The sequence below is a fragment of the Salarias fasciatus genome, chromosome 1 (assembly GCF_902148845.1).
Source record: "Salarias fasciatus chromosome 1, fSalaFa1.1, whole genome shotgun sequence".
In the NCBI taxonomy this organism is placed as follows: domain Eukaryota; kingdom Metazoa; phylum Chordata; class Actinopteri; order Blenniiformes; family Blenniidae; genus Salarias; species Salarias fasciatus.
The window spans coordinates 23,507,011-23,792,216 of NC_043745.1; the positions used below are offsets into that span (position 1 = coordinate 23,507,011).

The window sequence follows — 285,206 nt, forward strand, 5'->3', positions numbered from 1 at the left end:
TCTCAGAGGCAAACTGACATACATTTCCAGTGAACCTGGCGTGAACTTAAACTTGTCTCCCAGATATCAGACTGGCCCCCTTTCCTTCCTCCCGTTTTACTTTTCATTTCGTTTTATTTCGGTTGACCACTTGTGTCGAGCTGAACGACCGTTTGATTTCGTCCAGTCACAGGAACTACCCCTTGAGGAAATAAATTCAGTCTTTATTATATGAGGTGACATAAAAACATTTCATTAAAGCCATTTTCATAATGAAACATCAAATATCATCTACATGATTTCTCTCTTGAGAGCTTTCAGACGAGACGGCTTAGTTTACCATCCCACATGCTCTCACTCCAAGTCTTCATGAAGACCTCCCCTCTAATTGTGCACCCACCGAACCTTCCTCATTATTTACCCCATCAGGTGAGGGAGTAGGTGCATGAATGACATTAGAGGCCTATGCTGCTAAATAACTGCCCCCTGTGGGGAATTTGCATTATTCAAGATTAAAGAACCTCACACAGTGCGCCGCAGTATGGTGTTCCTTCTTCCCGTCCATTTTCAACTCACTGAGAACCCTGAATGGCACACCTGTCTCCTGGCATATCCTTTGAAATAATAAGTGCACAGTAATTGCTGGGGAGTGGGGAGGATTTTGTACATCACTTCCTGACCTCATGAGTGACACAAACTTTAGAGGGCTACATTTATTCCTCTGCAAATGCATTTTTAATGTGGACTAAAAAGTGTTTGTGCATTCTTTTCCGGATGGCGGAAAGTGGCTGTGACAGGTCTAATGGTTTGATTTTTTTTTTTTTTGACAGGAATCATAAAGTGGCAGATAAGATTGCCTCTTGTATGAAAGTTTAAAAGCGTATAGTTTAAGAAAAGATGGATTTTTCCTTTATGCAATCTCAAATGCAGACTGTGGAGGAAATGTCAGCTGCTCTTGTGCCTACTCCATGAGGACTGAAGATGAAGATGCATTCACCTTCGTGCTTATTGACAGCTTGCTCTTAAATGGAAAAATGGTAAAATGGGAGGTTTCAAGAACAAAATACCTCATAGCAAGAGCAGTCAAAGCCTAACAGCACACCTACATTCGATTGGTTGGATGAAATACCAAATCTTCTCCTCGCCCTGTCAACACTCCTGACAGTCCTCCTTCGTTCGGAGCTCTCATGGGTTTATTTGAGGTAAACCTGCATGATAAAACCCTGAATGTTTTGTGTCTTTTCTCCTCCTCCTCATTCATCATATTCCCTCACTCTCATTTTCTTTCCCCCCGTCTCCCCCCCCTCTCTCTCACTCTGCTTCTGCTGCTGACAGCTTACCTTACAGAGCTCTAATCTCAACCTACTACTGAGCAACCAAGTGTTGGAACAAGTCGCCTTCTGTAATAATTTGGAAACTCTGCCAGTTTCATGTCTTTAAAAAAAAAAAAAAAAAAGGCAGCAATGAATTTAATTAGAAAGCTGTTGCATATCTCTGTGATACATTTCTTTTAATTAACCCCATGTGAATAAATTAAAAATAATAGGGGGCTGAAAAGTGTGGAAAAAACACCCTAATGAAGTTTTCCGTTAATTGGGATGGAGTCTGCAGCCAAACCACAGTGAGCAGTGAGCACCAGGAGCTAACAATGCCTTCTGTAAGCCTCAGAAAAGGGCCCAGGGCCTTCGTGCTGACTTCAAGTGTAAGAAATGCACCTCTGACGTGATGGAAATGACCGTGGGCTGGGAGAAAAGGCAGTCCTGTTCCAGGCTGCTCTGCTGAGACTCCCCATGCCGCGCTTGAAGCCGGGCCAGTGTTATTGCAGCCCTAATGCGGCTGACTCATTTGGAGCGGATCAGGAGTAATTATGGTAGGGAAAGTGGCTGCCGACCGTGGGGGTCAGGACACTTGTAACATGTGAAAAGAGCAATTATTCCAGGAGACAAAACCCTCCCTTATCCTGGGCAGTGCCAGGGTCAATGTAAGGGACGGCTGGGCTCCGTTTCAGCGGGGCTTATTAGCCGCGGCAAGCTGCAAAGTTTGAGAGAGTGCATCTTGTTAATGAACAGTCCCCTCCTCAACTCCACCAGCCCTGTCTGCTCTCTCTCCCACTTACTGTGGGTGTTAATTATGTCATAATCATAGCATGCATACAGTCCCAGAAATCACCTCACAGACCCCGGCATTCATACACAACCATCTGGAAAAGTAGCATGCCATACAGTAATATAGAAGGCTCTCAGAGAAAATCATAAGAAAAAAAAAACACAGCCAGTATGAAATGTAATATTGACTTGGGTCTTGTAAGAAACTACCTAATTTGAGAGTGAATGCACATGTCTCTTTGTGTCTGCGCGTGTATTCATGTGTATCCTTTTCCCCTTCTCTTTTATGCCACAACTAACGACAGAAACATGAGTCAGTGGTCTTTATTTTGTTTATCATTCAGAATATGCTCATCAGTCTGCTTTCAACTGGCATGTTGTATTCCAGATGATATTATTACCAGATGTCTTGTGTTTTGTCTTGGCGATAGAAATGTGTGTCTATGGGCTCAATTACAGCCATGATAGTGGCTCAATGAAAGGAGCTGATTTATGCGCACAATGGCAAGACATCTGCATGAGATCCCTATTAACCTCAGACGCAGACACCTTGGCCCAGGGACAAATTTTATTTGGGATTGCCATGGCCACGGCGTTTACAGTGGTGGCAGAAACACAAAAGATGGGGAGGGGGTGAATTAGCACCAAAGCCTTTAAACTGTAGACTGAGAGCCGACCGTTTCACTAACAGTCATTTCTAAATTTAGATATTGTGTACTTTTACCCCAGTTTTAGCCTCCGTCCATCTATAGAAGGAATCTTGGTGTTGGCAGAAAGAGCATGCAATGTACAAAGTTGTGCTGCCTTGCTGTGGCAACCCTGAAAAATAGTGCAGGTGAAGACACACTCCAATGTAATTTAATGTTTTGGAAGTTTGTTTACTATGATTGATTCTGTTATGCTTTTTTTGGTTCACAGTTATTTGGTAACCTTATGCTGCAGTTTATAGAGTCATTGTAGCCCATTAATGTCTGGATGATGTGGGCAGGAGTGCTTTGAATTAAGAGATTATAGTAGCGTTGGTGATTATGAGGATGAGGATGAAGATGAAGACAAATGTACTTGTTCCAGATAAATGCAATCATTTGGTAATGTAGTATTTAATTTCCCTGGGTATCCTCGTCAGTGCATTCACCACGCTGGTGGCTAACAGTTTCTTATTTAGTGCAGCTGGGAGTTGGAATTATAGGGGGCCCCTGAGAGGAGGCCCACCCAGGGCCAGCTTCCACTTCCTTGAAAGCCCACCTCCCTCCCCATGTGTCAGGAAGGCTGAGCGATTCTCATCAAGATCCTTTACCTCCCCATGAACCAGAAAAGCCTGCATCACACCATGGCGTCAGTGCTTTTAATTGATCAAAAGACATTTAACAAAACACAGAAGCAGATGTAACTGTCCTTTCTACCATTAAGGGTGAGTGCTTGTGAGAGCAGCTGGTCCACTGGGATCAGGAGTGTAGTAGTGTAGTCAAGAGTGCCATAATTTTCTAAGTGAATTTCCTGCAAAAAGAGATAAATTAATTAAAATCGTTGGACAACGACTGCCTTGATTATGGGGTGTGTAGTCAATTATGTGAAAAACATGCTGGTTTAAGTTTCAGAGATTGTGAACTAAAAGTAGGTTTTAAAAATAGTGTAGAATATGATGATGCTTATGATTTATCTCGGATATCCTAAACAACAGAACAGTGTAGTTCCTGTTGAGTGAGTGATCCACATATGTATACATGGTGGCATGAAGGATACAGTCCAAACGCCTGCTCGCTTGTTTTGAAAAACATCCAAACATTTTAGCGATAAAACAGAGATAGAGGTGTTTGGCACAAATCCTCTGTCTGTTCTGACTTGCTGTGTCTATTTGAGGATCGTATTCTTCTTTTCTTTTTTTTCCTTCTTTTTTTTTAATATTTCCCTGAGTGCTCCATCCTGCAGAATTCCTTTCAAAACCTTTAACATATCACAAAGGTTAGTGAACTGATGTGATTTCTGATAGCTATAGAGATTGAAGTGTAAATAGGCTAACAGAAGTCGGATACGATCTATAATGGAAAATACATGCTCTGACAGACTGCTTGGGTTGAGTAAAACTAACTGTACATATTCTTGAAAGATACAATCTAGAAGAAAGAGAGCGATGACAGGCCTCCACACACAGTGCTAATGGCAAATTAAATTCCTGCTCAGGAAGAATATTTGGCAGGGCAAGTGCTGTCTCTCCACTTTGAGGGGTAAAATGCATCCCTTGTTGGAGAATGAATCGTGATGTGGAGAGGCATGCTTTTGGTGACATCAAATGACACTGGAAGGTCAGTGGCACTTGTATCTGTTAAATGGATTGGATTAAGTGGAGGCTGCCTCCTAGTCTGCTGCTTCCTTTCATAATGCAGCTTTTCTTTCTGGGAGGTGGCAAGAATTGGAGGTTCTGTTCTACTCCGCCGTTTCTCAGCGCGCCGGGAGTGGTGACAGGTGCAAGAAAATGTCTGGTGGCATTAAGGGAATTGAAAAGACATTTACTTTACACAATCATTTTTTTTTTTCTGTCACCGCTCTTTGTTTAGTAGGTTTTAGCTACCGCTTGCCACACTACTATTAAAGCTGTTTTCCAGAGGCTGCTTTGGTACAAGACATCAAACTCATGTTTGTTCCCCACAATGGCTTCAAGAAAGAGGCATCAGTTGAACGAGCGCGCCGGGTTCCTGGAAGGCATTAGGTGTTTCTTCATAGAGACATCGCTCTCACAGTCAGGCCTGAAGGACCGGGACATATGCACGAGTAAATGAATGTCAGACTAACTGCAAACACGGAAGCCGGGTCGCACCGAGGCACAGACCGTGTTGTCACTTTAATGATGCTGAGCAGGGTTTTAAACAAAGTGTGCATCCAGTAGCGAAGGTGAGCTGCATACAGCAACTCCAGGATAGGTTAAGCTTTGGCCTTTTCAAATGTGATGTAAAACACACACGATATGTTTAAGGAATGTGTGGCGGGTGGTGGTCTCAACCAATTAGGAGTAGTTCTCTGGAGGTGGAGGAACGACCTTTTTGTATAATTAGTTCTCTTATTTAAAGCAAAGATTTTGAGCAGAATAACTAATTAGGTGTCATAAAAGGCAAATTAAAGATTTTTGTGATCCCTGAGGGAATTGAAGCAACTCCTTTCTTTTTCTTCACACAAGCTTTGATGCACACACACCCACACACACACAAGTACAGACACGCACGTGCGCGCACATACACACACACATACACACAAAGGCATTTTCTCTCTCCTCATTAAGACTGTTTTTAGTTCTGTAGAAGCCTGTCAGGCGAGCACTGTTGGCATACCTGCAGAGAGCTCCCCTAACAAGCCATGAAATACAGGTAGAGGAGTCCGCCCTTATCCAGTGTGGCTTGAATTTGAAGCTTTTTAGCTTCATTTACACTGAACATTGGTATTTATAGCAGGTTTTGTGATCCTAATGCGCCAGCTTCAAGGGCTCTGTTTTGGGAAGGGAGGGAGGTGAGGGAGCTGGAGGGCAGGCAGAACACTAATTGATGGCTCCCATCACCAGCACTGGACCAATTAGCCTCTCCTTTCCACTTCTGATAAAGAAATAAGACGGCTCAACACCACTGGAGCACTTACTGACATATAAACCAAAGCTATAAATTTGACTAACAAGCTCTCCTATTTCTTTCACCTCTTCTTTAAAAGGGGGAAATGCTAATTATATTACATTCATAGCATTATTGATGTGGCGACGGCCAAAAATCGCAGAGCGAATCTGGATCTGATAAGGTACTTTGTGAGTCCATTTCCATATGTGTGCGCACATGTGGAACACACAGAAAAAGAGAGAGAAAACGATGATGATTTCCATTTGAACTGAGTCAAAAAAAAAAAAAAAAAAAAAGGGCCACAGAGTTATTTTGTGAAAGAGAGCACACTCGGCAGACTGAGCTGAGAAAACAGTACCGAGTGAAGCCGTTTCTCGTTCCCGAGCTGAGGTTGTTTTCATCATTCAGCAAACTGTTAAAAGTTAAAGTTAAATAACAGGTCGAGCGACAGAATGACTACAATCACAGTTAACATTACATCGCTACAGAATACGCAGACTGTTGAATTTGGGCACCCTCTTCCTGCGCCAAAGAAATGTAAATTCAAACTTTATCTGAGTTGGACAAAATGTACCACTGCCAGACCTCTAAAGTGCAACAGTGAAAGACTGACATTTCATATAAAATGGAGTATAACATGACTTTAAAATGGGCCTTTACAGATACCCACACATACAAATTGTTGGCCTAGCCCCCTGTGATGCAGGGTGTCCAGTCTTTTTTTTTTTTTCCTCATGGAAAGAGAGAGAGAGCGAGAGAAATGTGTTTTGAAAGTAGAGTGGCAAGTGGCGTCCACTGTGTGTTCTTTTAGACGGATCAATAGCTCAGTGTGTGAGAGAGTGTCTTAAGAGCTGTTGTCTTGTGCTTTCAGCTGTGGCAGACCTGTTAGTGCTACAGAGGGGAGCTGCGCGCCCCTGCCTCTGTACCAGCAGTGGCCTGAGGGGGGCTTTTAGTCCAAACACAAATGTCAACCACACATAGACTATTAGTGTTTAGTGCAGTTATTAAATGGACTTTATTTGTCCTTTAGGAGGCTAAAAGGCGCACTTAAAGGGGACCTGCGTGACAGCAGGGCAATTTGCGAGTTTGGTAACTTAGGCTCGCTCATTGCAGACACATGAGTACAGATAAGTGTAAAAGGAGGAAAGGCTGTAATGCTCTGAGCAGGGAGCGCGGTGTGTGTGTGTGTGTGTGTGTGTGTGTGTGTGTGTGTGTGTGTGTGTGTGTGTGTGTGTGTGTGTGTGTGAGAGAGCCCGTCAGTGTGAGTCCTTGTGTGTGTGTGTATGTACAAAACACAGAGTGAGTGTATGCTAAAAGGCACTTAGGCCATAACATATCTCACTGGGGTCTGGTAGCAACGTTTTTGTGGTCAGAGGCTTTTTAAAAGGTTAATGTTAATCTATACCAAACAAAGCCCATGAGGAGCTTTTACAGCTGTGGACAGTTGAGTGAAATGAGCTTTGATGAAATGGTAGGTAACTAACGTACTACACAGCTTGTTGTAAAGACCTCAGTAAGCAAATAAACATTGTGGATTTTATTCTCGGGAAGAAAAAAAAAAAAAAGAAAAAGAAAAAAAACCCCGCTCGTCCTCCACTGAAGCCTGCCGCCAGTGATCATGTAACTTTTGTATTACAACATGTTCTTGGTGGAACAAGTAAGTCAAGGCTTTGTAGTCCAATGTGACCCGTGTGCCTATCTACATGGAAGAATGTTTTCTTTAATGCATATGAAGCAGGTAGGCAGTGTGCTGTGGCGGTGCGACGTGGCCGCGTGCGAGCCGGGCTTAGACGCCTGGAGAAGCAGCCAGCTTATCAAAAAGAGAACATGAAAAGTCACTCGTGTTCCTGGGCCGTAAATCACGCATGGCTGTTTGTCTCCTTATCACTACAGGTGTGCCGATGCTCTCCGTCCAGCCCAAAGGGAAACAGAAGGGGTGTGCTGGCTGCAATCGCAAGATTAAAGACCGCTACCTGCTCAAGGCCCTGGACAAATACTGGCATGAGGACTGTCTCAAATGTGCCTGCTGCGACTGCCGCCTGGGGGAGGTGGGCTCCACCCTCTACACGAAAGCCAACCTCATCCTGTGTCGCAGGGACTACCTGAGGCAAGAATAACACACAATCACCTTTCTCCACTCTCTACAAACACAAAAGCCACGCCATTCGATGAGGTGTGCGAGTAGAACAGATCGCAGTTTAGGTTTTTTTCTCTCTCTCTCTCTCTCTCTCTCTCTCCACTCCTGGTAGTGTTTGCTTTGGTTTCTCAGAGCTTTCTCTGTGGCTCCCATACACAGTTAAAATCAATCTAAATCATGCAAAACTCCCTCAATGTTGTAAGAACATCCATGCAAAATTTAGAAAAAAAAATAATAAAAAGGTTTTGCTGTCCTATTTGTTACAGCATGCATGTAACAGAGGGTGATGTTGTTTCCCCCCCCCATGAGCGGCACATCACCATCTCCATTAGTATAATACATACGTTGGAGTTAATCCTTTGCAGCCATCAAAACATGCATCATGCTGTCGTGACATCTCTGTATCATCCTCCACAGATCAAATGCATCATCAAATGTCATGTGGACATTAAATCCAAAACAAAACTGATAGCAATACGTGCAAAGTTTAACTGGAGCTGTTTATCTGTTGTGAAGCAATTCTTCATTTAACTACCAGGGAGTGTTAATAGATATGAGGTGACAGGCGCCTTAAAAAACACAATTACTCAGTGTTGTTCATTATTTTCCTCTGATTTTTTTGTGTTTTGTGTGTTTAAACAGAGAAGACTTCTGTCCTGGAATAGACTCGCAGCCTTCATTGTATGGAGGCACTAGGCTGAGAAAAAAACCTCCAGGCAGCCTTGTTGCTTCACTAATACCCCCAACCCTCACCCCCTCCAATTCAGATACCCCTGCCATCTGCTTGTTAAATTAAACATGACCATTTCCTAGGCGTTAGGTCACATTCCCTACCATTTGTCTGCGAGGCAATTCCCCGAGGCCTGACATAGGGATGCAGCCCTGAGGACACCCCCCATCCCAAAACTCCCCGTCCAGCACTGAGCACCCCGTTTCCATTTCTCTCAGCGTCCTCATCATTATTCCCAAGTGGGACAATTTGGGCATTTTAGTTTCAAAAAGTAATTGAACCAACATTATTTCAAAATCTAGTATAAAGAAAACCTTAATGAACGTGTTTTCTTTCTTTTTTCTTTTTTTTCTCTCTACCTCAGTCATGGCGTTCAGTGACATTTCACTTTTATCTCAGCTCTTCCTGTGACCTGGAAGAAGCCTACGGACCACTTCAGAGGCGCTTAGGGACGTTACGTTGAGATAGGCCATTACCATCCATCAGTCCCCACCCACAGTTAATGCTTTTAAGATGCAGTGAGAGGTCCACTAAGACCTGGTGTTGCCCCCAGAAGGGGCAGATGGTGCAGATGAGGTAATAATAAATGGGCAAATGACCAAGAGAAGGCAAAAATGATGAAGCTTGGAGTTTCACTTGGTAAAATACATCAGCTGAGAGGACAGCAACCTCAACCCCAGAGCCATAAGTGCCTAACTGGCACACTGAATGGAGATGGAAAAGCTTTTTTTGCACATTACACCAGTAAGATGTAGAGGTCAGAGAAGGAATGAAAAAGCAGAATGACATATAAAATCAGGAGTTAGGAATACTAAAATAAGAATAAAAGAGAAAGAGTAGTAGAGAGCTTCCTGTGCTCCTCTGCTGCCCCAGATTGTCTAATGAAATCCATCCCACTCTCCTGCTCTTCAGCCTGCGACAAATGCAGAGCACTTAATGGCTGAGATGCTTGAGATGAATTCTATTATGGAACAAATTAAAAACCTTGCCTTGCGTATAGAGAAGAGGCAGTTTGAGAGACCAGAGTATTCAAAAGTAGGCGATGCAGTCCCCATCCGGCACCGTTTTCCTTTTCATTCCCTCTTTTCTGAGTAGTAAGACGAAGGCTCCGCTCACCTGCAGTAATGAAGTTAAATCTGTGCACTGAATTAGCCTCCTGCACTTCATTAAAGACAAGCAGTGGATCAAACACACTTTGGTTATTTCCCAGGCTTTGGAACCCTGCCATGCTCACATTAATTATTATAGGAGCTCCATCTGTGATTGTCCTTCAGTGGCATTAGCAACTTATTGAATGCACGCACACTTCCTTGAATCTTACACTTCAACACACACACTGAATAGGCTCACACAGCTCAGTCAATGTCCTCTCATGCCCTTTAAAACCATGAGCCGACAGCGAAATTCACCTCCACTCCACCTGACAGACCTTTCCAGGGTTATTTCACAAAGTATTTGTCTTTGTTGCAATAAAATGACAGATAAACTGCATATTTTAATGCAGAGAGCGGAGCCTGGTACCACATCACCAAAGAGTGGACAGTAAAGTCATAGTGTGATCACCAGGACTTCAAGCCAAAAATCATTTAATCTTCTATTTCATATATTAGAAAGGACATAATAGTCACCCACTTATCAAAATGGGGTATAATTAACTGTAAAAGGAAAACGTTTTCAAGATAATGAACATTATAAGTTATCCACGAACCGATGAAATAGCGGGGGGAAGATGATAGCTCCATCTGGATGTGACTGTTTTTCAAATGTGGTTTCTCTCTTCACTCTGTTAGGAAGTAAAACAGTTGCTCTTTTTCTGTAACAGTTGCTGTTCTTTTTTTTTTTCTTCTTCTTCTTCTTTTTTTCCGAGCGGGATAGATCTGAACAGAAAGGTTTACACTTTCAAAAAGACACAACTGTTGGGGAAGGTCAGAACATGCGATGCATGCATTAACAGCTTTCCCTTTTATGAAATCTGACAAACCCCGAGCAGGCAGGGAAGTCTCAAAGAGCTCAGAGAACAGGTAGAAAACTTCAAGAGCCACAGCCCAATCTGAGGGAGGCAACACAGAGAGGCAGATGATGCACTGTCGGAGCTTTAAGGGTTTGAAGTTAGCAAAGCAGTGAGTTGAAAGAACTAAAGAAGGCCCTCTATTCTCTAAAGACAAATTGTAATAACCCAATAACAGAGGAAGGAGAGCTTCTTTAAGTTCCTGTCGTCCAAACGCTGCTTGCAGCTTCCCACATCGACACGCGGTTACATTTTTAGCTCCTGAAAAAGGACCCTTTCACTGAGTACAGTCACTTCACTGTGTTAAAGATGGTAACAAGCAAGGATGCATTGCTGTCACAGCTGCCTTCTCAATTAAACAAATGGACCAAAAAATGATAAGACAATAGAATATAACTTAACTGTCTTCAAAACAAGACAAAAAACGTGATTTTGTCAAGCCACTATTGAACCGATCATTAGGATTTATTGATCTTACCATCTGTTATGTGTGCAGTGCCTTATCTGAGACAGTCAGACACAATCACAATGTTCACATTAACTACATATTTACACCGGGATTATTGAAAATACGCTCAAGAATGACCCAAAACAAAGTGCAGGAACTTTAACGATCAGAAAACGCTTTTTAGAAAAGGAAATTAAATAAAATTTAAAAATATATGCAGTCATTTCTGTTTCAATTGCATGTTAATATTCATTTGGTTGTGTTTGACACAGAAAACTGTACATTTGTAGGGCGAGAGGAATTAAACAATAAAGATAAATTTCTGCTTCACTTCATCATATGCAATAAAAACTAAATAGTAGTCATAGAAACATACGATGTGGGGAAGAAATTTATTTTTGCTAAACCACCTTACTTTCAAAAAGCAGTTTCAGCTTTAGTACACCTGAACTTTTCACTATTTTGTTCGATTTAAAAAATATCAAAATTAAACAGAAGGTTATGAGATAGGTGATCAACACATGCTGAAATGTGAATAAACACACTCGCGACATAAATACACATCTTGTTTTTACTTCATCCTTCATTATCCCACTCCGAAAGCTGCGCCAAAATGTCTCACACATTGATGAGGGGGGCCCAAATCAGCACTTTCAGCCCTTTAATCCATTTAATTGAACCACACAAGCGTTTATTTTAAAAGAGGACCTTTTGTGCTTGAAACCCTGCAACAATACCGGTGATTGATCAGCCACATACGCAGGGCTGAGTCTATTACAAGCTGCTCTGAGCAATAATATTTTTGTGAAATTTGTCATTCACACTCTATTTAAATGGCACTGCTGGAAAAAAACGGGAGTTGTTGATTTTCTTCTCCACCTTCCTTTGGAGAATATTGATTTATTTAATCCAAATGACCAGGGAAATTGAAGTGCATGAGCCAGTGCACTCCTACAATACAGGACATGTGTCAGAACAATGCGTGTGAATTCTTCAGAAAATAGTCTATTCAAACAAAAAAAAAAAATCACTTTAAAAGAAATGAATGAAGTTTTTTTCTTCAAAAGGAATTACAATTACAGCCTGTGTTCTTTGAAAGGCACTGTTTCAGTGTTGTGAAGCATATCAACGTTTTAAAATATATATGCAATAACTATTGTCACGGTTTTCTACAGTTTTCTACAAGGTGTGTGTGTGATTCCTATAGACTGGGATTACACACCCTTCACTTGCTAATTGGCCATCCGTCAGCTGCAGGAAATGACATTCGGTGCATTGTTAATTCAAATTAAGTGTTGTCATCACTTTTCTAGATCTTAATTGTCTCCTCCATGCTTTATTAAAAGATATATTTCCAATTAATATATCAAATAAATGTATTCTTGCAGCGTATTGAATGGAGCCTCAACATGATCTCATCTTGATGCCACTAACTTCTTTGTTTTTGTGGTAATATGTTGCGCTCCCGGAGCCCAGCTCATGTTCTGCTGTGAAATTCATTGCTTACTAATACACAGCACCCCCTCAGCTGTTACTCATGAGACCACTGCAGTGGTGTTTCTCTCTCCAGCTGCTTTTAGCTTCACAGGAGCGGGAAGAGAAGAGTGTAATGTGTTTGAACAGTTCTCTCAGGCTGTAATCTCCTCTTAGCACGAGGAGCTCAATTAAGCCATATGTTGATGCCACATTATAACCCAGACACATCAACTGTTGGCTGAAAAACTCTGCGAGTGAGACGCAGCCATTTTCCACAGCACTTTCTTACAGTCCAACTCTTTTGTGTCATTTCTGTCTCTGATTGCGAATCACAAAGCAGATAAGGAAGTCAGGTTAGCATGAAAGAAAGTGGACTGCTCCGTGATATGAAAGCTATTAAGGTGATTAAGAAGGGCCTTTGTTAGTGAGGTGAACATGCCACGGTGCTGTGGCTTCTTTCAGCTTTTTGTACACGCACCTAGAATCTCCATAACCTTTTCTTTTTTCTTTTTTTTCGAGGGCCGAATACTTTAACTTCCCCGCCACTATCAGACCTAGAGTTTGAAAGATGTGGGCTTCAACAGACTCGGAGGTTATGAATTCTCCAGTACTGAGCTGAAACGACCCCCATAATATAGCAAAAATAAGGTTACAGCCACAGTCTTTGGAATACTGGTTCTTAGAGAACATAGATTTAAAAAAAAAAAAAAAAAAAAAACATTTTGTGACCCACCGCTCTGTCTGATTGTCAAACTTAGTGTCAGCAGCAAGCTGGGCTTCCCCACCAGGCGTTTTCACAACCTGTATGTATCAACTGAGCGCCATGTCTGGAGCCCAGCGGGGTATAATGGAGATGGGTTAGAATAATCCTAGTAGCTGTTATAGGTGTGTGCATGTCAGCCTCTGTAAGTGACCAAGGCTCTCTGGGCTCTTTCATAGCCTGGGTTCCCTGAGGGAGAGAAAAGGGCATCACTGTGTGAGCCCTCAGAGCTCAGGTGTGGAGAAACACAGACGAGCCTCTGACTATCAGGAAGACACCGGGGGCTGCGGGTTTTATCAGATGGGGGGGCAACCTTTAGTTGAACAGTAAACAAAATGTGCAATAAAAATAAAAAAATGAATAAATAAATCATTGCATAACAGTTGAAAACTTGCGGCGTCACGGTTCAGAATGCTTGTTCTTCATCCACCCGAGCTCGTCTTTAATAATATAGATATTGGAATATGATGGTAACAAGGTCAGTCTCTGAAGCGCTGATATTTGGTTTGTTTTTGGATCAATACTGAATGTGTGAGAATTTTTTTAGACGTTTGGATGAGCAAAAATCTTTGTATCCCTGTCTGGGAAGGAAAAAAAAAATATTCTTTTTGTTACAGCAGATGTCTACTGTATGAGAGCTCCTTTTTTTTTATTTTGCTAAAACAGTAACCAGTTGTAACAATGTCTCAGTTTAACACCCTGTAAATCCCTCTCATGGAACATAACAACCTTTCTCCCTCTGTTTCTGTCTCTCCTGCTCCTCTGGGGCAGTGGCCCCTAATTAGAAGCAGAGCTGCTGGATAGACATTTTCTTTAACAAGGTGAAAGCAACTGAATGGGACTAGCATAAACGAGGCAGAATATCAACACTGCGACTCCTCTGTCTGAGCTCAACAAGTTTGGAGGAAAAGTGTTTAACATACTGTTGGAATGACAATCTGCTGTTGCCTTATCCCCTCTTGCAAAGCTGTGAAGCGGTTCTTTTCCCGCTGCAGAATATATAAATCTATCTGTGCTTCAGAATCTCCAAATTAAACATAAGGGCAGGCACTTGGAAAATGAAAATGTAAATCTGACTGGGAAAAAGTATTTGCGGTTCCTTTGCTTTGTGGAGAGGAGAGATCTACGCGAGTTACTCCTTGCGATGTTTGTGACCTTTATCATTTGGCTCCTATCTAATCAGCCTAAACAAGCTGCGCCGAGGTTTGAGCCTCCAGTCTGTTCGCCGTGAAACATTTAGTTAACTCTTCAAGGTTACGTCTACCAGGCTCCTCTCTGAATAAAAGAGGAAAGTGAAGAGAGGAGAGAAGGAACTGAGCCTAAATTCTCATAACAGAAATATATTTTACCTTGTGAATGTCTTTCAGTGTGTAGCCTCTTGTGTGAAAATCCAGCTGGCTTTGGTTGGAGACAGACTCATTAGGCACTTTAGAATTGAGAAAGGGAAACTTTCAGCAGTTCAGATGGTTTGCCTCAGACCTGTTTTCATTGCTTCTGCAATGTGTAAATGGGAAATCCTTTGAAGAAGGAGATTAAAACCATGTGATCATTTTAATTAGATCATTAGCCAAGAATTAAGATCTATGTTTGTACCTCTCATTAACTAAAATACCAAGTGAATGCCAAGAAAGATTTGCGCATTACATTCGACATATTTCCATTTTGGCCTATTTTCCTCTCCCGTTGCAGCATTTCGTGCTGTCATTTTGCTTTTTGTTTGCTCTTCATTGCATCAAGGTAAAGAGAAGGTGGGTTAATCTCTGTCTGCGCTCTCTGTCTTTCAGGCTCTTTGGTACAACGGGGAACTGTGCAGCCTGCAGTAAACTGATCCCAGCCTTTGAAATGGTGATGAGAGCCAGAGATAATGTTTACCATTTGGACTGTTTTGCCTGTCAGCTTTGTAACCAGAGGTAAGATTGGAGATCATAGCTGCACAACACATTGCCGTTTTTTAAAGAAAATCATGAATGAAGTGTTTAAAATGGCCCGAAGTTCTGAATATCAGAATTTCACATGGAAAAAAAAAACAAAAAAAAAAGTCTGGTACAAATGATTTGTTTTTCTCTTTACTTCATTACAGATGATCATTTGTAAGTGTGGGAAATATCTAAATTGTATTGTAAGAATAAAGGTTGCTGTTCTGCATGTGTAATGGTCCACTAATTAATTTCTGTTATGACACGCTGCCAACTGTTTGTCCTTGTTTGTGGCCGGATCTGTAAATCCTTTAACCCAGCAGAATGTAAGAATTAGCTCTCGTTCTTAAGTGTTCGAGGAGGTGAAGGCACCACAAAAAAAACAAGCCGTCCAGAGGTGTGCGGCAGGAAGGGAGAGAATACACCAACACGGATGTGAATTGGTGTTTCCTCAGGGATAGGCCCCGCCGCAGAATTGGAGCGAGCACAAAGCCCATGGTATGATGTACATAGAATATGACATACCCAAATATTGCTTTTTCCCATTAATATACTGTCAGTAATGGCACCACTCTGAGAGCAGAACGTCCTTTGCATGCTTGTCAGGGGTGCTGTGACCCTGTTCCTCCACACAGCACAAGCCCATTAACCTTCTGCAGGCCAGATTCAGTTACCATAGTGAACACCTGCTGTAAGGGAATTATGACTGCAGTCTCTCTCCTCAGCTGGCAGAAGCGGAGCCAGGTCTCATCTGGCACACAATTGCCATGGCTGTGACTGTTACCAGCTTTATTTACTGTGTTACTAGTCTGGCACATTACTAAAGCCAAGCTATTTTCAGCTATATTCTTATCTTCAATCCCCCTTCAGTCATAATATGAAGCTGTATAAACTGTGTCCCACAAACAAACCGCAGCATAGAGAAGAATGGGAGTCGGGCCACACTGCTGGGTGTTATTTTGTCTTTGGATAAATATCGTTTTTGAGAACTGGAACCAAACTGGGGTGTGAAAAGCCAACCAACCGCTGCAGCAGTTTCTTTGCAAACTCTTGTGGCGCCACCAGCACAGCTCTGCTCGGCCAAAGAGAGCTGACCTGCCTTTCATTGGGCGCCAGCGACCGTGTTTGCTTTGAAACAGGAAAGGGTTTTAATCTTTTATTTGAAATCACACATTTTAAGATGTCCATCGGTACTAATCGTGTCAGAGGTGACGCGTGTTGAGCTAAATGTGCCCCATCAAACAGAATCAACATTACCTGCCGATCTGGAAGGCGGCCGTTTCCCCAGCAGTGCAGAAAAGAGTCAGCCAGTCCACACACACACACGCACCACTTTGTCATGCCGCCAACAGCAACTGTCTCAGTGCTTATAACATTTTCGTCGTTTTTTTTTCTCTCTCTCTCTTTTCTGCCAACAGGTTTTGCGTGGGGGACAAGTTTTTCCTTAAAAACAACATGATTTTGTGTCAAATGGACTATGAAGAGGGCCAGCTGAACGGGAGCTTTGAGACACAGGTTCAATAGTGGGAACCTCATGGCAGCAACAATCGACTCCACACTTTCCACGCGAGATGGATGTTCTGCTGCACTTGGGAAAAAAAAAAAAAAAGACAAGCGTCTGTCTGCTTGCCTGCAATACTTTTTAAAAAACCCCTTTATCAGTCCCGAAGGACTTTATTGTAAATGTTCAACTTTTTGCCCCTCCCACACCCCCCAACACTGAGCAGTTACAAATTTTGATGTACAGTTGTGCCTGCTTAGCTGAACACTGTATTGCTTGTATGTTTTGTGAAATTTGTTTCAGGTTTGGTTTCTTTTTCTTTTAGAAATGGTTCACTGGAGGGTATGTACAGTCTGTTTTCTCTGTATATATAAACTGGAACATTTATTTTATGAAATGTAATGCAATTTTATTACTAGTGTGAATTAAAGATTCTTAAATGTTCATAGTGAGTTTTTTCTCTTACCAAAACCAAAGTTGTTGGAGGTTGGTCCATGTGTTGATATGTAATCATGTATTCAAAAGCTGCAGCGTGAGGAAAAGACTTGCAAGAGAAAAATATATTTGAACTCCTCTTTAAAACATGATGCAACAAAACAAGTTTTATTACATTTTGCAGAGTTCTGATGGAATTAGAAATGCTGTTTAAAATGAACTAAATAAGATTTTATTTGGAATAAAAGAATGCTTCTCCAAACTGTGTTGTTGTGAGCGTGCAGGTGTCATGAAAGGGAGTGAGATAAGCTGAGCTGCTCTCAGTGATTCATGCTTCTCTAATTGCCATCTGATTATAAGGGTGAATTGGCCTGGAAATGAAATGCAACTGCAAATAAATTAGAGAGAAAATAAATGCTCATTGAGGTTGAGCTCATCAGCGACAGAAGTGCAGAGCTGTATTAAAAAGTACTTTCCCAAGAAGACCCTGTTAATGGAGACGTGCCACACTGTTTATTCCATGAGGTTTAACTCATGCAGATGGTCTACTAAAGCTGTCAGATATTCTGTTTGAGCTGTCAAGATTTGCTTCAGTGAATTAATTTATTACATGTAGTTATTATACTGTATGAATTCATCTTTAAGTTTTTTTTTTAAATATTGCAACATCAACAGATAATGTTTTGGTAGCACACTGACTATGATGACTCAACTTTGCATTTTAATTAATTCAATTAACAATTGGACTTACTCTTTGTTACCACATTTAAGGGTCTATTCACTGGGTGCCTCTGGTTCTGTCTCAGACAAAAGACGGACAAAGAAAGTCGTCATTGTTGTGCAATGAGATTTTCCTCTGACAGTGTCAGAAATTTCTAGACGAGCAAACCTACTGCTTTGAGATGTCAGAAATTTGCTGCTACAGCGGCTAACAACAAATAGAACTGCATCAGAAATGATCTAAATATCAAAGCAACAGCAGAGCTGCACCCAAACACAAATTCTTGCAAGTTCCCAGGGAGGTAAAATCCTGGACCATATCAAAATTCGTCATCTACTCCCATACCTTGAACAATCACTTCATGCTGTTGGCATTGTTTATGGATGTCCTGAATCAGTGGCGCTTCAGACAATTTTATTCTTGCATATGGAAGTTGGAACCTTGTTTATCAAATCTATGTTACAAAACACAGCAGGCAATAAACTCATAAGATACAAAAACTACACACTCGATAAGACCGATTAATTGTATGTAATTGAACATTTTAACTTTTTTGGGGCCATCTTGAGGAAAATCAAAAATAATTCTGAAAAATTAAAGTAAATCTTTTTTCTCCCCTCAACAGACTAATAACTGAGGGAAAAAAAATCCATTTTATTTACCTTCATGTGATCTGTAATATATTGTCCATCAGTCTGAAGAGGGGTCGTCGGCCTCTCATTTCACTCAGTGACGCCACATGTTACAGGACCCTTACATGTGACCTTAAAATTAAAAGAAGGCTTCGGCCAGCTTTGATTTAGTGATGCTTTCTCTCACTGATGCACAGCATGTGTAATGCAGACCTCAGAGATCACATCACTGCTTGAGGTTCAGATCAAACCTGTTCTAAAAGCACAAGCTGTTCACTTAATGTATCCTTGATGTTCGGAGGACTATTCTTAAGAGAAGCTGATTGTCACAAAACTGCTAAATGTGGCGCAGTTGTCTATGATATGTTGTCAGCAGTATGGAAAAGGTTAAAAAAAAAAAGCAAAATAAACTCTCAACATAGTACATATCGATCTCCGTTACTCAGAGTCATTTATTTTAGGGGAAAGCAGACAAACTTCAGACTTTAACGCAGCTGTGACATTCTGTGGGCACTCTCCAACCAGCAGGACACAGAACAGCAATATAATTTGCCAACACATAAATCAAGTGTGCAAAGAGCATTAATTAGGAATTCATTAAAAATTCAGACTCACCGGCAGGTGTGCAAATAAAGGATTAGGTAGACATCAATTATACCACATAAGAGAACATTTTAATTGCAATTCCTGGATTGATTTACAGAGGGAAACAATCAGGCTCCATGCAATATGGGTGATTGCTTATTTTCCTGAAAAATAATGAGGAAAAACCTCACCAGGTAACACACTGTCCCCAGCTGTAAATTCATAAGCACATACGGATTAAGAGTTGTGCACGTGGTCACGCGTAACACACGGATCCGTACAGCCTTTCATCCATCCATCCATCCATCCATCCATCCATTCAGGAAAAGCATTACACACGGCACATTCATGTATTACAAGTGTGCATGCTCACGAAACACACTTCGCTACATGTGTCATTAAATACATGCGCATGAAACACACATGCTGACACCGCAAAGACACATCCACAACAATTAGAAGCATGGCACACACACGCGCACACACACACACACACAGGCATATTCACACACCTAAATACACATGCATTGCTGCTTGGCATTCCCATCTGCTTGTGTTGGTGGAGAAGTTCTTAAGCACCAAATGTTGTGCTGTTATGACTCAAGTTTGTGAATTCTCCAACCTCCTCTGTGTTCCTGATTACTGCATTATGGCATCTGCTTAATTAGCTTGGCTGGTGTCATATGTTGCACACGAGGGGGTGTTAAAAAGTGCCCTTCCCTCTTGCTCATTATCTGCCTCGATTCATGTGATGTATAATCTCTCTTGACAGGCATTCATATTGACATAGGGACAGCTGTCAGCAGAGCATGGTCATAAAGGGTGCACATAGAACAGAAACCACAAGGAGAGCAGATAAGTGGAAAGGCTGCCAAATTTTTAAGTGAAACTAGTGATTCTGTGTTTCATTCTGGATCCATCAGCACTGCAACAGCTCTAATTATACTGGATTTAATTTTATGGTTGAGGGTTTTTTGGGAGAAGGCACTGATAGAAGGTTATGCATTTTGATTACTACAGGTAATATTCAAAGTATCTTGCTGCCAGTGTATTTTCTAAATTGGTGCAGAGTCCAACTCTTGGAGAGGAATCAACCTCATTATTGCCATATGGGAAATTGTAATCATTATCTGCATAACAGTTCTGGACAATCAGTGTCATCCAACAATATGCTGCTTTCTTGGTGGGACAGAGAGTTTGAGGGGAAAAGAACTTTTTAACATAATGTCTGTAATTCAAAAGACATCACAGTTGTGTTGCAGTGCTACAGTAAAACACAGCTTGGTGCATATACTGGTTAACTCAAACAGACTAACTCCTGAAATCCTGGAGGTTTTTTTAACATTATGGCATTGGTTTCGATTCTATCCTGACCAGCTGCTAAAGGAAGCAGATTTTAGCAACATCACTGTTGATTCATTAATTTAGTCATATGTTCTTAACATTTGAAACTCTGTCATTGCTGCGATCGATCACTCAGTGGTAGAACTGTTTACTGAATAGTAGTGTTGCCTTCCTCACAGGCATCTAGCTGGTCCTTGTTTCTAGATGCCACTACATCACATAGCTTGACCAAAAACAAAGCAAAATAAAATATGTCTATGAAGCCCAAACACTTTTGAAGAACTCATAAAATGCGCTGTATCAGAGCCAGAGAGGGAACGCCAGGATGAGGAGCACACCTAATGGTGCAATCTCTAACAGTGTCCTTACTTAAACCAACCAAATCCACTCAAAGTGAACAGATAAACTGAAATAAATACTGTTTAACTCCCTCAGTTGTAGAGTAACCATGTTTTCATTTCCAAGAAAAAATTGGCACGGCCGTGTGATACATAAATATTACTTATAGTTTAATCAAAGATGCTTGAAGACAAGTTATATGGAGAGGTCGCCTCCTCGGCGTGAATAGGAAATGTTATTCTGTCACATCTGTCTTTAGCTAAAGGTACAAATTCAGATAGATGAAATAAATGCACATACAATACCTCAAAGTGCCACAGTAGGAAACAAGCTCTTTTTTCGAGTCTTAGTTTGCAAATAAATAAATATTATGAAACCATTTTACAGATAACTCTTCTTTCTTCCTGTCAAATGTAATATTGTATACAATAAAACATCACCTTCACCAAAATAACAGCTTAACCCTTTGTGGACAGTTTAAAAAGAATATTGTTCCAACATCTGGTCCCACAGAACAGCGTCTTGAAGATAGAATCACATGCAACAGCAACGAAAACAGGACATTTTCATTGAGTTCTGAAACCCTCCTGGACACCTGGGACAGGAAGTGGACCAGCAAAAGAGGGCCTTCGGTCATTCTGTTCAGTTGTCAATCTGTTGTTGAAAAGCCACGTGGACGTTTACTCTGTTGCTCAGTATGGGTATCTCCTGATTTATCCACCAGCTCACTAGCTTTAGCATCAGTTTAGCTCTGGTCCAGGACTGATTTTATGCAAAGGGTGAACAGGCAAGCTATACACTGACATGCAGATAAGATAATCCTTAAAATAATCCTTTAATTGCTCACAAAGGGGGGGGGAATTGTCAGATCAATACAGTAGACAAGGATGCATGTCATCTAATTGTTTAATTTGTCGTGAATTAAATGATTAGATTTAAAGACTTCCTTTGAAATACTGATTTTGAGTGATGAGAAGATGAAAGGGAAAAAAAACCCTGAATGTGCTCAGAGTCATTGAAAAGTCAAGTTTTTGAAAAGAGCTCCAAAAATTGAACTTTTTGAAAAGCAACAAGGGAAAACACAGCTTTCCTGAAGCTGATAAGGCACATGTGCATAGATCTGAGCATGAAGGATTCATTCACAACAATGAATGCGGGCATGCTCTTCACTCTTGATCCTAATGGCATTGCATAGATCAGGGGTGTCCAAAGTCAGTCCTGGACGGCCGCAGCCCTGCATGTTTTCCACGTCTCCCTGCTTCAACACACCTGAATCTCGTGAAGATTCATGGCCAAGTCAGAAAGCCTGATAACGAGCCTCATTGCAATCAGCTGTGTTGGGCTGAGGGCCAACTTTGGACACCCCTGGCACAGATGGTTGTATCACCTATGAATAACACCCACTAGTGGCCCAGCACGAAAACAACATCGTTGTCTGTATTTCTGTAGTTTCTATAAAAATGGACATTGTTTCCAAAACATTGCGATCTGAACGCAGAAGTTTTCTTAAACGGAAACAAGTTTTCACTTGAAATATCACCGGGTAACCGCGGCCTCAGATCATCTACAGCACTTCTAATGGTGCGTTCCCACCGGACGCGTTGCGAGCTTCACGGGCGTCACCGACGCCTCAAAGTTGACGCATGTAAAGTGTGGAATTCGACGCGTGTTCAAATCTACACACGACGCTTGCAACGCTCGCGACGCTCGGCAGCTCACTGGCGGGAGTGGGAGGAGCTTCTGTGTCCTGTCTTCATGTTGACAATGGCGGATCCCATCGAGACACTGGCCTGGCTTTATTTAATAAAGAAAGCCAGAAAACGGCGCCTGTGCGACATTTTTGGGTTCATCCCATCCTGCAGCGGCGTCCGCAATTTGGAGAAATTTCACCATTTGCTCCAGGAGCTGCGTGAGGATGAGGTTCGCTTTCAGCAGTACTACCGCCTCTCCCGGGCCCGGTTTGACGACCTTCTGGCCCGCATCAGTGCTCAAATAACCCCGTCTTCCCCAGAGTGCTCGTCTGTGATTGGATGACGCTCTGCGTTGACGCTTCCAAAGTTCAATTTTCCCAACTTCAGGCGTTGACGCCTGCAATGCGTGACGCGCGTCGCCAACGCTCGAAAAGCTCGAAAAGCGACGCTCGAAAAGCGCCTGACACACGTTAGGCCCGTTGAAGCTCGTCCACCATAGACTTTGAATGTAAAAGCAACGCCCGTGACGCTTACAACGCGTCTGGTGGGAACGCACCATAAGATTTGGCAACTTAAAAAATATGCTTTGACAATATAACTCAGCTGATCAAATTTAGATGCTTTAGATGTTCGACAACTGTCCAACAATCCAACACCACTACTCTCTGCTTTGTTACAGCACATAAAGAACACCACACTGCTTCCTGCACTGGCGCCGGATTACAGTCGCTACTACAGTAATGTGTAGGACACTGGGCTGCAGGACAAGACGAATAAGAAAGGTTGTGTTTTCATAAGCAGTTCTGAATAAGAGCAACCTAATGACAAAGATTTTCATTCAAGTGTCTCACACTGTGCTCATATATGCGCAGCGATTTCATTGTTTGCAATCATACCCACAATGTGGGTGTGGGTGGCGGGTTTGAAAATAGAAAAGCACATTATCATATAAAAAAGAAAAGGGTGTTGATATCAATAAATTGCTTCATATATTTTTGTCTCAGGATGCGTAACGCTTATGGAAAGAAAGTGAATGGATAATCCACGGTCTCCTCATGAACCATAACACCAAGTCTCCGAGGCAAATCTACCGTCTTTGTTCCCAAATGAACACAGTTACCTTCCGTAAATAGAAATATGTGCAGAGACGCTAACTGTGGTCAAGTGATTATTATTATTACTCCTGAAAAATACAACCCATTTTCATAGGCATTCCAAAACTGCAGCATATGTTCTATTGTTGCTAATGGGCCTGCTCGTGCTATGTGCAAGAGACTAGAGAGGGCAATTAGCTCCACGTGGCTTTGATTAGCAGTGGTTCCACAACAGAGCTGCAAGGAGTCTAGAAAACAAAATACTAAATTACTGTTGAAGCTCTTTGTGACAGAATGCAATAAAAAAGGAGAGAAACTATTTAAATTCATGGTAATAACAGGTAAATGTGAACATGTTAACTATAGCATGGTGCCCATGGCTAAGATTATGCATATTCTACCTACAAACAGCCTGCGCCAAGCAATGCATATAAAACTGAAATAAATGGCTACAGATGCATGAACTTGCCCTGAAAGAGGTTTGCTTACTCTGTGATCTCATTCTTAAATGAAACCAATTTGCCTAGAAATTGGTTCTAAGGCCTAATGTTGAACTCTGCACATCAGCTCCACCACACACATACATACACGCGCACACACACGCACGCACGCACGCGCACATACACACACAGACACGCACACGAGAGCACGCGCACACACACACAGACACGCACACGAGAGCACGCGCACACACACACACACACACACACACACACACACACGCACACACTCAGTTCTTACAAACACACTTTCACAGTCACACTGCTTCCACCCCTTCCCTCGCTGCAAATCATGTTTGACTTTGAAGTGCTAATTTTGGAAGTTTAGCCAATTTTTATTTGCTGCTTTGAAATGTATCCCCTAAGCTGCTGCACCAGCAATGAAATATACAGACCTTTACAATGAGGGATAAGTGACCAAAATGAGAAGCGCCTGGTTTTCTTCCTAACATTATATAACTGTGAATAATCCCCACATAGCATTTTCTCCTGTGCCATCACAGCCTCAATTTATATTCAAAAATATTATGCAGAATTTTTTTTTTTTTTTTTTTTTACTTTTCCCTCATTCCTCTGCCATTCCTCACCTGAAGTTGGAGCCCATTTAGGATAGCCGCACACACAAAGCTACACAGAACAACCTTACAGCGCCGCTCGCATTACTGCCCCGTCATGTTTTGTCAGAGTTTGAGAACAAAAAGCATAGCTAAAGCATGGACGTGAAACAGTAATCTGAGAAGATGGTTTCACAAGATTCCCGACGTGTGTCTGATAACAGGAACATTGTACCATTAATGTTTCTCAGCAGGTAAACACAGTGCCAGCCTACACTCAACAGCGTCTGAATCCCGGCAATGCACTGAGGAGCATGAAGTAATAGTCACGATTAAGACATATCAGATGTCTGTGCACATCTTAAAATAACATCATCTATATATATATTGAGTTTTGTTCCTTTGCTGAGCACAAACTAACCCTCCACACGGAGGAGTGGCTCTGGTAATGGACGTAGCGGTGTTTACTATCGTGATGGGTGCGAGGATGACCTCAATCACAAGCCCTTTCCAACGGCTTTCGGCGGCAGCCGGGGCATTGTATAGTGAAATAAGTTGATCAGATTGGCTCCTCACCAAGCAGCCCAGCTAATAACATGGCGAGCAAAGAGCTTGAGGGAGAGAAGATTTGGAGTGTGGGCCCCGCCGCTCTCCAACGCCGCTCTGCTTTAACACAGTCCTGGACTTGGCAATAAATTGCTTTGGTAATCAGCTTTTTGAAAAAGCTTATTTACTGCTTGTTTTGTGTTTATTGTAGTTCTCAGAATAAAATATAAAATTGGATTTTATTACATGTGCAATTTTCTCCTCTCATAAAGAATAGCGGGAGTGTGCATCACCTCGTTGAGTATGGATGATCCAGAGAAGGCGTATACTGTATATTATATTTATTATCTCTGTTTTGATGTGCTCTCCTTACACTCCCAGAGATGCGCACGACGGGATTGAATGGAAACATTTCATGTAAAAATGTCCAAAAGAATCAGAGAGATCAAGAAGTTGATGTGGCATACCAGGGAGTATATTTTCATATACAAGCGACAAAAAGCGAAGGGAGAAAGAAGGAAAGTGGAGGATAGTTTGCACTGTGTGCACGCATACGTCTGATTGGTATTCTGTTAGCAGCTCGACAAGCTAGCAGGTCAGTCACTGTACAACAGGAATCGAAGCTAAAACTGTACTTCACAAGTGTACAAACCCAAACCATGCTCTCAGTGGTGGGTTTCTCTTTTCCCAGCCTCATCATTAGCACTCCGACTCAAAGTGCTTCTGCAGAACAAGGTTAACTTAAAGCTAGCATAGCATAAGTCTGCCCTCAGCCCAGCAGTTCATTTCAATCTTTGTTGTCAGCTCTCAGAACCCTTTTAGTTTTCACTTCATCTTATTTAGGCTTTGCAAATGCATTTAACTACAAGCTGTGACAGAAAACTCAGCATTCCCAAATCCAACTAAGCTCTACATCATTTCAAACTACTTGCATTTTTTTTTTCATCCACAAAACATGTTCAACTTCAAAGACCGCTTTTATTTTTTTTCGTCCCTCCAGAACCCATATTTAATCATAAAATACTTGAAATCAGAGCCACTGTTATGTACAACAAAACATGTCTTCTTGGAAGCTCACAGATTTCTCAGTGTGTCTGGCAGGAAGCATTTGAGACATTTTCAGTCGTCCAGCCCACACACATCTGATAGAGAATACAGTTTTCCATTTTAAATAATCCCTCTGTTTACATCTCTGTGGAATGTTTTGAATTTTACTTGCCGTGCTTTGTGTGCCTCCAAATAACACAAAACGCATTAAATCTGTTTTCTTCAGTCCTATACACACAAAATAAGAAAAAAAAAAAATAGCGGTGACACCCGATCATAATTGAAACAGGCGAAGAACTGGAACTGGAACAACTGCTCTGATCAATCTTGTGGCGATGCATTGCATAGTTGAAGATATGTTGTCACAAACGGAAGTTATGTCACGTTTGGAGAATAATTGATGCTTTGTAAATCAGTGAACTTCACCTCGTAGTGTTGAAGTTGTTCTCCGTCTTTACCCAAAGGCAGCAGGCCTCAACTCCAGCACCCTGCGACCCTGAACTGGACAGAAGACAGATGTTTTAATTGTCGGATAAATGTTTGGTCATAGCCTCCCGCATGTTCTCCCAGTGCATGTACGTAGGTATTGTCTGCAGGAACGTCAGTTGCTTCCCACAGTCCTGAAACCTTACAGGATAACTGGCATATAAAAAGTGCAAACACAGAGTATGTCAGTGTGTGTGTGTGTTTGTGTATGAGAGATTGTCATTCTCCCTGTCTTTGACAGACAGGTGACGTCCAGGGTTTTCTCTTCAGCTGGGAGTGGCTCCAGTCCACCCGTCCAACTCTCATTTGGATAAAGAAGTTTGGTTCTCAACTTCATAGCACACTTCATGCGGAATACAGTTTCTTTGTTATATTCTGTAACAATGAGTTCCTTTTCTCTGAGGATAAACTCTTTGGGTTTACTCACCTTGCAGCTTCAAACTTTCTTTTGGGAAGTTTTTCACCACAAAAGATGAATTAAGCTCCAATTCTATCCACTGCTTCAATGAAGTCATCTTTGATGTACAGTGACTCCTCTTATATTTGTTATCCTTCTGCTTACTTTTACCTTTTGTATTTTGGAAACACTTCGAGTTTTCTTTAAAAATATATTTTTACACTTTTAATGTAATCAAATTAAATACAGTGACTTAGACTGATAAATCTTTTACTCACCTATTTTGAAAACCACGAAAAAATGTTTTACATTCACAACTTATACAGGTCGGTCTTCATGCCAGTATTGATTAAAGACAAGCTTTTTTTTGCTTTGTTTTTAAATGAGCCATCTTTTGAGTTATTCAGAATATCAGACCTTCAGAATTAATGTTTTTAAAAACATACTTATTACTTTTATGCACACAACACCTGAAATTTTATATTCTTTTAACGCCACAAGTTCACTCTTAAAAGCACCGTGTGTAAGGTGCTTTTATCTACATATGCTACAAGTTCAAGAAAACAACTGATCTGAGAAGTTGAGGCAGTTTACATTTGAACTCAACTCGTTTCATATGATTTTATATTCATGAAGTACATCTGGACAGTTTCCACCACACTGTCATAAAAGCCTGGTTCAAAATCTCCTGCACGTCTGTACACACTGTATGCTGCGCTTCTGTGTGTTCACTTGCAGGTACGTGCAGTTTTCTTGCTTCCTGTTAGAGTTGACACTTTTTATTGGCACTTTGAACATTAGTTCTGAACATTAGCTCAAAAGTTGGAGTTGCAGTTCACTGTTTGAAATGTGTCTATAATCTCTCGAGACAAATACATTTAGTTCGGTAAAGGATTCAACAGAGACTTTATGTCCACTTTCTAAACCAAAAAAAAAAAAAAAAGCAGCTGTCTTAATACTATTGAAACAAACCTGCTCACCAGGGAATATCAGGAATTCATTCGGCTTGGCTATCAGTTTTTTTGTTTAGCCACACTGCGCTTTTACTACAAAGCTGACGGAGCTGCATCCTGTTGTCTCATCTACACACTCTGGGTTCCAGCAGGCTTTTCACTCCAGTTCTGTAGCACTTTCTGACACTTTCATTGTGAAACTTTGTCTCACTTTTCGTAATGGATTACAGGTCATTTTGTCTGGATTTTTTTTTTTTTTTTTAGGAGAAGTGACAGCCTTACCTCCTGTGCTTTAATGCTTTTCACCTCAGTTTTACATGTATTTGGAAAATGGATTCAAAGTAAGAATGACAAGGCCAACATGTGCCACAGATTTGCATCAATCACAGCCATTCTTGTTGCTGGTTTTCATGAAAGTAGACGGGTAAATAGCTCCGCAAGCAGACAGCTACGCGGGTAGAAATTGCGGAAATAAGTAGCCATGCAAATTCTTCTCCCATTGATGCAATCTTTATCAGCCATAATAGGCAACGGCTGCAGTGCCAATGGTTTGGAGCAAGTTAATTCCTAAAATTTTCAAGCAGTAATGATTGATTTCTACAATGACTATAGTAAAACATACAAAGGGGGAATAATATTTCAAATTCTTTGCATTTATGCCTGGTTTGGGCTCCTAAACTAGTCTTATTCAAATTCAGCAATTATTCTAGTGGCACATAGTTACAATGAAATCCAAATGAGATCTCTGTAGCACTGACATACTTTCTGCTAGAAGGTACAGGATGCCTCATATATGATTAATTAATTGCGGCAGCCTGCCATCTGTGTTTTAACTGATTAAATAGCTCACAAAGTGGGATGCACCTTTTGATGTGAACCTTTGGGGAACAGGCTCTGTCTTTGTATTTCTACCTTGATTAAGCACAATGCTCCGGCACTTCCTCCAGCCCTCTATTTCAAAGTCTCTTTAATTTGGGAGGAAAGGACACAAAGGCATTTTGGGTGCTTTCAAATGTTGCCCATTTCCAGTAGTCAAGGGCCTGCATCTCCTTTTTTTTTTCTTTTTTTTTTTTATGAAGTGAATGTTTCACACAGGGCTGGGCTGGTGAGCAAGCGTCGAGCTTTCAGATAAAAATTGATTCCAGTAAATTCTCACCTGAGATCCATCATGGTGAAAGGCTTTAAAAGGTCACACATGTAATAAGTTCCTATGGTCTCAGTCCCTCCAATAATAGGCCTTTAGTCTGCCATGGACGGCTGGTATATAGAAATAATTGAGTAATCTGTGGACCATTCAATTCAATCGTGGGACTCAGTGACAGTGCAGGGGCTGCTGGGCTGTGAAGAGGTTGTTCTGGAGAGTCTTTCCGCTGAAAGGGAAATGGTTTGTCCCCTAAAGCCATGCACCTCCATCTTTTCAGCGGCCCAGTGGATCACTAACATTTTAGAGGCCCTTCCAGGCCTAGATTTGTGTCATCATTTAAGTGAGAAAAAGGGAAGACGATGACATGACAGACGATGCCTGCGAGCAGTAATTAACTTCAAGGCTCTCCGAGTGTCGAACTAAATTAACATGTATCTCAACATATAGTGAAGTGCATTTGATGTGAAGAGTATAATTACTGGAAACATTTCAAATAACAGTGTAAAAACTATTTTAACTTTAGCTTTGTAAGGTTTTAGTGACAGTATTTTTTTTTTTCCTGCGACATAGAATCCGCTAACCCCTTCTGCTCTGTGGTGCCACACATTTGCAGTTTATGATCAGAATTTGCAACCTTTGAAACACATTTCATCCACAATTTGGTTTAAAATGGCTCCAATTTCCAGAACAGTACTGACAAAAAACATCACCTGCAACTACTGTAATATTATACCAAGTTTTACATCTGACAATTTTCCCGCAGGAAAAATAGAAATGTGTTTCTGTCAGCCCGTGTGTTCGCTAAGCATCGATACATTAACAAGTTAAGTGTTTGTGCGTTTTTGTTTACATATACACATATTTTATCGATTAACGGTCTCTTTATGACACGAAACAGAGTGGGGCGCTATCCTGGTCTGTCCTCAAATGAGATCAGTATTACCTAAAACAAAGCCAACCTCTTCCTATGAGCCTCGACCACAGCTGTGGTCTGCAGCGAGAGCCGGATGACATATTCTGTTTTCCAAGTCAAGGCGCAAGCTTACAGAACTTAGATCAGCATCAATTGTTCAAACTGTCAATTCGTGATGAGTCAAAGGCACATGATGGCCGCCACATGTGTAAAGATGCATTACCGCTCTTTGACACAACATGTGTCAGAACACTGAACATTATTGTCAGTTTTATGGGTATCCTCAGTCTTTTTCTGGAAAGGTCTTCTCAGATGTGGTATGATCACAAACTTCAAAAGCAATGAGAACAGCAGATACAAGATGTCAGAGGTGTAAATAAGACGGCTTTCACATTTCCCTCTTTAACCTCATCTGGAATAGATGGGTCAGACTTTATGGAAATATGGCAGGAACAGTGGTGTGCTATGACTTATATCGATAAACTCCATGTTACTCGTTCATTATATTGTTTGCTCAAAAACGATAAAATTTCACTATGTCATATTTTGAATGCTTGCTCTTTTATTTTTTAGGAACTGCTCACTTCACTAAACTCTTTTGTTCAAAGTGAGTTTTTTTCTGTTTTGGCCTGGATGCCAGGACTTTGTAATGCGTTTTTCTTCATTGTAGTAAATTTCAGCTGGTGCAACCAGATCTTAAAGTTGAGAGTGCGAGCTCCCAAAGCAGTTAGAGAGGGGCGGGTTGTCAGTAATTGACTATGAAGCAACGCTGAATCTCTCAATCCCTCCCAGCTTATTCTGATTCTCTCTAGCATTTGAATAACCTTTTCACGTTGCAATTCAATATGAGGCTTCTTACAGTCGAGCCTTTGAGTGAACCAGACTGTTCCACCTCTGTATCTGTCTTACCGCACGGCTGCGTCTCTTTTTTTCTACCTTTACACAATATCTGTGTATCTGTATCCCGAAGAAAAATGGGACAAATGTTCTGTTGTGCGCTACATACCAAATGCAAACGTTTTCCAGTAATTAGAGTCTTTTAAAAAGCATAATTTGTTGACCACATGGCTGTCAATACCATGCGGCTCATGGCAGGGAGTGTACAACAGAGCTGGGACTTGAGCAGACTGCAGCAACATTTTCATGCAAGACACAGATGTCACAATAGTCTTTACATATCATTTTATTTTCAGCAAAAAAAAAAAAAGTGCTACCAACCATCAAAGAAGTGCTCTCCGCGCACGCACGCACAAACACACAGGCGTGTGCATACACACACAGGCGCACGCACGCCCTCAACATGACAGATTTAGAAATATGAATTAAACCAGAACAGATGGCCCTTAAAAGTAAAACACAGTAATTCAATCTGGCTAATGGGAGGAAAGCCACAAACTGCTCCATTCTCATTTCTTTGACTGAGAAACTCATCTGAATTGCTTCTCCAGCTTTAATGCTCAATCCCTCTGTCATAGTGTGTTTCTGTGTTCCCCATGCATATTATAAGACATTTAAAAGGAAAACAGTGTATATTTACTCGACGTGCCTCACCACGTGCACAGACAGGAGCTATTACTGCCGAGACAAAGGGGGAAATGTATCGTAATTGATTGTTACAAAAGATTACCCTCTTCAAGAAAAAACACTGCGCCGTTTCACAAGTGCATTTGATGCTTTAAAGTGCTGTGCAAAGAAGGCTCTCTCAGCACCACACATTCACGCTGACATGCAGTTTGCAAAACAATTACCATGCACTGTTGTTTGATCTCCGTCCCTCCTTTGGTTCTTTATAAGTGTGAGCACAACTCACTTGCCAGCTATGTGGGCAATCATGACTCCCATCAAGGGATGTCAGTTACAGGCAAATGGGACACACATTTCCTACAAGGCTCCAAAAAGTGCAATAAGGAATTGCTTTCACCGCTAAAATGATGTAGTTAAAATGATAATGAATTGCTATTGGAAAGTTGTGGACGCATATGTTCCTGCAGTTATTTAAATCTCACAACGAGTCTCCACGATGTTGGCGTGTGAGATGCTGCAAGTTGGAATATAAAATCTGAAATCTACACGTGTTCCGAGACATAAATGAGGTTGGGTAGGGAGAAACATCCACACACAAAAAAAAACCCATTTTAATCATCAGCGTAGCATCCAGCTGCAGAATACAAAGGCTTTTTAAGGGAGGCTGTGAGGCTGAATGAACCAGAGTGTTTGCCTCATGAAGACAAAACATTGCCGAGTCCAGACTTAATTTAATTTCACTCAGTTCCTGTGTGTTTAGGAAAAGAATCTCCAGTTACAGAGGAGTTACATTCCCTTATGAAGTTTACCTAATTGCCCAGTGAATCTGAATGCAGATTTCAACTATACAGTTACATCCAGTCCTCAACGTTCTGCAAAGAAATTATGGCAGGCTGAAGAGATGATTTGATGGGAGATGATTAAAGCAAACCTGTCTGTCTGTGTGTGTGTGTCTGTGTGTGTGTGAACAGGCGGAGCAGGTACTGAATCTGGAATTCCCAAGCAGCAGAAAAGTGGTTTCTGTAAAGGAGTAATATGGGTTGAGCACTTCTATTCAGTCTTTGGCTAAAATATATTCACCTGCTGGGCTACACACAAACTTTCCAACCTTATTGTTGACAGGTTTTATGAGCCTAATGCATTTTGTGATGTATAGCATAATAACCCAGTCTATGACTTTAGGGCCTTACTCTTAATATCAGCTGCCGAGCGGATCAGGCAAAATTATTGTAATGAGACAAAATTTCCATACAACAGCAAAATGAGTTCATTACTCCAAGTTATATTGGTGAAGTAACCAAAAGAAATTGATGGTTTTATTAAGCTAGAATTGAATTTGGGCTATAAACAGAATTAGGCAAACATGCAGACTGCGAAATGTAATAATAATTAGATTTGTGTTATCAAAAAGGTTATCACTTCAGACCCCCTACGGTTTCTTTCTCATTGCTTTCAAACGCAGGCACTCCTTTCAGCTCCAGGAGAACGCTGATTTCCTGGGTCCAGCAGAATGCCTGAAATTTGAACAGCCGATAATCATAATATTTTACACGGCTGTAAATATGCAGGTGGAAATCTAATGCAGATAACGGATCAATTCCAGTCATTTCTACCGAGCTGAACTTAAAAAAAAAAAAAGAGAAGAAGAAGAAGCTACGTTGAACAGTCTAACAGATGAGGGAAGCAGAAACCCACACTGATTCACTTGTCCTTTTCTACCACAAATTACTTCATTCATCTTCAATACTGGTTGTTCCAGCTCGGGGTCATGGGGGGTCGGAGTCGACAGGGGACGCCCTGGACAGGTCACAGTCCGTCATAGAGCAAACACAGAAAACCAGACAATGGCTCACATTTAACACCTACGGACAATTTGGAATCACCAGTTAATCTCAGACACATGTTTTTAATCCAACCAGGGCACCTAGGGGGAAAAAAACAGGGAGAAAATGCAAAATCCACAAAGAGAGTCCCTAAAGCCCATCCTGGAGTCAGACCGGGTGGAAATGTTACCCACTACACCACCGGTACAGCCTGTCCACTGCAATGTCTAACTAGAAAATGTGTTCTCTGGAGCACATCCTGAGTCTTCCGCAGGTCTCTCCAGAGGGAGGAGCTTATGGGAAATCTCCATTTTGTTAGAAATGACGTCACATTCGAAGCATCTCAGGTGAATCTGTGAGGAAACGGTCAACTTCAGAACTACCACATAATAATTACAGAGCAATAAATCATTTTGCAGGGAACACATTAGTAATAACAATCACACAATTAAGGATACAATTTACATTTTATGGATCCTGCAACCCATGTATCCATTAGATAAATTATCTGCACTCATTTCTCCCAAGGTTAGCGTCTCTCTAAGTAGCTGGCTGTACTCCCCAGCTGTCCACTGAGGGCTGCTTCAGTGCATCCTTTACATCAGCTGATTATGCTATCTATCAGGCCCAGCTGTCATTGCCCATTTAAACCTTTGTCAAGTCCTGCATGCATCCAGCCAGCAGTAAACCAAGTAATTGCACTTTTGTAATCCTACACCTCAACATCACTTACGCTGTATATTTCTAAACTACGAAGGCAAGGAAGTGTGCTGAAAAACAACAAAAACAAAAACATTTGGGAGTTGTGTTGCGTTGATCGAGGCATGGGGAGTAGTCTTGATGATGAACACACTGGTACCGAAAAAGAACATTGTTTTGTTTTTGTCGTAGTTACAGCGAGCTAAAAGAAGGAAAAACAGATGCCAACTGCTTTTTTCTTGTTGCCAAGGCACAAACAGGATGCTGGCAGCTACAAAGATTCAATTATAAAAAGTACAGAAAATAATTAGAAAAAATAATAGCACTTGAAAAAAATGGCCCCTCCGGAAATTGCGCATAACAATAAATCCGTTAATTAGCTCATTAATATTCAATTGGGGTCAGTGGACTTAATGGAACCTTTTTCATGGGCCAAGGAAATGTTTAACACTCAGTTTTTCCTCTGCCTGTTCTCATTATCAACTATGCACAGGCAGGCCTTATCAGCCCTCCAGATGGCGAGGAACAATGCAGCACCATTATCGTCTTACAGCAGCGTGTGTGCCTTGTAACCGGTGTGTGCCTGGGACAGTGAAGTATAGATACTGAGGCATTTAGTGTAATTGATATGTGGTATATATCGTATTGTTTAGGCCTGTTTGTTTGCTCTGCTGGTATTCAAGGCGAGAGGAGAGGCGAAGATTGATTTTCACCGCAGCCACTCCCGCTCTCACCACAGGTCACAGATAACTTGTCAGCGCAGGTTTTGGGGCTGGTGTAAAATGCATCAAGGCTAAACTCTCTCAGGCATACTGGAGGATAGGGAGCTTCATCTCTGCAAACACAGGCCCTCTTGTCGTCGTTACCTTGTGCATGAGACAGATGTTTTATTCAACAAGTACATGGGATGGAGAGATGTCCAAGCAAAAGCCTTTTTTGCATATCTGCTCCCTATTCCTGTCCCCATTCTAAATCTTTTTTTTTTCCTTTTTCTGTTTGACAAATACAAAGAAATGTAATGCCTCGTACAGATAAATGCATTTTGCTGTTGATCTATAATAACAATCTTAAAGGTTTTGTTCATTTAAAATAAATATTTTAAGATATCTTTATCTCATTTCTCTCTAAAAATGACCTTTTAATCTTCAATAAATCAGGAATACAGGGAAATTTAAATAGCTTTCCTATATTTCACACACGCACACACACACACACACACACACACACACACACACACACACACACACACACGTATTTTTTTTCCAATACATCAAGGCATTCCCTTCTTGATTGAGATCACCAGTGCTTCTTATAGCCTCTTCTTACTTCATTAGGACACCTTTCCTGGTGGCACAGGATCTGTCTTAGCTAGCTGGACCCGCGCCCCTGCTTCCTTTTCGTATAAGCTCCTCAAAGATTCAGATTACTTGAAGCTATTTTCACCAACGCACACCATCAGCCTATCATCAGAAAGCAGACCAAGACAGAAGCGCTCATCCATACACAAATGACTGTCTCAAAGTCTATGATAAAGCCAAGTTTAATTAATGTAGGTATGATGAAAGCAAAGTTGTCACTATGGGGCATTTCAAACCGGTGACATTTACATCGCCTTTGTTGGGATCTCTCCCAGAAATCGATGACATCAAGAAATGTGCTCGCAAGGATTTTACAGCTCTGTGATTTTCTGAGCAAAGTAAATAATGCAATCTGCTAAGAAATCTTCATTCACTGACAGTCAAAAGGGAAATTGATGCCACTTGTTACAAATATTCGGTGCATTTATTTTTTTATCAGCATTTTCCATAACGCTGCTGGATTAATGTGCCTGAATTTGGAAGACGAACCGTGACATCGTCATTTTCCATTAACGTGCTCCATCTCTTGTATCCATCATAATATCTACAGTAGTTAAATGCCAGCCTTTTCAAAGCCAACATTTTCAGTCAAGTCCAGGGTTATCCTACTTTAAAAAAAAAAAAAAATAAGGCAAAACATGAAAGCTGAGAGTTTGTTATTGTCTGTTTGAAGTAGAAGGTTGTGAATTTTTACTGTGATAAAGGCTGCTGCATTTGTTCTTAGCATGTCAGTTTATTGACACCATTCTCGCAGCAAAGGCAGATTATTAGAAATGATATACTGGTTGGAAAAAAAAGGAGGGTTTTGTGCCAATTCAATGGTGCAGAAAAACACAGAGATAAAGTGAATGACTGAAAAGAGATTTCCCACCTCTTCCTGAAAACTAAGTGCAACTAAAGAAGGTATAAAATAAAAATAAATATGCCTTGCCGAAACAATTTAGGTGGAAGGGTTTAACAATGGGAACATTTGTAAACAAATAAATGACAAAGGCTTTGAGCTGTGACAGCTAACAGAGCACAATGTGTTGGATTGAATGTGCTGAATGTGCTGGGGCCAGCCTACAAATGGAGGTGATCCTAAATCATGTGCTTAAAGGTTGCAGCTTGAGAGCCCAGGTGTCATGGATAATTCCCACTCAGATATCTATAGCCTTCCCCATCTCACCCCGCTCCCCCCTCAGAGCTTTCCTTCACCTCTGTTAAACAGACAAGCTGCCATACTATTGATCCCCCCCCAGTCTCCAAATGCCCTCCCCCTCTCCTCAGGCCGCGGCGTAAGGGCAGCCGCTAAACCTGTGGGTAAAGGGAAGAGGACACTCCCCACTGAGTGCAATTGGGATTTGAGAAAGTTAAACACTTCTCAAGCACAAAATTCCAGCCTGGGCAGCAGAGAGGGGATTCAGTCCTCAGGCCTCCTCGCACTCACCTGATCAGAAGGTCAGCACCATCATCATCATCGGACTTCTTACCCATCTTGCACTCTCACCGCTTTTCAGTAACTCTGGAAAGGCTCAGCTTTCTCATTTACTTCGAACACCGCTGTCAACAGTTTTCGCCGCCGTCCTTGGCTCTGAAATGATACAGTGTTTGTATTTTGAGAGTGACACGCTGCGGGGGGTGAAGGGCACAGGTGTGGGGGAGACCAACAGGGTCAGCAGACATGGAATTCATTTTGATGAGCAACAAACACATACGAGCACAAGTATGAAACCATCAAAAAATGTGTAATGTTTTACAAATTAATAGTGGAATTAGACCTACGGATGTTGAACACAGAGGTTTTATCTAAATATGTAAATATGGTGTTCTCCATATAATCATGCTAAAAGTCATAGAAACAATACAGTCTACCAGTTTGAGTGGCAATTTGTCCAGGATGGCAAAAGTGAAATCAAATTTACATTTTGGTCCATACCAAATGTGCAACTGGACGGCAATAATGGAAAACACTCTAAATGTAGCATTTATGGTGACTGAATGGTGGCTTAGAAGTTACATTACTGTGACCAGGACAGATTAAAAAAAAATAATAATACAGAAGTCAAGGGAGGATGTGAGACGCCACAAGGCCTTCTACTTCTTCTTCTTCTTCTTCTTCACAAGCAGAATAAGACACTGAAACGCCCAGGACAAAAACAGAACAGGGCACAAACTGGCAAGAGCAAGTTTGTCCAAATGTAGTTTCCTGGACTCACAGCAGTGTTAAATGAGAGCAGAAAGATCAACAACAAGCTCACTGAATAAATACATCAACTGGCTAAACAGGGCCTTTTGTTCCCCAAAAGTATACCTAGACCAGTACAGTAAAAAAACAACAACAACAACAACAAAAACAAAGCTCTCTTGCTGAGGTGATGCCCATGTTACCACTCTGCAATTTATCTATTCAGACCTGTGGGTCTCTTGTAATACAACCTGCAAGAGTGAAGGAGGGGTATTTAAGGCCGTATCGCCGCTACAGAAAGAAAAAAAAAGCCACATGTTTACAAGAACAAGACAAGCACATTACGTTCAAACAATGCGGCGCTGCCTCCAATCCTGTGCTCTCTTTCACTCACTACATCTCACCCCCTCGGGGTTAGCAGACCTTCCTTCATGTTCAAAGATTATCTGTTAATCCAAAATGTGCAGGAGCATGAGACGACAGGAAAGGGACCAATACTCTGCGGGGGAGGGAGGGATGCATGGCTTTATTTGTCTGTTGGCTTTCATATTAATCCATTGGAACACAGTGCATTTTCCCCTTCTTTTCTGGGCATGTGTAAATGTTTTAGAGCCATTAAATGGAAGATGAAATTTTCAATGGATAGCATGTAAAAGTATTAATTGTAAAGACCATTATTTGGTGTCCATGAGGCTGAATCAGCTTAGCCACTCCATTCCCCCATTTGCATACAAAATGCTTTATTTTGGCAATCAATGAAAGTGCTCCACTGTATGTGTGGCTTATCACATGCTTGCAGGAAATGGATTCCTTAGCCATCTCGTTAAATTCTGTTGATGCAGAACAATTTGAAACATGGCACAGGCAGCAATGACATTTAAAGATGCCTCGGCTTAATTATATTTTGCAAACATTTGGGCTGTTTGTCCTCAGGGATAAAGCGCCTCCACTACAAAGTTAACTTGTTAATAATTCAAAATGAGTCTCTCTTTTTGTTGAGCACCAATCATTATCTCCTATTAGTGCTGGTTAAGGGCATTCAAGGTGCCTCAAACACACAGGGGAGACATGCAGCTATTTAATACTTAAAATGAAGAGCACACATGCAGCCCGGTGAACTTTGCGAATTTCAGCAGAAAAATGAAACCACCAGAATCCCTGTACGTTTTTTTAATCTTTGATGGTGAGCCCACATGTATAGTTTTAGGGGAAAGGGTATAAAAATGATATATTTTTAAATTCTGGCTGTGATCTAGTTCTGTGTTCTCAATGAACAATTAAGTCACAGAGATCTGACGGAAAATTAAACCAAGGATTTCATGCTTTTCATGCTGTTTTTTTTATCATCCATCAACAGGAATCACAAATAGTAATAGGATTCACATTCATAGGCACCACATACACACGCAATAGCAACAGCCACCATGAAAGGTGCCCAATCTCCATTGGGAACACTTCGGTGCTCAGTGTCTTGCTCAAGGACAAGTCGACACATGGACAGGGCATGAATGGAGGATGGAACCACTAACCTTGCATTGGAAGTCAGCGCACTCTACCATAGTGGAGCTGGATGCAAATAAACCTCCAGAATAGCAGCTCATTTTATATCATTCTGTACTTATTGCAAGCATCACTAGAGGAAGTAATGAGTAGATTCAGTAGGAGATTGACAAACAAGAACATATGAATTTAAAATGAAATGTAAAATCTTATGAGGTGTCTTCACGTATGTTTGACCTTATTAATGATCGTAGTGAACACAGGCCGGATTGTGTAACTTCAACACAAGCCTAGAGCTGCTTGAAATATGTTCACACAGTGTATCATCTAAGCAGCAGTGTTTGTTGTGAACGAGCACTGAGCCTCGATCAAGAGATGGAGCATAACAATGATTTCAGTTTGTCTAATGAAATCCATATGCAGCCTGCATTCAGGCACAGTGTAGAAGGTTTCAGACACTGCTAATTCATGTCTCGGACATGAATGAAACACTGACTCACTGTTTCTGGTGCCGACTTCTGTTGAGAGGACTTTCAACCGTTGGGCCGACTGGGGCGTTCATCCCGAGCAAATAGCTCAGTGTTGTACTAGCAACCACTAGCATCGCAGTGAGAAGGCACACAGTTGCAGTTGGGGGAGTATTCTCAAGCTACTTGCATGTCGGGGTGTGCATCGGTGTTCCTTGGATGAGCTAGTTCCCTCCCACAACCCCAACAATATACATCTGGGGTTAACTGATGATTGTGAAATTGCCCACAACTGTGAATGTGAGTGTGTCTCTGTGTCTCTGGTAAACGTCTGGATTGGCCCCCTGTGGTTAAGGGACCAGTGACCTTATTAGATATTTTCGTTGTATCATGTCTTCGCTGCTGCAGCGGTTTTGTAATTTGCAGATGGTGCCTGTGCCCTGGTTTCTCTGCGCACAAGAGCCAACGTTGTTTCTGCTGCCAGAAACAGCTACTTTTGATAAGAATGTGCTTGTAAGATATTGTCCACCTCACACTAATGGGGAAAAAGGTGTTGTTTGTGTGTTGATGACGCTTCGTTAAAGACTTACTGATGCTGTAAGTCCAAATCTGTGAATTATAATGAGGTAATTTTTTTTAAAAATTATCCCATTATTACAAGAAGCAGCTCAGAATTGCTCTTTTTTACTGTGGCAGTTCCACACTTCCATAGAGGACATGCAACAACGTCAACTTTGAAACACTGACACAACAAAGGAAACCCTACAGCAGTATAGGAAAATGTATTTCACATGCATGCTGCATATGGGCTTTCATCACATTCAAATTCCCCACAGAAACAGGTGTGCATGTGTTGTTCATGACAGTCCATAAAGGCACCACAAATTCAAATTGCATCCCTTAGTGATAGTGTCTGTCCTTCTCATACTAATAAATTAAAGTGTGCAGACTGGCAACCACACAACTAAAAGACAGTCAAGGTCTGGCCCATATTGTAAAACATGTTTCGGCTCCATTAATCCACTTCATTCACTTTTCACAACTGTCTTTCTTCTATGAATATACAAGATTCAAATTTGTGACTGTGTGTCCTTCATGACACTCAAAGCCAGGTGCATCCCCATCAATATCAACAAACAGAGGGAAAAAAATTAAACCTTCTCAAAATATATACTGTAGGAGTGCAGTGATTTAATATACTGCCATAAGCCCTTGCTCCTACACTCGACATGCAATTTGGAAATAAATTGACTGATTTAGATAGAGGCACAGGGAGGAGAGGGGAAAAAAAAAAACCTGATGTAAACCTGGTTTGCTACTATTGAGTAAGGTGACATTGCGCAACAAATCACTTGCATGAATAGAGAAAGAAAACGATTTCTATTTCTAAAAAGTAATTTTGTTTGGGGAAGGCACGTTGATTGCCATGTATGTGAATCTATTCCTCACTCGACTCGAAGAGGCTGAACATTTTATAAAAGTCAATGTTATATTTTGCTGTTAGCATAATAATCAGAAAGGCCAGACTTTCATCCAAAGAATAACAGAATCTCATTTATTCCAAGTACATAATAGAAGGCCAGCTGCAACAGCCTATCTCTCCCATTCTTTGTATATCTTGCTGTGCAAGAGCAGAAATAGTTGACTTTTACAACAGCAGAAGCCATTGTGTTTTAATTGGGCCCAATGAAGAATAATTAAGTAATTAAAGGCTTGATAAGAAAGAGGCACAGTAAACAGATAAAAGGAGGCAAGTGCTGGTATTAACCGTGCTTGTACACTGCGCAGTGAATTGGACATACCTACGGACTGAAATCACCAAGAGAAGACGAGGCATCAAAGGCGAAAATGGGCCAACAGCCTGGATGTCATTTCTTTAAAGAGGTTGTGGCTGTGAATGTGCACGTGGTCTGGTTCAAAATTTAATACTTCCCAGCTGGATTTGGAGAATGGGAGTGCACTCTGATATTTTCACCACTCTGACATTAGCGGGTTTTATTTTTTGAGTAATTGCACAGCTTGATGTGTACTCAGGGGTTTCCATGAGAACGATGAAAGTCTTATTCCAACAATGCTGCAATTATGGGCAAAATATGGAAATACATTTTGAGTTCACAGTCGAGTTGCCTGGAATAATAGGAATAAAAAACAGAAACAGGGAGCAAGGGTGAAAATGGCAATCCGAAACTCAACTGTCTTTATAATCCCAGCCCGTTATGAAAAACAATCCTTAATACCCTTCAAGTGTCAAATACTGCAGCATGTCCATATTACCTTGAAGTAGTTCATGGTGCTACGATTTCCCAAACAGCAGTATCTGCTTTATTCAACATACAGCAGTCATAATCGCTGTTGGCATCATATGCTGGTTGGCAGTGATAATCTATAATCCATTCATCCAGAGAGGGTACACAAATGCATATTTGTTTCCTAGGATTAAAAGCTTATGGCAGCTGTATGGCATGGCCAATAATGTTCATCCATGCCAGATGACAGAATTTTCAGATATATTTGGGATACAGGATTATTTTTTTTTTAAGTCACAAGGCAGCAACCCAAGTATCTGAACACAAAGTACGAGCTAAAACAATCCGACGTTTTTAGGATGGGAAAATCAAAAGTCAGTGTTCTGTCTCTTTTAAAAATAATTTTAGCATATTGAAGTCCCACACAGAAGTCCTAAGAATGGTTAAATGGTCACTTGAAACTCCTTTCCAGCCAGTGTGCCATGTGGTCAGAAAATGAAGCCATCAAATGAAGGTCACAGGTCAAAGTCCAAGACTGGAAAAGTCTGCAGCCATTGTTTGAAAGAAACAACACCCACATTGCTGCAGAAATCTGATGCCTGTCAGAGCAATGAATGGTCATTTCTGCCTTTAAAGGACCAGTATGTGGCATTTCAGTAACTCTAAAGGGGGCAGCTGCAGACTCCTCACCCTCATGTAAAACAAAACAAAAAGCAACTGCAGAAATATGGCAGATCAACACCGCAAACTCCACTACTTTCAATAGATCAAACATAATGATGTGATGAAAACACAACAAGTCACTGTTTCAGGTGATTGTCCATCGCCTGTCTGCTTTGTCTAAGTTGGGAGTTACAATTGAAGTTCCATTACTAGACAGTGTCCACAGGTCGGCAGTTCATGACAGGGCAAAAAGGAAAAGGACCGTCACAGGCACACTCCACATGAAACGACCCTGAAGCAAACCTGGATCTTCCTCCCTCCAAGACGCTACCTGATGCTGATTTTGCACACATGTTGAAAGCGTAAGTTGGACATCCAGTGGTTAAATCGTCTCCAAAAAAATAACTAAGCTCTAATAAGCATTTTTCTTCTGCTGTTTAAACATGTCTATATCATGTTGCAATATCTCACTACATTGTATATCTATCCTCTGAAAAAAATAAGAAAAAGTACAACGGTAAATGTTTAGTGTTTGGAAGTAGACAACATGCAGTGTGTTGTGTCGTTTATTGTAAAATGTACTTTATCAAAACATCCAGCATGGAGCGATGATTCGCCGTGCTCCGACAGTCTTCACTTAGCATGAGGGGATTTCTGGTATGTTTGACAGTAATAAAAGGGCCTCTTGCCAGTGTAATGCACTTAATAATTTCCTTTATGTCCACCTCAGCAGAGCTGTCCTCATACATACTGTACTCTTTCCCTCCAGAGGAACCCTTTTCAGTTCACCACCTCATCAGAAACTCGAAGCTCAGAGAAATGCTGAAGGATTCTGTAAAGTTGATGTTGGTGCAAATCTCAACATAATTAGTGTTTCCTCAAATTTTTTTTTTTTTTAAATGGACAAGAAAACGACTTGTTACACCAAACATCCAATCAAATGTTTGCTTGTCACACTGTAGTCTTTCAACACTGCGGGAGTCACATAACACACCCCTTCCACAGCAATAGCAGTAATAGCCAGATAGTCCAGATAACACTTCTCAAGACCAACCACTGAAAAAAATAATGATCTGGAGATCATAGCCATTACAAATGACCCTACAAAGGAAAAAAAAAAAAAAAAAAAAAGGAAAAACATCTAAACCTGAAGGTTTCAACTTCCTGGTTTCCCTGGAGAAAGAAGAAATTGACAGCTTCAAACACCTCTTAATAGCTTTATAATTAGCAAGTGGCTCCTCACTGCGAGACATTCCCCATCCTGGTGGCCAGAAGCTATTTGTAACACAAATATGCCAAACATGGGGCAAGACAAAACACAAACTAATGTACTTCCTTGAGACACGTGCTGGCAATAACCCAGGAGAGTCTGCCTGTATGTACGACTTTGAGAGTCGGCCTTCAAGATAGATGTTGAAACTGTGAGATTGGTCAAGCAAGGGGCGTCGAGACGGCATCAAGATGTCAACATAACAAAGTCCGTTTGGTACAAGTACTTCATAAATGTGATCTTTATAGCAGTTGGGGAAAATTAGGATTTCTAAGATATATACTAGAACTATTAGTAAATTAAGATACGTTTAAAAAAACAAAGAAAAATAATGAATATACAAGTAATTTATGGGAGTTTTTCCCCAAAAAAATAGAGCTGTCCACTTCTGAAAATCTTACAAATCCCTGAGGATTTGGGGTGTCGCATAAGACATCGAGCTATAATTAATCTGGATTTTAAAGAATAAAAGTACACAGTTTGACAGGGAGTCTGTGAAATCACCTAAGAGGACAAATAATAAGGAACAGAACTACATGACCTCAGGGGAACTCCGTAATTCATTCTACAGCTTTGGGACCTTTTTAATGAGAAATGTACATTTAATACCAAGAAGAAAGATGGCATCAGTGACACTTTATCAAGCAACCATTTCTGTAAAGTGTTTCATTGTTTCTTCCAAACAAACACAGTCATGTAACAGGAGGGAATGAGTGTGTTCAACACAGGTGGAAGCGTCGAAAATTCTGGCATTTGTGAGAATTTTAGGATGAATGTCAAGAGTCTAAAACTTGTGAAGATTCTCAAATTTGTGTGTGTAGAAAGTGTGGGAATTCTAGATTTTGTGACCATTATTGAAAAATGAATGAGAATTCCATAATGTCCTCAAACAACCTGAAAATCCTAATGTGGAAGATTTAAATTTAAAGTATTTAAACATGTGTCCTTGATGTGTTTAAAAGAGCAAGAAAATAAGACAATCTGACTTAAGAGTGCAACAACATTTGTTTTCCTTTTAGCTAAATTTTTAAAATCACTGAATTTCCTAAAAGGACCATTTTTAATGCAATCTCAGTCATAATCTCTTCTAATCATCACTCTCCACGAATGCAGAGGACGACCGCTTTATGCACGTTTCAGACATTTGCATCTCAGAGGTGGTTAAATGGCTAGGGTTGCAAAATTTTCTGCACTTTATCTGTTCAGATCCTTATCATCACACAATCCCATCACAGAGGCAAATTGATTCAGGAGCATGTCATAAATCCCAAACAACCTGAGTGGAGGCCAAGACATACCTCAAAATGCACAGTATTTCAGTTCTTGTCAGTAATTGTTAATATTTACAACAAAAAATGCTTTGAATGAATTTTGAAAGAGGGGCATTCACTAATTGTAGTAAACCTCAAGGTTGCTCAGTAAACATACCCTGTTTGTCCATGAGAAAAGTCCGCAGGGAACCTTTTCATTTGCAGCTCAGGTTGTTGTAATTGAACCGCTTTGATTTGAATCCAAAATAAATCCAATAAAGGCTTGTTATGACTCTAAACAATCATTTATTCTCGAATCAATAACTTGATTGTCTCCACAGACAAAATTCACCACAAGAGGCTTGTTAGCCTGTCTGGCTGCTCGCTCTCGTCCGAGCGGTTTGGGGGAAGCTTTGGCTCCGTATATACTCAGTGGGATGATAAGAACTGAGGATCATGGAGTCGGTGTCGGATACATGAAGACACAGAGTCAACAAAACGCCATCCAACTTTCAGGATTACTCATGAAAACAAAGAGCACTACCAGCCAATACTGAACATTTTCTCCGATATTAGACCAGTAAAAAAGTAAGAGCGCTAAAAATATTTCTGAACAGTAAATGTGCACTTTTCTTGTGGAGTGGATTTTAGCTTCCTCAGTCGTCTCAGTGCTCTTCATCTGATAACTTACATTAGCCTATTTGCAGCCATGCCATTGGAAATAGCTTCCATGCAAGATGCATCGATGGGAGCAACTTAGAGTCTAATGTTCCACTTAAGGACACTTCAACAAAAGAACGGGCAGTGGAAACGGAGGACGGTCTTCTCTACCACCTGAGCCAAACCAGCCCTGAAAGCTCCCCGTTTCTTCGTACACTGAAACATACGCGTGGCATTGCATCTCCACAGGAGATCAATATGTGCGAATAGTGAGGCAGTATTTGCTGAAACAAGTTTTAAAAACCCTGATGAAATTAAGTTATATTTAATTTAGTGAAATACTATTTAAAGTAAGTCTGTCTCTGCTCATGTAGAACTTGTAATATCATAATTCATGATTAAACTGGAGCTCTAACATATGCAGACTCACTGTTATATTTTAGCTTCCACAGTATAAATACAATTGCACATTTAACCTTCAACGAACAGCGGATCATATTCAGTAAACTCCTTATTTCTGCTTGTAAGTCACAATATGTTAAATTTTCAAACACATCTAATGCAGTCAATCAAAATTAAGTCATTTTGTTGCAAATAAACTACAATTGAGAACATTAGGACTCATGATTGTGTAGGAAATATTTTACACAAACAAAAGGGGAAATTCACATCATTTAAAAACAATTTTAAAGATAAAATTCCTGAAATATATTTGATTTTGGCCAGTTTGGGATTTTTCGCAAAAATTTAACATGTATTAAACAAAAGCATAAAAGGGCTACTATTGGTCTGAGAGTTTATAGGAAAAAATGAAAGATCTGAGAGTAGCCCAGGCTAGAAAATATATTTCAGTGAGTGACCTTTAAAGAGTTATAAGAACATGGATAATTTTGATGAGTCTGTTAATACATTAAGTTGATGGCAAATTTCTGACAGACGATTTCTGAACCACTAACATGTGTACGGCATGCAGACACACTGACTCGCTTTCTTGCACATGCACAAAACAAACATGCTTCCTGCCAGTCACAGGGGGCGACGGTGGCGCTGCAGACAATGTCGGTCGCACATGTGTATGATGAATACATTAATCACTCCAGGGTAAAACAATTATACATAAACAACGTTTGCTCACATGTATGTAGAGCATCAATTATTTATTTGACCCCTGCTGGGTTGAACACATTGATCACTGGTTTAAAAAAAAAACCCTTTAGGTATTCTGTGAAAGACACACGTGGGATCGGCCCGGCCGTGGTCTCTGCTAATAAGTCCCCCAGGTCCCACCTACAGTACTTGACCTTTGTGCGCGTCCAGCAGCCATTGCACTCGGCACCCTTCTGTCGGCGTAAACAATTTACACAAACAGCTTGACTCATACACTCGTGCAAGTCAATCTGTGTGGCTGATCTTCTATTTCCTCATTTAACCATGTCAGCGTAACAAGGGACACCTTCCTCTTATAGGATAACATTTGTTTAGAATCACTGATCATTATTGCTGTGCTCGTTCTCCTCTCAGATGTCATTACAATTTGTAAACTAAGTTGTCAAAACTGTGTGCAAAAAAATAGAATAAATTAATTTTTCCATTAAACTCCACACTATTTGTAGGTTGTTTTTTTTCCCCACTTGGATCTGACCACATTCATGTTGAATAAAAATGAAAGAAATATTATAAAATGCAATAGCAATTACTTGAGTAGATTTTCAATCTTCCGTTTTGTGAACATAAAACCCTTTACACAAAAGGTCCAAAGCAATTTGGGAAAACACTCAAGCGGTTGTAATATTCAGTATTTTGAGGAAAACTTTTTGCACACGGTGAAGTCTTTGACTGACAGACATCACCAATTACTCTGTCCCTTTTGGTTATTGAACGCTCCTCGGGCAGCAGCGTGTCATTTCAGCATTACTGATGATAAATGAGTTTGCATGCAGCTCCGAGCTGACGGACTGCGGGTTACTATAAAGATTTGGGTGGAGTTGTCTGTCAAATCTGGACGGGAAAACATTCAATAACTGCCACACGTGTCAAGAGTGCTCTCCAGGATGTAGGCGTACATGCTTTCCTGTCAACAACTAAGAGAAGACTTCCTGACCAGAACTTCAGAAAGATTCCCTGCAAGACACAAACTCACAGAAAGCCTCAAAAAAGAGAAAGGCCAGGCTGCATCGCACCAAAAACACAGAAAACAAAACTGGTGGAGGTGTGGAAGAAAGTTCAATGGATAAAGAGAAAAAAAAAATCACTTTTAAAATGATGGAAACGGGAAAGTGCAGAGAAAAAAGGAACAGCTCGCGACCTAAACCGCACCACCTCTTCCGTCAGACATGGCGCTGGGTCTCTTATTTTCGGAGCGTACAGTATATAGCTGCCAGTAGACCTGCCACACTGGCATTTATTGATGGAGTTGCTTCTGACAGAGTTCACAAGACAGGCATGGAGGTATAGCGAAGCACTACGATTTATACAGAAGTATGAAAAGCAACTAAAAGACATTTTCTTATTCACTGGAACCATACTGGTAAACATACAAATGAAACAAGTGCGAGCGTTTTCTGGGTGAAAAGGTGGAGTATCCTTGATTGGATGAGTTAATTAAACAACCTCAGTCTGGCAGAGTTTCATTTCAATATGCTGAAATCTACTCTGAAGGCAAGGAGACATCATGCTCCAGCTGAAAAGACAGACAAATAGGTAACTTCCTGAACATTAAGCATTTTTTATTTCATTAAACGATCGGAAGCACAGAGTCAGGCAAACAAAAACTCTCCGAATACTTATGAGATGGACTCCAGAAGCCCAGTGAAGCCGAGACTGGCTTCGAGGCCAAATGTTAAACAGGACTAATGTGCCTACAAAATATCAATACAAGACAGGTCTAATCACACAAATAGTTACAGGACATAATTTATCTTCTTCCCCTTAACCAAGGTAACCTTGTCTTAAAGCATTATCTGGTCTGGTGAAAATAATAGAACAGAACGCACAAATACTGCAAAAGTAAACATATATGTGTGAAGGTTGATTGGCTACTGTGATTTCTTCTTTTTGTCTGTCAGTTGATTCACTTACTTTTACTTCTGTGTTCAATGATGATAACAGCGAAGCAAAACAAATTCAGTGGTTAAATCACTAATATAGATATTTATCAGAATTCGAGCAGAGAGGCCAGATCAGGCCTCCCAGTGGCAATGGAGGGGTGAGAAATCTTGCTAAAACTGAAAAAATGAGCATCTTTTTTTAATTTTTTTTTTCTTTTTTAATAAAATGGTACTATGTTAATGTTAAAGCTCCTACAGTCACAATATTTTGAGTTGTATGGCAGATTTGCTGTAGTGTTGTGAACACCCTGCTGGGACCCCAGTGCTGTGAGCCACTGTCCTCAGCATGGCACACCTTTGTACCTGAGCCTGCACTGCCATCTGCTGCTCTTTGCTATAAAATACACTCCAGGGGGTTTACTGAGTGGGTTGATAGGTCATGTGTTGCATTCAAGTGCTCACCGTAAAAAAGGCTAACAGTACATTTTTTGTCATTTCAAGCATTTAGAGGAGAGAAAGCAGTGTGAGATATAGCTTGATACTTTACTCCACGTGAGAAAAACAGCAAAATAGTGGATGCAGACATTGAAAGGGGGAAAAAAATCCCATTAATTCATGATGAAATGATGACGGATTAATGTTCAAACGTTAATTTAAGCACTGAATTATAGACAGTAAAAAAAAAAAAAAACCTGTTGTTTCTCCATGTATGTCACTTTTGGTACACAATAATGGGACTCTTGGACAAATTCAGTGAGAATCGTCAGCAGCTGTCAACAAACAAGGCTCACCTGAAGATCAATATCAAATCAGACAGGCAGGGAACACAAGTAACCTCACATCTGCTTGTTTCATACTCTGTGATAAACCACAACTCTCAACAGAAGATATCAGTCATCCAATGATCGCACACACAGCTGAGAGCTGTTCACACACGGCAGTGGAGCGAGACTTAAGTCACAAAGCAGCAAAAATACGACATAAAGTGAAAACAGCCACAGTTTAAGAGAGCTGCCTCTTGTATAAATGCAGCAGCAGTGGTATATAAGGTCAGCTGATACTCTCTCCTGGGATTTGCAGCTAGTATTTCATACAGCACTTGAATGCAGCGGGTTTAATCTGCTCTAATCTGGGAAGGGACGTCGCCAGATGAGCAATGACATCTGTGGATACTCGCGTTACTCTTCAAGTGAAATAAACGAATGGCTGTTATTTTCTGAGACAAAATGTCTATAACGACTTGTCAGAAGGTTACTCTGATATCGTGCTCTGTTCTCTGTGTTTCTCTCTTCCTGCCCAGAATGCTTTTACCCAGAGGGAAAAAGGAGATGGGGCAGCCCGAGGGTAAGGCGGCTTATCAGATCATCATCCATCCATCTCCACCCTACTCCATCTCCAATGTCGCTTTTTTTCCTCTCTTTTTTTTTTTTGTGCTGCTGCTGCTGCTGCTGTTGTTGCCAGCTGTTACTCTATACAGAGTGTGCCAGGCCTAGAGGCCTCATCATGGTGCGCACATGTTCATCCTCATGTTATACAATGAGTCTGAGGTGGAAGAAGAAGAAAAAAAAATTCCTCTTCAAATATTGAAGTATATGATAATGTGATATTGAAATCACGGTTTTATACACGCACAGTTGAGTCTGCTGAAAGATGTTTGTTTATACTAAATCTGAAGGAATCTGAAGCATGAAATGAAGCTGCTGTTGCATTGTGTGCCATTATCATTTTAAATTTCAACATCTCGTGTCAAGCGTGACACTGATTGAGCCGCTCTGTTTGCTGACTTGGATCTAATAACAGAAGAGGGCACTTAACACCAGACTAATCTTTTCTCATCACTGCACTCCAACAGATGGGAAGAAGGGAGAAGGCCTGTAATTTTAATCGTTAAAGTCTTTATCAACAACAAAACATCTGAACAGAAATTTAACTGCGTTAACCTCACATCACGCCTGGAGGTGCTGTCAGAATGAATCGCCCATCACTGCAGGGACATGTCGCATTATATAGACTTCATATGTCATTTAAGTTCATAAATATCAAAGAACATCAGGAAATTACTTAAGTGTGCATAAATGGGATGTAATAACACTTAAACTAATGAGTCATAATGGATTTACCCAAACAAATAACATCTATATATGTACTGAAGAGTGCAAATTAAAAACGAAGAGAGTCTTCAATAACTCACTTCAGAAATATGACTGCGACAAGATGACAAACAGGACCAACCAAGCAAAATGATCACCATTCATGGCTCACATATTGTTAGAAAGCGGAGAAAAAACTCATTTTCTCCACTAGTTTCTGCCAACATTAACTTTCACATCTCTGCAGCCAGTGAATCCAGCTTCAGCTGCTGTCCCTCACTGTGGTCAGGCTGCAGTTACTCGAAGTGGCAGCAGGTGAACAGCCTCTCAGTTTCTAGCTGCCAAAAGACGATTTTGTTGACAGGTTTCGAACCATCATGCAGTGTTCCCTTTCTTTTCTGTCAGGCAAGAGTGCAGGAAATGAACCCAGAGTCGTCTATTAATGCGTCTTCTTCAGAAAAAAACCGTTCAACTTGGTATCACAGTTGTCATCAAGAAAATACGACACGTGATGTGTAAATGTGTCGGAAATCCTTTTAATGGGGGTGTTATTGCAGCAAAACTAGCTGTCAATGCGCATTCAGAGTTGTCTGTATCTCAGTCTGTGCGTCCAAAGTGAGAGTTGTCAATGTGGAAAAGAATTCGTCGAATGTAAACCAGAATCTTCCAAAGTTGCTTGAAAAGTCACTAGATTTTCAAATGTGTAAAAAAAAACTCTGCGCCTCTGTAGTAAAATCTGTACACACGTGTAATTGGAGTTGTTAATGCGTACGAAGAAAATTAAAGTTTAAAAATGTTCACATTTGGGCTCAAGTTCTGAAAATCCAAACAACTCACCTGTTAGGAGTCCAGAAGTTTCATAATTTGCTATTTGGATTTTTTTCACGTGACTTTGCTGTCTGATTGTAGAGAGAGGGCTGTATGCCCTGAGCTCAGGCTCACAGGCTCACTCATCCTGCAGTACTGCACAGCCAGCAGGCGGCGCTATGCCCAGGGAGCATCCCGACCACACTCAGGGTTAATGTTTTGCAATTAATATAATTATCGAGGTGATTTCTGAGCTTTCTAAAAATATATCACAGGTATGGGCCACTGCTCAGTCGTATTATGTTTTTAAATACGATATTCATAAGAGATATTCATAATTGACATGTACCATGTTTAATATAAGAAATTAGTTGAAGCGTTTTTCCATATTCATGGTAATAATTCATCTAGACTTGTCTTAAATGTTATAATGTATTAAAAAATGTGAATTAGTGAAAAGTGTTCTGTTTTTGAAGTGAATGTTGACAAATGAAACAAATGAATCTAGCCCCATATTCAAGAATTTCCCAGTTTGGGATTAATAAAGTAACTTTCTACTCTACTCAACAGAATGTTCTTTTTTATTTTAATTTAAATGTATATACATTTATGGTTTGTGACACAAAAAAAACCTGCAGGATATATTGAAGAGAACTTTTAAAGTTCAAAAGTCCAAAATCCACAAGAGCATAGTCTAAACAAAAATGCAAAAAAGTAGTGACCACACATGTGAATGAAAGTAATTTTCTTGCTATTTCTTCATTCACCTAATGGCCTGAAATATATATGTTATGAATTACAATGTACATATTATATCTTAGAAAACACAGAAGATATTGTTAAACAAACTGCAATACATCAGTATGTACTCCCTGAGTGCAAGCTCAAAGACTCATGAACATTTTTCAACTTTGAATACCTTTGTAGGCATTGAAAACTCTACTACAGAGAAGCAAAGTTTTTACACATGTGAAAATCTAGTGACAGAATCACAACTTTTGATTCTGGTTCACATTGACAAATAGTTCTCCACATTGACAACTCTCACTTTGTACACACGATACAGACAGCTCTGAATACGCATTGACAATTATTTTTGCTACAGAAATACCTTTATATATTTTGAACTGCAAAAGAAGCATAGACATATATCAAATACCTGGAATGGACAAAAAAAATTAAAAGATACAGAAAAATCAATTATTTCTGAATTATGGGAAGTGTTGGAGTTTGATCAGAGGAGGAATCCGGACACTCCACCGGAGCAGAAGCTCATTTTATTGGGAGTCCAAAAAAACCCAAGAACCTTGTGACACTGAAAAGCTTAGACAAGCAACCAGAACTCAGAGAAAGGAGAGCCAGACTCTACATCATACAAGAAACAAAACATGAACCATGAAACATTATATAAATTATTATTACTATTATTGCCTGTGGTGGAGGTGGAAGGAGTCCCAGATTACATTTACATACATACATACATACATACATACATACATACATACATACATACATACATATACATTTAGTTGCACTGTACATTCCATTTTGCTTAAAACAACCTGAAAAGTTCTACTTCTTCATAAGCAGACTTCTCAAGAACACAGTAGTTTATGGAAGTTATACTGTGGTAATATACATGAAGCAGAAATGTTTTATTATGATTGAAAAGTATATAAATAAAAAACTCCACTTTTCTCACAATCAAAAATGTAAAAATTCATGGATCTTGTAGAGTTTAAAATTATTCAAATGATTTATAAAGCAAAGAATAACTTATTACTCACCTGGTAGTCTTCAAAAACTGTTCTGTAACAGAGAAAATATCTATATGATCGAAGAGGACAGATACAAAGAGTTTTTCTGGTGAGGTACACTGTTCTTGCTTTGCAAACCAGCCCCTCCCACTCCTCATTGGTGTTTGGATTTTGGAGTTGGGCTCAAGCCTTAAGCTTAAGCCCAACTCCAAAATCCAAATGTGGATGAGGAGTGGGTGGGTCCGGTTTACACAGTTTGGCGATGACCTGAGGATTGTTTGTTCATGGTGCTGTTTGAGTGAAGGTTTTGTGTTTTCATTGACATATACTGTAGTAGTCTAATACATTGGAAGTGATGATAATTATAAAGATTTATTGTTATATACATTAAGTTAAAGCCTGATGTGAAGGGGTAGGATTACATCAGTATTTATTTCTTCTTCCTACTCCTTTCCTTGCATGGGAAAGACGCACAGAAAGAGGCACATGGTGTTGACCGTTTTATATTGTCCAGGGAATTGGATTATCTTTTTTCTTTCTTTTCTTTGATTGTTCACTTATTTTTTCTTCACATGTTTGAAATAAAGCTTTCATTCATTCATTCATTCAAATAATATATACAGTCAAACCGAATTCAGAGGAATGTTTCCGCCCAGAGACGTGCGATCCTGAATGATGCCTTGCTGCTGTTTCTCCTGATGATCCTTATCCTCTTATGATGTATTTATTTTTATACATTTCATTTTTATTGCTTTCATGGAAGCAGTGATGCATTTATTTTGTTTTATTTGTTCTATCAACCTAACACATAAATGTTTCAGTTCCAGAATCCAAACTAGACGATGTGCATTGTCAATGAATGCAGTCCATGCTTTTACTTCACTGATAAGTTGATCGAGTCAGTGATAACCTGATTGATTTTTATTTCTTTCAGTGGGTCCCGGGTTCCATCCTCCTGTGCACCAGCTGTCAGTGCCAGCAGATCCAGACCAGTGGGGCGTGGATCATTCGTACTCCATCGCTCACAGCGTTGAGGCTATGGCGAAGATGAAGGTGGTCGGACGGGGCAAAAAATACAACCTGATGGCTCAAGTGATACCCATATATGGCTTCGGGATCCTTCTGTATATCATTTATATCATCTATAAGGTATTATATTCAATGACTGACCTGCAAGGTTGGCATATCTTTAGAAAAGCTGTTGCCTTTTCTGCATGATCGTGACTTCTTTCTTTTCCATCACGCTGCATCTGAGCCCATGACATAATTTGCTGTAATAATCACAGCAGCCTGTTTTCTCTCAGTGGTTCTGTATTTGTCCCATATAGCATTATAATTCTAGTAAATTATAGAAACCGAGTCAATGCTTTTGAATTATCAATGATTAATGCTCTGTTTCTCTTCTCATAATCATGTTTATGTTCACAGCTGACATGTAAGGGGAAGACTAATAAATCAGCAAGCTACACCACAGCAAGGCAGGCAAACGTGGAGCGAACAATTAGTAGGTCCCTTCAGCAATTTGTCTTAATGGATAATTGTTTTGTTTTCTTGGTGCATTTAACAGTTTTCTTCATGATAAAATTGGATCTGTTAATCTCTTCAGGGAAAGAATAATATAAGTATAGTAGCAATTCATGCTGTGAAAAGAATTTTGTGGGAGTAAAGCAATTTCCTCTGTACCTGTGCAATCACACGTCTGTTAATATACAATACTGTACGAAAGTGTCTTATTATGTATTCTGTGATACGCCTAATTTGTTCTTACAGTGTTTATGTGAAAACGAATTGCACTGCAATATTAAACCAACATTTTTTGTTTCATTACAGTAAATGATCACGAACTTGCTCGACTCCAAGAGAGACTTCTGCAAACAGAGAGGATGATGGAGAGGATTGTCTCTGGGAAGGGACACAGCTCTGGCAGGTAAGGCTGACGTTACGTCCTGTGTTTCATCTCTAATGGCACAGAATCAGCACAGAAATTACTGCAAATCCTGTTGGGCGTGATATGATGTAGAAAATGTTTAGAGCATGAAAAGCAATCTGTTTGTGAAGTGTTGCTGCTCGAAACAATCCATATACTATTGAGTCAGACGTTTCAGAAGGCAAATTTATTGATAAGACACGACTGTGTGCAACACGAGTCAAACAAGCAAATGAGAACATAAAAACAGTACCATAAATTCAGTGTTTTTGTTATTACCATTTGCAATCCACTAATGCATAACATTTGGGGAAATCCAGAAGATTCATGAACTAAAGATTGAAAAGAGATTTTGCATCAGCGCTATTAGCCTTGAATAAATGTAATAATCATGCAATCGAGAGGTTATTAATCCATGGAGTGATGTCCTCTGCGGTAAAACGGTCTTTTCTGGCTCTGTGCTGCTCTTCTGTGGCAGGAGGCGGAAGAGCAAAACCACAACATCAAAGAAGGAGGAGAAACTGCTCAGGCAACTCCGACAGATCACACAGCTGATGCAAGAGGGCCGTTTGGAAGGAGCCTCCCCAGAAATGGAGGCTGAAGAAGTCCCTTACGATGCAGACTGGGAAGGTATACAGGCCTGGATCTGTGTCCCAAAGCTCCTCCGGAGTCATTCATGAAGTGTCGTGTGTTGTGTTCTGTTTTCATTCACGAATCCAGGCTACCCGGAGGAGACCTACCCGGAGTATGACGATCGCGAGGACAGACGACCTCGGTTCAAGATGATGAGGCTGGAGGAGCCACTCAGTCAGCCCACTGCTGAGGCCTTAGCGGAGAGGATGGAGCAAGAAGAGGAAGAGGTTATGGCAAGGAAACTCTCCATAGTGCAAGAGGAAGATGAAGAGGAGGAGGAACAGGTGGGCAGAGAAGGAGAGGAGGAGGAGGAGGAGGAGGAGGGGGAGAAGGAGGAGGAGGAGGATGTTGAAGAGGAGGAAACAGTGGAAGACCTTGAAGAAGTAGCAGAAGAAATAGCAGTGGAAGAAGAAGAAGAAGTGGAGGAGGAGGAGGAGGAGGAGGAAGAGGCCGAAGCGGAGAAACAGCAGCTGCTGTGTCTGCCTCCGTCGCAGCCCGCTGCTGAGAGGAAGCAGGAGAGACTTGGTTTGGACGTGAGCAGAGAGCTGCAGAGCCGCAGTGCAGCCAAGAAGCAGATCAGCTTCAGCGACCGCAAAGATGTCTTCCACTACCCTAAAGAGGGGACTTACGAGGAGGAGGAGGAGGAGGAAGAGAAGGACGAGGAGGAGGACGAAGAAGATGAGGGCACAGAGGTGGAAGAAGAGGAGGAAGAAGGTGATGAAGAGGACCCAGTGATGGAGGCGGAGAGCCTGCAGTTTAGCTGTGAAGGAAGTTCAAACCCAGAAGAGGAAGCAGAAGAGGATGAGGACGAGTACCCGTTAGCGGCAGAGCCTCTGGAGGATGAGGCTGTCGTCCAGGCTGAAGTGCACAAAGACGTCGGGGTGAGCGGGCTGAGGATGCGGAACAGAAGAGAGAAATGAAGAACTTCCCCCAAGTCTGAAAGTTTTAAACCAAACTTGGTGTCCGTGAAGCTTTACCCAGTTCACACTTTTCCCTCCTGCTGTTTTATCCCAAACTTAAGAGAAACACGCAGAGCTGTTCTTCATATTTTTGTACAAAATAAAGTATCCTTTCACATCATCAGTGCGACTGATTTATTATCCAAATTCAACACAGAAGTTTCATTAGTAAAATAAGGAAAATGAGGCAGAGTAAAATAAGGTTTCATGTGTTATTTTGCATTTTCCCATGAATTCTAATTTAGTGTTTTTCAAAATTATACACAGCAATAATACAATAATCACAATAATAATTAACCAAAAAAAGCCACAGCTTCATCATGCAGCCCCATGATGCTACGTAATACAAATAAAAGAATCATTCCCAATACGTGTGCACACTGATCAGGTTATAAACCACTCAGAGATTAGTGTGTGAACTCCTTTAGTCTTTATCAACATGGGCAGTGTTGAAGCACATAATATACATACAGGCAGGATATTTGATTTACTGTTAAGTCCTGCATTGTTGACAATGGACTCCATGCACAACTCAACCACTTCCTGAACTTCAGGAGGCTCCTCGTTTCCTGTCTTTCATGATAGGATGAGCTGATTAATGCAGGTGTGTCTGACCATTACTGAGGTCAGGGACACCTGGATAAATCAGCTCGACCTATCATGAAAGACAGGAAACAAGGAGCCTCCTGAAGTTCAGGAAGTGGTGAAGTTATGCATAGAGTCCATTCTTCCTTTTTAAATCTTCTTCACATTCCTCACACGAAGGTTCTCCAGGATTAGGATTATTCCACAGCTCAAGGACAAACACCCCCCCACCCAATAAAAAAAAAAAAAAAAAAAAAAAAAACGGTTTCAGTTCAACATTTCTGTGATTTGGAAAAAAATCAATACAAAACTTAACCATAATTGTTGTAACTATTTGCCACTTATAGTGTTCAAATGGCCTTATTGACATTTTAAGTGAACCATCAACCAACACTGCCGGTTCACTGAAGCACTTCTATCAGCATGTCTCTGTCCATTCGACACGAGCAACAGAATCCAAGTCTGAAAAAAACCTGGAGGGATGGAATTGCAAATAGTCTCAGCCTAATTTGCAAAATGTTATTTCTTGTGCAGTCTGGATGCATTTCAGGCAATCAGTTATACTCATAATGTCACGGTGACAGCTGCATTGTAAGATGTCTGCACAGCACTGGGAGGAACTTGGGATTCAGCGTCTGAGGACACAGTTAAACAAGAACAGAGAGAGATGCATCCTGAACCACGAACTCTGAATTTGGGCGACAACTTGCTCTACTGATGGAGCCAGTTAAATAGGCATTACCCACACATCCCTGGAGAGTGCAATGCAGTTTCCACAGATCACTTGTATGATCACTTGTATCACACAGATCCCCGTAATGCTTCAAAACAACTAAGACCTGAAAATGACCATGTAAGTCGTAATCGCTTATTTCATATTCATTCTAAGTCTCACAGCAAAAGAATTTTGAGGATGCACATAAAGTTTTCACTGTCTATGAATACTTTCATTATCAAGTATTTGTTAATATAAACGTTACAATAAGTTAATAATAACTATTTCCGGTGTTATAAATGATATGGAAGCAGCACACTAAACATGTCATGAGCACATTTGGCTCCCCCTGGCGGTTCAATGGGGTAATTGTCTCGGGGATGTGTACTGCTGCGTTAACTTGATTCAGCAGCTCAAAGAAAGCACCAAAATATGATAAACAGCATGAAGGGACAAACACAAAAACCTGTTCACTGCTTCTGATGCATCCAGAACATGCATTCGAAGCAGAGTGGGAGGGAGCAGCTGCAGAGCTGAAAAGTCAATTCACTGATGTTAACCGGAAAGTCTATTTCAATACAGAATGATTGGAGAACATTGTGCTGCAGCATGTACTATAATGCAGATCTTTGCTTCCACGATGCAGCATATCTCTAAATTTCCTCGTCATAGCAAACTAAAGACATTAGCTGCTTTGTGCAGTGTTGCCTCCAGAGACTGATGTAATGAGTTACGCATTATTAAAGATCCTGCAGTAATCTGTCTTCACCACTTCATTCATTTTATCCGTCTATTAGCAGTGTACAGTTACGGTATTAAAATTCAACAGCTGACGTCAGCAGAGGGCCGTGTGATGCTATAAATCGCAGGACTGAGAAACAACTTTTTAGGAATCTCTCTCAAAGAAAGTCAGATTTTGGATTTGAAAGTTACAGTCAGGCAAGAAATGCATTCTGTTCAAGCTAATTTACTCTGTTATCCTATTAAAGGGTTGTTGGTTTCTTTGTTCATCATGTGATTTCTCCTCTTTCGCCCAATCTCTGAGCGTTGTCTTTCTGTTATTTCAGTCACCTTAATGCACAGTATTCAACAAAGTGTGCTCTCTTTGTCAACCCTTGCTAAACTCAAGCCATATGAGATGGGACCGATGGTGTGTTCACTGTTTAGAAAAATTAACACATTTTAAAAATATTAACTTCTATTATTCCTTTTTTGAGAAAACACAATGCATTGTTTGACATACCGTATTTTTATTTAGTTTTTTTTCTTTCCTTGAACAAATGACTGTGTCTATACCACCACAGTAAATTGTACACGATTTACTGTACATTACAATGAGGGCACTAAAAACAGAAAGTGAGAGAACGTTTGGTTCCTGGACACATGTATGAAAAGCAGACTTTACAGCAAGAGTGTCAACCTTTTCTCTTTTTTTAAAATAGAAATTTAAAATAGTTAGAACAGAACACAATTGAGTACAAGAATAGCACATTTGATAAAGATTTCCTCATAACCCACGATAACAACAGCAGATTCAGATTGTTCTTTGCCCTCATTCAGCATCTTTTTTTTTTTAATGGTCATAAAATACAAAATACTATCATATAATTGAGAAAGGATACTTTGCCCCATAAATGAGCAAACAGATTAAGATTTTGAGTAAAAACGTGAACAGCAATGAACCACATGATTTAGAAAGTCACTGCCATTGAAATGAGGAACGTGTCAAACTGGGGTCGATTTGTGGTTTAAATATGTAAAGCAGGATATGAACTGTGAGACTGAGCCGCGGTGGATTGGCGCCGTCGCTGTGTGTGTCGGCAGTAACAGACATCAGAAGATATGAGCACATCCCTGAGCGCCTGAGTGCCTCGGGTACCTGCTGTGTGATTTACAGTACAAGATAAATAAATATTCATCTCTTGACATTTCGCTACTTGTGCAAGTGTAATGACAATAAATTTGAATCCTAATGCTGATCCTTTTCGTGTTGCAGGCCTTGATCGTAATTTAACACACCTACTCCAGTTCAAACGTCCTTCTAGATGCTCACTGTCGAATATTTCCTCCTGGGACACTTTGCCACATCAGGAATGTAGTCACATAGGAATATCCGCCTTGAAGAATTTCACATTAAAAACGGACTTTAATTTTGCTACTGAGAAATACCTCTTAATGTTTGTGAGAACAGCAAGCTGTGCAAAAACAAATTCAAGCTCGGCTCAATTGACGGCCGAAGCGCGACACTGGAATTAGTCTTGGAAGGCACAATAAAGTATGTACAGCTATATATCTGACCCAGCACAGGCTTCAAAGTAAAGTGCACCCTCATCCTATACATTCACATACATGACACTGTGACACTGTGTATAATAATATACAGCACTGTGTAACATGCCTTTTTCCCCTTATCATGTCCAAGTCTAACAGTTTCGTATCAGTGATACTCGTCAAACAATAATTTATGTGCTTGCGGCTCTGTGGAGCCGAATACTGCCGAAGGTGCTGCAAATGATAGCAGAGGACAAATTCAACACATAATAAATATGTAAATAGCAAAATAAATATAGTGTGACGTGCATGACCATTTTAATTGTGTATAAGCGTCTAAGCCGTATCCATGCTCGAGAAAAGGTGATTTTCAGGTGGTGGATGACATAAAACCAAGTAAGTTTTTTTTTAAAACTTGCAGATGTGGAACTGTTAGTTATAATTCACAGATAAAGAAGTGTTAAAATTTCATAACAATTACATAAAGGAACAGTATCGTTTTTTTGTTTGCTTGTTTTTTTTTTTACAATGCCATTACAGTACAAAATGAATCTTCTTATCAAAACAAGTGTATCAGATTTTGAAAGTGGATTTGCTCTTTGTGCTTGTTTCCATCCACTGTTCAAAACCATCCCGAGGTCTCACCTGCCCCCCCCCCCCCCCCCCCCATCCACCCCCCCCCCCCCCCCCATCCCCGCCCGCCCAACCCCTCCAAAGACACACACATATATGTAAAACTTGAGGCCCATAGAGTATTTTGGGATATGCGGGACTTCCAAGGTGCTGGATGATTTGATGATCTCAAATCAGCTCCAGGAATACAGAACAGCCCTTGTTGAGAGCACAGGCGGGCCAGTCAGTTCTCCACTGAACTCCAGGCTGGGGTCTATTCACAGGCTAACTTGCTATCAAAGCTGGACAGGGCGATGGCGAAGGCTTGCAGGGCACACATTGGATAATTGTAGTCCATGGTGAAGACATCCTCAGCCACACGGCCAAACTGCATCACAATGTAGTCGGCTGGACGGAAAAACAGAGATTTTACACAAGAGTATTTTAAAAATCCATCAGTCATTGGCAATAACTACGAATAGCTAAAATGAGATCAATAATCTTAAAAACTAACAAGAAGGATATTCTTCATGTAAATGGGACTGATGGAGCTGATGTCTACATACTGGTTGGTTTCATGTTTTCTGCACCTCCCCTCCCCTCATCTCTCCTGTGCCCCCTCATCATTATTAGTCTGGAGTGTTATCAGCAGTGCTTTGTTTACTCCCTGCTCCACTGTGTGTATGTGTGCCATCCTTTGTCTGGTCAGATACCAGTTTGTCTCACGTTTCTGTTCTTACAATTGTTTGTTAATGTCTAAATCTGTATTCTTTCTATTCCGAGATGTCATAGAATATAGAACAGAAACACGATACACGACTGTGAAATACAGATGAAATGCAGCAGCAGTAATAACACCGAGTGGCCAGGTCGTCATTCAGGTGTTTGAACGGCCAGAAGGTCTCACTTCAGAAAACCAGGGGTGTAACGGCTCCTGCTCAAAGGTTCCTTCGAGGTGCTGCTCACATTTCTTAGTAAATCAAATATACTTACTTGTAAATCAAATTAACGCAAATGTGGTCTCACACCGGGCAAATAAAGAAAGACAGACGAACAGTCACTCACATTCAATGCGCATTTCACAGAGAAAACTCATGTGAGCACACGGAGAACAAGTACACTTCACACACAAACCCAGATTCAAACCGGGATTACCGCAGTGAGAAGAGAGTACCATCCACTACACCCCTGATCGAACAACGTCACCTTTATTTCCTCTGGTTAAGTCTCCAGTGTTTACCCTGTGCTGGCCTATGAATCTAATAAGCACAGTTTAGGGATTGTGTGTGTTTTGGACTCACGGTCGTTGTCGTGAATGATCTGAAAATTCTTGACGGAAGCCTGAGTGACTCTGCCGTGGAAGTTGAGCACATAGGACTGTGTGTCATCGTTCCACACAGGCGTCTTGTTGTGAAGTTCGATCACACTCTCGGTGTTCTTGTTCTGCCACCTGGCCAGCAGTGACTCATGGTCCTGTAATGAGAGCAAAGAGAGGAGCGTTCGGCCTCATGGATCTCGGATCAGTTCATTCTCATTTTCAAGAGGATGATCTGCTCAGAACTGCAGTGACACATACGTTACGCGGGCGAATTGACACTCGCTCGTGGTCCATGTTCATCCCGGGAATGATGACACTCATTTTGCGAGGTCCTTTGAATCCTAACACATTGGTTTCCTATATTGAAGAGATACAACATTGAAATACAGAAACAACGCTCACCTGACAATTCGTATCTAGCTCAGCATGCGTTACCAGAACATTAAAGGAAATTTAACTGCTGTAAACTGTCAACTGTGAAAATAAAGAAGCTTCTTAAGTCTAATATTTTGTTGACTTTATGACTGAAGTTACAACAGACGCTATTGCGATACACTCCTACTGACAATGGCATTATTAAAGAAGAAACTGTTACATTAAAGTTTGCTGATCTAGTTGGAAAAAAAAACAGTTTTGCTTCGATGTAAAACAGCAAGTTGAAAATGAGCAGTCTTCAGATCAGCTCACATAGCAAATAGCTGCTAGCTCCTGACGCAGACTGCTAGCTTCAAGGCTGGTGGTGCTCTTCATGGGGTTCAGACCGCTGTCGTACACAGTGAACTTGGTTCCCATGAGGTTTGATCTGCAAAGGAAGCAAAAACACACTAATGAGTCTGATTGCTGGTTGATATGAACGTCAGCATCATCAGCATCTCAGCGACTGAATCCTGCCTGTGGTGAGATAAACTCTGCACTGCAGCTTTTCTCTTGTATACATTAGCATCAATCAGGCTTTCCAAATGCTACATGAGCTATTTCTGCACAGAGGCTGCCAATGTTTCTGTCGTTAATAACAAATTACTCTATACAACTGATTGGGCAGTGGCTTTTCAGAGAAGTGCACCTACATTATCCTCATACCTTTAAGATTTACTAAATTTCGATATGTGCTGCTAATTGCTACGCTACACTGCATCACTTGTCACAAACCACTTATGCTCCTCAGTCTAAACATCAAGGGGATTATATAAAGAAACTGAATATGAACCGTATTTATTAATTTATTATGACTAGTCAGATCAAGATGGGAAAAGGGTTCACAGAGGTCCATTTATCTACAGTGAGGGTGACACAAGCTAGCTGTATATTACTGATACATTAATCACAGCAGCTATGATACAAATTATTCAATTATTTATGATTTTCATTAATAAAGAGAAACCTTTCAAGAGTAAAGAAAAAATACTTGTCCTTCCTACATTAAATTGTGTGTGTGTGTGTATGTGTGAGATTTGTTTCGGTACTTCAGCACACCACATTTCACACTGTTCAGTACATCATTGCTGTCTGTTATGCAGCTCTTGAAAAAAAAATGTAATTACTTTGTCGACCGTCGCATGTTAAGGTGGATTATAGTTACAGTCCTCTCTAGCACTGAGGTTTTAAAAGTGGCTGCTTTGAGCAGCTGTCTGAATTCCTCAGCTGGACCGGCTCCCTTCAGGACTGTTGAGAGGCTGCAGATGAAAGGTCACTGTTCATTTAAATTTAGCATTCAGGAAGGACGGTGATTACGCAGGTTTGAGCTGTGCATCGGCCATCGGTCAGGCCGGCTCTGAAGATTAAAAGGCTGCGCGGAGCCATATTTGATTAAACTCCAGAGGAGTTTCCACGGCTGCTAACGCGGCCTTCGAGCTGTCTCTGAGGATTCTGTCACGTCTTACTTTCTCCCAATCTCACCCTGTCACACTGAAATAACTTTGGTTGAACCTTTTTAAACAACATAACAGTGACTGATTGATTACAGATGGCTCATACAATAAAGTGATGGGTACAATTTTCTAAATTATACAGCTCCTCCGCAGATGCTATGAGCGGACTGAACATTAACGGCTTGTAAAACCTTTCATATGAAAATGTGATGTTCAGTTAGACTCTGAAATGTTCCCAATTACTTCTTTCGCTGTAATCTCACAGATCTGTGAGCTTTAGTGTCACCTAATAAAGATTTTAAAATAAGAACTACATTGATTTATAATGAAAGAAAAGGTGCCTCGGCTGTGTCAACTTGGATATAAGATATGCTAAAAAAAGAAAAGACGTTAAACCAAGTAAAAGTGTTATCTCATCTGGTGAATACTAAATCATGTATAGCATACAAGAACATGTTTGGTGGTTTTCGGTATTTCCTAATTTAATTTATGTAAAAACAATTGATTGATTGAGGACTCACCTCAGTTTACCGATGAAACTCTCTCCACCTCGAGACAGATCAGTGGGGTCAATGGAGATGAGGTAATTTGATGTTTTGCTCTTTTTCCTCTTCCGACCAGCAAGCAGGAACACCTGCAACAAACCAAATGATAAAATGTGCATTTTCACAAGCTTGCTTCAAAACAGTCAACTCATTTTAACCAACATGGCAGTAAACTCTGGATGACATTCATGAGATATGTCTTCATCCAGCTGGACGTCGCCCCCCCTCCTCCCCCTCACCTTCTTGCCGTCCTCCCTCTCCAGGTGAAGGTAGTAGGTGGGATACATGCCTCTGTCCATGCCCTTCTTATCCCGGGTGATTCTGCACTTCACTCTGACCCCCTGCGGCGCAGGCCGCAGAGAAAACTCTTCCAGGTCGTCGACGTCGACGGAGGGCTCGTTGGTTGGCGGAGTGGGAGCCGAGGCCACCTCCTGCAGGAGGAGACCGCACGTTCAGGGCGAGACCCTCAGCAAGATGGTGGACTGATGACTGACGCATTGGAGTTGACTTTCATTTAAAGAGCGTAATGAGTGTGAAGGTCAGGTTGTCTCGTGGGACTGCAAATGAGAACACTGTGTCTAAAATAAGGACACGGTGTGGAGACACAAGATTGAGGTGGCTGAAAGGAAAATAGATTAAAGAAGATGGAGGAGCGAGGACAAGGGAGGGTTATCATAGCAGTATTTCAATACGCATTTAAGCTAGAGTCTTAAAAAAATCAACTTCAGCAACTTAACACAGGTTGTTTTAAACTTTTTTCTTTTCATTTTTATGTTTTTATCTGTACTGAATCCATTATTTGACAATCATAGTACAACTTATAAAGTATAAATAAATAAACAGGTTGATATGAACTTGAAGGAGTCAGAAATCTGTAAACCTGGACACTCAGATCAGAATCACTATATATGCATTCACTTAGATACTGTGTTATTAAAGGTATAATGGACGATGTTTTAGCCAATGAATGGCGTGATGCGAGTCTCAACTATTGGTCCTCCAACATGTCAATCACGCTGGAGAAATGCTTGCGTAACGCCGTCAAGCGCGCTCATAGGAGCAGCAGAGCAGGTAGGATGGCCTGGCGCATGTGCGTTTTTCAAAAAGCGAGTAACAGACGTTTGGCTTCGACTTTTTCAAGAAAATCGTCCATTATACCTTTAATATGTTGCTATCGACATCTGCTAATGTCAGATACATTTTACATAAAATTTTCTCAGAGAAGAGTTACTCATTTGCATGAAGCCAATAAATACTAAAAAATTAGATCCATTACTTCTAGGTGGGCTGCAGAATTTCATGACCTTAAAACCTGTAATAATGTAACACTTGATGAATAGCATCCTTAAAGTCACACGCTTTCAAAACACAGACTCCTACTGCTCAATGCCTCCATTTTCCCCCATCAAATAATCACTCTAAAGTACAGCAACTGAAGGATATCAGGGCAGACTGAGATTTCAATTGTTCAATTACCAACATTATCACACTGGGTGTCTGTTTGTATGAGTCAGATATAATTAGCATTATTTATCCAGACCCAGATTCCAGTAATAGGGTGAGTGAAACATTATATGTTGACAAAATGGGTTATCATTGCATTTAGAGCCCTGACAGTAAAGACAGTGATTTAATGTCTCCATCTCATCTTACATAAGAGTTTAAGACTATAGATATGATTCATCCCACTTTGCAAAATTACATTCAGTTCTATATGTGTTTTTTTCCCCCTGTGCATAATAAAAGGCTCACTATACACCAAAGACATCAGGGTGTTCGATCATGTTTGGCCGGTTGTGTATGTAGAAAAAGGTTTTGTTGATCATTAAAGGTACAGTCAGCAATGCGTATGAGACAAAAACAGAAAAATACAACAAGGTCATCTCAAAGATGCATTCTGACTTTCTGTTTTGCAAACATGAATCATAAAAAGTTCCCGTCATCTAAATGAAACGATTTCTTAACTTCATTAAAGCCCCTGGAAGGATGATGGCTGCCTGCCAGATGTGGTTCAGCAAAAAGTGGCAGGATGAATCAGCATCTTTGAAATCAAAACAAGTTGACTGTAGGTTTGCTTCAAACTTATAAAAACACTTTTTTAGAGTGACGGCGTTCAATCGAATCACCTCAAGACCCCAAGATTCTTTTTTTTTTTTTTACATGGGTGCATTGATGTATTTCTGCAATGAACAAAGGTTTAGCATTCATCACGAATAAATATCCTTGGTTCAGGTTATTGCTGCCAGAACGTCCATCAATTCGAGAGCGTGTGCAGTATTTTCACAAGCATTTTCAATGTGTTCACTGCAGCTCAAAAGGTTAGTTACATTTTGAGGACCTATATATTCAGGATTTTTCTTTCATTTGTCATAAATAAAAAAGACATTTTACAGTTAGTTCAAGCGGAAAACCATGTAATAATTATGTTTACATGCTTCTTTAGTGTAGAAGTCAGGTTTTATCACAATTTATGTGTTAAATCTGTTGTGTGTTGTGAGTAGCTCAAAGTCAGAACAGGTGACTCAAGAGTTTGCAAAGTTGGTCTTAATACATAAATACAGTATTATTCTAAATTATTAATTATAAATTACAGTATTATTCTCAGTATTCACAGTATTCTCAAATCCTCCTGCTGTTGCTCATCCACCAAACACACTGAGAAAAAATGCAGAAACAGAACCATGCCAAGCTCCTGAGTTTCCATTATGTGTACTTCTAAACAACATAGCAGACGTGCTCTAAGGCTGAATATCAAAAGTGTGAAAGACATGAATGAAAAGAGAATCTTACCTTGCAGGATTTCTTGCTGGTGGCCGAGCCTGGTCTGGTGATGCTGTTGAGCTGTGAAGAACTGGAGCTAATTTCATCCTCGTCATCTTCCTCTTCGTCGAAATTCATGCTGCTGGATATACCTTCACAGAAAATGAAAACAGAAAGAAGACGAAGAGTAAGAAGAAGAAGAAGAAGAAGAAGACTTAAGAGTCAGTAAGTTTGACATGCTGTAACCTTGCAGGATGATATTCACATTTCACCTCTGTTGTAGATCCTGTATGGAGGATGTTTGAAACAAAATGATAAAACATCATCCATCATTTGAGGTTTTAAGAGACGAAGTAAAGTTATAAGTTGACCATTTTATAACAGTAACAGGTAAGCTAGTAGTCAGAACCAATATATTTAATCTTGCGTGTTGGAGATTGATACTGGTTTACCATCATAAATGTCTGTTTTCTGATGTTTAACAGGTTGTCATCTCTGATGCAGTCAGAACTGGATCTTTCTTGTCGTCTATTGTCGTTTAGTATTGGCGTTTGCTCACTGTTATGGCCTCAAGGCCTTTATGATCATAATAAAGTGTGACGTCTTCAGCGGGAAGTCTCGCAGCTGATCAGGAGATCTGAGGCAGCCGGCCACGTCCGACTCTTCCCCCTCGCATCATGTTGTTTTTGCTTTGGTGCTGGCTCATTTCGTATCAAGTTAATGTTAAAACATTCTTCTGTTTACAATCATCGAATTTATTGTGTTCCTACACAGAGTGAAAACCAAGATTTTACATACATCTACTTTTACAACACTCGGGCTACAAAACACTCAACGTTACGTCGTTCTGTTCCAGTTATACAACACTGCAGCAAATTATGATTTATGTATTTCTAAACATTTCAGTAAACAGTGAAGTCTCAATCAAGAAAGCAGCAATCAATCACCGTGGTAGCAGTCAGTGTTTACAGTATGAATAATGACCTCAATACTATTCATACGCTGGGTTTTGAAACGGTGCGTCTATTTGCAGTTGCATATTTCCACATGACTCAGTGAGAGTTTTGTCCTCCAATCAGCCCACCAGCAGCAGCAGCAGCAGCAGCAGAGCAGAGCAGAAAGCAGTGGGTGTGAATCTGAGTATAGACAGGAGCTTTCCTGAACACTGACGCTACCTTTCTTCAGCATGGTGACGCGCAGATCCTGTTTGCTCTGAGACTGAGTGCAGCTCATCACCGGCTCGGCCTCGCCCTCCTCGCTGCTCGGGTGGCCCACCGTCAGGATCTGGATCTGACCGTCGTCCTGCGGGGAGGCCAGGCCGTCGATTGCTGCCGAACCACAAAAGAGAGAAACTTCATCAAAAAAAAATTGCAGTTCTGCAATCAGGAGATATTATCCCGATGAATCTCAGCCAAATGAAACAAATGAAGCTCTTTTCATCCATATATCAACAATTCAGCTATTGATTCAAGGAGTAAAGAAGCCTGGCTCAATCTGATCGCCTTTCCACCTCTTTCCCTCTGGGGATTTCTGCCCTCCTCTTATGTTTTAAGTAATTGTTTTGCTCACTGTCTTCAATATTCAATTAAGTTGTAATGTATAAGGGAAAACACATTAGTTCAGCAGCACTGCTGGAGGCACTGAAGGAAGAGCAAAGGCTCCTCTCAGCGTCGCTAAACAAAAGCTGCAGTGTTGGTTGCACATGTTGGAAAATTCTGATTGTGTATTTTTACTGATTTGTTCATTTAAGAAAGAAAAATTTTCATCAAGTCCATTCCATGTCTTAAAAAACAAAGATTCGCAAGAAAAAGGGGTACTCTTGTAAAATACCACTGGACACTGCATGTCTGTTGTCATGTCTTCATTGTTGGAATTATGTTTATTACAGCAGCACAAACAAATTAATTTAGCTCAATGCTGTGAAACAAAACTTGCACATTTTATTTTATGATTAAAACAGCTTGAAGGCTTTTCAGAGAAGAAGTTTGTGTATGTGTGTGTGTGTGTGTGTGTGTGTGTGTGTGTGTGTGTGTGTGTGTGTGTGTGTGTGTGTGTGTGTGTGTGTGCATGCATGAGAGAGAGCTGTGTTTGCTCTGCTTTGTTTGGACTCTGCCTCGGCTTCTCATTTAAATCAATGTTTGGACGTTTCATTTCAGCAGAATGAAGAAGCAGCTTGAATTACTCCCTCAGAAGAAATCGAGTCTTTTTTGGAGCAGATCTTTTAATGAGTGCGTAATGCTCATGCACCAAAGAATTTACAAAGGACTGTCAATCAGTGGAGAGGTCAGCACTCGTGATTTCAAGTCCAGTGGAATCCAATTACCCAGTTTTTTTCTCTCTCTCTCGGACAAAGTTATTCCACAGATAAGAGTCTAGTTTGCATCTTTCTCTTTGAGCTCTTTTTTCCTCTCAGAGTCGCCACGACGAATGACGTGATCAACACGTTTGATTTCCTGATGCCACCCTGAACATTCGGGGATTAACAGCGTTGCTCAGTGACTCGCAGCAGGACTCAAACTAGCAAACTGCACAAGCTTGCCTTCCTAACCTCTAATTCACCATCTGCCTCCTGAGGATGAGTATCTCCTAAGCTGCAGCAAATTGGACGATAAATACCTGTGTCAAGAGCCGACTGTTGCAAACATAAATAAGGTTATGTTTCTATAGTGTGATTGTGTTATTTGTTTATTACTCTGCAGTTTATTTACGTTTTTGTTCTTTTAATGCAGTGCATTGTGCTGAATTTGCACACTTGAAGTATATAAACTTATAGCAACACTTAAAAAAAAACAAAAAACAAAGTACTGAATTTATTTAAGGAAATCAACACTTGAGTCACTTTTTCCCCTCCTTTATGTCTGTGATTGTGGTGTTTAAACTCTCATATGTCACAACAAAATCTTTAACCTGGACGGGCCTGACGTCATGACAGAGTCAGAGAGCGAGCAGCTGCCATAGATGTCTTTGCTGCCGCATGTGGCGTCAAACATCCGCAGGTGAAACATGATCTGAGAACGGACGACAGGCTTCGGACAGACAGCTGCTCCTGCAACTGTTCAATAATAATAAATTTCCCGCTCTTAAGCTTTGGCCTGTTTCTAATAACGAAGTCGGCTTCCCTGAAAAGACCAAAATCGTTTTCTTTTCTTTGTTCTGCTTTGACTGATTTAATTCAGCCATGCTGACCTTTGTGTTTCCCCTTCCTCTCCTTCTTGTCGCTGCCTGTCTGTGGCGTGGAGCTGGCCGACGCTCTCCCCTTTTTGGCCGAGCGGGGCGGCTGTGTGTCCGATATCACCTTCACCTCCTCCTGTTCAGCATCTTGCACTAAACACAGGAGTAGAGAGGATGCAGCACGGCAAGGTTATGCAGGACAGAGAGAGAGGGAAGCAGAAAACAAATGAACCTATATCACATTACGTGTTTGACTATGCTTTGAATTTTGCATTTTATATATTGCTTTTTCAAGTCTCCAATGAAAGATAGAAATAAAAGAATAAAACATTTAGCTTGATATTGAAGGCAATGGTAGAAGATTTTCAAAGCTGCTCAAACTACATTGCACCACCATAAATCTCACGCCACAGATGCTTTGTGTAAAGTCAAGCTGTATTTTTAATTTGAATGTCAGACTTCCTAATGTTCCTGCACATTATAAGGTGAAACCATTGCCATCATATACAATGGGGGAAATAAGTATTGAACGCATTAACTGTTTTGTCATTACATTTATTTCCAAAGATGCAATTCATGTGACATTTCTTCCAGACACTGGTATTAACTCAAATAATCCACACATGAAAAGAAATCACAACATTCAAATCCATAAATAGTGATTATGTGGAATTAAGTGCAATAACACAGGAAAAAAGTATTGAACACACTATCTGAGACTCGTTTAATACTTTGTGGAGAAGCCTTTGTTTGCAATGACTGCTTCCAGACGCTTGTTGTATGTATGAACTAATCGCCCACACTGCTCAGGTGTGATTTTTGCCCATTCCTCCGCACAGATTGTCTTCAAATCCTGAATATTCTTTGGTGCCCTCTGGTGAACCCTTATCTTTAGTTCTTTCCACAAATGTTCGATCGGATTTAAGTCAGGTGATTGACTGGGCCATTCTAACTAGGGGTGGGACTCGATTAAAAAAATTAATCTAATTAATTAGGGCCTTTGTAATTAATTAATCTCAATTAATCGCATATCGATATTTGACCCGAGATCAGTGAGAACCTTTCTTTTTCTAATGGATTTTGGTATAGTGAATCAATATAGTGATACATAAGCTTAAGCAACAAAACACTGTTCATTTTTTCAGCAGGGAAGGAGGAATTTAACCAAGACAAATAAACCAATACACATTGATTAGTGCAACTTTTGTTGGGCTGGGCGAGGGTCCTTGAAGTAGTCGGAGTGACATCCTCTTCAACTCTAGCTGTATGCCAGGCTTGCGTGTTGGCCGCTGCTGCGACATGCTTAGCATTCAGTTGATATAGCAGGCTCGATGTGCTGCGATGGTATGCAAATTCTTTGCTGCACAATATGCATACAGCTTTGGTTTTATCCACGCTGCCATCCGCTGGCTTTTTAAATCTAAATTTTCTGTGCACGAGACCAAGTAGTGCGCTGTCGTCGGGAGCAGTGTTGCCAACTCCCCAGTAAGGAAAGTCACTACTGGCTGTCCTACAAGTCGCCAGAAGTTGCTAGATGAGGTCGTTACCTAATTTGCAATTTGCATGTAATTGTAATGGACGCTGTAGGAGAGAGGAATAACGTCATGGGAGAAGCAAAATGTGAGTTAAAAAAACACCCTAAATATGTTTAGAACTACAAATGAATTTTCTTCTGTTTATTCTTGGTTTGTCAGCAAGTGAGCAGTGGCGTATTTGCGCACACGCGATTCATTTGAAGTGTGGAGGAGTGGTGTGGGTCTCCTCTCTGCTCTGACTGCAGGAGGGAGCGCTGCGTGAGACTGGCCGCCTGTGAGTGCTTTGGGACGGGGGAGGGGCTCACGCAGCACCCGCAGCTCATTGAGGACAGCAGCTGCAGAACGAGACGTCCTGTCACGTCTCCAGAGCACCAGAAAAAGTCGCTAAATTTGTTGCTAGTCGCTTTTGACAAAAAAAGTCGGCAGGAGGCTTTGGAAAGTCGCCAGATTTAACGAGAAAGTCACCAAGTCGGGAGCTGTTTCGTTGTGGTGTCACAGCGAAATATGTCCGGGTGAAACTCGTCCGGTGACAAACGTTCCGCGACAAATTGCGATAATTTTTTTATCGCGTTAAAATTTCTGTAATTAATTAATCGTAACTAACGCGTTAAAGTCACAGCCTTAATTCTAACACATTGATTTTCTTTTTTTTAAACCATTCGAGAGTCAACTTTGCCGTGTGCTTCGGATCGTTGTCCTGTTGAAAGGTCCAGCCCCGTCTCATCTTCATCATCCTGGTGGATGGCAGGAGGTTCATCTCAAGAATTTGCCGATAGATGTTTCCATTCATTGCTCCTTCAATTATATGAAGTCTCCCAGTACCACGAGATGAGAAACAACCCCATGCCATGATGTTTCCACCACCAAACTTCACTGTTGGTATAGTGTTATTTGGGTGATGTGCAGTGCCATTTCTCCTCCAAACATGGTGTGTAGTATGACAGCCAAAAAGTTCAATTTTGGTCTCATCTGACCAGACAACATTCTCCCAGTATTCCACAGGCTTATCCAGATGCTGTTTAGCAAACTTTAGACGAGCTTCAACATGCCTTTTTTTGAGGAACGGAGTCTTGCGGGCTGAGAGTCCATAGAGGCCATGGCGGTGGAGTGCATTGCCTATCGTTTTCTCTGTAACACTTGTACCTGCTGCCTCCATGTCTTGCTGGAGTGCTTTCCGGGTGGTCCTTGGCTCTTTGAGAACTCTTCTGACCATCTTTCTGACTCCCTGGTCAGAAATCTTGCGAGGAGCTCCTGTGCGTGGCCTGTTGATGATAAGGTGATGCTTCTTCCACTTGCGGATAATGGCCCCAACAGTGCTTACTGGAATACTCAGATTCTTTGAGATAAGTCTGTAACCAGTTCCATTCTGATGCTGAGCAACAATCAGGCTGCAAAGGTCTTGAGAGAGCTCCTTGCTTTTACCCATCATGAGATGTGTCTTGTTTGACTACTTGATGAAAAAACAACCTGTTTATAGGGCCATCAATTAGCACTAACCCAGCTGATGTTGGTTTGCACTTATAGGAAGTACAAAGACTAATTACTTTCAGGTGTGAGATGGTATGGTGCCTTTCCTTGACAAACTATACAGCTTTCCCATGGTGTGTTCAATACTTTTTTCCTGTGTTATTGCACTTAATTCCACATAATCACTATTTATGGATTTGAATGTTGTGATTTCTTTTCATGTGTGGATTATTTGAGTTAATACCAGTGTCTGGAAGAAATGTCACATGAATTGCATCTTTGGAAATAAATGTAATGACAAAACAGTTAATGCGTTCAATACTTATTTCCCCCATTGTATGTATATTGCAGAACTGTTCTTGTGCTAGTTATATGCATTAATTTATGAGATTTGGTAAGTCCTATAACTTAATGTTTATTGCACTATCAGCAAATTCTGTTTGACAAATAAGTGTTAATAAAAAATAGAGTTTTTTTTCACTGATTCATTTCAGAAACTGAAAATGAAAAAAAAAAAATAAGCATATGAAAAGGCATCCATCTGACCCATACAGTTTTTTTTTTCTTGGTTCTGCTCATCTCTGAAGCTCTCCAATGAGCACACAGCACTGACGCGTGTAAATTAAAAAGAAAAAACAAATATGATAAAAATATTTTCTAAAGCATCATTCTGTGTTCCTCATCATGACAAAAACGGTAATTTAAAATAACAGACTATTTTGTTCAGGGTGTAAAATAGCTGTTGTTAAATGACACAGTGACACTGGAGCAGGTGCTCAGGTCAGATTCCAGCTAAAAATAAAAAAAGAACAAGCACTCCTGCATGTGGATTCAAAAGCACAGGGATAACAGTTCAGAGGAGGTCAGAAGATTTTCTGCTTTTAGACAGGGACTCGTGACATTATCATTCCCTGTCTTTTCCATCAGAATATTAGAAATTTTGTCAACAACTTTCTCTTCTCGCTGCAGGAAACGTGACAGCCCGTGGCCTTGAGCCCAGAAACCGGCTCTCAGAGTTGAGGATTACACGCTCGGCTTTGGTCTCACTGTATGAATAAGAAGACCTCATCAATCCCAGGCCCTGCACCCGTTCCGCTCGAGTGCCTTTTAGCTCTCTGTGAGTGTCGACAATCGATGGAGCAGCCGTGCTCGAAAGGCAGCATTCACAGCAAGCGTGCAGCTTAACATATATTCATCATTTATCTGCCTTCATAGTTTGGATATTGATATCAAATTTGCAGTTGAGACACTGAGTCATCGAAAAAAATGCATGAGAATTTTTTTTTTTTTTTTCCAAACACAAATAAGACAGTCTGATGACAGCGTGACATTTTCATTTGTGCAATCGATGCGTTTTCTTGGTGTGTCTGTGTCGACGGAGGCCCAGCAGGGACCGCGCTGTGTTTACCATGGTAGATGGTGCTGCTGTTGCTGCTGAGGTAGGACTCTACCAGCGGGGCCTGCTCTTCGCTCTGTTTGGTCCGACGCGCACGAGATCTGCTGTCCACGTTGGACTGGACCATCAGGGGCTCCTGCCTCTTCTTCTTCTGTTTCTGTTCGAGTAGCGCTCGCTGAGGTGTGAGGCGCACAAGCACAGCCGGGAAGAAAGATATTACAGACGCTGCTGAAGCAAATTTGAAAAGGGTTCATCCTCCTTTTACAGAAACAAACTGAATTCATTGAACAGGTAATGAAGGAAAAGACTGATTCGAAGAAAAAAGCTCTCATTTATCTAATTAGCCACATTTGCACTTGTCAGCTTGTCACGTCACAAACCGTGTTTTGTTCTGTCTTGTTTGGCTTCGCTGTGGATTTCCACTGTTTAATTTCTCACCCTGCATCGAGCATTCCTGCGGCTTCCATGTCTTCTCTCCTTATTTGCTGTTTCACTTCGAACACTGATGTGTTTTCATTAAGGCTGTCAGCTGAAAACATTTCATATTCCTGTGAATACATCTTCCCTTTGTCCAAAAACTCTTTCTGTTCACTCTGATATCGTCACATCACACCTGTCTTCTTTTCCTCGTTTCTCCTGCGTTTGTGATGCTCAGCTCTGTCTCGTTTCCTTGCCATTGTCTAATTGTGTGTTCAAGTAACTGGGAAGTGAGGAAATTCCAATTTCCCAGTGGGAAAAGTACATTTGTATGCTGTGAGATCTGAAACTCCCCCTGAGAAAGTGTGGTTTGTTTTAAGAGCGCTCCCAGACAGCCGTCAACATAGCGGTAGGATTGAGTTAAAGTTCAGAATTACACAAATAAGTTATGATATTTTCGCTGATACTCAGAGACGCTCCCTTTCGTAGCTTTAGTGAAACAGCTGCTTGTAACTATAAAGCTTTAGAGCAACGGTTTTACAATATGAACAGTAAATGGCAGCACCTGAGCTTCATTGTTCTATCATTTATCTCTTTTGTGAACTGACAGCAGCAATAAAGGGTAAGTTCTGGAGGCGCCTCTGTTCTTTGTTATTGCAACGCAGAAGCTGTAAACCGGGAAATGAGTTCCTTCCAAACTACACTTGCATTTGTGTCTATGTCCTTCTGATTGTTTTTTACTTTTGTGAATTGAGCTGTATTTTCCTGACTGCTTCATGATTTTTATTGGGCTTTTGGTCGTCCTCCGTTTGTGAGTTTTGTTTTAGAGTTTCATATTCATGGAAAATCACTTTAGTTCAATTTGTGACTTTGTCCGGGTCCCCTCAGCGACAGTAAACCTCCTAATCTCTTCAAGAGGTAAAGCTTTAAAGCTTCATTCTCGTGAATCTCTCAGACATGACAGAGAATATATACTGCATATGAATTTCATACTCTAAGCTTGTTTATTATTATCTCTTATAGGTCAGTGTGTAGTTTCTTATAAGCTGTCCTCCAGCTGAAGGCAGAGAGCTTTGAGTTCAGAGCAAGAGGAAATAAATCTATTAGACTCTGAGAACAATACTTGATGCTTACCAATGTGCTGCTTAAACCACTTCACCCGGAGGCTGAATATAGTTATTCATCTGGACTAACTGTCAGCTATATGCAAGTCTTCAAGCCAGAGCTCATCAAATATTGAAGGTTTCTATTAGTGTGGAATCCAGAATGCAGTGCGCTGAAGCTCTGTAAAGCTCACGTCTCTATCACGGCAGCCGTGGCCGCACCGGCCAAGGTAGCGCATATAAACACAACACAGACATCTTACACGGCATCTCACTTTGATATTGAAGGTCTGTGAATCATAGCGTCACTGCATTTTCCTGTAATGTCACCCGTTTATGAAATACTTTGTGTAAAAGATGTTCTGATCGGAAATAATAATCTGTTGATTGCTATTATTACGATGCCCACAAACCAAAAACCTCTGCTAAGAGAGACTGTGCGCTACGCACAGCATCCGCCACTCATTCAGCACGCTTCCATGTGAAACAGACCGCCTGAAAGGATTCCCATTGATTCACTAGATCAAGACTGCGTGAGCGTCTGCTTTGCCGGCAGATCAAAACATAAATAAATTAACGGCAAGCTTAAAATCAGGACATGAGAAACAGCAAGTCCTTTTCGCTGCGCATGGAAAGGAGTAAAAATGGTCGGCCTGCAGCCTGAACGTGTTTGTTTTCTCTGGTTTCAGTGTTGCTGACAACAAGCAATGACAACAGTGGTATCAGTTAGCAGAGCGGAGCTGCCAAACATCATGTCTGCACTCTTTAACTCCAGACTGCCGCTGTGATAAATGCCCTACAATATCACAAAGATTCTAAACTCGACTGAAAATAATTGGCTCAGGGCTGCAATTTGTTAGCTTAAGTCTGTCCTATTTAGAGAAGTTTCGTCTCTCGGTCTTAGAAGACTTTCAGAGATTACACGCCTCCTCATTAGAACACCATTTGCAGAGATAACAGACGGCTATTTGTGGCCGTGATGGAGCAGCGGAAGTCAGTGTCATGACAAAATGACTTTGTTATAATTAATTTTGTCTTTGTGCTACTCTGTTATCTAAAGTGGAGAAAGAGGAGCCAAGACTTACCTGCCTGTCCAGCTTCTGCTGCCTGAGGTTGGTGCCCTCATCATCTAAAGTGCTGCAACGAAAGCAGAAAGGTTGAGGTGAAAATCCTGAAATCACTCATGAGCTTTCTCTAAAGCTCCTCAGACAATTATGACCTTATCCAAACTGCCTTAATTAATCACGTTGCTCCTCAACAATGGCAACAGACCTTTGTCGCACTTTAATTGCAGTTCTTCTCATTAGTCAGAGTTAAGGAGGTAGAACTCCAAACTGAAATGAATTCCCACGGAATTCTGAGTTTGAGGATGCAAAGTTGAAACATTCCACATGGTTGTGTGAAGTGAGCTGAAGTGAATGAAGTTCTGATTTTCTTCCAAAAGCATTTGAGAGTACATACAACTATGCCATCATAGTTTAATGTATGGTGAATGGAAGAAACTGCATTCTGTTCATTTGTACTCTATACCTGTGTCTGAGTCATTAAAATGGCTTTATGAATAGTAAAAAACACATTCAGCACTGGCCATCCTGACACGTCGAACTGCACACTACCATATTGTATTCTCAACTCGGAGTCTTAAAGTTGTTTTCAATTCAAGCTCATAGTTCTGACGTCCTTTTGAACTGGTCAAGTGAAGCACTACAGCCTGGTTAATGTGAGGAAAAGGTGAGACTTTGAACTACAACTTAAATTCTCAGACAACTGAAATGCAGCTTGATTTCACTTTAAATGAAGTTCTCTGATTTAGTGCATTTTCACTTCTTCAGATTTAGTACTCACGCATTCACTCATTCACATACAGTCAACTAAGGTGAAAATCAGCTGAAGAACTGAATCTGTTTATCCACAGAAAGTATTAAATGCATGTTTGTACATGAAATGTGTACACTACGGATTCTTCATTATTGAGGCTTGATGTGAACAGTTGTTTTTCTGTGTTGCACCTAAAACTTATCTCCTTTTGTGGGTTTAAATTTACAGCTCATCTTGGGAAAGAGAGTAAAAAGGTCAGAGAAAACGCTGAACATGGCTAATGGATCATTAAGCAACAGGAAACATGAAGTTCCTCAGGGCTGGTTGTGTCCTGAGCTTTTTTTTATTTACAGAGTGAACTAAAAGTTCCTAACAGTTCCTGTTAATCAATTAATTGTTAGTCTGAAACAATTAGTTGTGAGTTATTGTTTTGTTTTGGCTTTTTTAATCTAATCCAATCATAAAATAAAATGGAACTCATTTGCTACTAGAGTTTGTTGTTGAATAATAAGCTATGTCAGAGTGAAGACCAAATTACTACATTCTGTACCTTCCTAACAACAGCAAGTTAACATGTATAAATTAGTTGAGTTTTTTTTCTGAACAGGTACCATCAGGAACAGCATGACCCCTCCATGAAGGAGCAGCAGAAACTCTCCATATTCAGTGGCAAGCATTCATGGTAGCAAGTGTCCACAACATTAGAAGACTTGAAGTTTCATGCTATCCACTATTTACGTGTTCCTGTTTGCTCCTCATGTTCTTCTTTGCAGCGTTGGTGTAGTAGGATGATTTCCTGGCTCCTCTGTTCCATTGTTTGTGTCAGTTTGAGCATTTAGAATCAAAGGCAAAATGGTTTGTTGTCCAATCAATAAAGGCGCTAATGCCATAATAATGCCTTAACTTGTCCAGGCACACTTATTTTACCCTTGAATAGAAAGCTAAGACCTGTTAGATCTTCCAAAAAAAAATCAATACAGAGTTTCTTTATTTGTCTTCATTTGACATTCATGTTCCTTTTGCTGAACAAACCTCTGATTGTGTTGAACAAGTTCGTTAATAAACCATTTGTACAGTAGAACAGTGAGAGTTGTCCTCTGCGTTTAAGAGTTTCTTCTCATCAGTAAAAATCTGAACCACTGTTACAACAAAAAGAGTCATCGACCAAATGCAAATGTACTTTCTGTTCTGTGTGTAGTTAAAGACTACACCTGAAAATGCTTCACACTGTGCACTGAACACTAACCTGCTGTTAAAATGGGAGCTATTAAAGCTTGAAGTCCTTTTGTTCAAAAAGAACAGCACTTGTGGTTACCTTAATAAAGGTCACTGTTCTCACAGTGAAGACAATATAAAAGGGTTAAGAGACTGTTCATAGTCATCTAAGCTGATTCCTCTGCTGTGCTGCCTGTGCGCTGTAATGACTGTTACATGTACGAAATGAGAAAACTTGTCTCGGTCCCATTTCTTTCACTGGATTTTCTTGTTGGTGGTTGGGAGGAATGTGACAAATGCCACCATCACTGTGCTCAAATGTTTTCCATTTCTCAGGCACATTTCTGCGAACTCTGCAGGAAATATATTTGATGCAGTGAAAACAGAAAAGAAAAGGGGGACAAATGAAAAACTTTGGGAGCCAGATTGTTCCAGTGGCACAAAGCACAATTACCTGCACAAAATGAAGCCCACATCTAATCTCAGCATGTGAAAAAGACCCTGTGAGCCGCCACTGGGCAATAAAATAATGCTATATTGTGTCGTGATGTGAGGTTTGATGTCATTTTATGTTTTTTGATATTATAATCATATTTCTTTAAAGGTTCGAAGGCTGCATTTTTCTGCATTTTATCAAACATTACACTGATTATTTCTCAAAGCAATAACAGTGTTTCCCTGTTGACACACCAGTATTTGATCTTGTCCATATCATCCAGCATTCTCTGAGGAAAACTGTGAGTCTCTGGTAGAAAATGGTTGAAAACCACTTTAATAAACACTCTACAGTCCTAAGGGGGCCAAGCATGCGTAGCGCCTCGCATCAGATTTAGGGCTTCATTTTAAGAACACAGTCATAGAGCGTGCTGCTTGTCGAGTTAAAGACGGAATATTCATCAAAACATGAGAAGAGTTGTTGTAGACCAAGTGAGAAAGAGAGAGAGCGAAAGGATGCAGAAGTTTGTTCATATTCTTCCTTTCATCTGCAGTTAATGGAACTATAAAACTGCTTACTTCAGTCTGGTTCTGCCCCTAAAGTTATTTCCAGAAGCAGTCCTTAAATGTCCTGTTAAACCTACGACTGCAGAAAACTGCACTTCCCTTGCAGGTATGTGTTGGAGCAGCATTAAATATTACAGTAAATACATCAAACTTGAGCGATGAGTGCAGAAGCTCAGCGAACGTGTCACTAACACAAGACTCACAGAAAAAAACTAATAAAGTTAAATCTTTAAAGTGTTAAGAAGCAACAACAGCACCACATTCTTCAGACTATAACTCACGCATTTGGTATTATATTTCTTTGGTAATTTTCTGGGGATTCAATTACATTGAGAAGTGATTCATACGTGACATGCCATGCTTGATGTCCCTGTGACAACAGCAACGGTACTAACCAAAGCTCATGTCAACAAAAAGAGAAGAAAAATCTACTCTAATATGTACAGTATGTGTCAGAAAATAGGGCAGAAAGAGGAGGAGAGTCTGAGTAACTGGATGCTTGGATATTATCTTTTGGGATTTTTCTTTATTCAGCAGAATTTCTTTCAATGTTGCCAGTTGATGCCTCTGATTGCAGACTGATGAGAAGAAAATTTGTATTTCTTCTACAGTATTCGATATCTGTAACTGTTTTAAGTCTCTTCTCAGCTGATTACTTTCAATCGTGTTTTAAACACACAGTGGCGTCTCTCATTCCTCCTGATTCAGCGGATTTGAACCGAACACGTGTTAGTGTGTGAGTTTGGAATTAATCTGTTTCTCCTTCTCTGCACACAGAGGAACACCAACGAAAGCACATTTAGTGTAAACAGCCGGAGATCAAACTCAACAAAGTACAATGACAACAAAGCCTGCTCTGACTGCATTTATGGCCATTTGTGTTTCTTAAGCAGAGTTGAAACTTGACAGATGACAGTCTTTGTCAGTAACATGATTAAATGGCGTCTGTATGGCGGCACAAGATCTAATTTGAGTTTGAGATTTTGCTATTTTTGCATTTTTCATGGTGGTTAATTTTTTGTTTGTTTTGAGTTGTTTTTCTTTTCTGTGCAACCGAGTCTTGAAACTATGAATTTTCGAGCTTGAATAAGAGGAACCTATACTGTACATCCCTGCCACTGTGAATGCTGAAATGCAACCTGAATTTCACATCCTGCTGCTTTTATGCTCTCTCTCTCTCTCTCTCTCCAACAATCTGGCTTAAGTAAATGTGCAATACATCAGAATAATTGCATCCATTATTAGTAGAGCTTTTATTCAGGAGCAGTCATGAGCTTGTTGCTGTCTGTTGCCCATTTGCATCAAGTCTTCCTTTTCCAAACCACCAGGGCTTTTAATCACTGGCGACAGGCTCGCTGATTGTTCCGATCGGCTCCTGTGAACGAGCACGTGAGAGACCTCTGAGAAGCCGCCGCGGCTCCTAATTAGAGTGAAACCGGAGATTTGTTGGAGAAGGGGTGTGGAGAACGAGCTGCAGCAGAGAAAAGAAAAAAAACATGGGGGTAGAGGTGTCTGCTGATGTGTAATGAATGAGAAAATCATTTTTTTCCTGCACAAGAAAATGTGTTTTATAAGCAGAGTTATTTTTCTACATGCAAATACAGACGGAGACAGAACGTCTCACAGAACATTTCTATTATCTTTTGAAGAGTGAGGGCGCACCGTGTGCAGCTCATGATATTCCTGCTTAATCCTCAACGGTGCAGCAATCTTATAATTTAAATTTTGAGTGAACTGTGCATTTAAAAATGCCAAGCTTTCCCCTAAATGGTCAAAAAGCATTCACATATACCATCTGATAACTCATAAATCACTCGGTGTGCTAATTGAGTTTGGCTGATTACTCTCAGAACTATATTTAATTTTGATTGTCCTGCAATGACTCTCAGCTAAATTCAAATCAAATTAAATGCCACCAATCTGTGCTGAGTTTCATGTGCATGTCTTTTTAATTCCAGTCTTGATGCACGATAAATGATAGAGCATAAACAGGTGGCTTGTCAACACAGTCGATGAATTTTTCTTTTTTTTTCCCACAATAGTCATTCATCTTTCAAAAATATGACAGTGACAGAAGAGTCCTGCAGATACATAACCAGCCAATAAATATTCATGCTACCTGCGTCTCCGTGCTGCTGGCTCTGATTTGATGAGACAGGCCCGCACAGATGCAACAAAATAGTATTTACCTCCCACTCTGTCAGGCATAGAGGCAAACAAAGCACTCTATGTCTGCAATCAGAGTAATCAAGTGTGTGAATAGGCATCAGACAGGAAGATAATGACTCAAACAGAGCGGCTCTAGAGCGGGTCAAACAGTTCAATACCGTGTGAAGAGTCTGTGGTCACTCTGCTTCACTGATGGCGATGTTTAGAGGAAAGGATAATAAACTGTTATTGTGAAAAGGCCCTGTGTATGAAATGGGTAAAACAGAGACGAGCTGAGTTTCATCGTATGTAATACAGGTTGCAAATTAAATTCTGAGCAACAAAAAGCAATGTGAAACAACATTTACCAATTCAAAGGAGCAAAAAGGCAAAGGGATTGTTTGTATTTACAAATGAACTGTTGCAATAAACCGCATGTGCAAAGAATTAACATCCATACAACCTGAGCATGTCCCTGCAGGCTGTGGATTCTGGATTTGCTCATGAGTGAACCATCAAATCAGTGACTGACCTTTACTAACACAGACTTTGATATATGAATAACTGTTTCGGACTTTCTAGAGCCAGAAAATATTAATATTAATATTAAAACTGTTTCACAGTCAAGTCAATGACTGACGACTTTGCAAAAAGAGGCCTAACAAATTACACACAGAAGCAAATGCAATTCTTCACTTGTATGCTACAATGCAGGAAAAAATTGATTGTGACAAAATGAATGTAAAGAGAAATGGCTCACACATGAATTGATTTCCTGGTTAGATTTTCATACACAGTGTGCCACAGTGTCATGAAGGGTACTGTTCTCAAGGTTATGTCCAATAAAAACAGTAGTGGCAATTAATTTTTTTACCCGTGTAAAACAATGCTCACAATTCTTTTGTCAAGCACTAATTAATCCTCCTGTCCTCCATGAGTTCCCAAAAAAGAAACCGCAAAAAAAAAAAAAAAAAAAGTCTTTCCACTGAAATGCTAATCGGGTAGATTTGCTCTCCAAGGAGGAGAGCTTCCACACAACTTCTTTGCGGATGTGCCTTTTTTTCTTTTTATTGTGAAATATGCTTTTTCATTTTCTTGATTTCTGTGAATGCACGCGCTGTATATCTCTAATGAGGTGACAGAGCTCCACAGTGCAGCTGTCTCCTCCAACCCTGCACACAGGTCCATGCATTTTTAATGGAAGCTTCACGAGCTGAAAAAACTGCTCATTGAGAAACCACCGATCCCTCTGCTCTCATCCTTTACCAGGCTCTCAAGTCACACACTCCAAATACACAACTGCTAATGATTAGCATCTCGCTTAAATTGCATTGTTGCCCAGCAGCCCTGTTATTTATTTCCATTTTCGCACATCAGTTTTAAAACAAAAAGTGAATAGGTGAAGAGGCCAAAATGAAGAAGCATCTCATTAAAAAAAACTGCCCCTGTGTTTTGGTGCTGCAGCTTAAACTAATGCAAGTTATCCGAATAAAGGTTGATGCTGCATCGCGCCGATTTCAATGCCATTCCAAAGAAGAGGTGTTTCTACACACTTAAGTTTAAAATAAACTTGACACAGACAGCTTCCCACTGTTGCATAGATGCAGCCTCATCCTGAAATTTGTGAACTGCCACCGTAACTTATAGCAACCGCGAGCCAATGGCATCAAAGCAAGCCGGGGAAACCATGGCAATGGGCATTCAATCAGAGGAAAGAGCCAGCGGTGTTCGCACTGCACTTGAAATGATTAGAGCAGGTATAGATTTTACAACAGCACACTAAAACCACATCACGCCTCCAATTTTTTTTTTTTTTGGGTGGGGGGGGGGGGGGGGGGGGGGGGGGGTAACTGCATAGATTCTTTCGTCAGCTAAAACCAATGGCAGGACTGTATCCTGGTACATATACATATGCAACCATGCACAGAAAAAAAAAGCACACACACAGGTACAAGTGAAGGAAGTTCCTCACTGATTTGAAAGTCATGGAAAAATGACCCAACCGGCAAGTTAACTTTCAACTTACGTACATGACATACGAATGAAGCTACTTCTATGGAATCAAGCATAATTGCTCTGCACCGGACAATTTAGAGTGCGATCAACTGTGTGAGATCTATATGATGACACAAGAAATCCAATATTTCCAGCAATTAGTTCATGCAGCTGAAAACCGGGCATTTTAATTACTATTGGCATTTTTTCTTGCAGTTTATAAGAAAAGTCCAACAATTGAAAATATCGTAAATTATTATGCTCATAATTTTTCCACTAAACATGGTCATGCACAATTTTCCCATCCATGCCTTCTGATCTTTACATCCCATCTGCTTCTGTGTCAGTTCAGTTTTACTGTATCTGTCTTATCTCGATGTCAATCACTCACACAACTAATCACCCGCTCAAATACACACACATGCACGCACTGCTTCAAAAACCAAACGCCGTGCCCTCTCCTGGGTTCTCGGGCATGTGGTACAGTACCTGTAGGGTATCCAGTCGGAGGAGTGCTTGGAGCTCATTCTGTATCAATTGCTCTGACTGCTGCCGCCGAACTGCAAGGCTAACGGCCTGCAACAGCACCAGTGCGAGTGGCTACGGGGGTCTGAGGACAGCGATCACAGCCAGAGAGCCCACATCGCCTGTTCATCCTCTGCACACAGCCCTATATTCCCAGCCTGCCTGTATTTCTTTGTATGTCCTCTAGCTTTGGAGCAGCAGATGACTAGCAATCCAGTCAGACAGCCGCACGCTTCAGCCGTGCACACTGAGCACATGAAATAGCCGTTTTCTTCTCGTCCATGTGTATGCCTCCAAGTCAATGCCTCTCCTCTTCTCCTCTCCCATCCGTCGCCTCGGCTCCTTCGCTGCGCTGGCTCTCTTCCCTTGCACTCACTCCTTGGTCTCTACCTAAATCTCCCTCCGTTTCTTTCCCTTTAAATCCCCCCTCCCGCTCCCATTCCCTGACCAAATCTCGCTCTCTGCCTCTTCGCCCAATCTATCTCTCGTTATCTCCTGCACAGCATCACCTACAACAGCAGTGGGTGCAAAGCCCGAACTGAAAAAGGAAGAGAGGTTACAGAGAATCTCTTTGTCTTGCCTCTTTGATGCTGCTTTAATGCTATTTTTGTACAGTGCCACCCACTCCTTCTCATGCAACCAATACACACACACTTTTCCCTCTGTCTTCCTTGCGCACTATCTGTGTTGCATTAGGCATGTAAAGCAGGGACTCGGATGTGTTTTCTGGAGCATAATTTATTTATTCTCTCAGAGTAACAGGGAATTAGCATATGACTGTGCAGACTAGTGTTAACAGCCTTTAATTCAACACTCTCTACATCCAGACAAAGGCACCCTGTGATAGTGCCACGGCTCTGAACCTCTCTCACACACATCTGCTTCCGCCCTCCGTCTGCCGCCCCACACTGTCACCACGCAAACACACATCACTCACTGTGCTCCCAGGGTTATTCAGGAGTCCATCTATAGACAGTTAGACCAAGCAGCTCCCTTGTAACAAGCCCGGGTTAAAAAGGAATCAATTCATGTCATCTCCACGAACAAGCATTTCATTTCCAGCGTGTGGTCTCTGGATGTTGACAATCCTCTGCAACAAACCTAAACTTACTCAGGAAGGAAATCTATTTTTCTAAAGAGCACAAATTAGGTGGCAAAACCTTTTTCACCTGTATTCTATCTGATTTGTCTGATTGCAGCTGCAGTTTCTTGCATATATTGACTCGTATTTGGGACATTCGTTGGGATTCAAGATGTCTGAGGTATTTAAACAGTGATGACGCCTACAGTGTGAAATCCATCCTCCAATTCTAACAAGTAGTGACACGTGCCAATCAGACGTGACGCTCGGTCAAACTACAAAGCTGCAAATTAGCCCTTTACATTCTACAACCTGGTAAGAGAAGACGCAGTGACGTTTCCATTGAGGATATTCACAAATCCTTGCTTTATTATTTATTGCACTGCTGAAAATAAGACTATAAACAAAACGAAAAGCAATCTAAAATAAAGACATTATGACACAACTGTGTTTTTGCTGTTAAAAAAAGATCAATATGTTTTTATAGTCATTTGCCTGTGCGATAACTACTAATGACTTTAATTTAACGCTGTCTTTGGCTTGCTGCTAAAATATTGATTCTCATATAATTTCAAAGATTTCACACTTTGTCTTATTTTGTCTTCCAAGCAATATTTCTAATCTGTCCTGACAGGAATGTAGCATTCAATTTGAGTTCCTGAAATGTTTTTAATGTGCCTCTTTTATTTTGCTTGGCTGATATATTGACCACGTCCCCAGTTAATGGGCACTGATAATTAGCCTGGCAAGAAAACAATCACAAACCCTCTTCTGGGGTAAACAGCTCTGAGCAAATAAAAAATGAAGGCAGAACATGACTGGAGTCTCCTGTGGAACCAAAAAGACTCAATGCCGACTGACTGCAACCGCTTTCCACAATCACAAAGTCTGACTGCAGTCTCTGATGGCACGGCCTTTAAAAAAATGTCACATTACAAAGGTGGTTCACTTTGGAGGAAGAATAAAGGAAGTGTTGACAGTGCAGTAAAATAAACAGGCATTCAGAAAAACTCAAAACAGATCGATCCCTCACGCAGTGATTCTCCTCCTGTGTCAGAGACCAGCGGAGATGCCCAGACGAAACACAGTCCCAGGAGTTTGACAATATGATGGACAATTCAGTGAAAATCTTGAGCTCTGTACGAGTAACCCATTTAATGCAGAAGCCGATGATTCTGCCCCAGAAAAAGAGCCTAGTTTTACTGTACTGAATCACTGAGGGGACTGCTGACAGACATGATTTCACTAAATTGGGCAGGAAAGTCAGATGTCCCTCCCACACAGCTCTGCTGCAGCATGTTGTGCTAATTATCATAATTTCACTACACAAGGAAAGTCCAGGTTGTCCCCCATGAAAACAAACACACCAGGCTTTTTCTGTCTTAGCTGATTTTTCTAATTCAAACGCCACGCCGGGGAAGCTCGCATTGAGAGACACGCACCGTGTAATCTGGTCACCAGTCCACTACAGGACAACTACAGACAATCTGCCACTGATACACGTATTCACACCTGAGTGCAATTTTAAGCAGGTCCATGAGGCAAAACTTCCAACCACTGCACCACTTTTTACCTGATCTACAACCGAATATTGAAAAATGCTCAAAACTGTATGAATTCCTGGTTGTAAATTGTTCAGAAGGGGACAAAATAATTTTTTTTAATTGAAAGCTACCTCAGGGGCGTTGAGCATTTTACACTGCTGACCTTGAAACGCCATGCCACAATTGCACAGTTCAGCCTTAATAAAAAAAAAAAACATTTATGGTGTAACTTTCTCAAATTAGCATTTTCTCCCTTCGTGGATTTTCTCAGGTCAGTCTAGTTTCCTTAGATGCCCCAAAATGCATAGTCCTCATAATTTAAGGACATGAAATTAGATAATTCTTCACATAAACTCATCCCCTATGACAATTTCCAACAAATAGCACAAACTGGTGCTATAAATGTCAATGGCATGTGATGGTGTAATGTCAATAAAGGTAACTGTGTGGTTAAAGACGTGTGCCTAGCGTATGAGCTGCGGTGATGAAAGTGGAAATAAATGGAACAAGCCACTCCGCTGAGGAACAGGTGTAAGCACAGCACCCTGCTTAATATTTGATGCTGAAGGGTGGACTTTGAAGTTCAGCTTTGGTCCTCAGAGAGTTAGTGAAGGGGGGGTGGGGGGGGGGACTGCCTTTCATATTATTTTGAGAGGGCAGAACTATAGCTCTTTCTTTCTCCTTTTTTCTCCCTTTTCCTTCTCTCTTTTCTTCCCTTCCGTCCCTCCCCTGGTGTCACAACCACTGCAGTATCAAAGAGAAAACGATAAAGATCCTTTTCCCCAAATGTAATTTTTTCCAGACCAGAGTTTGAGCGCTTTTCCCAGAGGCATCTCACTGTTGGTAGCAGAAGGCCAGCAGCATCGGCAATTATAATAATGGTCCTGGCATAGAGGGAACACTGATGTGAAAATGGATCTCTGGCTTGTGTCTCCTTGCCCCTTGTCATTCTGGCTGAAGCACAGTTGCAGACCGCAAAGCCTCAATATTAGAACACACATAGAAAACATGTGTAGACTGCTGCGTGATCTTCACCTCTGGACACCCTGTTAAATCGAGCATTTAAATTTTCCCACATATTACACATATAATGTTTCACAGTTGAGGTTATTTACACAGCATATCTCATGTAGTATATTCGGTGAGTGAATGGTCTGTCTACAGACGTACCTGGTGATTCCTCCAGCCACGTCTGGCATACTGCAGCTCACAGACAGCTGGAAGGATCCCCCCACTCCATCACTGAATTTGGTTCTACTCACTTTCTCACCTTAACTGTTAACTATATTAATAACTTAATGAACTGAAAATGAGCAAATCTGAAATATGGGAACTAAAAAGGTGATAAAAGAAGTGGTAATATACAGATGTATTCCAGAATATTTGAATATCAATGAAAAGCTCATTATTTTTTTCAATCCCTTCTCCTGGTGAAAAGCTTCAAGTAATGCTGTGTCAAAGTGAGCTTTATTGTTAATCACTACTGCACATGCAACACAGACAGTAGAATCGAAATATCATCTCTCACTTGTCCTCCCAAGGTGTAACATGTATTCACTCAGAAACAAAACAGGAGAAACTGGATGTTACTGACTTACTGGCTTAAAATTTATCAGCTTTTGGGTAAAAAAAAAAAAAAAAAAAGTATATTAAGTGTCAATAGTGCCATTAACTAGTTTTATGGTAAATTTTTAGACGTTTATTATTCTGTTCATTGTAATTTGTACACTGGACACATTGTATAAAAAATGAGGTATACTTTAAGTCAACTACTTCAGTTGGTAAAGTCACAATTAGTCCAACTCAACAATCTCCTATCAGTTAAAAAAAAAAAAAACTTTCAGGAAGCACCATTACAGAACAAATGACGTGCAGCGATTATGATGAACAGTCCCATTGTGCTCGGCAGATAGAGGGGAGATAAAGCTGTATTTCTCCGCTGCACTCAGAGACTTTTATGACACATTCAGCCTTGAAATGAGGACTTTGAAGGAGGCAATTAGGACACAGCTAAGGGGTGAGTCACTGACTGGATCCATGTTACGTCAAGTAACACACGGGAGCGCCGGTGCTTCAGAAGGCCTGGATGAGAACCAGAGGGTCGAGTAAGCAATATGCTTGTGTTTTACAAGAGGCCTGTCTGCATCCAGATTAAGAGAACGGAGTGTGTTTAATGATGCTCACCTGTTTAATTATGCAGTCACACCACAGAGAAATGATATCAGATGGTGCAACATGTTGTGAGTAACTCGGTGTGTACACAATGAAAGCTCAAGCATGGTTTTCATGCAGAAATGTTTTTTGCTGAGGCTTCAGAAAGCAGGGGGAACACGGCTGTTACTTGTGAATTCGTGATGTCCTGGTTCTGAATAAAATACAGAAACATTTTTCAACTGATAACAAAAAAATATGCACATGAAAAAGCAGGCAGGCTATTGTTCACTCTTATCACAGAGAGAGGAGACTGGGAACATAAGCCTTTTCAAAACCGCGATTAGTTTGCACATTCAAGATACTTCTGTCAGTCTCCAGGAGAAATCTCAGCCATTTTCTGATGACACTTGATTCTCAAACTTTACAATAGCGTCTGTGTAAACCTGTACATTACAATCCAAGAAACGCTGATGGCATAGCAACAGAAAGTCCCACTTTCTGTCAGAGACAGCCCTCCAAGCCCTGCTATCAATCAGCTGATGCCTGAAGTTCAGCTATAATTCAGTGGATGACACCATCATTTATAGATGGAGACTACTGGAAATGATTCTTCATACAAATATTCAAGGAAATCAATGTGACAGCAACAGCAAGTGGCCAAAGCCACAAAGCCAATGTTTGAAGGTCGCTGTGAGGCATTTTGTAGAAACAGTGGCATCTTTATTTAAAGGGGAGTTGTAAATCTTTGAGAGAGAGAGAGAGAGAGAGAGAGAGAGAGAGAGAGAGAGAGAGAGAGAGAGAGAGAGAGAGAGAGAGAGAGAGAGTGCACACGCAAGAGAGAAACAGAGACTTTGTGTTTGTGAGTATGAGGAAAACGTAAATCTCACCGCTTTAGAAACAGTGAGTACGTCAGCTTATGTGTGACCTCGATCGATTTCCTCCAAAGGACCAGAGCTGCGTTCTGATCCACGCATAACCCACGGACAGACGGAGAGCTGTCACAATCAGTTATTCAATCAAAGACACAGCCACCAAGAAAGCGTGCCCTCTCTTAAATATATATCTGTTGTACAGCATGTGACCTTCCATCCTGGCTTGGTTGATCGAGTGATCATGTCGCATTTGGAAGATTGATTGAAGGCTTGATTCTCCATCTCCCCCTGAAAACATTGGGGTTCAGTGTCCTTGAGCAAGTGGGTGCGTATGTGAATGGGGGAAGTCATTAACAGTGTAAAGTGCTTTGGGGACTGTCCAAGCGATGGAAAACTGCTATACTGTAAAAGTGAAATTAATTTACCAATAAATCCATTTATACAGTAGAGTATTGGAGCCAAACTCCGCACACATCAAAGCAGGTTGCCATTCCATCACAGGACAGATAATCAAACATGTTTATGGACTGACGGCAGAAACCAGCACCTGGAGAAAACGTACAGGGAGAACTTCTGAACTTTCCACAGAAAGAAGCAGCTCAAACTTCAGCACATGATACTTTCACATTGAGGCGGAGAATGTAACCACTACACTGCTACGAGGCCTGCAAATTATTTCATATGAGGACATATTTGTTCCTAGCTGAGAGAGAATCTGAATAAGGTTATTCTTTGTTTTCGTGGCCTTCAATTGTATCACTATAAAAGCTGTTATCAGTGTAGTTTTGAGACATCTTTAAAGAAACCCAAGAAATCAATTAACAATTCTAAAAACTGAAACTTGCCTTTTACAGTATTTGGTGCCTGAAGTTTATTGTGTCTCAGCTTTTATTCAAAGTTTTACCGTATATATGGGAATCATTGACAGCACTACACACCCTTAACAAAAAGACTCAGAAAATCCTCTTTAATTGACTTGTTTCAAACTAATGTTTTCCTAGTAATGTTTACGAGAGACGGGTGTCTTTGCAAATGATGTGTGTGACCACTGCGTAATCACTACAATCAAAAATGCCAAAATTCCTAAGTTCCCATTTTATATTCAAACATGACAGAAAGTGTTTTTTTTTTCTTTTTAACAAAAACTTTGTATTTATGATTGGCAAAAAAAAACTGATTATGTTGATGATGTTGAATATATTTGGAAATCTTTTTTAAGAGAGGTTCTCACAAATTGTAGATAAGCATATACCTGTACAGAGGTTTAGAATTAAAGGTCGAGAAAATGCTTGATTCTCCCCTGATATCGTTAAGTTACTTCGCGAGAGAAATCAGGCTTGGGTAAAGGCTCGGGAAACAGGGAGAGAGGCAGATTGGCTTCATCTTAGGCAGCTATGCTTTTGTTATCTTCACTTATCAGAGAAATCAAGTCTGAGTTTTATTTGACTGCAACAACGGATGAATTAAAACGATCCCAGAAACTTCTGGAAAGTTATTGAGCCAATTTCAGCTCAATCATTTTAATGAGCATGTCAATGCCTCTGGCTCTTTATTCAACCGGTTACCTCCCTTTAAACCCCCGCCTTCCTCTGCATGACAGATGAGTTTAGTTTTAATGCCCAGTCATTTCATTTTGTGCATTTTTCTGAGGATGAAGATTGTAGAGAAACACCCTCTGTGCAGAGCATTTTCCCAGAGTCCACAGCAGAACTCCTTCCCCCCTCGAGGACCCACCTATCCCAGCATGGACTGGACACTACCTTACAAACAAACAAAACACCACACAGATCTTATTGGACTCATGCTGCCCTAATTGCTCCTGTTTTTTCTTTTCGGCACACACACTCTTCCTAAATAATTTAGCAGTTTTTGCTCTGTTTACATGTTGTACATAGTTTTAAAACACTCTACTGCTCTTTTATTCTTAGTGTATATACTGTTTTTAATTTTTAATCTAATTTAATTTTTGATGATGGCATTCTCAGTGGACAACAGCGAAAGAAACAAGGGAGACACGTTTTCACTTGTGCACATGACAATACAACTTGAAACTTGACAGTAATGTTTGCTGCATGTCATTGTGACTTGGTGCTGCTGCCATCTTGGCGAGGACGCCTTTGAAAAACATATCCTGCAATCTCAATGATTAAATTAAATACATTAGATAATGTTATTTTTCTGTTTTCAAGACATGTGCATAAGCTAAACGATCAGCAGGGAGGAGAGTCTCTGTTTTTCTCTCTCTTTCTCAAACACAGACATTTGTGCCTTGAAGGATACTGCATTCATTTTGATTTTGACTTCTAGTTGCCTAATTTTAATCCCGACCCTTACTGTTAAAATTAGGCCAAACTCCAGCTTCGCCCCAAAACTGAATTATTTACATAATGAGGATTTTTCTGTTGTTATCATGAGAAGAGAATGTGGCTGCATCAACATATAAAAGCCCTTCCAATGTGAGCAACTTTGGCCCTCCTTTCCTGTATGCAGACAGATGCGCATGCATGTGCGTGTGCACAAACACACACACACACATGCGCACGCACCAGCACAACACTGTATCAACATAAATCCCGGTATCACAGCGCTCAGTGCCCATCTGAGGGAATGCATAAAACATGATTTGGATTAGAAAATGTCACACTGGATGAAGCAGTGTCCCAGCGTCCCAATGGGGCAACCAGATGGACTGCTTCTGTACACCAAAGTTCCTCTCCATCCTCCACAGCTTTTCCTCTGTTTGTGCAGCCACGTCTGCTTGCAAATGGCACAAAACATGCATATTTTCACACTGCAAATACATGTCTTTATTGATTAGTTCGATACAATCTTGATCAGTTTTGAATGATTTTTACGAAAGATATTTAACTTTTACAGTAATTGGCTGTTTATGTTTTTTATGTTATGTGTTTTTGCCTGAAGACGCTGATAGCAGTCAGGGATGCAACATGCAAATTAGCCTCAGCTATTTGACCTACATGATTCTCTGTTGCAGTGTTTGTGTTTCTTGGGATACTGCTAATCTATAAAGTCATTTTAAAGCAGCAAATGGAGGACCCCGATTTTAAGATTGAAGGTTTATACTACATCATTCATCTTCTGCACCTGGTTTATTGAACTGAGGGCACTGACAATGACAGGCAGGGTACAGGTTGTCAGTTAAATACACACCAGATGCACAATCCCCTCCATGTTTTTCTATTGCAACGCTTATTTGTAGAAGTCAATCCCTTCAAGATCAATCGGATGAAGGAAATGGTTTCCAGATCACATGTTAAAACCTGATGTTTGCTAAATACGACACTGATGGTGCTTTAACAAGTCAATCAATATGATGACCTGCACAAAGTCCTGAGCAGGGTTTTCACTGGGAAACCACTTGTTTCCAAGGGCAACAGACAAAGATGTACAGCTTCGAAGAGGAACTAATGGACAGATGAGTCACACTTTCCTTTTGCATGTATAGATGTGCTTAGATCCTTTGGTGGCCAAATTGTGCATTAAATGAGATTTCCCAGCTTTTAAAGCTGTGGTACTCAACTTTATGAGTCGCTCTTAAGGATAAATTTCCTTTAAATTAAAGGCACGGTCTTCATCAAAAGCGCTTCCTCTTGTAGGTTGACGCCCTGCCCTTGATTCAGAGGGCGAGAAGCGAATCGCACTCAGGCTGACGCACACACATTCCTCACACCCTGCTGACAGAGAGACAGCGGCAAAGCAGAGATGTTAAAGGACGCTGTCGTCCTGTCAGGTGGTGTACAGTCTGCGAGTGCAGTGTCTATCTTTAGAGGATTATATGCATGTGACTCACAGTTCCTAAACTGTCTGTTCCCATATTTATCCACCGTCTTTGTGCCTTATCTTCAAACTCTCAAATTAGTTTTTACAGTGCCACACACTCACAATCATCATGCCGACTTGGGAAACCTCCCAGTCATTACATACAGCAAATTGCTGCAGATAAAAGCAGGGAATAGTGAGTCACAGGAAGAAGAAAATCAAATAGAAAATGACTTCAGCTTTACATGAAAGGGGTTTAAGCCCTCTGGCCTCCATTTATCTCCTCATACAGAGCAGGTGAGTGGAGTATGAGCTAGTTTCTGATGAGAGCCTGCTCACTGAAACACTCCTTTGTGGGGGGGGGAAAAGAAGGCTCTCTACATCATCCTGACTTCAATGGATGAGAGTGCTAATGAACATTGTTAATTGTGTGCGGAGAGATGGAGGGAGCACTGTGAATTTGTGCACACCCCATCCTAACTCAGCACCTTGGTGAACAGGCAGGGACTGATCCGTCTTTTTCAGTGGCTCTGCCTCCTCTGACACAGGCTGGCTCGCTCCTGTGGCCATGGCAACAGCTGGAACTAATTATCATTTCCAACCTCACTGCTCCTCCACTTAACCATAATGTTCAACATCAGGAAAACACGCATGTATGAAGCCCGACGCGTTACCACTCTGCCAGTTGTCATAGCTATGACTGATTTGCATGTGGCTATGCCTGAACCCAAACATCACAGGATTCTGCGGTCAGGAGCTCTGCTCGTTGTTCCTGACTACCAGCAGGGGGCCTCGTGCGACAGTGGAAGAAATATGTAATGAGGCCTCGTGGACACATGGAGGAGCTGTACACAAGCTCTGCAGGCTGGCTCACACTCCTCAGGCTGCAAATACTAGCAGACAAGAGCAAACACAACCCAAGAAGCCAGAGGCTGAGCTCCCATTCATTCATAAGCCAGGGCTGTAAATGTAAAATCTTAAAGATTGGCAAACAGGTCAATATACAAAGTGTTGTTTTTTTGTTTTTTTTTTTAGGACATTTGCGTGGTGTACCTTCACAGCATGGATGGTTCCTCCCTGATGAGGCACAGGTCCAGGGAACTGATTCCATCAGAATCAGATTTACTAATACATGCACCCAGCAGAGTAGATTATTCACCGTTTGACCAGCAGCAGTTAAAGGGTTATGTTTCAGATCTCACGTCAGCATTCTTTCCAAATAGACAGAAACACTATGAATCCATCCATTTATCCAAATTCTGTACCACTTGGTGAAGGGTCGCAGGGCGCTGGACGCAATCCCAGTTAACTATGGGTACAATCTGGACTGGTGGTCAGTCCATCACAGGGCAAACCCACAAAAGACAGACAACCATCAACTCTCACATTCACAACTAGGTTCAACTCAGGGTCACTGATTCACCTCACATTAATGTTTTTAGACTTGGAAGGGAACCAGAGTACCCAGCGGAATCCCACACACACCCTGGGACCCCTAAACATTAAAACTCCACACAGAAAGGGAACAGCCAGTATTTGAACCCAGACCTTCTTAATAATCCAAAAGGAAAATTCTGTGCAGTTGCTACTCCACACAGAATAGAATAAGACATTTTATCAAAATATGAAATGAGTAAGAATGAAATATTTGCTTATTAAATGTTGATATTCAAAAGGAAATATTAATATTAACAAGGCAAATGGTGAATAAATATATGCACAAAGAAGGGCTCCACAGTAAAAGAAGTGATAAGCTGTTCTCTGTAAACAAGTCAGCTGGACATCAAACATGCTTCGTTTACTGTCAAGTCTGGGAAAAAAAATTGGCATGTAGAACAGAGCAGAGTAAAACTCACCAACACACTGGAAAGAAAGAACCAACAGTGATGGAAAAAGATAAATGAGCTTGCCCTGTGACGGACTGGTGTTCTGTCCCTGCCTTCACCCTGAGCTGATTACTGTTAGCTCCATCAGTTAACCTGAACTGGATAAGGACGATAAAAAAAAGATGATGATATGAAGAATAAATGGATCAGCAAAAGTATCAGCAGATAAATATCTTTTGAATTTACAAATTATCATCCACTTATTTCATTTATTTTTAATTTCGCTTTTTTCTTCAATTTTTTTGTTTCAAGAGTTGCACAGTTGTCATTTACAGACAAAAACATATAAAAAAGATGGATTAGTTTTCCAACAGTCTATGAGGAGAAACTATTCATGAGTCTTTCCGTCTCACAATTTAAAGCTCTGGAGTAGAGATCTGAGGGCATCAGCATTAAGACTGTGGCTAGCTGGTTTATTTATCGATTGGTGCTTTGTCTTTTGTCAAATACGATGCCTCACATATTCTCTCTAGAATTCTGACCAAGTATTTTGTTTCTATAAATTACTACATCAATAACGATTAATATCACATTAATATTATTAACTATGACACTGAGGGATTCATCAAAGCACAAACTGAGAATGCGATGAAGTGAAACATTCTGGCTCTGCGTCATATACATGTTTCTAAGTTTCTGCTCCTGCTATTGATCCTAACATGTTTAACTATGACGACTGTCTCACTTTTCAAGTTGACATGAATAGAAGAGTGAGCTCAGCGCACAGAAAAGGACAGAGTGTTTTCACCATATTTCATCATGGTGCTCTTCAGAGGCGCTTGTCCAAGACATCTTGATGAAATACAACGAGCACAGCTCGGACAATAGGTCCATACAAAAGGGTGTGATTGTGTAACCGAGCTGCTGCTTCAGTCGAACTCAGAGGACCACCTATCTCATAACCGTCTCCTCCCGTCTGTTTGCCTTGGCATTAAACATTTAACGAGAAGCGGCATCAAGAAATAAAAGCCACCTTCAGAAAATGATTGGTGAGTTGAAACACAATAATCAGAAAAGAAAGAAAGGACAATGGATTTCAACAACGAACTGCCTCACACAACCATATTGATATTAGTAGTTGTCAGGGTCAAATTTGCTGTGTGGGATGAGCGAGGACACACCGCCAGCCTCTGGTTGTTTAATTACTTTTCCCACAAGAGGGATGTACATGGGTGCTGATTTTGTACCACAGTTTCTGTGACTGCAGATATGGAGTGAGTCTTTGCTGATTTTGTATTTGAGCTCATCGTTAAACTATAATGCTGCAGCAGCTGTTTACACCAACACATTATTTAAGCATAATCAGGCAGCCACAGTCTCATTTACAATTTGTTGCTGCTTTATTTTCTATTTTTCTGCAGTTTCTCCACTGGTGAATAAAACACTAACGTTTCAGTGGCTGCCAATGTTGGCAAAATACTGCACTCTAAGGTCTTGGAGGTAGGCCCAAATAATTTTCTCCATTTCCAGCATAACATTTGGCCGTGCTACTACACAAACACACAACCTTAATTCTGAAAAAAAAAAAAAAAAAACTTAATACCTCTTCACAGTTTACACCATGGTGTTTCACCATAGCAACCAGCTCCAGGGGCAAATCCCACACACGTCCACCAGTGTTAACAGAGCGATGAAGAAGAGGACGGAGATGAATAAAAGAATAGAAAAAGGGAACAGCATTAACATATTTTTTATTTCAGCGGTTTGACAAAACCATCCTCAGAGAATACTTTAGAGATCCAATCCATATTAATAATTTCACAAATGAAAAAGCTGGTAGAATCCACAGGAAAAGGAACTTCACAAAATAAATAGATGAATTAAACAAAACACCAGTGGAAATTAATTGAAGGAGTCCTAGTTCACAACAGCAGCCAAGATTTCATGAGTCAAATGGAGTCTGCTTGTGTGGGGTGTCTCACAGTTCTGCTATATATAATGCATCCTTATTGATTGTTGGTAATCCACACCAAAAGCAGGCTGAAAGATAGAGCTCCACAGATCTACAGCAGTATCAGATGATAGAGGATAATCAACAACAGTTGGAAACATGAGAAAGTCTGATAAGTTAATCAAATATGTGTAAAATCAAAGAATGAAAGCAATAAAAGATACTTCTGTATTTTCACCAAATGACAAATAGCATTAGCATGGCCTTCCCATCAGGTTGACTTCGTAAAACCATAAAGACACACTCACATCTACAGGCAATTTAACCACATCAAACCAGAGTACCCAGAAAAGCATGTACACAGAGGACCTGTGAACTCCACACAAAAAGCCCCGTTCTGCCCAGCATGAACTGAAACCTGGGAGACCGGCACACAGCGAAGTGAGTCGACCAACCACTGCGCCACTGCACCACTGCGTAACTTCAATCTGCCGCTGTGTTGCATTTCCAAAATGTCAGCATCCCTGTTCCATAATTACAATAATGGTTTTGATGGCTTGTTAAGTGGCAATCACAGCTAAATATACAACACAACAGAGGTGCAAATGGTTGCCAGCAACAAATCAAGTTATCACATGGATTGAAAGTTATAATTACTGGAATTTCATTATTCTTTTTTTTTTAATATCCTCAATGATGCATTAAAATAGATATGAAATCAGAAGGAAGCAGTAAATGGAATTGCTAATAGCCGCCTTCACGTTTCTCATTAAACTTACAGGAAGGATATTTTACAGCCTCTGTGAGCAGGGAAGACATGTTCATCAATATTTAAGTCTCAGGACTCCAAGCATTTCTTTTTTTTTTTTTTAATCTTTTTTAAGCAGCAATACAATACAAGCCAGAAAAAAATATTACACATTTATCTGCCTTTTTTTAAACAGAACAGTCGAACATTAGAACATTGTCTCTGTAAACAACGGCAATAATTATATAGTACCACAAAACTATTTACAGAAAAAGTTAAATGAAGTACATTTAAAAAACAGAAAGAGATGAAAGAAGAAGAAAGGAGAAAAGAGGGGAAAAGAAAGACATACAAAAAAGGCCCATCAAAATAATATCATGAATATGTACACATGCAACCAGAAACTAGACAACTGAGAGTAAGAGAGAGTACCATTAACAATAATAGTTGTGACAACAAGGACTCCAAGCATTTCATGCAGTTTCACTCTTCTCTATGTCCCCAATGTATCGCAGCTGAAACACACCTACACTTCAACACTTTCTCCAGGAAGCATGATGGTGACACACTTACCATCCTGGATTTTGCGGCTGGCGCACGTCAAAGACATGCGGGGCTGTTTGAGGACCGGGATCCATTACCTCTGACTTGGACTATACAATAACCTTGTCTTGTCATTTTAGAAACTATAATGCCATTAAGATAAATGTTTCATGGGTGCTGTTGACTTCCAGTTGAATTACCTTCACACACACAACACAAATATAAAGCTTTATCGCAGTGGTTGAGACATGAATTCAGCTCAGCACCTAATCAATTTGTGAGGCTTGCTGGTTCATTTTTTACTGCTGATGAAGAACATCGGTTCTCTGTAAGACATTGCCATGTTCTTCTGAAGCATTTTCATTGTCTGTTTCATGAATATATTCACCAATCCTCACATAGAATCAACATATGTCGGTTTCACAATACCTGAAATTATGTCCTCCGAGGACATGCATTAGGTGAAAGATGATTTTAAAATAGGTGATAAATATGTATCACAACACGATTCACCTTCTAATGTGTTAACTGTATAAATATGAGAGCGATGGTCTCCTCTTGCTCTGAGCCCAAGGCTAACAACAGCCGTAAAGCAAGAGGAATAAAAGATCTGTATTGAGTAAAAATCCTTGAGAAGGTGTCATTATGAAATAGAAACATGTTCGGTTGCAAAATGACTCAGTCATACACTTTCAATACATATGATGACTCTACTCTCCACTGCAGCAAAATAATTATTCACAGAAAACCTGAAAAAAAATCTGTGCAAATCAGAGAATTCCTTAAATAAAAACAGCATATGCTAGAGCAGCAGTTTATAAAGCAGTTCATGACTTTCCAAAAGGCTATATTTAACCTCTTGGAAATATGTGAGCCACTATGAAAGCTGGTAGCTGTGGGTGCTACAAGGCAATCGAAGCACGCAAGAGGAAGTGAAGGATTCAAGCAACTAGTTCCACAGAGGTCTTCATAGGATATGACCGAGTCATCCTTTTTGACAGAGTTAGCCAATCTCAGCTGTAAATCAGAGCGAGCCATTTTAAAAGCATCACTCATAACAAGGTTTAATTAAGCATTGCGAGACAGGAGAAACTTAGTTCTAAGATCAGTGGTAGAAGTTGCACTGATACAGCATGCTCACATCCAAGAGGAACTCACTGTGCGATTATCTTTTTGTCTGTAGTTTTGATGAGGTACTTTGCACCTACATCTCCCATTTCAGAAGGCGATGTGTGAATACAGCAAGTGTAAAATTTCATCTCAGCATTCAGAATAACTTGGTTCTGAAAAACCACCCAGTGATCACATCTGTCATCTGATACATTATTTTTGAAAATCTGAGAATGGGAGTGTCTGGGAAAACACACAAGGTTAGCCTGCAAACTACAGCTGGTACAATCAATGGAGCTGAGCTATTCTTTTTTCAAGCATTATGCATCCGAGAAGATTGTACTGATTCATAGAAATTCAACAGAAGGGACGTTTTATGAGCGTCTTGCAGTGGTGGGCCGTCAGGGCCTGCAAAGCCTTCTCTGCTGGCCTAAAAATGTTCTGAATTACAGACTGATGTAAATTATATTTTGTCCATAAATAATTAATAAATGATTCCAAACGGTATGCTCCAGTTCCTTTCATAGTTCTCCCGTGGTTGCGCTGCTTCCAGACATGTTTTTTTCATATTAAATCATTTAACCAATCAGATTTCAGGCATCATCTGTTGCTAGGGTCAAAGAAATCTGCCCGAGGCCTTCGCTTTCCCACTGAAAGGGGTACAAGGGGTGTCTCCTCTGAATTCCCACTACTCCATGGAACTACTTTGATTTGGTTGTAGAAATGCTAGCTCAAAAAATACATCAGCACCCCAGGATATCACCTGCCTCTAATAAAGGGCAAAAACACCACCTGTCGCTTTATGCAGACAACATATTATTGTATGTCTCTAACCCAAAAGAGTCAATTTCATCAATCATTGAGGTTTTCGACCATTTCGGCTCCCTTTCAGGCTTTCAAATTAACTGGTAAAAAAGTGAACTAATGCCAATACATCTAAATCATAACAGTACCACGCTGAACTCTGTTCCCCTTAAAATCGCTACGGACAGGTTTACGTATCTAGGGGGTCTGTCACCAGGAAACCTGCTCTGCTGCTTGAGGAAAACTGGAATTCGAAGATGAAACAACTAAAGCAGAATATTGAGTTCTGGAAGACCCTCCCACTATCACTGGTAGGGAGGATAAATGCCATTAAAATGGTAGTTCTCCCATGTTTTTTTTTTAATATATATTTTCCAATCAATACCATTCTTTATACCACAAGCATACTCCAGGAGGCTGGACTCTATAGTGATTCCGTTTCTTTGGCAAAACAAAGTAGCATGCATAAACAAAAAACAGCTCTGCAACTCAAAGAGGGAGGCTTCAGCCTTCAAAACTTCAAAGATTTCTATTGGGCAGCACCTCTAAATATTCTGGTTTTCTGGAGGAAGTCGAACCTCACTGAGGATTCATCCGGCCCATCCCCTGCCTGGCTTTGTTTAGAGAAAGCAGCATGTGAGGGGACCTCTCTCCTAGCCCTATGAGCCACATAGCCACATCAAAATTAGTAAATCACTGTAAAAAGGTAACTTTATGATACACAACTTGGTAAAAATTTGAAATCACATTAAATAACATTTAAAGGCCCCTAATATGTACACTGATACACCAATTTGTAACAATCATGCTTTCAAGCCCTCTGCTGGAGACCCACTCGATGGAGGGAGAAGGGAGCGGGGTCCCTGAGCGATTTACATCAGAGGGGACACTTGATGTCTTTTGAGCAACTGAAAGCTAAGTTAATTAATACCAGGAGAAAAGGAGCAGTATCAAGTTTTTACCAGACACTCTTCAACCAGATAGAGACTAGCACAGAAAAGCAAAGGTCTGAGTGGGAATCTGAACTGGGAATGCCTCTTTCCATAGAATACTGGGATACATGTCTTTCAATTGTTCATCGATGCTCAATTAATGTTAGGCACAAACTAATTCAGTTTAAAATAATACATAGATTACACTACTCAAAGATAAAAGTCAACAAGATGTATCCTAATGTATCAGCTTTGTGTGACAAATGCAAGAATCAGGTTAGAACACTCACTCATCAGCTCTGGACGTGTCCCAGTCTCCATTCATTCTGGTCTTCAATATTTGATTTTTACTCAAAGGCATTTAAAAGGTTATGTGAACCCTGTCCCCTGGTGGCCATTCTGGGATCAGCGGGTGATTCAAATCATTACTCTAACGCTGCATTTTCACCAGACGCGGTGAACTTGAATTCATTCGCGCGACACATAAAATCGTGCCACGCTAGATGAGTTTTATCGCTGCAAAAAACCCTTGCCGCGGCATCACATCACTCCAACCCGTCACATCTGTGACAACCTCCACGCTGATATGCTATCGTGGTGCCAATCCTCTTGAAAAGTTCAACTATTTCAACTCCAGCGGCAAGTAAATTTTCGCTGGAAACGCTCACTGCTCACCGCTTCAGGCTTATTTTAAGACACTGGAAGTCAGATAATGTGCCTTCAATTGAACTGTGGCTGAGGGAGCTCAGTGAGACCCTGTGCATTGAGAAACTTAGATTTAAAAATACAGGCAAGACGGCAAATTTTTGATTAAGTATGGGAACCTGTATTAAAGTACCTGAAGAACTCCAGTGAGATTAACTCTGTGATGATGCTGACTCTGAAAAGGTCCTTCTCCCTGTTAAATGGTATTGATTTTATTGGTTGTGAGACACACAGCCTCTGTTTAGCTTCTGTTGCTATGGCTGTACTATAAATTTCCAGCCACGGTTTACACTTTCCTCTTGTTGCTGTTTTGCCACAGAACCCAAACTGTCAACGGTCAAAATCGGCCATATTGTCACACCCAGTCTATTTATGTTTGATGTTGCTGCTGTTTTTGTTTCTTTGTTTCTTTCTATTTTTTCTTTTTGCTTCTTATTTTATTTTTGTATATCACAAAACATATAAAACTAGGATTGCTTTGTAAGAGACACGCATTCTATTCAATGTGCATTTGACAATAAAAAGAATTAAAAAAAAAAAGAAAAACAAGACAATAGGCAATTGACTCCTTTCCCATCGCCTGCAGACCCGGGCCTAATCGCCTGCAGGCGAGCTGCGTGGCTGCGTTTTCCCATGCTGAGGGTGTCCCACATTGATGACATCATCAGCGCGCCGGAGCACAGCGAGGTAAACAGTGGAGCAGAGCACAATCCCCATTACCTGTCGACGAATCTCCTCTTCCCACGGATCAAGAGAAGCTCTCTGATCTCGCTTTCTTGCCAATGCTGGGTCATCTTGACAAAGGATATCTCACGCTGTGTCCAAAAACAACAACAAACATGGCACGCTACGTCAACGTCATGACGTAAATTGAGTGCCTTTCACACTCAGGCCGAGTGGAGGCGAAACAATTAAGACCTGGGTCGCTCGCGGGGTCAATCGCCCCGGGTGGAAATGCCGTTTAAACCCTTTCCCACTGCCATGAGGAGTCGATTATTAGTGAGTTTAAACTGATTTTTTAGCAAGGGGTATTGGTGAGCACTGTGAGTTAATTGCAAGTACAGGTTGGAGATGAAAATGGAGGGGGAATTAGCCTTAACTAAACAATTTGAAATGTTCTGTACAGTGTACATGGTACGATGACTCAGCTGCCTTATAAAGCAAGTTTCTTCCTGCTGTTTCAGGATATTCCACTGTACTGAGGTGAAAAGTGTACCAGTGTATCATCTGACAAGGTAAGGTCGGTGAATTTCACTTTGATGTGAAATTTGTTGGAGGCAGACAAAGGACTGAGCCTGTCATGTCATCTCCTGGCCACCCAAAATCTAAAGTGCAGGCTAATAGAGGGAAAAAAATGAAGAAGAAGAAGAATAGTGCTGCATGTGTCAACCCTTTTACAGCTATCCTAAATGGGAGAAACCACAGCTGAGAGTTGCTGGTGACTTGAAAATTGAAGGTTCGTTTCCTGGTGCATGTCACACTTTAGGAGTACTTATTGACCAATATATCAGAATGAAACTTCGACTATAAAGAATGAGCAGATGCAGGTCTGGATTGCGTTCAAGAAGTATCCTCCAAATCTTCACAAATGGGACAAGTGATGATATTTTCCTTCAGTAATTTAGTAGATCAGCAGAGAGGAGTGCTCTCCTAAAAACACTAGACCTTTAGAAAATACATGTTTTGGATTGTAGAAGTTTGTTTGTAGACGACACTGGAGTGGTCTTTGGTACTGGTACGTCAGCGGGTCAACACATGGCACTGCGGCATGTGGCCACGTCACCCATATACCACACCCCACTGGATCTCTTAGAGCAGCATGACCGGATCAGCTCAGACTCCATCAATCACCCTTTCAAATCTCTATCGAGCTGCAGCAATGACAAAATACTAGGTTAGCCCCATCAGCACACTAAACTCTTGTGCTATTTGACATTCAGGTGGTGTCAGCTGAATCTCCAGAGGGGAAACGCCGAGCTGCCGAGGCTGAGCTGTCGTTCAAGGCTCAAGCTCGTGACTGGTTGTATTGCCAAACTGTCAGACACTTCTAGGTTCAACATGAGGTCTTGTAAATACTCCCTGAAAACACGCCAGGGGGCAGTGGTCAGATAATACAATAAATGAGCTAAGACACCCTCCAAGTGGTGTCTCCTAATAGGCCATCCAAGAAGGTAACATCTATTTTGTATATTGAGGCAGTCTGGTTTACCACAAATCAGACATAAATAGCCAAGTACTTCTGTTTCTTATGTATTTTGAGAAAATACATGAACAGAAACTGACGTCTCCTCTAAACACTTCCATATCCACTTCCAGTACCATGGCACTGTATTTGTCATCACTCTATTCTGTTGCTTTAGAGCAGATTGCCGTGCTGCTCTGGATTCTTTCTCCTAAAGCACATCTGCTACTGAAAGAGTAATTCAACACATATTCACTTTGATGTGACAGAGAAGCAGCAACCTCTCCAGTTCTAGTAAGACACCAAAGGCTTCAAAGTGAGGAGACTATAAACACCATCATGCCACTTAACCCCGTGAAGCCCGAACCATCACATATAATATATTTATATTCCTATTAGAATTATTAATTTAAAATCACATAAAATATCTTCAAACAAATGAAATAGCAAGTGACAATATTTTTAGGTTGTTGTTCTAATACTTTCATGTGTTTTGTTTCGTTTCTGTTGTTTCCTTTATTGCGGCGTTGGGCACAGCTCAACAAAGTTTTGGCCAACCTGATCATTCCACCTAAACCTCCTTAAAAACCTGACCAGTCAAAAGCTGGATTTCTTTGCAGCTGCGTGAGGAGATGGGCTCTGACAACACAACTGTCATATTTTGCAACGAGCCACATTTGATTTTCCAAAGCTAATATTCAGGTTTAGTGGGATTTTTTTGTATACTGATGCAATTTTTTGAACATATCTTGAAAGTATGAATGTTGAAAATTGAGATGTTAAAAAATTTGGAAGACACAATGCAATTTTAATTTAAACATTCAACATTTTTACAACTTCATTTTTATCTGTTAAATTTACACTTCGTATAAAACATTTACAAAAACTTGATTTTGCTTCAAAAGAGCTGGAGATGAAAATCGGATTAATGCTCAACATTATTAGTTTTTTAAGAGCTGCCAAACAACATGAATATGCAATTATTGTATTGAATTCACTTTAAGCAATGTGAATCAAACAATCCTGCCCATAAATTACAATTGATTAAAACATTAAGAGGAAGTTCTGTTGAAACATTAAACAATAAGCCTTGCAAACTGCCACACAAACACTCCTTCTCAACTCAATTTCTTCTAACTCCTCCTCAAACACTTCAGAGCAGAGATGATTATTAAGTGACAGTGTGGGGTTGTTGAATGCCTAATGAACAGCAGATTGTCTCCGGCACGGGAAATTCACATCATAGATGTCCAATGGACAAATTGTGCAATGCTGGCTTTCTCAACACAGACAAAAATCCATGTGGGAGAGTTCACCTTGCTGGATATGTGCCACCAAAAATGAAGACAGCTGCAAAAAAAAGGGGTCCGATTCACATTCACCAGGAAGGAGCCTGAACTACACTGTCGCAGCTCATAGAGCAGTCATCAGAATTTTTATATGAATTCATGATGCTCATCAGACAGAACTTCCTCTGACAGCAAACTCCACAGCAAGACACTGAAACTTGCACCATCGATGTGGCTGGTTTTCACGATCCAGCTGTAACTGGGATTTGAACCTGGTAAGCCACCAGAAGGGGATTAGCTCTTCATTGGAAATAACCCAAACTCATAAAACTGCATATTTTCTTCTGTTTCCACCTCTTTTTATTTCCAGCATCAATGCTACTGCCACCCAAAACAAACACTGACAGCTTCCTCACAGCCAAACGCCAAAACACAGAGATGAAGCTCCTCCACCTTTGCACCTGATGTCTCTCCCAGCCTGTCAGCAACAGTGGAGGAGATGTTACTTCAGGCTCGGAGGCAGGTCAGCTGGCTTCACTTCCCAGACGCCAGTGAATGTTTTCCTTTTTACCCGCAGAGGAAGGATCGGATTGACAAGCTGGATGCCTTTGTTGCACAGCAGCCTCATAAACACTGATCCCCACCTGGAAATTGTCTTTCTTTTCTACCAGCTGCATGACGCTGGTAGAAACTCATATTCTATGTTTTTTTTCTTGTTTTGTTTTGTTTTGTTTCTGTTTTTGACAGAAATAAATCAGACTCATTACAGACAGAACATGCTTTGTTTTCCCAACCGTTTTTGTGCTCATTTGGAGGTCATAGCAAATCCGTCTTAAGTATCTTCAATACCACTTTTTCCAACTCAGGTTCACAGTGCAGTGGAGCTAATGCCACCTGACCATGGATGAAGGTAAAGTGCAACGTGGACGGATCATCAGAAAGACACACATCACACCTGCAGGCAATATTTGCTACACGGTAATCTCAAACTATGAATCAGGCAAATATCAACGATGAAGACTATTATTGGTGATACAGTGATGCTTCTTAAGATGAGGACGTGTGGAAGAACTGCATTGATTTACAGCATGCCTTCTCAAAACCTGGGGAATAAAAAACCCCTCCAACAGGACCACAAGATCTCCAAATTTGGGGAAATAAAATGTTATTTCCTTTATTCTGCTGACTGACTGTGTGTGATGGCAATATAAAACAGAAAATCTCTCCAATCACATATAATTTACAATGCCAATTAACATTGATTAACTTAGAAGCCAGAGACGTTTGAGTCTCACAGATATTTTATCAAAGCAAACCTGAATTGATTAGCAGTGAATTTTAATCACAAAAAAGCTTTTCTACACCCCAACAAATCATCACAGACATTTACAACCGACAAACAAGCAAAAACATGAGGTGTAGCAGGGCAGACACTTTGTTTGGTTCCCTTCTTTTTCGATGCATTGTTACTACAGAAACAGGCAAGACATGAACTGCATAATGACAGCAGCTCAACAGCGAGCCCGTCGAGCTGAAGAGGAACAGGCCTGACAACCAGAAATGAAAGACCATTTCACCAGAAACAATATGAGATAGAAAACATTTCTTTGCTCAGTTAAAAAAATTGATGTTGCTGAAAAAATGACAAAAAATGCAAGTCTATATTTAGCTGAATTAAACTCAAATCACCAAACATACTGGACATTCATCATGGTTTTTTTGTGAGCAATTCATCAATGTAATGGATGCATTCTTAAAATCTTCCATGGTTAGACTTGTGGGCTGACTTTCACAGCAGGCAGACACTCTGACACTGTCTGGACACAGCTGTCACTTCAGCTGCTCTCACACTGTCATACAGGACAGCATCAAGCCACTGTTTCATCAACAACAATGAAGCAAAGTGACTACAGTGAAAGCTTTGCTGATCCTAAATTACACTTTTCAGTAAATGTAAGGGATTCAAAAAAGGAGGAGTCAAAATCCTGTTCCTTATATTATGCTATTCTGCAAGATCGATCCATTGACTTCTGTTTTTTTTTTTTTTTTTGAAAGTGAGTTTGACAAGTGATTTAGTGAAAACCACAGCGTCAATCAATATACAAGAATACGAGCATCCCTGATGTCAGGAAGGGGCAACTTTCACCACAGTGGTGGCCTGAAAAACTTCCTTTTCCAACCTGTGATGTATTTTGAATTTGGCAATATCAACTACAGACCCAAATGTAAATCATTCATGTTGCAGCCAGTCACCTTTTAAGGGAATAGAGGCAAAAGCTAAGGACACCATGGCCTCCAGGAGGCGCCACAGAGTCTTGAAAACAATTCAGAGATATGATTATATTAAAAAAAGTTATTATGATGAACTCCTAAAATGGGAATGCTCACATTGACTCAAAGAAGATAAAGAATGAAGAATTGATTCTTGCAACAATGAAAATGAGAATGAAGGTTTGTGTGTTTGAGGTTAATGCTGCCTTGATAAATATCCAGCAACTCCAGGAGGAGTTTGTTATAATGCTGGTGGTCTGAATATTATGAACACACTGTTAATGTTTTATGTTAAATTAAGAAAAATATATTGTTTTAAAGAACTAAGCTAATGATACAATTGCAAAGGGGTAGGACTAAAATTAGTTTTTACTTCTTCCTACTCTTTTTTGGTCATGTAAATACAGATTACCACATATCAAAGAGAGTTTATGTTATCTTTCCACATTTGTTTAATTTACAAGTTTTTCTCTTCTGTTCATTTTTTCTTTTCATTTTTTTAACATGTTAAAAATAAATAAAGATCGAATGTAAAGAAATGTCCAGTCAATACAATCAGAGATGATAATAAGAAATAAGACAGTCCACCATTCGCATGTAAATGGATGAAATGCTGAAAGCGATGTCCTTTCCATGTAGGAGCACTAATGGGTGCTGTGTTTTTTTGATGCAACCACCCATCAATGTTTGCAGCACTATAGTACAAAAAAACATCCAATAACCACCGGCAGTGGTATATTTAATGTTCACTTTAATAACTCAGAAATCAGGTTGTTCTTTGTATCGTTCAGCAGCGCTGAACCAACTCTACTTTAAAAAAAAAGCTGATGATCTACATTGTTCAAGCTCTGCCTCATGGTGAAATTCAGAATTAGTATACATTGTGGGCCAGATTCATGAGGTTTTCAGAACTTGCTGTGAGAAATTTAAAAATGTATTCACAGCTTGAACAGCTCTGGGGCAATCTTTTTCATTTTCACTTCAGTATTTTCATCCATTTCATTTTGCCATGTGTTAAATTTATGTTTGTGAAACACTTGATCCATTTGCTTCTTTGTAAAGCGCTTTGCGCTGCATTTCTTGCAACGCACATGCTCCAAAAATGAACATCAGCATAGGGAAACACTGTCTTCGGTCATGTTTGAAACAGCGGAAACGCACTGAGAGAATGAATGGTTGCATGCACAGTCAGACTGTGAATGAGTTATAGTAACTGTGAGTCTATAATTCATCAATTCTGAATTCTTCAGCACTGTCTGGATGGCAGCCTACCTTGATGAGTAACTTACACATGGATCATGTTGTTCATACATTACTGTGATTAATTGCTAAGCATCTGTCTATATTTTGATGAGACGGTGACAATAACTAGATTTTTCACTCTTGACTGTCTTTAGAAGTTATTTAAACCACGCACAGTGACACCAACACGAGTCCCTCCTTCAGGAGCTCTCTCACCTGTTTTCCAACCTGAGACAGTAATTTGGTATTTGGCACGAGGTTCAGATAACACATCAGAATGATTTTTTTTTTCTCCATATAGTAGAATTCAATCTCAGCATATATACACACAAACAGCTTCAGATGTGAATATCAGTCATTTTTGCAGTGGCCACTGCACCCCGAGCAGAAGATCCTCAGATCACTTTCTTAGATCAAATATTGACGAGTCAAAAGCCCTTCTGAAGCTCTGGCATCGATGCATTTCAGTGTGCATCATCTTCAGTGTATTCTCAATTGAGGGAAACCATCTCATGTAATTTCTTCACAACTAAAGTCAGGTTCAATCGTTAAGCAAAGGTGTGAAACAATACATCATGCGGCAGTATCTGTGGGTCATTTAAAATTCTTTCCTTTTATCAAATTGAGCTAAAGGTCGATTACTGTGAGGCAATACTCAAAGACTACTCTGACTGCTGCACATTTTTCATTAAAAAAAAAAAAAAAAAAACACACACACAGTTGAACGCAGTGACAGCAGCACAGATTGGACGGTATTATCCACCGAGCAAACATTTTGAAGCCCTGCCAACAATCACAAGCTTGTGACACATACACACAACTGGCAGTGCGCGGCAACTTATCAACGAAAAACATCTGACCAGCAGAGAGCGAGTCATATGTTCATTTTTAAGCATCACATCTGGCGGGACACTGGATATAATCCACACACACCTGCGCTGTAGGATGAGGACTGTAAAATCAGGAGCAATCACACAAGAGGGTAAGAGGCAATTGTCCCTCTTAACCTTGACTGCTGCGTGGCCCCTCGACATCATGACCAACGCATGAGGGCCAAGCCTGATTATTAGGAGAAGAAAAGAAAAAAAAACTCACCCACCTTCACGCAGGTAAAATGGGCGCCTGCTCTCAGCTGTACATGCATGAGTGCCAGCATTCATTTATTTTATTAAAACCAAAGCTACTGAGAAGAAGGCATATTATATCAGGCTCCATTTGAAGCTAAAATATACCAGGATTGGAAAAGTAAATTAAAAATGTGATTTAGTGTTGCTCTTTGCAGCATCACAGTCTTTGCTGTGCAATGCAAGTGCATACAGAAGTTGATAAATGTAACAGCTGTAACATTTTCTAAATGTCAGGTAATAATCCAGAATATCATTAAAAGTTCCACTTGCTCTTGTGTTTGATGGTGGGAGCATGATGTGCCTAAACTAACCTTTGTCTGTGATTAAACGCATTAAAAGTGTGTGCTGCGAAGGCTCTGAATTGTATCTTGTCAGCCCACCTTGCCCTTCCATCTCCAGGATACAGTGTTTACTGACTAGGTGCCAGGACACAGTGTGATTGTACACGCTGTAGATCAAAGAACAAACAGGTTTCACCGTGAATTACAACGGCAGCCTTTGATAAAACTTGACCGCAGGTCTGCAGACTTGAGGCAAATCATTTTGTTGTATACTCATCTGCACAAATGCACAACTTTAATCATCTTTAGAGTAATTTCATTAACTAATGGACATGGAAGTGTGACGCTCCAAACACATAAAAGGCAAATAGATAATAAGATTCTCCACACAGTAAAAGGCATAATAAAGAAGCCTGTTTAAAACAATGGTTCCATCTTCTATTATGGAAAATTTTAAACAAAACTTCTCACAGTTCAGAACCTCCTTTCACATGATGATGATGATCCTTTCTTTTTACATTTACTTTTTCTCATTGCATTTTATTATTATTATTTCAAATACAAAGGGACCCCTAACTGACCATTGCTCCATTCATTTATGTGAATTGTAGCGAGATTACATAACAATAAAAACCAATTAATAATAATAATAATAATGAGAAGAATCATCATCATCATCATCATCATCATCATAAACTTTAGGTACTTTATTCATGCAGAACTTTTTTAAAACTGACTTATTAACTACTTTAACCAAGAACTGTAATGAGGCTCAAGCAATTAAATCAAAGCATGAAGCATAAAGATAAATCATATTATCATCATCATTAATATTATTATTAGAGGTGTTACAGTGAAATTTTCACCAGTCACATTTAGGCCAAATATCACTCTTTTGTCTGTAAATGTTGTCAAATCGGGTGCATTAAGTCTTGATATTCCCTAAGACATCAATAAGTTTCAGGATTAAGATATGTTTCCGGTTCCCTCCGGTTCTGAGACATGAGCAGAATCTTGGTTGGTTGAGGGCCTCAACCATGGAGACCAAACCTCTGAGAAGCTTCTTGGTGGAAATATTTAAAAGTCATCAATAAAATGTGAATGTCACTTGTAAAATCCACTCAGGGCTGAGAGATCCAACTAGTGTATAGATTGAGTTCTATTAATCAATAAAATCTTCTATTTTGCATAAAGTTAATACTATATTTGTATCAATACTATAAAGTCATCAACCTCAATATCTAACACCACTGACGTAGTATTTAAAGGTCAAACACACGGCTGTCTCTGCTTGTTTCTTCCCATTAGACCTCCGCTCAGGTTGACACTGGGCGTGCTGGAATTACACGGGTCCACTGAAGATTACAGTGTAGCTTGTTTTTTATGCGAACAGGTGCTGTGAACTCAGAGACAGAACCAACAACCACCATCTGTACGCCCACACGCTCCTCAGTGGGATTGGATCCGGCAACGCGAGTGAAAAAGAGGATTCACTGGAGGCAGTGACAGTCGCCACAGAAACCTGCCGGCTTAAATACAGATGTGTACACATGTGCACAGTCAGGCATGAAACCAATTCATCAGGCCTCACTAAAGTTGTGCAGATATCCATGCTGATATATTTTCATTTTTGAAAACAGAGAGCGTGCGTTCATCAGAGATGGACCTACTGCCTGACGTTTAGATCTTTCAAGTTACAGCTACCTGCGAGCATGTGTACGAACCTCCCAGTGGCATTCTTAAAGGGGCTGTATCATGCTTTTTTAGCTAGTCCAAACCCTAGAAATGGCATTAACATGGTAATAGTTTATTTTTGGCGCTAAGTTAAAGTCATTTTGTGTGAAATTAAAGATTTTCTGGGGCTAATTCTGAAACCCGGAAGAGAAAACGCTCTGTTTCACTGAAAATCCCGCCTCTCCCCCTGTGGACTTTGACTGACAGCGTACTTCAACCAATCAGCGCTTCAAAACAAATACGCTAGCTAGCTTTAGCTCTTTAGCTCTAGCTTCTCGACACGCAAAGACACGTGAAAACGTCTTTTCCTGTTAGAAACTCACCAAGCGCAGACCCTTCAGACTCTTGCTCTTGCTTGATTGTTGCTTTCAGACGATGGTTAAAGTTTATCTCCGTAATTGGAGTTACAAAAAGCAGCAACGCTGATTGCCGAGGGCCTGCGTGGGAGAGGGGGGCCTCAGGGGAGCCATCTTCTCTGTGTGACGTCAACGTGGGAAACAGAGCGTTTTCACGGGTGCGGGAGAGGCTGCCTCTCTGAGTAGCAGAAACACAAGGAAAGCTCAAACATGCAGGCACGAAGGAAAAAAACGCTTCGGGGGTGTTTTTGGTGAGTACATAACTATATAACAACGTTAAAACATACAAAAAAGTGAATTTTGCATGATACAGCCCCTTTAAGATGTATGTCATGTGAATATAGGACACTTGTTACCAGAGCATCACATTTAATCTTTAGTTGGATTCAGTGCCCAAAAGAAAGACTCAGCAATCTGTTGACTGAGTCATTCCTAAGTTAATCTGCAGCAGGGTAGCTGCGACTCTGTAAAGGCAGTCCACCAGTGGAGATGCAGCAGATGAGTAATTCAGGAGACGGCGTTGGACGTCTTGCTTAAAAAAATAGACATTAAAAAAACAATAAAAAATCCCATGATGCTGCTGTAGGAACAAATATCACTGAATTGAGGCACATGTGGATCTGTTCTTCAGAGGCTGGAAATGATCAAACATTACTGTGACCATCATGTCCCAATAGTGTATCATCTTGAGAGGCAAAAAGACCACTGGCTCTAGCAGCAGCCTCAAAGGATATGAAGCATGGACTCAGATTGCCAATTACACCACCTGAGAGCTAACAGTTACAGTGCCAGCAGCCTCCTCCACATACACCACTAAGAGGAGATGTACGGTGCTTACTCTTTTTCCATTAAAAGCTCTCCACCTATATTTTGGATGTTTCTGTTAATGATGTGTTTTCACTGTTGTCACAAATTGTGATCTACTGCAACTGTCGCATAAACATTAGTGACAGAGTCAGTCTAGGACCAACTGTAGGAGTAGGAAAAACAGTTTGCAAGATGATGCTCTGTTTCTATTACTGTTTCTAAGACAACCTTCTGACTTGAATGTCCATAATCTGAACTGCTTTTCTCTACATCTAATCAACCAAGGGGGCTGAATCATTCACACTCATGACTAGATGATCTCACTCACACTCACACACGCACACACACAAGCCATTTGGTTGTTTTCATTTACAATTTTTGTAGTGCGTCATAAACCACACATTCGTGCACACTCCTCCACTTTTCTCATCATTTCATGGCCATCCAACAACAAGTGTTGCAGCCCTCTGATATAGTACAGCTGCCATCAGCTGAGCCTTGGCTTGTTGGGTTTCTCATTAATGTCCTCTGTGTAGCAAAGCTACATTACATGTTTTCCATACTGTGTGTTAAGTCTTGCTCACAAAAATGTTCCCTACTGAGAGAGAGGCTGTCAAACTGTGGGGTGATTCATCCGGCTTTGGGGTTGAAGCACTTTGTTTTTTGCTAATTTGAACCAGTGTTATGATGATGTTTTGTGGACAGAATGAAAGAAGGCTGCCAAACGTTTAGTGGGTCAGTGGGTGATAGATAGATAGATAGATAGATAGATAGATAGATAGATAGATAGATAGATAGATAGATGAATATAAGAACTATGCAATAAGACTAAAATATCCAACACGTATTGTAACAGAGCGAGGCAAACATGTATTAGTAAGCATGATGTGATGCTGAGGCTGCTAATACACTCACATCGCATTTCTTCTGTCCAAATCCGTTGCACCTGTCAACTAAATGCGCATTGGGGGGATGTTGGAGCGAGTCAAGAGGCAGCCTCAGCTTTTATAATATCGTCGTATTACAATTTAAAAATAAAGGGGAGGTAGGGGAGGGGGGAGCAGCGGCTTCAAACGTGCACTTGTTGTGAGGGGAAGGCTTACCTGTCATAACTCCATCTACTGTAAGACATGCTCCTGTTGCTGCTGACTCCCTCCATGTCCCCGGAGAGCTGGATAGACAGGACTGGATGGCGAGACGGCAAAAAATCAGAAGCGTAAAATGCACCTTTTTACTCCTTTATTTCTCTACAGCAGACACGAAGCAAAAGGCTGTGTGTGGAGTGAATGAGCGGAGAGGTTGAGTAGACCGAGACAGACGCTCTCCTGTGGACTGTACCACTACAGGGAGGGTGGGGGGGACGGATTCTGCTGATTTAGCCGCTGACAGACCCCACACTCAACACACCACACGGTCTCTGGATACCTTTTCTGCATCTGCAGCCAGGAACCATTGGGCATTTTCATTGATTCTTAACAGTTATGTCAAGCCCATTTTCCTATTGATCTTCTTTACCATTCAAACCATAGATGGTATCGGCGATAAGATAAAATAGAGGTACCTCGCGTTAATAACAGAAGTTAATCCTATATGAAATTGTAGCTGTTAATAAAAATACATACTGAGGGACCATGATTACCATTTGTTTTTCTGTTAACTGCTTTCTTTCATAAAATGCCAGTGAAATAAAAATACAAACATCAAAATACACAAGTGTGGAAAAAAAGTAAAGTTTTAAAAATTAAATAAAAATACATAATTCTAAAAAAAAAAAAAACATAAATCATTTGGGGCTCTTAAACTATTATTCAAAGATGTTACTCATCTTCTAGATCTGTTCAGGGTCATGGGTTACTGAAGCTGACCCCAGGACAGGTCGCCAGTCCATTACAGGGCAAACAACCACATACACTGTACATTCTTACTTAGAAGTAATTAGAGTCACCAATTAACCTCACATGCATGTTTTTGGACTGTGGAAGGAAGCCTGAGTACCCATTGAGAGAACATGCACACTTGACCCAGAAAGGCCCGGCTAGTATTTGAACCCATGCTATCCTGTGAACCTGAACAGGATAAAGCAGTCTTGAAGACAGATGGATGGATGGCTGAAAAATGAAAAAATAAAAATAAAAAATCCTCCCACTTGTTCATCCTGACCTCTTTATTTACTGTATGTGCTTCTTTTTATTACCCACCTCTTTATCTCTGCTGTGTGCTTTGTGTCACTCCCATGGTCATCTCAAATTAGTGAGCAGGTTCTCCATGTGAATGTGGGTTTCCCTTGAATAGACATACTCTTGCTTCCTTCTGCCAGGTTAATCAATGATTCGAAGTTTACTCTTGGTGTGAGCGGTTGTCCGTCTGTTTTAGCATTGTGATAGACAGTGTCTTATCAAGGATGCACCATGTGTTGGATGGCTCAGGCTCCAGCTGCCTGTCACACACTCTGGATAACACATAATAATTACCTCCTGATCAGACATGTTTGTGCATGTATTGAAGATGTCTTTGCAATGAAATATCATCACATCCTGATGGAGTTGAGAGTCCCTAAACATGGCGAGCATGCTGTAACGAGACAAAGTATGACATTAATCCAGCATTCACACTCCATAGTTAACATCAAAATTGCATTCGAAATAATGATTATCTTTTTATTTTTGTCTCAAAATCAGTCATCCTTGTTTGGTTCATGCATGTGTGGATAATCATGATATAGAGATGCTGCACCTTGTTAACATGAGATTAACTGCTTTTTTGTTGTTGTTGTTTTGAGAACCACTGGTCTACAAGACATAATTTAAACACATTTCTTTGGCATCAGTGAAGTTGATTTTACTTTAGCATTTATAAACTCTCAGAAAACCCAGAACAGAGATCATCAGATCAGGGTCTGTCAGTAATATTCAGACAGTTTTATCCTACCTGCTGGTGTGTTCGCAGGTGTTTTGATGAACTGTTTCCCTGAGCCTGATTACAATGTCAAATGATGCTTCTTTAATACAACAAACCTAAAAATCTGCCAAAATCTAACTTGTTTTAACTTGTTTCAGCTCATTATGTCCTCAGTCCACCTATCTTGCTTTTCCTCTTCATTCAGCTTCACATCTGGAGGACAAACATCCTTTAGAGTTTTGTATACATCCTGGACAGGTCGAGGTCATCGCATTGCCAAGAGCTTTATTACTGAGCAGAACTCATTTCTTCATAGTTTCAGATATCGGTGGAGTCACACTGGACGGTCGGTGGATTTTGTGAATTCGTAATTGTTCTTGAATTGCATCACCATCTCTGTCAAGAGATTCAGTTCTGTGCAGCACTTTGAATCTGCAAAAAAGATTCTCTCCCCCGTCTGGCTCAATGACAGATTTTATTTTAGCACCAAAAGCTAAACACAGGGCAAAACACACTGAGGATGAAAAAGAAAAACAAAAAAGAAAAGAAAAAAAAATAACAGTATGATCTGAATGAACACTAGAATTTGCACTAGGTTGGGAAATGGGTATGTCAAATCTTGGTGGTTATATTTTTATTTCATTCATGTGATTTAAAGCTCCTTTTAAAAGACCAAAGTCTTTTCTAAAACCCTCTTGTCTTTCAAGATGCCGATAAACACCTCTAGATAAATATATTCTCCATCATTACGCAACAATTAGAAGAAAAACATTCTTGGTCACATCTGGGAGAAGAATCCAATTTTTCAAATTTTGGCCAACAGTCATCTTTATAATAATCCAGATAATTAAATATTCTTCTTTATACATATATACACAGCTGTGCTGTGAACATGTATTCACTTATAAACATAGAAAAATACTTGTCAACTAGTTTGATAAGAAAATAATGTATAAAAGTAGAGTAGAAACATTTAATCAAGTCCTATTACTTCATCATCTGATTTTGTCATTGTGTATATTACAAGACGATGATATGAAAAACAAACTGCGGTACTTCATTTGAAAGCCTGAACAGAAGTACAGAAGTGGAAAGGGAAGGCAGAACGATATTTTTTTTGTCTGTGGCGGCGGCAGCTCCTCGGGCGGCAGGTCTGCTCAGTTCATGTCTCGGAGATGAGCCGATCGGGTCTCGATCCTTTTCATTTTTCCTGGATTTTGACTGACGAGGCGATTGGGGAGAAGATGCGTCTAACAGAGTATCTCAATGACATAAAACAAATACATTGCCACTGTGTCACTGGAATGGTGTATCAGTTATTTGCGCGGTATGATAGACTGAATGACTGACAGAAATGTGTTACACTGGAATGATTTAAACCAGACTGAGCTCTAAAGCATCTTTTTTTTTTTCTTGCACATAATGGGTCTGTTTACATTAGTTTTCAAAAGTTTAATATACGGTGATCACCCTTTTTATGTGAAATCACTCTATTTTTTTTTCCAAAGCTATACAATATGCTACCAATAATTGTGTCTCTACTGCTTCTTAGAAATCTGATAAAATGCACAAAGTTCATTGTTTACTGAACCGCCACCTTTGAAGAAAGAAATTCAGACGTATTTGCTACTCCTGATACTTTGCGGAAATTGAAGAAGATGAAAATCATTCAAACTACAGTATAAGACTTCATCAATTACAGTGAACACTCCATATCTAGCAATGAAATGAAAGCAGGAACCACAGAAAGAGTAAGAAATCCACTGCAGAATGCCAGAAACGTCTATCATTGTAGCTTTAAGGGCTGTCTAGGCATAAGATTTATATACATACTTTATATATTCAATTTCATATATGTAAAACCAAACTCAACCTCACACACTGTACTGTGGTGATTTAATAGGTCATTAGAAATACACTTTGAAAATCACAACAAATGTCACATATGTACAGTAGCAGATTAGCACATGGGAATAAAAGTGGATATGGCACAACATACACAAAGCTTCATAAGATAATCTCTCTGCTCTGGTCAGACATTGGAAACTAAATTAACATTCTGGATATATAGTTTTCATTCAATCTCGGTAGCAAGTACAAATGTCACTAGAAGGCAAGAGAAGTCCATCAGAGTACAAAACATTAATTTTTCAGGCTGATTTAGAAGGCAATGTTTAGTGTTGGGACTCTCTTATGTGAATTAGATTATGGCTGAAGGTAGAGTGGTGTTAAAATTTGGCATTGTCAGTTGTCCATAGTGATGTCCCGGGGACAGCGGATCCTGGTCAGAGTATCTCAGAAAAGGCCGTCTGAAGTCATGCACGTGGAGAAGGCAGCGGTCAGTCATCCGTTCCGGATGCGATGTCAGGCAGAGTGGGGCGGGGCGGTCGAGTAGCTGCATGAGTTACAGTGATAAGGCTGACTCAGACGATCACACAATGGCAGCCGCTCTTGTCTTTCTCTTTTCTCGTCGGCTCCGGTGACGGTGGACATTCCTGTTCCTGGAATTTCCTGGCATTCCAGAGTGAGAGAAACCGTCAAGACACAGTGGACAGTTGCAGACATGTTCCCATCATGCCTTATTCTGTCTGCTTTTTTTGGAATAAATGAGGCTACAGAATAAGTATTAATAGGTGATACTATATTGATACTATGCCAATATTTGAACTGAATGCAGAGGACGCCCTTGAGAAGCACATACCTGATTACTCTAACCAGCTCGTGGAAAGCCTGGTCTACGTTCATTCGGATTTTAGCCGAAGCCTCCATATACGTGACCTTTAATTGTCTGGCCAGCTGCTGGCCCTCTTCCTGGGTTACCTTGTGGAAAGTAAAGAACAGAATAATGATGAGCTCAACTTTCAAAGTCAAACGAAATGAGAGGAAGTATTCTCAACAACGGCCTTATGAAACAGGCTAATCTCGAGTTGCCAATTCACCGAACACACATGCTCTTTGACTGTTTCTTTGATCTTGAGCGCTGAGCAAGACAAACTGTTAATCACATTAGATTTCATCTATAATACAACACATTTTGAAAACAGTGGGGAAAAAAAACACAAGACAATCAGGTCAAACAGAACATAAAATATTCAATATAACTCAATTAAATAAAAGGATGAATTATTGGAAGATGCTTCAACACCGTTGTCTTGTATTGATCCACTCAATCGGTTGACTTAGCCCTTCACTTCTCTCCTTTGCAGCTCCTTCCCTTTTAATAATTTAGTGCATTCCAAGACAATATTATCTCTCCGCACCAAAACGGAAGCAATTTAATTATTATGTAGATTACATCTGAGGAGCAGCTGAAATCTGGTTTTATCGTCCTCGTAACACAGCTGTGCCTCTAGTGAGGGACTGAAAGACACATGAATGAATGAGTGTGTGCAGTAACAGAAGGATAAAAACAAAAAATGTACAATTGAGCACATCGCCTTAATGAGCTGGGTGTCACAGATTTGAATTGTATTCAGTGAACATTCTTGAAATACAATCTTGGCAAAAATAAAGTTGGAAATTTGGTCTATACAGTTTCATAAAAAATTGAAAAATATAGAAATAAGAGACAGATAGAATAACATCAATGTAAACATGTTTTTCAATGAATTTATCAATACATTTTGCGTTGTGAAGTAATAATTCTGCTTTGCTTTCATTTTCTATGGAAAAATTGTGCATTAAAGTAAGAAAAGAAAAGGCTTTGATAGCTCTGAGCTCCTCAGGACTGTAAGGTTGTCTTCCACCATAAGGGGGCGGTATAAATTCACTGGAGGTGACGACTGACTGGATACCGGCAGCCGCTATATTCACCAGTTCATCACACTACACTCCCTTTTTCATCCATCTTCCCCTCCTGGCTTCATGCTGTCTGCTGCCTCGGTTTTGTTCTTCCACTCGCATCCTGCTGTATCTCGGCGGCGAGCTGCAGCTGTAACACTCCCACTGTCGACTCCGCTAAAGCTGCTTCATGTCATCGCCTCGCATCACCAGAACAGCTTTATGTTTGACACTCGTTGGGTTCAGATCGCTGCAATCTTTTGAACTTACTTGTCTCTGCAGTTCCAGATCTGCTTTGTTTCCTACAAGGATCATCGGGAACTCGTCTCTGTCTTTGACTCGGAGAATCTGTCTTTGGAATTTGTAGATTTCTTCAAAGCTGCAAATCACATTTAAACGGTGTTAAGTGGTGCTTTTTTTTTTTGAACAAACAGGTTATGAGATGCCTTCTTGCGTAGTAATGCATAGATTCATCTAAAAATACACATGCAACAGACCTCTCGGCTGTGCTGCAAAACCACCTCCCACCGCCACCCACACAAACAGAAGCATCAGACCCCAGACGTTGGCGGTCATCACCACTGTGGATCAGGCTGCGGGGTTGAGCATGTCAGCGCGGAACTAAAAGTCATCTCCACTATGCGTGAAACACACACACACACACACACACACCTAGGGTTGGTGCACTGACCTGACTGCCATCCTACTGCGATACAAAATGGCATGCGATGGCACATCTTAAATAAAATAGCAAAGAAAAATGTCAATATGTGGGGGTAAAACGGGGTCGAGTCCAGCCCAGGAGGCATCCCAGCCTCGGGCCCACAGACAGCCTGGTGAATACCTAGTAAATCTGGAAAGACTTGACTAATATAAATGGAGGAAGGAAAGGCTGTTTACAACATAAACACTGGGAGGGGGTGTAACTGGGGGGGAGGGACGGAGCTGCCGGGACTGCAGGGCAGAGGCACAATGACATGGAGAAAGCCTGGAAACACACTCCCAGACCTTCATCAATAAGCTGAATTTTACATAAAAATGTCTTGATTCCACATTTTTCATAAAGATTTTTAATTGAAACAAACCCCACTCACATTGTGTGCAGTATCTGGAAGTCCTTTTGAATAAATATTTACTGCAGTTTTTAACTGATCGTGAGATTGATTAGTGAAGAATAAACATGAACGTAAAACAACAAAGTTTCTATAAAGTCTCAGAAAGTACACAAAGTTTTTTTTAGCTCATTTAACTGCATTGTCAGTTTGATCCATTTTACCTCTAAAAGAATTTATGTTTAAAGTGATTCTGAGCATTAGAAAAAGAAATATATCTATGAAGCAGGGATTTCATCAGTTAAAATGAATTTACCAGCTACAAAAATACAGAAAACATGTTGGGATATTAATCTATGATGTTATTGTTAGCAAATTATAACCAAGAAAATAGCTGAATTGATCACATGGAGTGAATCTCACACAAACAAGAGTGAAATTACATGCTTGAAGAAGATACTGATGTAAAAGTGAACAGTTTTTATTTGCTATTTGTACCACTGCTTCATACTTAAATGAATGGTTGGTTGGCCTCAAATATTCTAGGGGTTAGTAAAGTTCCACAATATCTCCTAAATTAACCATTCTGATGCATTAAAACATTCTTGGTCATACTGCATCAATATATGCAATTATACCAGCGTTACAAACTCATCATTTTCTAGTGGGTGGATTTTCAAATGAGGATATAAATTCGTTGCATTGCTATCTTTACTGGAAACGCTACTGCGGCATATTTGGTTCAACACTGTTCAACGTTTTCCTTCTTGACCACAAACCACCACCAGATGATGGATCCTGTGGAATCAACTCATCTAAAACTCAGCTACTGATATTCCAACTTTCTGGGATGCACCTTTCACGATAAAGTGAGTGTGCAACAGAGTTTGGCTCCACAGTGGCATTTAAAGGGTTAAAAGACTGTTTGTGCAGCAAAGTGTTAGTAGTGCACACACATACACACACCCACACTTGTTGTTAGTGCACACAGGCTGGAATGAAGGCTTCAAAAAGCTCCAAACCTCAAGTTAAATCATCTAAGTGTTGCATGTATGTGAAGACAAACGGCACGTGAGCTTTAAATAGAACGCTAGGCGCTCGCATAGGTGAGTTCAAGAGAACAGGATAAGGGAGGAAGTGTTGAGAACAAAAGAAAATGGCAAGAAAACCAACAGCAACACCCGGAAGCGGAGGCAGCAACAAGTGAAAGTACTGGTGCGAGATTTGTGGCTTTAACAGAGTCAGAGGGAGAGGAGGCGCAAACAAGAGCGCGTAACCGTGAACAGCAAACAAAGATGTGCAAACAGAAAAAAAAAAAAAAAAAAAAAAAAAAAAAAAAACGAAAGAGAAGTGAGTATGTGTGTGTGTGTGTGTGGATGTGTTCCTGATGAAAACTGTCACTTACCTTCCTCTGTCAGTGACTGAGAAGACGAGCAGGAAACCCTCCCCTGTCCTCATGTATTGTTCTCTCATGGCTCCAAACTCTTCCTGTCCAGCCGTGTCGAGGACTAGAGAGCGCCACACGCACACACGCACACACGCACACACACACACACACACAATAAGTTTCAGGGTAAACAAACTTTTGAAATCAGTTCCTCAAGTGCAAAGTAGTGTAACAGAAATGTACAAATGACCTACATACGTGTATATGTGTGTGTGAGTTCTGTCCGGCCATGTTTGCACAGCGAAGTGCACTTACTGTCAAGCCTGGCCGCCCTTTCGTCAATCACACACTGTTTAGTGTACGAGTCCTCGATTGTGGGGTCATAGTCAGTGACAAAGTACGACTGCAAGAGAGGAAGAAAAGACGGTAAATATTTTCTGTCAGCTTATCAAGTAAGAAATGAATAAAACACACACAGATGAGTATCATAAGCTACAGAGCCGTGTCCGGCTTATGTACAAGCTGTGGAAACACTAGGCATGAAAAATAAGGAAATCTGCCAGATTTCAACTGGCTTTTCTTTGCAGTCGACTCTTGTTTCGAGCTTCTGCTCTCCCTTGTACCAGATCTCTCCCTGACAGCGTGGGGCTTAACTACCCCTAGAATTTGGGAGTGGAGAGGATGGAATGGCCCCCTGGCAGTTCTGTCCTCAACTCCATTCAACACTTGTTGGGGAGAGCGTACACGTCCCGTTCGTGCCATAGAACACACTCACACTGGCTGCCATGCAGCAAATGCTGGTTGCAGAATAGGATCCAATCTCATATCATTATGCAGAAATGCAATGATAGTATGTAGTGTACATCTTGGCTCTACACCTGATGAAATGCTCACATTCTGCTAATTAAAAGAGTATTCTTCTTCCTACTCCTTTTTCCAATAAGGAAACAAAGATTTCATTGTTAATTTTCTGTTCTATTGTCTTGCTGTCTTCAGTTTGCATATACTACATACATGGAAAATTTAAATTAACCTTTTTATAGATCCACCCATCCATCCATCCATCCATCCATCCATCACACAGCAGTGTGACCAGACCAACAACAACCATGAGGAGGTGTCAGGCTGTTGTGTGTGTGTGTGTGTGTGTGTGTGTGTGTGTGTGTGTGTGTGTGTGTGTGTGTGTGTGTGTGTGTGTGTGTGTGTGTGTGTGTGTGTGTGTGAGATTCGTCCACATGCTACGAAAGCTTAATTGTTAATAAACCAATAGCTAAATTACTCATTGCTCATCCTACAAGTGCACGCACATTACAAATGTGGCACTATTGAAAACTGAAAACAAACGGATTTCCAATAGTTGCAATGACAGACAAGCTACCAAACGTCTGAAGTTTTTGTGTGTAGTTTAGTCTTTCAAACAAGTACACAATGCAAGTACGCTCTAATGTTATGGCCCTGCAGAAAATGAAATAACTTTTTTTTAAATAAATAAAAAAAAACCGCCAATATACTCCAAAATGACTGTGCAGGAGAGGATAGAAGCTCTTGAGTAATCCCACAAATGAGACAACAAATGACGCACCGAGAGGTTGTGCCTCTGGTGCTGTTTTTCTACAACATCCACTGTTCATTGGCAATCCTCCACTTCCTTTGTGCGCTTCGTGAAGTGTGTCAGCCGCTCACACACACACACACACACACACACAAATGTTATGACCCTTGTCTGTTTTGAGTTAGGCTTTATTTCATCATTACTCCAGGACGTACGACTGTAACTACCTCTACGGGACACGGCGCAAAGTGAATTCCTACAATTTAGTTCCAAACAAAGAGACATGACGGCAAACGACCCCCCCCCATTTTTTAGGTTGAAATAGCACTGGAGTGACCTCTTTACTACCACGCCGCAGACCCGAGGTAAACACCCCGTCTGCAGACACCTGCACAACAAATGAGAATTAGATCATCCCGCCGCCTGGGTTTCCACAGCGAGCTGCAGCACACGCTAATAACACTTTTACAAGCTGTCACAACAGTCGCACCACTCGACCCTGATTTCTTTCATTCCGGTATAAAGTTCTGGTGTCTTGGTAACCTAAAGGGGAAGGGTGGGGCCGAGGAGCGGGGAGGAGGAGGAGGAGGAGTCATGCATTTTTTACATTTTTCCCATGTTTTGTAGTTCTTTGCTCTCTTAGGAGACTAGTTAAGTGGCGACAGCTGAGGGGAGTGCTGAGGGAATGTCGAACCAACACCCTGGAACACAAAGCCGTCGCAAGAACGTTAAAACCACCCGAATTTCCATGTCACTCCAGCAATGAGCTAAATTAAACTTTGACTGTAACAACCATGCAGTTATACAAATAACTGAGTTATAAAAGAAAAACATCCAGTGTGTGTTGAGTATGGAGGTGTCCATCTTCCTCTTACGACTTATTTTTCCCCTCACTTGCAGCTCTCTCTCTTTTTTCTTTTTCTTGCAGGAGATACAGGTAATCTCTTCCTCACACTCTCCCGTCGCTCTGCATCGAGGCAGCATGGCGGCCGGTGTCACTTCCACTCACCACTGTTCAATAATTCATCAGTATTACTGTGCATGGCACAACGTGCTTCGCCGGACTGACGGAGACAGTAAGAGGAGGAAAATCAGCCTCAGTGTTTTCTTCTCCCTCCCTCCGCCGCTTCCATCCTCCTGCTGCACGTGACGTCCGTTCTTATTCCCATTCTGTCGACCTCGGGCAGCCGCATCCAGCGCCGCTCTCCCACCCGACCCTCCTCCCTCACCTCCTCACACGTATGGGTGGCGTAGCCGCCGCGCTCTGGCCGGGCTGATTGTCTCAGAGCCGTTTCCCGTGATAGATGAGGGTGTTTCGCAGCGCCAGCGCTAACAGGGCCGGGGCCGGGTTTCAGCCGCAGAGTGACGAGTTCGATGTGGGAGGACAACATGACTCAGGAGGACGAGCGATAACTGCCTGACATAAGCCAGCCTGAGTCACGTCCAGTAATACGGCTGAAAAATCGTTACATTGGTCCATGACCTCATAAAACTCAACAGGCGCCTTAAACAGTCGACTGAGAGTGTCGCGAAACGCCCACAACTCCGCTACCAGAGCAGAGTGTCAGCTTCAGGAGTTTCAAATGGCTGAGAAAAAAAACCCTCAAAACCAAATGAAGTGAGATTTAAATAACGAAACATATTTTCTTCAACACATTATGTGATTGCTTATTTATTCCGGAGGCAGTTCAATAGGAAGAACTGAAACATTGTTTCATCATCAAAACAAATGCTAATCTTTCACTCATCTGAAGTAAAAAATTCCAATATGGAATTTTCTGCTTTTTCATTTCCTACAAATGTTTGGTGACATAAAAGAAAGAACAAAAAAAAAAAAAGAAGAAGGAACAAAAATTTTCACATTTTGAAATATGAGATGAAACTGTAAATCACTGAGTCGAGGTTCTATCAAGACTTTTTTAATAAAAACTTTTGAGAAAAATCAATCCGTAAAATCTGCTGCATCTTTCTGTTCTATCTCAAAAAACTGTGACGTCAATGCTTTGTTTTGTTTTTTTTAATATCCACTAAACCAAACAGGCAGACAGGTTTCTCGACAGATTTCTGTGAAAAGATTGGACAGCTGTCATGAGGAAACAGCTGACGCTCAGGTGAGGTCGAAAGCTCTTCTGATCACACCTTGTCCTGGAAAAATCCCCGAGGCATTTGCAGCACTGACGTCAGAAATGGTTTTGTAAAGTTGAGGTAAAATTACTGATTGAACTTCATCAATTTGTTGCGTGAAAAGTTTTGCAACTGCTTTTTACGGAAGACGATTAATGCTCCAAAACAAAAACAAACCCAAGCTGCATTTCAGGGGATCATTAGACCTGTGCTGACACAACCGGCTCATGGGCGTGGAAATGTGGATGCATTAAACTCAGAGAGTCTGAGCTTTTATAGCACAAATGAAAATCTGTGGAGTAGCTTCATAAATCAAATCTGACAGATTAGGAGCAAGAGGAACAATGAGAGCCTGAAGAGTCACGCTGCAGTGTGGCTAGATGTTGGTGGCAAGGTGGGTCGGGCCGCGCTCGGCCCCGGTCAGCTCTGCAGGAAGGAAACTCCACCTCTGCAGCGGGCAGCCGGCCCGGCCGGGCCCAGCCTTCGGGCGGCGTCGCCGTCACACATGACATGCTGCCCGACCACGCCCACCCACTGAAGTCCAGACCTGTCACTCGGTCCCGCTGGAGACGTCCCCGAAACGCACACGCACGTGCACAGAGACGTCAGAGGCCTGCTTTCTGCACGGATGCAGGGACTGTGGATGAGTCTCAGCTGCAGCGCGGCATCTTTCTGCTCTCTGAAGAGTCGTTTGTGAGACATAAGCAAAACCACTTCCACTGCTGCAAATAGCACACAGAGTCCAAAAGAAGATGGAAGACTGGATCGAGATTCAAATTCTTCAAAATATCAGATTTGATCATTATATACTCTTCTCATGCGATTTATTCTCTGACAACCTACCTTTTTAAACTACATATACTATTTAATTTTATTTCCAAACAGCAACAAACAACATACTGGAATCAGAAACTGATTCAACATACTGAGAAAGCGTTTAAAAGCTACAGTATGCAATTCTTTTGTATTGGATCAATCATGTAAACGTCTGTGCGGAGGGGTTTCTGTCTGTTTGCCATGAGCTCCCCAGTCCTCACCACCTGCTGCAGGTTGTTCTCAGCTGGAGAACCACTCAGTGCAGCAGCAGGTCAGGATTCTCTCCACGGCTGATAGAAATACTCAGAAGTGTTTGTGACGGTCCGTCTCTCTTGGCAGCCCATCCAGAGTAACCCGCCTTCACCCCTATCCAGCTCCCTGCGACCCTGACGAGGATAAAGTGGCTTAAAAGACCGATGGTCAGAACTGATGGGGCGAGGTCGGCGAGCTTCAGCTTCCTGAATGAGGGCATTGTCTGTGCTCACCTGTCGTTTGGAGTATCGGAGTACCTGCTGAGCTGCAGGCAAAGGAATGTGAAGCACTCCGCCATATTTTACTTCCTCATCCTCGTCCATGCTGTAGCCATGCGCACGCTCAGTGCTTCTGCAAATCTGTTTGTTTTTGGTTGGCTTCTCATGTTAAAAATATTTTAGTTCATATTTTATCAACTTATCTGAAGAAGTGAATTATTCATGAAAATATACCAAGTGAGACAAACAGATGCCACTCAAAAAAAAAAATCTTGATTGTGTTTCAGTTATTCCAGAGAAAACTGAATTACTACTATTATATTTAACCAACAGCACAAGCCAAAAAACAAACAGCTACAAAGCAGAATACTAGCTTAAAATCAGAGAAAAATGCAACAACATACAGAAAACGAGCATCAGAAAGAGTGTGGAGGATCAAAGGAAGTTGTGAGTGACTGGAGGACAGCAGTGAAAACTGCCAGCGTGAAGAAGAAATCACAAAAAGCACAATTCCAGTTCATAGATGGTTCTCGAACTGCGAGCTGCTGGCCGAGGATTATCAACAGAGCAGTTATGTCCAGGTGTGGAAAAATAAATATGTCTTTTACACCAGTTATATGTTCTATTTCCTCTTCGTGATGCAACTTATACTCAAGTGCAATTTGAATATGTCGGCAAAATGATGCATTCAAATAAAGTGTTACAGGGAAAACATCTTTCCTACACATATAGGACATCTTTCAAGACACAAATCCTGCATTAAATCAGTGTGTAGGAGTATTCTCTTTCTAAATAACTGCAGTGTTTAACATAAGACTCATCTTCCGAAGCACCTGGTCAGGTTTTCCATCTCCTAACAAGACGCAGAACAATGAATCTGTACTGTTACAACTGCGGCATGCCAGCCTCAAGGAATGCAAGAACGGGTGATGTGTGTGGGCGTGTAATCAGCATCATGCTTGCACTGTGCACCCACTTCCTCTGCACACAAACAGCTTCACTAGCACTATATATAGATCCTTTTTCCATCTCTGTCACTTATCCTACTTGTTTGGTTGAAGACACCTCTGTGACGCTGAACTGGTGTACCGTCATTATCAAAACCACAGATTCAGCAGAAAGGCAACGCTGAGATTTTTGCGTTGAAAACAAAGGTTTGCTCCAGAACACGCCGCTGCAGCCCAGATGAGGCTAAATGGTGTACCTGCCTACCTAGACTGTCATAATGAGGGGGAATGCTGAGCTAAAACAAATAGTCACAGGCACAGTTGGGAGTTAATTACCTTCCGCATATGGCCCCGCGCCCGGTGAAAACTCACAGACCTTGACTTGAGAATCATCAGCCGTAGTTGTTCTTTAATTACAGAAAAATGTAGATTGAATACCATTAAATCGTGTTATTCCGCGGAAAAATTCTGCCTCCTTCTGCACATTTACAATATTCCCCAGCTTCCTCATTCCCCACATCAGTGCATCACAAACCCACCGCAGTGTTCTCCCTCTGCTGAAGCTTCAACATGCTTCCGCTGGAGATTTATTTGTCCCCGTCATGCCTAATAAGCGTCTGAAAACAAGGGTCAAAAGAAAAATCTGATGCAAGTGGAATTGACTTCTTAGCTGTAGACACAGGGACCATAAGTAATCCCGTTAACCAAAGATCTGATTAAAATGACAGCGTAAACGCTTCGACTTGATTTGATTGGCATCGTGAAATTGAAATTACAATTAAATATGAGGAGGCGATGTACGTTCTTTATGGTCCAGTCGCAGTCTACAGCCTGTTGAGGCTTTGTGTCACGTAACGTCACCACATGATGGAAGGATGGAATTAAGAGAACGCTTCATTGGGGTTGCCGTTTGAAAGGTAATGCAAAGATAAAAACTATAAGTTTGATTACTCTTGTTCGGAACTCCTCCAACACTGGTAGGCTTAATGAAGCTGGATATGATGTGAGGGTCTGAGTAAGATAATATTGTCAGAGAATTTGAACCCACACATCGATCTGATGATTTTAGTGGATGTTCATATAAATCTAACAATTTAATCCTTCAATCAAACAGAATTAAAAAAAAAAAATCTATTTCTTTTCCTTTTCTTATCTTGTCTTTTAATTATTGGACAACAAAAACTATATCAGTGCAAAATATACTCTGGACTAAAAGGTGGGTGTATAAATGAGCTCAAGTGTTTCTCATCCTTCTGAAGAATGAGCTGAAGATGAGTAATAACGGTCTCAGACTCGTGCCGCTGACAGCTAAAGGCTATTCAGCAAGATCTGTTAATTGAAAACTGAAGTCAGGAGTCATTCCTTTATCACCGTAATTTCACTGATTGAAGCAGTTTCTCCAGGCTCGGTTCAGCTTCCTGAGTCAGAGCGCAGCAGAAAATGAGTATCTCAATCCGGTTCACTACAGGTTTCCAAATGACATGCTGGGTTTCTTTTCTTTTCTTTTTTTTTTGTTATGTATATTCTGATATTCTGTAAATGAACTTTCTCAGCATCCACAACAACGTTACACACTAGATGCACTCTGGGGTATAATGTTTGACGCACGAAGATACGCTGCAGGATGACGTCCGTTACACTCTGCATCTGCTTCATTCATTCATCAACTGATTCATAACAGAAGATCATTTGAACGGATCGACTGCGCTCAGGGAGCTGTATTCGCTCTGCTTGTTTGCTACACACTGAGTTTAATGTATTTTCAAATGATCTGCATTGTCAGAGGAATCATATTAAAGTTGGTTCTTATTAGATAAATCTGCCAAGTGTGAGCGCTCCCTAAGCTGAGAAACAAAAGCGGAGAGTCGAGCTTTTATTGAAACAAAAAAGAAAAAAAGCCCAGTAGATTTTGTTTAGATGAAGCGTTTTTGTTTTCATAAGTGAGGGTTCATCTTAGTTCACAGACTCGGCCTGGCTCGTAGATCTGCTGACATGCTGACCATGCAAATACCCTCCACTACACCGGCTGAGGAATTGGCATGCAGGAGCGGGAGTAAGAGCCGGCCCTGCTCCGAGCGGCGGGGGGAGGGTGGCGGCCCTCCGGCTGACAGGTGAAACATGCCATTTGTAAGACTTGTTCGGCGGGGCAGCGCCAAGTGCAGCAATTTCAATTAAGGACATAAACTCCGTGCCAGACAGCCTGGAGCCTGCCAGGCCGCACTCTGAGCTTGACGGCAGCGCAGCGTGACAGATCTGTTTCTGATCGCTCATCACACCATGACAGCACTGATTCACATACTGTAAGTGCTTATCATTACATCCAAGTGCATAAATACGGGGGTTCTACAAGGTATTCCTCCCGTCTTATGCTTTGTCAAAGGGTGCAAAACAGACATAGTTTACAACAGATTTCTACAAAGTAATTTCAAATATATAGCATAAAATATTTATTATAAAATATTTACTCATTTTTAAGACTCCACTAAAGCTTTGATTGTGTGGCTGTATTTTCTACATCTATTTTCAGAATTACTTCCATGTGGTTGTTTTTCTTTACTAATTTTTTTTATTTTAATAAAAAAAGATTAAATCAATCCCTGTGATCCCATCTTTTATTTGAGAGTAATAAAACAGATACATGTCAGAAGATTAAACCTTTTACAGACACTGTTTGTAAAAGGTTTCCTACGAATGATAAGTTTTAAAAATACCTTTTATTCTTTGGGCAAGACCTCTAAATAACAAATTCCCTTCAACATGTGACATGTGGCAGTGATCTAAGACGGGAGAAATCCCAGTGAGGGCATCTGTGTATCACTTCCTGTCTGAAAAAAAAAAAAAAAAAACCCGCGCAAGTTTAACCTCTGGGGCTGCGCTGTGAGCAGCTGGCTGTAATCAAATAGCTACTATCGGGGTGTAATGTTAAACAGATGCAAGTGAAAATCGGCGCGTTTGCATCTCTTAACACGGCCTCGCCGTGTCCTCCGTCGTCTTTCTTCCCAGCGTTTCATAAGATTTTGCACAACTGCGACATTCATTTGCGTGAGCAGCATTGTTTAGCCGAGTACCTACAAGTGCTTGAAGTGAGAAACAGAAGAAAGAAAAAAAGACACAATCAAGGAGTTTGAGGGGGAGGGAGACTGTAGGCTACATGGACGAGGAGAGCAAGAGGAAAAAAAAAAAAAAAGAGGGGGAGGGAAAGGCATTAACTTCCTGTGGAAACACCCACTTTTCCCATGAGCTCATGCAAACCAGAAAGGTCACTTATTCAATACCTAATGCACATGGAGAGAAAGAAAGCACACAATGTGTCCACTGCCTTAAAGGGCCACTGGGGAGCTTTCAGTTAAGAGCTGGAAAAGCTTAGAGGCTGCGCACACCTCTGCTGAGGCGAGCACGAAAATGACAAAAAAGTCATTTTGGGGACACGAGACGCAGAGTGATGAGACTCCCGCTCAAGGTTTACAATCTGCAGTACACAGCCAGAGAGCCGCGCCAAACTTTGGCCTGATGCCCAATTAAATGAACCTGTGCACATCGCTCCCATAAGCACTCTCTTCTTCCTAATGTAGTGCTGATCAATAGCCTGTTCCGTAAATTACCGCCTCGTCCTTTGATGCCAACAGACCAGCGGACCTCTGATCGCACAGACTGGTGGCGTCATGTTCACGATATAAACACTTATCTTTTTATCTTTTTTTTTTTTCTGTCACAGAGAAGCAACCTGTCCAGAGTGTGTTGCCTTTCACCCAATCAGCTGCGGCTGCTTCCAGCTGCCCACGAACTCATTTGTATAAAGCAGGTACTGACAGATGAATGAATGGGTAGATTAATGGATTACAAGGTAACTTGAGCAATAAGGACAATAGGACATAACCGACCGGTTGATCAAACAGGATGAGATGAAACACTCATCCTGTAGAATGAAATTTAAATATTGAATCAGCAGATACTTAAATGCAACAAAATGCCACATGGCAAAATGCATGCAGATGTGTCCATGTAGAGAAATAATAGAAGTTCTGATAGTTTTTATGTTGTTTAAAATAAGAAATCAGTATCAAATAAATAGCTGATTGATAAACTTGAATTGTTGAAGTGTCGTCTCTTATTACTGCTGCAATGATCTCTGTATATTTCATGTTTATAGCTTAGATTATTTACAACTTGTATGCGTTTCTCGTTGGCTGTTTGACGCATTGAACACATCCTATAAAAGGGTGTTGCATGTCATGTGACCATTACGATTTACATTGAGTGGAGTACTTACACATGAAAACATGCTTTTATTCGATTTTCCAGTAAATATGAATAGTTGAAAGGTACTTGGCTTTATCATTTCTAAGGGATGCTGGACATCCTGGTGCTTTGTGATAACCGGGCATGTACGTGCTCCTGGATCGCCGTGCTGGCGGCGAAGGCTGAAGAGTCGGGGGGGATTGCACTCATGCGGAGAACAAAGCACAGGATAAATGTCCCACCAAGTAGGTCAACTCCGGGTGCAGTCAACTCCCCGCTCGCCTCTAACCTCTCTGGCATTAAGACTTCAATCATCCTGCTAAATATCAATGTGTGCTGGACTCTGAACACTTTTGAACCGGCTCAAAGGCGCAGAATCAAAGAGGTGCCATTTAAAGGCCTTTTTCCACAAGATCACTGGGCTCAAAGCCGCCTATCCGCTCTATAGTCCCCACTACAAACTGCTCCTTTATATCCGTTTCATAAGTACGTTTATTTCAATCACAAGTGAAGACTTGTGCAAATACTTCGGAATTCCTCAAACTGAGTACACGGAAACAAAGACGCTCAAACAGATCATGTGACGTCACGAACGCTTCCTTTCAGCCCCAGGCACAGAAACGGACGTCTATCAATGATGTTTTAATTACAGGTCTTTGTTGTTTTGTTTAAAAAAAAAAAAAAAAAAAAAGGACCGTCTCTAAAAAAGATGGTAAGATCCCCTGACTGTTCGCTCTGCTGAATCTTCCTCAATGCCTTCTTTTGTGGAGGTGTGACAACTGAGACCCATGTGGTGTTCTTACAAAATACACAAATCAGAGAGAAATCATGCAATCATGTGAGGAGGGAATGAAGCTGACAAAACAGTGAATAACACAGATGTGAACTCCATACTGCAAAGAGAAGATTACACAGGCCCAGAAAACTCATATTTAAAAAAAACAACAAAAAAAAAAACAAGGTGTGCTGGGATGTATGGGTTGCAGAGGTCCATTCCGTCAGACAGAAGTGTGTTTTTCGTGCGTTGGGTTCATGCGATTCTTCCTCAGCTTGTCTTTGTGCAGTGGCAAGTGGCCGCGCACACCACCTCAGCAACAAAGCCGCACTGTGACGACTCAGTGAGAGGACACCAGCTACCGCAGTGGCCGTGTGGACAGAGGAACTACTGTGCGACTTTCAAAAAACCCATACAAAGTCATTCAGCGGAGTGTGGCTCGCAGTCTATGGTTTTCCCGAAAACCGTATGACTGAGCTAATAAAGGCGTGGAGACGGGAGCGGAAAACGGAGCCATCCCTACATCCCAGCAACCTCTTTGTAAACGTCATAAACATCTCCAAGTGATAACTTCTTCAGAAATTATCAGCTCTCTCCCAGACACCTTAAAAAAAAAAAAAAATTAACTGCGCAGCACCTGCAGGGATGTATTTATCTTCCCCCCTTCTCTCCTCCAATACAACTGCTGAGTGTGTTTTTCTGCACTGGGGGATTCTGCTGCAGACTATAATTCTTAGCATGGGGTGATATGTCAGAGGAAATGGGGCCACTGGCTGGCGTCATGTCGGACGCAGCAGCGTTACTGCTGTACGCTTACGCGCCGCTAGTCCAGCGACGCACAGGCAGTAGAAATGTTATTACTCCTCATAAAGACGTCCTAATGGACACGGTGCGCTCTCCTCCCCGCCTATCATGTCACATCACCGTAACAATGGCTTACGTCACAGTAACAGGGTTTAAAAAAAAAAAAAAAAAAAGACACTTGTCCAGAACAATAAGGGAGCAGATGACACAGTGCAGAGACGCAGGCAGTTGCTGCTGTGGGTTAGAATACAGCAAGCAATACACTCACGGCTGGCTTAACTGAGGATTCCAGTTTATTTAACCGGCAGTATTTGTCTTTAATGTGTGTTGCGGGCGTGCAGGTCCTGCTAATACCTCTTCACCTCCACCGGAAAGTTTCGGACACACAGTGAGAGACTCGCACCGACGTATTTACTATCTATATCAGAGCGATCCATCCATACCTTCACCAATCCTCTATGCCTGATTTATCCACAGAACAGTGAAAAGCCGTGTTCATCATGGAAACACTGTCAGCTCCTTTTCGGGTTTATATCTGGAGTCTCGCAGTCAAATGAGGTGGGGTCCACCCCTGGCACCACTGTCTCACTGGATGGACACTTCAGTGTTTAAGTAATAAACACAACACACTTTCAATTTCAATTTTGCAATCTCAATTATATGCTAATAGTAACTGCTGATTATTTTCACCCTCATGAAATATCTATTTGGCAAAATAAACGTGAAATCCAAAAATAAAGACATCTAAAGAAGCTATTGTGGTGTTTTGGTCAAACTTCTAGAGGGAACTTTGAGGCAGCTGTTAACTGGTGTGCGCCAGTTTAATATTCAACATTGGGTTGTCTGACACCAACTGGCGCTGTGCACAGAGTCACACATGTTGGATCAGCCCAGCAGTCACACAACAGTTGTGTCGCTGACTCAGCCGAGCTGAGACGTCGCCGAGTGCATCTACTGCTGTATACCTGCTGCCCGCTGTCCGGCCGTCCTGATTCTGATACGAAAACCCATCAGCAGGACGGCGACTCAGACGCCCACTAGTTGAGGGGCGCGGCCGCGCTCGGCCATTGTCACCGGGACGTGCGGACAGTGACGGGCGCTCGGCCGTCACCTGTTGAGGGGCTGTCTCATCGCATGCCTCGCCTCCCCCTGATGGACAGCAGGTGCCCCGCGGGCTTCTGGACGCCGTCTGCATGAGACGTGCCAAATGTCCACCAGCTGCCCGGCAGACCATTCGGGGCACAGACACACAATGACATCCATTCAAAGTGCTCCTATAACAAAAGCTGAGGACTAATATCTCCTCTGCATACGTCACATAACAGCGGTGGTAAATATCACCCTATACTGCATGACATGCGGCGTAACGTCAACATATAATCACATAATTACATATTTGCCAAAACAAAAGTGTTACATATGTGTGAAAGTGACGGCACTGAGCTGCAGAAGTAACCCGCCAGCATGTCAGTTTCCCATAGACCGAGTTGTTGTTATATGACTCTGCGATGCGAGACCCGATACTGTGACCAGTTATTCTGCAACAGACAGATGTGTGAATACAGAACAATAGCCAAAATCAACACGGAGGAACCGGCTGCCCTCTCTGTCTGCGGCCAACTGACCAGATAACAAGCACAGATAATACAGGTGGATTTGATATTCATCTGTAGCAACGGTACACAGGAAAAATTATAGTATGATACCAAAAGTAAAGAAAAATTAAAAGAGACAACATCTGAACACACAAGACTTAAGCCATCAATACAAACTGTCAGCTCGCTTCAGTCAGATCCTACTCTGTTTTCTGTGCCAAACAACATGAGGAGACGAAGCAGGAAGCATTTCATATTAAACAGCATTTAATGGCAAAGATTAACTGAAGACAAGTCAGTGTCAGCCTGTCTGCATCGGCTGACTTCAAATCACTGACAGCCATTCACATTGTGAACCTTACGAATGTATAAACAAATGTTTTTTATGTCTTTTTCAAACCATGTTTAAAATTAAAATATCATTTGTTAACTTAGATTTTAGAATAATATCACTTCTTGAAATACGTAAGCATGATTTTTCAACTACTTTTCATCAAATGACAATAATCTGTGTTAAAATGAATACAGAAAATGAACTCCCTTGCAGTTTACCTAAATTCCGAAAGAATCTCATCAATAGTAGATCAAACTGGATCATAGATCAAATCGGAGCACACCTAATACTGCTGTTCTCTCTTTTAGCGTCAATCTGCCCAAGAGCAAGGGTCTGAAGGTAGGTACTTCCAGCTGAGTCACTGCACTGCAAATGGGCCAAATTCACAAAGAAAATCCAGACTGATTATTCAGGATTTATTTTGTATTTCTTATAAATGACCTCAACGTCGCCAAAAAACAATTTGCAGAATTTCAAGCTTGTATGTTGTTTAACCTTTGAGATATGGAGGCTTTAAAAGGGTGAAATTAGTCTACAAAAAAATTGCTTCCCTTCTTATTCCTTGAAAATAATTACTTTCACACATGAAACAAGTATCTACTGAAATACTACATTACAAGTCGTATTGGAGATCTGATGTATCTGAAAAATTGAAAATAAACAAACTTTAGACTTTGTCTAGACTTTAAAATCTGAGTAGATATACAGTATGTAATGCTAATTTTGATAGAAAAGAGGGAACCTTTTTTTCTATCAATAGAAAAGAGGTTCTGTCTATTAATGTGATAAATTATGAATCACATTAAAGTTATTAAAAATAGATAATGTAGTTTTCTGAATAAATATAAGGTTGTCAAACTGTATGGTTTCAGGAGAAAAGAGATGACTTTATCAGGACTACATGTAAGATATATGATGTGATTCGGTACAACTGCTCTAGTTCTGTCCTGAGAAAGGAAACTGAAACTCACTGCTAAAGTGAACACCAGGGTCAAACTGGAGAACAGAGATAAATTAGCATATTTTCAGACCATCTCAACCACTAACACCTGCTGATCGGCACTGGATGTCATGAGGTTATCGAAGGGTCCTGCGACTGTGTATCAGCTTGTTGAGGAATCGGCCAACTCTACATAAGTAAAGCAGAGAAAGGCAAGTGTGCCCTGAGCACAGGTCAAGAGTCGGCTGGCTCTATGATTGCAAAGAGGGGAAAAAAAAACAAAAAACAAAACAACAAACTCTTTTCTCTGCTCGTCTCTCTCTCAAAGACACTCCTGTTTCTTTCATGTTGTTTTTGCATAGAAACAGACAGGGGAAGCAAAGTGAAATTTTAACTAAACTCTGATCAGTGGCGTCTTCTGGGGAACGTTGAGGATCACACCTTCGCCTCCAGCTCTCATCTCTGCTGCACTGAGAGCAGGAGATGCTTCAAACAGGATGAATGGGAGCGGGCTTCCAGAGCCTCTCATTACCGGCGTCATGTTGTTCTGTGTCACGATATCAGTGCACTTTCAAAATGATCAATATATTCATTCACCGGCTGTGAGAGGACCCCGGCCTGAGTGCTGCGGCTGCTGTCTTTGCAGGTACCGAGCAGGGCGTCATTAGAAAATTGAAGGCACTTGAGCAGCGCTGGAACAACTGAGAGCAGTGTGAGCGCTATTGACTCCCCTGATGACTCACATGCTTTTATTTATTTCAGTTTACCTTACTTTAATGAATCATATGTTAATACGCCTCCACGGCGCACGTGTCTTCTTTCTGCTGGCCCCAAATGTTCAAAGACTCTTTGGAGCTTTGCAAATGAGAAGCGTTCATTTGGGCACTTCTGACACACTTGGCATATAAATTTACATTATTATCGTTGCATTTAAGAAAAAAAAAATGAGTCAGATTGAACAGAACAATTTCAAGAAATTACTACTAGCATTTCTCTTGTGTATTTGGCATCGCATGTTCGAACCTTACATAGAGTCCTGCTTCTATTAAAGATGGAATCAACAGTCTAAACAAAATGTATTCAATTACACAAAAAAGCACTGTTGTTCAAAAAAATTCAAAGTATTACATTTAGCTACATTGTCAAAAGCAGAAATTAAATTTAACTGTATAAAAAAAAGTCTGTTTGCAGCATTTTTCTCAGACAAAACTGCAACAAGACAATTTGTTTTGGAAAAATGTCCTATAAATAAACTTGTTGGCTCCAAAAATTCAAATCAAAACGTACTGAATTAGTACTAGTAGAATACTGGATTTAATTACTATTAGTACTAATACTAATCAATTAATAGCCAATTAATACTACAAATAAAACTGTGGCTGTTCTCAGTCGCAAATTACGATTTAAAAGCAGACAAGTAGACTACATGGCACTAACAGCACTTAAATATTAACTTTCCTATACTTACACCCATAAAAGAGAGTTTCCAGTAATGTGAGTATTTGTAATTCCTTCCTTCCACGCCTGCTTATGACAAATAAACGTATGATAATAAATATAGAGAAGAAGCAGAATACAGCATGCTTACAAAGGAAGGTGAGCAACATCCATTGTTCAAGTGAAAGTGTGTGCGTACGTGTGTGCGTGCATGCGTGTGTATGCAGGTCACTGGATGTCACGGAAGAAGCAGGCGTCCTGTGAAAACGGCAGTAAACAGTAAAAAGAAGAAAGTGTGACTCTAATGGATTCATTCCTCTAAGTTAGAATTGCATTTTCATTTCCATTACACAAACTCACGCAAAGTAATAAACTCGGATTTGTTCTCGAATAATCGAACGGCCTCATCTTGTAATCGCATCTTTAATGTAAATTTAGCTTTTGCTGATTAAGAGTAGTCTTCCTCCCTGGATAGTCATTAGTTTCTCATTAGCTCAGAGCGAAGGGGATGGGGGGGGTGACGACCAGCTTGTCTCTTGAGCTTTCCCAGATGGGTGGGAGTATTTTAACAGATCCTAGACTCCCTTTAGCATGTGCATTCCTCTGGTGCACAGCAAGGCACTGAAGCACCAGCCTCTCTCGTGGCTGCAATCTCAAAGGCTAAATGTGACGAGGAGTGACTGGACGGTCAATAACGCTCAGCGTCACGCTCTGCAGCAAACGCAACACTACAGGTGCTCGTCGCGTTCGAGCATCCGTGACACATGCAGCATGGTTTTACCGCTCTGACACGCTCCTATCGAACCTGACGGCGACTGTGTGAAACATACAACAATAACAGAAGAGACTACAGCTGCCAAATTCACACACCTCGGCCGCCGGATCGCACAGCTGAACAAACAAATATAGGAATAATCACGTAGCTTCTGTGTGGCAAGACCTCCGCTGCTTCAGACCGATGAATAGTGCAAACCGCGCAGCCGCGATGAATTCATGCCTGACTCACTCAAGACTGTGTGTAGAAGTGTACATATGATGGCTTTTATGTGGCAACAGTCCGACGCTCACACAGGTCAGAACACAGCATTAATTATGTATGCTAGTATAACAGCACAGAAATAGAAAGAGAGCTACAGCAGAGAAAGCTAAGTTTTTCCTTAAATATATCTGGATATATATCTACGTATTGACATATACGCACATATACTGTATATGATATTCTCTATGTAAAGCAATAGGACGGTTTAATTTTCTTTCCCAAATGTTGTATAAAAAAATCCCCAAACAATTTCAACTCCAATTCCACTTCTTGTGTGTTGACGTGAATGTTGACGAGGACGCCGCAGAAAAAGAGCTGCAGCGTCAGCGGCCTCATGCAGGTGGAGTTCGGTTTGATGATTCCCGCTGGGAAACTGCTGTTTGTGAGTGGAAGAGTGTTGAACGGGAGTCAAATGAGGGGAGAGGGTGGGATTCGGGAAAAGGGAAACAGGGCACAATAACACTGACTTTGGCATTAAGCGAAGTGTGTGATAACTGTTGCTTTTAAATCTCCCGGTGAAACCGCTCCAGGAAAAAAAGCAAACGTGACTCTGTGGTCCCACCGTCCGATAGAAAAACGCCCGTCGAAATGCAAGTTACGCTTTGACAAGTATTTCTGCTTCTCAGCTGTGATGTACATCCGCATGTTTATAGAATCATGTAGGGCACAAACATCTTTATTAATAATAGTAATAGAATTCAGACAGTTTATGATTTCAACAGGTGCTGCATCACCAGCATTTTTGTGCTCATAAGTAAATTTTATTTTCAGTCAGACGGATCATTCACGCAGTGAATCTACATAAAGTACAAAGCTGACAAGGATTCCATATAGTTTGAAAATGTTTACATAAAAGCTACTTTTTGCTTATATATATTTAGATTTTTTTTGTTTTTCCCGCGCTCAAAGCACCTGTTTGAATATCAATGACTGGGCTTATTTACACTAATGGTGACTCCGCTTGGTGAGAAATCAGCAGATGATCCCCGACAGTACTCACTAAACAACGCAAAACACACACACACACACACACACACACACACACACACACACACACACACACACAAACACACACTCAGTAACAATTCTATCAAAGGTGATAAAGAAACTCCCCATCAGGAGCATAAAATATTTTATTTGCTCTATCATGTTGCATTTGACACATGTCTCCATAAACTGGGCTTTGTACCAATGCTGCAGATTGTGATAATGCAAAAGGAAGAAAAAAAAAAAGAAAGACCTTACTGAATCTCAAACACATGCACACAGTAACAAAAGCAGGCCAAAAAAACGGCTGAAGTAACCACCTGTGGCTGTTTTGGAGAAATGAAACAGCACTCTGCATTTTACTCAAACACTACAATCACTGCCATACCCTGCCTCCACATGCCCGACCAGGGCTGCACTTAAAACTGCATGCTGCTCCGCCGAACCTCTGCTTCTGGCAGCATCTCTCCTGAATGCCCTCATGTCTTTGTAGTCACAGTAGAAAATATGCAAAATATGTGAAAAGTGGGTGGATTCCAGTTGGAAGAAAGAGATCACTCATGTGCTCCCTCGGTAAACCCAACCAAGGTTTGACAAAAATCCTCAAATAATCTGCCTGGACTTGATCAGCCAGGATGTTTCCCACTCGAATGTGAATGTTCCATGCCGAGGGCTGCCGCCAAACTTATTTTAACAAGAATGTGAGCGCACAACGGTCACACTGCCGTATCACCTCATTGAGGTGACGCTTCATGCGAGACGATTCTTCGCTTACGCCGACTAAAGTAAAGGCAGCAGCTTTTTTGATTTCTATTATTTATCAGAATACTGATTAAAATTAAAAAAAAAAGAAAAGCAGCAATATCACCCCACATGAAGTGTTCACATGGGAAACATGAGTCATGGTTTCCCCGACTTGGAATGCTTCCTCCCTCACAAATGTCACATTAAACAACGCACTGTGGTCAACAACTTTTGTCAGATGACTCAGTTTTATGTCATCCCGGCGCTATTTCAGCTTGAGTCACCTGCCTGGCATGAGGGTGGCCAGCAGATCCAGGGACCTGCCGCTCTGCCACTGCCAGCGGTGTCATGCCTTATTATAACAGTTTGTCTTCAGCAGTTCATTCGGGACTCTTCAAAGTCTAAATAAAGTCAAATCATGATCAGAAAGTCAGCATCAGGGTAAAAACTTGTGTTGCTTTTAATGCTCAAAGGCTTCAAAACTGCAGTAAACTTCAGGATCACTGTAAACAAAAGATGAATTACATTAATACGTTTTTGCATTGTGAGACATTTTAAACTACATCAAACAACCTGTTGAAGCTCCTCATTCATTTCCTCTGTAAGTTTAATTTCAGCCGTTTTGTGTTGTCAGTTTCATCATTTGTATCTTGGTTTAATAATTATTCATATCGTTTGTTCCTCAATCTTCAAACTGAAACAGATGAGCTTTTTGTTTGGAAATGGTTTAAAATGATTAATTAAAAATTACAACAAATGCGTTGATGGTCTGGACACTATACTATTTCCATCTTGTGCAAGAGGTCTGTGAAGAGTTTTTTTTTTTTAATTTCAAGGCATTTCAAAATTGGTTGTAATTGAAACCCATAGACAAATCTTCACAACAAATCCATCTTTGCGCTTACTAACTAGCTTAATGACTAGTAACTAGAATTTTTGTGAGTCTAAGAAGCGTAACGACACAATATTACATAATATTACTAGTTGTACAACTGATTTGTTGTAAGTATTTATATGAGGCTCAGTTCAAACTGGGTAAATGTGTCATATTTTATAGCACATGTAATAACATTTTTATGAAGGACTCCATATTTTTGGCACAATACCCAACAGTAAATCTAATACTCTGTCACGATCCGCACCAACACCAACACACACGCAGTTCCAGCGATTCAGGAAGCAGGTCATGTTTTCCATACAAAACTAGGAGGTCCTAAGAGCAACAGTGGAGGGACTTCCTCTGCCAAAGGGCCAAATTCCACATGGTCCATGACCATTAACCCACCCAGGCTGACTCAGACCCCCCACACCCCCAAACACACAGCCTCCCATACGCCGCATAGTTCTCGGGGAAAGCCTCGACTTCACAACCAGCTGTTAGGTCTTTTCTGCTGGCAGACCACTTTCAAGAAACTTCTGAAGAGTGTGTCGGCTCTCCTCCCTCTCTCTCTCACTCTCTCTGTCTCTCTGTCTCTCTCTCTCTCTCTCTCTCTCTCTCTCTGTCGTGGCAACAAGCCAGCCGGCAGCGAGAAAAAAAACAAGAGAGGAAATTAACTGTGGGTGTAGCTGTAGCTCGCAACATTCATATAAAGAGGATGTTCGAGTAAAATCCAAATTCAGAAGATGATCGTACACAATGATATGCTTCACTCGCTCTCAATGCAGAATCAGCAGCAAGAGTTAGAAACTCTTCTTTAGAAACTATGATCATGCAAGAATGACCTTCACTGAGTTAGATTCTGAAAAAAAGGGACTTTTCTAGAAAGTCTGGAGTAGAAGATGCGGCGTCACTGATCACTATCAGGTTGTGAATCCACGACTACTGTGTCATTGTCGGCTTTGCGACTTTGAGCAGATGTGACGCTTCACCGTCCGTCTATATAAGCCGTGAAATTCTGCCGATTGACTGAATCGAGAAAATCGCAGGCTTTAAATTCTGCTCTACTGCAGGTCAGTAGGCTGTGGCAAAAAAAAAAAAAAAATTTGTGCCACAGCTATCTGATCCCTTTTTACTTGGTATGCAGTTAATGAGCTTTTTGAACCCTCATTAGACACAACTGCCCCCAACACACACACACACACACACACACACACACACACACACACACACACACACACACACACACACACACACACACACTTGCAAGCTTTTCACCCCCACTCTGAAACGTGTGCCAGCCCACTATTGTTTGACAGTGTGGAGACATGCAGCTGCCTGCAGTCTAGTCTCCTGGAAGCCCGAGCCAGCAGCAACACACTGACATGAAGGAGGGAGGGGGACACACACACACACACACACACACACACACACACACATACACACACACACACACACACACACACACATGCACGCTCTGTATGAAAGAGATTGCCCTTTGCCTTTGCCTTGTGTGTGTGTGTGTGCGTGTGTGTGTGTGTGTGTGTGTGTGTGTGTGTGTGTGTGCGTGTGTGGGCTTCTTTTGGGAAAAGGAGCCCTCTCCTAAACGACTATTATGAAAGCCTGGAAGGTCAGAGCGAGGCAGGCTGTGTCTGCAGACTGCAGGAATGCAACCAGGGACGCAGGGAGGTAAACTGTTTACATGCCTTTCATATGTCACACCAATGAGTTTTCAAAAGGGCTCCTATAAACCCCCCCCCCCTGAAGACAATGTCTTTCTGGGTGGTGGAGGTACAGGCTCGGTTTGCTGGGTCTGCAGGAAGTGAGCGAAATAAAGTGATCAGGGGAAAAGTCTACAAACTGCACAGAAAAGTTAATCCGAGTTGTTCTGGTTGACTTCCACAGAGCTGTCTGGAGGAAGAATTGAATTTTACTTCACTGATCTTTCTGACACAGACTAATGTGATTTATGTGCGTTACAGCATGCACACTCTTCCACTCCGAGCCTCCGGTTTCCTTTCTTTTCCAGGCCATTACAGACTCGACCTGCAGGCTTGTAACAACTTAGCATGTTCTCTAAATCCGCTGCGTTACTTTGCAGACTAAGTTCAACAAAATAGGGCAACTCGACAGCCCTACTTTCCTCCCTCTCGCTTCTGGGCAGCGGCTCGAAGCTGCAAAGTGGAAGTGCTCCTCTCGGAAACCGCCGTATTAAAGTGACAGTCGTCTTCTCCTCTTTTAATTCGCTTTTTTTATTTTCTCCCGCAAAGAGTGGCAGGCCTCGGTAAAAGTGGAGTGAGAGGAAACACACCCCGGTATGCGTTTGCGGGGTTCCCGTGTCTGGCCTCCCGTCCCTCTCTCCCTCTCTCGTGTTTAAAAGCCAGAGAAATCAAAGCCGGGGTGCATTCGGAGCTACTGACCTGGATAAACTGGATGGTGAGGGCAGATTTCCCGACGCCGCCGCCTCCGACCACCACCAGCCGGTACTTCTCCTGCACCGAGCCGTCCTTCCAGCCTGCCATCGAGGACACCGCCGCCGAAACACCCACTTCTCCCCCTGTGAACTGAAGAAGAGGCCCTGTGGTTGGAGACGCCGGATCGCAGAGAGAAAAAGAGGAAAAAAAAAAAATTAAAAATTAAAAAAAAAAAAAAAAAGCCCCCGGTCTGCGTCGGTTGTTAAAGTCCGCCCTGCGCTCGGTGACAGACGGAGACGGATCCCGGAGCTGCGGCCGCCTGTCCGTACGCCTGACCGCGACACGGGCTCGACAACACTGCGCCGATCGAGATGAGGAGCCGATAGTAGGAGCGATCAGCCAGGCCAGTACTAATGTCTGGCGCTAGGGGCCCTTCTACAGGCTGTGTGTGACTGCCTGACTCCCCCCTCACCACCACACACTCACACACACTCACACACACACACACACACACACACTGCAGCCCTGTCCTGAGACAGCACCGTGCTCCCCTGCAGTCATGCAAAGACAAAAACTCTGCAGAGTCCTGAAAATGTGTGCTCTAACAGTGATCTTCAGCTCAATCACACTGAATTACAGCTAAAAGATGCAGTTGAAAATACAGTGGTTAGCTCACTCGCCTCACATTGAGGGGTCTCCCTGTTCGATTCCCAGTTGGGGAGCCTTTCTGCGTGGAATTTGCATGTTCTTCCAGGGGTCCTCTTGTCAACTGTGTGATTGGTAAAGTGATGTCTCTTAATCAATAGTCCCCAATCCTGGTCCTGGAGATCACCTGTCCTTGGTGTGTTAGATGTCTCTGCGGCTTCAGCAGACTTGAATACAATGGTTTGTGTTCACCAAGTTACTGAGGAACAGACAATTCATTTAATCCATGGAAAGGTGGGATCAGCCCCAGTATCCTCAGTCGGACAAAGCAATTTACAGTAATTCATGATCAATTAAGTCTAATTGAAGATCAAATGTTTTGAAAATCACTTCATACCTGAAACTTAATACTACTTAATTGTCGTAATATACTGTATTTGAAATTTGTTACTTTCAGTAATCACAACCAGCTATGGGGTGAAAATAAATGTTCTGTATATTGATTCTCAACATGCAAAATTTAATTTTGAAAGTATTAATCTTCTATAAAGTGAGATTTTATTTTCAGTCTTGAAATCACAGTGCCATTGTAGGATTTGCTGAGTTATTGAAAATCCTCTTTCAGATCCTGAGTGGTAAAATCAAATCAAATCAAATCAAATCAAATTTTATTTCATATAGCACTTTTCATATTTATAAAAATGACGCAAAGCGCTGAACATAAAAATAACTTTAAAAGGTATACAATCGCATCTAAGTTCCTCATCATTAATCTATGAAAACGCTTCACATTTTTGTCTGAGGTATACTTTTCACAATGAAGTTACATTTCAGTTTGAAGGTGTGATTTTCCCTCATTGTAATGAAAACTACACGCGATCACGTATATATGAAGTTCGACAAATATTGTATTTATACTGAAGAGATAAATAACCTGTTAATCCAACATTATCGACATTTCATCATGTCAATCACCTGTCATAAGAGGTCAATTACAGCTGTAAAATATACTGAACAAGGCCTGTCTTTGCTGTGGCGCCATCTAGTGTGAGAAGATTATGGTGAATTTCTATATTTTATTATACTTTAGCCCAGGTCTTATTAAAACTTTGCACTCACTCACATGCCCGTATGTGAGAAAATTAACACTTTAAAAATCTGTGTAAAGCTCTGATAAATTATATATTTGTGCAGAATTTCTAGCAAATACTATAAGAAAATTCATTATAAACACCCTAAAGGAAAATGGTTTGGTCAAGGTATTAAAAAAGTAATAGATAATAGTGTAAATTCTTTTAAAGTCATTATTTACACGCTGCTCAACAGATTGTTTAGAAAAGGAGTGAGTCTTTGTCAAGGGTGCCAACTCAACTCTTAAAAATAGTAGAAGCGTCATAAAAGACACGACTGAAGCCTTCGCGTTGAGTGTTTTGCCCGTTCGCCACACAGAAGGACCAGTTGACTGTACACAGTAGCCGGACTGCCACAGCGCTGTCCGAGAGCCCGGTATTTATTTTCACAGCTGAAGGTCTGACCTCAAAGCCACCTTTCAGCCTTTATCCAACCCCCCGGAGAGACAGATTTTACAGATATTGCAAATGTGTGACCGTGGCGTTGACCCTTAAATCTGGCCTACTACCAGAAAAGTCCCTTCACTCATAAATTATAAACAGAGGGGCAAGTGAAATATGCAGGCCGGTGCCAGCACTAATCCATCTCCATCTCATTATCACAATGACCACAGAACTTGGAGACGGGTCTGAGAGAAATTGCAGAACTACATTGTATTATCTTTAAAATAAAAAAGCATGTCCTTGTTTAGGATAACGTATTTATGATATTGACAGTTTTGGGGTTCTGACAGAATAAACTGATCGCATTTTCACACTGTGAGAAGTCACAAGAGGAATCTGAGGAATTCTCATTAAAGCCTGGAACTGTGCAGCTGGAAAAAAGCAAAAGTTGCCCAACTTTGGTCCATAACCACCTTTAGATAACAGAAATAATTACCTTGATATCAGTGACTAATGCGTGCTAATTCCATACAGAACAACATCACACGAGAAGGTTCTCAACCTCATATTTTACAATTTGCAGCTTTGAAGACTTAATCAACACAATGTGCAGCACAGTTTTGACATTATTTAATACATATGTTTATTGAAAATTAAACAGGACAGAAAAAAACATTGCAGAGATGTAGTTTTCAAAAAGAGGTGATGTGGAAAAAAAAACAAAACAAGAGCACAGAAGCATCTGACCATATAGAGTTCTTAATTTTACTGCGATGAAAAGGCTGCGAGATGTACGACGGAGGAATGACGGGTGTTTCAGACGTTCGCCTTCTTCTGGGAGAGGTTGATTTTGTCGCCCAAGCTCAGAGCCATCCCCTGTGAAACACAGCAAACACGTATTAATCACTTCCAGTTCTTAAAAACATTTAATAAAGTTATGTGCGATGTCGATTCCGATAGATCGTCTTGAATAATCTCCGCCTATTAAGGTCAGATGTTTAGAATTCAGCTCAGTCCTTCCTTCTCGGATTCGTGGGGGCTTGGGAGTGCGGCAGCTGTGACCCACCTGACTTTTGGCCCTGATGCGTATGTGTCCGTTGACAGGCGCCTCGGGCCCCAGGTGGATCGGCTTCTCTATGCTGACATTAGCCAGGGCATCTTCTCCAAAGATAGAACGGGCGTAAAGGTTGGCCGCCATGAAGCCGCAGAAGCCAGACAGCGCCTGGTATGTGAGGCAAAGGAAGGAAAATTGAGAAAAACGTATGATAAGACGGCATCATCGATGAAGGGCTTTAATCTAACAGTTTACCGATCTTCTTTAACAGGGCTCTGAGCCGTTTGCTGTCATACAAACCTTTTCAGGAGTCAGACACTTCATATTGGTGGACTTGAGAATATGTTGAAGGTACTCATTAAGATCGGTGATGTTTGTGTTCACCGTCACCTGGAACAGATAATAGAAAGCCATCAAGGATGAGCTTTAGTATTTCTAAATATCGTGAATCAATTTGCTGATTTTAAATTAATTTTGAAGTATTACGGCAAAATGTCTACCTTGTTTTCCCACTCAAACTCCGCCCACATCTGTCTGAATTCAGCGTCTGTGCAGGAGGCTGGCTGGATGTAGTCCATGATGTCGATGTGGATGTCGCTCAGGACAACGCAGTTCCTGTCACTCGCCGCTCCCGACACGTCATAAACTGAAGAAGAAGAAGAAAAAAAATCAAACATCCACAACAAGCCAGCTGAAATCTCAAAAGGAGAACAAACCAGATGTGTTCTCATGTTAAATGCACTCACCTATGTTGCCAAATATAATGCCATTCTCAGTAGACGCCACCTTGACGTTGGCCTTGATGTTAGCAAAATCATGAGGGGCCAGAGTTAGAGGCGAAGGCTTTTCCACCAACTTCAGATCCCCTGAAGGACGAGAGAAAAACAATTTCAGAATCACAGCAGCGCAAAAACGACTGAGGTCAATAAGCATCACAGCAGAAGAGCATGTTTATTTAGTGAGGTGGAAAATACACAAGACTTACCTAAAGTGGCCAATTCCAGGGTGCAGTTCTGAAGGGTGTCACTGGTTTGGTTGACCACCAGCACATCCAGCACGATGTCGTACTGGTTGACATGAACGTAGGCTTCAGCGTACACGGGGTCCGAGAAGCCCGTCAGCTGGGTCACCTGGGTAGGACCAAGTGGAATTAGCATTTTCATCACAACTCCATAAATACAAGGCGCTAGTACTCCATAATTAAATGAACATATGAAGACAAATAAAGCTATCTACCTATTAATCAGTAATTCTGCTTTACATCAGTGTTCATAAAGCAAAGCACGCTCACAAGAAAGCAGAGCACAATTAACTCAACTTAAAGCAGAAAAAAAAATCTGCACTTCGATAAATAAACAAGACATTTTCATACTATTTGCATAAAACAAATAAATGAGAGTAACGGTTTTCCTTTCCTGTTTGCAGTCATCCTCTGAGGCCTCAGGAAAGTCTTAAAATATTCACGCTTAAGCTTCATAATATTAAAATCAATTTATCCTCCCAGCTGAGACTCTCTCCAAACGAAGTCCGTGACCATTGAAAGCTATTTTACCCCTCAAAGTGATGAAGTTTCACTATATGGTAACACAATGGCACACACACCTTGTTGAGTTTTGATGCCAGAGGATCAGCGGCCTCCTTCCTCTGTGTGTTGCCCATGGCGGCCAGCAGACTGAGCTGGAACTGGTCCTCCTTGGAGGTCATCTCGTTTTTGGCTGTGAGCTGCATGAAGGAGATGGGATCGTCTGCCTGCACGGTGACGTTTCGCTTCTCCGACTCTTTCTGCGATCAGAACGAGACACGTCCGTCATCTTTTCAGCAGAGCGAAAAAAAATCATACCACACCAAAACACAATAAAATACTGATGAGCGAACCCTTCTTTCTGATCTGTGACGTGCGTTGTGGCACAGCTTTGTTGGCCGTTACCTTCTGGGACAGCTTCTCCTCCTCCAGCCTGACAGTCAGCATATGTGACAGGGATCGGCGGCACTCCTTGTTGAATATGTCGTTCATCAGCGGCGAGCACTCCGACAGGACCTTGAGGCACAGCGAGATGCGATCCACGTCGTCGTCCGTAATCGGCTTCTTGGGCAGAGAGGACTTGCCCAGGTGCAGCACGGTGACCATGATCAGCATGGCTTCTGCCACAAACGACTGGAGCGGGGGAAGAAAAAGGAGGGATTATGGAAACCGACAGTATTTCAAATACCAAAAAGGATCTCTGAAGGACAACTTACATTCTGTTTCTTTTTGTCGGAAACAATAGCAACATAGCGCAAGGCCACTTTAGTTAGGGTGGTGGCCAGGGAAGCAGCCACAAAGAAGTCTCCGTCCATGAGGAAGCCTCTGAGTGGAGGTCTGGGAACAACAACGCCTCAATCAAGTAAAACGGAAAGAAACAAAAAAAGAAGACTTACAGATTCCCAACTATAAGCAAGCTTTACCTGTCCTCGTCTTTCTTTGAAGGGCGGGAGGAGCTGAGGGCGCTCTGTGTCACGTAGGTGCCCATCTCTGTCACCAGCTTCTGCGCTGGAGCTGCACTCACTTCTTCCTCTGGCTTCACTTCACCCGTCTCCTTCTTGATCTCATTCTCGACTATTGGGATCTGCACAAATGGGAGGCAGGTGCGAAATAATTGTGACAAATCAGTTGAGCTTCAGCTACATCTGAGGAAAAAGAGCGGGCATACCTCTCCCAGGGACCTGCGCACTTCAGTCATCACACTCTGGATGTCGTCCTTGGTGCTGCAGTACTCGCCCAAGATCCAGAGGGCTCCTCTGTAAATCCTGGAGATAAAAAAAAAAAAAAGACAAAAGAGAAGAGGTCACAAAATTAGACAACAATCTATTGAAACAACACTCCAATGGTCTAATCTGAAACCGAGTCATACAGGAGGAACGTTTAGTAAATTCTAAACTATTGAAATGAACCACAGCATCATTCATCAACTGCTTAATCTGTTATTCTTCAACTAAGTGTGCAAAATATAAGGCTTCACACTGAAACTGGTAATTTGGGTTGTGCCACTTTGCCATCCACACATCTACTGGTGAACAAGGGAATGAACAGCAATTGCTTTTTTTCCGGTTTGGCGATTCAGAGATTGTGAGTTTGTGTGATCGAGGCCCTGTTCACGCAATGTTTTCAAGTTAAAATGCTAACTTTCGTAGTTTTGGATGTTTGTTTCAATGACAGCTGCGTCTGAAGTCACTAAATTTCAAAAATGATGCAGAGAACCTGCCGTTGTGACTCCATGTGACCAGAGAAAATGCAAATTCTCTGAAATACTGAGCACTGGAGTCACCATTAAACCAATGTCTGAATGTGAAACTGTTCAGAATGACAGCTGAAAAACGCTTTTTTTTCCGTTTCTATGCTGTTTAAATATGATCCTGAAGTGCAGGGGCCACTTGCTGCACTTGGATATAAAACTGTGCTGTCTAATGGAAGGATCGAACATACAGCACTTTGCCGCAAGATTTAAATCTCCAACAAGTCATTTAGAACTCTATTCCGACTTTTCCCTCACCGCTTCTCAGAAACGACAGCGTACGAACAGCAGCACCGTTGACAGTAGTAAAACAGATCCAAAACACGATCATGATACAGGGGCCCGACCTGAGCCTGATTAAGGGCTGTAATGCACAACTTCACTGGCAATTGAGCTTCACCAGGTTTGTAAAAAGCTACTGACTTCTCATTAGCAAGAATGAAGAACACGATGGTAAACAGTGTTTCATTAACAGCTGACTGCGACGAGCCTTTAACGACTAATGACAGGATCTGTGAGACAGACTCCTGAACGAGCTCATGAAGCCTTACTTGACAGTTTTGATGGAATGAAAGACTTCCAGCATCTTCTCGATGATCAGGGGTCTCAAGTTGTCAAACCTCTGGATGGCCTCCCGTACAAACTCCAGCACGTCGGCAGCGGCTGCCTCATTAGTGTCACTCAGGAACTCCATCAGCTGGAAATCACGTCAACACAAACTCTTAACATTTGGATCTCTGTTCAAAAAGTGATATTCATTCTTGAAACAGAATCTGACAAGTGTCTTCATTTGGATGTATGCAAAGTGGAAACTCACCACTGGAATGACATTGGCTGCCATGTCAGGGAAACGGACGCTGCATGAGTGGAGCGTGCGCACCAGGAGCTGCCTGTATTTATCGGTGTCTTCGTGCTCGGTCACATTGTTTGTCTTGATCACCTCTTTCTTCAGAACAATCACCAACTGGAAAACGCACGCGTCACAGTTTTTAAACTTCTTATAGTTTCTCTCTGTCACCAAGTAATAAGAAATGAACCAAGAGAGGAACAGAATGTGGACGCGGCGCACCTCCTCTACATTGCGAGATGAGACGAGGTCCAGCGCCAGCTGCAAAGTCTTCTTCCTGACTTCCAGGTCAGGCGTGCTGAGGACACGGAGAATGTCCATCACAAGGTCCTGGGGAAAAGAAAAGACAACGCTTTAGTGTCAACCCATGTAAAACGGTCTAATATTGACTACTATACTTTCTGCTGCTGTTGAACGACAAAACTAACTTTCATGTAGGCCAAAAAGCAGAATGAACAGTTTTGCTAAAGGCTCAACATTTTCAGTTTTTTTTCCTTCCAAGCTTTTCTCCTATGTTTGATTTATTTCTATTTTTTCCTATTGAAATTCGTTCTTTTTGGAAATCCAAAACGGCCCTTGTCGTACAAGAGCATTTTAATGACTGACTGTAAAAGCTAACTAGTCTCACAGTTTATCGTACCTGGAGCACACGCTCATGTGTGGGATGCTCCTTCAGTTCAATCAGACGATCAAGAACAATCAGCTTCACGTTGTTGTCGCTTTCCTTGATGATCAAATCAATGTAGCACTGGGCAGCAGCCTGAGGTCCAACAGAGAAAACAATGCAGAAAAGTGCAAGATGCAAATAAATCACTGGAATAAAGATGGTTCTGGACATAAACACACAGGAAACGCATATATTCTGAGAACAAAAACACTTTGCAATGTACCTTAATAGCTGTGGGAGCGCTGGACAGGGTTACAAGAGTGCCAGCAGCTTCATATTTAACCGCTGGACTGGAGGATTGCAGCAGATTGTAGATGCACCGGATGAATCGTGCACGTTCGGATGGATTAGCATGACAGACCTGACAGAGAGAGAAAATATCAAGAGCTCAAATTATAAATCATCACTGATCATATAACACAGAATGACATCAATTAAAGCTGTAACTCACTTTGTAAATCAGCTCTACGATGACGAGCTGCAGGATGTCGCCAAAAGTATGAACCTGGTCGATACATGTGCTGAGATAATCCAGAGCTCGGTCCTAAAACATGTTGCAGACATGAAATGAGACTGGCTTAGAAGAGAAAACACCTCAACAAAAAGGAAGCCCTGTATTCCCGTTACCAACCTGATCGGCATGAATGAGCATCATGAAAGCATTTCTCTTACAGCTGGCATCTTTCTCATTCACAAGAAAATCATGGATCAACTCTGGAGCGTCTGGGATGAGGTGCTCAAAGTTCCTGGAAAAAAAGAAAGAAAGAAAATTGTTGTCGTTTGCTCACAGATGGAGCGTGACAGAGTGAAGACACAATGGAGAACCATGAGCAGCTTGTACCTGTAGATGGTGTAAATGGCCAGGACGGCGTTGCGGCGCACGTAACTGTGACGGTGTTCCAGACAGGCCCTGATGGCCGGCATCAAAGGCTCGAGCAGCTCAGACTCCTTCAGCTTGCACAGGAAGCGCAGAGTGGAGCCGCGGATGAACTCATTTGGATGTTGCAAGTCCTGAAATCGACAAAAACACACAGCTGAAGTATGTTTTTCAATTCTCAAGAATAAATTTAGACTTCCCAGACGTAAAACTCTTCTGCGTTTATTTGATCAAATCAACATCCATAAAAAGATAAGATACCTTTATTTTGCTACAGCGATACTGATACAAACATGTCATTTGGAATGTATTTTAAGTATTGTGATTATGTTTTACTGTTTGAAGTAATTCTTTGTGAATGTACCTTCCTGTAGGCATCACAGACCAGGATCATCTCTTGAAGCAGCTTGCCATCTGGAGTGGTTTTGGGTACAATCTCCCAGAAAACCAGCAGAAGCTTCTTGATGGTGTGGTCTTGAAGCGGCAGCACAAAGCGAATGATGGTCATCAGCAGCCCGGGCAGCTTCTCCCCATTCAGGATCATGGTGATAACCTTCTTCAGGGCCTCAGTCTTTGCCTTGATTTCCCCCTTCTCTGTAACAAGATGAACACATTAAGATGCTTTTTAACTGATTCTGTATGTCGGATTAATCCTGAATCAAAATAATTTTCAAAAGAAATGGATTTATTAGCAAATTGATATGCTATAATTTCTTGACACAAATGCAAAGTTTAACAGATGATTCTTTAATTGCAACACTTTGAGAAATAAGCCTCTGCTATAACGGTGGAATAAATGAACAATGATTCAGAAAAAAAATACTTATTTTTGAAACTATACAAATATTACTGAGCACCACAGAACAAAATCCAATCTTTTTCTCTCACTTGTGGTTTATTTGGAAAATGAAACAAAAAAAAAGAAAGAAGAAAAACAATTTTTTCATTATAGTTTCTTATTCTGAGATAAAAATTGATTACCTAGATCAGTTTTCAGGCTGACTTCAGAAGGGGGCTCTGAGTCAGAGGCCACATTGATCAGCGTGTAACACACATTTTCTGCAGCTGTCATTTTGCTGCTGGCTTTTTATCCGTTAAGAGTAACGCCACTCACTGGATGATGCCTGTAACAAACAGAGAAACATCAAGTCAGGTAAATAATGGGAAAATATTTACACAGACACCCAAAAGTAGCAAGCCTGAAGAAATTTCAAGGTGGAAAAAAGCCCAAGTTCTGTATAAATACGCAATGGTGAATGTGGTATGTAGAACACTTTGGGATATCATTAGGTGAAAAATGCATTTAAAATTAATCTCAAAAAAGGACATAGTCCTTGAAAAAAAAATCACATGACGAAGATAAAACAGGGAGCAGCAGGTATGTATGCTTTCATCCATTAAGAATTTCAATTCCATGCCAATTGGTGTGCGAAACTGCAGACATCTTATCAAATCTGTCAGGAACAAATTTTGCAAAGAAACAAAGTGGATTATTTTTTCGCATTGTGTGAAGATGTAATGTGTGGGTGCAATCCACCAATTGCGCTGCGCAAACAATGGATTTGGATTATATGTGCAAAGATTCGTCGCATTTTACCAATACAAATCAGCATGCAATGGTTGCGAGCGATCGCACAGATTCATACTTTGCAGAGTGTTAATATGGCAGAAAAAGTATATTGTATAAATGGGTATTTTCCATCATCAAATCTTAGATGGATCATTTACAATCATAACAATTCTGTGTTAATTTTTGAAATGTGAAAATTTCACAAGATTAAATAAGAGCAAGATCGTGCCATATCGTTGAACTTACAAAAAAGTTACGTGACTACCGTAAGAGGCTGAATTTGATATAACAACACACTATTGACATGGTTAAGACAGGCCCTTGCGTTTTCAGTAGCTTTCCATAGTTAAACACAATTTGATTCCCACACAGAGTTGACAATGAGTCCAAGAAGTAAAAGTTACAGTAACGATAGGTTGATGTAGCACAGTGACACGCAGGCTCTCGCCACATCGCCACAAATCGAGTCACCTGCGACTGCACAAAACGGATGTTTGGCAAATTTGAACTTGAACGCAAAGGTGAATATGTTGTTTGTCCAATGAGATACATACAACACATTTTGTTGTAGATTAAAGTGACCACCGATCGTTAGCTAACAGTTTAGCTCCGCGACGCTAGCAGTGAAATGGAGGACAGTAAATGTTAGCTCGCTGTCCTTTCACTCGTCTCCGTGGCTCAGAAAACAAAATACTCCACGGGTCACAATGAAAACTAATAAATATAACCTACCTAACGTGAAGACTGTTATATCCCGGGGTGGCCTTGGAGGTCCAGTTTACGATATTTACATGCGTAAAAGCTCTAAGACGAGCAGTCTCCTCTCGGCTCTGCAGCGCTTCCTGTGACGTGGAAGATCGCCGTCTGAGCCACATCACTGCTACGGGGCCCCGCGAGGCTCAAACGCGAGCGCGACATCCGGGATCATCACAAGTAAACACAACAAGACACGCAAATAAACACCATTCAGAAAAAAATCAGGGTACTTTGAATGAAAGCGGGACAAATTAGAATCTTATTCTTAAATTCTTAAGTGATTAAAACAAAACTATGAACAAGGCATAATACATAAAGTTGAAAATTGATCAAGATATAGGTAATAAAAAAGTGCAATTTATTTGTCGGTGGAAAGCCTTAGCAAATATCGTTTAAGCGTTTTAGCCTGATTTAAAAGAAGTGTTTGTGTCATTGGTCCTCAGATGTTCAGATGAGGAGCATAAAATTAAAAGCTGCTTCACTTTGCTTCTGACTCTGGGAACAGATCAAACCTCTTTCTGAGGGCCTCAAGGGTCTGAATCTACAAGTCAGCCTGAGATGTATTTAGGTCTTTGACCATTCAAAGCGTTCTAGTCAAAAAGTAAGATAAAGGCAATCCTTTGACACACAGACAGCCACTGCTGAGATTTAAGGTCAGGTGTAATGTGCTCCACCCTCTTTGTGTTGGTAAGAACTGTTGCTGCAATGTTCTGGATGAACTGCAACTGTCTAACACATTTTTACAGAGATCTGTAAACACAGTGTTACAATAACAAAACCACCAGTACAACAGGGCATTATACAAAATAAAAGTATCGTACAAAACACACAGGGTGGCAGCAATGACTCACATACAACCATGAAGAGGCCCAAGATGACAAATTGATTAGCTTTTTTTTTTTTTTTAAGAGACATAACAATTCCACCTTAGTAACCATACCCAGGTATGGATGATGGAGAGGAGAAGTGATTTTATGAAAAGACAAAACAATTAGCAGCTCTAGATTAAGCCTTATGTCAAGACTGGTTGGCATTGGAACAAGGCTGAAAGATACAAACTACAAGACACAGGACAGCTAAAAGAGATACAAACAACCTAAAAAGTCATGGAACTACCCCAAATACAGGTTAAATTTTGAATCTGATAAGATATGATATAATACAAGATGGTTGTCACTTTAGTTTTCTCAAGTATAAAAAGAGAAAGGCTTTAATTATTCTTCAAATGTAAATTATGACAAGTGAAGCATACACCTAAAAAATAGGAAAGAGTTTATATCACAACATTATGATAACTCATTTTGTTTGATAAATAGATATACTTTTTTTTAAAGATATACTATTGTTTCTTTCAGACTTGGTCTCTATAGAAAAAAAAAAAAACCTGACTGAAATCTCACCAGCAGGTTATAAAAAGTGATTGATGTAAAAAAAAAAATAAATAAATAAAATTAAGAAAAGAAATTCATTCATGTCAGGCTTTATATGTAGTTGATTATTTTTGTCCTTCGTGAGTACAGACTTAATTCAAACTCCATCATTATTCCTGTGCTCCCCTCTGAAAAAAACCTTCCATAACAGGCCTAAATGACAATCAACCCAACTTCAACTCTACATAAACACCATCATTCCTCAAAAACTAGTGGATAAACTAGATGCTCCTGGACTGGGATTTTCACTGTGTTCATGGATTTTGGACTTTTCTCAGAAACACACCACTAATGAGACAATAGGACAACACAGCTCCGCAATACTCACTCTGAACACAAGAACCCCACAGGGCTGTGTGTTGAGCCCCATCCTCCCACGGGTCTCTCAGGACTCCACCTCATCAACAGCTCCAACTCCATTATTAAATTTGCCAACGACACTACAACACCAACACCTCAAATTTGGTCAAAAAATCCTAACAGAGACTCTTCTTCCACAGAAAGTTGGGCCCAACTTCCCCAGGACCTGATGCTCAGCCTCTATCAGAGCATCACTGAAAGCATCCTCACCAACTGCATCCCCTTATGGTTCATGAGCTGCACAGCGGATGAGGAGAGGGCTCTGCACGGAGTGGTGAAGGCAGCCCAGCGTATCATCAGGCAGGAGCTCCCTCACCTCACCTCAACACAGTCTGTGCCAGCAGACCGGGGAAGAAAGCCAGAGACATTTTTATGGACGCCATACACTCCGGCAACTCCCTCTTCCAGCTACTACTATCTGGGAAGCGGTTCAGAACAATAAAGTCAAACACAAACTAACTCTCAGAGTGGTGGCGCCTGTCATAGACCGGACTCGGACACACAACACACAGCCCACACACACACACACACACACACACACACACACGCACACACACACAGACTGTGTGTGTAACCATCCAAATTAAAGGATTGACTTACACCCTATACACATCCACCTCAGCTGCAACTTCACACAGTGAACTGTCACACAATATGCTACCTATTTACACATTTTATTGCTGTCTATATTTGTACATTTGCCTACTATGATAGAAGGAGAAGTCATTGGCAATTTAATCATACATAGTTTGATGACGACACAAGTTTTCTGATTTGATTTCTGATTCTGTTATCTCCAACGGCTGGAAGAAAAAAAAAAGAAAAAGAAAAACTCCCAAAATCCAACTTACTAGTAAAATAGATTTTAAAGGTTTGCAGCACCCTCCTGTGGAAGGTCAGAACGCCACACCAAGTGAGGAAGCTGAATGAACCTCGGTCTTAAAGCGATCCTCCTTAAAAAAAACTTAAATCCATTCATTATTTTAACTTTTTCATCACTTCTCTCAGCTTTCATGGCAAGCAAATCTCTGTTATACATGGCTGATATCCGTGGCACAATTGATTTGATATGATTGTTTGGTCATAAAAATGCCAAAATATTTTAAACATACAATAAATTGCTGACCCAATTGAACGTTTCTGGTTAAAAATGCCAAATATGTAAATAAAACTGATGCGTGAACAGATGTTAAGAAATATGCAATTGAAAATACTGACTCTAATATACAATCAATTTTAATTTGGGGTTTTTATTTATTTATCTATTTATTTATTGTCTTACAGAACTCACGTTTTTTTTCTCTAGTGCAGAACATACTTTGTCCCAAAATATCCGTTTTTGGATGATGGAAGGAAACCCACAAAGGGAGACCATGCAAACTCCACACATGAAGCCCTCACATGTGCAAACATGGACTCGAGTCGAGGAATATCTCATGATGAGAAGCGAGAACTACTCTTATATCTAAGATTGTTCAGTTTTACTGCATTTATACGATTTAAAGGACATTTGCAAAATTAATGTTTGATATTTACTAGAGCTGTGAGAAGTGATGTGGCTTCTTATATGGCACTTTATATCAATATTTTATTAGATTAAACCAGATTTATCACATCTATTATTGAAGGAGGGGCACATGCAGCCCTTTTGGATCTGGAGAAGGATTGATCAGTAAAATAACATCATGATAATCTTTGAATATTTATTTTACAGGAACTTCTTATGCTTACACTTTGTTATTACAAACAGGTATGGGTACATTTATCAAGAGTTGACATCTAAGTGACATTTTCATATGTTGAACTTCCATAGAAAAACTACTGGAATTTCAATAACATCTTATTTTTAGCAGTGAGTCGTGGTGGCCCAGAGGCCAGAAAAGTAGATTTAGGACCGGGACTTCCCAAGTTTGAATCCCACAGTGGAAAGGTCATCACTACACAAAACCTTGACCCTCATCAGTTCCCTGAGGTGACTGCCCACCGCATTCTATAAATAGGATGTGGAAAAAGGAAATTTTGCCAACGGGATAAATAAAGTATGATTAATTCTGTTGTTCTACAGCATTTCCATTTTTTTTTTTCCAAGAGTGAAATTTCCCTTAAGTACAGCATTTTCACTGGCACAGAAATCAACAGTAATCGATAAACAAATGGCAGTATATTGAAGAAACAAATCCAACGGTTTTTCAAACCTGTGTTGAGCCCATGGGCCTTTTCTTTGCCATCATTGTTTAAACCGTTCAATGATGTTATTGATAATGAAACTGCTTCCATTACGCTGTGTGACTGTAAGGGTGTTGGTATTAGTTTCTGTCAATAACTCTACACAGATGTGAGTCTTGTTGACTGGTGGTGGAGGGGAACTTGAACGATTTGGCTGTGGGTTGGTTCAGAGCGCTGCGGTACCGGTTGTGTCCTGTAGGCGGCGGCAGAGAGCCCGGTTTGTGTAAAAACAACATCTCACCTTCTTTCTTTAGTCCAAGTGCTGGAGCACGTTTGAGTGACCATGGATTGCGTTCGCTGTCATGTAGTTCAGCGTTAACACGGCGTGAATATCGGCGGAGGGCCACTTTCGCGCGGATACGAGGAGCCGGAGTCGAAGCCATGGCCGCATGGGAGGAAGGAGAGGTTCTGCACGGCAAAATAAGGCACCACGACGGAGCTGGAAGTGTAAACAGCTCAGAGGGCTTCAGGAACGGCTATGTGAAGAGCTGCGTCACCCCCCTGAAACAGGACCATCAGAGGGGCTTTTTCTTTAACGTGTGCAGGTTTTGCAACGAAGACATCCTCAATTCGAAACTCCTCAAGGTCTCTGCCCTGTACGTCGGCGCGATAGTAATATTCGCGGTTTCTTTCCTCATTTCTAGGAGCTTGCAAAGTGACTCGCCGTGGGATTTGCGGACTTTTTTGTCGGGCTTCTCCCAGTCCATCAGTCCTCTGTTCAGCATAGGATGTGCTTTCTTCTTTCTAACGTTTTACCTGCGGAGGAAAAAGAAGGAGAGCAGCAAGCGTTGGCTCCTGTCACTGCCAGCATCGTGTTACCTCGGGGATTTTTTGGTTTTGCGGTTCCTGCAATGGGGAGAGGACCAGCACCAGATGCAAATGGTGGGCAGGTTGTTATTCGTGTTGGGATGTGTGGGTCTGCTCACGCTGATCCCGACGCTGAAACTCAAACACAGTGTCTTCGTACTGCTTTTCGCCAGCGTCGTGTGGCTGGTGTCTTTCACAAGTTTGAGCGGTCTGCCGGCGCTGCTCAGACCGCTCCTCGCCTGCTTCGCGGGGGTTTCGGGCTCCCTGTTGGGGCTCTGCTTTGACCGCTACTACCCGACGAGGGAGCCGCCGTGTGGGACTCCCAGCGCGGAGGACAAGGTCCCGGTGATCAGACCTCGGAGGAGGTCCAGTTGCGTTTCACTCGGGGAAACGTCGACCAGCTATTATGGCAGTTGTAAAATGCCCCGCAGACCCTCGTTGCCCTGCATATCCAGGGAGCAGGTAGGTCTTCACCCCCCCCCCTTGCAGGACCAGGTCTGTTGTTGTTACACAGCAGGGCCTGCACAGCTCAAACCCAGTGATCGACCCATCATAAGTCATCTGAAAAGTACATTTAAAGTACCCCTATAGATAACAACATGGTGATCACTCTATTTGGTTCTTGTTAGCTATCAGTTTAAAATGTAAATCTCTGTCAGAACCACAACAACCACTTTTTTTTTTTTGCACAGTTGCTTCAGTTTGTTATTTAAACGTAACGAGCAAGTATGCATAAATGTTAGATTTTTACCTTCAGTATTCGTTAATTTTCTGTTAATTGTATTGCAATATTCCAATGAATAGATAGACTTGAACTGGGACAGAACACCCCCCACTCCCCCACACTCCCCCATAACCTTGTATGTTGTGATTGGTTGTTGTGGGATTTCACAGGCAGTCAAAGGTTGCAGTTATTCAAGTCAAACACCACTGTGGGTGAAGGTTTTGTTCAGGTTCACAGCAAACTACTTCCAGTTCACTGCTAAGTGTTTTACTGGCTTATTAATTTCATATAAAATGTCAGCAATAGAAGCAGTCTACTCATTTACAACATTTCTTGTATATCAAATAATTGCTCTTAAAAAAGTTGTGAAGTAGTCATGAGGAGATAATCAATTCAACACAAGCACATGTATTTGGAGAGAAGGAAACATAGTGTATTGTGAATGATTTAAGAGGTTGTTTATTTTTTTGGTGAGTGTTTATGAAAACGTATTAGTTTAACGAGAACTGTTTGCGTGTTTGTTAATGTATGACAAAAGATTTTGCTTTAAATTTACTTCTCAGGCATTTAAGACTGATTTGACTGTATTTACAATACATTTAAATTAAATACTTTTTTGACCCAAATGGAAATTCAAGAAAATGCAAATATCCATAGTCTATTCAGTATTCTTATGCGATTCTTCCACGTATGATCTCTCAGAGATTTTTGTTTACATGTTGAGGGATGTTTATTGATTTGGCTAGTTTATATAGTAGATAATCAATAAAAGTGGAGTGCACACACACCCTGCTGGCAGAATAATAACAACCAGCAGCAGAACCAGTGATGTGACCTCAGTGTTCACACTTTCTCAAGCGTTTGTCTCCATCCGTTTGTTTGTGCACGTAAAGCTGCACAAGCTGTGTTAAAAACCAGTCTGCTTACATACATCTGCAAGCAAAACCCCCGCAGGTGATGCTTCTCTCTCCTTTGCTTTAGTTTGGAAAACCAATATGCCTGGATCAAATGCTAGCCTTTTAACTGAAGACTATCATGTTGCTTCCAATGTGTTGTGGAAGGGGACAAAATCCTGCATGAGCCAACTTTATTGTCAACAGTGTTTTTAGAAAACAAAGCACGCTGCTCTTTAGTTGGGTGCCAAGCCATCAGTTAACGCACATTGTTTTTGCGTCCTTCGAACTTTGTTAGAAATGATAAGGGAACTAAAAATGTATGTCCAGTTTGTCTGGCTTGTGCTATTTCCAGCAGTTGTTTTTCGCCTCATTGTGTTTTGTTCTATTAGCAGATTAGCAGGCGCATTGCATTCAGACATAAACCGAGGGATGGATATTTAAACTAAAAAAAAAAAAACAAAAACTTAAAGATGTGTATTAATATGATAATACACTCAAATTCGTTTTTCACCTTTTTAACCGAAAGTTGTAAATATTTTTGATCCCAGTGGGCACTTCACATGTTTATGAAAACTACAGAGAAGGGAAGTGTTATGAAGAGCATTTGCTTTAGTAATTCAGTTAAAATGTGTTATTCCAATATTGTTTACAAAAAAGCTTCCAAGCTAAAAAAAAAAAAAGAAAGAAAAGAAAAGAAAACATTTTAAAAGGTCACTATCCTTCTCATGAACTTGGAGATTTTTTTCTGGCCTCTCTAAGTTAATATTTGAAGCACACTGCAGAGTGTAAGTCCTACACAAGTCGTGATCAAGCTTTATTAGAAATGCTGAAAATCTATTGTGCTTTTTTATTCAGTAATGAAAATTGTGATCAATTTGTCTGCTCTGCCCTCCTCACACTTTCTGCTTACTTATAAACATTTAAATCTGAATGAAGTTTTTTCATCAAGGCTACAAAGTTGAATCAATTCACGTAAACCTGCTTGTTGTAAGACTGTATCTGTTCATCTGAAGGTGAGATACAGCAACCAGGAATACAAAATCATATTATTTTATAATGTAGTAACGTAAGTGTTCCTATGTTGAGAAAGATCTATGCTCTTCCTCCAATTTAGGATTTGGTAGCTCAATAATTGACAAAGAGAAATAAGCTGTTTGAGAGAGCAGGCTGCTTAATGTGAGAGTAGATGATCAAGTGATGATTTTTTACAAAAAGCGACAGCTTGTGCGTCAGTGGCAGACGAAGACGAGCCACAGAGAAATGCTGTGTGAGAAGTCACTCAGGGTTCACAGGTGATGTCACAAACACACACGCACACACACTCTTCATCTTCACACACAGTTTGAACAAACAGCCTCACAGGATCACCTGCTCCTGCCTGAGTTTTAACACCGCATAGACACACAGTTATACAAGAACAAGCTTCATGTCAAAAGACAGTCCAAAAGTTCAAAAGACCATCTTCTAAACAGTTTTGTCCAACTTAATGTTTCAGAGCTAACGACTGATTTGTGTGGTATATTTTTCACTGCAGCATCCATAGCCTCACACCATGATCAGGAAACCTTAAAAGTGATCTCTACCACCACAGAAAAGCTTTCTCAGAACCCGCAGCTGCTGACGATTCACGGAGCTTTTCTGGTGTATGCCTGCTTTTGGTAGTATTTCGTCCTTATTGATTGATTTTACACAGCTTAACATAATATTTATAATTTTGCTCCTCAAAAGTATGGAGTATTGGTAATATGTAAGACATGGCAGGTTGACACATTATTATTGTGTTCATACAATGATTAACACAGTAAAGTATTTTACCGCACATTATTGCTTTTTTTTTTTTTTTTTTTTTTTTTCTGAACCGCTGTTGCTCATTGATGTACACACACACACACACAGGTGGGGTGTGTTGTAAAGTAGTATTGGGTTCATGCCACGTTTCAACCAATAAGAGCATTTGGGCCGGGTCAAAGCCTACGAGAACCTGAGTTTCAGACTCTTTCGTTCGGTGTCACATTTGGCCCAGAGTTTAAGACCATGATCCCATCTTTTCAGGTCTGTTTCCTCAGAACAGAAAAACATTTTAAACTTGGACTAATACAGTGTTATGATCATGTTTCTCAATGAAACAGCAGTTCCCTTGAATTATCAAATAGCATTGCCTTTATTATCATCATTTTCAAGGTGATATTTTTAATAAATACTGAAAATGCAGTAGTGCAGATGGTTCAGAGCACATTATTCGGTGTGATTGTTTTTAGACTAAATGGTATTGCAAATTTATTGAGTTTTTGTAGTAAAGATGCACATCATGCCATTAATTGCAATTTCAAAATTTGAATTGTTGCCCGGCACAGCCCGGATAACGCAAGTCTCATAATCTCTCAGTAAAACATGTTGCTTCATTTGTTGAAAGTGGGGATGAATGCATGGTAGCTTCCTCCTGTCAGGACAATAACTGAAAACTGATTTCTTAATACTTTATGTGTGGTATTTGACATTTGTCTTTCTTTGAATTGTGGCACAAGAGGGAAAAATTTTAGAATCCTGTGTTCAGATCAGCTGCATCAGTCAAGAGCAAATATTTTGCAGAACCAAAAGATCAACGTCTTTTAGGCACCAAAGAAAGTGAAATATTTACCAAGTGCGATGCAGCCAAGCACCAAATGAAGGGTCAGTGTCGGGGTGACTGTATTTGTGATGTTGAAATTTCAGTTTTACTGCGATACCATTGTGCTATTTTTACCTTATGATGGACTTTAATTATCAGATCAGCAAAAAATGTCATTATCAGACTTTTCTGTGTGACGTCTTTCCCCCATTATCTATCAGATACGTATCTGGACTGGTAATTATCTTTCATCATTTGTTGAAAGTAATCATCTGAACGTTTCCCAGAAAATTACTAGATCTTTTTAAGTTCGATAACAGCTACTTGCCTTTTAAAAAGTGTGATAAGTTTGCATTTATACATTTATAATTATTTGGCACTCTTCTGCTGTGTTGTGTTAGACCGTTGACTGTAGTCTTGCTGAGGTTTGCTCAATTGAAGACCTTTTTTAAGATTTCTTAGAATCTTTTTAGGGCAGTGGACGCCTACCGGTTAGAGACAGGTGGTTTGGGATTTAGAAATTTGCTGGTTCAGTCACTGTACTGGACACGTCACCACTGTGGGTCTCCAAACCTGACCCCTGACCCCTACCTGTACCCCAAAAGAGGATTAATGAAGTTTGATTAGTTTTTTTTCTTTGTTTTTTTCTTTTAGGTTTATAGCCTCCCAAAACTGTGCTTTTAAGAAGCCAAATGATCGCTTTCCTCTTTGGCCCACAGGACACACCAACCGATGCATCATGGCCTCGGTTACATTTTCGTTTTTGTCCTAACTCCATTTGAATTGGGGTTGTAAATGTTGTTGGAACCTCTTTACAGAACATTTGTTTATGATTCACAATATATATTTTGACTGCATAAATCAAAAAACAACTGTAAATATCATGAGTCATATCTTCACGTAACATTTACACATGTTCACATTTAACCATAAGAAACATACAAACAATAAAATGCACTTTCAAATAGCAACAAATAATTCAAATGTATAGACGGTGACATGTTCATCCCTTTTTATGTAAAGTTCAGGTGGATTTAAAGTTTTTAAATGTAAAACAATGTTTCTGCTAATTAATGTCATATTCTTTCAATTCCATCAACATGAAACAGTTTAATATGAGCACTATTATGGACATTGATGGTTTTTGTGGTTTTCAATCGTGATAACCGAAATGTCATGGTCATGTATGTTTTTGAATGCATGAGGGTGAACGTGTGATTCAGTGTTGTAGTATAAAATGCATGTAGTGTCAGTGGCTTAATGTGTACATCGTTTCATTTCATGTGTGATCTGAAGGAATGTCCCTCATGGTTAGGAGGGTTTTTTTTTGTTTTTTGTTTGAGGGCTGTTGTTTTTGTGTGTGAGTGTATTATGTCACTGCTGTCTCATTTAGCCTGTTCCAGTTTCAGTTAATGGTAGTTTGTGCTCGTCAGTTTCTGCTTTGCTGCCGCAGTAACTCAAAACCTCCTGTGCAACTGAAGCTTTATGGATTGACTGCAACTGTCAAGGATCAGGCTCACCCAATCCCGGCTTTACCCACTCACTCTGCCACTTTGTTTTGTGAAATTCTTCTTCGATACGCGTCTGAATTAGTCAATGAGTGCGGTGTGATTTAGTGAAGGAGCTCTAATGAAGTTTGTATTCTTGCAGAGATTAATGTTGCGCTTGGAGATTATCTACCTGTGTCAGGGGTCGCAAATGAGGACCTCAAATTAATTCAGGTGAAATGTGTTACATTTTCACTTCACCATGTTCGGTTGTTCATCTTCTAAAATAAATGTTTTTAGACAAATTAAGTCAAATCACATCGACACGTTTCTCCCCAGTTTTTGTCAAACGTGTCTCAGGGGCCTGGTTTGTTAGTTTAGGATGAAGAGAATAAAGTAGAATTAATATTTTTAAAGTGGGATTATTTTATCTGAGCGGTGGAAAATGTAAAAGCTCGACCTTATGACTAAGACCTCAGAGGCCATGCCCGTGGTGCAACGTTGGAATTGAGGGAGAGGGATCTCTTTTTGTGTCGTTTCCACTCCATGGGGGCAGGCAGGGGTAAATAATACACTTAACCGCCCCCCTCCCACCCCCGAATCCAGGCAAGAACAGAGAGGCTGGCTGCGGAGAGAAAAGGTTGGAGGGAGAGCAGCGAAAACGCAGAGCAGCTCTCAGCTGTCACGTTAGCTCGCTGTAAAGCCATGTGGAATGATATAACATTGACGTCACAACCCAGTGACGTCCCACAGGGTGATTGCTAAGAAGAAGAAGGAAAAAAAAAAAAATTACAAGTCTTATTAATTGCCCTGCAGAATATAGTGTCTGCCTCCAGCAGTGATGAGAGAAAAGGTGAAAATGTGCGTGCAGGAGTGTTTAGATGTGGCGGGGGAAAAAAAAAAAGGTACCACGAAGAACAGTGCTTCACATTATGCTCGTTCAGAATGTCTGAGAAATCTGCAGGCTTTGCTCTTTAATGACTGATTTTTCTCTGAGAATCGCAGTCCGTTTTTAAACCGTCTGATCATTTTTTATGTTTTCCTGAAGGTAGTGTTTTGAGGTTGCATTCACTAAGCAAAGTGGTGTAAGTATTTTTAACAAGTTATGTAATAATCACTGAACAAATCCTTCATCAGTATTATAGGTTGTGCAGAGAGAAAGTAATTGATGAAAAATCTAATAAGTTTCTCTTCTAAAATCAAAATAGGCCTATATGTCCTATCGGATCAGATTCACCCCGAATGTGAAGGTAAAATTATGCCTCAATCATTTATTAGAAAATAAAAGAACTTTATTATGTCAGTCCACCAAGAAAAACAGTCAGCAGTATTATTTAGACTGTGTTATTATTATTAGTAATAATCTTAATATTATATATTATTATTTAGTCTTTGCAGATATTTACAGTGTGTGTATGTGTGTATAAAATGTGTGTAAGAAAAGGTTCTTGATTTCAGCTTACAGTTGATGCTTAAAGTCAGGTCAATAAATAGCATGATTTGAGTTTACTAATAAAATGTTGAACTGGAAGAAACCGACGCACTTGGTTGAAGTTAAGATTTACAGATTGACTCTATTTTCAGTGGTTACAGTCAGCAGTGTTGACTGAGAATCTTCAGGAAAAAAAAGAAACAAATCAAACATAACTTTGAATTAAATATATTTTTACATGTTATTTTATAAAGATTTTCAGCTTTCATTTCTCAGGTTTTCTCTCTGCTAAATAAAAAGGGTTAGGTTAGTTAAAGTGTTTTTTTTTTTTTATTGAGACTTTGAGCTGATTAGTACAGAACTGTTTGAAGTGTGACTTGAACCGATCACTGGAGGAGGATGACGTGTGAAATTAACCTCAGTGTTTAGGAGCTTGTATAACCGTCGAAAAATTTTAAAAAAAAAAGCACAGTTTCTAATGCTCACTGATAGTAAATTGATAGTAAATGTGCAATTTGATGAATTTTGAGAGCAGAGCTGGAGTATTTATCAACATTAGCTTTACATGTGACACCATCATTCTCGGGTCTTTCTAATCTATATTTGAAAGTAACATATTTTAAACAAATGAAATCCAGACGAGCGTCCTTGAATTCCTCTCCCGTCCCACTTCAATTTGAAAACTAGTTTGCATAGGCGCTTTGAATTTTTCATTGCAGCAGCAGCAGAGAAAAGGAGAAAGGGTTAAGTTGAGCGCGGCACTGTGTTTGGCTGACTGCAGAGTGAAACAGGATGCAGCGACTGCATTGTCAGCCTGCTGGTGTGAGTGCAAACAGATGAGGAAATGCTGGAGCGGGTACTCCAAAACTCGGGTTACCGTGGAAACGGTTTGCGTCATGATCACCAGCAATTAGCTTGCAGCTCTTTAGTTTTCATGATAGGTCTACCAGAGCTTAGCCTAATGACTCGGGTGTCTGAAGAGTCGCCGGCAAGAGACGGCTCGCAAAATATTATTAGATTGATTTATTTTTTTTACTACAAGATTGTGTTTTCAGGATTAGTCAATAAATCACTATGATTTGAGGACAGAGTTCGAGGTTGTGGCTGTATTGATACTCAGTTTTGAACTGTTCATAAAGAGTTGCTCAGCTTGTCCCCTATTTCTTATTTTTCTCTAATGAGCCTTGATGTGATGTCCTGACCTTGTCTCTGATTGTATTATTATCTGTACAAAGCTTATTTGTGACTGAGTTTGTGTATTGTTGAGGCCCAGAATGTTGGTCTGGAGAGGGGCGTGCTGAGCTGCTGCTTTCGACCAAGTTTGGGCCAATTAGGTCTTATTTTCCGGCTTTATCACCCTGAAAAAGTGCAAATTCCCCAGATAAGATAAGTAATGACAATGTGGTCCTCAAGCTGCTGATCCTGTTTGCAACACAACCGAAACAGTGTTTTGTTTTGTTTTGTTTTGTTTTTCCCCCTGCATAACTCGCATCAGAACTCCACAAAGGTTCTGAACAATGCAAACATTTAAGGTGGTTAAGTTTTTTAAGTTCACAGTGAGGTTGTTGAACCTTTCATGTGCAGATTGTTTGCACAGTCCAGTGACGGGGTGAGAGTAGTGGGAGAGAGGTGGCTGGGGGGGGGGGAAATCTGGCAGCTGCTGCGACATAGACGTTGGGAGCTCTTGCTGAAATTGTTTCTGTGGGAGTTTAGACGTGAAGACGTCGAGGTGAAGGATGTAGTAAATTAAGTTTTATTTAAAGAGGTACGCGCTGCATTGTTTACTGGCTGTTAATAGTTTCCAGACAGCATCATTGACCTAACATTGTACCTTTATATACATTTATATGTTCTGTTCACAAGGTTTTTTTTTTCTTTTCACAGCAAAACACGACACAGCAAGCCAACTGAAATTTTACTCACTTTCTCTACTTTTCTCTGTCTCATTTTCTACCTCTTGTATCTCTGTTTCTCATTCTCTCTGAATTTCTTTCTGTCTTTCTCTGTGCGCCTCTTTTGAAAACGGTGTCAGCACTGCTGCTTTTACACCAAAAGGCTGTTGCTAAGTGACGGTTGACGTCAGCCGCAGCTACAGAGGAGGGCTTGTGTGTGTTTAGCAGCTGAGGGCAGATCCCACTGAAAAGGGCAAAACTGTGAAGCACTATTAGTCACTGCAATGAAAACCCTAACTCCAGCTAACAGGATCGCCCTTTCCAATAACTGTGCACAATTTATTAAGAGTTTATTATGATTTAAAAAAAAAAAAAAAAAAAAAGTTAATGTTTGAAAGAGAAACCTTGATGTTTTGGCCAAAAAAAAAAAAGAAATAAATAAAAATTCTGGAGGTAGAACTCCTCCCGAACCAACCTTCACTTTTTCTTTCATCTGCCTCTGTCTTCTTTCCTTTTCCACTTTAACCTCCTTTTGATTTGCCCCTCCCCCAACACACATGCACAAAGTGAACCGCCAGCCCCCCCACCAACCCCCACCCCCACCATTTCACACTAAATTAAAGTGAGATTTTTGTGGTAGATTTTTTTTTTTTTTTTTGTCCGACATGTGTCTCTGACTCGAAGCTCCAGGGTGATATCTTCCCCATCTGGCCCAGGTTTCTGTCCTACCTGCCATTATTCACAGCAATCAATTCCCAGGAACCTGGATCATTATTTCTCAACCCACCGCTGCACCCCCCCCCCCCCAAACACACACACACACACACGCACATATTCCCCTCTGCGCCTGTCTCTCCTGTGTCAGCACTTGAAACTTGACCTGTGAGAGTATACCATACAGAGACATTACTTGAATTAAAGTACCAGTGCACATCATGTTTCTATCACTCTTTACCAAGTAAGTTTCATTGTGGTTATTTCGTTCTGTTACCCTGACCTGCTGGGGTTTTTTTGTCTGGGTGTGTGTGTGTGATAACGCTGAAGTACACTTAGTAGCTCGGACTTTTTTGATACACATGAACTTATGGGGGAATTCTACAGGACAAAGCCGCAGTAGTTTACCCAAATGTCTACTATGCTGAGGTTGTGATGGGTGTAATTGTGGTGGACGTAGATTATTGATAAACCTGCACAGTGGAGCCCGTACGGATCCTGGATAGGTGCTAGTAACAGAGTGGAGCCAACGAGTTGTAATCACACACACACCCCTCTGCAGTCTGTGCGGGTCGGATACAGTCATCACTGAGACCCACCCAAAATGAAAGCCTTGATGTGTTTAGGATTTTTCAGCAGTGGCATTCAGGGATGGAGGCCTTGGGGACCCCTGGTTTAGTGGTCCAGTAGACTGGTTTATACCGGTGTTCAGTCATCCTCAGTATTACTGGAACACCAAACACTGTGAAGGAAAGCCAGCCTCATTTAATTTTCATTTATACTGCAAAATGTAATAACATATTTGAATGTTAGAGAAGCTTTAAAAAACTCCTCTTACTGATATGAATAGATTGTGAAAGGCTTTGGATTGCCTCCTGCTGTCTGACCCTCCTTTGTCCTTATCTGTCCCGACCCTGTATCAAAGGATTGACTGGATCAGCAGGGGACTTGATGCCACGTATCAACAGCAGGCACCCTGGCATGGCACCATAGACACGGGGCATTAGGCACTGGATGCTCCACTGCAGACAGCAGTAGTTGGCTGGGGGTAGGAATGGATTAATGATGCAGTATGTGCGTCATAAGGCGAACTTTATACCAGGCGGAGGGGTCGTATTGAAAGTTTTGTGTTACTTTTGCTCAGTGGTCGAAAAATGCCAACACATCTGGTTGACTGTTTTTACCCATTCTCATGAAACACCGGCAGACAGGAAAATCAAAAATGAAAAAGGTTAAATACTTTTGACAGTTTGTTCAGTGTTCTAATTAAATTGAGCTGCTTTTTTCAATTTTTTTGTTGAAATGAGTAAAAAAAAATTTTGGCAAAGGAGTTTTAAAATAATGATGCATTTTTTTTTAAACAATAGAACCGTTAGTGTGCGCAATATTAGCAGAATGTAGTTCCATTTATGCTTTTTATGTGCCCAGTCTGAAGAACAATGAAAAAAAAGTCCCTGCACTGTACCTATAAATAAAGCTGACACAATACTGTAGCACTATTACTGCTTGTCAATTCAAGGTAAATTACGTACGTATGCAAAAGTAAAAGACACTGTAAAATAATGTGAGTAAATAGAGTAAGTTTTCATTAAACCTTAATCGTTTCAGATACAAATAATTTTTTAATCACAAAAAGCAAACTTCTTCAGCAGTATCTGGCTTGAATATAAGTCTAACACTTTGCTTTGATCTTTGGTGTTTTTTTTTTCAAAATAAAAGCAAGGAGTTGGGTCTATCACTGACCCAATTATGAATACTTGCTGATAGACCTCTACTCTGTAATATGAGCCTGACAGACCATTAAACAGTCCATTTAATTTAAAAGGAAGTGGATTTAAAAAAGCATTTAATAAGACTTAGATTTCTCAAACTAATAGCATGGGACTTAAAATAAGTTATCTTAGAAAGTGGTATCATCAGTGCTTCTAATGTTTCTATTCATAATCACACACACACACACACACACACACACACACACACACACACACACACACACACACACACACACACACACACACACAAACAGCTTCCCAGTCATCTCCAAACGGTTTTCTTCTTCTGGCTGCGTGTTATTTACACTTTAAAAAAAGGAAAAGTAATAGTTTTACTACATAAGAGCCTCGTGCATGAATGTGAGAGCTCCCACAACATTTAAATACCAAGAGCCAACCAAGAAAAGTTGTATAGTACACAAGTCTTGGTAAAACGGACAGAAGAAGGCCTCACCTTTGTTCTCCTTTACTCTGTTTAGTAAACTTACTTCAGGTTTGTTTGTGTGACTCTGACTCATCTGCCTGTCCGCCAGCACTCCAGTATTTATATCACATGGCACTTGTGTTAGGCGATGTAGGTAGCGTTGGCCAAATCCTGAGTTTATACTCACGTACGTAAAAATGCTGATTTTTTCGGTAGTTCCAACTTTAGTGTTGGTACTGCCTGCTGAGTCTGCTGCTTGGGATGGATGGGATATTGAGATGACTGTAATTGAAGCCTCTGGTCCTCGTGAAAGCTGCCGTTCCTGGCTGCCGAGGCTGTTTTTCCAACTCTGTAAACTCCTTGATGACTTTGTGTAAATTGGTCATTTTACAGTCTTGTTCATGTTGCTTAAAAGCAAAAGTTGTAATTTGCAGATATAAATTTTTGTCCATTTAATATGCTTTCAAACTGTAGAAAATAGTGTTATTGCTGGCAGAATAATTCAGCTAAGTTATGGACGAAGACCCATATTTTTGTGCAGCCATTCTTGACCTGGTTCTATTTTTCTGTGTTTTGGGTGGCTCCAGCAGCAGGTTCTCCGTGTTGGAGCCACAGAGAGCATGCTGGCGTCATGGCAGGATGACGGTCTCACTTCATTATGTGTGCACTAAACACCAGGGACTCCACAATGTGAAATAGCGAGACACCCCACCCATGCACCAAGCCAGGGCGGATTATCCTCATGCTCTCGGACATTGTAACAAAGGAAATTTTGTGGCCTGTTGGACTGTTGTCGGATTTGGCCAGACCTTGTTTTAGTGTTGCAAACTATCAGATGTGCCACTATAAAAATGGCCTGTGTTTGTTCGTACATTGTTCAGTGGTGTTCAGCCAGTCTTCACAGAAACAAATGTGGATTTGTGTTTTAATTCAATATAATTTGACCTAAAAGAGAAATACTCCCATAGGCCTAATTAAATTACACGTTAATAAATACCTACTAACTAATCCAGCGGACAGACAGCAGTGAGTTTTAATTCATTTTTAGTCATATTTCTGGTTAAATGACAAATGAGACCTCTACATTAGCCTTTCTTTTTAATCACTGGTTTGGTCTACACTGGCTCCTTTAAAAAAAGTATCTGCCTGTTGTGTTTTTGTGTGGTTTTCATCACATTTGGCTTGATGTTTTGATGGAAAACCACTTCCTCCTGCTGTTATGAATTGGTCTTGCTGAGAGGGATTAGCTGTAAAATTGAGTAAAAATGTTGCTGTAAATCAAAACATTGTCGTAAAGAAGGCTGAAAGATCCTCAAGGAATTGCAAAGTTGTGCAATAAATTTTTCTGGGTTCGGGTTTTAGATGGATTGCTTTTGCCGTCTCAGTGGTGAAATTAATTCACTGCATCAACACATTTGTTTCAGGAGACAATAAACATACTCAAAGACCTGCAAATGCTCATGATTTTCACCAAATGATCAGGGTCATCGGATGAGCTGGAAATCCCTGTAATTCATTACCTGATGGAGAGTTTCACGATTTTACGGAAGAAATGGCACTTTGGGAATGCAGCGCTGCACAGTGCTGTAGTGGTTACACCTCTTGCCTCACAGTCAGAGGGTTCCAGGCTTGAGTCTGACTTGAGGCCTGTGGAGGATGTTTGCATGTTCTTCCCGTGTATGTGTGGTAATCGGGTTTCTTTTCACCGGCATGCGCTTGAGGCTAACTGGTTATTGTAAATCAGCCACAGGTGGAAGCGTGTGTATGTGTCGCAGTTTCTCCGTGTTTGCCGTGACATTCACCTTTCTTGCCATGTTCGTTGTCAGTTGGGATCAGCTCCAGCGACCCCAAAAGGTTTGACAGTCGCACGAAGCATTGCAGTGCCACTGGGAGATGTAGGGGTAACAGCGAGAGGAAAGACCACAACAGACTCACACATTTCACTGTTTTCTCAGTGTCAACATTACAGCTACCTCTGCTGTTGACGTGTTACTTGTCGATGACCTTCTCTAAAAATGAACTCCACTCCTCCTCTTGTTATTTGAGCAGCAATGGTTATTTATTCCAATGAATTGGAGTCATCAAAGCATAAAGGCGGTGACGTTCACCCTGTTTTGAAGCTCACCTATCTGTTTACATGTGTCAGTTGATTGATCCTGACGTTGGTTGAAGTGTTTCAGAAGACGGATGGCGGCATGCCGTATTGCCACACAGGCGGTACAATTTAATGAGGTTTGTGACTCACTATGTTGCGTGTGTGTGATTTTAGCTGTAACCTGGGCCAGACGACAGGGACAAGTTGATTTCACTGACGCCACAGTGTTTTAGGCTTAACTATATCATGTTCTTTTGATGGATGATAATATTTCAAAAGAACATCTGATTAAGTGTTTAAAAGTAAGAAATACAACAGAAAATGATACAAAATGATACACTCAACTTTATCACAACCTCTCAAACCAAGAAAACATTGATATATATACGTGATCTGTTATAAATGTATTTATTAATTCACCTTCAAATGTTTGAAGCCAAGTTGCTGAAACTCATCATAGATTCTCAAAGATAGTATCTGTCTGGAATTTTTTCATTCTCTGAGGTGTTTTGAAAAGTGCATGTGCCGGGACTGCGTGATGCTGACCTTTACCTCTGTGATTCAGTACAGGCCTTCACACCACAATCGACACAGTCAAAAAAAAAACAAGCTGCAACTTGTCCTTTGTTACTATGGAGCACCCAAACAGCCTCTCACTGTGAATTTGCCGTAAAGAGTGAACTTAATGTGTTCTAATTAATCTCATACTCCATAACTGGTGCGTTGTTTGAATGTGTTTTTCATGTAAGTCCAACAACAACATGGCTGGCAGATGTTGAGGTGCTCCAGAGTCATTCATTTAGTTGATTTTGACTGTAAGCGCAACAGATTTAAGCTTTGAAACCCTTGTTTTGTTTTGATCTGACTGCGCGGTCACCTCAGCCCTAATGGCAGCTGTGATACACAGAGCAGAAACGAGGAGCCGCTTCCAGCCGGCGTTGGTCACTTGTTGTAAATGATTTACTTAACCAGTGTTGTGGTCTTTTCCCTCACTGCTGCTTCTGTCTGTCTCGCTCCCTCTCCCTACTTCCCTGTGAGCTCCTCCCACCGCTGCTCAGCTCTGATGGATGGCGTTTGTGTTCACATGCTTGTTATTGGCCAGAGCTCCGGGGCTCAGGCGTTAGGTTGTGTTTATGAGAGGAGCCTGCACTGATTCCATGATAAAACCAGATGTTCCCTTACAAGGCTTCGAGCCTCCCTCTTCTAGCTCTCATGGCCATATCAGGTATAACCTTCCTGTTTTACTCAGTCGTCCCAGCCTTTAAACTATAGGTTGCTTTTGGGCTCTACGGTGGTCAAGAAAGGTCGCGTGTGAAGCGCATACATCACATTTAGTGCTTCAGTGGAGAGAGAGAGACTTTTAATTACAGCAGTAAAGGAAAAATGAACCCATTTGGTTCAGAGTGAAATGTTGTGGCAGCAACACAGTTTTTATGTTTTCCACATTGTGAAAGGTGAGCCTTAAATTGCTTTAATAATATCATAAAGAAAATATGAGTCACATTTAGTAAGTTTGTCAGAACTTTGAATACTCTGTTTTTTTGCTGTGATAAATGATCTGATTAAGAGATCAGTCACCCGCTTACTTTCCCACTTACATGAAATTATGTTTTCAATTAAATTGCCATCTATTTCATTGGGCCACCAGATTCCTAAATAACCTGTAAAATTGTGACTCTAAGAACTTGCTATGGTGGCATCATTCAGCTTGCGGTTTAATTGAATGTGTTGTACACACCGGGGCTCTGCAGTTCACATTAAAAAGTAACCCACATGGAATGGGAACGTGTATATGTTTGATTTGCTTTTTCACTGCATGACATAGTGCTGCTTAAATTGTAAAATCAGAAGAGTTTATTCATCTTTGGAAGTAAAAAAGAAAAGATGAACAAGTCAGTGAGAGTGCTGCACCATCTCTTTGAGTACGATCAGGTTAAAGTCTTTCTCCTGCAGTCCAGGGAGGATTACAGTTTGTTTTTTACATTTTGAATGTTTGCAAAGAAAAATTGCAAACAAATCTGTATAAAATGTATGGATAAATGAAAACCTACATAGACAGAAATTAATAGCATATCTGCTGGGACATTCCTGCTCCAGATGAGGCTGCCTGTTCACGGCTTCAGCAGAAATCTCTGGCGCTTAGATTACCTTTGTTCTCTAGCTTATTCTGATACTTCGATAATGCTCACTTTAATTAACTTGTTGCAGACCAAGGATTAGACCGACATAGGTAGATGAAAATACCTCTATGTAAAAAGCAAATCACAACTGAAGGACTTGACGTACCTTTTATTAACAGCTGCTCATTTTATTGAATTATGCTCTTCTGATGCTCTAGTGCTGCATTCTGTGCATCACAAGGTCAGTGCTGCTTTTTAATAATTGCACGTGTTCACACTTGGTAAACCTGGGATATTTATATGAACCTACAGATCAACGAATCAATGTCAGCAGAAAGGACTTTGGGGAGCACTATTCAGAGTATTTATACTTGTGCTGTCTGCCATTGCTCTTCAAAAGGTCACACATGCCTATATTCTCGCCTGCCTCTTGTGATAGCAATGAAATGCTCCTATCTAGGTCAACCAAAAAATTCAGCTGAGATAAAATGTAACCTGCATTCATTCCTACACCGCAGGCTGCATTAAAGTATTTATAGGAGGATGATTTACGAAGTGGTTTCCAGTAAATGCGGAGCTAAAGTTTTGCAAGGATTGAATACTTTTACAGTAAAACTTCATATTGTTTTTCCTAAGATGAGTGTGGTTGCAGTCACGAGCTGAAACTGAGTTGTAGGGTGTTACTGGAGTAGCTCGCAATCTGAAGTATATTATTCAATGTACAAGACTGATTTTAGAAAATATAGAGACCATTGTCTGTGACCATCTCTTTGGTGCAGCACAGTTTACGTTCCGCTTTAAGTGGCAGCTGTGAAGGTAAAGGACCCGTTTTCAAATACCTCAGCCACACAAATGCTCAGTGAGTGACCTGCCTTCTTTGATTTTATGCAGTCATCTTCTTCAAAAGTCCCTCCTTGATTTGAATCATTTATAAGAGAAAGACTGTTATTGTCATTCTGATTTACTGACGCCTTTGTCTTTTTCCTTTGTTTTCACAGCTTTGTAGATTTTAAAAACACTCCTTTAATGGTGTGCAGACTGTATTTTGCCAGCATCGTGCCCGCCTGCTGAGTTTTGATGTTGAGTACAGTGAAAAAGTTATGGGCCGTTTGAGCATGAAACATACCATTGTGAGAAAAAGTTCATCATTGACGTACTAGGGTTGACCTTACTCATATTGTGGCATTTATGTTGTTCCTGCATGTTATGTTTGTCATTATGCAAGTCCCCGCTCTGTTTGGCAAGCAGCCAGCCGAAGAACCACTGTGTGAATGAGTCAGTCTGAACTGTTAAGCTGAGACTTTCCTCCTGTGAGGCTCTGACATTTTTCTCAGTGGAGCGTCTCGTCGATCTTCATCTCTGCTCCTCTGAAATCAGACTGGAGTAGCTGACAAGCTACATTGTGTTGTTGTGGTGTTTTAGTTTGGCTGATACTGCGTAGTATCCAGATGGCTTCACATCAACTTTGAATTATCAACAATAAAGAAAAGTATCACTAGCAAGATGTCAATACACCTGTAATAACGGTTTTAATGTGTTTCACAAGAGGAAGCATGGAGTCTTTTTTGTGTGACTACATCTTATTTAAATATTTGAATATTGTTTCATCTACAAGCTCAATCAAAACAGACTTAAATTCCTACATTTTCAAGATTTTAGTTAAAAAAAAATATCCAGGGTTGCATTTATGATATAATAAAAAACACTATGTCTTGACATGAAGAAGGAAAGCTTGTGAACATCCACATATCTGTCCACAGTTGTTTTAGCACTTGTCCCTGTTAGACTTTTTCTCCTCCAGTAAAGTGGATTCTACACAACATAAGTCATGGCACACACCAAGTGCTGTCCCATTTCCTCATGATAAAAAGGCTTCGCGGTGACCTCTTTGGCTCTCCTCCAGCTGGAGTGCATGTATGAGGCTCTGCATGCACTGCTGTGCTTCTTCTGGGGAGGGATTGGGACTTACTGAGTGTGTGGCGGTTCGCACTGTTCCTTACAGGAAGAAGGTCCTGGGTTTGAGACTGGGCTTTCATTCAGTCCTCTTTAGGACAGCTATATCTGAAGATGCTTCAGAATTTTATGTATATATATATATATATATATATATTTTAGCTGTAGCTAATATGCCAGACCACGAGGTGGCGCTGTTGTTTATCTTTGTAATGAAGCAACTCTCACACAAACGGAGAACAAAACGCTATATAAAAACAATGGCAACTACACAGTCATTCATACGGACAGATGATGAATGGTGAAGTTGGATTACCTTTACAGGTGACTCTCAACTTTGAAGGCATTGTTGTTGTCCCTCTACTTGTGCATGTGCACAACTATTCACTGTGATGAATAATAATCACTAGCAGTGTTTCGAAAAAGTTGCGTTTTCCCCCATTCACACAGAGTTGGAGCATTTTTTTTCAGACTTTAGTAATTTACAATTAAAAATAAGTAAAAATGAACTTGTGTGATTTGTCATATTGCTCATATCTACACTTCAAATTTGTAGGAAAGTTACACAGTCAAATGTGACTTGTGAAAGTATGTATCTGCAAGCCCGGTTTTATTTTCAAGTGTAGTTCTGAATGGTCTTTAGTCATCGTATGCCTTCTGGAATTTGTTCAGGTTGAGCTCAAGAAACATTTCATCACCCGCACTAAAAACACTCTTGCAGACCGTGACATCCCAGACTATAGTTGTGACAAATTGTGTTCCATTTTTCACGCTTAACAAAGCTGTTTTATGATGGCTACAAAAGGAGGCTGTTGACAGTTGTATGACTTAATCTGACTGCTTGTACTTTGTGTTGATTTGATTTTTCTGAAAGACTGTGCTCAGACACAGATAAAATACTGTAGTAACGTTCAGCGTGTTAGAGACAGTGATGACAAAAGGTTAAATACAACCACAAAAGGTCAAAGACCTTTTCATTCACTGAGGTATATTATGTATTTGTGAAAGACTTCAGGATGTATTCTGTCTTTCACCCTTCGTTGACTGAAACTGGCTGAAGCTTATAAAAGATGGATTATTTGTGGGTGAATGGATGAATGATTTGTGGGGCAGTGCTTGGATAGGGTGTTGCATATATAAATCCTTTTAGGCTGTGCTGAGATCCACTTTGTTACTTTTACTATGAATTGCACCAAGCATGAAGTGGTGTGCATAGTCCAGAGAGACAGGTACTCAAAAACAATCATATATATGTCTTGCTTGCAACAATAGAAAAACCAGTGGATATCTTTTCACCTCTCCTTCAGATTTCAATGTGTGTGCTCCTCTGTTCATATATTTAAGAATAACAGCTAACGGTGCTTTACATCAACAAACTTGAACTGTTACAAGTGCTGATTTAGAACTAAGAAAGTCGGATGGGTTAAAAAAAAAAAAAAAAAAAGCTTTTTTATTTAAGTGAGTTAAATAATTTCTAAGAAAGTGGCCATGCAGTGAGTGCATATAAGATGATGCAGTATAAACCTGGTTCCCCAGCATTGTTCCTGATCATCTCATTTGAAAGTCGCTGCAAGTTGTGCATGTCAGTCACATAATGATGGCACCATGCTCATTTTTCATTCAATACGAAGAAAGTGGAAAATGCTTTCTGTCCTCCCAAGAGCATTTCAGTCTGTTGGATCTAAAAAAATGTGACCATTTCCATTTTGCAACTAGAAGTTCAGAAACACAGGAAATCTGTTTGATTTCTCGTAGTTGCACTCGCCACATCAACATTTCTGACTAACGCTCAGCTGAGACAGACTGTAAATCCAGCATGGTAGGCCTGACGGGACTCTGGAGTACCTTTCACCACTTTCTCTTGATAGGAGGACACACCTGCAGCCTCAGAGTGACCTGAATGATTTCTGCTCTCATACTCCCCTCCTTTCGGCTTCAAGTGTATCCGTTACTGTAGCCTTTTCAAACTCACCCCGTGTGCTTTTGTTCCGACAGCCCGCCGTCTTTTTTTTTTCTTTCCTCTTTTTATCTTATCCCGTTTGCAGATTTGGCTCCTACGGGGCGCATACCAACTTTGAGCCACAGTTTAGCATACCTTCAGTACATAGTTGCAAAAGTGTGTACTGTACCTGAAATCCTCTACATTGTTCTTAATATTGCAGACCGTAAGAAACCACGGTCATGAAATGCTCCAGCTGCCTCCAGATAACCCAGTCCTTATCTGGCCTTGATAAAATAGTAGTATTGGAAAGCAGCACCATTAAACTTGGCCCACGTTTTTCCTTGTACTCACCAAAGGTTCCATTGAAATCAGTTGTAACTCTTCCACTCAGTTTCTCCGTCTGCCTTGTTCTGGTCCATCTGATTTTTTTTTTTTTTCCTGAGGACAGACTGCACACTGCTATCTCCCCTGCTTCAAAGGCCTTGGTGGGTGTGTGTGTCTATAGGCTGTGCGCTGTACTTCTCCTGACTCATGTAAACAAAGCGCCATAGTAAAACCGCACACTGTGCCCCTGAGATTGAAGATGAGAGCTGTGGAGGCTACTGATTCAGCAACGGCAAAATAGCTACATGAAGGAGTTTACGCTGTGCTTGTAAGGAAATGGAGCTTTGTTGATACAGGCCAGACAGCATCGGATGTTGGGGGAATAGTTTTGCTGATCAATCATTCAGTCATGTCCAAATTCCTTTGCTTTCCTGTTTTCCCTTTTTTTTTCGCAGCTATTTTTAGCCAGTTGTAAAAATCTCACTTGGTCCCATTACATCTCTGAGAACATTTCAGATTTCACTTAATCCACAATCTCATTTTGCGGCTTCAGCTTGCATGTAATTTTTAGGGCCACAGTCAAAACAGTTTACTTCAGGGACTTGAAGGGAAAAAAAAGGAGAGTTTGTTATATTTAAATTTTATGTACTGTCAGGCTCCTAAAGGACTTTCATAGATTTGCATCTATACCACACAGGAAAGGCTTAATATTATTTCTTGTGACGATGCCTGATAACAATATATCAAAAGCACTAAGCACTATAGCGTTGCCGGTGCAATTGGAAAGGGTTTTACATCAAGGATTAAGATGCCATTATTTCCTGTTGTTTACTTAAATAAGCTCTGGGTCATATGAAATGCCATCTGCAACTTATCAGGAAAACTGGAATAAATGAAGCATAATCGTCAGAGAACAGCAGCCGTGGTTGTTGGGGGAGAAACAAAGGGGACGAAGGACTCAGAAGGTTTCACTGTATCTTCCTTTGTGACAAAGGTCAAGTCAGTTCTCACTGTTTTTCAAGATAGCAATCACGTATTATTAGTTTAGCCCACAAATTGGTGATAAGCATGCTGTGCTCATGTAATGTGGCATGACGCTGGGATACAATAAGGAAACAAATGAGTTTCTGCCTTACTTCTCCATAAAAACTGATTTCACACTGTGTCACAGTGAACCGAATTCTTCCTGTAAAATGACAAAAAGTCATCACCAAATTATGGAAAATATTTTAGAAGCGACCCCATCAAGACGGTTTACTGAAAAACAACCGTCTTTGTTTTGGTGTATGTGCCGCACAAATAGATCAGCAGCTTAATAAAAGTTCTTCGTCTTTTTTTTTTTTTTTTTCCACCTGCAGTTTCAACCCTCTGTCCACTGTAGAAAGTAACATAATTACATGAGCTTCTTCTGCTCCTTTAATTCAGCACTGCTGCCGCGTTGGCCTCCTGTAACGCGTAAGAACATGGTGTCGGGTAACTCAATGCCATGCAGGTAGTGCTGTAGATCAGCTTATCTTATGGTTTCACACAGCCTGTGATACTTACAGCAGGACATACTACGGTGTACCAGGTAACACTCTTGAGTAGCGGATTTGCTCGGAATGTTTAGGCCCATTGTCTCCCTCAAATTGTCTGCATTTTCACTTCATAGGAATGATCGTCAGTTTTCTCTTAGTCTTCTGAGTATGATGGACCAAACCCTTGATTTATGATGAATACCAAACAGCTGTGTGGAAATTATCTACAAAAAGCTAACTAATTAAATTCCATAAACAATTAACAATATTTTACTATATTCTTTTTTTTCATTTTTCAAGCATATGTAAAGATCTTTAATGGTGTGTTTAGCTATCGTTCCATCTGCGATACAGCTTTATCTCGCTTAGAGTTGCAAGGCGGCTGGAGGTGATTCCAGTTTAATATCGATGAAGTTATTATACACCCTAGATCAGTCTCCAATCCATAGAACATTCACAGGAAAACAGTTACGCATACTCAGAAATATATATGTGGCCAACAAACAGGAAACACATGCTCTTAGGTGTGTGCTAGGGCCTGTATAAGTAAAGATATTAAATGAATATTGTCATATGAATCCAGATAATCTCAGATCTTGATAGCTCGAGACCCACCAAGATTGAGGAGATACTGTATACATGTCGTGCTCGTAAAACTAGGTTGGTGTAGAGTTTGTAGCCAGTACAGAAAAAACTTAAAAGTGGAAATCTCCTGAATTGTGTCAATTGACCAAAACATTGCTTGATATATTCTTTATCATCCTATGACTTTCATGGCAATCAAATGACATTTTGAAGTTCTTAAGGAGGTAAAATGTTGGACCATGTCTGCTTTTGACATCCTGCTTATGAGATCCATGTGGCACAGTGTAGCATGCAGTACATGTTTAAGTTGGCTAAAATCCCACATCTGCAATGTGGAAAGTATCTATTATGGTAAATAATGCAGCAAACAGCTATCTTAATTTTTTCAGGCAATCTCTACAACTGAGTGTTTCATGCATTCCCAACGTCAACGTGTTCCCTGCACCTTTTACTTTCTTCACCCCAGCTCGCTTTGGCACCTTCTGATTGTTTAGTGGATCCTTATTTATCAAAAATTCAGTGGGGATACGTGCAGTCTCTGCCGGCTGCTCTGTACGTAATCCGACACCTCTCGCTGACAGGTATGGCAGATCGGACCCTGGAATACCCTCAATGCAGTGTGACGTGACATCGATTCCACCGCCTGTTTGATGCTCTTCATTAGCCTGAGTGTCTCCTCACCGAGCACATGCTGGCCTCGAGGAATGTTTCCACTGCTCAAAAACTGACTTGCATAAAGGCTGTTGTTATGTTGGATGTTTGAGTTAATATAATTTCAGATTTAAAAATTAAAAAAAAAAAAGTTACTATGGTGTATGATTTTTTTTAAATACAGCAAGGGCTTTTCATTTAGAAGCCTTCTGATAGCAGATAGACAAAGACTTTGTGAAAGTATGAAAGTATGCACAAATACCAAGTGTAAAATTATGCCTTTTGTGCAATTTTTTACCAATTCCATCTTTATCAGTGTTCTTATAGAACTGAAATTATATTTAGTCTTTTTTCGTTTTTTTTTTTTAGATTCAATATATTTTTGCCGAACTGGGAAACCCACAGTGTTCAACAGGGTAAATCTAGCGGCACTTGAAAGCGCTCCTAATGAGACTTGCAGATACCTGCTCGCCCGGGCAGACTCTGAACAACAGCCGAGGTCCGGTGAAGTGGTAGATGAGTGTGAAAGAGAGGGATGACATTTTGAACGAACTCCCTTCCCTAGTCAAAGAATTTTCCATGGTCCTGCCAGGTTGCCCTGACTACACCGGTGACAGCCATACGCGGCGTAGCCATCTGGAGTACCCCGAGTTTCCCCATCAGGCCTGTACGCCTTTTCTGCTGCTGCTGAGCCAAGAAACAGTGACGCAAAAACGACTAAAAGTTCACTTCAATGACAGAAAAATCCGTCCTCCTGATAACTCATTAACTACATTGCAAACATGTCCTTGTTCTCGCGAAGAGATTCAAAAGTAACCAGAAGTCTGATGTTGGGAAGTGGTGTATTTTATTCAGGCAGTGCAGGGGATTTTATTATATCTATTATATGAATTGTTGAATGTGGGCAGGGTCAAAAGTTCAGAGGCCATTTTTAATCCCAGTCTGCGAACCTGCCTGCGCCTTGGCCGCCTTGCTGCCGGCTCAGGCAGCGTCCAGCGGCTAAGACACATAACCACCACACCGCCGTCCTCCTTGGCTCCTCTTTCCTGAACACGGGCTCGAAACAATCAGGCCAGCCTGCGCTTTTGTTTCCCCCCTGCGTATCATCTTTTCTTCCCCCTACGTGTCTTGACAGCCGGAACGCAGTCCTCATTATCAGCATGTGCATGTTCAGAGGGCTGCTGACGCCGTGCGTCGCCGCGCGCTGACGTCAGCACTGCCCTGCTTCTCTCCATACAGATGTCCCTCTCGCCTGCCATTGATACCTTTCCTCTGCCCCCCCAGCACTCTTATTAGCATGTTTTTATCAGTTCTAGCACCTCTCGCACCACAGAGTCCAGCTAATATGACACACAGGTGTAACTAACCGGCCGTCTAACAGCCCGCACTGGTTTATTGACTCTTGTTAGCAGATATTTACGACCCTTCTCTCAGTGAATAATTCGGGTGTGTGTGTTTTCTATTTATGATTTTTTTTGCCTGATCTCTGAAACACCATGTTTTATTGTGTGTTGTTTTGTGTGTAGGTCTCTTTCTGTTTGTCTTGTGTCCGCTACGTGTGCGTAAATATACTACAGTTATTTCCCCTCCGCAAATACCTGCACCGTAAATAATCCTACACACGCTCATGTGGGAGCGCAACGCAGTATGATGAAGAATTACAGATATGCAAGATATGTCCTGTTGTAAAAGTTTAACAAGAACTTTTTTCCACATGTGTAATTGAAAAGAGAAGGGAATAAAAACCACACATTGTCAAAAAGGGTGATCTTACATGGCCTCATCTGCATGCCTGTGGTTATTTTATTTTATTAGCTAAGAATTACTCACACCACAAATGATTTTGAAAGTTTTGATTTTGCAATAGGATTTCCAGCAACATGAACTATAATTACTTAACTCCAGTCATTTTCTATACCACTTCATCCAGCGTACAGTCACAGGAAGCAAAGGGCAAGGTACACCACACGCAGGTCACCAGTTCATGTCCCACAACCAGACACACTGATATTCACACCTACGGGAAATGTGGCGTCTCAAATTTACCTAAAACACATTTAGGCAATGAGGAAACCAGAGTTTGAGGTGTTATTTACAGAAGGTTTTTTTTTTTTAAGTGAATGGGGAGCAGCAACGGTTGTGAAATAATAGTTTGTTATTCAGTAATAACCCAGAATTCTCATATGATAGCCTGAAAAATTCAGTGTTATTTTGAAGGATTTCTTTATTTTATTTTATTTTATTTCTATTATAGAGTGATTAGTTCAATAATCTACTGTTGCACAGTTCCTCTATAAATCCAGCATTTCCGTACATACAGAGTTGTCATCTGTATTTCAGGACATTCTAATATGCTTACAAAATGGAAGAGTTTTGAACAAGTTTTTCTTTTTATTTAAGAAATTCCCTGAAATCCAACGTTGTAAAACTGTAAATTTTTATAACGCTTTACATTTCCAGAATTCTCAGAATTCCAGCTGCTTGTATGTCAATGTTTAAAGGACACATTTCCTACTGTATTCTGTGACTGTCCATAACATGTTCTAAAAAACAAAACAAAACATGACGACATGAAAATAAAAGTAAAATTAGCAGAAATGCCGACTTGCCTAATAAAAAGTTAATATTTTAAACGTAGCTGAGCACAAAATGAAGTGGAAATAGGTGGAAGTGGTTATACTTCAGTGAAAGTGTGTCTCACAGGTGCTTCTAAATGTCACCGAGCTGAGAAATAAGGTGTTGTTTGTCTGCTGGGGTGCCTGTGCACAGGTGTCCGGCTGTGCTGACTGGTGTATATCCGTGCTTCTGCCCCCATGCTGTGTTTTCACAACATCACGGGGGGGTGGGGGGGTAAAGCTCACTTTCATTGAAAGATTTCATTCTGACGGCTCACAAAAGGGCCTCACTGTAAATAATTTCTTTCTTGGCACGTGGTTCGATGGTGACAGTGGCAGCACCGCCTGAGCCAGCTTTTCCTGTTCCTGAGTTGTGGTAGAGTGCGCGTCGCTCTTCATTGTGCTGAGACTGTAACAAGGTGAAGCGGAGAGCACGCTGTAATTCTGAAGCGTTAACTGATTTATTGTTCGACACGCTGCGGACGTCTTGCCGTCGGGTGTCGGGAGTGCGTGTCGTGTGCCGCCTTCTCGGTCTCGTTCTGGATTTCTCAGTCTTTTAACTCTCCGTCCCGTCTTTAACGGCATCCTCTCCCTGGGCTTTTAACCATCTCCCTCTCTCTTTCAGCCCTTCTGTTTCTCTGTAAACAAGCAGAAGGCCAACAACTCTGTCCTCCGGCTGTCTCCCGCCATCTCGTTGCCATGGTGTATGGAGCATTGTTTGCTGGCCTCTATGTCAGGTTGCCATGGCAGGCCTTATTTGCCATATTAAATGTTTGGCAGCATTGTACAGATGCTGATGACAAACACCCAACATCCCATTTTGATCAATGAAAGAGTTGCTGATGAGAGGAGATGAAATAGACCCAGTGATCTATTTAACAACCTCAAGTGTAGATTTTATCTGCTGGACGTATGAAACCCAACCGTAACGCCACAGGCCCACAAAGACTCCACGAGTGACTGATCCTCACTTTTTAAACACAATGTGCTCGGAGCTTCACATGTTCAGATGAGTCTCATGATGTGTGTGGAGGCTCCTGTTGTGTGTGTGTGTGTGTGATGTCTGGGTGTGTGTTTACATGTTGAGATGAGGCTCATGATGTCTGCGGCGGTGCTCCTCATGCAAGGTTTAATCCGCCGCGGCTCTCCCTCTTGTGGTGTGGGGTGAGATTTGCAACACGTTTTCACACGATACACACACCACGCTGCACCCTTTGCGCACAGTTTATCACAGTTTGGAGCCGTTATCATGTCTTAATTTGTTCAGTTACGAAGACAATACATATATGTGCTTTTTTTTTTGTGGTTTGCATGGCTGGAAAAACGAAATGCACGGCATTTTAGTGTTACACAACCCTGTGGCACCTTTACACTGCTGTACTGTGTGAGAGCTCGTGTGCAGCTACTCGCAGATAGCATGGAAATGCTGCCGATTGACGTAGTTAGAGCGAGATAAGATCTCATAGCTCCATTGTAGACACACCGCGTTGGTTTCAGTGGTTTGCTTTTCTTTTTGCTCGGAGTGAAAGGCCTCCGTCTGCTGCCGCTCAGACGCTCAGCGCGCATTAGCATACCTGTAGTAGAAAAGTGCATCTTGTCGCACAGGAAATCCTTAATGTAAACTGTTACTACGCCGTATGTTTAGATAACGGGCAGAACAGACTAACAGCAGCGCCGCTGCTTTGTTACTGACCTGCCAGTGCACTCACCAAAAAAAAAATCATTGAAGAGTTTACTCAAAGTGGAGCACAGGTCAAAGTGTGTTTTCTAGGTAAATACACTTCATATTTACTGTTTCAATAACGCTCACATACAATGACTGGCGAATTTTCTTCTTTTTCAGATGATCTTATGGGACTGGGATCTGAAACACTGGTACAAGCCTCAGTATCAGGTCTGTATTGTACATCACAGCTCAACTTTATGGTGTTTTGAAATCACTGAACATTGTCTTATAAAATTTGCAAATATCACACAATGAATACTGTTTTTTCCCTCAATACAATACTGCATTCAAATAGTTTTCTATGCATGAACTCATTTATCCACAGTTGTAGCTTCTACAACATTGAATCTAGTTTTATTTAAATGTAATCTAATCTTAGATTACATAAATTCTCAATATGAATATATGCTTTTATTTTGTGTTTATTTATGTTTATCATGTATTCATTCAGAATTGTGTATATTGAGAGCATGTTGTGTAGCTTTTAGTTATCTAGCTGTATAAATATTTACATTATTTTATAGTGAAAATGTATTTATATTTTTTTGTATAATTTTGAATTGGAGGAGTGCAGTAAATTAAAAAGTCCTTTTTATCCTACTGCTTTTATGATATACATATATATAATTTTTTTTTACTTCATTCTAATTGTATGTGAAATCTTGACTGTTTTTATTTGTCTTTCTTGAAACTAAACCGTTCTTTGTGGTGTCACAAGTGAAATAGTTCACAATGTGGAAGATAAGTTACCTTTCGGACATCCAGTTCTTTTCCTGGCTTTTTTTTTTTTTTTTCGTTTTTCTGTTCAAGCAAAACACACATTGTGTAAAACCTTTCATACAATGACCTTGGAAATGCTGTAATGCCTCAGGTTTATCTCACTCAGGCATCCTATGTCTTGTTTAAACTATTGGTGTAATCTATTAAAGAATTTAGCTCCCAAAGGCCAAAAGTCATTATTTGCTCTGATTAGACAGCAGCAACTCAGTCAGAACATTTCCTGTTATGAAACCTGCCCCAAAAAAGAGAAGATTGCAGCCCACGATACCGTGCACTTGCAAATGATCCGATCTCTGCTGCAGATATTTGTGCAGCTCTCCACTTAACAAAAAGATCTGCATATTTTGTCTCAGTACGCCGTGGTCGTTTTTCCAGGTCTCACCAGAATTCTTTCCTTTCATTTTGACTAACAAGATTGTCAGAACACTTTCAGAATGTTTAGTACATGTTTTTGTGTTTTTAGTAAGAATGAAAATATGACAGATTTTACAAGAGTGTGTTGCTGAAATAGCAAAAACCTCCCTTTAAAAGTGGATCGGTGTCACCATTTATTGTGACATTACCGCTTTAAACGTCATCAGCTCAAACATAATGATATATTGGCCTGCATAGTGAAAATTCACTTTATCACAGCTAACATGAAATGTTTCAGTAATGTAAAAAGGTATAATGTTGCATTTTAAGTCCCAAAAGGTATCTGGAATGTTACCACAAACGAAGTTATTCAAATGGTAACATGTACAGAATTAAGTTAAAAACAATCTGTTGCGTGTTCTGTGTTGCAGCAATATACAGTACCTAAAATACCCGAGACATCAAGGTCTTTAGCTGTTTATTACATTTAATGACCACAGTTGAAAGTGTGCAACAACATAAAGTACAGACCTGCCCTCAGTAATCAAATCTGTCAAAATGATGAATGGCTGTCCACTTTTTTTAGCCTCTCTTTAAACAAAAAAAAAAAGGTGAAATGACAAAGTTAAATACAAGCAGCAAGTGTGAATCCTTAAAGAAATGAAGACAAAAGTTTCTCTGCAGAAACTTTGTGTTCACGGTTCTTTGGTTTGTCCCAAAATCTTAACTTCTTTCAGCTTTATAAAACCTGTCTCGTCGCATCAGGCGGCCTGCTTACAGCAGTTTTTCTTTTCCTGCTGCTCTCTAACTTGTGCTACGTATTTAATTTGTGTGATGTGCCAGGGGGCCGTGAGCGGCAACGGTGTGGACCTCTCGGTCATCAACGAGGCCAGGAACCTGGTGTCGGACCTGCTGATGGACTCGTCCCTGTCTCCACACACCATCTCCGCACTGCGCAGCGTCTCCAGCCTCATGGGGACTTTCTCAGGCTCGTGCCGGCCCAGGGTCAACCCCTTCACCCCCTTCCCGGGTTTCTACTCCTGCGATGAGGTGGAGGACTCTGTGGAGAGGAGCGACAGGAAAACCATTAAGGTGTGCTCAAGTTTTCAGTCACAGAATTCTGCCACATCCCAAGCTGTTTTTTTTTTTTTTGTATGAGATGGAGTTCATGTGGCCTCCTCAGGCAAAGTAATGATCCATGCTAGTTCCACACACACCAGAGTATCATTAAAATTATATTGAACTCTGTTGTAATATTCTCAGATAATACAATAAATGTCTCCAACTCTCTGCTCCACTGACTTTGCTGTGAGAAAAAAATCTGGAACTCTTTTGAAATAATGTAAAAAGTCTGTTTTTCTGGATCATAAAATACTTTTTGACTTTTAAATTCAGAAGATCTCAGTGAGTTTGTACTCTCGATGGGCCTTCGGGGCCTTTTTGTGTGTGTTTGCACGTTCTCCCTGTCGGCGTGTGGGTTTTCTAAACACACTCCAACTTCCTCCCACAGTCCAAAATCATGTTTTTGATGTTAATCAGTGACTCTTATTGCCTCATTGTGGTTTTCTACTTTTTTGTATTTTTCTCTCGAGCTACAATGTGGACAAGTTGGAAATTTATATTTTACACAACAGTGTAGTTTGTGTGCCATGTCTCAATAATTCAGAAATTATTTTTTAAGGTAACAGCTCCTTATAAATTCAGAAAAGCTGGAAAATCATGTTGTTTGCGACTAACCTAAGAAATGGTGTCATTCCAAAATTAGTCCACATTTGCAAAAAAAAGATGCTAAACTGAATACTGAATTATTTGATACATAGAGTAAAAACATCAACCGAACTTAAATTCAGTGATTTTAATTTATAAATCATAACTTCAAATGAGGGTCCTGAGACTGTCCACATTTGCAGCAGATGGCTCGCTGTTACATTTTTTTTCCCATTAATAGAGGCTGTGAACTCAGAGCAGAAGACAAACACCAAGAACAAAACAGATTTAGGACTTTGGGGGGAAAAAACAAAATGTACTCTCGACATTTGTGGTGCATTAATTGAAGCATTATTTGTTGAAATCCTGAGGACGTTTGTTAGATTATTTAACAGTGTAGAATGATGCATGTTGTAATTCCCATTTTTTTATTTTTATTTTCTATTTAGGGTTTTTCAGGTTTCCACTGTTCCAGCTCTGAACTGGAAGCCCTAAATTGGTTTTCCATGACATTGAACTACTGTGGATTTGATTTCACTTGCATCCATCTAATTTGTATAGAATAGAATTTGACCTTTGAATGTATGCGAGAGCAAAGAACACGGCAATAACAATTAAACAAACGTCGCGCTCTGGTTTTAGCCCCTTGAAAGTACAATGACGCGCTTTATTTTCTGAGAATGTTGCAAGATGCTTTTTATTTTTCTCTTCTCATCAGCACACCAGTCAGTCGTCTCTCATCGGCCAAGCGACTGAATCACTTTTTGTTTGGACTTTCTAATGCAGTGCTGTCGTCAGGAGTCAAGTTACCATTCGCTTGTATTTAATGCTGCGATAAGGTCTGTGTATAAAACTGACATTTATAGCTCTAATTTATTTCACCGAGCAGGGTTTGAGCAGCAGAAACAGCCTCCCGACTCCTCAGCCCCGCCGGAGTTCCACCTCCTCCTCCTCGCCGTTTCTCCCTCCCCTGGACTCCGCCTCCGCACGCTGGGAGCGCAACAATGGAAAGAGACCCCACCCTGACCTCAACTTGACCAGGTATGAACACACACACACACACGGCCGCCCACCTTTAGGTCAAGCTGAACTGCACGGTCACCCGGTCTCTGCCAGCTTCAGAAAACACTCCACTAAACTCATATTCTGGTATTTGAGTGGCTTTTCAGACTTCAGTTTATTATGTGGAAAGTTATGAAGAGATCCTTGTGAATTGTATATATGAATTTGAATTTCAAATAGCAGGTAGCGCTGAAGTCACAATTTCACTCTTGCACTTCCCATTCTGCATTTTCCCTTGTACCCTCACAGCTGTAGTTGTAGTTGAGTGTGTTTTATTACAGATAGTGAGCAGTTGCACTGCTTTTGTTTGACACGGTTTGTATTACACTGGTGGAGCTTGAAGCCAAATCCTGCTATAAACCAGACCTCTGCTGTCATTCGCTGGGAGACAAATGAGAATACACACAACGTTTGAATTGTGATAAATTACAACACCGACTTGGCCTTTTACCTTCTATGATAAATCTGTAAGGCAAAAATTGGCAGAAACTCTGTTTGATAAATTAATTATTTGTAGGAAGCTCATTTAAACATAGGAAGAACATGCAAACTCTCCTGAGAGCGACACATGGTGGCCACTTTTAGTTTGACAGGGTTGTCTTTTCTTGAGTAAAAACAAATAAATGATATGATGAATGGAGGGATCCACGTTATATTGAGTGTTTCTGCAGCTCCAGGTCTCTGCAGTAACTGAAACAAGCAGTGCTCACTTGAGTTTCTGCTACGTGGCTGTACTGTGTGTCTCCACAGGATGGCAGAAGAGGACAAGCTAGATTTGTTAATGTGCTTCCTTGTTTTAAAGTTTCTATCAGGATCTTTCTATTGGAGTTGTAAGTGAAATATCTAAAACCTGAGTTGAAAATGTTTTTTTTTTTGTTTTTCTGTGCTCCAGCTCAGGTTTTTCTAATGGACCCAATGCAAATCTGCTGACCATTCCCAAGCAGAGATCTTCATCTGTTACCCTCACATACCATGCAGGACCCAGGCGAGCGGGTGGGAAGAAACCTTATCGCCTCACAGACATACTTGACTACTTTTTCTTCATTTGCTTCCACCTTGACCGTTTCTCTTTTCCCACGTGCCTCTCGTCGTGTTCAGGCACATCACCGAGCCTGAGTCCCGTCACCTCACCGAGCCACAGTCCCCCCTCGGTCGGGACGGGCTCCTCATCGTCCCTGGTCACCCGGTCGCCTGTGGAGTTCCCAGACACGGCCGATTTCCTCACAAAGCCCAGCGTCAACTTGAACCTCCACAAGCCTCTGGGCTACGTCCACAGCTCACCTGACTTCCAGCAGGTGTGCCGGAGCTCTGCCCTCCCTCTCTGCACCAGGTGAGTCCTGTGGTGCTGAAATTTCAGGGGCTGTAGCAATGAAGTGGAAAGATGTTCAGCAGTCCTTCGTGTCTTTATTGTCGCTGTTTTTGTTCTAGCTGTGGCCGTCAAATGCTGAAGGGAGTATCCGTCAGCGAATCAGGGGAGTCTCATCAGCCGTTCGCCAGTGAGATTCAACGCAGGCGCTCCGGTACAAACTATTATATGAAATACACACTATTCGGTGGAATAGATTTCAGATCATACAAAGAAAAGAAAAGGGAAAAAAAAAACTCTGCAGGTTGCAGTTTAAGGGGTTAATGCTGCTCTCTACTGGACTACTGCAGTAATGCAAGTGTCAGATCTCCTCAGCGAGGACGGTCTATTGCCTTTCACAGTGATGCAAGTTCATGCTCATTATGAATAATTAAATTTGCAAATCACTCATTTTTTCCAGTTGTTCTGTATTATTACAAGCAAATATCTGTAAACATAAAGTTAAAAAAGAAACTGGATTTTTCTGTTCTCAAAACAGGTAGGTGTAACTTTAGTTGTGTGACTTCATATCGTTTTTTTGTGTGTGTGTGTGTGTGTGTGTGTGTGTGTGTGTGTGTGTGTGTGTGTATGTATGTGTTCACAGCAGGTGAAGGGGTGGACTTCCCCATAGAGCCTCTAATCAGGGAAGAGAGTGTGGAGGCAGATGTTTGCGCTGATGTGAGGCCAGACCCTGGAGGGAGTCAGGGTCTGGCAGAGGAGGAGAACCAGGAGAAGAACCCAGGCACAGACCAGCAGACTCAGGAATCAGAGGTGTGTTTCTGCTTCTGCTGCTGTGATCGCATGCTGCAGCCCAGCAGAACAAAACAACACGTTCTCGCAAAATTCTGGAAAAAAAACAAAGCAGTATTACCCCATCTACAACATTCATGATTTACATTGAAGCAGGTAAGCAATGGACTGTTCTGGTATGTCCCAGACAAAGAGTAAACAATCTTGCTACAATGATCTGCTGCTGTGAGCTGTGGGTTCTTAAGACCTGTAGAAATAAAGCAGGGCATTTTGCAAGGTTCAAGCAACTCCACCTCTGCACAGAATCAGTAATATTCAGATTCCAGTGTAAAAAACACATGACAATATTCACATTCTCTCTCCCCATTTCTAAATTATTTAGCTTTATAGAAATGCCTCTTTACATCTTCTAGAAAAACAAAACAAAAACCAAAAAAAAACACACCATCAGTCAGGGTTGTACACACACACACACACACACACACACACACACACACACACACACACACACACACACAGGCACAGGCACACATGAACAGACACACTCCCCAGTATGTTTCATACAAAAGAGGAGACATGACATGGCACTGAGCATCATGGGAAACACCACCAGTGGGGTCGCCCACACCGGTGGAAGTCAAAGGTCATGACTGCTGGGGTTTCAGCGCCCTCTGAACACCTGACTCATGCACAGGACGACGTGTTTATGTCTTCATGAAATCCCAACAAGTTTATTTCTCTGTGTAACGGCATCTTTCTAAGACGGTTAATGGTCAGCCTAAGTTTCATGTCCTGAAGTACTTTTACTCTCAATACCTCAGCAGTGTAATAGCAGATGTTACATTCTCAAATATTCACTTGATTTATTGTGTCCAGGGTGAGCAGGAGTTCAGAATAGATCCTATGCTGGAGGAGCATGAATCTCTCATGGAGAGGATGAACACCTGGAACTTTCAGATCTTCGACCTGGTGGACAAAACAGGAGGAAAGACTGGAAGGATCCTCAGCTATGTGAGTACAACTGTAATTTCTGTCATAAATGCATGTTTTTCACAGTGTTTTGCACTGAAAAAACAAACAAACAGAAGCAACAGGGAATCACATGACTGAGGGCGTTTGAACTAAGACTTGGTGTCACACACACCGCCGGCCTGCAGATGCTGCGGCACCATTGACCTCTGTAGAGTTGATTAGCTAGCCTCTACATGTGGGTCAAATATACTGTGTCAAGAACCGGTGATAACGCAGCCGTTTTGATGCAGAAAACCACCGCCGACCTACTTCTTCGTTTAAAGAAATCAATCGTAAATCGAAAAGAATGAACTGATAACCAGAACATTGGCAATGGTATCGGAAAAAAAAAGTCATCGATTCACATCTTACTGTCCGCTTGTGATAAGTCGACTTGCTGGGATATGATAATGCTCTTTCAGGATTTTGAGGTTGTTTCAGTCTGGGGCCAATTAGCCGATAAGCAACAAAGATATGTCTAAAACAGACTGATGTACAGCTCCGACTGTAGATTTATGTAATCAAAGGAAATGATTTTTTTATATATATATATAAAATCATAATTCATCAACTGTTGAACATGAATATGTCACCAAGGTCGTCTTAATGTGTTTTCATGTCTCCTGTGAACTCATTGATTAGTGATAAAGTCAGTTATCTCCTGTCTGAGACATTGCTCCAATAAAGCCGCTTGTGTTTCCTCAGGTAACATACACACTTTTCCAGGATATGTGTCTGTTTGAAATTTTCAAGATTCCTGTCAGGGAGTTCATGACCTACTTCTGTGCCCTGGAAAATGGCTACAGAGACATTCCCTGTGAGTATTATCACAAAAAATCAAATGATCTGATTCAGAAAGTGTTCAGAAATGATTGCTGGTGTCCTTGGTGCATAGGTTTTATTAAAACTGTTGGGGGTGGGGGGGTGTAAATACACACAGATCATAATCGGGTTCATGCTACTGATGTGCTCCACGCTGTTTGGTACCTGACCACTCGACCAATCCCCGGGTTCCAGCAGATCCACAGCGAGCACGTGACGGGGAGCGACACAGGTAAAAACCAACCATCCCATAATCCAGAGCTGCACGCAGCGATGGAGTTCGCTCAGTTGATTTTTGTTTGTGTGTCACTTTTCAGACAATAACATGCAACTCAACGTGCTTCACAAATGATTGACTAAACATTAAAAGATAAACGTATGAGCGCACGTGCAAACAAACACAAATATCCACAGTAAAATAGGTAGAATGAACAAGAATACTTAAATTAATCAGAGCAGAAATAGAAATCAGGCATTTATTGAAGAATATAGGTAAATGTAAACAGAAGGGGCATCAAACTGTAAATGCAAAGTGCGACATTAAAGAAGCTCTGAAGAGGTGAGATTCAGGTTCACGTTAAAAGTATGGACATTGTCCACCTGACCTAAATCTTAATGTATGGAAACCACAAGTGTTTAGAAGCTGTTTCTTTGTAAGATTAAGAATTAAAGTTATGTGAGTAAATGTAAGGATGCAGGGCCACTTGAGGGGAAGGAGCAAACAAGTTTTTTTTTTTTTTTTTTTTTTTTTTTTCCACTTCTTCTTACTCCTTTTTATTCATGTGTAATTTAGATTTGTGTAATTTTGGGATTTGTTCTATTCCTTTAAATTCTTTTTTTTTTTTTTTTTTTTTTTTTTATCCATATTTGAAATAATTTAACATCAATTCAATTCAGATCATAGTAACAATAGCTGTGCTGATATGGGCAGACTTCCTCCTGTTGTCTCTTTTACACTCTGGATCTGCTTTCTGGTGACTTTCTGATTTCAGAAATATTTAGATCTTGTCAGATTCGCCGGTTTTCCTTTGCTGATAATATTATCTTACTGTTAAGTAGTGTTTGGGTTTATATACCAGCAATTCCACTCAGACTGCTAGAACAGCTGACTTCTGAAGAATGAGAGATCGTGCGTTATTGTTCTAAACGTTTTTTAACAAATGTGGAAATAACTCGGCGTGTTTAAGTGAGCATTAAGTTAAAATGTGGTTTTGTTTAGCTGTGGAAACGTTGTCACTTTCATCTGATCTGTAAGCATTTGCACAGCCCTCGACTTTATTGACTCCTTCATTCTGTAACATTTGTCTCTTTTATTATGTTCCAGATTCAGACAGTGGAATCTCTCCCGGCAGGATCTCCTACGCCTCCTCCAAGAGCTCCTCCATTTCAGACGACAGCTACGGCTGCCTGGCCTGGAACATACCTGCTCTGGAGCTCATGGCCCTTTATGTAGCAGCTGCAATGCACGATTATGACCATCCCGGTCGCACAAATGCCTTTCTAGTAGCCACTAATGCACCTCAGGTAAAAATCAGCATCTGCCGGTATTTCATGGTTTTGCAGAAAGAATCGGGGAGATCAGATGTTTAATGTATAAAGCATTTTACTTCAGCTGCTGGAGATTTTTGGGGGAATTTTCATCAGCCAAAATAATAGAATTCATCATGACCTGCAGAAGTTTCACTTCTTCCAAGGATAATTGTCCATAAATTCATGAAGCTCCTTCTCCACATGTCCGACACTCAGATGGCGATAAACAATACTCTACATAATAATTGATAACGAAATGATCTAAACTGCCCATGACCTGTTGTTCCTTTCCGACCCTGAGTCATCCACTCAACGTAGAGCATCAAATATCAATGTTTGCAAGAGGCTATCGCTCGCTGTCTTTTTCTCTGAAGTACAAACAGTCCAAAGCAAACGCCAGCACTGACACCTTGACCCGAGACGAGCCCTGTGGAAACCGTCTGTCTGCAGCCGGGACGCTATCAGAGATGAGGGAAAACCGTGGTAGCGCACTGAGAAAGGAAAACATTCACCTGTTCGCCTTGTAATGATTCTGTCAATTTTGCAACGTGTTTTATTTATTTATAAATACAATACTTAGGCAAGCTGCTCGGTTATAGTTAACATGAGTCTAGTTTTCTGCTTAATTGATGTGAAAAGAATGATAAATATTTGTTGTTGAGATTATTAGATTAGCGAATACAAGAACTTCTCATCACGTGCCACCAGGAAGAGCGTCGCATGTCCAGTAAGTCCTTCTAGTGGTCAGTTAAGCAAATGGAAGATAAACTGGTCAAGCACTTGCCCCAGTTTAAATATTGTATTTTCACAACATGTCCAGCGATAGCACTTTCCCCGTCTGGGTTTTGTCCTCGGAAAGTGGGTTACAGGAACCCTGAACATATTGATCGCTAATGGCGTTAACAGCCATCAAGTCTGTTGAAAAAGGTGTTTCTTTTTTAAGAGCCCGTCTCATCGTTGGAGCTCTAAGTGCATCTGCTCTCGTTACATTTCATAACCAGACACCCTCATGTCCTTCCACGTCGTTCAATAAGTGCTCGCTATTTTCATATCCACTGCAAATTGTGTAACTCTAATGCAAATACATTACATAAGTAATTTTATCAGTGACATTTTGGAGGAAACGGCCGAATTCGTCTTAGTGTGACACCTTCTCCTCCCTCACGGCTCGCTGTCCCCCCCCACCTCCATGTGTGCAGGCGGTGCTGTACAACGACCGCTCGGTGCTGGAGAACCACCACGCCGCGTCCGCCTGGAGCCTCTACCTGTCCCAGCCCGACTTCAACTTCCTCGTCAACTTGGATCACGTGGAATTCAAGCGTTTTCGCTTCCTCGTCATCGAGGCCATACTTGCCACAGACCTCAAGAAGCACTTTGACTTCCTGGCTGAGTTCAACTCCAAGGTCCGATATTGAGAGTTGCAAAGCTCATAAATCAAAACATTTATTAGTGTTGATAATATAGCAAAGTCGCTTGGATTGAAATGTAGTCAAGCATCCCCGCGACGTAATGAGGTTAGTGATGATAAGCCGTGACACAGCGTCCGTCTGTCTTTGTTTAACAGGTGAATGATGTGAACAGTCCAGGAATTGATTGGACCAATGAGAATGACCGGCTGCTGGTGTGCCAAGTGTGTATCAAGCTGGCGGATATCAACGGACCGGCCAAAGTCCGTGACTTGCACATCAAGTGGACAGAAGGCATCGTCAATGAGTTTTATGAGCAGGTACAGATGGCGGTCAGGAGTCACCGATCGCTCTATTTATGTGAAGTGTTACATTCAAACGTTGTGTTAGAATTAATATTCTTATATGCACACATACATGAGCTCTGTCTCTATTTGCAATAACTTATTACCACTTTTGGGAAAGGAGGTACATGTCACTATATGAGAACATCCTCTGATCCTTTCTAAAAATGATCTGAGTCAGAGTGCCTCCTAGTGGTGTATTTAAGTGAGATTTTATAAGAGCTGCAGTGCTGTGCAAAGATTGTGCAAATCACACATAGATAAACTGGGTGGGATATTCAAATGTCTTCATTTTTTTGTTTTCCCCCAGATAATCTGGGACATATTTTGTAACACTAGTTGACGAATTTAGCAAGAATTTACAGCTTTGGGAAAAATACCCTGACAAATACTTTATTCTGTCTTTTACAGTCAGTTCCCGTGGGGCAGGAATGCAGACAAATTAGAGCTTGATAAAAGAAAAAAGATAAAAAGGGCAACCATACCATTGAGATATGAGTTGAAAATACACTGCGACCTGTTACACAGTGTGTTTATTTTTTTTATTTTGAGTGGAGGGGTTTGAGTCATGGCAAATTTCTCCAAAATGTACCTGTTTTGATGGTTTTTGATGGTTTGTACTACATTGTTTTTAGCCCCCCCAAAAAATAGTATTGGAGAAAAATAGTCTGGAACTAAAATTGGTCTCTGAAGTCGGCCAGTTAATTTCTGTGGTTTAAAGAAAGAAATCCCTTGGTTTGAATAAAGCTGTGTGTACGACGGTCGGATGTGCAGCAGAGTCGATTCACAGACTGAAGTCACGGCGACGGAGCTGTTTTAACTGTTTCATCACATAAATGAACGGTAACCTTTATCCTCCAGCTGTGCATTTGTGTTAATAATCCCTGAAGAGGGACTCCGACACACCCGCTGCCTTTTCTTCCACGCTTACACCTGTGCCTCGCCGTGAGACTGGGCTCGCCACGAGTGGCTGGATGACGTGCACGGCTGTCACGGTTGCCATAGTAAATGTCAGGATCAGAGCTCCATTAAAGATGGTGTTATTATAGAGGAGACGCGTGTGCCAAACTCAGAGATGACTCAGCCGTCTCTGATCAGCTGCTTCCACGCCAACAGCTTGTTAACAGTCAGTGTTTATTCAGACTTCATTCTGTAGCCGGCACAGTGGAAAAAATGGCTTCCTCAGGTACCAAATGCCAGCTTTATAGAAGACTTCCTTCCCTTATATACACTCACAAACACACACCTCTTCTGTGATCATTATATCTGCCTCTATCTTTAAGTCATTTCAAGAGCTGTTCCCAACTTCATTCTGCCCTTCATCTGCAGGGAGACGAGGAGGCCAGGCTGGGATTACCCATCAGCCCCTTCATGGACAGGTCCTTGCCGCAGCTGGCCAAGCTGCAGGAGTCTTTCATCACCCACATCGTGGGACCCCTCTGTAACTCCTATGATGCTGCCGGCCTGCTTCCCGGCTACTGGATCAACGAGTCTGGATCGGACGAGGACGACGACGAGGGCCAGGTGGACATCGACACAGATGAAGAGGAAGAGGAGGAGGACGAGCTCGAAGATGAGCTGGCGCCGAGTAAGCCTCGTTGCTTCTGCAGTGACGTCAGGTCACCGGTTAAACAGAGTTTCCTAAAGCTGCGTGTGCCTGTCTTTCCGCCGCAGGAAGGAGGAAACGCCGCCGCCGGTTGTTCTGCAGCATAATGCAGCACCTGACGGAGAACCACAAGGTCTGGAAGAAGATCATCGAGGAGGAGGAGAAAAGCAAAGAGCTGGGCAAACAGCAGCCGGCGGACGGCCTGCCCACCTCCCCGTCCGATGACATCCAGGTCATCCAGGAGGAGGAGGAGGGGGAGGAGCGCCAGTAGCAGGAGGACAAACCAGAGAGCGGAGCTGCGTGAGTTGGAAGCGTGACGGAGAGGCGGCGTGAGGACACCAGTCCCTCAGACCACCTGCCTCTCACCGACGTAAAGACAAACAGTTGGCAAATGCACATAAAACACATGTTCCATCTCCCTCCCTCCCTCCCTCCTTCTGTCCCTCCCTCCGTCTCTCTCACACACAGACGTTGAAAGATTCACTGTGCAGACGCTTGAGCAGTCACATTGTGTTATGTTTTGTTTTGTTTTTATTTTTTTTTTTTGGAGAAACAAAAAGGCCTTACTACTGTGAGCGGATCCTTACTGCAACGGTGGGGGCCCCAACTCCTATGCACTTTCACCCCGTGGAGAGTCGAGTGCACCCAGAAAAAGAGGCACCAGAACTGAGGAGTACGGTGCAAAAGGAAGCGAGTGTGGGCGGGCGGGGGTCCCGGCGTTGACTCGCCATCCATGGTAACCTGGCTGTGATGCTGCCTTGAATGCAAAGCGCTTAAACTTAGGTACAATTTATGTAAACTTATGAATCAAAGGTAGAGGAAAAATACTGAATCAAGCGACATTATGAAGTGATTGAAACCCTTTACCAAAGTGAACATTTCATACAAGGAAAGGCAAAGAGACTGAAGCTCTGTCTCTCTTTGTCAGGTATATTTTTTAATTATAAGTACACACACACACACACACACACACACACCATATCAGGCCAGATTCCAGTCTGGGCCTTGACACACACACATATATATATATATATATACATATATATAAATAAATATCAAATGATGTGCCTGTCTGAACCTTTACTAAGTCCATACCGGCCCAGAGCCTCGGCTTGTGTAGTTTTCTCTCCTTGCTGGTGACACAAAACACTGTATCAGACTCAGTCACAGAGACTTTATTGAAACGTCGACTGATTAATAGCATTATATCTGCATCATTTTTGATGCTTTTACTCATGTGTACCACCTTGCTTTTTTTTTTTTTTTTTTTTTTTGAAACTCCCTGTCTTTTATTTTGTTTGTGTTTAAATATTTTGGCAGGAATGTGATCAGAGAGAATGAGTAGGGAGAAAGAGAGCACATTTTTAATTATTTTAGTATGTACTTTGTGTGTATGTCTGTGTGTCCCTTTTAGTAATGGTTGGTTTCTAATCAGCGAAATGTCCTCTGGTGTTTTAACATGTTGCATTCAGATCAGGACTGCTGTTTCAATGAAAGGATTCTCCTTCTTTTTTTTTTCTTCTTTTCTGATTCAAAGTATTTTTTTAAAGGTTACTCAGGATTCACGCAAAGTTTGAATAATTATTTTGCAAAAATATATGTCATTGATATGAAATACACTTTCGAAATTGAGGAAATTGAAACATACGCGTGACTGTTTGTAATCTCTTAATGAACAATTTGACTACAAACACACAGAGAGGACAGAGGAGTAGACAGCATGCGCCGTCTCTCCGCCGTTCGGACGCTGTTTGCATAACCTTTTTACGACCTCACTGGAGAAAAGCTAATCTTGATTGTCAGCAGACTGCAGCCACACATCAGATCGGGCTCCTTTTTTTTCTTTTTGTCGTGAAATGTTCTCTGTATTATTTTCAAAATCGGAAGTACAAAGCAAATCCAAACGCCTGCTTTTGTGTGCCGGGGAACGGTGATCTTTAGACAAAACAAACCTTCATCCGGCTTTCATTTTCCTTTTCTTTTTTTTTTTTTTTAATTTTGATTAATTTGATTTGAATCAAAACCCATCACTCGGCCAGTGTGTGAAGAAGAGATCCAGGTTTTTAATGTCACTTTGGTTTTGTTTTTAATATATATATGCATATATATCTGTTTTCTGATGTGCTACGGGACGGGTTAAAGAACTGCTGGTTCTCTTAATTTTGTCTCGACAAACTCTTGGCATTCCACTAGAAATGAGACACTTCATCAAAGGGAAGGCAGACTTGTCACCTCGATCATCTTTTCAATTCATAATCTCTGGAGAAAATGTTAAATAAGCAGTGACGGTAATATTTGAAGACATAAAATAGACACAGATGTGCACATTTTAATACCAAACAAGTGTTTAGCCGCTGTACAAAAGAGTATGTGCATATAAATATATATTTTTTAAATAATCAAACGAATGCATCTGTTTTCTACACACAGTTGACATATTGTACATTGCAATTCTGTTCTTACCGTTGTGTTTTCAGAGTTTTTATCTATTTACATGTGTGAAAATGTGGGGCTTGGTGTTTTGCTCCCCTCCCTCCGGTTCCAGCCTCCTCCCGGATCTGTATCATAACCACTTTTGTGAACTTCATGGTCTCTTTCTCCATCACTGTCGTTTCACTCAACCTAACGAGTGCCAAACGTCCCCGACACACACACACACACACACACACACACACACCTGTAGTGTGTGCAGGCGAGACGTTCTCTGGGCGTCCGGGGAAACACACCTCCGGTCAAACGTTGCTCCGGGATCAAAGTGGCAGTGACGGGAGTCAGAGTTGGACTCAGGTTCCGAGCCATACGCATCCTGACAATCCCGCCGTCATGTATCTTTCACGAGGACCGGCGCCGGCTCGTAAAGCCTCCGTTTGCTCCCGACCCGACACGTTCTGGCTCATTAAGTTGTAAATGCGTGTCGGCTTCTCACTGTGCAGTCTCTCCAACCAGTGTCCTCTGATGATTGTGCCATAAATACATCTATGAATGGTCTTTACCCGTATGTAGCATCAATTATACATATGTTTGTCTAATGTAACCATTCACTCTTATCTACATTGTGAGGGCAACAATTTTTTTTTGTTGTTATTTATAGCTGTCATAAAACACCATCCCTAAAGTATCAGCAGTTCTCATTGATTTTTCTTGGGTGTTTGTGTGTCTGTGTGAATTCACAATATACAACTGTTTTGTTTTGTTTTGGTTTTTTTGCCCATGCCACTTCAAATAAATGTCAGAAATCCTAAATACACCAATTATGCACCCACACAAATGTTTTCACTTGGAAAACCTCCTGCATTCACGACATGAGCTCAACTGGCGTCTCCTTAGATCATCGCACTATCGGGAGAAAATAGTCTAATTCGGAGTAGTCCGCAGCTTATGATATGAAAACTGGAATGAACTACCATCATTCTCCTTCGATCTCCTCAATTTAACCTTTCTTTTAGCCTCTCTATGCTAATATATGCTTTATTTTTAAATCGGTACAAGCAGCCACCAGTTGTAAAGTTTTTATGAGGTTCTGTTCATCTCAAAGTGTCCTAAAGAAAGTGTCACATTGGTGGAAGCAGCGTTTTGTAAGTTATTTTTACTGTACAAAAGGCACAGAGGATGAACTGCACACTGCTGTTTTTAAATACCAAATAGATGTTAATATATTGAATTTATTTGATGTCTTAATGGTCAAATGGCTGAACCATTGTCATATGGAAATCTTTGGACTCTTATAGCTATTAAATCTAAAGCTCTTTGGACATTTTAGTCCCAGCAAATAAAAAAAAAAACTGATCGAGGCACTTTTTTTCCAAATCAGTATTTTAAGAAAGACTTTATTCACAAAAAGGTCAAGCTACTAGTGTTGCAAAAAAGAGCAAACAAGTGTTAACCTTCCACATAAATGCAGTACATTGTTAGTACTGATAAGCACCATTCAGCAGAAATTAGTGTTGCATAGTCAGTTTCCAGAACGCTGCCAGGGTTTCATTTACTTTCTGAGAGAAAAGCTTTCCGTGGAGCAGGATCCCTGGAGGTGGGGTCAGAGTCAGTCCAGTCCGAATGAAGCAAATCCTGGCCTGCGTCCAGTTCCAATACGCTGATCAGAACTTTCTTGGAAAGTCTGAGAGTCCCACTTCGCCAAACACACGAGTGGCTGGTGGCGTTTGTCTGACCCGAGTCTGTCCTCAGAAGGCAGGGCTATGAACCACCCCGGGTGTACACACCATCAATCATTGACACACACCAAATTCATCGCCGCCGCACCGGGGTTCATAGACTTTTCATTTTCTGGGCTCGCAGCTCAGAGGAATCAATATCACACTTGTGCTTCCAGGGTGGCCTTTCAGCACTTGTGGCCTCCCCCTGTTGTCTGAAACTCTTGTGCTAACATGGATATTGCTCAGTTAGTTCAATAAAAATAGAAAAAAAACTGATTCACATGTTAAATGCAGAGAGGCACCTTTGGAACGACTGGAACGCGCCGACGCCGGGCGCCGCCGTCCAGGGTGATGCAGTCTTGTGCCGTGCGGTTGCATTGCTGTGCAAAAGTAGTTCAGCTCGGGCTCGAGCGACAAAAAAACAAGCTGTAAGAAAACGCTCACATGCCTACTTGTGATAAGGAGTGTCTACGAAGAGAGAGTTTCTGCTGCCTGCGGACGGCGCAGATGGAGTACGGTTTGGGCTGGAGGGTCATGCCCAGTTTGGGAGTGACGGTCGGGACGGTTCCTGGAGGAAACTGGAGATGAAACCTCTGCAGCAGAGTGGTGAAAAAGAGAAACATCTCCATTCTGGCCAGCTGTTCTCCCAGGCAGTGACGCCTCCCTGGAAAAAAAAAAAGGAAAATGTGTTTATTCATGCGGTCCTACACACACATACACACACACTAAACCAACAGCTGGCTAATTTGTTCAAGACATTTGGAAACTTGAAGACGACAAAGGAGGAAATGAGGGGTTTAAATGAGGATAGCGTGCACTGCAGATGTGCAGGAAAACTCTGAAAGTTCTCCACTAATGGCTGCAAAAACATCTGAGAAACACGAATGAACCACAACATAAGGCAAGACTGGAAAAGAAAGGATGTGGCCAAAAGGCAAAAGGGGAAAAAATGGAAATATTGATTTAGAGATGAGGAATTCTGTATTGTTTTAATACTAATATATAATAATTATCTATACCAGAGGTGTCAAAGAAAGCAACATAGGTGACCTACAAATGAGTAAAAACAACAACTATGCTTCAAAGATTTAAGGGAAATAAATACTGTTTCTGGCTCGTTTACTGTGGATGGTTGTTTTAGTGAGAGAAGAAATCCATCATAAGATCTCTGTCTCTTAGCATTAGCACTCTGTGAGGGTGAATCTGTTACAGCATGAGCTCCAGTGCTGTACAAACTGTAGAATCATCAGGCCAGTAATTTAGAGTTAATCTAAAAAGACATACTGTTGCAAACAAGATTTTTAGATTTTATGTAGATTTGAACATCTGAAAAGGAGAAATTCAAGTAATATGTTGGATTTTCACTTTTAACGAAATGGAAAAAGGAACTAGAGAGCATTGTGTTTGATCACGGAGACATCATTAAGAGTAGAGCTATTCTTGCAAACAGATGCCAAATTAATTTTTTAGATATTTGTACTTCTTTGCATTAGTTTTAGATTCTTATAATGGTCAGCTAAATGTATTTTAAAGAAAAGGCTTTAGATGACTGTCTTCTTTCAACTGACAATAAGCTGTTTTACCATCAACTCCTCCAGTTATATGATTTTTAAAGAATCCCATCACCTCTGAGCCACTGTCTGGTCCGCTCTGACAGGATAACACTGACTCTAATCCAAAAGTCACAATCCATCAAGCAAACAGTGGTCACATGGATGGGATGAATGAATTTGTTTTCAGACAGTCAGCTGGAAGAGGCTGGTGTCAAATTACCACCACCTAGTGCTGAATGTCAGTATTAACTTCCTGAACATTGGCTGATCAGAAAAGGGAAGGTTAAAGAATGAACTCTAAAGCGACATCCTTCAGTCCGAACCGTCGGGGTTGCATCCGGGAGCAGAATAACTCTATTTCTAATCAGTTGTTAGACAGGTTATTACAGAAAGATACTAAAGATACATTAATTCTGTTGAACTGCCTCTGTGTGAAATATATTTAAACTGAATCTAATAACTCCACCTTTAACATTTATTTCCTTCTCTATCTTTTTTTTCAGTATATTTTCTGTAAGACCTCAGATCTTTTTGAGTATATACTGTATATTGGATTATATAGTTTGAGGTCTGTGTGCTGATTTCCTGGCAGACTGTTTTACCTATGTATCGAAAACATTTTAATCAGAGAGTATAAATGAGTGACTAACCCAGAGAGAATGGAAGGAAGGCCTCACGCCTCACAAAGTTGCCGCAGCCGTCCAGAAACCTCTCTGGCAGGAACACGCCGGGGTCGCTCCAGTACTTCTCGTCAAAGTGTACAGAGTACAGGTTTGTGATCACCATGGTGCCTTTGGGAATCGTGTACCCGTTCACTTTTGCTTCCTGCGAGGTGGCGCGGAAAATGCCGAGTGGCACGATGTTGCAGAAGCGGAGCACTTCGTGCAGGACGGCTTCCACGTAGGGCATCCTGTGTTTGTCCACCAGCGAGGGCGCCTGTCCATTGGTCAGCACGCTGTCGATCTCCCTGTGCACCCTCTCTTAACAGGGAAAAACAGGAGACGGTCAGTGAGTCAGGTGTGTGTGTCCAATGAAGCAACCGTCCAGTAAAGGAGGTAACGTCTCATATGAGAGCGATGCTTTTGCTAAAACTGACCTTGTATGTTGGGGTACATCGCCATGTACAGCATGGCCCAGCGCAGGGTGTTTGTCGTGGTCTCTGTACCGGCGATAATGAGCTCACCCACCGAATAGATGAGATTTTCATAAGAATATGAAGATGTGGGATCTCCGGCGCTTTGCTCCAACTCATCCAGGTAGGCGTCGACGTAGTGGCGGGGCACTTGGGGCACTCTGCCCTTGGAGAAGCCTTCTATCACCTCCAGTAAGAAGTCGTACACCTCGGCAGCATTGCGGAACAACTTCTGGTGTTTCCCAAAAGGCATGTATTCGATCCAAGGGAAGGCGTTGTAGAGGAGGGCCCAGCCGCTCACCGCGAGCTCCACGTTCTCGCTGAATATCTCAATCATGTGCTTGAAATTGCTGTCGTCATATGTGAAGCGCTGTCCGAATATTATCAGATTGGTGATATTGGACACCGCATTGGTCACAAGGTGTTTGGGGTTGAAAGGTTTCCCCTTGTGTTCGTCAATAGCATCAACAAAGAACATGCACTCCTCCGAGATCTTTCTCTCAAACAGTCTCTGGCTGCTGCCGAAGTAACGGAAATAATTGGAGGCCAGCTTACGGTGTTCAACCCAGCCTTTCCCATATTTACTGTTGAGGAGCCCTTTAAATAGAGGAGAAAAAATGATTAAAATATACAAAATTATGCTACTGTTGACAAAATGATCTGTATATATGCACTGTATTTCAATCACAGCATCTTACCGCCCATTTTGGTCATTTTCTTGAATAAAGGCAGTGACGGCCGATCGGCAAACACCTCGCTTTGGTGATAAAGACATTCCCTGACACAGTCATAGCCGTTTAACACCACCGTCATGATGCCTCCCAGGTCAAGACTGAAAATCTGCACAACACAGCACAAGCATTTTAGTCATTTTATTCCATTTTTTTTCTTTCCACAACAATGCATTCACCTATGAATTAAAAGTTTATTCTAAAGTTGCATGCAACTACTGCTCTCTAATCTCAGTCTCTCTAGCTGTGCACACAATAAACGCGTCTCCTTTGTTCGTCTCCTCATTGTTTCCGCGTGCGTGCCAGCCTGCGCGCGCGAGCCTGAACCCTCGGGCGCAGGGTCACGCGCAGGGGAGCATCTGGAGAGCAGGCGCTTTTACCTGTCCGTGAACTTCGCTCTGCTTCTTGAGGAAGACGTGCGGCTCGGTGGCCAGAGAGAAGATGTTCCCTATCACCGGGATGGGGGACGGACCCGGAGGGAACCCCGGGGGTCTCCTCTGCTTCACGAGCTGCCGGACCAGCAGGAAGAGCAGGGCGGCCGCGCTCAGACAGCAGACGGCGAACAGAGCCTGGCCGGGAGACACCGGCAGATCAGCCAGATCCAGGCACGGAGACTTGATTGAAACCATTTTGGCGAGGAACAGCTCTCTCCGTCGTCCTGCAGACACGCTGCAAACCTCGACTCCTGCCGCGGCGAAGTGAAGCACATATGTATCATCTTGCACATTTTCGATCCCCCGCCTCTAAGGCTAAGATTGGCCAGAAAGTCAGAGTCAACTGCTGCTGATTTTTTTTTCCTCTCTGTCCTGATCAATAATCATCCAGTGACCATAAGGTTGAATGTTCAGAGTCAGTCTGCAGAGGGGGGATCGGACCACAGAACTGCACTTCACGTTGCCTTTCTTTTTAAATAAACTTTCCTGCATGTTTAGTTTAGAGGATTTAAGCTGAAAAATCCTTTAATCGGTTTGTGTGGCTCATGCACGAGCCTGGAGATTTTATTACTTGAGAGAAAATACCACTTGAACAGGGACCACTTTTATGCATTGTGATGTATTTCAAAGTGACACTACTAGAAGTGGAAGCAACAGATTACCAAACTCATATGTTATTGAGTAATATTTTAATTTAACTCAATTTACACTGTCATCTAAAACATGCATAAATAAATACCCACGATTGTCATTTAAACCTCTCATCTGCATATTTGTATGCTTTAAGTGTACTATTTTAGCAGAAAAAAAATCCTGCTTTACATACACATTTCTTCACAAAACACATTTCACAAAGAGTATTATTTGAGAAATGTGATTTCAACATGAATATTTTAAAAACACCCAAGGTATCTGCAATTTTTAATGCAGTTAAGAATTAAAAAGTGGTTTTGATCTATCTTGAATATTTTTAGTAACAGTCCAAACTGGTTCTCTTTCCACGTTTTGCACATTACACTGGTAAGGAGGAGGCTGGACTGAGCAAATGGGCACTTGTCCAGCCCTTTTTTTTCTCAGAGAAACTTTAGATAAAATACCACTCACAGTTATTTTTGTTTGGGAGGTTTTGGCTACTGGGAAAATAAGCTCGATGCCATATTCTCCGAATGACAAGTGGATTTTGAGAGGCAGTCCAGAATGAACAAAACTACAACAAAATGTGCTGCACAACCTCAGAACTCACACGTAAGGAAAATAATGAAGAGTTTTTAATTTTATAACAACATTATTGAAATGTCTTTGAATGTGCACAGTCCTAAGGGTAACTGCTGATCACTTTTAACTTTGCCAAATCAAAAATAAGGAAAGTTTATTTTTTATATAGGTTGTTCAGAAAGACAAAGAACTGCAGCCTGGATCTGGCTAAACTTGTACTTTAACTCTCCAGTTTCAATGTTGTGACTTGGCAGTTTTCTGGCTTTCCACCATTGTGCTGAATACTTGGAAATGTGGATGTAGGCCACTTTGTCTAAATGTTGAGTATGCCATAAAGTCTGTATTAAAAGAACCATTTCATTCAAAGGGATTATGTCATTGGCTAAATTAAATCTCAGCTGGCACGTAGATTGTGGATTTGATCGCACAAAGTAGCTTTGAACTGAAATGACACAGCACAGATTCAAACATGAAGACAAAAAAATGTTGTGGCCTGCTACAAGATTAGAAGAACAAGTTTGACAATATAACAACTTGTATTATGTCAGGGGCTTCCCTATTTCAGTGTGGAAATGAAGAGAATGTGTGTAAAGGCCAGATTATAGTCTGCTATTAAAGATAGAATACATTTTACAATGCATGAATAAAACCTGTAAGCTATCCCAAAGGTGATGTGACCTTTCAAAGGGTTAGGTGGATGGATTGATAGGTGGATGGAAGGACAGATGGATAACTGGCTAGATGGATGGATGGAAGGATGGATGGATGGAAGGATGGCTGGCTGGATGGATGGATAGCTAGCTGGCTGGCTGGATTGATAGGTGATTGGATGGATGGCCGGCTTGCTGTATGGATGGGTGGACAGTTGAATGGCTAGATGGATGGATGGATGGATGGATGGATGGCTAGTTGGCTGGTGGGATAGATGGGTGGTTGGATGGCTAGATGGATGGATGCATTTTGAATGTATGTATGTATGTATGTATGTATGTATGTATGTATATTTGGATGGATGCATAGCTGGCTGACTGGATGGATGGATGGATGGATGGATGGATGGATGGATGGATGGATGGATGGCTAACTGGCTAGTCGGATAGATGGGTGGTTGGATGGATTGATGGATAGCTGACTGATTGGATGGATGGATGGATGGTTGGATGAAAGGTGAATGGATGGATGAATGGATGTTGGATAAATGGATGGATGGTGAAAAGATGGCTGGATGGAAGGATGATGAATGGAGATTGGATGGCTGGATGGATGGATGGATGGATGGATGGATGGCTGGATGGATGAAAGGTGAATGGATGGATGGATGGATGGACAGATGAATGGTGAATGGATGGATGGATAGAAGGATGGATGGATTTTAACAGCATAACATTCTAGAATTGACAGTCTTTGCCTGCAGGACCGAGCCTCGCAAACCAGACCGGCCCACTCCTCATCCTCATTTGGATTTGGAGTTAAGCTTAGTCTGAGCTCATGAGCTCATCTCCAAAATCCTAACGGATGAGGAGAGGGCGGGTCTGGTTTGCGAGGCAATGCAGGACCTGCAGGTAAAGACAAATTAAATTTGCCAGAAAGCAGAGAAAAATACCCCAAAGAAGACACATGTTGGAAAAATGAATATGATAAAGCTGTTTAGGTAGATTGTATAAATAAATTATTATAATCACTGTTATTTTTTTTATCATTCTACTAATGGCAATGCATGTTGATATACGGTCACTTAAATTATGTACAATACTCTCACCATGAGCTTTCAAACATGTAGTCTGGTTTTTACTTGAATATGTATATTACTACAAACCAAAAAAAAAAAAAATACAGCATTGATTTGCTGAAACTTGTCAAATATTTTGCTTGTGTAATATTTACAGCTGTTTTTGTGTTTCTGACTATCACTGTTATTTACATTTCTGTAAAATTTTCACTCACTGTTTTTTGTCCGTTAAAAATAATTTGTGTCTGGCTTTATTTTGAATTTTTTTCAAACACAAAATTGATCTTCAGTTACACTTTTGCCTATTGACGCTGTTGAGGTCAGTTGTGTGTCCATTAATCATAAAAAAAACAAGGCATTAACACACAGATTCCTAAAACTGGAAGTAAAATGCAACACATAAAATATTTCGAGAAATTATTAGAAAAAAAATCCTTCAGGTCTGTTAAGTATATCAAAGCTGAATTCAATGAGCTGCTATCTGTAATGCATGTCTGTCTGTTACCACGTTTTTAAGCAAATAAACTTTGAACCAGTAATCTGCTGCAGGTTCCTTCACCTCTGTACGTTAAAGATTTGGTCATGCACTATATTTAGGGGTCAAAGGTGAAGGTGTGTGCCACAGACTTGCATATTTATGTGCACGTTTTACCTTTTTAGCATGCATTTCAGAACTTGTGCAGGATTTTGTACTGATATTTTTGATAAAGTATCAAGTTTATTGGATATGAAAAGCTATGCCTCCAACAAATCATTCAAAAAAAAAAATCATTTTCCAAAATGTTTGAAACAATTCATTCAGTAAAATATCATAGTTTTCATCTATCTGCTTCCGTTATGGATGATAGATAGAGGTGTAGAAAGGAGACTGAATGCAAAGGGGAACCCGTGCACATAAAACCATCTCATTAATGTGGCTTTAAACTATAAACAATTTCCATATTTGTAAAATGCTGCTTTCCTCTTTGCTGTGTGATCAGTTCATCATGACTCACTCCTCATTAGACGTGAAGTTGTTTATCCAGCCGTTCCTTCCTGCTGAGGCAGCTGGGAAGCTTTTTTTCCTCTCTCGATGCCTCAATGGCCTCTACAGACCTCTCCCAATCATTCAGATTTGTTAAGGCTACCTAATGAGGACATTCTTGCAAATTACTTCTTTGCTTCCTGCCAGCTCCCCTGACTCAAAAGCTATTCTGGAAGCATTAAACACATCTGTCAAATTTAATCAGAAAATCATGTTCTCACTGTTACATTATCTTGTTAGTGGTTGGATTAATCAAAACATCTGAAGCACAAGTGTCCAGGTGGTTATTTTGAAACTGCAGGATTCAGACAAGGCACAGTCAGCATAAGAAAAAAAAAATCTCTGATGTTGTTTTATCTCACATTTTAAAACACCTGGAAATCAAGGAAAAGGAGAAGTAACTATACAAAAAAACCTGACAGGTAGGGGAAGGATGAGATTGGGATTCATTCAATATCATGTCAATATTTTCAGGATGAATAAATTGTGTACTTATTACTGTAAATTAAAAGAGAAATACACTCTGCTTCTCATCTTTTCCATACATTTCCCTTTTTATTTAATTTTTTATTATAACAATTCAACTTCATTCATTCATTCATTCATTCATTCATTCATTCATTCATTCATTCATTCATTCAACAAAAATAGAATGCATTGTGAAAAATGAGAGGAAAAAGTAAACAACAATAAAGCTTGTTCAAATAGAAATAGTCTAATTATGACAATAACGTCCATAATATTAGCTTAGAATTGTATTGGTCTCTATTTGATTTTGTTGTTGATATTAGCGATACAAACCTTTATTAAAATTTATTTGAGAATAAAATTGATCATGAAATGCAGTTTTGCCCAAATTTATATTTCTCACTCAAAGTTTGTGCTAAACCTAAGTTACACAAACCTGTTCCTGTTTTAACTTTCTTTTAATTTCTTAAAAACATCAGGTAAAAATTGACTGTTGAAATATCCCCTTAAACGTCTGCTGGGTTGAAACAATGAAATTTCCAATATTTCAGTGACTTCCCTATCAAAAAAAATCAAAAGAGAACTATCATCATATATCTACTTTTCTACTATGTTTCATGCTTTGTGTGTGTGTGTGTGTGTGTGTGTGTGTGTGTGTGTGTGTGTGTGTGTGTGTGTGTGTGTGTGTGTGTGTGTGTGTGTGTGTGTGTGTGTGTGTGTGTGTGTGTGTAGAAGACCTGGATCTACAGAGTGTTCTTCTTGTGTGACAATTTGATCAAGTGGATCCCTCAGTACATTATCTACCACTGATCCAGGTGACTGGAAAACTCTAGTAAGCTAAGTGTCCAAAAGTTATTTTCCCCGGTCGAGTGACGGTGGTGGAAGCATGAAGAGGTTTTTAATCCCTGTGTAACTTCAAGAGCAGGTGTTCAAATGCGCGGTCGGGCTGAGCTGCAGGTGGAGGCTCTTGACTGAAGCACTTTGTGAAATCACCCCAGACTGTTTCCATTAATGTAAGACTGCTTGTCTCCCAGTGCTGTGAGTTTTATTGTTTTGTTTTTTTACTCCTTTCCTTGAATAATAATTCAACAGTAGATTGATGACTGACTGACTGACGGACTGACACTTTGAAACTGTGTCTATCAATAAGTAGTAATGGTTTTTCTGCTTGAAGAAAAAAAAATATATATAGGAAAATAAAGTGAACTCTGCCTGTGTGGTCATAAACTGTGAAGTCATGAGTAAAAAGTTTTTGTTTTAATTATTCCACCACCATCCCTGATGTGCCTCCCCTCATGCACTTTGTTTGCTGCTCTTGTGACTAGAGGTGGCGATAAATGTGAACGCACGTCATTTTGACACTCTTCAACAATCCAGCACTGTTGTCACTTTCCAGTCGGAGCACTGGCTGTACCGTACTGCGAGCCGCTGATCAATGCTGCCTATTCAAACAATGCGAGTTGCTGATATATGAGAGCTTTGGAGAGTTTCTCATTAGAGTCCTCTGCAGAGAATGGTGTTGCCTCTGTTCAGGAGAAGACACCAACTCATCTGAGACTGTGACTGATGAGTGCTGCAGTGAGGATAATGCTGCCCTCTCTGTCATGAATGCTCTCCAGTGTTGTAATTAATTTTCTAGGCCAATTCATGCCGAACATGAGAGAATGTGAACAGTGTGAGCTAATTGCTGTCTCGACAATACACTTTTCCCCTTGGAATGTAATTTTTCTGCCTCAGTTGGTGTCGCTGGTTCAAGTGAGCCAAGGCTTCGGAGCCACATTGTCCGAAGCGATATGGAGGAAATACACAACAATTCCACACCTTATAATAAAACAAAAGCCACAAATTATTCAATTTCATTAAGTATATATCATTTGTTTTTTAAATTTTGATGATAGTAATACAGATTACTGGATGACTGAGTTATAGATTCTATTGACTTTTGATGTTAGTTATTTAATAAACAAATAAAAATACTCCACTTGGGTGGACGCTGGAGAGGAGTCCTTATCCTAAATATATGAAATTAAAATCTCTTGGCAAGGCCCTCAAATGAGAACAAGACAATTAAGATAAATCACCGCGTGTGGAATCTCCTGCTCTGAAGTCTTTCGTCTTTCATGAGCAGTTCCTGACAGTGTGTGAAGCTGTTAGAGACTAATTTAGTGCCTCTGGTCCGAGGCCTGCAGGTCTGCTCAATAGTACTAAAAGGCTCATCTACTCTAATGAGTTTCCTTGTGACGCAAAAAATAACTGGGAGGCAGGATGCTTTATGATACATCATCCAATATTGTTGCATAACAGGAATTAGGAGATGGCCAGAGACCAACAGCCCAGTAATTAGCACAGAGAAACCGGATGGACATCGGCGAATGGATGGTTTGGTTTATTGACAGAGAGCTCGCTATAATGCCATTCCCATATAAATCATAAAGAACAGACTCTCAGTCCGCTCCTCGATGGTATGCGAGCTGCTACGAACTGTGCGTCTGAATCAAATATTTCCAAAGCTTTCACAATGATGAACGTAACGACTGGCTAACTCTCATTCATTCTACTCAGCGCATTTCCACTTGTGAATTTCATTACTGGCAATTGGGCTTCAAGATACGCGGCATACTGCTGGATAAAAATCTTCCTTTCATAATGATCAAGACAGTTTAGAAGAATTCCTGAATAGATCTAGGCATTGTTTGACATTCCTTTTTACAGTATCTGGTGAGAAACAGACAAACATGAATTTATCAGAACTGGTCTCACATCTGTTCCTCTTTCTTTCTTGTTAGCATTTTTATCAACTTGATGACAAGATGGACAGATTAATGGATAAGTATATTTTATACTTTGATAACTTACACCACACTGTTGCTTCACTTCATGGTTTTTCTCTGTTTTTGTACAAAAATGATCATCTGCTGTTGCTTGAAATTATGGGAAATTTGATTTGACAAAACAGAAACTGCCACCAGATGAAGTGATTTACTATTTTAGTTGTAGCATCATGATTTGTGTGATTTTAGTCAAGCTGCTCATTGTCAACAGACCTTTATAATGGTACAAGAGCAGTTAAACTCTGATAACACTGTTTGAAAGCAGTTTCAGGAGATTTTCAAGAGACACCTTGTAAAATGTTCATCTTTTCAACACCACTTACTCATTGCGTAACATGGAGAACAGGGAGTTTCTAAGCTTTATTTAAAGGTACATCAATCATTTGTAATCAGTTCTGGGTATTTTAGGGCCCAATTTGGTCCTTTTCAGTTTCTATATTCGACATTCAACACACCTCCTCTTACCACAATAAAAATACAATAAATATAATTTTGTTGATTTTAACTCACTGTAAACCCTGAGTCTGTTGACACCACTGAGGAATTTTACTGCTTAAACTCTTGTAAGTTTCTCCGTGCAGCCAACTGCTTCCAAACAGTTGATAACTTTTAGTGAATCAAACACATCGGCAACCACGGTGGGTCCCATTTGCATACAGCTTCTTTTACTGGTTTGCAGAAAGAGGCGAGGGGCTCGAGATTGGCCAGCTGTTTGAGGTAAAGCTTTTCATCAGCCAATAGACGGTGATCAAGCGCTCATTGGGTTGATAGAGAAACCCATGGGGAACATATATAAAACCCTGTGGTATGGGAGTGTTCAGTAGATTCGCAAGTGAGTCTATTCTTTGAATCTTCATTACCAGAGGAGTTATCATCTCACGGTAAGTATGGGGAAAAAAAAAAAAAAGACTGATTCTTCAAACTTGACAAAACATGTTGCTTTTAGTGCCAGACGTGATAGAGTAAGGTGATGGGAGGCAGCGGTTCACTCTGTGAATGAGAACAACTCATCCAGCTCAAGTCAGCCTGAGTTCAGCCTTTTTCTGTCTGTGCAGCCTTTGAGGCTCAGCTAGCAAAAGAGTGAGGGAGTGAGAGAGGGGATCATGCAGCTGTGCATGCAGGCAGAAATTAGTTTAAGGGAGAAAAAATGGTGGGCATTTTAAAACTGACCCCTGATTACTAGTTATTGCCTTTACATGATCTTTTCTGTGTTTTTTGCAGGAAATCATGGTGATGCCAAAACCCTGGACCCTCCTCATTGCTTGTGCGCTGATCATTTGTCAGATTTGTATCTCACAGGCAGCTCCGTCCAGGTGGGAGAGCAGCACTATTCACTCAAGCAAATGTTAACAAATTTATCACACAAGTATATTTAAATCAGCATCTAATGTCTAATATAACAGTTCACTTTGAAAGGTTTAGTCCTATCAGTGTTTCAGGTTCACTGTTAATTTTTGGATTGTTTTCATGTTAATTATTAACACAGTTGTGTTTAAATAGACGTCCTGACAGTAAAAGTGTTTGATTGATGTGCTGTTATCAAAACGTGTCTTTTCAGAAGTAGTAAGGAGTCCATGTCGGATGGCGTCACTCTATCGAATGACGACGCTCAAAGGTTACTGAGAGCGATCAAGGAGTTCATGCAGATAACTGCAGATGAGCAAGATCACCAAACAGCTGACGGAGACAGGTATATCTATCTATCTATCTATCTATCTATCTATCTATCTATCTATCTATCTATCTATCTAACAACAGTAACACAAGGCATCATAATTTAATGTAGGAGCCCAACAACTTCAGTGTGCGCTCAGCTTGGGTTTTATTACTCTATCAAGGTATTTTTCAAGGTCTATAAAAACATCATTGATCTTTTTTTAAATGTCATTGCATGGGCATCATTCATCCATTCATTCAGCCATTGCTTAAAATGACATGTGCATCAGAGTGCTTTAGTTTAGTAAAAAGCAAAACGTGAGTTAATCCATGAGAGAACATGCATGACAGTCATAAGTAAGACTGTAATTAATCATTACAACAAACATTCTACATGTGTTTAATGGGGTTTTAAGCATGTCATGAAAATCTTCCAGACATTTTTGTCTTAAATGCATGACATCTCTTGAAAAAAACTAATAAACATGCATGCTGTTATTAGGAATGATCTGCATGTCACTGTAAAGCCTGTTTCTGCATGTTTCTGTTTTTTTTCCCCATCTCTAACAGCTTGGATAGACCCATGTCTAAGCGCTGCACCGGCTTGAGCACTTGTGTGCTGGGAAAACTCTCCCAGGACATTCACAAACTGCAAACCTACCCTCGCACTGACGTGGGAGCAGGGACGCCTGGCAAGAAGAGAAGTCTATCTGAGCATTATGACAACTACGGCAACTCATACAACTGAAGCTCTCAGCTTTCGCTCGTCTGTTCACTACATTTATTGGCACTTGTTTGATCCTGTCCAACTGGGTTCATGAGTTAAATTGTTGATACATGCCAGCTCTCTTTATATGAATCTCAAAGTTTGATATCTGAAGCCTCAGTGTGTTTTTCTGCTTTCTGGTTTCATCTTTTAGCTCATGACGCTTCTTTATACAATAAATTCATATTTAACTTGAAAAATGTTTTTAATGGAATTTTGATTAGAATCTGAAAAAATAAAACGGTAAGCATGGCTGTCTGAACATCTAAGCTGAATTGAAATGATATGATAGTAATTTTCTTTTTTTTCTTTTTTGCAAGTAACACAACAGCACAAAAGCGGGGATGCAACACATCCACCTGCGTCACCCACCGCTTGGCTGACTTCCTGAGTCGGTCGGGCGGCCTGGGAAACAACAACTTCATCCCCACCAATGTTGGCTCCTTGGCGTTCGGCCGACGGAAGCGGCACGGACCTGCATGATCACTTAACCAGACATCTGGTACGTTATCACACTGCACAGAATGGATCCGGCAAACCACTCAATCCAGTGAAATCTCCCCAAATTCCTCAGAAATCTTTGCATGGCTGTTGCTTCATAGCCATCTATGTTCTTGTATAATACTATTTACATTTTAGATTTCATAAGATTTGAAATAATGAAAACAACTTTCTTGTAAAACAAATTTGTTTCATGGATTTATTTTTGACACAATTGCAGCGTTTCTGAACTTTACAGAGAATCACCTGAATTGCACACAAGTTTTTTTTTGTAACATTCTCCTTTATCTTCCTCTTTTTGCACCTGCCACATCATTCAGGAATGCCTTTGAGCGTCTTCTCTTTTTTCTCTCCTCTCCAGGACAAAGTGTCCCCGCTCAAGTGACAAAACATCACCATCGACTTATAAGCTCTTTCAGAATGACTGTCATTTAACAAAACATGCCACAGTAACATGCTCTGATGTTTTGACTTTAGATTATAGACAGTGTATTTATTGTCTTTCTGTGCTATGAGAAAAAAAATCCCTCCCATTTGTGGTCATAGACATATAAAAGAATGTCGTCTTTTGGAAAGGGGGAGAAGGAGGAGGCAGAGGTGTTTTCCTCCTCTGTATTAGCTCGTATCTCACTGCACTTCTGACCTGTGGCTGCAGAGTGTTGACCTGGGAGTCTTATCTGCATCTTCACCAGCTGTGACTGTTTCGTGCCTTGATGTGAAACACTTCATTACATGGCATTATAGTTAAAACGTGGAAACATTTTTAGTAATTATCCTCAATATTGTAAAAATTGTGATTTGAAAGCAGTAATAAATAGTATTTTAGCTACACAAGCCTTTCGTGTCTTACTATATGTTTGATTTTTTTAAATCAGTTGAAACAGATATCCACATAGACCTGATTGATTTCTTCGCCAAAAAAGTATATTTGTTGGTTAAGGCAACCACTTTGCAATCTCTACTGAGACATGAGGGATTGAACTTCCACAACCATGTGTGTAGCCGATAAGTCATCTCACTCTCCACTCCACAGAACAGGAGTCTTGCTCAACTGAGTAGTGGATGAGCTTTGTCTTCAGTAAATCATTACATATCTAACAGGAAGTGTCAATCTTCACTGGAATGACAGATATTTGTTGTTAACTGCTATACAAGACCATCCATGTTCTATAAGACAGAGCTATCACACACTGAAATAAAGTCACACAAATGCACATTTCAGTCACATTTATAATCACAAATGAATCAAAATGCATGTTTTGAGCAAGCTGAAGATGAGAGACTGTGGACGAACTAAACCCAACATGAAGTGCACTGTATAATTCTACCGAGTCGTCGCAAAGGCATCGATTTCTGTTGCAAATCGACACCTCTTCAGAAACTGGCTTTATTACAACTTTCTATTAGAAAGTAAAGTGATCTTGGAAAAAGGGGCAGAAGCTCCTACTTATGAGATGTTTGGCTGGTGAGCCAGCAGCTGTTTGTCATTGTGGAAATTGAAATTCCACGGGTTCTTAGCCTTGTTGTTCTCAAACCTTGTGGGAGTATGTGGGTACAATGAGTCCAAACTGGGTATAGATGTTTCTGCACAGAAGGGCCACTCAACTCCTGAAATCCTGCAGGTTGTAGCTCTCTCTCTGCAACAGCACACCCCAATCTAATGTTAATATCATCATCCAACTTGTAAAAAACTGCAGTATCGAGCCCCTCACTGCAATCAGGTGTGATGCAACTGCGAAAGGCCCAACATGCAGGGCGTCAGCCCACGAGCCCTGGAGTATCCCAGCCGCAGATCCTGTCTGCATCTTACACTCTGCTGCTATGTGCTGGATTGTCTCTGCGGCGTCTTTGCACAGCTTGCACTACGGGTCTGAGCTACTCTGGTAGAGCCCGGACTCAAGGCCTTGTGATTAATGCCTCTTTTTTCTTCTACATTCCTGAGAGGTTAATTGCCGACCTTAAATTCCCCGTTGATATGAATGTGAGTTTGTCTAGTTGTCTCTCTCTATGTATACTTGTTATGAGATGGACTGATTTCTTCTCACGTTGGAGGAAACAAAATCCATTGTTCACACTGATGCAAAAATCCTGTGGTTGAAAAGAGGATGAGAAACAAGAAGGACAGACATGTAATGTGAGGACGTCTTACAAAGTGGGGGAAGGAACATATACAGAGAGAGGAGGCACAGCTGACAACAATCAAGAGTAATGAAGGCAGGAGAGGGAGCACAGAGGACACCAGGGAGAGGTGAAAAGATAAACAGCCTAAACACTGGGAAGGAACTATAAAATCAGATCACTCCAGGAAAAATGAGAGATTATGGGCCATGGCATATCCAAAAAACAGCACTTTGAGAAAGCTGCTTAGGCTTCTGTTGACTAATTTTATAGAAGAGCAATTATGATGAACAGAACATGGGGCGTCAGCCCACGAGGCCTGGAGTTGAGCAGCCCGGCTGTACGGTATCCCAACCACAGATCCTGTCTGCCTCGAACCTAATATCAATATTGACAGTGGGGGAAATATTGGTAAGCTGACTTTACTTCCATTTACTTCCATTTGTCAGCTTGAGTGGTCTCAACACATTTTAAATCAGTGCTATTCAATTACAGAGTCAGTGTGACGAAATTTTAAACTCAATAAATCTATCCGGGTTAGACATTTTTTCTGGCCAATAAGCATCCAAATAAATTTCTGCAGTTTTTATTCATATTGTGCATTTTCATTTTTCATACATTAAAGGTACATGAAAAAGTCCACAAAAACACAACAAAAGACCTGAGGTAAAAGAAATTTTTTTTTCGTTCAAAAATAAAATCTAATAAAACAAAAAGATAAATTTCCATAAATAATCAGTCATCCCTAAAAGGGCATAAAAAAACTAGTGTGCTTTCTCTGTACATTGAAAAATGCATTTAGCGAAAGAAAAAAAATCCCTGTAGAAAGGCTCCCTTGATGACGTGCAAAGGTGGTAATAACTGCGCGTGGAAGTCAGGAAACCTCCTCGTGTGTCTCCTGCTTTCTAATTTTAAAAGGCTCTTGATAAGTGAGGAAATACCAACAGGCCAGGATTCTGCAGGTTTTGCGGTGAGGACGACTCTGTGGAGAATATTCAACATTTGATGAGGCCTTGGAAACTCACGTCAACCCTCAACACCCAATAAAGTAAGGCCATTTTTGTTTTTGGCACTTTTTTGTCCTGTGTGGAATTAAATCTAATCAAATTTAATTAATGCCTCGTGTTTTAAGTTTTGACTGTGGTTTTAATATGGATTTGATTACAAAGCATCACGAGGATTTAACTTGACATGTAGCATGAACACGTAGCATGTCTCAGACATGTGGTCACAGGTTCATTATTTACAATCTAAATATTGAGGGTTCACTACCTGTGAAGTGTTGGGCTTTTGTTCGACATTAGAGTGAGGAGAATCATGTTGCACTTTTTATTATTGAAGTATGGGCTTGTTGAATGTTTTGTTAAAAACATGGGATACAGTTATATGTCTTTGCACAGAAAAATAGAGAAATATTATTATGCACACCTTTTACCATTTAAAATCAAACAGGGCTTGTTGTTGTTGTGGATCCTGAAGTAAAAATAGTTGGATATCCAGGTGCTAAACTGTGCTTCTACTGGCTTTTCCAGCGTCATAATTTCTGACGTGTGGCAGAGTTTTGTCCTCTAATCGCTCACTTTCTAATTTCCTTGTCCCCTTATTGTTTCTTTAAAAACTGAAAAAACTCTTTAAACTTCAGTTCTGGCTTTATGATGTCTGCTTTGCATTTAGTTCTTTAGCAATGATTTAGTTTTAGCAGCAGTCAATCTGACTGTTCCCTTCAGTTTAGCCAACCCCAGGAAGCCATTGTTACTCTCACGAAGGGTCCCTGGAGTATTGTCACCATTTCTCTGGAGTTCCTGTCTAACAGACCCTGAACTTCATGGATACTGGTCTTCTTTAATTGATATGCTTGTTCTATCAGTTCTTTGACTTCTCCATTCATGTGTCTCTTCAGGGAGTGTGTGTTTCTGCCAACTTACAACTTAGTTTCAGCTTAATTTTTTTTGCGCACCTGCGAACATGACTGAATTGTGAATCTGTGTTTAATGTTGCATTTTTGCCCTGACAACCCAATATATCATTTACTTATTTTTTAAACTTTATTTCTACTATTTCTATCTACTCTTGTCAAAATAGCCCAAAAAGTGATGATTTTGGCTCATAGAAAGTGAATTAAAACTGCTGTCAATGAACAAAAAGTGCTCATGGCTGAAAAGGAAGTGAACCAAACATGCAAACAATACATGTGCCCCCCCCCCCCCCCCCCCAATAAAGCAGCTGTAATTACTCACATCATACTCAACAAATTGAATACAAGTAAAATTACAATCCCAGTTCAGAAAGTACATAAAATGTAAACATAACCACAATTCATTGAGTTGTAATTCTCACAAAGTCATATTGAATTGGTTAGTATAACCTAGAAATTAATGTGGGAGGCAAAACATTTTACCATTTCACGAAAAACGCAATGAGTCGTTTTGAGCATTTCGTAAATGATTGATTCAGTAAGATTACTGCTCAAAAAGTGATTGTTTTAAGAGCATTTCAGAAGTCCATTTTGTAAATGCTTCCTATCTACAGGACAGAATATTAGCAAAACATTCAAAAAATCAAGAGCCTTCTCTGCACAAAGGGCAAGGCCATAGGTCGACATTGGCATCTTCTTTCGTGAAGTGCTTTATATATTGTTACATCCTATTTTTAAATTACATTTTAAATATGCCAATAGTTGTATTTATAATACTTACACATTATTGGCATATGCTGTGCATCAAAATAAATACAAGCATCCATTATGTTATAGTTAATGTGAAGTCAATAAATTGCTCTAATCAGAAGCAGACAAGCCTGCACATGACTGGTGACTGAAACGTGCTCGGAGGAAACGTGTGTGAAGTGTGCACTTGTGATGCTGATCGACAATGCACACATCAAGTGATTAGATAGAGGAGCTGGGGCTACCCTTGATTGTAAGTAGCCATGTGTGAACTCCCAAACAGAGCTAATGAAAAACACAAGGGCCGGTTTTAGAGTCGCTCTGCAGTCTCAAGAGGAACTGTTGAAGATGTCAGATCTCTTGAGTGTCTGGGGACAAGCATCTGTCACTTTTGCATCGTCACCATCTGGTTCCCACACTGGGTGTAAGTTGGAGTTGCAGTGTGTTACATTTCTCATGAAACAAAAGATACAAGACTTTTTTTTTAATGTCAGCTGGTTGTTTGGTACATGGTGTCAGTTTCCTGCATAAAAATGATGTGAGTTTCCTTCACATAATGTGCGGTAAAAATTGCAAGCATTATTACCTCCGCCAAGGAGGTTATGTAATCACGTCAGTTTGTTGGTTTGTTAGTTGGTTGGTTGGTTGGTTTGTTAGCGACATTACGTCAAAAGTAATGGACGGATTGCAATGAAACTTTGTGGAAAGGTGGGTCTTGGGCTAACTTAGAATCCATTAAATTTTGGTGATGATCCGGATCACTGTCTGGATCCAGGAATTTTTTTTTAAAGGATTCTTTATCATTGAGAGATAGGGAGTCTTTGACATAGTGGGGCAGGCCCGCCGACAGGGAGCCTGTGTGGCATGCGCGCGCCGCGCCGCACGCCCCACTGTTCCGCACGCCGCACCGCTCTGCGCTCCACACGCCGCATGCCGCACAGCTCCGCATGCCGCACCGCTCCGCATGCCTCACCGCTCCGCTGCACTCCCCTCCGATCACACCCCCGATCACAATGTTGTTTTATTATATATGGTGTTCTTATTGTTGTTGGTGACTGATTTGACCTGTGGTGGAGGTCTGCGCTTTCTGAGTGCCAAATTCTAGTTATTGTTGTTCTATTTATTGTTGTTCTATTGAAAACTCGCAAGCTAATGGTGCTTACTTACAGTAAAAATAATTAAAGTAAATGGAGTGATCCAAATTTTCTAACATAAAATTCGGAAATATAACCATTTGACAACTTGGGAAAATCTTTTTCTCTGTTGGCCTTCAGGCAGAGCCTAATGACACTTTATTCACACAAATAGGAATTGATTAGCAGTCCAGCTACTCTCATGTCACTGCCATGTGTTGACCACATCATTCACAGACTCTGCTCTTGTTAGACAATTGCTTAATTGATTATGGGTGTGTGTGTTGCATAGCATAGTGTTGCATAACGGCTCATTTCACAGCTTTCAAAGAACACAACAGTGTTATTTCATACATGTTTTGAGCTATATTTCTTCATACCTTGAATTGAGAATCCACAGACATCCATCTGTTGTTCTGAACTAACTGTGACGTTCACATTGCATTGCATGGTGCTCGCATGAACTCAAGATGTCTGCACAGCGTTGACCCTGTCTCGGCTCTCTCCGGTCATCTGAGTGTTTTCATTATCTGTTGAGCTGAGCAGATGGTGCAACCTTGCATCCCGTGCCGAACGTGTGGCCTATCTATAACAAAACTTGCTGTTTGCCACTTGTCATGTGAGTCTGCTCTGGATAAGGTGGGCTTGATAATGGATGAGTTAATGGTTTTGTAAGTATTTTAAATCTTTGCCCTTCAGCTTTTCTGAAGGTGAAGGAATTATATTCTTTGTTCCGTAAAGCTTTATTCAGAGCTTCAATCCATCTTCTAAACAGACTTCTTCAATTAATCATTTAAAAAATGTTACTTTTTATATTTTGGCTCTGGTGGTGTACAAACTTTTCGCAGTGGGATTAACAGATTAATCCCACTGCGAAAAGTTTGTACACCACCAGAGCCAAAATATAAAAAACACACATTGTCAAATCTAAAATGCCAGCAATCAGATCCCACCCTGAATACTCCAGTTTTAACATCTTGAACATCGGAATTGCAGAACTGGAGGACAGAATTCACCAAGTGTACCAGATCCGTGAAGCAGAGAAGCTGGTGGACACCATCATCTTTGGTCCAACGAGGGAGGATGAAGTCCACTCTGAAGTGCCCAACATCTGCACTTCTTTCTCCGGATTTAAGCTCCCATTTTAGTCCCGTTTTAGTCACCAGTCTTCAGACTAAGAGACTCAAAATTACAGGCACTGTCTTTAAAAACATGAGATCAAGTAAAGAAGCTGGGTACTACACTGGGCTTTGCTTTATTCCACATGTAAAGCATGTGGTTTTTGGGAATATATCCAGAGTCTGCTTGTTTCTCTCTCAGGCCAGCAGAGATGCTGATGCATACCTGTGCTTCAAACCGGACTGACTGCTGTCCTGCTCTCTGATCTTCCCAAAAAAAATCACCCCACACCTTCAGCAGAACTCAGCTGCTCGTGTTGAACAGGACCAGAAAGCAGGATCGCACTGCACCTCTTTTGAAGGCATTGCATTGGCTCCTCGTGTCTTTTCAGATTTATTTAGAGTTCTTTTAATGGATGTTAAAAGTCATAATGGTCTTGTGCTTACAGATTTACTTTTATCTTATGGAAAGTATACTTTTATCTTGCAAAGCTTCAGGTCCTGCAGCACCGGCCTTTTAATCATCCCTGTTATTAATAGAAGTGACGGTGAGGCTGCTTTTCAGCACTACGCACCACGTTTATGGAACAGCCTGCGAGAGCCTGCAGAGAATTTTCATGTCTTTAAAAGCAGGTTCAAGAGCTTTCTTTTTAATAAGGCTTTTAACCAGTGTCTCCCTTTTTACCTGTTGTAGGATTATAGAAATTTGATTTATTCATGTATTGTTGGTATCATGTGGGAGGTAGATGGGGATCAGTGCATTTTGTGCTGCATTTTGTTGTACTAAAAGTGCTCCATAGATAAAGCTTAATTGAATGATTGCGCATCAGATCATTTAGAATCATATGAGACCTTTCTGTCATCTTTCATTGTTTCGGTGAGGACATTATCTAAAACAGTAGCCTAACAGTAGTCACGTGTATGAGCATAAGTTGAAAAAGTTTGACTTTGGGTGACTGTTTGCTTTTTGCAGTGTGCCGCCATCATGTGGTTAAATATATGTAGTGATTGCAGGGAGTGCCGTGTTGCTCATACAACACTTTGTTGGTGGGATTCGGGATGGATATTTCCTTAAACTCAAATGGCTGCAGTTTCCTCCCACAAAAACATGTGTAGAATTGACCAAAGTCCAGTTGACCTGATTTAATTTGCTTCGAGATGCTTCTTATGTGGACAAATGAGAATATACCGGTATCTTCCACTCTGTGACATTGACAAAAAAAATGACAAAAGCCACACTCAAATGCAACAAAAAAAAGAGGAATTTGTCTCCTTTAACATACATACATACGTACATACAGATATGATCAACGGCATTTTTGTTTCCTATTAGGAACAGTCAGTCTTCCTTTAAAGACATTGATAATTAGCAAGAGGTCCTTTGGTCGTTGAGAGTTTTATCATCTCAAATGTCTCACAACTATCTTTTATATTCTCACAACAGGATTATTTTCTTATACAATTACTCAAAACACAGTGATGAAAAACTGTTTGGAAATCATTGTATTATTTTGAGCTTCATTTTCATTTTGTTGAATTTTTTTTAATCGTCCTTTATTGTAGAGCATCGAATTCATCCCGTCCATACAGCACTTTCATGACTTATGAGGCCAGGACGGAATTCAGTAATTCTGCCGATGCTTAATGGGGTGTCGAGGTTCACCAAACACATTTAAAGTCTTCCCGTCTCCAAAAAAAAAACACATTCTTCCGGCTTCAAGAGCCCTTTCAATAATACAACAGTTTCATATTATATTCATAATGTGCTACGGTGAACACTGTATGAAAGTCTGCTGGGCTTAATTTAATGTAATTTCAGGGCCTAATTTAGGTTCCTACATGTCAGTGGTAATGAAACTTTTGTATTTGATCTAGATTCTCTCCAGTTGGATTCTCTCAAAGACTTTCAACATGAACTTTATGCATAGCATTAAATTCAAAGGAGAAAATAATCCCTTGACTTTTAATTGTGCTGTGGAAAAATGAGAAGTTAGATATCAAAGAAGTCAAGAAATACAGAATACGCCTGTCAAGGTTATAATAGCCAGTTTTTTTTTTTTTTTTAATTTAGTAGCTATATTTCATAAATGTCCTGAGAAAATCTGCATTGCATATATATCCCATTGGAAATCAGGATGAGTTCTTATCAAAATCAAACATTTGTTTGATAAAATGATTAAAACGGTGTCATCAATACTCTACTCACTTTATTTGATAACAAAAAGTCGCTGCTTAGCAGATGAATAAGGAAAATTAAAACTGCGCAATGTCAGTTCAGGTGCTCTAGATGGCAGCAGAGAGCCACACATCCCCACTCCCCTCTTACATTAATCTCATATTTATGGGGTATGAATAAAAAACTGTTTGCTATTTTCTTTTATTCTCTGTCAAGTTTGTGCAGTTCATAATTAATTCAGAGGCATTTCCTTTCCCGTTGTAAAACCATCCAATCAAAGAAATCATTGAAGTACAAAAATTGAGTTGATTAACCAAATTAAACTGTGTCGGAGGTGAGGATGAGCCGTGATACTTTGGGGTGTGTGATGAACAAATTTCACACTAAATGGCAGCATGTTTTTTCATCCAAAGCAGTGAGATTATCGATACGTCTAGACATGGTCTGTGAATATTTTACTATCATCCTGATGTGACATGAGGCAAAAACACCAGTGCTGCTTTTCAGCTTTTTGGTATCGCTGTTCTCTCTGTATTGTTTGAATTGTATTAATTTATCACTTATGTAGCTGTTAAAATATATATTTCAGGATGTTGATTCAGTGTAATTTTTCTTTGTTTCTTCTTCTTTTCTTATTATCAAGATTAGCATTTTTTTTAAGAGAGAATAATCATGTCTATACAAAATACTTGAAAGTATTTACAGTTCACTACAGTCCTTAAAAAAATGAAGTAAGCATTCACAGCTCTTTTTGGCTTCTGTGTAAACTGGAGTGATTTCTGAGGCCTATTTACTATGTGGAATATACAGTATATTTTTAAAGACAACATTAACGTGTGTAAGGTCTGTGTTGTCTGCTCTGAGATGTAGCTGCTCTCTCCTTCCCTCTGAAGGCCCTCTTTGTAGACGCAGGAATGCCCTGTGTGTACTCTGAAATGGAAAGCAGGCCGTCTGTTCAGATACGCCGCCGATTTGTTTAATTGTAAGTGACGGAGGAATTTATAAAAAACTATGTTTGATAAAGATGCCTGTCTGATATTCTCTTAAAGGAGACACACACACACACACACACAACATGTTGTCCTAATTGTTCGACGTCTCATTAGGGCAGCGCCATGGGACCTCGCCGGATAATGGAATGGCTGTAATACTGTGGCATTCATGGCGTCTCATGTGTCTTCTGATCATACATGCATATGTAGGGGCTGCAGTGCTAATCTGAACGCACAGCTGGCTATATCGCTCACAGCTGATATTGACTTATTGACCACTTTTATAGACCAAATTGTGTGGAGAGTTTCAGCAGCTGTCAAGCATTTGAAAGAATCAAAGTGTAAAAAAAAAATGTGTCCTTTAAAATAAAAGGTGTGCAGAATTCTTATACAGTTTGACTTATTTGAAACCTTTTGTTATTTGTTTCTGAGGAGATTGATGACATTTATCACTTTGTTCCAATAGAAAGCAAGAAATAATGAAGTCTTGGTGCAGTTGACACTCTAAGTGTGCACCTGAACTTCTTCAGTCGTACTCAAAGCTTTGATTGAGCCTATGGAATTGGATGAATTGCTGTAGAGGACGGATGGAAGAATGATTGAACCCACAGGTTTTGTGCAGATTAGACAGTTGCTATTCAAACACTTGGCTCCATTGTACAGGTTGGACATCATCACACATCCCACCTTTGCCCCGACATTAAACAGCACATACCACAGATAGAGGTTCACATGCTGCTCATATTGTCTTCCAGCCACACTTTTAACTTCAAAGCCCTGCTCACCCTTGTGTCTCAGGAGGAATGGAGGCACCACGGCAGCCAGCCTTCGCTGCTTTGCCATGGTTAACTATGGCCGCGGGCCGGAGCACCTCCCCGTGCTTCTGATACCAGAGCAAGGGTGGTGGAGAGGGGAGCCAGTGTCCTGTAGCTCCACAGCACACTGCCTTGTGCCCCGCCACCACATAACCTGTCCCAGCGAAACAGAGTTGCATTATGCGCCCGTTACAAGACTGGGCTTGTTTAAAACAGTGTATGAAAGAGCACCTTGCATACCAAGGGGTTCTCGAGGAGATGGGCTCATTCCTAATGAGGACAGTCACACAAGCGTTTTCATTTAAGGAGGGATCAGAGGGCTTGAATTTGCACAACCTTGGGAAAGGATCATCACACATTCAGTTTGACAAATACAAAAACAAAACAAAAAACACCTTTAATACTTGCAAATAATGTCAATATGTGTTCAAGCTTTCAAGCGTTGCTCGGGTCTGGAGTGTGTCCTCCCTGTTGAAATGATGATGTTCAGCTCAAAGGAACAATGTGGTGGATTTACTTTATTATGAACAAAGCCTTTGTCTGAGGTGCTCACACACTGAACGGGGGTCCAGAGTCCAGGAGCAGCTTTGAACTATCAGGTCAAAGACATCACAGAACCGACGCGCTGTTTCGCATTCATCTTGTACCTCACACAGGAGGCCCGCCACATTTGTCCTTTTGATTGTCCTGCATTTCTTTAAAGGTCTGGCTGGAACCATAGGTCATCTGGTGTCTTTTATGTTGAGAAAAACAAATGTTGTGTTCTTATTCTTGCTCTTCACTTTGGGGGAAGAACTGCACGGGGGTGAAAGCTTCCACTTGTTAGCATGGTTCCCCGCGGCAGTAAAGAACAACAATTGAAACTGTGCTTTTACTTCAAAACTGCAGATTACAGTTTGAAAGAAAAGAAAACATTTTAATTGAAGATAGAAAAAGGCTTTGCCCATATCAATAGAAAGGTGGGCATAGATATGAAATCCACTGCCATGAAATATGCAAAGCAAGCCCACCACAGAGAATAGCTGAAAACACAGGTTCTTTTGATGTTAAGTCCTTTGGTTGTGCATGTCTTCATTCAACTAGCCTGTGGATGTTTTAACCTTCTGTAAAACTTGCTCCAGCACTGCACTCTCCCTCTCTACATCAGAGTAATGTGGATCTGCACTTCTGCCCATGATTTTTATTTCATGAACACTGTATTTCTCTTTGCTAGACTTTATGGGTGCCCACCGTAGCATTTACTGTTCTCTCCTCACCATATTCTTATGGTTGTTGACACAAACCTTCTGTAATGACTGCTTTTCACATTTTACTGTTCTCTCATCCTGTGTTTTGTCTCATTTGCCTCATCTTGTGTGTTGCTTGGTAAAGTGGAGAAGTTCTCTGCTTTCATTGTAACTAAAAACAGGTTTTTTTTTTTTTTTTTTGTAGGATTAGTACTTAGTACTGCAGTAAAAATAGGTATAAATGGAGATTCAGTGCTTAAAAAGAAATATCTGTTACATTGTTTTGACACATAAATGGATGCACACACACCTACTGCCCTCTTTTTTAAACAAACAAAGTAATTCAAATGGGACTAATAATCAATCAAGCGTGGAACACGTATCCTTTGACTCCAGGCTGTTATTTCTCGGATGAGCTTGTGTGTGTGTGTGTGTGTGTGAGTGTGTGTGTGTGTGTGTGTGTGTGTGTGTGTGTGTGTTGTGCACTATCGACTGTCTCAGTTTTGATGATCCATTCTCAGATGAGAGGAAACATATAAGCACGCCGAGCATCACAAAGGGCAGATGAAACACAATGCTTCACACGCTGGAGCAGATAATTACAGGGAGATATCATCCTCACTCAATCTGCGCTTCTCCCCTCATTTTCTCTGCGATACACCCAAGTTTCCTTTCAGAACTGTAAGGACCAGGCGAAGTCCCAGCAGTGAACTACACACTGCTGGTCTTACTGAAGAGAAAATAAGGATTAGTTAGTATTCACTGGACATAACAAGGCCTTTGATGTAGCCAGTATTCTCTTTACTCACCAGGAGCATCAACATTTAATGAGACCTGATATCAGCCTTTTTAGGGGCTGTGAATATTTCAGATAAAAGCAAATTGTATTCACCAATACCAACAGACCACGAGGTGGTCAGACGCTCATTGTCACCTGTGTGTTCTAAGTGATGTACTGGAGCTGTGGCTTTGTGTAATGGGATATGTTCATTAAAACGGACCCATTTCACTCCCTCTTAATCAGCAGCACATATGTCATGGGAGCACAGGGCCTGCAGCTAAAAACTAGTGCATAATTTATAACTCCAGGTCAGGCTGTGCAATGAGTGCATATTATCTCAACAAAGATGCATTACTCTCCCATCATTTCATATTTACTGTTATGTCTTGATGCACAGTTCATTTAGCACACAACGGCGCCATAGCGCCTCAAAGACAAGATCCCAACATGTGTTAAGCGTTAGCACCTGCTACGTGTTCAGTATACCCCATACATTCAGATGAGCTCTTAATACAGGCACCTTTCTCTTTTCGAAGTCTTCAGCATCTGTCTAGCACTATTTGTGTGTGTGTGTGTGTGTGTGTGTGTGTGTGTGTGTGAGCTGGGAAACGAGAGAGACGGAGAGTGTGAGAGTGAGCAAGAAAGTGTCACAGTGAGCTGTGACACTGCAGGTGTTTAAACTGTGGTGATGTAATTGGTCACAAGGGGAATAGAAACAAGAGCTTCACAGTCCTTGATTTGATCCCTTGGTTATTGATTTCTCAGTCTGCTTCTAACAGAAATAATTACCACATGTAATGTATTATTCAATTACAAGACACTGCTCTCAAGTTTGGGTTTGATGGTCCTTTTTGAATCGCTGAGACCTATAGATAATTCAACACTGTCAGCCCATTAAGCAGCGCGAATATTAAAAGGTGTGCGTTAATCCTGCCTATTTATTAGGAACTGTGACATTCACCAGTGCTCAAAGTTTCCCATTTCCATCCTTTGTATAGCTGAAGGGAGTGGGCTTTAACTTTGGCTCAGTGTCAGGAAATCTCTCATTGTGACTCTGTAAATCAGTTTAATAGGCCGTGAAACTATTACAACTATTTTTTGAGGACAAATCAAAAGCATGGACACCTTAGTGCTTCACCAGCCAATAGGTGGGGAAAATATTGGTGAGACATAATTCAAAAAACAAGGAAGAAGTTTATCTTCTAATTATTTTTTTTTCTGTAAAAAAGGGAAAACGATCAAAATCTAACTGTTCCAAAGTTTCATGAACCTTTTCAGTTTCAACCTTCTTTGTTGTTTTTACCATGTGGAATACTCTCTGACGACGACTAAAATGGATGTAAAAAAAAAAAGGCAAAAATATTAGGATTTTAGAGTGTATGATCGCTTCGCTTCTTGTTGCTTGATTCTTCTGTCTCTGCTAATATTTAGTTGCATAGTGCATGTTGCATTTAGTGTGAATTCATATTTATCATCACATTCAGGCTCGGTGGTTTCAGTCTGTTCCGCTCTGTCTGTGTGTGTGTGTGTGTGTGTGTGTGTGTGTGTGTGTGTGTGTGTGTGTGTGTGTGTGTGTGTGTGTGTGTGTGTGTGTGGTGTGTGTGTGTGTGTGTGTGTGTGTGTGTGTGTGTGTGTGTGTGTGTGTGTGTGTGTGTGTGTGTGTGTGTGTGTGTGTGTGTGTGTGTTTACAGCTCATGAAGAAAGTGCTGCTTTTGTGAGCTTAATTTACACTGAGATATTTATGTGCTGATGTTTATGGGGCTGCCACGATTTCATGATTGGAGCTGGTGCTCATTATTTGTTATAAGAGGAGTTCAGTTTTATCTTTGGTAGTTAGTTGAGTTTAGTTTCGATACAATTTCTTGTACTTTTTTTGAGGATAAAAAAAGGAAAATGCTACAAATCTGAGTGCTTACCGGTCACACAGAACTCCCAACAGCAAATTCAATCTACAGTATCTTACGTGCTCCCTTTCTACTTCCTTTCTCTAAAATCATACTCGGTGCTTCATTCAGCTCTGAAGAAAGATATTTTTTTTGTGTGTGTTGAAATGACTCTCTCACCCATTGCTGTGCAGCACTGTGTGACACAGTTTTAATGATCAGCCATCCAACACTTGTTTACAGCCTGGCTTCCCAGTCATGTTCTGTTAATACCCACTCCTGTTAATATTTATCGTCAGTCTTAATTGGTTTGATGTCACTACACTGGCGCTGCTGTCGGCTCGCTTGTTGAACTGGCCTCCGTGTTGTTTCAAAGTCTTTATTATCGAGACAGTCGAGTCCTGTTCATTAAAGTTTCACTTTCCATTTTCATCAGTGAGAAGCTGAGTCTGTAAATGCAAGGCAGCCGTGGAGGAGTCAAACCCTGCAAGCGATCACAGGGGAGGTACATAGTCTGTATAAATTATCAGGAATATGAACCCGATCGAAGATGTTAATTGCACCAATGGTTAGTTATGTGGGGAATTGCCATGCATTTCATGCAGCGATAATAAAAATGAATTTTTGAACAAAGGGATCTTAAAATAATATCTAATCTACAGAGAATAACCACATCAAAGGAATAATTCAAAGCTTTGAAATTTATCTTTGTGGTCCGAAATGTTAAGCACTAGCCCTGCGAATATTGTACTCAATTCAAGTTTGTCAAAGGAAAAAAACAAAACCAGAGTTAATTAACAGTTATTACAGGCCTTTTCAACTTTAATTTGACTTTCAAATATTAGCTCTTAAACATAAACTGTGCTTCTGGCATCTGCAAATTAGCTTAGTGTATCTCCTCTAATTAGGCCTCATTGAACCCATGGTAACCCACACACACAATAAGATTAATAATTCAGCAGCATAAGATGTGTTTAAGAGTGGTTATTAGATTGCATTTTATTCACATTGTGTTAATTTGATACACATCACCTTTGCAGTTTAGTAAAACCATAATCTTAGGTTAGGACCCAATTCAATGATGAGGTGATCATGAATATTAAAATGCAAGAATTTTAATAGCTTTCATTGGAATTTGAAGACATTTTCATAATGAGACAAGACTGCTGGCTGGTGTTGAAGCCCAATTTGTTTAAAACCACAACTATATCACCCAGACCTATATATATTTTTTTCTTTAAATTAGATAGAACTTGATTTTTGTCTCATTAGCTGAAATGCATAGTGTATAATATTGTTTTGGGGTCTTTAATTTTAGAAATGGCACACTGCACTTTGAAAAGATCCAAATGTAAATTATTAATTGATAACCTTAATTCTGTCTGTAGACCAGTAAATAAAATCATATTAAGGTATCACTCTGTTTGTGACGTGTCTGGTAAAATTAGGAGAAAAAAGAAGTGTGGTTGAGGAAAACCTGCCCCTCAGCCCTCACACTTCTCGCTCCTCCACCCACTTGCCCTCCCATCTCCATCCTCCTGCCATCTCTCTCTGTCAACAGTGATTTTGCCTCTTGCCACTGATCAAACGCACCTGCCAAGCCCTGCTAACATTCCCGGGCATGTTCGCTAATTACCCACAAAGCCTTGCAGATTTATACTCCTAATAGGGGATTTGCCTCGAATCAGGGGCAGAGCAGTGCTGCATTACAATGGTATTTATTTGCTCATTTGGGAAAAAATCCCAAGGGATAATGTGCATAATGCATGTTTTTAAGGCAAATAAACTTCTCATTTTTGCATGGCTGTTACTGTTCTGAACTCCCCCCAGACCCCCCCAATACTGTTCATTTAATAAATGCTAAACAACTGCAGTGAAATGGGTTGGAGACATTGTTATAATCACTTCTTGATTTACATCTAAGTTAAAGCTCTTGTTCTCACAAAGACACTGTGCCATGATCAGTGAGTTCAACAACAAAGCCCAGCGTTCTTACAATCCTCTCGCTTCCAGTGTAATTACACAACAAAGCTTTTTCCTAACCATGCACTTATGGAGTACATGATGGAGAGGGAGCTTAGCAAATTATCAATTACTTTCATGTGTGAAAAGCCCTTGGTCTGTTAGGAGAGAGCATCACTGAAGGAGAAAGAAAATGGTTATAAAAGAAAAAACAAAGGTTGATTAAACATATCTCTTTTTTAATTGTTTTGTGATCAATTATCTTTTTTTTCCGAGAGGAAAAAAATCCTTTTACACCTTTGCATTCATGGGTTGTGCTGACACATGCAGCCAGCTCATGTGATAGATGAGCACAGTCAACACTGCAACCTAAGTTATGCCCCGTCACCTACAGACTTTACGTTAATGTTAATGAGTTTCTCTGCAAAACTTTTGTTTCAACAAGGACTTAGCCAACGCGTTTGTGTGCTGCAGTAACATTTATAAACTATCCTTAATGTTCATGGTCATGGTGAACTCATACAGACTGAACCAGTGTCCTGTTTACGTTTACTCCCTTAAGAAAACGGTCCGTGAATCACCCACGTGAAGGTTGATGGGAAGAACTGAAATAAGGTGAAAATACAATGCTGTTTTGTGAGGGCAGCTACACATACAGGTTAAAGGATTTCCACACATTTCAGATTGAGTCAGATCGTTTAGCATATTGGATTCAAAGATTTCTTTCTATTTGCTTTGAAGGTGATGAGGTTAGTTGAAGTGTTCTTTCATTTTTTTTTTTGTATCCTGAGAAAAAGGTCCAACTTAGCCCCGAGTCTGACGGAGACCTCGCTATTGAGGGCTTCATCTGAGCCTCGTCAGTTGGTATAAGCATCAAATATCATTTTTGTCGGGAGAAAGCAGTCGCCGGGGAGAGTGTTTACTGTCTATCCATTTAAAAGAGAAACAAGTTTTTTCCTGAAGCCTGCTGCTTTCTGCATGGTTAGCTCCCCAATGCTGCTCTAATGGAAGGCAGCCCACTCTGCAAGTTCTCAGCGGCGGCGGCGGCGGCGGCAGCAGCAGCAGTCTGGCGTGGGGAGAGAGGGAGAAAGTGTGGTGGAAGAAGTGCTTCAATGCTCCTCAAAACAAGCAAGCCTGACTTTCAGCTAAACGAATACTTGGTCGACGCGCCGTCGTTAGTGGGGGAGGAAAAAGGGGGGGGCAGAAAGGCTATGAGATAAAGACCCTGTGTTCATTTTTATGGCCCGACAGTCGTGTTTCATACACAGATTAACGTGCAGGTGAAATCTCCCCATCAACGCTCCAAACAAATCACTAGATTTCTCAATTCCAGACTTTATTTTTCCCCCCAGGACTATTTTTTTCTAACGGTGAAGCAGCTTAGTGAGTTGAGAATTCACTCTATGCCAATTTATACGTTTAATCACCCTTTCAATTATGAATTGACTGATTTGTCTGAAACCTCTATGAAGCTGTATTCATGTTTCAAAAGTATTCCTTTTCTATTATTGCCTTTGACAGCCGTGCTAAAATCATATTGTGGTTCACTCCAGTTCCTTTATAGGCTTTTTTTTAAATGTGTGAAGCTAAAGTCTGAATGTTTCATGCTATCCTATTTTATCATTTTTAATCCTAGTAATAAAGTAATAAAAGATGACATTACTGACCCCTCCTGAAAGCCAAGGGAAGCTTGTGTTTGAGCTTTCAACAAGGACAGAGGCTGTCAGAATGCTAAATATACCTTTTTTCATTAAAAAAAAATCTTGGTGAATGGCACAGTAGCTTTTGCAGAATTTGGAACAATTAAGATAAATCACAGTGACATTTGTGTCAAATCAATACTTTAATTACCTCCCGTAAAAAAAAAAAAAAAAAAAAAAAAAAAAAGCATTTGTTTCCTGAGTGCCGCTTGTGAGAAGATTTTTTTCCTTTTGTGTACCGGCAGTGCTGTCAGTGAGTATATTCCTAACATGTTGAGATTTTAAACATTTAAACATACCGATGGGATTCTTTTTCACATAGATAATAAATGTTACTCTCATCTGAATAACTTAATCATAACGAAAAAAAACAAATGCATTAATTTCTCCAAATGCTGGTCGACCACAGATTAGACTTTGCAGCATTAATTTGAAGCCGCCTCTGCAGGCGGCACAAAGAAAAACACGTATTAACATCTACCTTTAAATGGGACACACACACACACACACACACACACACACACACACACACACACACACACACACACACACACAGAGCCAGAATAAAGGTTGTTGTCAGTAGGAGAATAAGCAATGGAGACACCACATGTCTATAACCTGCCACGACTGATCCCCCCAGCCTGTCTTCAAAAGCAAATGAAGAGCCTTAATAACAGCTGCCATAACATGAGATCTTTTTAAGTGAGACGCCCTCCTTCCTTTACCAGCCGACCCCCCAGTGAGCGAAAACCTTCTACTCGCCGATCAATAAACTTAGTCTTCTGAAGACAACCGTGCAAAAGCCACAGCGCTGCTCCTTCTGCCTGCTCTGTGAAACAAATTAGAAGCAATCAACACACTCCTCATTTTTGCTTGATTCATTAGACAAAAACAATGTTCAGGAGTGATTCCTGTGTGGCTGTCGGTTTGGGAGGTTTACTTTGCCAGTGACATTTCTGTGACATTTACTTTCTCCTCTGACCAATAAACATTCAAAGTCTAAAAATAACATTTTATAACTTAAATGAAATTAATCTATTTCTCCGTGTTCATTGAATCGCAGTGCATCATATGCAAAGGCATGTTGTTTGGCGAACATATGTAATTTATAAGCTGCTTTCTGGCCGGGCACTGAGAACTGTGTCAGCTGAGACCAGGTGGTGGAGCCAAAAACTCAGAAGAGAGCCGGTCGGTTCTCTAATTTGTTCTAATGCAAGTTTCTTGGATGCTTCTGTAGTTTGTCGTGTCTTCTTGTGGGTGTGTGTCTGTGTGTGCCTGCATGTGTGTCTAAAAGCATGCGTGCATGTGTGTGTTTACCCTCGCCTAAAAACACTCACTTGAGAAACAGAGAACAGGGCTCATTTTCTCACCAACCCCATCAGCTGGTTCTGGGCTGTGGATGAATAATGGCTGAATTCAACTGTGCTGAAACAGGAACACATTCCACACACTCGGCAAAGCTAATAGCCAGAGCAAAACAACCACGTTTGAACATTTACAATTAAGAAAGCTCAGTGATTGAATATCCGGGTGACTGGTAAGTCACGCTGCCTTGGAGGGAAATAAAATGCGGCTCCTGGATATTGCTGAATGCTTCACAAAACCCTAACTATGTTTTAGATGTGCCTCAACAACACTGGGAAATGAGTCCATTTGAGAGGGAAGCAACATTTTGTTTGTGATATGGGAGCATAGGGAATATCGGCGTTGACATGTCTGGAGCGAAAATGTCTGTGATGGCACCACTTCTCTTAATACATACGTTTATAGATGCTTTTATTATCTATTTTGTTGTTTCTTCTTTTCCTTATATTGTTGCTGAAATTATAGGTATTTGTCAGATTTAACAGGTTCTGGACAGTGACAGGTATCATACATGTGTATTAGTTTAGTGCAAATAATTTCCTTTATTTTTGTAGCTCATTCTATGAATTTGTTGCAGGCCTGAGTGTATTTTTTTTTTTTTTTTTAACTCCAGTTTTCTAGCTTTTGCTCAGAGCATGTCTGGAGCAGTTTCAGTTATGAGGCGCACACAAAAAATCTTAAAATATTGAGGTGCTGAGGGGGCAAAAACCTCATAAACTCAGCCTGCTTCCACTGGGCATAAAATAGACATATATTTTACATTAAGACTCCCACCTGAAAATTTTTCACTTAGAGGTCAGGGAGAGAAAAGAAGTGCTGAATGAATCTCATCTTTTAAATATGCTTCTCTTATCCTGCTGTGGAACAGAAGAATAGATCCACAGCTTTGTGTGTTAACCCTGTCATCATCAATGTAGAAAAAATGACAAATAAGCACAGCTAAATAATATAAGCTCTAGTAGATGTGATTCAGATGGAAAGAAAAGAGCATCATATGTGCAAGGTTCATGCTCTCCTATTAAATCAAATAGAAATCATTTTAGAGGTTGAGTTTAAGTGGAGATGGTGCAATACAATATTTTTTTTATGTCTGATTTTTATTATCACCTGAACATCAAATGAACTTGCACAATAAGGTAAAACTGAAATCTAAATGTGAGTTTTAGATTTAAATCAGCTTCCCCTCTTTCCTTCCTCCTTCCAAGTGCACATCCTGCCTTTTTATTTGATTCTAAAATAAATCACTGATGAACCATTACCCTCTGCTCACTTTGATCTCTATAATTCTGTCTCCCTAAAAAAAAAAAAAAAAAATTTCAGTAGATTAAAAATTCCCACAGTAACAACAGGATCAGGTGGATATGCAGTTCACGCACTTGAAGGATCACAAACAATCAAGTTTGCAACGGGACGTTGAGAGAAACATCTGCGGATTCATTCATCCATGGCCTCTCAGATTGCCGCGGCCATCACAAGCCCTAATGGCTTTACCTGGTGGCCCTTCATTCACGGGCCTGACATTTCATGTAGTTAGATTTGGCAGGTGTTCATTCCGCAGAGCATCAGTAGCTTACTTCTCCATTTTATCAGCCCCTGGTTAGAGAGCTGGCCAGAAAATAATTCCGCAGCAATTACCATATGTTGTGATTGTGGTTTTGGAGCAACACTACAACATCTGGGTTATACTGGCATCTGGGGCGCCCTGAAAGAAACTTCCCCAGTCTACATTTCCTTCCTTCGCGTCTACTGAACAGGTGCTCCCTGCAAGACTGCGCTCCTATAGAAGGGCTTTGGGCCAACCGCACAGTTCCTCCCTGTTAAAGCTTTTATGTGCACAGAGCAATGTTTGTAAAAGGGTAATTACTGACTTGTAGAGTGTAAGAACCTTGCACAAATGGCATCTCTTTGTGGTCAGATTGTTTTCAATGAAAAGATAACTACTTGCACTTTGACTCCCTGTGTTCAGTGGAAGTGCAGCACGGCAGTAATTTCGCTGCTGTTACTAAATGTCAAAATATTTGCATGCATTATGCGGATTAGTTTGGACAGGTGAATATGAGAATAATCCCATTAACTTAAAGACTGCACACACACACACACACACACAGGCACACACACCACAGAAGGCCCTAATAAATGATGGCAAAGTGGCAAATGAAAAACAAGCCACAGGTAAATGAAGCCAGCACACGGGGATTCCCTTGCTTAAACAATCAATTATCTCTTTAAGCTTGCAACATCTATCAACATTTGTCACAAACCATACAGCGGAGCAGGTGGTAAGTGAACACACCGTCCACCAGGGACCGAGGAGAGCAGCCAGCAGGCTCCCAGTCTGGGTGGTGTGTGTGTGTGTGTATGTGTGTATTCCAGTGTTAAGTGATGCCTTCCACCGCAGGGCTGTGCCGGTCTTTTCCCATTACCACTCACACTCGCCATGTACATGTCATTATTGTGCAGCAGAATGGCAACTGTCACAGAAACTGGCAATCTGTCCCAGACCAGCTCCACTGCTGGAGGTGCTGCGAAATACACACTTTGGATTTTCTTTCCAAATTAAAGGCTCGTCTCTGCCATTCTGTTTTTCACGCCCTGCCTGAACTCATGCCAACTATAAATTTAAAAGAGGTTACGGTGGCCAATACAGTAAATCACAGACTTTACTGGACGAGACTGGGACGTGGACTTATTTCATATTTCCATCGTTGATTTATTGCATGTGACAACTACAAATGGGGGGGCGTTTAAGTCAATCATTCCACCGATGTCACCTCACTAATTGATCAGAGCTGGAGCAATTAATATTTTAATCAACTGTATTCATAAATCCAGAGACTCCATAAAGCAGACAAATCCCACTTTGCCATCCATATTTAAGCACATGTCAATAGCCGTCATTGTAAAACTAAATAAAATCACAGTGCTCCCGGCATTTTGATCATTGAGTAAAGTCAGCAAACGTATGTTTTTCACAAATTCAGTGTACACACTTGTTTCATTTTGATGAAGTCCTCAAGCACCACCACATCACCATGTCGTTCGCCGAAGTTTCTCGGGCAGAGAGGATAAAGCCTGATGAGCACAGAGAGGTGACAAAAATGAAACACTGCAGAGATGACAATCTGTTTTCAAGAGCTGGTAATTAGGAGACCAACGCATTTAAACATCAGTGGAATGGCACTCGGCCCTTTAGAGGAAGGAAACGGAAAGAATTAAACACTTGGAGCATGACCACAGCATCGTGTTGGAATAAATGGGGAGAATAAGTCAATTAAAAAGAAGCTATTTCAGTTCATAAAATATGGGGTAAACACTGGGTGAGCTGCAGAAGAATAATCAGAATCACATTTTGTAGAGCTTTAAATTTGTCAAGGGACTGCAGAGGAGACAAAGACCTAGAAATTATCTCAAAGACTGTTGAAGAATAATTAAACTTTCATGGTTTGTGAAATAATTGAATTACCCACATAAAGGCACTCTTTACTGCTGGATTTCCACCACAACTCAATTCATTATAAACACATGGAGCGACGCACAAGCAGGCGCTTTCTCTTCAGCACACGCTCGTGCCTCTGCTCTCAGTTCAACTTATCTGGACGAATTAAACGTTCCTGCAGATAGTTACGCACAGATATATCAAGAACTCCTGGATGTTTGATCATTTTCAGAAGGCTCCGTGAAGAAAGTCAACGGGATTTAATTTCCCTGATATGGAAAGTTATAATCTTGTTGATTTATGAAGCTGCCACTAATGCTTGTTAAAAAAAAATATTCTGAAAACAGCCTGAAACCAAGGAAAAAAAATGTAGCAGTTGTTTGGAAAAAAGTACGTATTTATTTAAAAAACGCCAACACGCCCTCAATTCATCCATTTTCAACAATGTAGTTTGATGTTAGTCTAAGCTCACATTTTTATATATCTGATTCTTTCTACAATGACAAAAAGATAAATAAAAAGCCAGCAGCGCATTGATGAACAGAATTTTTTTTTTTTTTTTTTGCCATTCATTTTCAATATTCAAATTCCTGTGTGTGTGTGTGTGTGTGTGTGTGTGTGTGTGTGTGTGTGTGTGTATGATCGTGCAATCGCAGCGTACCGATTGCGGCTTGAAGTACTGTAGATTGCTGGCTTTGACATTTTCCCATTGTGCATGGTGGTGCAGCAGGCAATAATTAAATATCAGGTGCATAAGCTGCTCTTTAATTTGACATGTGTGCTTGAGGCAATAAACACATGTGGTGCAGTGGGGGCTGCATAATTGCAGAGGAATAAAATATCATATCAAGAGTGAGAGGATCATTGTATCAGGTACCCGATGACAGCTCGTTTGATCATTATGCCAAGGCTAAAGAGGTTGGCTAATTAGTTGTCATTAAAACTCACCCTCTAATCAGGGCTCGCTCTTGCATAAAAAATGTCCCCATCACATGATAAGCGAACAATGCCCTTAACCCTTTCAGGCCGATCTCTGCGCTTCCAGAGCGGGAAACGCTGGTTTGCTGGAGCGACTTTGCGCTGTGGTTTTTTTTTTTTAATTCTTAGAGTTAGAAGAGGAAGAAGGAACATTGTTAACATCTGATATGGAAAACTTGAAGTGGTTTCAATAGAGGTATTCTGAAATACTAAATACTGAAGCTTATATTTACAATTCATTTGACCTAAATAGTTAAGAGTTAAGTGTGTGTGTGTGTGTGTGTGTGTGTGTGTGTGTGTGTGTGTGTGTGTGTGTGTGTGTGTGTGTGTGTGTGTGTGTTTGTGTTTGATGTGGCTCTCAAGATGCTTAAATCTTTGGATCAACAGTTAACATGCAGGATGGAGAAGACAGAAGTAAATCAGTGAGCAGAGATAAAGAAGCCCTCCCTCCGCTCGGCGGAGCGCAGATGCATTATATCAGCTGAAGTGGGAATGACTTCTTCAGACAACACCCTGGTGAGAGGGCCACTGATGTCTCAGGAACCATGGGTGCCTCTTGCCATGACTTTCAAAGATGGCAGAAAGTGCTCCGGTGAGAGGCCGATGCATTATTAGCTGACAGCCCCGTATAAATAATAAGGCACATAATGCCAAGCGTGAGTGCTTGTGTCTCCGCAAGGACGCTCAACAGGTGCACCTCTCATTGCTGCATTTCCATTTTGTTCAACAAAGAGCCTTCCTGCGCCAACAACTTCTGTCTGAAAGCTTTGCCTGATCATTCTTTTATGTGCCACTTCCCAGAATGCACAACATTCACAGGACCTCATGATAATAGGCTCGTCGGGACACAGAGAAAGGAGCGAGACGCTTGTCAGAGTGGATACATCCCTCCTGACCCGAGGGAGATGGCTCAGTGCACGACACATCAGTTACAGGACACTGAGAGACCCTCTCTCCCGGCCCCTCCCCCTCCTTCCTTGCCGCAGACTAATGGTTGTCAAGTTAGCGAGGGCCGGCGCGCTCGTCTGGGGCCCGGCCTGTTGTCATGTGGAATCCATTAGAGGTCGCAAGCACACAGGATGGGCGGTCGATTGATAAGGCAGGAGGAGAAGTGAGGCAGAAGCAGAGAAAGAAAAGAAGCTTTTTTATCTTCTGACTGTAGTGTACTCTCCACCAGGACTTGTTAAAGCCGGCTGAAGTAGAGTGGAAAATTGATGGAGATGTCTTACATTATGATTGTACTTCGGAGGCATGGCTTGTAAGTTTTTATTTCGAAATGGCAGGAAAAGTGAAAATATTCTCCTGTGTAATCTAAAACATGTCAGATGGGAGCAACAAACATACATCACACAACCTTTGCAAAAAAAAAATGGTGGACATCACTGCACTTCTAGAGTGTGACTGTACTCGCCATCGGCCACCAACACGCTATGCACACTTAACACGCTGCTCACCCGTTTAATCATTTATCTTGTTTAATCTCCTTTTAAATAACTTTTAAAAAAATTAATTTTGTCTTCCAGACATTTTTTTTTTTAAATTTCAAAACTTTTTGAAAATCAGATTTCCTTAGGGATGGATCTGACTTTCACTGACAGCAGACTGGGTCACTGCTTAATGAAATAAATTCAGAATTTTACTAGAAAGGCACAACATTCTCATATATATGGTTTTCATTCATCCTATGAACAAACAATCGTTAAGGATCTGCCAGAACAACAGAACAGCAAAGGTCCACACTCAGCTGATTTGTAGTTGTTGGTAGTTGTTGTTGTTGTTGTTTGTTGAGCTGCTTCCCTCTTCACGTTATCACAGCAAGTCTTTGTAACTTGCTACATGGTTTTTGGGTATTTCCTAATGTAGATGTTCCACCTGCTGCAACCGTGATGCGACCCCTGCGTGGTCATGGTCACTTTAGGTCAGATCTGAGTACTGTGTTTAAAGTTCAATAATTATTAAATAATTCAATTTGAATTTTACTTTTGCTACTTGTATCATATTATGCGTCAGTGATGAATAGCGTGTCTGTCTCCAAACTGATCACAATTAAGGTAAACAAAACTGCAGAAGCCTGACGTATTTGGAACGATTCACTATTACACCTCCGATCAGGTTCAGTTGATCACATTTGATTATAGATCCTCAAAGCTCAAGGTTACACTTTTTAGAATATCCTTTAACAGCAAATTGGACGCTATTACTTTGACTGTGACCTTACAACACAACATATTATACTATGAATTTATTATATTTTTAATTGATTTCTGACTTTTCCTCAAACAAACTTTTTTAATTGTGCTTTGACTTTTCTCTCTCTGATATTGATTTTTAAAAACACACTTCTATTGTTTCTTGTTTGTGCAGTGTTTGCTTACACATGTGACTGAATGGAGTTGTTGACCAGTGTCTGTGTCTGCGGACTCGTGCGCCTGAATATAGCTGTTTCAGAATATTGTCTGAAACCGGCGCTCTCCTGGGGTCTTTTGAAGGATGCTACTGAGCTACCTATGGTAATTAGAGAGCTATGACCTTCTCATTAGAGCCCAGAGTCTGCTCTTTCCACCCAACCCTCCCCTCTGCCTTCACACAGGCCTGCCACAGGACAACCACCATATCAAAGGAAAAATATTTATTAAAGCCTAAAATTAGAAAAACACACAGCACAGCCTTTGAATTACAAGCCCCAGTATATGCAGAGTCAAATGAATTCTTGTGCTCGGCCCGCCTTAAACCCCTCCCATCTCACTCCACCGCAGCTTCAGTTTTTAATCTTAAATTTCCAGAGCTTCAAAATACCCTCTCAGACCAAAAACCATTTCCTTTTCTCTGACTGAGACAAAGAATTGTCATAAATGTTCCCTTTTTTAAACATGTCATTCGTTTAGGTTTCTCCCTTTAAGAGCCAAATACTCTGCATTAAATATGGTGTTCGAACTTCTAAATTCTAAAATTATACAATCAATTACTTAAAGATTTTGTGTGTGGCGTATGCATCTTGATATTTACTCAAAAACAATTATCAACGTAAAACTTTTAAAAGCAAAATGAACTATGCTCGGTTACAATAATTGAACTGAACTGTGTCTGCATGCATTTAAGTGATCACTTTATACTGAAGTAACATTACGTGACATGATGCATGCAAATTCTCACCGCTAGGAGCAGAAAATGTTAATGACATTAAAGATTACTGGAAGGACATCTCGTGTATAACTTGTACCAAATCACACATTCAGACCAAATGATCTGTTCTTGTCCTTGCTATTAATATTGATCTTGACTTAACAAGCGTTTGTTAGAAATCTAATCAAAAGGTGTCCGATTGATTGTTTCATGGGATTTTGAAACAATGCACATTGAAACCCAATAGTTATCCAAGTGCAAAGGCATGATGGTCAGTTCCTTTGTTTGATGTGATTATGAGTGCTTCCTCTGCGTATTAATGACACCACTAGGAACAGATTTGTGCGTTCTGGGTCTGAGCGGAGGAACGACACTGTGAATGTCTTGAAGCGTGTTTTTGTCCTGCCCAAACGCTCAGATTTGTGTGACTCTGAAATTTTACCATGAACATCTCAACCTGATAGAACCATTTATTAAGATGCTGCTTTTTTATTATTAATTTCTAATTCAAACTGAAGAACATTTTCAAATATCAGTGTCAAATTAGATAATCCCTGACACCTTATGTCTGGCCACTTTCAAATGTTTTTATGAAATAAAAATGGAATAACTAGAATTATAATGATTTATATTTTAAAAACTCAATATAACTGTATGGAAATTTAAATAATTATTGTGGCTACATTATGGTGATAATTAGAAAGCTGTGAATAAGAGCCGGCGTAAATGTGAAATTATAACATGATAAAAGATCATTTTCCAGCTTAATCCATCATCTTTATTGTGGCTACATATGTTGATTGGAAATGACATGAGGTTAAAATCACTTATTGAATCTAATCAGGGCATAACTGATGGTCATTATGGAAGAGGAAGGTTTTTTTTTTTTTTTTTTTTTATGAGTTGTTTCGGACAGTGTTGGCTTGATGGGTATGAGCGTGTAATCTTTCCCCCCAGGTCGTACAAACCGGCGCCGGTGTGACAGACACATGCCAGAGCTGACACACAACATACTGTGTTGAGAATGAGAAAATCAGAGTAGCTGCGCCCCCCCCAAAGCAAGTCATTAGGCTCCCCGGCACCTGCAGCTTCCTCCTACGTAAAGAGCTGTATAAATTAATCACACACAGCCTTATGCACTTTGATGCAATTTATAATGCACATTAATGAGAGCTGACAGCTGTAACTAAAAGGCAGAATGATCACTTACAATTCAAATAAAAATCACAGTGCAATAACAAAAGTCATTTGCATGACTTTTTTTTTCCTGTCATGCTGTATTTTCATCTTTATCCCGCTTTGATTCCTGCTGTTTTATCAGAGGCCAAATGCGTGTGAAAAGACTAAATGATCTGCAAATTGGTGCGATACTTTGGCTGTGTCTCACTCCAGAGTATGAGCTCTAATTGTACATTGTGTGAAGGTATGGCATTGGATGATAAAAAGGCTTTTCTTCACACCTCATTTCAATCTCAATGTCTTATCAGTTGCTTTTGTTAACTCCCTGCTTGTTGATGGCCATTCACAAGTTATGCCGTTCAGGATTTATTACTAATTGCATTTTTTTTTTTTTTTTTTGGTATGTTTCATCACAGGGACAACTTTTCTTTGTTGGAATATATTCCCCTTGCGGAATCAAAATTGAAAAAACTTCGAGCCACAAACATTGTGTTCTCATGAAAATATCACGAGGAAAAGCATTTGAGCTGACCTTCAGAGGTGCTAATTAAATTTTGGGCGTGTGGCGATGGTATAACTGATTTCATTCTTCATTATGGCCTGTAATGACATTTCTCAGCTGTCAGAAGTATCGCAGGCGGCTCGCTTTTGGATGAATTAACCATTATACCACCATAGAGATGGAATAACCATAAACAAGGGATGGTGGGGAAAAGATTTTGGAAATCAAGGCCTATGGAATGATGAGTTTACCGTAAAAATATGAAAGGAAAAAAAAAAGGTGCTTTCTTTTTCAGTTTGGCTGCTTGCAACTATAGAGCATGTGCGACTTTCCCGACTGCAAAGCAAGCGCGTGTATGTGTCTGTGTTTCTGTGTCTATAAAAGGTTTTAACAACATCCTAAAGATTTAATTAAGAAGTCAATGTAGGTAGGTCAACTGCAATGCAGAGTCTGAAGTTGAAGGCATACATTAACGACACAAAGACCCCAGCTGGTTCAGTGGGGACACGCAGAGAAAAGAGGGACGTCCCTGACTGTGATTTACATGCTCAGCCTTGTTGCAGAAGCAATGGTATTTAAATTACCAGTTCATTTGCTCACAGTAAGCAAATCTCGTCTTGTACTAGAAGAGCAGAGGGTAAAAATAAACAAAGTCACCTCTCATCAGCAGACTTTTAATAGCTGAAGAGTTTGATAATTAAAGTGCCGTGATAAGTCAAGTGTCATCGGAACACTTGATTTATTCTATATATCGTACAGTTGCAGTCGGGCAATATAGGGTTTTCACTCATCACATCAAAAGACAGGCAACGGCTTACTATAGCATAATGCAACATAATAGTTTATTTACATTCTTGGAGCAGAATAATTTCCATGTGAACCAATAGTACATTCACTTCAATAATGTAACGTTGATTATTAAGTTGCTAGAGTCACAATTACACCGCCTGTTTTAATTTATGTTTTCAGAGCCAGTTTTTCTATTCAATGTGAAGTTTATAGTAGGTATTCATGTTTCCCCAATGACATAACCAGGAAAAAAAAAAAGCTTTTTGATGTACACATAAGAGAAAAAGAAGTGGAGGCATTTCCTGACTCTAAATAAACTTGAAAACAAATTGTTGCATTTTAGTTCAGTATTGCTTGTAAATCATGGAAAAAAAAAACAGAATATTAAATGTAATATAACAATGGATTCATTTCTTCAGAGACTTTGTGTTTTTCACATTTGACATGATCTGAAGGGCCCTCGTAGGATAGCTGGAGCGGATGCAGGTTTAGGAAAGGAAAAAGACTGACTCAGTTAAAGGATTCTTTTCCTGCAGCGTGAATGTAGATGGTGCTATTTCTTGTTCCCATCACTGCTCTCCATCTGCCTGGCTGTTGATCTCTCTTGTTTTTGATTGTACTAGTGTCCTGATACAGTGTCCTTAAAAAAATAAATAAAAAAAACTACATGTCATGACAGATGGGTTTTCAGTGAAAAGCCAGAGTCTACATGATTCATCTGTTAGAAATTGTTTATCCTATCCATCCATCTTCTATACTGCTTCATGCTGTGCGGGGTCGCGGGGTCACGGGCCGCTGGAGCAAATCCCAGTTTACTGTGGATGAAGTCAGGATACATCCTTGACACCTGACCAGTCAATCATAGAGCAAACACCGAGACAGACAACCACACACACTCGCATTCACACCTTGGATCAGTTTAGCCTCACATGCATTTTTGCACTGAGGGAGCAAACCGGAGTCCCTGTAGGAAACACAAGCATACATGGCGATAACATGCAAACTCACAACACTAAAGACCCGGCTGGTATTTAGATGTGGAACATCTCACTGTGAGGCTAGAGTGCTAAACACTGCTCCACCATCAAATTTCATATGGGGTCCATTTTGCTTCTCACATTCATTTAGTAAACTATTGAGTGAATAATTATCATTGGGAACAAAAAAATGTTGAAACCCTTCAAAGAACTGTCTTTTTTTTTTTTTTTCCAAATTTAGATTTTGATTTTTCAAATAATACCTAAAATTGGTTCAGACTGTGTTCAGTCTGTTTTACATTTTCACTACAATATTTTGTGAGTCAGCTGTACTTTATGCTCAGGGACTGTGTGCTGACTTGACGATATGTGTCTTGAAGATCCACTACTTTCATACTCTCATAGACCGTAGTGTTGAAGAAAAAATACAGTACTAGGAACTTAATAAAATCCATGCATGTTTCAAATACCAATATAATATAACAATGTTCCTTAAAATGTTGCTGTGTGAGGAAATGTGAAAAGCACTTGTTTGTATTCAGCTGGGACGAAGTGTCAATTCAATCAAATGGTTTACATGGTCGGAAAGGATTTTCCAAAGCTTTACGGGCTGCAACAGAAAACGCCGCCTCAGTGTTCTGGATGGGACAGTTCACCATTTCAGTTATCTGAGCACATGCAGCTAAATTAGGCTAAATGTCCTTCGTACTTTTAAAAACGAGTAACAAAATCTTGAATAGAATTTTGAAATTGGATTCAGGAAATGTTGGTCAGAGTTCAATGAGTGATGACTCAATAACTCTGAACTTTTCAAAATAATGTTTCATGAATCCGTTTTGAGATTCAACGTTCACTACCTCTTCAGAGAAAATCTGATCAGGATTTTCTAGCTGCAGGTCAAGTTCACCTCTTCTGGTCTTCAAAACCTTTACATTTGAACTGCTGTGTTGACAACAGCTTCATGTTTTTACATCAATGTGAACATGTCTTTAATTGACCTATAAAATAACCTTGTTATTTGCCTCATTCTTTTGATATTTTTAAATTTCTGCAGATTTTTGTTTTTGATTGAGGAGTTCCACCTTTGGAAGTAGACGTTTCGATCAAATGTTCCTGAAAATAATTTTTTCAGGATAAGCCGAACTTGGCAGCATTTTGACAGCAGCACCTCCTGGACGGACTATCCGGAGATTCTAATAAGCAATAGTTGAAATTTATTGAAAACTCGGGTAGGTTTCTGGGTCATGGAGACCTCGTGTCCTCTTTAATGCTTCTCCATATGAGGCCAACCAAGTGAGCCACCAGTGTCTTTGTTAAATATTCATCTCCTGTCAATAATTAAATGCTCATTATTTGAACCTGAAGAGTGCTGTGATTCCAAATTTAATGTGCTTCTAATGCATGGGGCGATAAGGCACGCCTAATAGCTAGGCTGCATGATGAAAGGTGGATGCGCTCAGCCGTACCCATTCTTCTTCACTTGAACAGGTAAAAAGAATCCATGTTTCAAATGAAAAATTTACAGCCGTTGTCCAGACTTTTTTGAAGAACATCTGAGGTTTTGTATTGTACGACTGAACAAGAGTTTGAACAAATGTCAGAGAAAAGAAGCTTGTTATCTCAGACCTTTTAAATTGAATCCTCTGTGAGGGGAAAAAAAGGAGGATTTTTTTTTTTTTCTTGACATCTGTTACTGGGACTGCCACAGCACAATCAACCACCCACACAGGAAATAATGACACATGAGCCAATTTAGGTGATAAGATACAGGCAGGGCATGAATACACAAATACACAATAAATATGCAAACAACAAGATTTGATACCCAAGGGCCAGGAGCTCACACGATAATACAAGTATTGTCCTGCAGCTATGTATCGCTCTCCAACTGTAGTGCTATCAATTAACTGCAGGAGGAAACGGAGCATCTACATTTTCTTTTTGCCTCTTTCTTAAAACTTTAAAAGTGTTTCAAATACATAATAATTTCCTTCTTTGATCTGAGGCATTTTTCATTGTTTGTTGTTATTATGAAGTGCATTATGTACAACTGAGAATTACGCTCGATGTTGTTTTTTTTTTCTGACAAATGTCTTCGAGTGTGTGCGTATGTGTGTACACTTGTGTTTGCACACGCGCACATTGTGTTCTCATATGGCTCAAGGACCTGTCTGTGGTGTAAACACAGGGAGCGTAAACACATAGGCAGCTTGTCGTCTCCATTGTTATTATCCTGTTTGTATAATTAGCTTTATAAATTGCCCACATCAAAGGCACTGTCCCTTGAAGTGCTTCCATGCCTCTGTTCAAGTAAAGGAAAATAGAGAAGGGAGGGGGTCCCCCCCCCCACCCCCCACCCCCACACCCCCGATTGAGACGTGTTGAGCTTTTATAAGACATTTGGGGTTTTTGCAGTGAAATGTAGTCATTTTCCTGTTTTTATAGTTCTGGATTACAGAGTGGCTCAGGAATTATATTCCTTAAATTTTGAAAAACTTGGTATCAAGATTTAAAATTGTTTGTTGCACACATGCATGACAATAGCATGTAATTATTTTCAGTGAGTTAATAACACATAGTGCCCGATCTAACGAAGGTCTTTCAGAATAAAAGCACTGAACAAGACGGACTGAGGATGGAGTCTGTCAGATGTACAAAATAACGCATATGAACTCAGAAGCACAATTTCCTTGATGTATATGGAATATCAGAACATTTACATCATTCATGATTTTGTCTGTGCCTAAAAAAGAGGAGCACGTGAGCTCAGCCCTCAGTAGACGGGCTGTTAATGTGGTGAGAAGCTTTTCTTCAACTGGCCGCCCACAGGTTTTACTGGCGAACTAGCATGAGTGATTTTCTTTCTCGTATCTCCCCTTATTAATTCTTACAATCTTTTCTGAATCCTTTATGGAATTTTCACCGCAGTTTTATCATAATATGCCATGTATCATATAGCAAGTTTTTGCTGTTACCAAATTTTGATTTATTTGCTGTAATTCTCTTATGTGTTTGCTAACTTTCTCCACCAACTCCTCAGCTCCATTGGTGTTGCATTTCATTTTGTGCTTGTGGACGTGTGGTTTTTTTATACTTGCACTTCTGCAAACTGTTCAAAGCTTTAGAAAATGCATGCAATTCATGATGTTTTAGAGGTTTTTCAAAAAGGAAATATGTTATTGCTTAATGAAAAGAGTGCTAAAGACAATTGCAATGTGAATTCTTTGCAAGTTAGCTTTTTTTAGAAGATTTGTTGTTACTTCAGGTGAATGCCTTTAGACATCATAATGCTGCTATTTATTCACTTTTTTTTTTTTTAATTAAAAAGACTTTAGAACCTCTTTTGATCAAAGGCCATCTTTTTAGCAAAAGAAAATGACTGAGGAGCTCTGTGTTTCTGTCAGGTGTCAGGAGGATACAGCCTTCTCTGCTGGCCTGCAAAAACAAGGCATTCCTGTGGCGCTTTGTGAAGCTGGCCTCGACATCTTGAGACAGATTTAAATCCTGCGTGGTTTCTAGCTTTACCTTACCCCAGAACTATAAAGAGGGTTATCATTAGTTTTTGGCTTTGGACAAATGATGTAAAAGGCTGGCTGAGCTCAGACGTCGAGAAGCTGCTTGGAGACGAGATGTGATGATCCGACGAGGACATTATTATGTGCGAGGTGATCACACCTGGTCTTTAATTGCGCTTTGTTCTTTAAAGGTCTCCAAAAGGATTGCCTGCAACGATAAAAACAGACAGCTCACCGCATATCACCGCAGGAAGAGACGTTTTTTTTTCCCTGTCGCCTTTTACCCGTTTCTACGGTGGCAACACAGTTAATATTGCAGTGGCTTTGGATTAATTCCTCTCTCCTGGTTAAAAAATATCCACAGCACATTTAATGACCTGTAGTAAGTGTAGCGATGGGGAAAGTGCTGGAGAGTACAGTATGTGCTGATGCTGCTGCACTCTGAGACGCTGGCGTGAACAATGTTGGCTTGGCAGCTGCGAGTGATGAGAGACAGAAAGTGTCGGAGGGGGTTTGCACAAATTTGATTGACAGAAGCGAAGCTGCCTCTGCCATCAATTTAATGGCAATTATTATTTAATGTATATTACTTAAAAGCATATGCAAAATTAAGATTTAGGCACAAAAACACATTTTATATGGTATTTAAAGAATGATATGCATAATATATTGCTTGTTAATATTTATGGCAAAGAAGTTCAGGCATTTCTTGTCTTGAACTAGTCCTGCTGAAAGCGTTGGCTCTCATGATCTCAATTAATAACTAACAAAGTAAGAAAAGGGAAGAAGCAGCACAAAACTGGAAGCTTTTTACACAGAGGAGAAAAACCTGCCAAGGGAAATTTAGCTCACATTCAGACTCACTTATGTGTAAGAACAAGAGCCTGGCCTCCTTTAGGATGTAATTCAAGAAAGCAGGCTGGGAAAAAAGCTTTATTCATCATAGACTTGAATAGAGGCATTTTGAATAAATGTCAAATGCCATTCTAAAAATCCTGTGAATGAAAATAGATGTTTGTTTGTGTGTTTGTGTTGAGATATTTTCTTGAACACAAAAGAAATGCAAATATGTAATTCAAAGGTTAGTTGGGTGTATTTTAGAGTGAGTTTCTCAAGATACAATTGTTTGCAAAGAAAAAGATCTTTTTTTATATATAGTTTAAAGTGTAAGGTTGAGTGTATTCACACATATTGTGGAGCGATGGGAAAAGGCTTTTTTGCAGGTGCAGAATTCAAATGTGGCCTTTCTACACGGAGAACAACACATCCATCTCTCCAATCACAGATTAGACAATAAAACATTAGAAACTCAGTGGCTTTTCCTCAAAAGGAGCTTAAGGATGTATTCATTTTGACGTTCTTTCAATGAGAGAGAAGGTGGCCTTTGCTCTGACTGTAGCAGAAACTACAGGTGAGTTCAGGCCGATTTTGGTTTGTTAAAATATCATAAACTTAATAAAAAATTTAAATACAAATATTTTTATATTTTTCATAATCCATTAAAAACAAATAAAATGATAAATCACAAGAATCACAAAAATCAAAGCCTTCACAAAAGCAAAACTCTTAAGAGATGAATGAACTGTTGCACCACACAGACTGCATTTTATCTATTGTCTTATTAAAAAAAATCTAAAGAGACAGTTTGCATGCCTATAAGGTGATAAATTGAAACATGAAAAAAAAAACTGAACAAAAGATGTGATTGTTGTTTGCATTGACTAAAATGGTCTCCAAAATGACAAATCACCACAAATAGATCATGACACAATAAAAATCCACCACTTGCTTGTAAATATTTCACTGCTGCCTGTCTGCTGTCTCTTTGTTCCAGTATTTTCTGGATGAGGTTTCAGCCTGTCGGAGTGATTGACACTTAGATGAGGTTTTGATGGTCTGTCATCACTCACACTCAAACCCTGTGTTAATATAATTAAATTATAAATGAGAGCATGAATATTATATCAGTGTGGAGGGGCTGTCAGGGAGTCAGTGTTGTTTTTCCAGCATCAACAATTCCACCATGTTCGTCGCCCCTGTTCATCACCACTAAGGCACAATGCGGGTTATCTCGGTTGAAGTGAGTGTCTTCAACGCCTTTGAGCTCGTGTAGCCCCAGTCGGCGTGGAAGTCATTGTGATCGCCACAGAGACCGAGGAGAAGACCAGTTTAGAGGAGGACAAGGACTGAGGTTAGAGAATCTGCTTAGTTTATTTTCTGGAAACCCCCTGAGGGAGCGAGGCCGTGAACTGACAGGCCCTATGTAATTCTTGACAGAGGAAAACTTTGTATACAGACAGTCTCAGCAACATGTTATTAAAAAGATGAGCATGGCTGTGGAAAATAAATAAATAAAGAAAAAATACTGATTAAATTTTAAGCAGCCGGCGGGCCGATAGTTTGCCTGAGGCATATTTGTCAGTTTCAAAGGGTGTTTTTATTAATTTTGTATTTTGCATTTTGTTAGTGGAAAGAGCTTACTCCACCGGGAGCGCCACAAGCTATAGCCAGCAGAGCCTATAGCAGGGAGAAAGGAGACGCCGAGCATGCCAAGCAGATCCTGCACGCTTAAAGAAAGAAATCAGCCCTGGATCACCGGCACAACCCACAGACCCCCTACATACAAAACACACACACACACACACACACGTTCACATAGAAGCAATTAATGCACACACACAAATCTTTCTTTAAAATTTGGATCCTTACTTCTATTGTGCAGAACAAACCCCCCCTCCACCCCCCCCTCCCCCGCCTCTCAGTTGGTTGCTGGTTATGTAAAGTGATGGTTTCCTATTGTATGCGCTCACCTCCTTTGAACTGTTTTGCACCACGAGAGCGAAAACCGCTGCTTAATTTTTTCCAGCTTTCGCATGAATCATCAACTCGTGAAGATCCTGTCTTTTTGCCTGGAATCAGTAGACTTTTGCCCGAGTCGTTTTTTTTTTTTTTTTTTTTTTTTCATCTTTGCTCTGCTGACTTAGCATAAGATCATGGCCACCCATAACCTTCGCAGACTGGAGGCAGATACTTTGATTTGAGTAATTTTATTGCCTGCTCCTCAGTCCTGGGAAAGGCATTTACTTATTGTCAGCACATATCAGTGTCTTACTCTCCTCTCTGTGGACTCCAGGAGTAAAAGTACAAACCAGCCTCGCTCAGTGTTCATCATATGACACAAACGTGTGTCACATAAATTATACAGACACATCTGACTCTCCTGTGCTTCAAGATTTTTTTTTTTTTTTATCCAAAGGTTTAGCAGCCTGAGGAATATACTGCATATTGTGTTAAAACTGTTTGATGTAGCAGTATTGAAAGAGTCAGAAAGCTCCCGCCTTCTGTCAGCCTCTTGCTCTGATGCACCGTCTTCAAACCAGCATTCAAAAGCAAGACAACCTCAAGCAATACTCCTTCTGCCATTACTGAACAATAAGCTGCAATAGAGGAGCCTGCAGCCAGGAAATAGTCATGGATTATGAGTGTTACATAAATGATTGCAGTGTTTTATGTTTTGTTTTATTTCCTTTTGTTGTCTTTATTTGATCTAACTTAGAGAGAACTTAGGTAGAATAGGCTTAAACCTCCCAACACGTTCAGCTTTCTTTCTGCTGGATCCAGCAGTAGGGAGGCCAAGATGCTTTTGTTTAATTACTGTTACAACTACACAAAAGACACCTTTTAATGAGACAAACAATTGCATCATATAATAAAGCAAGAAATCATTTATTAACACGTATTTACATGTATGCCAGTGATCAAATGCTAATTTCCACCATATAGAAATTGCCAGGAAGAAATACTGTTAATGTCAAAGCTTGTGGAAAACAGCAAGTATAAAAGGACTAATATAAAAAAGAAATAAACTCAATAAAAGAAACTTGGAATTTCACAAACTGCAGGCAGACGGTATCAAACAGCATCGAACACTGAGCAGCAAAGGCTGCCCTCAGGCTATAATTTGCAGAAGTTTTACCTGCTGCTGGCTGAGACCGAACACAAGTGTGAAGACAAAGCTTAGCCTGTGTGTTTTTCTGAATCTGTGTGCACGATTCCACAAACGCTGCACTTGGTAGTTTTTATACAAAATTGCTTGCATTTGGTTTCGGGTGAGCTTCACTCCCAAAAAATAAAAAATAAAATTACATAAAAAAAACCCGCCAACTGATTTAACGATCTATAAAAGAAGTAGCCGCTGAGGCATTTGATGGCTATTAGAGGTCTGTGTTGCTTCTTCAAAAATCAACTTTCATTCCAAAATACTCCCGAAACATTTGTGTCAAATCAGTGAGACGGCACAGTTTGAAGTAGATGCTACTTTGTTGTGTAAAGGTGAAGGAGTTAATTAGGTGATGGTGAGGTGAGTGATGCTATGTACATACGGCAGGGAGACGAGCCGAGTGGGCTACTAATCATGCCCTCCGCCCCCTTACGCCTGCATTCATCTGCTACCATATGCTTTTGAAGTCAAGACTGTCAGGAGGTCTGCGTCACGCGCTCACTTTTATTGGATTTCTTGGAGAGAGGATGCTTTGTTTGTTATGCGTCGTTTTGAATAAATCTCAAATAAATGACTTAAATACGCTTAAGTTATGAGTTCAAAGAAGTTTTGCTCTAAATGAGACAAAGATGGGAGCTTCTTTGTTTTTCTTGTTTCTCTTTCTGATCATGTCTTGATCAGTATGGGGGTGTGCACCATGCATGTTAATGTGAACGTAAGAATATTAAAATCACTGACAGTACTGTGTCAGTTATCTTCTGTATATTTAACCAGTATCTTTTGTAACAATTTTTTTTAATCTTGTTTCCTGAAAGTAAACATGATTGACTTGTTAATTCCTAGAATGAATAACTCTACCAGAAAAGCCCAACGTGAAATCCAGTTCAGTTCACTAGACGATGCAACTAATGCAATTACAATGATGACTTGTGGTAAAAGGCAATAAATATACTGTGAATATAACAAAACCAAAAAATATCTAATTAGAATAATACAGAATTCATCAAGCAATAACGGCAATATGGAGAGCTATAGTTTGACCCACATTACTGTGACAAAAAGGGGAAATAGGTAAAGTATAACTAAAACAATTGAAGTTTATTAACAAAAGATGAATGCACCTTTACAAAATCCTCACAAATAAGGTTAAAAGAATGATCAGGCTCAATTCCAGTTATTCCACAGAGGAACAAGAAAGGTTTTCAATAAGGACAGAGGTCCATTAGTTACTTGATGATTTCTTCTTTGCCAATTAGTCTGTAAGAGCAGCGAGACAAACATATAGAACAATCACATAAAGGGATCCTGCACATGACGTTTCTGTGGAGAAACGCAGAAAGAAAAGAAAATGTTTTCTGGGTACAATAGCTGGAGTATGCTTAGGTTTTCTTTATCAGTTTCGACTAAAAATACACACATAAAAATGTCTGACATATGAACACTGATAAGTACCATAAGGGGTTTTAAAGCTTCTCTATTAAAACTCGTATCTATATCTGATTATAAACATAATCACATCAGAGCCTTTACACCATATAATCACCTCTTTTGTTTCATTTTCTATTAACATGCTGTGTGTTTGTACCTGTAAGAAGCAGATAGACCAAGGAAGGAAAAACCAGAACATTCAAGATGCACTGTTGCATTTTGCCACTTGATTTGAGTTTTCGCTGGCTGAAGTTTTGCTTGCTTAAGTAATAAATTAAAAGTTAAAATGCATTCAGTAGGATTTTGTTTTGTTTACATACAGTACTAATTTTAATAATGCAAAAAGTAGAAAGGAAGCAATAGTATATGTAATTCTGAGCGGGGTTGCATAAACTCATCTGTCCAATTTAAGATAATATGTATTACATTATTACCATATTTTTTTTGGAAAAGGAATTTTACCCTCACTGTGACTCCTAAACATAATAATCTTTAGAGATCATAACTTGTGATATAATCTATTGCTGCAAAATCCATACCTGCTATCAAAATAATAAAAATGATCACATCTGCTATGCATCAAAAAATATGCCCTTCATGCTATGCTCACATTTTTTGACCTTTTTTCAAGCAGGACTAGTGTTAATCTTAAAACAAACCTTTGGCACACCCGATGCACATTGTCATATTTGAAACAATTATTATGTTTTTGTTTTTTTTACATTGGAATAAATGAGTCTTTCTGTCTCGATTCTACCTTGTCTGAAGAAAAACAAAGATCATTTTGAAGAGCTCATTCCCTTATTGTTTCCGAAACTAATTGCTTTGCACTGCTTCATAAAGTAATAGATGATTGTTTGCAGAAATTAGTTAATTGATCACAGGCTGTGATCCAAATCAAAGTCATAGCAAGCAATTAATATCAAGCCTCAAAAAAGATTATGAATTAATGAGGAAGGCATTAATGGATTATTAATGACAGAAGAATTGCTGGCATGACATGTTGTGTGCTGCTGGTAGATGGATGTGTGGGAAACGACTTCAACCACAGGCGATATTTCCTTTATCTACCAGCTGGCTTCACAATAGAATAAAGTGAAAGCACAATGAGGTGAGCAAGTCCCTGAAAGTGTGAGGAAAAAAAATCCCAACACAATTGGTCTTTATCCTGCAACGGCCTTCAAAATGATTTTATGATGTGCTCAGAAGAGTCTTGAGACAAAGTCATGCATGAGTAGTCGGCTTTATTTTTTTCTTCATATTTGTTCATTGACAGTTTTTGAAAAATTAAAAAAAAAAAACTCTTTTTTTTTGAAAATTCATGTAATTTTCAGTTTTTTAGCCCATTCAGTGATCTGGTTTCAGAAAGTACAATTTTGACCAATATGTCATCACTGGATGTGTGCAAACTCAACGCCCTTATTGCACTGCCTGGTGTTTTGTGTCGTGGGGCCGTCAGTCTGAAGACCACACTGACCTTCCATTTAGCGTTTTGCTTGTGCTTCCAAGATCCCTGGTGGAAATACAGCAGATTTGTACATGCAATGCAGGGGTACGAGACCTTGTTTCTCTGCTGTGTTTCCCTGAACCCCTTCACTGTCTGCAGAGCTCCCCTGCCACCGCTTGTTCATAGACATAAAAAAAAAAATACACATGCAAGAGTACAGAGTTCAGGAGGGAAATACAGCAACTCTGCATTGCAAGTAGCATGTTTGCAATCAACTGCACTACTTTTGTTGGTATCTGACTCTAAATCTAGCAATTTATTACATGTTTATCACTTTTTTTTCTGTTGTGTAGACAATAACCTAAATGAGGAAAATCATAAAAAGCTGAGGCTGCAGGGCCATCGCAGTTAAGATAATACACCACATCTTCTCCTCTTCATCCCCCACCACTCATACGCATTAAATTCACAAATGCTTTTGGAGTTCCTCATTTTTTATCATTTATTTCCGAGCCACGCTGTGTTTAAATGTTGCTCCTTTTTCTCCTCTTGTCCCTTTGGCAGGGGGAATTCTTTACTTAATTCCATTAACTTTGTATTGCTCGTCAATCTTTGGTGCCCTGACCATCAGCGCGGTGGCTCGGCTGTCTTTTAGCAGTTCTGCTTCAGCGCTCTTGGATAGAACATGACAGTTACATTAATGTCTTCATGTAAATTGCTGTCTACACGTAGGAAACAAGCAAAAGGAAAAAAAAAAAAAAAAAGAGAGCATGGTACATTCATCGCCCCCATGACAGGAGGAATTACAGCAAAATTCATTGTGTGGAGCCCCAGATGGCCGAGCCTGTTATAATGTGCTGCAATTTCACTGAAGACCCGACTAGGAGGGCAGAAACCACTCACAGTGCTCTATTTAACCAAGCCAAAGAAAAAAAAAATAAAAGAAAATAGAAGTCGTTGCTCTTGTTCCAACAATTATGTTGTAAAGTACTGTACATGCATTTCTGAAGCATTGCCCATGGCATCAGAATGTCCCTGTGGATGGATTCGCCTGACCACTGGTTGCGCTGTAGAGACGTGTTTTGATGTGGAAGTCACTGAATGTTTTGCATTTCATGTATCGCTTCCACACAAGGATGGACACCTGGTACCTGACACCCTGGGTTTTGTTTTAGTATTTTAACACTAATCTTGAAACGGTATTCGAAGTGATCAAATGTCGCTTTTAAGAACTGATGCAGAACGCTTTTTCTCTTGCTCGATGTGGAGCAGTTTCTCATTCTGGGGCCGAACATCCACACAGTCAGAACGGAGAGGAAAAGCTGAGCCTCCAATAGGAAAAACAGAGTGTGTGTGGTGCAGCGGTCTAAAAGGCAGTTGTACTCCATTGCTCGAGTAAAACTAAACAAAGCTCCTCTTCTGTTTAGTTTGTCTTTGTTACTTGTGGTGTGGTTTGCTCATTTTCAATTTAAACCTTTTGCCAAAAATGGAAGCTGCATAATGGTGAGGCGGTTTGCGCTCTGGACTCGGATCAAGACTTTCCCTGCTTGGAGCCCTGTTTGAGCTTTTAGAGCTTTATGTTTGGAGTTTGCATGTTCTCCCTGTTGCCTGTGTGGGTTTTTTGGTTTAACTTTCAAAGTCCAGTGTCCTCCCACAGAAACAAAATCTGCAATTGATGCTACGCGGTGACTCTAATTTGCTGGTCGATGTGAACATATGATTGTTTCTCTGCGTTTGCCTTGTGATGGTCTGGTTAAACTTCCCAGAGTGCACCCTGCCCCGCCCGTGGCCTGCTTGGATCAGTTCCAGCACCCCGTGACCATAAGTTGGATAAAGCCATGGATAGAGGGTAGATGGATGAATAGATGGACAGCAAGTTTTTAAAAAGGAATCAATGGGGAAATTGATTTTTGCTATCAGGTACAATATTCTGTGATATTTGAACTGGCTTTTTAAAGACACTTGCACCGTGTTGTGGTTTTAATCAGATGTCCACAGCTCAGCTTTACAGCAGCCTGCCCACCATTACATACTTTGGTCTTCATTACTAACACTGATGTAAGTGAAACGTGAAGAAAATTCAGTGCAATGTTTTACTTTCCCATGATGTGTAGTTCGATTTGCTCCCAAAAACATTGCTTCTACTGTAAAAGTACAGAACACCAGAGGGGCTTTAGCAGAGTTCAGACCCTCATTGGGTTGAAAAGTTCATTTTTTTTTTTTTTTTTTTTTTGTAACCTGTGATACTGCAATTGCCCTTTAATTCAACTCTCTGTACCTTTGTATGTGTGTCCTGGCCGCATAATATTGTGGAGCGAACCCTTTAGCTGCCAGAGTTGAGTAGACCTCTGAAGATATACTGCACAATGTGGCATCTAGTAGATGTTACACTTCTGAAAATGGTTGTTGTGTTCTTAAAACCAAAACCAAATTATCCTACTGAAAGACACCATTGCCATCAGGAAACACCATTTCTATAAGGTAACGATGCTTATGTGGGTGTTACATGTCAGAGTAGGCGAGTCTTGTGCGTATCATGATGTTCACGTTGATGTCAGGACCCAAGGTTTGCTAGTAGAACTTTGCCTGAAGCGTCGCACCGTCTCCGCCGGTTTTCTATCCTCACACAGGGCAACCTGGTGCCATATAGGTGGATGCACCCCATCAGAAACCTTATGCCAAAGAAAATGTGGTTTACCTGGCCACGCCAATTCCAACTGCTGTGTGATTCAGTTGTGATGATCACTGCTCTGATGCTCATTGTTGATAATGCCGAAAGTTTTGCAGAAACTTAATTTATTCTTAAATCTGAGGAGAGTTGATACAAGCTGCTGATGTGTTTGACTAATAGCCTAAAGCAAACATATGGAAGCATCGCTAATCATGATGGATTTTTTTTTTTTAATTGACTCGTTAAAATAACTTAAACTACATGAAACATTATGCAAAGGACAAGTATGATCTCTGTTGGAGCCTCTCATACGAACACACGGTGTTGTGAATTTTGAGATGCAGACAAAGTAACACAAGCCAGCGTGTGTGTGTGTGTGTGTGTGTGTGTGTGTGTGTGTGATCTTGGGCAATACAGAGAGACACTGCTGAGGACCATGGGCCTTTCTGAAGTGAGGTGGGCATTCTCGACTTCAAAGTACATCTAACACAAAAGTTGTGCTGTCAAGATGACAACACCATGTCCCGAAGGCTCGGCTCCAGATGAATGTCTCTGCCTCGCCTCTGTTGTCGTTGGCAAAATTTCAGGCGTTTCTGACTTCACACTCGGCCTCATGTTAAAGCCGGGTTACCTTGGAGCCGCTCGGCTTCTGTGTCCCTGTCGTACCTTCTGTGATCTCAAGAAAAAAATAAAGTGTGTGTGTGTGAGAAATGTGCATTTCTGCTACAAACCTAAATGGCAATTGTGGTCATTTTAATTAGTGTGTGTTCCCTAAATTTTATTGAGTTTAAAAATTTCATCAAAATATGTTCAAGGCCTGAAAAATGATGTGATGAGGCTGATTTATTTTATCTACGAGCTTTACGGATTACTGTACCTCAGTTTGACACAAATGGTGTTAAAGAGGGCAACTTTCTGGCACGGGGGGCTTTGTTGACCTAAGATTGAATTATAACATTTTTAGTGTGGTGAGCGGCAGAGGTGACAAGAATAAGAGATATTTCTATTATTATGCAATTGCTACAGCTTTCCTACAGGGACTCTAACAATATTCCTTTTACAGTGCGCTATCCATCATGATAATGAATGGCAGTAACTTATCCTGGGACATAAATCTGGCAAGCTCCAACAGCACTGTGACACAGCATTTAATTACAACGCATGTCTAATTGAAAGACCTCCGGAAAATAGTGGGACGTCTCCCTGGCTGTAGCAGGGTTAAAAAACTTAATTAATTATGAGGCACCTCCCTCCCGCTTTATTCTGAGTCACTGGCGTCCCTGCCTCAGTGAGCTGATGACATTTTCAGCCTCCCTTTCATCCTTCAGAGAAATGAATGGCGTGGCAAGAGCGTTATCAAATGAGCTGTAGAGCCAGCCAGTGAATATGTCATTGAGTGTGACATATTCCCTGAGTGTGACTGCTCCCTGAGTGAATTGTGATTTATCTGTATGGCTCCCTCGTCATGTTAACGGACTTGCTACCCTGCGGCCGCCCCGCCGCACCCCACCCTGTGGTTGAAAGGCTCCGTAGATCATTTGGGGGGGATCTTTAGGTGAGGCGCTGGCTAATGTAGTCTGGGACCCTCCTGAATTACAGTACCCCTGCGTTTGACCCCAGGTGTCCCGCACTCTGTGTGACTGTCTCCATTACTTTCTGAACAATCCTTATCAATATGTATGACACTCCAATTCTTACTCGTGCCGCTAATGTTTTACATATGCATTTGTAAATAGAGAGAGGATCCGCTTCAAACAAACACCTCTGCACTTTATTACATTGCAAATGAATCTCTTAACAAGAAATTCTTTATTAAAGCAAACGCTATAGGCCTCACATCAAAAACCGCACGGAATTATTGTCTGAATAAACTTGGAGGGAAGGGAAAAAGCAAGGCAACACAAAAAAAAAAAAAGTAATGCAGCAAAGTGAAATATGACAGAAGACGGAACAATTTTCCAGGCTTAGGTTTGCATGAGCTGGTAAGCTACACCAGCCAGTTGGCAGCTGTGTATTACAAAAAAAGTTGTGCGTCACAAAATCTACCTCTGCATCTGCCTGTTGGAAACGAACACCAAAACCCCTCCTCGGCTCCAGTCGGCGTAGAGGAAGAAACTGTCAAAAGCATGACTTCATTCTTTTATGAAACTGAATAAAATCAGTACTTTTTCCCATGCTCACATCTCCTTGTTTGGCCCAGATGCTAGATCTGTCAAATGCCAGTAAACAAACAAACAAACAAACAATAAAAATCTCTAACAATGTGTCTGTTAGAAAAAGAGCTTTCTCAGTTGACTGAATACTGATGATGCCAAAACTTACCAAATACTAAAAAATACAGATAAAATTATATGTAGCACTGTGTTTAGTTGTTAAGGACTTGTGAGCTCTTTACATGCTTTGTTGTCTTTTTATGAGAGGAAAACATCCAAAGTTCTAAAGAAGAACCACTGAACTCATGTTGTGTTTGACAGATTTTCCACACCCAAAGTAGATCATAAGCAAGTAAACCAAGTACTGTTTAAGTAAAAACGCATAGTGTTTTGTGTTTTCATGTCAGAAGTTTCACGTTTGGACTGAAACATTTTGAAAATGCAAAAAATTTACAGGGAAACAGTAGAAACGCTGAAAGCTTTGCAGTTAGCATGCCAGGCCCGGAGTCGGTGCCCTTGTTTGTTTTTGTAATGAAACTATTGACACACGCGTACAGACAACAACAACAACAACAGTCTTTACACACTGACAGTGGTGTGGGCATGGACACTCATATGGACAGATGACGAAATTGAACTGCTTAATTCTCAAGTAAAAAAACTACCAAGTCCCAGTTTAATATGGACTGGGAGTCATGCCGTTCCGGAAGCAGAGGAGAAATATTTATTATGGCGGCGGTGTGCATGCGCAGTTGGAAACCTTTCAGAAAAGTTACATTTTCCCAAATTACGTAGAGGTTTAATTTGGGAAAAGGATGTTTGTCATTTCAAAATAAACTTCAAGAAGTGACAGTGACCTATCAAAGGAAATAGAGGATTGGACAGACCGAACTCTGTCAGAGAACGCCAAATCATCTGGTCAGAAATGAAAAGACTTTATGAGGTGGGTGTTATGGTTAAACTTGCAAAGCAACTTCGGGTATATATAAGGGCTGCAAAAAACTCAGTCCGAATTAGTTCTGTTTAGAGAAAATAATGAATTTCTATGTTTGAAGTAGAAGTTGATAAAGAAAAAAATGTCCTGCTGTGCGACAAGGGATTTACGATTTAAAAATTGTAGGGAAAACACCGCAAAAGTACAGTGAATTATTTACTTTATTTAATTCCTGACATTGTGAAGAAACTGTTACTGTAAAGAGACAATTGACAATCATCCAGCACTTCTTCAAGACTAAAGTCTTGAATAAGTATGAGTATAAGAGTGGCCTTCACGTTTCATTGACCATAATATCAATAACACAATGTAACTTGATCTCAGCATGCAAGACGATCAGTAAAATGTATCAGAACCTAAACTCCTTTGCAGTGATAAGTGTTTGAATCTGTAAAGTGTGCGCTGGAGAATAGAAAGACTACTGGTTGAAATAAACATTTGCTCATGGTGATGTCTTCCAAACATGGCTGACTGACTTATTTGTAAGCCTGGGCTGAAAAAACTGCACAGTAACAGTACATTAGCATTTGGGATATGTCTTCTTTTTTACTCTTAATTCCTGCAACTGCATTTATGTTTTGGCTCCCCTTTAACATGTAGAATTTGAACTCTTTATATAAACGTGTTTGTGCAATACCGATAGCAAACTTCCATTGATTTCCACCCCAGTGGCGCCCCAGTTGTAAAAGGCATTGGTGCATGTAACACAGGAGCATGCTGAGTATATTAGGATATTGCAAAAACTATTAGAATAGCAAGTGGGTGCTTCTACAGCAAAGCAAAGCCAGGAATTGCTAAAAAGCCTCCAATATATTTGCAAATCTATCATATTTACTCTTTGCTTAAAGCCCTATTTAACCCTTTTTGATTACTTGATTAAACATTCAGAATCATGATATAAAAAAATCTAACTTGCCCATGACATTATCATGAATAAAGCTTTTGTCAGAGTCGTGATTTCTAAAACTCGAGAGAAACTTTGAGGAAAGTTGCCTCAAGAACTGCTTTGAGTTGTTGACAAGGCACTTCCTGATCTTGCACAAAAAAGAGGCACTTTAAAGTTGTTTATGTCAGTATCAAGTTTGTGTGAATAAGTAATGTATTCATCAGTCTTCTTTTCAGTGTGCGAGCAGCACCTCTGTTTGGCAGAGACAGCACTTACATGTACATTAAGCACAGGATTGTGGGGGTAACACCGGGACAAGTGAAGAGACTATAGAAAACTGTCTTAAATATTAAATAAATAAAAAAAAAGTGACGTGACTTCCTAAAATATCCCCCCCACCCCTTTTTCTTTTTAAACCAGCTCCATACATTTGTGTCACCTCCACTCACGCCCATGCCCTGGCCCTCCTGAGCTTGATTAGTGAATGCCTGAACCTGAGGTGCAGTGTTGAAAGGCTGCCAGCAGACACTCAACACCAAATCAAAAGCTTCACTGTAGAATCAAAAGAGTTCAGTCTTTCTCTGCATAAACATGAGAGCAATGGAGGTGGTGGGCTGCACTGAATGTGAGCCAGTTCTGACACCCTCAATGGCTCCTGCACGCTTCTCTGTGTGCGCTGTCAAATTCAAATGCCATTTTATTCCAAGTAAAATTTCTGTTGTGTACTTTATCCTTCACTTGAATGTAATAAAAATGCTGTTAAATTAATTGAAAGTTTCAATCAAATAATATTACAGGAACATTTCTAAGCACACTCATTGGGAAACTAGGATGAATTAAGCTATTTTAGTCTTAATATTAATGTTTTCATATCTTTTATTCACACAAGATATATGTAAAAGGTTAGACAGATCTATTGCGACATCCTATAGACAAGTATGTACCTCTCTCTACAATATCTTATTTGCTACAGTGTCCCAACTCATGTATCCTACTCTTGTTTAACATATTGCGGCTGTGGTTCAGTGGGGAAAGCAGTCGTCCCACGATTGGGAGGTTTTGAGTTTGATTCCTGTCTCCCCCTGTCTGCATGTCGAAGTGTCCTTGGGCAAGACGCTGAATCCTGAATTGCCCCCAGTGTTGTACGTCGCTTTGGACAAAAGCGTCTGTTAAATAGAATTGTAGAATATATTAAGGCTCAGATTATTAATGTATATACTGATGGTTGAATGTTGTGTCACTTTTTACTTATGAAAAAAACTAGACATTTTGTGTACAGGTAAATCTAATACAATAATTTATGGTGGACAATTATTCTCTCATAGGTCAGTTTTGTTAGAAATTAACATGCAGTTTAGTTTATGTTTCAGATTTATTGCACGCAAACATCATTATATACTAAAATGAATCCAACCTCTTTGTTTTATTCTATATTTATCCGAATCAATATTTTCAAATGCTTGAAACATTAAATTTTTAGGTGTTACTTTTGAATAGCTAAAAAATCAATTATCTTTGAAAGATTTTGTAGTATATAGAGCTATTCTGTATTTTGACACACCCATTAAATACTCCATTGTGTGAATACCATTAAATAACCTTATTCAATGTGGAAGAAATGCAGGTAATAATAAACACAGTCGCTTTCCTAATTTTGCATGTATATCCAGAGTGAAAATTAGTTTTTTCATTGTCTAAATGTTTGTAAAGGGCCAGAACCTAATGGTACATTTCAGTCAGTATGTTTCTCGGGAACATTTGAGAGCCAGCCTCAGTTATCCTGAACCACCGTCACAGGGGTGATAATTTATCTGGGGTTTATGGCCTTTTAATTGCACTACATTATATTCTGTCCACAGTGTCTGTGTCCTCTCTGGCCCGAGGGTTCCCTCTTGCATGCTTGTGAACCTTTATCTTTTGCATTAAAATGAAAGGGTAAGTAAAGAGCAAACAGCATTGGGAACAGTCACATTAGAATAATGGCCATCAGGAGAAATTGGTCCCCACGCTGCTCTTCACTGCGGAATATACAGACTATCGTATTAGCGCCCGCTCTGTCGCCGGTAAATGTCATGCAAAGAGACAGGTCATTTACATTTTTGATAAAATGATCCTGCATTTTTTATTTGTCTTCGAAATTAAAGACTCCTTTAATCATTGTGGATGGAAGGGGACTTATCCGACGTACTCATGTGTTTCTGATTGCATTAGAACTGATGTGGCGTGGCATGATGGATATTTAATAGTTGTGCTGTCCCTCTGTATCATGTCAGGAGTCTGACACACACAGATGCTTCGGAGCTCTCCAGCCCATACAGAATTGCTTTAATTATTAGGCCTATCATCTTGGCTTGGAGATGAGAGGAGGGCTGAGGAGAGCGGCGGAGAGAAGAGAAGGATGAGAGAGCCCAAGTATAGGCGAGCAAAACAAGGCCATGTGAGACAAGTCAGAGGTTGTTGTCAAAGCCTCTAAATGAGTTTATCAGACACTGGTGCATGGTGATGCGGTATCAAACTGACATGCCATATCCTGCTTGTCTGCTGTACTTTCTTCTCCACAGGCCTCATAGTGGGGCCTAATTGCTCCGAGTATCTACAGAGGCTGCGAAGAGCCCACGGCAGCCCTGTAGTGCCCCAGGCAGTGTGCTGATCAGACCTCTCCCTCTGCTGCGCTAAACTGTCATCTTCTACAGCTATGTGTTTTTATATTGCAGCATAAAACTGATTTTACTTGATTAAAAAGATCAAATGTTGGCCATGCCAATAGGAATAACTCAAAAGAAGCACCACAATTGCGTCACCGGCAGCAGAGAAACATTCATCAGCGCACAGGCGCTGGCACGTCCATTCTTGATAATCCAGAGCCATAATGAAGGAACATAAAACGGCTATACAAATTTTCCAAGAATACTTTTTTATGGAAATAAAGAGGACAGATGAGAGCAGAGGCCAGAGAGTGATTATGCGAGGGAGAACAGCCACTTTTACGTTGGCACCTCCAGCATGCGGGCCATCTGCATAGAGGGCCTGGAAATGAGGATGACAATGCTAATCACTGCCATGGAGGCCTGACTGGTGTGGATGAATGGCCATCGCAGCCTCTAAACACACTGAGTAGCGCTCATCACACAATGTTTTTGTCTGGGCATGCCAGGTCCACAAGCCTCGAGCAGCCCCGCCCTTTTCCTGTACACACTCCATCACTCAGTGGCAACATGTGTATGGCTTCCTGTCAATTCAGGAAGTCTTGGTTCATGTCCCAGCCACATTAATGGACTAGGCACAAGATACTTAGTAATTTCCTATTTCCCTATTGAAGCAATTGTTGTTGGCTATTCTCATTCATTTCATTCATCTCAAAAAAGAAAGCAAAAAAGGTCATTATCTGTTTCTTGTTTCTGTATTGGTTGTTTCTCTCACACACATTCGGTTCCTCACCCCACAAATGTCGCAGTGAATCGATGTGAGGTGTTTTCTTGGGGTCAGCGGAGGTCCGGTAGTTTTAGTGGAATGTATAGTTTGCGTTAACATTTATCACAGGAGGGGATTGTGGTGTAGTGTAGCTCCAGGTCAAATCGAATAATCAAGGCGAGCGAGACTGTCTGGAGAATAAGATCAATCTCGTGACACATGTAATTTAATGACTGGTCACTCAAAAATCAAACGAACATGGCATTCATTTACAGAAAACGTCCCATTGATTTCTTCATATCTGCAAAAAAAAACAAGTTGAAGAAACACATTTGAGCGAGCAGAAGAAGAACAGTGCCAAGACGTTTTGTGGGTACAAAGAGGATTTAGAGAAGGCCTGCAGTCTAAACTTTTCATCCTGATGGTTTCCAGCTGTAGTGGGGCTATATTGTCATCCTCTTGGGGATTGATTTTGCGGGTGTCCCCATAAGTGAATGTGAAGAGGACCAGCTGCCTGGCAGCCGGGCTCGCTTCGCCCCCAGCGCAGGGTGATGTGGAAACTTTCATGCTCCGCTTCAAAAGAAGAAACATTTGAGGAAACCTCACAGTAGCTCCATTTAAACCATAAATCTTTTGCAGTTGAAACCCCTCAGAACATTTTGCATGTTTGGCAGTACAATAACTTTGTAGCTGCAGTGCATACGGAGGGTTTCTTATTAAACTTGTGCTGCAGTTTGGATGTGTTAATGTTATCTGGATAAGCATTAATTAGTTCAGCTGATAGCTCACTTGAGTGGAAGTGGAAAAGAAGTTTTTCTAATGAAGACAGGATGATTACAGATAAGGCTGTGTTCGAACGCCGCTTGCACAGAGAGAAACCATGAGATGAAGCTGGCATGAGATTTTCGACCATTTTTTTCATTAAAAAAAAAATAAAAATAAACAACTCAGTGCTGTGGAAAAAAAAAAAGGAGATGAGAAATTTACCTGCCAATCTGTCACTAGACATACTGAGGAATTAAGATATGGATTTTTGTATTTGTGCTTAACTTCAGTATGACTTTAATTTGCTGGCTGGTCAGTCAGTTTCAGCTTTTATGTCTTTGCATGTTCTTCCATTTCTGTTAAAGTTATATAGGAGCAAATGCAGCTTAATTTTTAATGATGAACCATCAGAAAGCAGAACAAAGATCAATAAGACTAATATCATGACATTTATCATGGAAATATGCAATTTTTAATGGTGAAGCTCACAATGTTTCTGTGCCTTTTATTAGAACCACCATCAAGCTGAAATTTAAATTTTCATGAAAAGAGAAAAGTAATGGGATATTTACCACTTAACAGAGGTCATTCTTTTTTTTTTTTTTTTTTAGCAATTTTTACAAGATCATCTACTTCTAAATATTAAGAAGCGTCATCCCGGTCATGTCACAACAGCCCTCTTCATGCTTATTTCTTGTACATAATGAACCAATTAGTGTCACTTCATCATTTTATATTTTCTATTAAAAATGTTTTTTTTAGCAGTGGGGAAAAAAAGTTATTGTAGTGTTTAAAAGCTGTTTTTAATTCAAAAAATATAAATGATTTATTTATGTGTGGACACATCAATAAAATAATTGCCGAAACTTTTTAAAAGTTTGTCCTTTTCTCACCCGAATTGCTCATTGAGAGCAGAAAGTAGGGTTTTCACTGCAAGTCTTGTTGCAGCGGGAACACGCTGTGTGGGCCCTGTCGGAAAGCACTTCATTCTAATGTGCTGTGGCTTTTCAAAGTCAAATCCCAAGTAAGAAATAAAAGCCCGGACAACTGCATTACTGTCCGGCCTGTCAGCTTTGTTAAATATAAGCTCCATCCTGCCTGCCAGAGCCTTAAAGGCTGCGCTGGTGGAACGCGGGACTGGAAGTGACAAAAGCAGATAGCTGCAGCTGTGATTTTTAGGAAAGCAGAATGGACACTTAAATGCATTTTTATGCCTTTACAAGGAGTTTATTCTACTCGCTATGAATCAATAATAAGCAGCATGCAGGAGACCTGAGATACAATTATCCCCTCTCAAGTACCCCCCCCCCTTGTCACTACAATGAGAATTAAAGTCAACATGCTGTCAGGTGCTGTGGCGCTCATCTTTCCCCTCGAGCTGCAGTCAGTGTGTCTCTTGGGGCCGAGCGAATCAAAGTCTTGTGAAAATAACACATTTCCCTTTACAAAATCATAATCTTATCTCTAAAAATGACAAAAAAAAAAAAAAAAAACAGACCCAGAGGGATGTACTGAGTGTTTTGTAAGGGGATTTTCAATGCAACAAATATAAACATGTTTCACATTCAACTGTCGTTACAGTAATATTCAATTAGAGCACGCCACAATGTGGATCACTGAGCTGAACACGCCGGCATCGGTGTTTTCCTTTATCATACTCATAATTCATTACCATTTGCAAGTTTTATCTATTTATCTTGCATGAAGAGCATGCCGTCTTTTAAGTGCTTCTGACAAGAGCAGCTGTTTCTCAGATTGGATCTCACCAGAATTATCTGTGCTTCAGTTGGACGGCTCAAGTCCCCCAGCATTGCGCTTGGATATTGAGATGTTTCATGCAATTATGAAAACCTCATTGCACACATAAAACATCCATAAATTCAATCACAGTTTGTCTTTAGGTTGTGTAGCACTACATCAGTGCACTGAGACATGTTTTCCTATTCAATGAGTTGTTTGATCGGGAGAAGAATAGTGGAGAATAATGTCGAAGCAGAAACCTCCACAGGGGATGGAGGAGACTTCGCGTCTGAGCCACGCCGGAGCGCATAAATAAAGAAGAAAATTGGCTCCAACTGCATAATTGTGATACAATGATATTCCCTCATACAGGTGATTCTCTATAGATTTCACTGAATCTATACTCATGGATATGGACTTGTTTTCAGCAGTGGAATAAATAGCCACATGAAATAAATATGCAAATTTAAACTTAAAGATGAGGTGAAACTCAAATGCGTGTGTGGAAGTCATAAAATCAAAGCTAGATTTTTAGATCCACAGTGGTAGCATTTTAGTTGATGCTTTCAGACAAAAGACAAGATGGCAAAAAAGACACTGTAAACAAATAAATAAACAAAATACTGTCATTAATTAGGAAGTTACTGATGTGAAAACTCTCAAGTGCATCATGCATACGAGCTTGTGACACTCCTTTGCACCAAAGCAAATATATTAAATGTTTTTTTATGCTTTTTTAATTTGTATCGGTGCTTGTTTGTTGGAGAAATACTTTAGTTGCGTATTGTACCTACTCGTGTCACTCCCAAAGAAACCACTTGGCCTAGAGAAAAATTTGCCGTTAAGTGCCTGCGTCACTTTTTTTTTTTTTTTTTTTAATATACCCAGTCTTCAATATATATTTTATTTTTCAGGCTCTTTCTATTCTGGCTGATAGATTAAATGTTTCAGTGTCAGTTAAAATATAATTAAGCTTTTAGGAGATGTGTTACGGGGAGGTTTGATTGGCAGGTGCCCGTCATACTCTGCCACAGATCAGATTGCCTGACGATTAAATGCTGTAAAACACCTGCAGAAGAAACCAGAGGTGCGACTACATTCATTTCGGTGCGTTTCTAAGGAATGAATATTAAATGGTGGACGAATAAAGTTTTTAATGAATGGCTTTTAATGAATTTTATGGAATATAAACCGATAAATGAATAGATATATCATTTATAGACTGGAAGCCTCTTGAAGATTTACTTGACTGATCTGTCAGAGATCAAACATTCAATCATTCATTTGCAGTTTAATGAGTATTATTGTCTTTTAAAATGACTTCTCCCTACATGAAGCCTTATATTTGTACGTAAGGATTTAGGACAGCATATTTTATACTGCAAGAATTTTGCTTGCAGTTCATATTTTCCAGGTTTTTTTTTTTTTCTTTTTTTTTGCTGTTGTTGTTGATCAAACACTTACATTGGTCCGTGTGAAGTGATTCCAGTGTAGCAGCACAAAAAGCCTGAGTGGAACGGTCCAGCTACAATATGCTTGAAAGATGAGGAACTCGCCCATTTCCAGCCATTTACTGCAAACCTTTTCTACCAAGTGCTCCAAACGGAGCCATTACACGATTGAGGTGAAAATATTTGCTTTTATCACCCATCTATTTGAACACTGGCCATATCCCCAGCCGGCGAAAATGCTCAGTGTGTAGCAATCACAGGCTGGCTTTGCTTGTCATCATTTCCAAATAATTTAGCAGCTGTAATTAACAGACACTGGTTGTCATCACAGTGCTTTGTGAACTCTTTTTGAGTGGAGTTAATCTATTGGGGGGACTAAAATACAAAATGTGCATTCAAAACATATATATGTACGTATAGTCCATGTGTGCATTACTGATGATTGCCTACCGCAGTTCAAAATAAAAATGACCTCTGCCTGACAAATTAGAAATAAACCTGTTTGACAGGCCCCGTTTGGTTAGAACAAATGCGAGACATGAAAAATTGTTTGACACACTTTCATAAAAGCAAGTGGCAGCAACCCATCCTTTAGCATGTGGTAATGGCCTCTCGTTGTTAGATTCAATGGAAAAAGCTATTCATACTGTTATGTGATTGAAAAGAAAATTGAATCCTTTTGATGTTATAAATGTGTCTATTACCGCATTTGCACACAAAATTTCTATGGAAATTATAGAGAAAGGAGTGATTCTCTGTAGGAAATGTTTGGGAATGACATATTGAATTCTATTCCTGCCTGAATATCAATATAGTGTTGTAGAACAACTCTAAAACTATATGATTTTTCACTGGGCTGAAAGGGTAAAATTACTGCACTATATATATGAAAAAAGGTTAATGGTTAGATATTTCTTATGTTCTAATGAACAGCCTCTTCAGTTTGCAGCTGAAGTTATGGGAAAGTTTCTCTCCCTTCTCCACGATGAGGTACATTTGCAGCCGCTGCTGGGAGGTCAGCAAGGGTTCAGAGGTGGAATGGGTCACCGTGACATTTAGTGCCTGAAAAATGATTTCAAAAAGATAATAATCTATGAGGACGATGGAGGCTACACATGTAGGGAAAGATGTTTTTACATGAAAGCCGCATTACAGTATAGCGATTGGGAGGATTTTAAGAAAGATGTCGGTTGCACAGGAAGTGCGGTTCAACCTTTTTCACATGTATTTGATCTTTTGCTCTCATGTCGGTTTGTTCATCAGCGACGGCTTTTTGTGGTGTTCGTTCCACACATGAAGGAGCCGTGCATAGTCCGACACTGTTAGTTTTTAATGTTAGATGTTACTGGAGTAAACTGTACAGTGAACACTGGATCACAGATTTGAATTGCAGCCGATATAGAAAACATGAGAATAGTCATATCATGTTGAAGCATCGACCGATTCTGTTTTAAATACACTGAACTCTGTGAAAGTGATGTTTGTACTCACTGGATCAGACGTCTGTGAAGCATTTCCTGGTATTAAAATACAGCAAATGCAATGCTAAACAATGCTAATTGTTTTAATATATATTATTGAGAGTAATTGAAAAAAAAATACAAATATTACATCTTTTCAGCTTCTTCTGAAATATGTACTGTTTATGTTTTCTTTACATATGAACACTCATGTACATATTTCTTTGCCTGATAATTTTTCTAATTAGACTTCTTTTGGTTATTGCTACTTTTTATTTTTTTATTTTTTTACATATTCTAAATAAATATCAGTCAGAGAAAAACGAAGTAACGAAATGAATCAACTATTCTCAAATTATGGGCTTGAGAATGAAGAACAAGGGACAGAAACTTACAGCTCTCAACAGTCGTTTTTAACATTCTAAAACAATTGTCTCTATTTTTGTTGCTGATAAAGATTTTTGATTATTGACTTTCATATTTCAAGTGAGCATGGCCTCTGTGCTGGAAAAATCCTTTAATAAAGATTCTTGAGGTCAGGCTTTTGTCCACTTGTTTCACGTAGTAAATTGTTTGCAATGGAAACATTTCTGGTCAATAAACAGCATGTTGAAGGTTGTATTTACAGAAGGATTACTGCAGGATTAAGTCGAAGTAAGCCAGTAAAGACAGCAGTGAAATGGCCATTGACACGTGTTTAAGGAACATTTCATGATTTCATAATGATGAACTGCTCTGTTGAGTTTAAAACCATTTCCTGTGTACATACTGGATGGTGAAATATAATCTAATCTAAAGTCCTAACAAAAATATGAGTGAGTCTCTAAAGTTTTTTTCTAGTATGAAGTATGAGAGTAGAGGAACATCAGCTTTTTTAAGTTTAATTTATTTACTACCCATCAGACTTTAACCAGCTAATTGATGAGACTATTCATTTGTTCGGATGTGAATTTTGGTCCTAATTTCTGATTATATGATGCATAATTCCATTCATTTGACTTTTTTTCGCTTGGCATAACTCTGAAATAGCCTCTTTTGATAAAGTTTGAGCAGAAACCATTTGGAGTGTTTTTAATAGTGTATAAAGCGGCGTGTGATGCATGTTGCAAACTCCTAACAAAACAGCCCAAGAAACTAAAGAATCTGTATTCAAGGTGGAACACCTCATAATTTAACCCGTCGCTGAACACAAGCTGCTTTCTGATCACTACACCACAACATTATTCAATTGCCTTAATGAGTGCATTTAAAAACCATTCAGCTATGCTCATATTTGATGTTTCGGGCCTGTTGTAAAACATTTTGAAGTCTCAGCAAATGGTTGTAATAGCTTTCTTTCAAAATGGTGATAATGATTATGGATGTATTCAAATGAAATTAAATCTCAAAGACTGTGATGCAAGCCAGTGTGACGAACTCAAGCGCATCAATCACGTTCCTGAATCTTACAGGAACAGTGTCGATTCACTCCGAGGTACTTTTTGAAGCCGCACACAAAGGAAAAATAATTGCGTTAATTCAAAGGTGCACTTACAATATCAAGCAAAATTCAGTCTGGGATCAAAAGGATATGTTTGCATTATGCTCTTGAGCAAAGCAATCCCTGAATTTGAGGACAGATTTCCCCAGAATGTTTGCTTAATAGAAAAGCAGATGGCACTTTTTTTTTTTTCTTAAATCATTACATTAAAAAATATGCACAGTTTCCACCTGACAGGACATAAAACCATGATGATTAAAATGTGTATGTTATAGTGGAGGTGGGAAGCATGTGTGCTCTGATGAATGATTTCAGATTGAACATATGCAACAACTTCAGTCTTTTTTTCATTTGGCATCCTTGCACTTTTGATCATATTCTTATTGCGGCGCACTTCAAGGCTGGACAAAAGCGTGAACGCCGCGTAAAGTCAGTCCTGCCTTTTCTAGCGTACTGTAGGAATGTGCAGGAAGTCTCTCGAAGTGGTGAATTTCGTTGTTAACGTGAAGCGTGTGACCTGAGGACAACGGGATATTAATTTGCATGTGATTAGCGAGACTGTGATTGAGTGGATACAGAAGTGGCGTGCTGCGATGTGTTGTTGCCGTGTCATGAGGTTGTCATCCGGTGTGTGTGAGAGCGAGCGAGTGTGCGCACGGTGCGTGCGTACGCGTGTGTATTCGAGTCTAACACAAGCTCAGTGGCTGCAGGTGTGAAAGTAGCCCGGGCTGTGAACTCCACACACTCCTGCATCCTCTCTCACTTCCTCTCCCCTCTCATTTATTTTTCTTTTTTTCTGATTTGGGTTTACACGGCTGCGCTGCGCTGATTTGCATCTGCTCCTGACACCCTTGTGCGAGTCACCAGCAGCCATATCTGCCACACATTTTCTCTTTCTCTCCCTTACATGCACACATGAGAGAGAGGGGAAAAAAAAGGCCAAATATCTTCGATCGCAACTTGTCGCCATCTTTGGAGTGTGATTAAAATGAAAGTCACAGTACAACTCGTGTAAAATGCCCTTTCTTCATGGCATAGATATATATTCTATAATAACATTATGTGCAAGTGAATCACTTCGATATTCTCCATATTTGAGAAATGTTACTACATCTCACCAAAGTGCACAAAGGAATATGTGAGCATATTCTGAGTTTTCTACAACCAGCTGGGTGAGCTATACATTTATTTAAAGTAGAGATTCTGAAACATGAAAAAAAAAAATTCAAGCATGGGTGCACAATGGAGCCATAATCAAATCTTTAATCCAATTATTTATGTAAGCAGCCGAACGGTCCCGCTCGTGGGAGTGTGCTGTTGAAAGTGCTGCAGTGACGCCCAAATGAGACACAATATGATAATTATCAGCACACACAGAAGACAAGGCGATCTTTATCCACTGCTGTGCTATTCTTCTAAGGAACAGTGTTTTGTTAATCACAACCTAATGAATAGATGAGAGTGTCTTTGGCTTTGCTCTGCGCTACTTGTGAGGCAAACGTGTCTTGTTTAGTTTTTTTGAATGCTCCAAAATGTTTAGCGGAGTTTTAATTGAATTTCAGCAAGACAATTGATGCCGACAAAAACCCTGCAGCTGTGCGTCCCTCTCATTGAAGCAATGAAAGCATAATATATAGGTGGTAAGGCAACACATGAGGAAGCCACAAGCTGTGTGGAATCCCTTTAAATCATTTTACACTGTATAAGAAAAAGAATTAAGTTACAGTGAAGAACAAGCTGTGGCGAGTCACAGGTCAGGCTAATTATGGCGTATCCTGGGAAATAAGCCTGACCCTGCACAACTCGTACAATCGCGCATTGATTTTCTAAAGAGAGCGTGTTTAATAAATTTAGCTACAGTAGCAGGACCAGGTGGTCAATCATTGTCCCATTCTCAAAGCCCTTGATGAGCGCTGAGAAAGATCACAGAAATAATACAGCATTGTTCTGGCTAATTACAGCATGTCACAGACAAGAGCAGATTTGCATTTTAAACAAGCACTTGTTCTGATTGAAGAACAATTGTTATATATTTCAATAAATGTGTGAGCCGTGCAGAGGGCAGCACATCTCTCAAAGTGGTGAGAAGGAACGCAGACCACAAAGCTCCCGGTTTCACTGGAACATCACTCCGTCAGCCATTCAAAATACTCTTTAATATATGTTTGTTTGTTTTCATTTCTTTTACACTTATGCATACTTTAGTGATATTTTCCCTCCCACCAACGATTAATTTAATCTCTCAGCCTTCTTCAAGGTCTTTTTATATCACCCCCACTCCCAGTTCAAGCAGAAATGAGAGAGGGTCTGAGGAGAAAGGGAGAGGAAGAAGAACTAAAACAAGATGCTAGAATCAAATACCCTTTAACAGTTTTTGACTGCTTTTGCACTATTTTCTTAGAGTGGATGTGAAGCAGGGCTGGGCTGCTTCCTGAATATCTTACAGTCTCCTCAGTGTCTTTATCTACAATTCCACTTATTTACAGATCACTGGAGGAACATCTGCTCCAACACTTGCCCCAAATCTAAGAAGTGATGTTTTGCAATATACCATTTAATTTTTAATGCCGAAATTCAGTTCTCCTTCAAAACAGAAGAACTTTTCATAGATAAGCTCCTTTTGATGACAACTAAACAACATCCAATAGCCTGGAAATATACTGGAATTCAAGGGATAAACAAAACTGCAGCAAACAAACAACTGCGGTTAATGGTAAACACTGCGAAAGTTGACAATGTCAAGGCAACATCAAAGTAGAAGCACTGTTTTATCTTATTCATAAACAAGTGTGAATATAGCTAATCAAGTGTGATGAGTCACAATATGTGTCGAGGAAAAAAAAAAACCCCACAGTAAATAACTTTGGAGATTTAAAACTGTTTCGCATTCGTTTCACAGCAGTAACTAGAAAGGAAAGGTCACCAACGCTCGGCGGTAATCAGAACAGAAGCAGAAGAGACGAAACCTCGACACACGCGAGCCAAGGACCCGGAACACCTGCTCAACAAAGCGGCTCGCAGCGAGCCGTCTTGCACAATTACTCTGAAGTGGACGGCCGTCATTGTTACCGGTCCATTGTGTTTCGCCGGCAGAAAGAGGAAAGTTGCGACGCACCTGCGAAGCCTCCTTGTGTTTCCGGCGGAACGGGCTGGCCTCATGCCAGAGCGCCGCACTTCAGCTACTGCCAAATGCCACACATATTTGATTTGTAAGCAGCATAATAGGCCATCAGCTTAATTATTACCGAGGCGTTATCATCCTCAACCTTTCTTTGCAGATTTGCAGGAATAAAAAAAAAAAAAAGAATTATTGGCCATAATGCCAACGTTTGAATGTGACTCTACAAACGGGTTAGTTTATCTGCAGCTCTTTAAGGAAACGACGAAAGTTCTTTAAAAAAAAAAAAAAAATAAATAAATAAATACATTTTTATACATGAGAACGTGAGCTCGTAAAAGCATTGCAAGAAACTCAACATTTCACAACTTCATTGACATTAACATGTAAGAACCTCACACAGCATTATGATGAATCTATCAATCAAAGAAAGAGGCCTTAATGGTTTTTGTGTTTTTGCCCCCCCCCCCCCCAATGAAACAACTTAACAGTTTACAGTGTCTGAAAGAAGCCCAGATCATCATAAAGGGCTTTTTTTTTTTTTTTTTTTTTTTTTTTCAAAAAAACAATTTAAGAAATTCACTACAGCCAATAACAGTTCCGGTTTTTTAGCCGACTAAAGTTCTTGGGCAGTTTTTACATTTGTGTTTATTTGGTGATTGTTTTCACTGTCTACCAAGTATTAAGGTTCTTCATAGAAAAAATAGAAGTTTTATCTAAATTTATAACTTTAGATATTTTTATATTTCTTCTATACTGTTGTACTTGGCAGAAAGCAGTTTAAATTTTGTTGTCAGAATACTTTGATGATAAAGAATCTATCTTGTCTAATCATCTGTATTAAAATGATCATTGCATCCTTATAGTTTTTTCGGTAGATCTCAGCTTTTTTAAGGCAAAGTTGTTTAAGCACTGGTATTTGTCTGTTTTTTTTCCTTGTCATGAAGCAGTTTTTGATAGTTGTGACTTGTACACAGGAGCGACGTATAGTCTGGAAAACATGGTACTTACAGTCACTCTGCAGTCTTCTGATTGATTGTGGTGAAATATTCCAACTGAAATAATGAATCAATGAATATTTCATTAGAAACACAATAACATAGAATAATTGTTTTTTTATGTTCTGTTTGAGGACAAAACCTTAGTTACATGCATTATGGTTTGTATTCTTAATCTGACAATTAAAATGTATTGTTAATTAAAATAAATTAATATGTAAATGAAAATATATTGTTCAGTTGTATTTTGGGGAAAAAAAATAGCTTATCTTACAAAAAAAGTCCAAGGAGCTACTAAGGGGCCAGAGAAAAACTTTTCTTATATATAGTGAGCCCAACCATGAGAACCGGATCTGGTAAAAATGCCTGAATTCCCATCACTTTTACAAACTACTGGACATTTGTATTTGTTGAAATACACCTTTGCAGGTAATTATGCTTAAAAATGTGCCTGATACAGTAACCTACTTTTCAGAGTGTTTACCAGTCAGATCTAATGTTATTGTATGGCGTGAGTCAGGAGTTACACCCTGACCAAATGAAGCGGTGAATAACGCCTTCAGACTGGAGTTTGCCGAGCATGTATGGAGCTGTTTGTGTTGGATGCAGGTCATGGAACTGATTTCATAACAACACACTGTCTGTGCACTGCAGAGTGGCGTTACTTCAACAAAATGTGAGCATTATGTGCAGTTTGGCTACATTATTATACTCTTAAAACTCCCAACGTTCATCTTTATTCTTAGAAATTCATAGACTGCTTCCATTTATTCCATGTTAATATGATACCACAGATTTCATCCAAATTGCTTTTCGCTTTGCTACTGCAAATCCACTTTTAATTTTGTCTTCATTGTAGGATCTAAGCAAGAACCAAAAACCCGTCCTCTCACACCGTGCCTCCCTCTGGTCGTTTCACATGTTTCAGTTGGCTCGGTTCACATTGAGGATCCATTATAGCCAAGCTGCTCGCTGACTGCAGCTCTGTTGTGGGAAACCGGTCAAAATAAAATCTTAAGTAAATAAAAGGATTTAATCTAATGGATAGTTGATTCAACAGAATATAGTAGTTGAGTTATAACTTGTCAATTATTCTTACAGTTTTGTGATTCTTAGCTGTTGCGGTTGCAAGTAGACTGACGCAGTAAATCACCTTTTAACAAGGAGTCTTTGACTTTTATTGAAGCTGCACTCAGTCTCTCCCTTTCTCTTTCTCTCTCGCTCTCATTCACACTAACAGACAAAGCCATTCTTTATTTTTGTGGTGTAGTTAACATTCACTTTTGACCTTACATTATGTTTCTCTGATTTATTCAGTCCCCATACATCTTTTAGACACGACACAGTGGTAATATGTAGGTAAAATAGAATTATGATAGACTCCAGTCGTACCTTAGAGATATTTTATTGCTGCTGACAAAGGCTGTGAAGAATTACTGACGCCATTGTTTGAACTTAGTCATTATTCGGGGGGGAAAAAAAGGAAAACATGACTGGCTTATGTAAGAAACAGTTTAAATTAAAAAAAAAAAAGTTTTTTGGTAATTTGGGAAGTTTTCAATTTGTTTTGAGGAAATTTAATTTGAAACAAGTAAACATACTTATGACCGACACAAATCTCTCTTCGCTCATTTTTGCGCCTTAATCTTTCGCTGTCAGCTGACTTTGACCTACAACACACACACCGGTCGTTGGTGTTTTCACAGCAGCAGTGCATTAAAGTTTTAGGGAATGTTATTTAGTGAATAATGGTGGAGGTAGTAAAACTGTATATTCCACTAGTCTGCCACTTTATTAGGTACAGCTGTTCAACTACTCCTTTACACAAATAACTGATCGCCAATTGCATGTCAGCAGCTCAATGTATTTAGGCATGTAGATATGATCAAGATGAGCTGCTGAACTGCAAACCAAGCACGAAAAAGGGAAAGAAAGGTGATTTATGTAACTTTAAACATGGCATAGTTGGTCTGACTGGCTGGTTCAAGTATTTCACAAACTGCTGATGTAAAGAGATTTTCATGGACACTCTTCTCTCGGGGTTTACAGAGAACGTTCCAAAAAAGAAAATATATAGTGTGTGGAAGTTCTCTGGAAGAAAATGCCTTGTTTTTGCCAGAGGTCAGAGGATAATCACCACCCTGGTTCAACATGATAGAAAAACAACAGTAACTCAAATAATGACTTGTTACATTCAAGGTATGCCATCTCTGGCCGCACAACGCAGTTCAGCTTGAAGCTGATGGGCTGCAGCTACAGAGGACCACACCGGGTGCTGCTGTCAGCTGAGAACAGGAAGCTGGAGCTACACTCTGCTCAGGCTGAGAAAAGTTGGACGGTAGATGATTTAAAGATGTTGCCCGTTCGAATGAGTCCTGATTTCTACTGCAACATTGGGATGTAAGTCAGAATTTGGTATAAACAACATACAAGCTCGAATCAATCTTGACTTGGCGTAACA

General features: G+C 40.6%; 8 protein-coding genes across 9 annotated transcripts in view; 4 read left to right on the forward strand and 4 right to left on the reverse strand.

The window, feature by feature from the left end:
- The window catches only part of lmo1 (LIM domain only 1), a 25,110-nt gene extending 7,917 nt beyond the window's left edge, over window positions 1-17,193 (forward strand). The window contains exons 2-4 of the mRNA XM_030088225.1: window positions 7,574-7,787; window positions 15,024-15,149; window positions 16,574-17,193. Coding sequence (XP_029944085.1) covers window positions 7,574-7,787; window positions 15,024-15,149; window positions 16,574-16,679 — 446 coding nt within the window. The 3' untranslated portion in view covers window positions 16,680-17,193. The remainder of the gene's footprint in view (window positions 1-7,573; window positions 7,788-15,023; window positions 15,150-16,573) is intronic.
- A 32,560-nt stretch (window positions 17,194-49,753) lies between these two features.
- ric3a (RIC3 acetylcholine receptor chaperone a) lies at window positions 49,754-56,845 on the forward strand. The gene is made up of 6 exons (XM_030095262.1): window positions 49,754-50,055; window positions 54,300-54,514; window positions 54,794-54,980; window positions 55,196-55,292; window positions 55,771-55,922; window positions 56,013-56,845. The coding sequence occupies exons 1-6, from the start codon at window positions 49,938-49,940 to the stop codon at window positions 56,843-56,845; spliced, it is 1,602 nt and encodes a 533-aa protein (XP_029951122.1). The 5' UTR covers window positions 49,754-49,937.
- A 4,325-nt stretch (window positions 56,846-61,170) lies between these two features.
- tub (TUB bipartite transcription factor) lies at window positions 61,171-115,928 on the reverse strand. Of its 2 annotated transcripts, none has more exons than XM_030088260.1 (12): window positions 115,793-115,928; window positions 77,733-77,784; window positions 75,140-75,302; window positions 70,745-70,882; window positions 68,734-68,886; window positions 67,589-67,710; window positions 65,038-65,229; window positions 64,775-64,887; window positions 63,073-63,187; window positions 62,644-62,742; window positions 62,369-62,540; window positions 61,171-61,475 (listed from the first exon to the last, which is right to left on the reverse strand). In XM_030088260.1, exons 1-12 carry the CDS (start codon window positions 115,846-115,848, stop codon window positions 61,342-61,344), a joined length of 1,509 nt encoding a protein of 502 aa, XP_029944120.1. In that variant the 5' UTR covers window positions 115,849-115,928; the 3' UTR covers window positions 61,171-61,341. The 2 variants fall into 2 exon arrangements, with proteins under 2 accessions (XP_029944120.1, XP_029944124.1); XM_030088264.1 differs by lacking the exon at window positions 115,793-115,928 and adding an exon at window positions 85,315-86,461.
- A 2,117-nt stretch (window positions 115,929-118,045) lies between these two features.
- rras2 (RAS related 2) lies at window positions 118,046-146,315 on the reverse strand. The gene is made up of 6 exons (XM_030089406.1): window positions 145,907-146,315; window positions 124,122-124,209; window positions 123,825-123,927; window positions 121,638-121,746; window positions 120,289-120,407; window positions 118,046-120,098 (listed from the first exon to the last, which is right to left on the reverse strand). Exons 1-6 carry the CDS (start codon window positions 146,006-146,008, stop codon window positions 120,011-120,013), a joined length of 609 nt encoding a protein of 202 aa, XP_029945266.1. The 5' UTR covers window positions 146,009-146,315; the 3' UTR covers window positions 118,046-120,010.
- A 2,352-nt stretch (window positions 146,316-148,667) lies between these two features.
- copb1 (COPI coat complex subunit beta 1) lies at window positions 148,668-157,214 on the reverse strand. The gene is made up of 22 exons (XM_030091534.1): window positions 157,079-157,214; window positions 155,758-155,900; window positions 155,141-155,370; window positions 154,741-154,910; window positions 154,531-154,645; window positions 154,351-154,443; window positions 154,123-154,260; window positions 153,873-153,992; window positions 153,455-153,562; window positions 153,203-153,349; window positions 152,937-153,082; window positions 151,804-151,900; window positions 151,559-151,719; window positions 151,352-151,472; window positions 151,041-151,268; window positions 150,716-150,895; window positions 150,099-150,243; window positions 149,860-149,979; window positions 149,614-149,759; window positions 149,414-149,503; window positions 149,126-149,281; window positions 148,668-148,935 (listed from the first exon to the last, which is right to left on the reverse strand). Exons 2-22 carry the CDS (start codon window positions 155,846-155,848, stop codon window positions 148,876-148,878), a joined length of 2,862 nt encoding a protein of 953 aa, XP_029947394.1. The 5' UTR covers window positions 155,849-155,900; window positions 157,079-157,214; the 3' UTR covers window positions 148,668-148,875.
- A 4,118-nt stretch (window positions 157,215-161,332) lies between these two features.
- On the forward strand, window positions 161,333-204,483 carry pde3b (phosphodiesterase 3B). Its single transcript, XM_030095789.1, has 16 exons — window positions 161,333-162,387; window positions 189,520-189,570; window positions 191,380-191,628; window positions 193,133-193,284; window positions 194,198-194,298; window positions 194,404-194,635; window positions 194,734-194,825; window positions 195,255-195,421; window positions 196,277-196,411; window positions 197,117-197,228; window positions 197,352-197,465; window positions 198,558-198,757; window positions 199,963-200,166; window positions 200,328-200,489; window positions 201,843-202,101; window positions 202,188-204,483. Exons 1-16 carry the CDS (start codon window positions 161,500-161,502, stop codon window positions 202,388-202,390), a joined length of 3,321 nt encoding a protein of 1,106 aa, XP_029951649.1. The 5' UTR covers window positions 161,333-161,499; the 3' UTR covers window positions 202,391-204,483.
- A 1,879-nt stretch (window positions 204,484-206,362) lies between these two features.
- cyp2r1 (cytochrome P450, family 2, subfamily R, polypeptide 1) lies at window positions 206,363-210,315 on the reverse strand. Its single transcript, XM_030095898.1, is given in 6 exon segments — window positions 206,363-206,752; window positions 206,754-206,934; window positions 208,474-208,803; window positions 208,920-209,552; window positions 209,654-209,795; window positions 210,067-210,315. Coding segments are annotated over 6 exon segments (1,569 nt in total). The 3' UTR covers window positions 206,363-206,718.
- A 7,901-nt stretch (window positions 210,316-218,216) lies between these two features.
- calca (calcitonin/calcitonin-related polypeptide, alpha) lies at window positions 218,217-219,791 on the forward strand. The gene is made up of 4 exons (XM_030096018.1): window positions 218,217-218,268; window positions 218,609-218,700; window positions 218,946-219,077; window positions 219,614-219,791. Exons 2-4 carry the CDS (start codon window positions 218,615-218,617, stop codon window positions 219,789-219,791), a joined length of 396 nt encoding a protein of 131 aa, XP_029951878.1. The 5' UTR covers window positions 218,217-218,268; window positions 218,609-218,614.
- The last annotated feature ends 65,415 nt before the right edge of the window (window positions 219,792-285,206 follow it).

Excerpts from the sequence above, each read along its gene's own strand:
- ric3a (XM_030095262.1), top strand. The coding sequence starts at position 49,938 with ATGTCTATAACGACTTGTCAGAAGGTTACTCTGATATCGTGCTCTGTT. Across the intron at positions 50,056-54,299 it reads GGAGATGGGGCAGCCCGAGG|TGGGTCCCGGGTTCCATCCT; the intron begins GTAAGGCGGCTT and ends TATTTCTTTCAG. Across the intron at positions 54,515-54,793 it reads TCATTTATATCATCTATAAG|CTGACATGTAAGGGGAAGAC; the intron begins GTATTATATTCA and ends TTATGTTCACAG.
- tub (XM_030088260.1), bottom strand. The coding sequence starts at position 115,848 with ATGGAGGGAGTCAGCAGCAACAGGAGCATGTCTTACAGTAGATGGAGT. Across the intron at positions 65,230-67,588 it reads CCAGCAAGAAATCCTGCAAG|GAGGTGGCCTCGGCTCCCAC; the intron begins GTAAGATTCTCT and ends CTCCTCCTGCAG. Across the intron at positions 64,888-65,037 it reads AGAGGGAGGACGGCAAGAAG|GTGTTCCTGCTTGCTGGTCG; the intron begins GTGAGGGGGAGG and ends GGTTTGTTGCAG.
- rras2 (XM_030089406.1), bottom strand. The coding sequence starts at position 146,008 with ATGGCAGGCTGGAAGGACGGCTCGGTGCAGGAGAAGTACCGGCTGGTG. Across the intron at positions 124,210-145,906 it reads TCACCATCCAGTTTATCCAG|TCGTACTTTGTCACTGACTA; the intron begins GTCAGTAGCTCC and ends CCTCTCTTGCAG. Across the intron at positions 123,928-124,121 it reads AAGGGCGGCCAGGCTTGACA|TCCTCGACACGGCTGGACAG; the intron begins GTAAGTGCACTT and ends GGCGCTCTCTAG.
- copb1 (XM_030091534.1), bottom strand. The coding sequence starts at position 155,848 with ATGACAGCTGCAGAAAATGTGTGTTACACGCTGATCAATGTGGCCTCT. Across the intron at positions 149,980-150,098 it reads CCTGGAATTGGCCACTTTAG|GGGATCTGAAGTTGGTGGAA; the intron begins GTAAGTCTTGTG and ends CTCGTCCTTCAG. Across the intron at positions 148,936-149,125 it reads GCATCAGGGCCAAAAGTCAG|GGGATGGCTCTGAGCTTGGG; the intron begins GTGGGTCACAGC and ends TGTGTTTCACAG.
- pde3b (XM_030095789.1), top strand. The coding sequence starts at position 161,500 with ATGGCCGCATGGGAGGAAGGAGAGGTTCTGCACGGCAAAATAAGGCAC. Across the intron at positions 162,388-189,519 it reads CCTGCATATCCAGGGAGCAG|ATGATCTTATGGGACTGGGA; the intron begins GTAGGTCTTCAC and ends CTTCTTTTTCAG. Across the intron at positions 195,422-196,276 it reads AGCAGACTCAGGAATCAGAG|GGTGAGCAGGAGTTCAGAAT; the intron begins GTGTGTTTCTGC and ends TATTGTGTCCAG.
- calca (XM_030096018.1), top strand. The coding sequence starts at position 218,615 with ATGGTGATGCCAAAACCCTGGACCCTCCTCATTGCTTGTGCGCTGATC. Across the intron at positions 218,701-218,945 it reads TCACAGGCAGCTCCGTCCAG|AAGTAGTAAGGAGTCCATGT; the intron begins GTGGGAGAGCAG and ends GTGTCTTTTCAG. Across the intron at positions 219,078-219,613 it reads CAAACAGCTGACGGAGACAG|CTTGGATAGACCCATGTCTA; the intron begins GTATATCTATCT and ends CATCTCTAACAG.